Source organism: Tubulanus polymorphus, chromosome 1, assembly GCF_964204645.1.
Source record: "Tubulanus polymorphus chromosome 1, tnTubPoly1.2, whole genome shotgun sequence".
In the NCBI taxonomy this organism is placed as follows: domain Eukaryota; kingdom Metazoa; phylum Nemertea; class Palaeonemertea; order Tubulaniformes; family Tubulanidae; genus Tubulanus; species Tubulanus polymorphus.
The window spans coordinates 24,161,305-24,380,360 of NC_134025.1; the positions used below are offsets into that span (position 1 = coordinate 24,161,305).

At 37.3% G+C, this 219,056-nt stretch overlaps 9 protein-coding genes and 1 non-coding gene across 15 annotated transcripts; 5 read left to right on the plus strand and 5 right to left on the minus strand.

Annotated features, from left to right (window-relative positions):
- Nucleotides 1-10,059: 10,059 nt before the first annotated feature.
- LOC141906083 (uncharacterized) lies at nt 10,060-11,873 on the minus strand. The gene is made up of 3 exons (XM_074795277.1): nt 11,851-11,873; nt 11,182-11,366; nt 10,060-10,848 (listed from the first exon to the last, which is right to left on the minus strand). The coding sequence occupies exons 2-3, from the start codon at nt 11,343-11,345 to the stop codon at nt 10,380-10,382; spliced, it is 633 nt and encodes a 210-aa protein (XP_074651378.1). The 5' UTR covers nt 11,346-11,366; nt 11,851-11,873; the 3' UTR covers nt 10,060-10,379.
- Nucleotides 11,874-12,213: 340 nt separating this feature from the next.
- On the plus strand, nt 12,214-14,701 carry LOC141906790 (glucosamine 6-phosphate N-acetyltransferase-like). The gene is made up of 6 exons (XM_074796160.1): nt 12,214-12,343; nt 12,747-12,978; nt 13,172-13,234; nt 13,352-13,482; nt 13,593-13,654; nt 13,738-14,701. Exons 1-6 carry the CDS (start codon nt 12,338-12,340, stop codon nt 13,898-13,900), a joined length of 657 nt encoding a protein of 218 aa, XP_074652261.1. The 5' UTR covers nt 12,214-12,337; the 3' UTR covers nt 13,901-14,701.
- Nucleotides 14,702-15,003: 302 nt separating this feature from the next.
- LOC141906781 (complex I intermediate-associated protein 30, mitochondrial-like) lies at nt 15,004-16,873 on the minus strand. The gene is made up of 4 exons (XM_074796145.1): nt 16,807-16,873; nt 15,754-16,239; nt 15,489-15,674; nt 15,004-15,228 (listed from the first exon to the last, which is right to left on the minus strand). The coding sequence occupies exons 1-4, from the start codon at nt 16,807-16,809 to the stop codon at nt 15,004-15,006; spliced, it is 900 nt and encodes a 299-aa protein (XP_074652246.1). The 5' UTR covers nt 16,810-16,873.
- Nucleotides 16,619-18,155, plus strand: LOC141906770 (MAD2L1-binding protein-like). The gene is made up of 3 exons (XM_074796136.1): nt 16,619-16,692; nt 16,952-17,181; nt 17,324-18,155. Exons 2-3 carry the CDS (start codon nt 17,014-17,016, stop codon nt 18,089-18,091), a joined length of 936 nt encoding a protein of 311 aa, XP_074652237.1. The 5' UTR covers nt 16,619-16,692; nt 16,952-17,013; the 3' UTR covers nt 18,092-18,155.
- On the minus strand, nt 16,833-16,904 carry Trnae-uuc (transfer RNA glutamic acid (anticodon UUC)). Its single transcript has one exon. It is a non-coding gene; the product is annotated as a tRNA-Glu (tRNA).
- Nucleotides 18,156-18,460: 305 nt separating the features above from the next.
- LOC141914795 (nephrocystin-1-like) lies at nt 18,461-30,030 on the plus strand. Of its 2 annotated transcripts, XM_074806098.1 has the most exons (29): nt 18,461-18,638; nt 18,850-18,938; nt 19,719-19,779; nt 19,961-20,035; nt 20,136-20,299; nt 20,455-20,625; nt 20,712-20,814; nt 20,893-20,987; nt 21,079-21,148; nt 21,229-21,268; nt 21,364-21,400; nt 21,937-21,957; nt 22,903-22,945; nt 23,037-23,121; nt 23,205-23,296; nt 23,380-23,455; nt 23,608-23,660; nt 23,772-23,846; nt 24,316-24,388; nt 24,489-24,523; nt 25,389-25,471; nt 25,666-25,742; nt 28,024-28,123; nt 28,222-28,334; nt 28,520-28,593; nt 28,690-28,734; nt 28,812-28,844; nt 29,359-29,475; nt 29,652-30,030. In XM_074806098.1, exons 1-29 carry the CDS (start codon nt 18,573-18,575, stop codon nt 29,805-29,807), a joined length of 2,322 nt encoding a protein of 773 aa, XP_074662199.1. In that variant the 5' UTR covers nt 18,461-18,572; the 3' UTR covers nt 29,808-30,030. The 2 variants fall into 2 exon arrangements, with proteins under 2 accessions (XP_074662199.1, XP_074662201.1); XM_074806100.1 differs by lacking the exon at nt 21,937-21,957.
- Nucleotides 30,031-33,131: 3,101 nt separating this feature from the next.
- Nucleotides 33,132-88,277, plus strand: LOC141915267 (uncharacterized). The gene is made up of 3 exons (XM_074806735.1): nt 33,132-33,249; nt 67,340-67,554; nt 87,399-88,277. Exons 1-3 carry the CDS (start codon nt 33,198-33,200, stop codon nt 87,576-87,578), a joined length of 447 nt encoding a protein of 148 aa, XP_074662836.1. The 5' UTR covers nt 33,132-33,197; the 3' UTR covers nt 87,579-88,277.
- Nucleotides 88,278-104,252: 15,975 nt separating this feature from the next.
- Nucleotides 104,253-137,869, minus strand: LOC141915268 (uncharacterized). Of its 5 annotated transcripts, XM_074806736.1 has the most exons (3): nt 133,708-134,049; nt 109,187-109,271; nt 104,253-104,785 (listed from the first exon to the last, which is right to left on the minus strand). In XM_074806736.1, exons 1-3 carry the CDS (start codon nt 133,908-133,910, stop codon nt 104,753-104,755), a joined length of 321 nt encoding a protein of 106 aa, XP_074662837.1. In that variant the 5' UTR covers nt 133,911-134,049; the 3' UTR covers nt 104,253-104,752. The 5 variants fall into 5 exon arrangements, 1 of the variants encoding a protein (XP_074662837.1); XR_012620933.1 differs by lacking the exons at nt 104,253-104,785; nt 133,708-134,049 and adding an exon at nt 137,669-137,869 and having other exon boundaries at nt 108,244-109,271; XR_012620935.1 differs by lacking the exons at nt 104,253-104,785; nt 133,708-134,049 and adding an exon at nt 118,031-118,074 and having other exon boundaries at nt 108,244-109,271.
- A 5,318-nt stretch (nt 137,870-143,187) lies between these two features.
- On the minus strand, nt 143,188-218,084 carry LOC141915266 (ryanodine receptor-like). Its single transcript, XM_074806734.1, has 115 exons — nt 217,905-218,084; nt 205,408-205,533; nt 201,151-201,249; nt 200,633-200,704; nt 199,485-199,560; nt 197,507-197,619; nt 197,181-197,277; nt 196,696-196,789; nt 193,395-193,469; nt 192,996-193,158; nt 189,155-189,322; nt 188,923-189,044; nt 188,459-188,583; nt 188,280-188,344; nt 187,997-188,132; nt 187,792-187,893; nt 187,571-187,689; nt 187,298-187,431; nt 186,959-187,197; nt 186,674-186,869; nt 186,354-186,564; nt 186,149-186,253; nt 185,954-186,057; nt 185,778-185,867; nt 185,454-185,687; nt 185,272-185,354; nt 184,963-184,980; nt 184,171-184,255; nt 183,972-184,092; nt 183,756-183,852; nt 183,466-183,667; nt 183,267-183,368; nt 183,060-183,176; nt 180,927-181,081; nt 178,387-178,750; nt 176,918-177,328; nt 176,593-176,773; nt 176,426-176,512; nt 176,158-176,344; nt 175,947-176,028; nt 175,753-175,874; nt 175,388-175,637; nt 175,085-175,234; nt 174,894-175,006; nt 174,758-174,807; nt 174,525-174,623; nt 174,341-174,439; nt 173,974-174,232; nt 173,763-173,887; nt 173,455-173,603; nt 173,134-173,317; nt 172,786-172,915; nt 172,396-172,635; nt 172,086-172,311; nt 171,557-171,998; nt 171,190-171,207; nt 170,336-170,556; nt 170,130-170,220; nt 169,853-169,984; nt 169,577-169,740; nt 169,390-169,468; nt 169,173-169,262; nt 168,923-169,060; nt 167,489-167,518; nt 166,633-166,704; nt 166,443-166,518; nt 166,261-166,272; nt 165,696-165,819; nt 165,328-165,568; nt 164,998-165,230; nt 164,662-164,900; nt 164,433-164,514; nt 164,227-164,253; nt 163,659-163,807; nt 163,355-163,547; nt 163,127-163,242; nt 162,869-163,044; nt 162,627-162,785; nt 161,870-162,142; nt 160,638-160,679; nt 158,313-158,372; nt 158,019-158,201; nt 157,863-157,975; nt 157,649-157,742; nt 157,323-157,553; nt 156,477-156,576; nt 155,997-156,076; nt 155,690-155,766; nt 155,453-155,607; nt 155,268-155,356; nt 154,795-154,923; nt 154,493-154,597; nt 154,324-154,405; nt 154,130-154,200; nt 153,781-153,846; nt 152,850-152,929; nt 151,599-151,760; nt 151,329-151,485; nt 151,098-151,196; nt 150,884-150,978; nt 150,564-150,767; nt 150,130-150,357; nt 149,740-149,919; nt 148,522-148,606; nt 148,343-148,429; nt 147,845-148,261; nt 147,618-147,751; nt 146,810-146,870; nt 146,586-146,732; nt 146,177-146,308; nt 145,842-145,998; nt 145,516-145,580; nt 145,320-145,420; nt 145,179-145,230; nt 143,188-144,842 (listed from the first exon to the last, which is right to left on the minus strand). The coding sequence occupies exons 1-115, from the start codon at nt 217,962-217,964 to the stop codon at nt 144,741-144,743; spliced, it is 15,612 nt and encodes a 5,203-aa protein (XP_074662835.1). The 5' UTR covers nt 217,965-218,084; the 3' UTR covers nt 143,188-144,740.
- Nucleotides 189,754-190,965, plus strand: LOC141915227 (QRFP-like peptide receptor). The gene has a single exon (XM_074806691.1). It carries the CDS (start codon nt 189,754-189,756, stop codon nt 190,963-190,965), a length of 1,212 nt encoding a protein of 403 aa, XP_074662792.1.
- Nucleotides 218,085-219,056: the final 972 nt, after the last annotated feature.

The window sequence follows — 219,056 nt, forward strand, 5'->3', positions numbered from 1 at the left end:
TCAAATATTTAACCCACATGTGTTTAGAATTTGAGAGTTTTATGTTCAAGTATATATCGATTTGTATGTAGATCAATGATTGTATTTTGCATGTAGAGTACCAACAGACTTATAAAAAGTATCAGTCCACTTTTAAGACAATCTTAAAAACTCTCCAGATTCTTCTACCTGAAATTAAATGAATTGTTAGTTGTGCGTTTGTTTAATAGAAATTACCATGTCATCCGAGATTCCAGTTAGTAAACCCAGATTTTTCACTATTGTTTGAATTTATGGTAGAATAGCCACCAATAAACGTGGAGAACAGATGATAAGATAAAAATCCACAATATACAGATTTGAAACTTTTGAATCTGTACATAGTGGATTTTCATCTAATTGTTTGAACTTAATTCCATTCCATTGCAAGATATAATCCGAATTCAAAGTAGACAATAGAATTGTTTGTATTTCCTCTCCAGATTAGACACTTCATTTAAAAACAAAAACATCAGATTCCTCATGTTGTCTGATTTTTATTCTATATTGACTAGATTTGAAATGGTCAAGTAGACAATGCAACATTATAGTCTTCATGATTTACTTCATCAGATAGACTGGACGGTAAACAATAGATAACTCATCATTTGTTTATGACTAAAACTCATCATTTACATGTATTCATGACTAGATTGACTGTTACACCACTTATGGAACAGAAATACTTAAATTTTACATGACAAGATTTGATATTTGTCTTTAACGTAAATATAGACTTCAATAATGTTTCGTTTACGTTTACAGAAACATTTGAATTATATTTCATCACAAGATTCGATATTTTGTACTATATTTGAAGCACACAGTGGCAGTTTCCTGCACGGAAGCGTCTGGAGTTTCAAAACTAAGAATAAACCTTGACTGTTTTCTACATCTAACTAATGCATTTTGAGATTCATTCTGATTTGCATTCAAATGTGTATCCCGGACACTTCCGTACTAGTGGGATTTCAAATTTAAAGGGTACCTGTTGGAGCCACACATTATAAAATTTACGAGCCAGTATATTGCATATTTCGTCTATCAAAATAATTAATGATATGTAACTTTTAAAGATATAACTATCATGGTACATGTTTAAAAAGTATATCGATGTTGTTGTACATTCATTGAAATTAGTTTATAAAACTATATAGATTACATAATTTTGGTAAATAACATATAATCTGTATACAATATGGTTGTACACTGTACTAAGTTGCCAATTGTTTCGGGTATATAAAAACTTCAGGGTCCAGGGCATCATGATGGCGAAGAGGTTTGAAATGTTCGACAGTCTGAAAATTTCAACATTCAATGCTGAACATACTGCCACAATCATGTCACGAGCTGCGATTCAATAATTGAATGCAGTAACAAAATACGTCAGTATACAGATGGAAATACTAAGTTTTTGTACTATTCAAGGCCCCCTGGTTACCATATACAAAACCAATAACTGTGACTGAAAGTCACCACAATCATAGAAAATGTCATGAGATTTAACCATGAAATTGATTGTGGTAACAAAATATGCATAGGCACCAATATAAAAAGACAAATTACATATATCGAGGTAATTTAATATTCAACTCCTGGTGGTGAATACGAAAAAAACTGGATAATCCCAATTCCATGAGGAGATATATCCTATGACAGTGCTAAGAATTATCAAATATCAAGAATATAAGTTAAAACCTATATTTTCCTCAAAAAACTTTCCGTCGACAAATGAGGACTGATGACACTAAGATGGCCGCCAATTGCGTGACATTGGCCAAACCCTTTAAAATCGAATATTGAAATAATTATTTGTGGCAGGATTCTATAGGTATAAGAAAATGTAGCATATTTCGCGTTCGTATAACAAAATCAATCGAAAGCATTGAAAAAATCGGTAGTTTTATTAAAACTACCGAGTTTTTCAATATGCTTTCATAGTCGTTATTCCTGCATTTAATATTCCACCTTTATCGTAATATCTCCCTCCATCCTATGAAAGACCTACTCTAATTCTGAAAACTCCTCTCCCCTCTCTCTCTCTATAAGAAATACCTACACAATTCTACCAAATAGTCTCTCTTTTTCTTACTCAAATTCAAATAATTCTTCTTTACTACTCGAAGACCTAAGCACCTACATAAATTGTTGTAATACCTATCTATCTCACCTTATTTCTCTTTCCTAATAAATACCTACATAGATTTTCATAATTTCTCTTTCTACTCTAAGATCTAAGAACCTACACACATTTTGATAAATCTAAGATATACCTATGTACGTAACGAAAGACATACATGTATACGGGGTATTCTAATCATCTCACTGTCCTAAGAAAGATCTGACACCCATACACAATTCACATTGCTCTTACTACTCTAATAAGACCCACGTTAGCAAAGTCTTGTATGACATCCATCTCATTCTTTCACTCCTGATGAAGACCTAGGCCTATACACACGCAAATCTTAATAATATGTCTTACTACTTTCTAAGTAACTAAATAAATCTCTCCGACCCTCTAAGATGATATACCTACGTACATAAAGATCGACACATTCAAATAATCTTTCTCTCTGACCTAAGAAAGAACTAACACCCCTACACAATTTCTCATCAGTTTTTGTATCGCTCTAAGTAAGACCTACACTTATCATACACGAAATCTAATAGAATTTCTATCTCTGCCCTAAGAAGACCGAAACAAGTTCTAACAATTTCTCAAAGCACTCTAAGACAAACCTACACACATAATCGATTTACGGTGTTTTTTTTTCTAGATGACTGGTAAATGAGTTATCATGTTTGGTTTACCTAACAGTATTTGCACAAAATATGCTTTATTTTCATCATACCTCAAATCCTGCCATTTATATGAAATATGTTGGGTGGGGCTGCCTGTCACACTATCTGTTTTGAACATGGGTTCGAATCAATTGGCAACTCTTAATGGTTAGAACAAGTAAATATGACTAGCAGCATTTTTGCAATAGCACCATGAAATTGCATAAAATCTTAAAAAATGTAGGTAAATATTATTGAGTATCGAGATGTTTGACTCCAACAGGTCCGTATTTCGTTTTGATAGTCTAATACAGATATCATTGCATTGATAGTGCTTTGGATAATATGAATGTCAAAAATTCATAAAGGCTAAGTCTTTAATAAGACTTGTCGTAATTGTGGATCTGGAAAACTTTAATGTTGTATGAATAATTGAGCAATGATATAAGGATTAGGTTATGATTTACTGTAGCCAGATTCTCCGCACTCGGTCGCTAATCCAATGAACAATTAAGTTGTTTGTTTTTTTTTTTTAAAGAGAGTGATAGAGAATCTGACTAGGTAAATCCAATGCCTATTGGCTATTTGGGTACTGGTTTGGATTGACCTACGACTGCGAGTGAGGTTTATACAGTATATACTTCACTCGCAATCAGATAGGATAGTTCCAAGGTTAGATTCCTCATTGTTTTACCAACTAAAGTACAGATATTATTCTAATATATGCTCTGTTTTAAAGATATCAATGAGTAATCTAGCTTGGAGTTACTATGAAATTATCATAGTTCCAGGGCCCCTATTTCCTCACTAATAAGCAAGAAACAGGGTCCCGAAAATGGATTGTTCAGAGCAAATTGAGATATGTCGTTTAAGTTCTAATGCGCTATTTACAAAATTCCGTTTTTCGAAGTTGTCTACAATTCGGTTGTAAGCACCTCGCCACGCGGACATTTCTTCCTGTATTCGGCAATTTCGTGAATGACATCTGCAACCGCGTTGAAGGGCGGACGAAACAGCGGATCATCCAACGTGCACGCCATCGCCACGTATTTCAATTCTAAATCGATATCGCGCACGTAACTCTTCAAAGCCTTGATGAGCGTTCCCAAGAGAAATACGTCCGATTTTTCGCCGGCTCTGTACAACTCGCGAACTTCGTGCAGCTCGGGAGCCCGATATTCAATCGGAGAATCGCAGAAATTCGCATAGGTCGGCACGAGTTTTCCGTCTTCTTCGTGAACGAAAATATTTCGCAAGCCGATATATTCGAAAACGATGCCCTTATCGTGAATTATCGTCATCGCGTTCGCGATCGAATCGATCAGCTCGTTCCAGACTTGTACGCCGTATTTAGTCGGTCTTTCGTCATTTACAGCGGCCGCATCTTCTCTGAGAAGGTCTAAGAGACGACGCTTGCCTTCTTCGCGCACGTTTTCAACCACTAACGCCCAGTCACAGTAGACCGCCGAGGGCATTATCGGAAACAGCCCGTAAAGTTTCGGTACTAATTTCGTTTTCTGCAACGTCGACAGCACGGCGGCAGTTTTGAACATTTCCGAAACGTGTCGATTTTCCTGCTTATACAACACGACGCTGGCTGGTTTTCCCTTGTAAATCGCTTTCAAGGCAATGCCGTATTTATCGCTTTGCAATTCTACGCAGCGACCAGCTTTATTCGTCGTTATTTCGAGATCCTTATGACCATCTTTTATAAGCTCGCTTAGATCGACTGATTGGCGAATCTTTTTAGGTATCATCGCACGGCACATTTTCATCGCGCCGGATTTGAATTTTTTGCTCGTTTTCAAGAACGCGATATCGCGATCGACGCATTTCTTTTTTGGCTCGGGCGCTTTATCGATGTGTTCTACCCACTGGCCATCTTCCAACTTCCAGTGTCGGGTAAAGTCGATGAGGGGCTTGAAGACCTTTTGAAATTTCGTCACCGGAATTTCGGGAACTTTATAATCACCAGCCGCCTGATTGGTACACGCAGTTGGCTGTTCCCAATCATTATTATTCAAATCGCCGCATTGTTGCACGCACGATTCGGACTGGGTGACTTTAACGGTTGACTTATCTTTTCGAGATTTCTTCCCTGGAATTAGAAAATTATGCAAAATGTTAAGCAAAATATTCGACTTGAGCTATTTTGATAGCGTCTGCGGGCAATCTAACGCTCGCTAGCTAAAATGGTTGCGTCCGAGGAAAAGAAAAAAAGGTGGAATTTACTGTGCACATTTCTCGCTGAAAATAGTTTTTCTCGCAGATTCAAGTCCTGCCTGGATAAGACAAATTTAAATTCTTTTCTCCAGTGAGTTTATATTTTTCATCTGAGAATTCAAAGTTCAGATCCATAATCATTGAAGTGATGTTTATGAAGTGACTATATGCATACGCCTGTATTTCGTATGCACTTTTCACTGCAAAACACGGGCTCTACGTTGATTTCGTATTTATTTGACTCGTTTGTAAATCAAGTTAGTGAAAATTTCTAAAATTAAAAAGTGTAAACCAAAAATATACATTTGATACTGTCAGATTTTAGTGCTTAAGAGATGAAATGCAAAACAGGAAGCAACATAATTGCGTAGGCCCTATCATGTTATTAGATTTAATTGTATCCTTTTTCAAAATGCTAAATTTGCATGGTATTTTGTTAAAAGAGCTTATAACTTCATGAATTCAAATAATTTCAAGTCAACAATGTGATTATAGTCGAAACCCTGCGCCCGCATTGGATCATCCGGGTTATCTAGAATGAACAGGTAATTCTCATTTCATAGAAACGCCAGCGTTTATTTTAAGCTTTATTTTATAGCGATCGATTTTGTTGAATAAGCTATTCTGCTTCGGCAGCGATTTAAACGATAAACAATAATTTACCGCGTATATGGTGTATTAGACAGGGCCTTTCCCTCTCGATATCGATGTACACGTATTTCTAAAAAGCGTGTTTGCATTACGTATACCTGTATAGTACCTATTTATACTCCTGCAAAGTGATTTTTGGTTTTGGCCAACTTAAGGGCACCTTGCAAGTCTTTTTTTATGATATGACAATTATAATTAATTTTGTCATATAGGCCCTATGAGTATATGGAGGTGACAGTGAAAAATAAAATATATATTTTTTGGTGGGTACGAAATGTTTTTCATTCGAACGAAATTATTTTTTCCTCGATTTTTAACGAGAATGTGTGACATGGAAATAGGGCGTAGAATATATTGTTTCTTTTTACAACTAAACAACTGTGGGTGAAAAATGATTAGACCCCTATATTTTTTTTTCGTGGGATTTTTGGCCACGAAATCTATTTCGTTCAAATGAAATGATTATTTCTTTTTTCTATTTTAAAAAAAATTAATACATTTCTCACCACGTCACCTCCCGGGGCTCCAGACATGACGGGATATCGAAAACATGCAGCAAATAAACGTTGAAAAGAAGAGCACAGGGCCCCTAGTCCCATGCCAAGAGCGCCTATAGTCCCATGCAGAGGCTTTGGGGAGATCAGTTGCAGCCCCACAAACGAAACGAGAGTTTATTCTATCATCATCTTTTTTCAGTCCTGAACACGAGTGAAAAGGCTATAGCGTAGACTGCTTAGTTTAAGGGCCACATTAGCTTATTAATCTTACACCTAAAAACGTTAGTTTGTTAGTATTAGAAGCACCAGCCGCAGACTGGTATCAAATTGATTAGTCGAACACACACACTACAGACACATGGGCTTACCTGCAAGCGATACAAATTTATTCCTAGGTTTATGAAATAGGTTTCAACACCTATTGAAAGATAAACCCTCTATCTAAAATCCGAAGCCATTATCCGCACCTAGAAAATGTCCCCTGACTAACTCGAACTTTACAGATCAAGAAAAGTGTAAGGGTTTTTAAAAAGGGAAACAAAAATATATGTTATGATTAAATTCCTGACACATTTTAACGCAGTTCTCCGGAAGCCCCTAGGTGACATACGAGAAAATTTTTTCACAATTTCGACTTATTAAGTCGAATTTCGACTTAATAAGTCGAATTTCGACATAATAAGTCGAATTTCGACATAATAAGTCGAATTTCGTGTTAATTAAGTCGAATTTCGACTTAGTAAGTCGAAATTCGACATAATAAGTCGAATTTCGTGTTAATTAAGTCGAATTTCGAGTTAATAAAGTCGAATTTCGAGTTTTATTTTCATGTCGAATTTCGACTTAATTAACACGAAATTCGACTTATTATGTCAAAATTCGACTTATTATGTCGAAATTCGACTTATTACGTCGAAATTCGACTTAATAAGTCGAAATTATGAAAAAAATTATCTCATATGTCACCTAGGGGCTTCCGTACGAAACGACCTTTCATGAAAAGACAGGAAATTACATTGGAAAAATATGTAGTAGGCCCTACAATTTTCAAGAATTAAGAGAACTCATACATGGCTATCAGTTTATTTAATTTCATTCAGAAAAACTTACCAAAAGGATTAGTGAACCTATCCTTATTCAACTTGGTCTTATTAACACCTTCATCGCCAATATTCCGCTGAAAAATTGCAAGAAAATACATTTATTGGTTTTTTTTTTATAGCTCAAACCGGCATGTAATATGTACACACGTGTACAGCGTCGATGGCATAGGAAATTTTTGAATGAAAAAACTGAAAAGTTTTTTCACAAACTTTCAGGCTCGAGTTAAAAAAAATGATTAACGCCTGAATCGGTTTGAGATTGAATTAAGATTGACGAACGATGAAGTCCAAAAAATGTTTCCTAATAATCAGGGAGGGACTCCTGAAGATGACTATTAGGTTATAGTCGAAACGTCGAATGAATAAAAACACATCAGCTATAGGCCTATAGGAAACATTTTTTCGGACTTCATCTTTCGTTTTATCAGTGTGGGATTCTCTACTATATCATCGTTACAACACGGAATAGTGTTTCTTCGATGGTTGTAAATGTTTGAAGTATCTCCGGCCGGCCCTCCCGCATCACCTCTTCGTCTTCTGACTCTGTGCACACCACACACACGCAGCGCAGCAGAGGGGTCGTGATAGCGATACCACTGACTGACTGGCAAGGTTCTGAACTAAAAACTTTTCCAAAATTGAAGCGGGAATTGTTGATGCCGATGGACGACGAGAAAGTCGCCAGAAGCAGGAATCGGGTAGGACTTTGTCGCCTTTCTTAAGGATTTTTGGGAAATTTTAAAAATATGAACTTCATCGTCATGACCGATTTCAAGCCAAGCCAAGGCCAAGCCGGCGAAAGCATTGGGTTAATAAATTGCTTGTTTCGACTCAATATATTTTTACCTCACATATTGAGACCTCAAGTGCTGAAGTCTCTTTCTTTGTTTTCTCATCACCACAAACCACCTTCTTATTCTTTTTAAAAGGCATTTTGAATGAAAATATGAAGCGTCTTCGAAATATTTCAGGAGCGTTTAGTAGTATAACTGCACACTTCGAAAAGCAAGCGAAGAATGGCAACACGAATGTAAACAAACCGTTGTTGACAAGCCGGGGTTACTAAGCAACATTTTTTATGATGACGCACGACACCTTCCCCTGGGGGTCAGGCGTAGGTGTAAAGTTCCAAATAGGCGGAGCTGCCCGTCGATGGATCGAGTTTGCGGGCTCCGCCGTGCGGCCTGGCGCTAGGCTCGTAATTTCCCAAGCAAATATCCCAATCTTGGTGATGTTTTAATGACCCAAACTGTTCATGTTTCTCATTATGAATGGGCTGCACTTGCAGTAGGTCACGTAAACCTTCCTGACGACGAAATGAGTCAATTTTCATATGATGGTACCTTTATCGTACACATCCAACTCATAATTCTTGTATAAACAAGCAAATTTTCATAATTTAACAATTATTCAAATGCTTTACGATGGATTTCTGAACAGTGTGTAAACATTTTATCGGAGGGCTGGAGCCGGATGTTATACATACGTAGCATGACATACATAGTTTAAAACAGTCACCAAACTGCATGGGACAGTGTACTTAGACCTGTGAATCCAGAAAATAAGCACATGGCGGCGTCAGCTATGGATTCTTTTTTTGTGGGTCGCGTGTCCGTTACTGTGTTGTTTTGGCTGTTCAGCGTTCTTGTAAATTTGTTTTTGTTTCTCATTTTGGTGCGTTCGAAACGACCGATGCTGCGACGTGGTCATTATAAATTCGTTGCGAACTTGTTATTTGCAAATTTCCTAACGATGTTATTGAGCAACGTCCATTCAACGCTAGAACTTTTGAATTTGACGAACTTGACGAGTTGTCGGACACTGATGTTACTGGCGATGATACCCGGTTCAGTATCAACGATCAACGTAGCCGCTATCGCCGTTCATCAATACATCAAGATCACCTATCCGACAGTGGTCATTTCGAATTGCAGCATCATATTCGCTTCCGTAGTTTTGTGGATAATGCCGATGGTTATTTACATACCGGCTGAAATCGGTACCGATTGGCATTGTCTGATCGTACCGATAAGACGCAACGAGACTCGAGCTATCTGCTCGTACGGTGTTTGTCACGATGACGCGATACGAAAGCACTGCGGCCTGGCGATGATAATTTTGACGATCTTTCTTCCAATGCTTCTCATCGGGCCGTTGTATGGTTTGATTACCGTAAAGATCCACTCAAAGGAATCGACTCGTCGACTGTCGCAAATCAGACGTAGTAGACCCACGAGTAATTATAACGGGAAATATTTTGGATTTCTTAAGGATATGATGCGCGATAAAAGATATCGTGTCGTCTGCACGATGGTATTTGTTTACGCTTGTTTCGTCTGTTTCACGATGCCGTTCGGAATAACGATGGTCGTATCTGCCTTCATCCACGTCAGCACGTTCATTCCTCGAATCACGTCGTGGGTAATGGGTCTCTATTTCGGCATGAATTGGTTGATATTTTTCATCACCGACCAAAAGATTCGCAAGGAGATGCAGCGGTATTTATGTTGCGGCAAATGCTCGGCGCAAAATAATTCCGCCGATTCGGATACATCGTCGCATTATGTGGGATCTTTATCATGACAAGATACACTTTATATTCAAATTACTAGACAGAGGAACAATATACAAGAAACATTGAAGGAACATGTGCATTGACTACAAGTTCGATTTGAACGGGTACCGCTGAAGTTACCATTGTAAATAAGAATATGAATAGATACGACATCAATTGATAGTACGGTATAATGTTTATTTTTCAACGTACGCATTACAATAAACATGTGTGTATCATAGGATTTCCAAACAATAGTGCTATGTAAATGTACCCGATTTATTTTGAATAAAACGATTTGATTACTGATTATGACATCTCACAATGAATGTATATACAATGTGACCATTAGGGTTTCATATTGTTATATTTTATGAATAATCCAAGTTAATGCTAATAATAATCTTAGTTATACTGTTTCAGTGTAAATACTCTTATCAACCTCATCTTGATTTAAGTCAAAATGTAGTATACATGTATTTTTAACGAAATACGCATATCACGGAAGTGTCGTATTCACGTGCATGCTTGAAAGTACAAAACCTCGCATTAGACTGAGCTGGATGTGTGGCCTACGCCCGAACTCTTGGTTGATGGAGTTTCGTTGGTACTGCTACTTTCATCTTTTTTCGTACCCGACCTCGTCGTGTATCTCCTGAATACGGTATACGCGGAGAAGTTGAAAAACCCGCCCATGTTGGTGAAAAACACCGTCGCCATTATGAGCGGGACGCTCGGAACAGAAACTAACGCCCAAATCGAGTACATCACCAAAGTGGAATATTGCAGAACGTACGCCGACACGAAAACGGTCATCGAATACGCGGCAAGGTAAAGTTTTCGTTGTCGGTTGATGCTGTCGCTGGTCTTATACGTCTGTAAGCGCTTAGCGACGAGCTTGATGCGCCACCAAGCCATCGCGTACAAGATGCCGTTGATAAAAAACACGAGCACCATGATAATCGAGTGCACCATGTTCAAGGCTTCCTTCCATTTTACGCGGCTGTCGATAAAACACCTGAAAATATATACATGTATGTTCAAAACATTTTCGTCATCAGATAATACTTTTCAATACTTGGAAATTAACACAGCGCGGGGCTCGTATTTGAAGTTTGGGGGTGAACGAATAGTAGCTTATATCATCCTGTATCCCCAGAATACTTGAGATGCTGTAGGATCTAAGCTACTATTCGTGCATTCCCAAACTTCAAATACAAGCCCTGTGGAAATCAAGCAAAACCTTCAAACCAGTTCAGTCATACTTTCTTTTGTAATTTCGATATGATTATTCTAAACTAATGCTTATATTGAATTGATATTTCAAAAATACATCGGCAAAAACACGTACCAGGCTCCACTTGGGCCAAAATACGGGATCGCAACTCCGGTAATACCAGTTATGAATGGTATGACCATCGGTACGAGCCACAGTCGCCAGTCGTACGCGCCGAAACTAATCTTCTTATCCATAACGACCATCAGAAACGTGTTGAACGCGATGGACATCGTCATTAACGGCGTTGCGACCAGAAACTGTTGCAGAAAGAAGGCGAACGTTATGCAAAGACTGTCCGGAGGGTGCGATTTCATCACGAATATGTAGATATGGTCGATCAAGTGGCTGACATTGAACATAAGATCGCACGCTTGCAGATATACAACGAAGCGATCTACTTGTTGCTTCTTGCGAAAATTAAATCTCGGCTTTTCCAACAAAATGAATGTAATTACGGTAACGCTAATCACAACGCTGATGCTGAGGCTTGCCACGGCGATCGTATGGATCTGTCTAAATATTGGTCCAGGATAACCGACTAAAATCGCACCAGTAGGATCCCTATAAAATAAGGTCTGGTTTGATGCCATGATCGATTCGGATTAACGATTGCGATTGAATTAACCAATGTTTAGTTAAAACATGTTTTCCGGGGTGAAACCCATTCAAATTCCTATATACATCGAAAAGTCTTTATCAATCTATTTTTATTATTTTTTTTGTTGTCAAATTCATGTTTACCTGAATGTAATTCGGGAAGTTAATTATGAACACATCCAGTATCGATCATGAAAAGCGAGACAATAAGTTTTAAGGATAGTCAGATGTATCTTGTTTCAAGCATCAGTCGGCCGGTCCCAAAACCGCACGGCCACCAAGTCGATCGGGATGGAAGTTTCGCACTACCGGGTGCCTGTCGGTGAAAAATAAATCAAAATGGCGTAGAGCTTGAACCGGTTAGTCAGTACGACGGCTTCAGCGGAATTTGTTTAACCTTTAATAGGATTTTCATATTGATAATAAAATGCATACGCGGTGTTCGATGAATAAATTGAATTTGAATTCGAACTTGTCCGAGTCCTAGACCATAATCCTCCGCCGAATATTAGGGACAACTGCCAACATGGCAGCTGTTTCCGTTTTCATTTCGCAATTTTCTCGATTTTGGTGTTGGGTGAAAAGGCTTTTAAACTTTTACCAAATCCTATGACACTGTCCTGACAAACAAATGCAGGTAAAAACCCCAATGCTAATTGTATTTTAAACAAATCTTCAAACAACAACAAACACCAATCAACGAACAATCACACGTTCTCTGTCGTCATGAAGAACACGTAAATTAAATAAATGACTTTCGATTTTAGTTTTTTGATGGCTGCGGCTTTTACCGAATTGAATACTTCGTCTTCGAAATTGATACATCATCAGCCCACCTACCCACCCACAGGGGCTCGTATCAGAGTTGTAGGTAATGTAAAAACGATAATCTGTTAATCCAACTATAGACATTGGATTAACAGATTATCATTTTTACATTACCTACAACTCTGATACGAGCCCCTGTTAGCCCAACAAGACCACTAAATTCAACGTGTCTACATTGAATGCCTTAATTTGAACCTGGTTATATTTTGTAGCAAGATCAGCAACATGATAAATGTGTAGATGGTGAGAATGGTGTCACCAATAATACAAATGGTCATCGCGTCGCTGTAATTGAAGATATAGAATACTTGTTCGACCCAAAATTTCTACAAGACATAAACTTTGAACTAGAGTGTTCGGCGAGCTATAATCCTGTGATTTCAATACACAACCCTGGTGAATCTTTAACAATGAGACCACTGAGTAATTGTGATTATGAAAAAGGTATCTCTAAAAAAAGAGATGTGTCTCTTCTGACTCGAAAAAATATAGGATCACACAGTCATCGCTTTATGTATTTACGTAATAACAAATTTGGTTAATTTCCGAAGATTCATGCTTTTCAGCCTAGATTATCTATATTCGGCTATTTGTGACCATTAATGCAAGTTGTGATGAATTAAATTTTCTCTTAAAGGTTTTATTGAGTTACTTGGACATCTCACAGTTGTGGGAAACATCACACGCGATTTATATTTAGGTAAGTAACTAAGCATCTTCAAATCTATATTGAAGTTATCATATCCAATGACAATGAAAATATAATTCAGAATCTGAGATTGTGGTAAATAAATGATGGCATTTCTTTCGTGAACAGAAAAGTTCCATGCCATGAAAGCTTGTCCAGGTACATATTACGTCGCCGTCCTTGAAGATACCGATTTGCAACAAATTATAGGCAGTGCTACGCTGGTGATCGAACATAAATTCATCCGAGGTACAGTTGTGGTAAGTTACGTACATGTATCTATCTATTCTCAAGTTTTTTAGTTCGATTATAGCACCTGCATTAAGAAGCTTTATTCGACCCTCGTGACAATTTTTGAAATGATTTTCAGAGGGGTCGTATAGAAGACGTGGTTACATTGGACTCGCATCGAGGAATGCAATTGGGTAAATTGTAAGTTCTCATCCTTTCTCTTGATGTATTTAATTGAATGTACACGCGCCAATATTTATTCTTACTGAATTCCTTGATTTCAGATTGGTGGATGCTCTAACTATATTGAGCAAGCATTTAGGCTGTTACAAGACTACCCTCGAATGTAAAGATGATAAGATGCCATTTTACAACAAATTCGGATACGTCAAAAGTCTAGGCAATAATTACATGGAATGCAGATTCAATGAACCGCATTCGACGTAGTTTTTCAAATGGAAAACCGTGGACAAACTGCTGTGATGATACATAGGCGTATCGTGTCGATGAGTTAAAACTCCTAGTAGATATTAGGGAACCTAGATATTACAGTATTTTGGGGATTGAAATTTTCCTCCATAATATCGAGTAATATCATATTGGGATATGGATCTAAAACTAAGACTGTATTGCATTCATTATGTAATTCTGAATACTTATGAATCTCTTTTTCTATTGGCAAGTCTTTTAGGTTTACTTTCTTCTCTCAGCTGATCTCTCTGTTGAGGCCCCTGTATACATCCGAGGAGCCTTAATCTTAAATTCATTTGGTGAAATATGTTTTATCCGTTATTCTATCTTTCCTAAAAAAAACAAAATAATAATATCTTATTTGAAATAAGTCATTGTTCAAGGCAAGCAGACACCACTGATCTGTGTACGAGTAAAAACATTTCTACTTATATTTTAAAAATACCTTTACATTCTTTTATAGACATATTTTCAACACTCTCTTGACTTGAATAACTGAACTTATTGACTTGAATAACTGAACTTAATCCTAAGTTAATATTTAATTCGAGGAAATGGGATGAAATGTATCGTTGTAACAAACTCTGTGGAATAATAGGTTTACTGATTATGTAGTCAAGTATTCGTGGGATGGACACATGATATTCATGTTAATCATCCAAGAGGTTGTTTCCAGATCCTGTGGATCTATCAATCATCAGCTTCATTAAAATGAACAAAAGGTTAACTATCACTGATATTTATTTATTGTTAATCAAGAAACATATCATTGGCAAGAATATAAAATAAACTATTCTACTGTTTAAGGTAAAACATCTTCATTTCGATACAATTTTTGGAGCAGTAGATGTTTCGTGATTCGACTGCAGTGGAGGATATATGCATACCCCGAAATTCACTTATTGATAGCGTTGTACAGCGGAACCTCATTTTATAACCAACTTCAGGGCACCCATGAATCTATTGCCATCGATGCAATGAAATATAAGGGTCACAATTCTAGATTTGTTGTATTCGAGATTATAAAAGAGGTTTCACTGAACCTAGCAATGGGAATAGAAAACGTTATTAATATCCATTCAAACATTTACTACAGCAGGATTCGCTTTATATTGTTCATATGCAAACTCTTCAGTGTGGTTCATGTCTCTATACAACGCTACATAGTCTAACTCCAACTGAAACGGCCCACTGTATTGATTAGATGCTGTTATTCCGAAATTAGCGACTCGTTCCAAAATGACCTTTTCTTGTTTGTCCTGAATTCTTCCTTTGCTGCCGCGAAAGAATTTTGAAAATGGTATCTGAAAATAATCATCGAGAAAAAATGCAGGATTTTTGTTTATTATATCATTCTACAGCAGACTAAAATTGCCTCCGAATCACCTGGGACCAATAGATTCTCTGAGAGGTTTCCAGGGCAGCTGGAGCAGGGATGGGTTGTTATCATAAGAATTGGTGTAAATGAAATCTTACTTATTTATGGGCATTCAATAATCCAAGGAATTGGCTCCTTGACGAGCGAAGTCTAGCTGTAGCAAACGAAACAAATTAGAACGCATACCTTAGACACTTGCCAATAAGGCCCGCCATGGGTAAAAAGTACATAACTAAATAAATCATTCCACGTCACATCGAAGTAAGCATCAATTGCAATATTCAACAGGTAAGGTCGGCCATCGCCACGACAGCGGATAACGAGATGAGTGTAGTCGGCCCAATCATACGGTACTTTTCTCTTAAACGATTTCTGAAATTAAAGATGTTTTTCTTTAAACCTATCAAACGTGCAATGAACAGAAATTCGGATAAGGTAAACGAAAGCTAACCATATTGCTCGGCGAGCGAATATTGCAGTAACCAGCTTTCTTAATTACTCCGTCTTTGATAGGTCTTGTGTCTAACGTGCCATGAAAGAGTCCTTTTTTCTCTTTACTCATGTCGAAATTCGCAACACTTCGGCCTTCACCATGGTCGCTATCTGCCGATACAATCCAACTCTTATCTTTGAAAGCCTGAGGGCGATCAGCCTTCCAAATGTACTCATAGTCACCATGTTCTATCATTATGTTCACATCCATTTCTATCTTTGCCTTCATTTCTCGGCCTAACATAGCAAATTCCTTTTTCATATCGTTCAAGCCATATTTTATGCCCTCTTTCATTGGCACTTTGATTTTAGTATCGTAGCCCCCTTTTCTACGCTCCCAAAATGACGCTTTTAACAATTCGACATTTCCGATCCATAAAGCACTTAAAAATGGCTTCCGTCGCAGGAGACTTGTCTGTCGATGCATGATGTTCTTCAAAGTACCCTTAAAATAAAGGAAAGCAAAAGTCATTCGATTTGTACAGTGTCAGTAGAACTGTATAGTGTAGTAGCATGAATGAGTCGAGTCGACATTAACGTCATTGATTGGGGTCAGGACATTTCTTGTTGGTGTAGCAGGATACCTCCTGAAAAAAATTGTTGGCTAAGACCGACAAATGGGGACATACTTATGCTAACATTTTTCCCTACTGGTTAGCGTCTAGCAGTAGCGGTTAATTAGTAGGCTAATTAGGACGTAATTACAAGCGCGGACAAGGCCAGGGACAAGTTGTAAAAGGAACAACAGTAGTAGTTCTCGACGACCTTTAGTTAAGGTGAGACAATAAAACACGGAATCGGATCGAACGGCCCTAATACTGCTGGAACAAAACAGAATGGCGGCTTTTTGGATCGCAGAAGGGTTAATTATTAGGTTTTAGGGTCGACGTAATACATGGTACACTTGAAATCAAATTTCATTTGACGTGATACTCCTTGATACTCCTCATGCTAATCAACCAATCCTCCAAGATCTTTCCATTATAACAGAAAAAAATTACAGTTAGTCTACCATCAAATTGAGAACGGCAAAACAAGTTCCCACACCGGGAATCGAACCCGGGCCGCCTGGGTGAAAGCCAGGAATCCTAACCACTAGACCATATGGGACTTGAAATAATGGCGTTGTTTACTACTTTTTGTTGTTCTCCCAATAGTAAGCACTGACTTCACCAGATGGCGCAAAATTCGCGGAAATTTCAAAGTTTGATACAGGAGAATGACACTCTGTTTCCAGAAGAAAATTCCCCATAAATTTTGGGAAATAGAGTACGACGGTGTTTTATCATCACAAGTAACTTGCAGAATTGTTACAGAATTATTGAAATTCATCGTGTTCGAAAGACAACAAATTCCAGCACCATTTGAACAGCTTCTCCAGTCGCAGGTAAAAAATTAGAAAAAAATCAAATACAAATTTATTTTTAGTAATAAAAAGTTAGCCTGTTAGAAAATTTCCAACAATACGCTTTTAATGAATCCGATATACCCAGTAGGATTTTCATTCCAAATGTTTTTTCTCCTTACAGAATGAAGAAGAATTTAGTCGAAAACGAATTCATAGTAGAAAGACTGGTGTATCTCTGAATAGCAAACGTAAATGTCATTTCGTCGAAAACTTTGAAAGCGTCATAAGAAATTTGGAATCGGCGTTTAAATGTTGCCATAAAATCGAACAAATACTGGTTCTACTTGGCGGGACTGTCGTTAATCCGAAGGAGATATATGTTATCAAGTTACCTACACCCGGAACTTACGAGGGAAAATTACTGAATATGAAACCGTGCATTCGTAATTTCTTTCGTAAAATCATAACCAGCGATTTGTTCGGCGACTTGAAACTTCTTCCAACCACCAACTTATACGTGTTGATACAAGCGCCGAGAAACGCGAAAATCGAATGGTTCCTTCCGAAATTGACGTACAATTTCAAACATCCCTCGCGTGGAAGAGTATTGACGTTGAGTATCTCGTCCAATTGCATCGTTCACGAGACTGAACTAACGCTAGGAAATGCTTCCGCCTTCGAAATTTCCGGAGTTGAGCCCTTATTAGATGGTACTCTCGATAACGGTGTGAATACATCCCTGTATGATAATCTGTCCAATTTGTGTATAAACGATGGCAGCACTTCTGATGAATTGAGCTGCGAAAACATGGCTGTCCAATTGCTCAACAATACAACATCTAATGAAATAGATGATGAGTTAATTTGGTTTCAGGCTCCTGTATCTGTGAAAGGTTTTAAAGATAAAGTAACCACTAAAACTTCTAAAGCAACAGATATTTGGGGATAAATATAACTTTATTCTAAGAAATATTGTCTACAAATGTGATTTCTAATTAATATATTCGGCAATTTTTTGGAGTGAATAAAGAAAATATTCGGATAGCCTATGTGAAGATTTGTCAGTCCTCTGCCTCTTGTTTAGTTCCAAGCCTGAAACTTTGGCATTTTCGGATCATTCGAACAATGGAACTAATATTCCAATATGATGATGGCGATAACATGGTTTAGTTTCAGTGAAAATTGTCGAGCAGACTTCAATATTTCAGTTTTTCGCTACACCACGACCGGTCTATTCCTTTGCCCAAAATTGGGTGGGCTATTTTGACAGAGCCCACTTCAGGTGGCGCCACCAGCTGGAACCCGAGGTTGTCTCTGAAGATTTTATTTGTTTACATCAAGAATTCCAGAAAAACATATTATTTTCCCCTTAATTTCTATACTTACACCTTTTAGATTTTGATAAAGGGCATAATATTCTGAGATAAGAGATGCCGAAAAAAGTTTCTAGTCCGTTACAAAGTTCCCAAAAAGAAGTTGATTCCCTCAAGAAGAAGGTAACTAACTATGCACAAAACAGTAGATAAAGTCAAATGAAATTTATTGATTATTTTTCTGCGCACAAACTAAGTAGATTTCAAAAATTTGGGGCCCAAGAGCTCTGCTTGTGAATCCTAGCATACCTGCGAAACCTTAGAAAAACATTGATTTCGTCCCTAAAAAAGTTAATTCCAAAGATTTCAATCTTGTCTTTCGTCTTTTTTTAAGATTGATGACTTCATTAAGGAATGTGAGAAGAAGAAATATGCTGATGAAAAAGACAAGAATTCTAACAAATTCAAGAAAGTAGTTAAAAGGTTTGAGTAAAGACGATACACCTATTTTTGATGATGAGAAATATGAACAAGTTGTTGTTAAAATCTACTGAGCCTAAGTTGGAGGCATTGCCATTAGGTTAACACCTGCATTCCTTTATTTAAAACCCAAAACTCCGATCCTACAAACTATTTAAATCACGCCGCATTATAGAAAATTATATTGTTGCCAACAACTTCACAAATCGCCGCGATTTCTCCAAATTACGTCTTGGGTCCCATAATCTCCGTATTGAAACTGGACGACATCACAAACCTCCAATACCGGTTCCCGATAGGATCTGTCAATTTTGCTCAGATCAATCTGTTGACGATGAACTGCATTTTCTGATCGACTGTTCATACTCCGACAGTGCCAGGTCTGATATTTTCACGTATTTGGACACTTTTACCGATTTCAGGACCATGTCTCACTTTGATAAATTCGCCTTTCTAATGTCTTACAATAACAACGATCCCGAAATTTCCACAATTGTATGCGATTTGGTCAATAAACTGGTTAAGCTAAGACTCGACTCCATTTCATAGTAATTCCTCAGCTTTGCGACTGAGGGCGCTTTTCTAATTATTTCTTGTATAAGTTTTTGTTTTTGTTTTTTTTTTTTATGCTACTATGTATTATGTATTCTCTATTTAATGTCATTCTTTAATGTTTTGTCCTGTAAATTTATTGCATGTCTTATCCTATGTATAAATGTTATATACGGCGCAATAAATATAAGTTCAAGTTCAAGTTCAAGTTCCTTTATTCAATATTTTCAGAGGCGATGACTTAGTAACAGAATGCGAGAGATTACATCTAAAAGTAGAGAATTTGGATTCAGTAAGTCTTGGGATTTCATCAAGCAAATATAAAATCAGGGACAGATCATGGAAAATTGGAAGGTGGTTTGAAGAGAAAGTGAAGGGCCACCCCTGCAAATTGATTGAGAGGGGCCGATACCTTTCATACTCGATGTCAGGGAAATGCGTCTCTTTATGTGGTGTTTAAATTTTAACCATAGGAAAATGAAGCCAAGGAGATCAGTGACTTTGATGACCAAAAGAAAAGCCTGGAACAAAGTGTTCTTGAGATCAAGGTGAAATTTTGTTGTGAACAGTTTCACACACCGAGTGAAATATAGGCTGTGCATGAAAATATTAGAATTTTCTTTATTTTTCCGATCTCGGTCAATTTAGAAATCGCTGAGTAGAACATTGAGATTCATACAAACTGGTGAAGAAGAGGAGGAGGAGGATGACGATGACGATAACGATGAAGATGTTGAAGAAGAGGAAGAAGACGATGTGGAAGAAGAGGAGGAGGATGTAGAAGAGGAAGAGTCTGAAGATGAAGAAGCTGAGTAAGTATTTGTACACCATGCACATTTCTTTGTTTGTTATGGCACATAGTTGTTTGGTTAGTTCCATATAAGGGAAATATTAAATAATTGACTATAGAAAACAATAATTACTTTCAAAAACATTTGCGTTCAATGTTCAAATTCTTCTAATGTAGAAAATCAGATGCACCGAAGAAAGACATGGAAAAACATGCGAAGGATGATGTAGATGGTAAGCATGCAAAGAAGAAGGTTGAAAAGGATCATTTAGATGGTAAGCAAGCGGATGTAAAAGTAAAAAAGGATGATGAAGAAGAGGTTGATGAAGAAGAGGAAGAAGAGGAAGAGTAAGAAATCAATTTGAATCTTAGAAAAGATAATTTTCATAAACATGTTGTACATTATTGATTTGATTGATGTATGGCTTATTAAGAGAGGCTAGTGAGGAGGAATATGAAGAAGAGGAAGGTGAAGAGGAAGAAGAAGAGGAGGAGGAAGAAGAGGCTGAAGAGGAAGAATTTTCTGAGTCAATGACTGTATGTAAATACTATTGATCATTCTATCTGAAATGTAGCAGCTCTAAACTGTACAGAAGATGTTGTTTTTGATTGTAGATGAGACAGTTTGAAGCAATAGTAGACTATGTGGCTCAACAACCTGAAGACCTTGGTTTTGAAGTTGGGGACATCCTGACTATTCTAAGCACTCGGTAAAATTTACTGATTCGAAAAAATACGTCGTTTTGGTATCAGATACCTTTCGGTATGAATTTTTGAAGATCGATAGTTACAATTTTTTAGGGAGGACGGTTGGTGGGAAGCCATAAATGCCGATGGGGAAAAAGGAATGGTGCCCAGCACATACTTGAAGGTATATTTTAGACTTAAATTTGACAATTCATATATCAGTTGTGTCAGGACATGTATTTGTAAACCTGTCTTTCTTTTTAGGAACATAATAAGTATGCTGCCATTCAAAAAGAAGAAGAAGGTAAATGAACAAATTTTTTCGTGATGTCAATCACACAAAAAATCAACAAAAATATCTGTATTTTAAGTGGTTCAACGTATTTATTTGATTTCCAGAACCATCTGAATCAACTGGAGAAAGTACAAGGAAAAGGTACGGTATTAAAAACGTATTGAAATCTATGTCAGAAGTAACAAGATATGGAACACTGCGTTCACTTATCTGAATCAAAGTTTTGCTGAATTTTAGCCTAATTGGTGCTATCGCATTCACTTGCAATCTGACTTATTTTTGGAAGTTCTAAAGATGCTTCGATGTATTTTCTTGATATTTAGTTTATGAATGTATTTACCATACACGCATCTGCCCAATAATAATGCAATCAGATTGAAGATGGCTGATTGCTGTATGTATTCACCAAGCCAGGGGTCACATGGTATTTCCATATGTATTGGTGCTTACGCTTATTTTGTAACCAAAATCAATTGCAGAATCTTAGCACATTTTACAAGTTGTATGATTGTGGTGAATTTCAAGCTGCTTACTGTATTTGTTCACCAGGGGATGTTGATTATGGAATTTGTCAGATTGAAGTTCCACCAAATTCCACCAATTGGCCTTATCTTATTTATTCAGATTTTATTCGAATTCATTTAACGATGATATAACATTCACTGTTTATTATTTAGGAGTGGCTCAGATGTAGACAGGTATATGTATACAATATTTATATATGTATATAATTTACTTTATCCTTGGAGTAACGATTCTGTGATAATGGATATCTTCCAGTTTCACCATACCATATTTCACAAACAAACAATTGCTCTACAAAACCGTTGATTTAACTCCTACCCTAAAATAATTTGTAGAATTATGTCCAAATTATATTGGATCATGATCAAATTTACTGAAAATTCTATGAATCAATGATAAAAATCTGGGAAATACTGGTAATTTCAAATGCTTGCTTCTCAAATGAAAAACTTGAAACTGGGGTGTTGGTTTCAACTTTCATTTTTTAGTAGAATCCCTTCCTAAGTGAGATTTATCCTCGATTATTAGAACTCATACTGTATCTAAAATCCAAGATTCTAGGTTTATTTACAGTACCAAAGAATAAATACGATTTATTATGAAGATATGTGGTTGTTAAATTCTTTTCAATGGGCTAATGTATTACAATATTTTTGCTTATGCTTTGTCTTTATATTTGGGCGAAATGTTTCAATTCCGAGGTTGTTTGCTTTACATGTATTACTTTATTTCAGGTAGAACAGAACATACAATTTGGCTTTGGGATAATCTTTTCTTAATTACTTTTTTGAAGTACTGGACATTTCACTTAGAATCACAATAGACGCATACATCAGAAATACATAAATTTGTAATGTATTTTTGTGTACATGTAGATATTTGTTAGTGCTCATATTCATATGATTATTGTTCCGTTATGATATTATTTGATACGTTTATTCCAATGTTTTTTCAACCATAGAATGTGTTTAGTATTATTTATCTCCATATTCGAGCAACATGAAAGCTTTTATTTGTCATTCATGATTGTTGTTGTTTTTTTTCATTTGGATCATTGGACAGAAATTTTTGAAAATTGAAAACTAAAAACAAAAATCTGAATCTTTTTCTGTTTTCAGTGGAAAGATGCTCTGGAAGGGAATTAAAGATGCTATAAAAGAGGTGAAATGATTTTCGATAATTTCGAATGGATCATGTACATGAATATATGAAGGTGAATTCACAATTCAAGCAATATCTCTGGTTTTTGTAGACTAGCGCTACTGATGTTTTACATGCACTCGGTGCTATACCTTCCGGATTCAGACAAAGCACACTGAGTATACTTCAAAAAGATGGTAACATTGTTTTCCTGCAACATTTATGATGATATTTCTTCCTTAATAAATGTAGAAATGTTGCGTTCTTAATTTTTACACAGACGTTTACACCATGAAAAATTACCTGGCTCCGAAGTTGAGTATTTCAAATGTATTTTACAAGGATCTGTTTCTCAATCCTAGCACAAACAAGGTACTTATATTCCTATGAGGCATTACACATATTTCTATGCGTTGATTGAAAAACTAAAGCTTGTTTTTATGAATTTTTTGTAGATTCGTGCAAGAAATGTGAGAGTTCAGCGAATTTTACAGATTCAGTCTTGTCGACAGATACCTTTACCTGGCTCTGGTAAAATCATAATTTGTGTTGTAATTCTGAATTCAAATTCCTAATGAATGTAATTCCTAAAATTGATCATATTTCTTTATTAATTCAATTTATCTTAATCCGATTTTACCGTTGGAACCAAAAATATACCATAATATCAATTTGTTTAATAGGTGTCGAAATATCTGGTCGATGCATAAGAGTTTGTCTTTTTGATGGAAAAAATGTAAGTCAGATCCATTGATTAAGCTCTCTAGTCTCTTCTTTAAGTATTTTTCTAAGTGCAAATCATTTCTAGAATTTATATTTTCAAAATCTTGTGCAAATATATTTTTAGGTCCTGAGTAACATTCACGTTATCCGTTGCCAAGCTCTGGATAAAGAAATGAAAACATGGGGATGTAGTTTAAAGGTATAGTTTTTAGCCCATTTGGGCTATTGTGTTCACTCTTTGTTCCTTGTTTCATATGCATATTGGTGTGTATCCCTCGGGGGCTCATCATCCTAAAGAAATACAGGCAGGCTTTTTGATCATAGAGTTTTTACACAATTGGAGGCCAGCTTAGTTTCATCAGTGAGAAAGGTTGTTTGAGGGAATGTCAACAGGTTTTGATCTATAGTCTTAATATTTGTAAATTGTTAGCATTGTCATAGGACAAATCAATTGCAAAATTGTAGCTCATGACAAGTTCATCGAGTGTGGAGAGTTACCAGCTCATTGATTACCATATTTGTTTACCAGAATGTTGAAATTATCAGGTTCTCAACCATTTCACCTTGTGGGCACGGTGTCCCGGGATCCCCAGTTAGAATTTCCACGATCATATATCTTTTACTCATGAGCTGATTGAGAACAAATTTCAATGATAATCTCAATTCAGGTGAACGATATCATGAAGTGTTTGGATTATGGAGAGTTTTTCATCAGAACAAATTCATCGGAAGCTGAACTAGGTATGTAATAGATTTCTGATATTGAACAGGGTAATTCATTAGCGCTTAAATCTGTCTGCGTTATCGTGTTATGAATACATACGTATATTTATGATTTTAGGTATTTTATTTGAAATGTCATATCAGTTTGTGAGGGTAAGTTTATCAGTGATTGTTAATTCATTAATTTTGAAAAATTTCCATGTTGCTTTTTATGCTAATGAAGCTTGAAATTTCATATCTTAGTAACTGATATTATAAAAGAATGAGGAAAATGCTTTCTTAAGAGGTTAAAAATTGATATTTAATTATCAAATTCACTATTGTTAAAGTTTATTATCATTATTGGACTTTGAATTGTTGAGTGAATAGTGTTACTAACGCTATGCTTTTTGGCATGATTCTTGACTAGGTTTTTCCAACATGATTAACAGTTGTGTGCGTGCTTTAAACTGTACTGTAATTACCAGGCCATTAAATATTCATATCAATCACTATTACCTGCGGTTCAACTGCTTATTGTTCTACCCACTCGGCGTTTCAACTTGTTGATTGCCAGGTATATTCTTATTGTCGTTTTTTGCATTCACCGATTGCGATCGCGTTGCATTATTCATAAAACCCAGTCTCGAATGTCATCTTCTCGATTGAATAGCATTTTCAGCTGAATTATTATCTTGCATGTTCTGATTTTGCGGAATATCATTGTTCGGTGTATTCGTAGATTGTCTTGTGAAGCCCACGCCGTCTTCAATAATTAATGAAATTGCATATCAGCTCGTTTCTCTTTCTCTGCGTGGTATGTTGACCTTGCGAGATTGAAAAGCATCTGAATACTGAACTTTTTGACTGAATTAATGCACGATTGTCTCGCTATGTAACAATTGCGTGTTTGGTAACTGTCATTGATACCTAGACTACCTTAAAAATAAAATGAAGAAATGACTTGAACGAATTGAAAAGATATCTTGCTAAGACACTTTTTAAAATTTTTTCTAACATATGCTTGTGTCCTTAACAGAAAACTGGAGAGCAAGGAGAGATGAGTGTTGGTTGGGTTAATTTACCGCTGTTTGAGCAGAATGGTGCTCCAATGGCCAACAAGTAAGAACTAGTTTCAGTACAAACTATTCAATGTGTATTTCATGCAGTACAATGATTTCTATATGATTTCACTGTATTGGATGAATTAATGCTCTTAAATGAGACCTAGGGAACTATAGATAGTAGATAACTAGGACAATGAAGACCTTGAATAATTATTTTCGTGAATGTTCAAATCAATTTGGCTCTTTCAGGAACTATGATTTGCCAATAAATGGTGGTACTATTCATGAAAAGGGGGTCGAAGTTGATCCTGATGTTGGAAAAACAGGTGAGTTATCCGAGAAAGAGTGAATTTAACGATCAATCATGATTGTTGATAATTCTGAACCCATACAAATTGAAGCTATAGAATCTCAATGGTATCAATTAATTTGTCATGAATGAAAGAATGAAATCTTTGAAAGCAGTTGTACTGTCTTCTTGTACCTTTTTCATTCTTAATTTACTTGAATTTTGTACAAAACACATTAAATTCAAAACAATTTCAAGTACTAAATTTTTCTTCCGGTACATCTTAAATTATCTTGAATTTCATGACAACTCACCGTTTTGTTATGTTATTTGGTTGGAATGCACCTGTGATACTATTTCAAGCCTCTTATACCAGTATATTGTTACACCATCCTCTCAACGACCGTAACTGTTATGTAACCTTTTACTCCCTTAAATATGGACCACAGAACACCATTTACGCACGCATACCGGCTCAGGTATGGTAATCTATATTATCATATTATACATACCAATTACTGCGTATGTGCAAAATCTTATTTTCTTTTTCCAATCATTTCCCTATTATTTTGAGAGTTGCTTTGATTGATTCTAGGCTTTTTAGTATATGTATTTCAATATCTGATTAGTACTTTCAGGCAAAACGCCTTCTTCAAGGGAATTATGTATCTTTTCATTATCGATGGCTTTACCTGTATCCTTCTTGCTTCATATCAGTGGTACATGTGACTAAGGGACAGTGGGTTTTCTTTACCACCATCTGAAACACTTGTATGCCCTTTCTTTTCTTTTCTCATTGTTTTGATAGTGATGGTGATAGAACCATGACTTCTGGTTGTCCATTCACTTATTTTCATTTGTGCGAAAATACCGATACTACTGCAATTAATTTCCTGAGAATATTTCCTATGAATCTAATAATGATATTCTGTAATCTTTTTTCAGATAAAGGTTCGTAATGAAAAAAAAGCTTTACAATATCTATTACTTTCCACCATAAAATCAACCATCCTTGGTTCACCTTGACATACTAATAAAAGTCCTTCTGTTGATTACTTACGATACATTACTTTCATTAGATATTACAATATTTTTAGCCCACTCTATACTTAAGTTCCAGCAGGCTATTGCATTCACATTATCTGCAGCCCAAAAACTGGCGCGATGAGAATCAAAATGGCAGACTGGCGGCCATTTTCCGCCAATTCAACACTTAACACATTTTTGAAGATTTCGAGTGATATTTTGAAGACACTGGTATTTTGATATAGATGTGCATATTATATACGTATAATGGTACCTATTCATATTTTGTAACCAAGCATGGTGTCCCCGAACCCCTAGTTTGTTACTTGGGTATGTATTATTGTAACTAATGATGCAGCTGTGGAAAGCTTTGCAAGTGCAATCAGTGGGTGAAAAGAGGAAATTTAACAGCTACCTGCTAGCCTCGAAAACCTGTGGTATACATATCCAGGATTATGAGTTTACTTTGAGTAACTGACAGTACCATTGAAAATTATTGACATAGAAAGATTCACACTGAATACACAAATAGTCACACTGGCATAATTTTTTCAATGCATTAGGTTAATCTTCATAAATCCCCAGAGATGATAGTAGAAATTGTAGGTTTATCTTTTAGAAGAGAAGGGCTGTATCTTTGAATATCTTATTGGTTGATTTCTTACCACCCCCTACAGAATCATTCCTTGCTTTGCCAAAATGCTGTTCATTTCTTCTTAATCATCTTTTGAAAAGCCAGTTACACTTTTCATAACGGATATTGCAGTCTTTCCTTACATAAATCTTGCTCTATTAGCATTTAAATTCTTCCTTTTTCGATACTATCTGTGGTAAGGCTGGAATTCCAGTTGGCGCTTGATAGAAAACACTGAAGATGATATCAGTACCACAATTTGTCCGTTTATAGCTGCAGAGACTAAATTGCTTATAAAAGGTATTCAGGGTAAAATCAAATGATTATCCACTTTGAAAGTGGTTCCTTGACTGTTCAAATTGTTATATTGAAATTCATCAGTTATGTTTGAAGTTCTATGGTTGCTAATTTGATTTTTGATTTTTCTTATCTCCTGATTAATCAAATTGGTAGTTTAATGTATATATCTGTGAACCTTAAACCCGATTGTTGCCCTTCTGTGTCAATAGATATTTTTTATTTCACCTATAAATATTTGAAAAAAGGTAAGCTGTGTTGACTGTTAGAAGCCCGCAAATGTATATTTTGCTGTTCTCATACAAATGTATGCCTTCGCTATTCCTTTTGTTGTAAAATCTTTCATTTCTGATTTTTCCAGCTGGTACAAATCGATTGAGAACGTTGATGTCCAGTAAAAAACAACCACGACTGTTAGTGAAAGCATTCATGCCAAACAGAGAACAAAAGGACCAGTTAGAGTAAGAAAGTGACAGAATTTCAGCTCCAGTTGCTAGTTGTATTAGTCAAGTGCATCTGTATATACTATGTAAATGCCGTTGTAATTTTTTCTTTTCAGTATGTTGCCAGATGTTATCGTAGGCAGTAGTATACATATACCTTTTCTATCTTATTACCGACAAGTTTTGGCTGATGAACTGCTCCGCGATCGTGTTGATATCAATTCAACCGGTAAGATTCATTCCGCAATTCAATTGCTTTGTAACGCAACTTCTCAAAGCTTCCGAACATCTTCAAAATTTGTCGTCCATTTCGGAAATTTGGATGAGCCTCATAATAACTCGAACAAGAGTTGCAGTTTCTCGGCTCACTTACAAAAGTTTGATGAAATCATAACGGTACATTTATGATTTCAGAGATCATCCACAATCCAATGCTTGTATCTTTCCCGACAGCAGCTGAACAACATGATATCATGGATGCTATTAGGGTGAGATATCTATCCAAACGAATTACTTGTTTTTCTATGTCCTATTGTAGACTTGTTTTGAATGAAACGTTCTTGATCTGTTTCGACCATTTTCAGTTCGCGTGGATTGAGAAATTGAAAATCACAAGAAGACAGGACAAAGTAAGATCATTGGACTTGCATGTCTTGTGTAGTTTAGTATTTTTATCCAAACTCATTCTTCATTGTTACTGATACAGGTTCAATTTGGATCCCGGTTTCACGCACGTGTTGTATGATATTTTTATTTTTCTCCCTTTGGCTAAAAACTTATTTTAGTGATTGCCGTAGATCACTTTCCTTGATGAGATTTATTATCAAGTTTGAAAAATAATTTCTCCCTGCCTAAATGAATATGTCTTTAGCATCATGAAGTACATACTGCTTATCTATCCAAAATTGATTTTAATTTTGTAAATCAAACCATGTATTCATCATTCTATGGGCTTGTCGCAAATTATTTGGTAAATAGGGAATCTTGCTCCTGATTCGTATATAACTATATGTCTTTTCCAACTGTTTGAATAATCATGTTGACAAAAAAACTTGGATAAAAGCCAATTTTATGGCATCGAGACTATTTTTGTTTGACTTGTTTTTTATGAAAAAAATCTTTTGTGCTCACTGATTCACTTTATGTGTCAGTACTACATGTACCGGTACTTATGACCTCTATACATCCGAGAGCTCCATAGTGAAAACATTCAAGAGGCCTGAATAATTTTTTTGTGTGTAATTATTTTCTAGAAAGAACAAGAACAGCTGAAAGACTTATTTAGTCAAACGTACATGGAGTCTGGTTATCCCCTACTAAATCTAAACTCATTACCCAACTTTATACTTGGTAACAGTAATACAGAAGATGTAAGTATTGCGTCTGCAACCTCTTGCTGTCCAAATCATTGCTTAATCTGATTTGTTAAAAATAATCAATGTTTCCTAGACAACAAATGTTTCCTAGATATCTACTTTATACAAAATCATTCAGTTTACAACATATATATTTAATTGAAATATGAAATCTTATTACATTTTTTCAGCTGAGATTTGCAGAAATCAGTAAATTTACTCAAATTATACGCGACAAGAAAACCGTTCTAGCAGCCCTGCTATCACCAGATATAAATTACCAGCCGTTTGATATCAAAGAATTATCATATGAAGTAGCAGGACAGTTTTGTCTCATCAAACACTAGACCACAGAGATTCATCATAGTCAATATATCTTTCCGTCCATTTATTAGATCTACTTAGATCTGTGTAATTCTCTTTTCTATGATTATTTGTGTGATGGATAAACTGTTATTGCACATAATTGCTGGACTTTAGCTAGGCATTATTTGTCATACATCTATTATGCTGCATCATAAGTACCTGTCAATTTTACTAATTACGTTTTATGATAGTATTGTTAATGTACGAAATATTTTAAAGTATATATAGTAAAAATTTGATAATAAATATTTAATAAACCTAAAATGAATAGTTTTTGTTTGTTCATTGTCTTTTTTCCTGACATAATAAATCTTCGTGGCGAAGTAGAACCAACTTACTATGGAGTGAGGACAGCCTGGACAAGGTGGAAAAGAACATCAACGTGTTTTATCTTGGACAAACAAATTGCGCATTTTAGGGGTTCGAACTCGATATCGGAAAATCAAAATTCCCGCAATAAACTTCTCCAGGCATGACGTAAAAAGGCGCGCCCTCACGAATGAATGACCCAAATGGACTGCTGTGGTAGTTCCTGGAAATCCCCTTGAGATCAGACTGCGCGCGCTCGCGTGAGTTGCTAGCGTCTTTCGTTTATTCTACGTATTCTACCGATTATCTTGCAACTCAAACAAACTACTGCAATACAGGATAACGTTGGGTGACCCGGTATCATTAAATGAGTTTTATTATAATCGCCGTTAACTACGAAACACAGTTTTCGAGTTTGTTGGGCGAGTGCCAGCAGCTAGCTCTCTATGATTTGATTGGCTACGAGAACCTATGACGTCTCAGATCAAAACAAACTAACGTGGCTCTTTACGAGATTGTTTATAATGTTGTTTTGGAATTTGCAGAAGCGCGACTTGTTTGACAATTGACATAATTTATCGACTGTTAACGGGACTAATAAGTTATTGAGGTAAGACTTTATCAGATGAATAAAGTGAACTTATATGTGTTCAATCATTGTCATGCTGGATAGTAGTGCTTTTTGGCTTGTTAATGCAGTGAATCGAATGATGGTAGTAATTAAACATCACACCTTTTCTTGTGGCTTTTATTTCTTGCTTCCTTTCAGCTTTCACAGGAACATGCGTAGGCGCCAGAGGCAGGGATTTATTTTGTGATCAGGATTATCAGAATTCTTTTTTAAACTCCTCTTCAGAGTTTAAACCTAGCCTATAGCCTATAGTATAATTGTCTTTAGACTTAGGATAATCAGACTTATAGAAGCTGGGACTACTTCAATGAGTGTTGCAGAGGAACAAATATTACAATTATAGTATAGTACATTTTAGTATAGTATATTTCAGACAGCATAATTCATGTCAATGCATGACATTTCATTGCATTGCCATTGGCAGCGTGAATGTCAATACATAACAATATCTACTATAGGCCTAGCCAAGTTGCGCAATATTTGAAATGCTTTAACAGGCGAGAAGTTTGTGTCCTCATTTCGTCAAGCTAAAAGTGCTTCGCACTTTTGAGAAAGGTGTCTGGGAATTACATGAAATCTCGATAATTCCCGGCCATATTGTTTAACTTATTGATTATGCATGCACGTATGCGAGTACTATTGATTGTGGTTTGCTTTCGGTGTGGATGTTGTTGTAAAAACTTCACTAAACAACCGCTGCATCGCGCTAGTGTGTAGCGCGCGAGTCGTGTTGTGACAGGTATACTTGGCATCATTTGTAGATGAACTATTACTGAGCCAGCATGTACTACGGATAATTTTTCAATTTGCTGGTATGAAATCACTTCAGGATTTAGGATAAAAATATCTCTGCTTCAAATATTATTGGATTATCGACATTGCATGGGAAATATTTTGGTTTGTATCCGATATTGAATTTTTCTGTGGAAATGATTTATTAAAACTTCAATCTCTGAAATGAGTGTTGATAAAAAAGTTGCCAGTGCTTTTTAAGTTATTGCTCATTAATCTTAATCTGACCAGCTGTGCAGCTGAACAAAAATCTCTATATTATATCGGGATAATTTATCTTTCCTTTAACCTTTTCATTTTTTTCTGCTTGAAATTTTCGCTGAAAATTAGAATAAGATTATCATTGAAAATTAAAGGCATTTTTATTATTTTTCATTGATAAATATTCTTAAATGCTTATACTCATTTAAGTATCTTTTAAATCGTTTTCTGTGACGCATATGGTACTTACTTTTGTTAATTCTAATTATCAAATAAGATGCTATTCATATTCTTAAATTTTTCTTTATATCCATATTATATTTTATAAGATTTTATTGTTTAAGAATTAACGAATTCAACCTAAAGATATTATTCATCTTGATTCCTTATGAAAAAGGTTGAAAAACCAGCTCATCTGAATAAGTACAATTTTGTTTGCTTTAGATTGTCGTGAGTAGAATTGTACTTAGCCCGAGTTGAGCTAATGGGAATTTTCAGCGTGCTCGCTGTTTGGAATTACCCATTTGAATTACGGCTTTAGTGAAAATAGACCACTCTACTGTTAGTTAATGCACAAAAAGTACACAGTCAATATTTGTCGAGAAATTTGCCATGAGATTTTCAGTTGCTGAGAGCGAAAACTTTTACTCAGTTTTTCATTGGCTGTAAAGGTAATATATGAGAATGCATAAGCATTCATTTGGGAGTCGTGACTGGTCGAATCTTTCTTTTCGTCGTAATGAATATTTTTCGCGTTGTATTTTGCAGGAGGTTTAGTCATCACGCGTACGGGTCGCAAATGACAGACCAGGAAGAAGACAGGGTTTTACCGGTGCCTTGTAGGGACAAGGAGAAACAGTGCCCGCCAGATCTCACCGTTCAGGTATCGTCTAGTTCCGACAACCCGGACATCACGTCGCAGATATCCGGCGCCAGCGCGTTGCCCGACGATGTCCGGCGTCAGCACCAGCTATCCCCGATGGCCGCGTGCCTCTACGCCGGCAAACGCGACAGTGGATATCTAACCGACTCACCTGCTAGTCAAAGTACGACGCAGTTCACGTACGATCTCGCGTCGACTCCGGAAGACTTATCCGGCGAATTGTTCCGACTCAGTATATCGACGTCGGAAATTTGCGAGGAGGACGAAGACGAAGATGACGACGATGACGCCGTTTTCACGAATGATCCGATGCCGGATCGATGGTTTGGGCGGATACCGACCACGCAGCCGATCGCGATACCGCAGCGCCGGTCGGGGTTGAACGCGCCGGGGCCGCCGATACACACGTCATCCCCTCAACCGCGTCCGCTGCGACATATTCGATATTCTACGGGATCTTTACCAGTCGGCATTTCAGTAAATCACGGAGATGGCCCCGGACGGCTGCACGTTTCCACGCAGACGCCGCGGTGTTATCTTAACGAATATCTCTACATGCCGTGGTACATCGGAGAAGAACCACCTAGAGCTCTCCGGCCTGATCAAGGTAGGCTTAATTCTTTTTCATTTTGAGATTACATGAATCGCTAACTTCTGACATTTCTTTCGGATGGAATTGATTACTTCTGGAAGCCATTTCAGAAAATTGCGCTGTAATTGTGTGTGCTGACATTCATTTTTACAATGTTTGATTTTGTGTGTATATGTTACAATGAACTTATGATGTGATGACCTCAGGCGGAATATATCGGATTAGATTACTGTAAACAGTCGATAAGCTTATTAGGGCCCATTATTTAAAATGATACTAGAATTACAGGTGTATGTAGTATCCTTGGCAAGTTATCAGTTTGCAGAGAAATAGTCGTCATCACCGCATGATGCCTTTTCCTGTTGCACCCAAACAAATCACAGTTTGAAAATATGCCAATTCATTTTTCCAGCATTTAATTGCACATCTCTTCTGATGCTGATGACTTGGCGGGGTAGGATAAGTACTTCCCTGTAAAAAAAATATATATATATATATATATATATATATATATTTATATGTATACACACAATGCAACCCATATTTATTTTTCAAATAGCGCAAATCATCATTTTATACACGTGCGTGTTTATTATTGTGAAATATGTTTTGAGGTAAAAATCTTTTTATCAAAACTCAATTTTATAAAGATGCTTTTTAGAAATTTATGTTGCAACTGAGAATTAGTGTCTCGGATTAGCTTTGCGACTGCTGCAACTTCTTCAGTCAGTAGTACGTCTGATTATGATGATACGAGCAAATATTCCGCTCTCGTCTTCGAGCTAATTAAAGATCTGGCCGCTCGGAATACTTTGTTTCAATTGAAATAAATCCCAGTTGGAGTTTTTTTTTATGGAGGTTTCTCGCGTGGTTGATTTGCTCAGGGCACTTTTGGGCTTTCACATACACATGTCTCACCATTCACGCTGTGAGGATCCGTGCGATATTGGATTATCTCTGGCTGTTTGATTGATACGTCGATTTCTAATTAAATTAACGGTGCTAATTTAAGCCGCTTTCATCAAATGATCGCACGTCAATTACGGCACATTTTATCCACTGGCTCTATATGGTGGAGGGGATGATACGCAGTATTTGATGCATAGCATCAATTAGTTATTGGAATTTTAATCAATTAAGATTTACTTTGTAGATAGGGGTTTATCACTTCCGAAAAGTCCTATCGAAATGACCTAAATTTTCTTTTTAACCTACGTATATGATAGCGTTGATTGTGATTACTTTTCATTTTTGCTATCCATTATTAGAGTGCAATTTTTTCTTACTAAAAAGTTGATGTACACGTTGGATTTTTAGTGCGTAAATAGCTAAATATATCGTAGATTCAGTAAATATTTGTCCGGAGGGGTTTTTCTGCTGTGTAACATTAAATTGTGTCATATTTGTAGTACGAACAGATCAGTTTATTGCTGTAGAGAAAGTCAACTCCGATGTTAACAGGAAATGTATTTTTTAAAATTCCAATTCCATTTACCCAGAGGTTTGGTTTGAAAACGTTTATGTACCGGTACATGATAATACATCCCCGTAAATGTTACTCCTAGTCGGTTTGTATCATCTTAAGCGAAATAGAAATAAAAGCGAAGGTTTGATTATTACTCTAATTGAATAGAGATTTTACCTCCTGGCGATAGCCTAGATCTCTTCCTGCGTTCGGAACTTCGGTAGCAATAGATGACAGATTATTTGACCGAATTTTTCTCATTTTCAAATTAGATATAGTAATCTTAATGATTCTTTAATTGAAGTATCAACTGAAATTTCATTTATCACAATTTTTCACTTATAGGTTTTACAGGTTTTGTTACTGTTTCTGAAATAAGTCGCCATTTCGGAAGTGCTAAAGGGGAGGATCCAGGGGGACTGATAAGACTTGTACTAGTTCATCAAAATTTTGCCCTTTTTTCATTTTGTCAACAAAGAGGCCTAGTGCATTTCATTGTGGGACTATTGACTTTTTGGACATCAAAGTGCCGTTTTGGGACTTGACAAGTTTTCCAAAATTAGCCCCTCTGTGCAGCAGTGAGTACTCCTAATATTGTCTTTTGGGCATCAAAGTGCCCTTTCGGGATGTAGCAAGTCCATCTCAATATTGGCCTTGGGATCCTTGTCCCTGTGCTAATCATAACGATTACTTGAATCTGTGTTCCCTTTAAATCCGTTCATCAAAAACACTAGTTTTTTTTCTTAGTATTCATCTTTTGCTAATATTCATTCATGATTCTTATATTGTGTAATCTATTGATAAAAAAAACTGGCAAAGTCTAGACATTATATCTGCCTGTCCGTCTGTCTGTCTGCCTACTGTGTCATTTATTGACAACTGTCCAGGGTGCTGTATATATTAATGTTGATTTCCAGGATTTCTGTTGAATGTGATTTGCCAATAGTTCAAGGTTTGTCAATATCGCAATGTTTGGAATTCATATTAGTATTAGCGCATTGGCAGCATTTTCACTCAAATGTTCTCGACGATCGATGAGAGAGGAATCAGTTAAGTAATTTGCGGTCAGTTTACCCGGTGTTGCTAGCATGGATCGGATTAGGATTAAATACTGCAGTAAAGATGATTTCGGTAAGTGCCGTATGAAGCCCGATTTATGTTAAATAACAATAAATGGATTGTCGAGTAGGATTTTTTTTCTTCATCAGGGAAAATGATATTTGGGATGAAAATGTCCAACTTTATGAGGTTACTTGATAATTCTTTTGTGACCTTTGCGAAAATGATAGTCGTAAGCCATATTTATTTCGAAAAAAAAGGAATTACCATTTAGGTATTGAATAACGATGTATGATAGTATTACGCAGCTGCAGCTGGTGCACATGTCGATATGGGTGGAGACGTTTTCCGTTTTTAAAGCTACGCTATTCGTAAATATGTGGGTTATTTTCATTAATAATCGCCGGAAATGAACTTCTTCGTTTTCTTTCTATTCGTTCGAAGAAGGGGAGTCGCTCTTCGCTGGAGAATCGAAAAGGTGAATTCCACGGAGCAGACGGTCTCGAAGGAAATCACGAAAATGCCGAGAGATTAGACCGATTAGATTCGAAATGACATTACAGACGCGGAAACCTTTACTGAATGTAGGTCCCTGTAGGACGATTCTCCGTTGGAAAGTAATTACTAGTACTACTAAGTTTTAGTATTCAAATTGTATTCAGAACGCGGCCTGAAGTCTTTATTCACTTTAAAACCCTTTCAGTGCTGATCAATTCTTACCCTAAGGTGCTGGAGATGATTGAATGAAAATTTTGAAAAATTCCAACCCAGTGCGTTGTATAACGGGCACATCACTATGGCGTGTCATGGTGCGGTGTATCATTAGTTACTTATTTATAATCTTTGAAAACTGCTTATCTGCAGTGCGGTGTATAAGCGAAGTCCATCACCGACTTATACACTGCACTGCAGTGTAGTGTAGTGTAGACGCACTGAAAGGGTTGAAACCAGTCATTAAATTTAGGTTAAATAGTTATTACATAGTTATTTCTCCTGCCGATTACAGTTTAACGGAAAAAAAAATTATCGTTCTCTTGGCTATTGATTTTCACCGGAGAACGCGATTCTCGTCAGGTTTTGTTATCGGGTTTTTGAATCGTCATTCGGTGTTTTTCGTATTGATGTTTTTTGCTGCAGCGCGCGCGTGCAATTCAATTAACGCGCTGCTTCTATAGTATTTTCTAATTCCTCTGATGTCTTTTTTTAGTAACATGAAATTTTAATTATCATCATCATCATCATCATCATCATCATCATCATCATCATCATCACATCAGACTGTAGTGTAACAACCTGAAGTCTTCATACGCTGTTACTCTCTGTAACGGGTTGTCCTAGTTTGTTTTTTAGTTATTAGCGGTAATTAATCGTAGCAATAATTATCCGCATGCAGATTTATTTGTTATAAGGTACACTTTTTTACCGCAGAATATTTCCTAGAATTCCTTCTAAAAATACAGTTGCGAGTGTGCTTAGCTTATCCAGAAATTGTTTTATTATTTTATGCACTTGTTCGGTGTAAGTATAAAGTATTTTGATCCTTGAATGTTGGCAACTGTATAGACTGGCATAAGATCAACAATGCTCGAGTTCAAGGTCGATGAACATTTTGAAAAGAATTGTGGCATGATAGCGAGTCTTATGATACGATTGTGTTGGAATATGCCAGAATCAGCTTGCAATTTTTCAAAAAAATTTTTGGTTCGTATCCCGTTATTGCAGTTTCTATTGAATGAAGATTCAATAATTCAAAAGCAGTTTGAAGCGCAGTGCGAGGGATGAAATCTGACTGAAGATATATAGTTTGGTCAAGATTGATTGAGGCTGTAGGTATATTAACAGACTGCTTAATCAAGTAACTTAGGCCTTCTTTGATTACTTGGAGTACTGATTTTTCAAGAAAATAAATGGTTGGGCGAAGGTAATTTCTTTTTATGATAGGCTTTTTAAGATGGAAGGGAACAGGAATACATTTTTCTATTTATTATATGAGTGTTTTCCACATGAAGCTCGGAAGGACTGCAGAAAAAAATAAAAAAAGAAGTGAAAATTATGATGAATTTGATTCAAATGATAGAAGAAATGAAAAAAAAACTTTTATTATTCGCAAATCACAAGCATGAAAATTAAGATGAATGTATTTTTTATAATTTATTTATTAGATTGAAGATCAAGACGGATATAACAAAAAAAAACTTTTTCTACTGAAAAATTATGATGTAGACAAAGGACTGAAAAAAAACTGATTTTTTCAGAATTCTGGGAGGCAGATGTAATTAAGAAAAGGCTTTAGGGCATTGATGATATTTGTTGATGAAGAGTTAGATTTCATGCTCGTCCCTCCAAGGAATATTGGAAGAAATTATCATATGATTTTCAGCGCCGTATGAACACTGTAGTGTGCAAGATAGTATACGCCTATAGACTTTAACCTAATAACTGTTTGTTCGTCGTTGCTCTATCTACTCTTTATATGGTCTGGTTTACGATGGCGCTAACTTTGTCGTCGACGACGCACACGATCTCCAGACACTTGTCGAAAAATAATCGATATTCCGGTGTTTTTCGAAAAATTACGATCGTGGTTAATGGACGCTTTTCGGTGAATCCTGAACAAATAACCGGTCGCCTGATAGAAAATTAATATCAACAACTTCTTTTTTGATGAGCGTACGATCAATATTTTCATAATATAGACTCATCAGCCATTGCCCGCGCCGCGGCTGTCTTTCATGAGCCATTCATATTGCCGTTATGTTCTAAGTGGTCAACTGGATTGAGATTGACAGCTGAAATGAATTCGGTCTTCCATGCATTAATCATCGGAAATGTTTTATGTTACAAATCGCAGGTATCGGAAAATATCGCTCGTTTAAGACAAATTGATTCCGACGCGGAAAACAGTCAACGATGAATATGGTGCCTTAACCATCATTTCAATTCTTGAAATGAAGTTCTTGCTTGTAATGTTCTATTGAGCTTATAGCTGTTATGTTAGCTTGCAAGGATGAAAAATAATCCAATCCAGTTAGGACATTGGAACAAGTTTGGGGCGCATTTGAAAGACTCTAGTTTGGATACCTGCGCTATATAGATAACAATCATTATTATTATTTTTATTATTATTATTTCTATTAACATTGTTGGATTATGTTGATGAGATTATTGAAATGCGATCGTTAAATTTCTAGATAACTCTTTGTAAAAAGTCAAATTTTCACAACTCCCTGTTGATTTTATTGACATAGTTTTCGTCATAGCCTATAGTGCTGTCTGCTATTTTAGTGAATAAAAAGCATTTTTCGACGAAACGATCGACGCGGATCGATTTGCGGCGTTAATGTAACCCCTAGATACCGACATTGTGTCAAGAATCGTAATATCGTTTCGTGAATGGGAGCCCGATCATCCCTCCGGTTCGGCACAGAAATTTCATGAGCATTTTATCATTTCGGATCGATGAAGCCGATGGGGGATATTTTCGTAGCGTCGTCAATGAAAAAATAAATTGAATATCTAACTGAGAAATCAGCGAGCGCGATGATGATACGCTACCACGATGCAGGCTTCTAGGTGTTACATGATTTAGGTTTACCGGTCTAAAAGCATAGATCTTCTATTTGCCAACATAGACAAGAACAAATATATATACATCATTTCTATATACTTGATTGAGTTTTCCGAATGACAGTCCCTACTTAAGATTATACTGCATGGATGGGGAAAAATGGGCTGCGTGACCCCCATAATCTATTGGTCATTTATTGGATGTTGTCCACCGGCGTCTAGACCTATCTCGACCGGTTGCTTGGTATTGACCGAAAGGACTTGTTAATGATATTGATTTACCTTGTAATACCGGGTTAATGCTGTATATACAGGTTTGAACATTCAGTTGTTGAATTAGCTTGTTACTGTGCAAAGCATCTAATGACCGTAGTGCTTCTTCTGTGAATGCCATTGTTTTGTGACTCATCAATCGGGCTATGGTTGACAAGGTTAAGACCCAGGTTTCAAAATTCCAATCTATCAACGCAGGTTTATAGGATGAATAGTGACCACAAGCCTATAGCCGCGATCACACGGAGACGATTTGGCCCGGCCCAAATTGGCACGGATCAGGCTCGGGCGAAATCTGGCCCGTGTCTAATTAGAGAGTGCGCTCACACGTAAACCATTCACTCGATACTAAACAATGCTCAAACAAAGAGAAGTGGATCATTTCCGGTACCAGTTGCAATTCAAACGCAATCATTTGTCTGGTGCTCAAATTTGGCTCGGGCCTGGTCCGACATTTTTGGTCGGACCGAACAGGCTCGGCCCCATTTGGCACCCGTGTGAACAGTTGTTCCGGGCCAAATTTGGCACGGGCCAGAAATGCTTGTGTGATCGCGGCTTATATTTGGAACTTTTTAGATAAACAGGTCAGTGTCATCTGTCTCGTGTCTCTTATCCGACTGCAGATGCCACAGCTGGGCGTGAGTCAACATTTGAGTTAAAAACAATTCAGAACAAAATTCGCGGAGCTTTCCCCCGAAAATTCCAGGGGAATGTAACAGGTGAAGTGTCGCATAGTAAAATGGGAGCATTCGCGCGTGTGTGCGCGGCGTGCTGTGCGTGCTGTGGAGTATCTGCGCGTAAATTTTAATTCATCATTCATTGATGATAGAAGAGATAATCCTCATATATGTCATAAATATACTCACATATTGTAATATCCTGATACAAGAACATCTGTGACTGTACGTAATAATAATATCAACAACAACTATTACTACTACTATTACTACTACTATTATTACTACTACAACTACCACACAACAACCTGTCTTGTCATTCTACTGCTGAAAAAATCTATTCTAGCAGAAGTTAGGCTTTTCATCTAAAAAAAAAACTCAATTACATCCTGTAATTTGTGACCCCAAATAGAACACCCCGACTTTCAAATCATAGCAGGTGGCAAGGATGGACATTTTTTTATTGTGTTACAAACTACTATAGTCATGACTTATCATTTGAAAACTAGTTTATGGAACTGTAACTAAAAATGAATTATTCTCCACGTGTATAATTTCATCTCTACTAAGTTATACGGACTGCGTAGAAAATTCTATCAAAAGTATTTGGCAAACGGACAAATTTTGCACAGATTTGCCGAAGTACATATTCTCGAGTTACACCGCGATATCCATCTGCGATCTACGTATATATATATATATATATATATATATATATATATATATATATATATATATATATATATATGTTATATGATATGTTATTACTTGAAAATTTCAAAATATGTGGAAGAAGAATTTGGCGATCGCGCCGGTGAGTCATCATTGTGTGTTTGGCGCACGCGTGTGCGCGGCGTGCCGTGGGAAAATGCGTTAAGAGAGCATAGGTGCGCGTCGGCTGAGTCGATCCGAGGATTCAAGACTCGAGTCGTAGTACACATATTTACACTGAAATTAATAGAGCACGAAAAAGAAAATTCAACGTCTGCAGATGTTGTGAGAGTCAATTTCTCACGCTCCGGCGGCGATGATGATGACGATGATGAGGATGAGAGAAGATTCTAAAATTTGCTCAGCGTCGGCGGTGCAGGCAGCGTTGAAAACAACCGACTCTCGTTATTGAGCTCTGTCAGGGCTTGTATATGATGAATGGTAGATTGTGCAATCCAACATAAACACCATCTACTATTTAAAAAAAAGGATTCTTCCCCGTTTGTAAAAAGCGGCGGATTACATCAGTTTGTTTTAACGGCTCTTTACATCAGCGCCGAACTTCGTTTTTAATAATTTAAACGATGTGTTGACGAGTTTGTAACTTGGTAGGCTATGTAAGAACACGGTGGCCGTGATTTTCGACTAGCTCGCTATTTATACATTCAGCCCTCCGCTTTCTATTTTCGTCGATGAATAATTATTTCTAGGTCTAATTTCGACTACAACGGTTAAGTCAATGTAGGTTATCGTAGTCATTGTTTTGGCTGGGTTACAGAACGATGCTTTGATAGGCGCTAAATTTTGAAGTCGCAAATACTCCGAGCTATGGCGCACCAACTATTATACCAGTGATTATGCAACCGAGGGTCATCTGATCTTGAATATATACGCATTTGCTTATGTCAGCATCTCGGGAGTCAGCCACCGACTGGCAGCCAGCCAGATTGTTTCATGTTTTACTCATTGTTTGATTGACTGCCAAATAATGACTTGTGTGACTTCATCTTACAGTGCATCAGGACAATAAAAGAAATCGCTTATGCTACCCTAATAAAGGAATGGAGATGCAGTAAATAATAGGGGTTGAAGATGCAGTAAATAATAGGGGTACATCATAATGAAAACTGCTTTTGTCTTTGATAGAAACTTTTGACACTTCAGCTTTTGGACAGCAAGTTTTTCACGTCTCGCCCCGAGACTTTGGAATTAATCAAATCTTTCCGATTTGTGTCGTCTCAATCTGGATCAGTTTGAGAGACATCTCAAAACCGCCTAGTTCTGCGTCTAATACGATTAGATTTTCCCTGAGTGGCGCCTTTGAACCGTATTATAGGATCTTTGCACCGTATAAGAACAATTAATGAAAAATTTGGCCCAGGCGATTGTGCTTCGAGACATAATCTATAGAATTCCCATTCCTTTCACGAGGCACACGTTTTCACCTATCTTCTGTTGGAGACGAATTAGTACGGACAATTTCCGTCGATATTGGCTCAAGTGCATCTACAGGTGGGTGAGCTCGTGGCTGAGATTTTTGACAAAGCGCAAGGTGCACCTTCAAATATTTAAACAAGCAGCTGAACACTTTTAACAATGCATGGTTTTATATTTTGTGATGATTTCAGATGGATTTTCCCCGGGGATGACCCGTGCTTCAGGAATTTGTGTGGGTGTCCACCAAACAGGTGTTATGTACAGCTGTATGTTATCAGTGGCGTGAGGACTATTTTTACATCGGGGCCTCGTAATGAAAAAGGCCGCGCCGAAATATTTCCCAATCGTCAGTCGGTACAATATGTTCATTCGCCCACGTAGAACGCGCAAACCGACGCCAAAAACGCGTGCCCAACGACGGACTGGCACATCCTTTCAATATCAAAGCACTTTGTATTCCAAATTTACTGCAGGTGTGTTGAATGCAGTATTATGATTTGGACAATTACTCGCCATCTTCATCAAAGTTATTTTCTTTCTTCGGCCTCTGTTTAGAATTCAAATTGTAGCTTTGATAGCTTTAATAGCAGTGTTATTATTGTCAAGCAGACAAAACATATTAAGCACTGTTTTGGTAGAAGATGCGTTGTTCGGTGGCAATGACCAGTAGATAAATGCGGTGTAGTTCAATCAGACCGAGTCCATTATTCTTCAGTCACCGTTTGATGACAGCTGAGACTTTCGGATTTTTATTTGATATGGATATAGCCCGACGAATAAAGCGGGAGATAATGATGATTTTACGATATGATATCGTAGACTTATGACTTATCAACATCGTAAAAAGTCTGCAGTCGCTGAGTTGCATCGGACATCGTGAATAATAGATATTATTACATTATGCTGAAGATATATCTTGCATCATATCAGCACCAAAACTGTGTTTATGAAACTTGAAAGGATCGACCCTGTGGCGTCCCAAAGAGGGTATGCAGGGAGATTGAAACCATTTTTTGTGATGGTGTGCTCTTGATCTGAAAATTAGAATATAAGAATATTATTAGAATATTCCCCAATATTAGAATCCTCGACAGGGAAGATAAATTTAAACTACTTTCACTCCATCTATTAGCGAAAAAAATATTGACAAATTTGTAGGCCTTGAATATCTAATTCCATATCCACTTTCTTCGACTATTAAACGTGGTAACTGGCGTTTATATCGATTTTCTTTTATTATTCTGCGAACAAATTATATACATCATCTTTTTTCTATGCACAAATTTTATGTCATCCATCCACGATATCGTGTAATGTTTCATGATGAATAAACGTTGAATTGAATTGAATTGTCACAGCAGCGATGGCAGGCGTAGTCGTCGTCGTCGTCGTCGAGCCCGCGTCTGACTTGTCTCCACTTAAAAAACCATTTGCAGTAGTCATTGAGTTGTAAATATTTAACAAAAACTGGTACCAGATTGAAACTGTGTTGGCAAATAATTAGAGCATCATCGTCTATGAATTTTCATGAATAGTTTCGCGAAAATTATCATATATATCGAATAATATTCCGGTTTTATTTGATGACTGATCGACGACTTGTGAAGAGCGTTCATCAAGTTGGCGCAGCGTGCGCGCGTATATGATATATGTACATACCCTTATGCGCGCCTATTTTTGCATCCGTCGCGATAAATTGTCAAAACTCAATATTGATATTCGGGTCAAGCCTATTACCACGTGCGCTGAGCTTTATTAGCAGTTATCCGTTAATTGTTTGATCTGAATCAATATACGTATGATGGTGGAATGGATTTATTTAATGAAAGTTAACATCGGCATTAATGGCCGGCCACATATTTTCGTCGTGTGGTGTGTCTAGCTCGACCCTTGACTGATATATTTCGATATAGTCGAGGCATTGATTTCCGAGCTATTTGGACTTCGTTAAGGGCGCATAAGCATCGGCTTACTCCGCGCAAAATAAACAATGAAGATATATTGCACGACAGACCACTTCGTGATAATTATTCGATGATTTTCATTTGCTTACAAAAATCTAATTTCGTATTCCAATTTCGACGCGTATGGAGAATATATTGCACGGGATTTGATGTTTATTGTGGCTAAGATTAGTAATGATTGTTTTTCATCGTGGGGTCACTTGTACAAAAGTTTGTTAAAGATAACTGGTGGATAAATACTAAAGTTACATTGAAATTTAGATTGTCACTATTCCACTGGTTATAACTCTAACCAATTTTTGAGCCACTGGCCCCTGTTTGTTAGCCCAGTGCTGTTGTTAGCACTAGCTATTTTTATTCCAGGGTATAATTCGATTTGGAAATATCATATTATCTTTATGATATTTTATGTCATCGTTTTCATGCGTATAAATAGGCATTATTTCACAATATATTGATCTAACCTATTACCTATATACATGGCACTCTTCCGACATGGACACGGAGTATTTACTCTAGATATTTATCGCTAATAAGGTCTCAGTTTGGAAATAGTGCGAAGTCCGCATATAGAAAGTTCTGATATGTTATGAATAATGTATCGCAATGTGAAGTGTCCTACTGGAGAGGATGCTGGGTTAGCAACAGCTGTCTCGATGACTTGACAGCAACAATAGCCTACTGCTGAAAGATGCTGAAACATCCTTGACTGACATTAATATGCTTTTCCATATACAGCCGATCTTCATACTCGGGTTTTTGAGACGTGCATAGTTTTTTGCAGGTGAATACAAAATAGAGGTATATGTATTTATATATAGGGATATATCTCTTCCAAAATGAGGATCTATGAAGTCATTCAAAGCTTTTAGGAGAATATCGAGTTAGCGTTTTGCAGATTTCAGCTTCTGGCACTCATTAGATCATCTGCAGCATTTGCGTTGCCACGTTAATACGTAGATCAGTGCAGTTTAATGATTGTTTATCCATGCGAAAATTTGAATTTAATGCGATTTTTGTCCCCGCGGGTCCCATTCCCTTTAATAACTTTTGCGCCCCCACTCATGTTTTAATTCACTGACTCATTCACCCAATTATGATATATTCATTCAGTGACCTCGCCAGCAACGTAGTACATTACAACCATAGATGTTTTCATGTTTCTGTATGATGTGCTATTGGCTTATTTTGACTCGAGTTCAATGACCTTTCGACTTTTCAAGGAAAATTCAGAGAAATCGTGGTTATTTATGTTATCCATCATTGTTACCACCCCATCTATAGCTATTGATGGTGTCAGTAGTTTCAACATTCTTGTTTGATATGTCCACTCCACTGTCCAGAAATGAATGTTATCTTGACATTTCGTAAAATTCTTAACAATTCATTTTCATAACAATTGATCGAATGCTTTGCCACGATTTATCAATAAAAATTGGAAAAATTTCTATTCTATTTCCTCGGTAGTCACAGCGATCATTTCGTTCTCAATCTCAATTCAGTTTACGATTGAAATAAGGATTTCTTGTTCTTGTACCTTAAGTACTTCCACTTCAATAATTAAGTAGTTAAATGACCTCGAAGTAAGTCATTTTTGTAATCCGTAGTAGGATAAACGGAACGATTATGAGCCGCCGGGGACGATTCCTCCCCCTAAACGAAAACGCGCCTGAAGCATGGATAGAATAACCGAGAGCCATTTCGCGTGGACGTTTCAGAAGAGGTCGTTCGACGTATCGAGAATTGCTAATTCGTGACATGCGATCGTCATATTGCACCGCGATCATTACTCAAAACACTTTCAAATCGGTCACATTATATTCGACTAATGTCGTTTTATGTTGCGGCATATGTTCCGCGTTTGAAAAGTTCCGTTATCGCCGTTTTTGCCGGCGTTCGTTTGTTTTTCTTTTTTTGCGGATAACGGCTCACGAAAATGATTACGAGCACGCTAATTTTTCATTACGATTGAATCACGAGTTATGATGATGATGATGATGATGATGATGATGATGACGACGATGATGGTGATATTTTTTGTCCCGTCTGCTTTTGATATTTATAACAACTGCAACGAACTGCGTTATAGTCGACTGAGACAATAAGTAAGAATGCAGAACCCGAGTCAATAAATCCAGGGGCGCAGCGTTTCTATAGATCGGCGCGCTACGTGTCTGCCAACGCGCGTATCTGATAATCTATTCTATGTCATCAGTTTTTCTGTTGTGTCTTCGAAAAATCTGTGCTTTCAGAGAATAGAACAAAACAACGACGGCATGCGTTATATGCACGATAATTTTCTATAGACGTTATCGGACTGAATCTAAAAAAATTTCAACTCTACTCAAGTACAACATTCTTGACTACTCTATCTCATGGGCGTCCCCAGGATTTTTTTAGGGAGTTTGTTTTCTGGAATAGAGGGGGTCTGGCGGTCTAACCCCAGAAGATTTTTGAAAATTTCGTGCAAGCAGGCGCGTTCTGGTAAAGGCCGAGGCCGATAGGTAGACTGGTTCTCATTTACTTTGCATGTATCGATTTTATTTTGCTAAATTAGCAAATGCAGACCATGTGCCTAAGGTCGTTGACGTTTGAAAATTCAAAAAGGGGGTTCGTTCGAACTACCGAACTCCCCTAGGGATGCCCATGTATCTGGCAATGGACTACTTTTCTGTAATACATGTATATTTTGATTATGGCACACCACATTTTTAGAAATTTGGTTGGACTGCAACGTTATTTTGCAGAAATTCCAATGATTTTGGGTTCGAAATCGTGGCAAATTCTCGCTCATAATTACGAATTAGCAATTATACTTTTTATGGATCGTGAACTTATTTTCGCTTATAGAAAAAATGAGTAATGAAAAATAGTAAATGAATTGTTGACTAGATACTCAGGTGCTTTTGAAACTGAAGTGCTTAATGTGTGTGTACTTCCTCCCGTATTTGCGCTGTATTCAAACTAGATTTATTTCTGTTTTAAAACGTCAATCCGAATTTGATAAACAGGAAAAAGCTGTTTTTAAGAAGGGGACATTTTTGAGTGTGTCTGCGCGACGTGTCTGACAGAAATCCCGCGTATGTCGCGATAACAACCCGGAGTAGAACCTGAAAAATTACAGTTCATCGCATCTCGTCAAAAGCACGACCACTCCAAATGCTCCTGCGTCGGACATGAGCACTGTTGAATTTCTATCAAGTATATGTACATGCAACTTGCGTGTATTGACATATGACAATTTTTCGCTTCGCATCGGAACGCGCACGGATAGCTTAGATTATCATCGTAGGGATTCTTACGTCTTTTTCGCTAACCTGGACAATATTTCAAAATTTCTCATGAAAAAATTCTTGTCTGAATATCGTCGATGCATGTGATAATATTTCACTACACAAAAAATCTTAACACTATTAGAACTCGAATGTTACTTAAGCATGATTGCCTTCACCTCTACCAGGTTAGGTAATTAAGGAAATTAGAATCCTATTTTTAAACATGCTCCAAGGATGATTAAACTGAATTGTCAATTTCCGTAGCTTCATAGCTCACAGTTGATATAGTATTTCATTTAAAAAAAGATGCACTCTATCACTGCGTCATATCAGCAACTTGACACAATCATCTTCCCCATTCAGCTTACAATCTCCAAGAGATTTTCTGGGCAGACCCATTTAAGTATGAAGACCACAGGGTGCAAGGGGTTTGCACTCCTCCCCCTTAAAAGTCGAGGACCCTTAAATTTCACGGGAAAATGAATATTAAACTGAAACCTTAAAAAAGTTTTGAATTCATTAGCTTGTCCTCTGTATTTCCAAAAATTGGCTAACGTGTGCCCTTTTGACTATATGCTGTGCTTTATCCTGAGGGGGGGGGGGCACCCCTCCGTGAATCAGACCCTAGATCCGCCCTGTAACCCAAAAAACTTAAACACTAATTCACTTTTCATTTTCCCTACAACTTTGCCTAAATCATAATAATGTTCTCAAATTTCCAAAATACTCATGCGCTACGAAAAGAAACTCGAGACAAAATTTGTTTGAAATTCGACCTATGACTTTTCTTCGCTTGAAGTTGTATATTTCATCACAGTCGACGTAATCTAGCACCGTTTCGTGGATATAATGAGGCTTTATTTCCGCGGACTACTCGCGGTCGATCCGTTATTGGGTAAGCCACCGGATATACTTTACGCCAGTTAATTACATAGCCACCTTCCACCAGAGTTTTCTTGTCATTGATTATGGCGTACGTATACATATTACTCGCGAGTGACAATGATCAATGAATGTTTTCGATCCTCCTCGTAGTAACGATGACGATATATACTACGGAGTTGTTTTTATGTCTTTGAATTTCCAGGGCACTCCGATGATTTATACCGGGGAAGCGCTCTTTGTTTTTCTGCAACATCTGATCGCGGAAACAAATTCAATGAAATTTTATTACGTACATCGTACTGCAAGAACGATAATCCATTCATTAGTGGCATTAATATTTGTTTTAGGTATCATAATTGGCTTCATTCTTTTTACTAAACTCACTTTCAATTTGGATGGTTTTGTTCAAGATCCATCCCCCTCTCAAAGAAGCTCCCTCAGGAAACAATTCCCAATATTATCACGAGTGCATGAAATTCATTTCTATATGACAATTTTGTATGTATCTTCATTACAAACGTAATGATGTTTGCCATGATCTACACAAGTTGAGTAGCTAGCTGAAGGTTATGTTGATAAATACTGGCAATTCTCTTTTTATCTCCAGCAGCTGAATACATATATCTTATCCCAGGTGTTTGAGCAGGGTTATTCTCAACATAACGACTACTTGGGAATGAATATCTTTTGCCCACAATGTTCAATTTCACCTCGGTAGACCTGCTGATTCGACTGGGAGTTGAGGAAGTGTGGGAAAGTTTACAGGTGTTCCATGTATCTTAGAGCTACTCAGGCCATTGTCGACTCATAGCTAAGTGAACCAGCCACAATCTAATTCTCTTAGCTTTTAAGAAGTAAAAGGATCTACTTCGATATCTCAGACTCTGAGAACAGAGCACCACTTCTGCAATGCCGAAGATGGCACCACAGTACAGCGTTAAAAGCACTTAATTTATTGCTGGAACCAAAAGCAGTGATGGGGCCTACTGAATGACTTTTATGTATTATTTATTCCCTGTGCAAAAAACTGTTGATGCGGATCCAGACTGAGGGGTGTGTTGGTAGCAAATGCAACCCCCACAAAAATGCAAGTTCCGCTATTTTTCTTCAAACAAACATTTTTAGACTTCATTATCACTTGATTCTCAGTTGTTTTTTACTTCAGTATCTCTAAAATCATCCGGGAAATGCATCTAGAACGCTTCAGATTTTCATGATATTTTTGAGGGATGCTGCCAAATGCTTTGCGCCTGTAGCGTTTGCGAATGACTTCCACCTAGGCTATATTCACATAAAGGCCTGTCATCACCAGGGGAATTAGTAATAAAAAACCAACTTGAAACCAACATCATATAATCGATATATATCCTTAATTTCCGATATGCGGCTTTGAAGTTGCCCGTCCGCTCTTTCCGAGAACTCGTAAGTTTCACCTCGTTTATGGCTTAACTTATTACCTGAGCCGGCACGGCTTGATTCTAAGTCCCGCTGAGCCAACGTCTTTTTATCGATAAGCGCTAATAATAATAAATCTATAGTCGCTCTTGCCACTGCGTCTCGTCATCCCTGCATCGCCGTTATCCCCAGATTCGCTCGAGGCTGCTACACGTTTAAGCCTCTGATTAACACTAGGGTTTGAATGCATCGGAAAAAATCTTCAATTTCGATCCAGGACACTGGTAAACACACGCGGTAGAAGATAATCAGGAGACGATCAACACGTGTTTGTTGTAAAAAAAACGTGAATGCAGAGGTGGTTGCTATTCTAGATGTTCTATACCGAACTAAACCATTAGGAATGGTAATCAATACCGTATTCAATATATTTATAAGCTCATCGATATTGTGCCTGGATTTTGAAAGTAAGGTTGTTATTCAAAAGTGTTATCGGAGATAAAATTAACCAAAATCAATATCGAACGTTGTTATTCAAGATGCTATATGTTCGTTATGACACATACCCTGGTTTAGGTGTTTGAACTACACCGCATTCAATCAAATTTTTTTTCACAAGACGCTTTTTCACGGACACTTTTTTATTGATCGATGGAATGAATATTTTACTGTTTACAGGCAAGTCTGATTCTTTTTTTTTTGGTTGATATATTTCTGCAATTTATTACAACGCCTACCAGAGAACCCATAAACGTCACAGTACATTTGTTAGGCGATAGAGTCGTTTGGATGATAGTTTATGGTTTCAGAATTTTTGTCTCTATATCGTGGCACAGGACATGGCTCATATTATACAAAAGTGCATATATTTATGCCTAAAAATTCTAGAACCTGGAATTCTGGTGCACTTCAGCATCAATACTAATTTCAGCTGCCTTCACACTATCACTAGTTAGTCCATTTAAATTTTGCTCATACCTGGAACGGACCAATTTAGAATCGACCAAATCGATGCTGTGCATTCACACACGTTACAGGTCCAGCTAGTTGCAATATAGCCAGCCAGACTTCACTTGTGACAAAGTTTGGTCCGTTCCAATGAACGGATGATATTGGAATGGACTGAAAAGGACTGAGACCGTGCTAAACAACAGTGTATGAACACAGTTATAATTGCTGAACCACATACAGTTTATCATTGTCAATCATTTCATCCTATTGGTATTAGATGTAGTTGCAGAAGTAAGATTTGGTAAGATGCAGTAGTAGTCTGGTAACAGTTTAAAGCTCATGCATGGCATCTGTCTTATAGTTCCAGATACATCTGGTAACAGATTACGTGTCAAGATGCAACTTAATGGTTGCAAATAATATGTATTTATATATGCATCTCTGTTAGCAGGTTGTTTAGCATCTGCCTAGTTACAGATTAATTACACTTAATGATGCATTTGTTTTTGGTAACAGGTTACTTGTCATGATGCATCTCTCACAGCAAGTTGCTAAGCATCTGTCCCGTTACAGATTACAGTTATTCATGCATCTGTTTGGTAACAGGTTACAGGTCATGGTGCATCTCTGACTGCAGGTTTTATGACATCTGTCTGGTTACGGATTGCATCAGTCTTGCTATGATTTTTCTGGTTACATCTGGTTTTAAACTACATTGCATACAATTACAGGTTACAAATTACAATGCATCGGCTGCTTTTACAGTAAACCGCATCCTCACAGCATCCCGGGCTTTTAATTCATTGATGATGGCGAAATGAGTCTATCATCGAATAAATGCGAATACCATTGTTTTCATTGAAAATAGTTTCTATCATTTCGGATTGACGAACTGTACGTACAACACGGCCGCCGAGGTTGACAGGGCATCGCGCCACTTGCAGCATCTCGTATTTCATTGATGTGCTGAGTCATCAGACCAGGCAATATACACGCTTGTCGTCAGTTGATGTTTGTTACAGATTGAGCCATTGGCAGGTATACAACTTCTAATATAAGCTGCTGTAACAGTGCCTTGCAAATTCTTGTCGGCTGAATTTGACGGTTTTGTCATGGTGGCAAAGGAGAAGGAAGTTGATATGTCCCATATGGAATCGGTTAACTCTTGATCCCAAATGTATTGGGAGTGGTTTAGAAGTTAAAGTTTCTGATTTGGCCTTTGCAATTACTTGCTAACTATTTGTGATACTTCAAATGCGTAAATCAAAGTTGGCTTTAATGCAAGTAGCTGACTGAATGTTATTGATGATGGGCGCTATCATTAGTAGCCTCTTAATTCAACTTTACGATCTAATCAAAAATGAATGGCGTATTAAAACGACTTAGTTACTTTCATTGCGAAATCCGAAATGTATCCTTGCGGGACCAGGGACTCTCGTACTAGCGCATGTAAGCCAATGCCAGGAGACCAATTGATTAGGTAGTGTTCAATTTCCACATGGATTGAATGATGGCTTTCGCGAATGCGTCTCTGAATAACGATGAAAAATACTCGCATGATTTCCTGCCGAGTCTTGTCCCTTTGGAGACTGTGTTGTACAATATTTGATGGATTTCGTTCAAGTTATCTCCTATTTACAGTGGTTGCGCAATCCCATTTCAGCATACTAACAGTGACCATCTGGGAGTCATGGTCTGGTGAATATTTTGAAAATCGTTTTTACATTATACGCAACTGATTTGCACGCTGCACTCATGGTAAATGCGCCTTTTGGAGGTACATTCATGGATTTGTGAAGCAGAACGAACTTGTTTGTGATGTTGCTAACAGTTATACCAAAAACCAAGACCACCAAGAATACATCAAGCCATAGGCAACAACGGTTCTCGGGATCATATCAGGCTCGAACTTGAACTCCGAAATAACTATGCATTAGTTCCCATTGCATTTTGGATATGTTGTATCTAAGGCCAATAGCTAGATTTTGTCCAGACAACTTTTTGATTTTCGACCCAGTTCCTCAGCTTTGAGGTCATCTTCAAGGTCATGTCATTTTTAGTGCCTAGTTCTGCCGCTAGGTGGTGCACTGGGCCCATACTTGGCACTGCACATCTAGAAACCCATACTTATATTGTACCCGATTTCATCAAGATCGACCTGCTTTCAACGAAGCTAAGTAGCTGAAAGACAAATAAGCAGACAGACAGACAAGAATAAGGGTCTCACAGACGCCTGAGAACCAAAAAACCAGGAAACGGATGAACAAATCCATATTTCAGCGTTGCTCAAGTCTTTGTTTTTACATTTGACACTTGTAATGGTGCAACAAGCTGTCATTACTGTAAGCACTAACAATGCCTGTGGCTAGGCGTAACGCGAATGATTTGTGTTATTCAAGACGGGATGTATTTTTCTTTATATGATGTCAACAATTTTCTATTAAATGCCTCTCGTAAACTTGATATTTTAGTAGCGAAGAATCTCGTCGTACGTCCGTGCGGCTTTATACTCGAAAACGTATTTTATGCGACTGTAAAACCGTCGATTGGTTCGCGTTGAATCTTGAAACAATGAGCAACAAATCATATAATGCATCGCTGCCGTTTAAAAACGAATCGCAATAAAATGGGACTCAATGTCTCTGTATCGGCGAAATATTCCAACCCCTGAATCACAATATCTTCAATTAACCGTCGGACTGGGAATTGACTGGCTGCGTTTGACATTTTTCTTCGATATTGATTTATCCAGTTATTATTTTCTTGTAAAAGGAAGTACGACGCGATAAATCATCCGGTAAAAACACATGTTTCATTCGCGCGCGGCCGAAATTATTTTCCTTCCGCGCGAAAAAGCGATCAATTCACCGCGCTATGCGGCGGTGTCATCTCGGACATGTCCATCTGACACATCAGGTAATGGCTTAGTCGTGTCTGGCAGTTTCAATTAACCGTACGATCTCCGATTTACATACTAGTTCCTGAGAAGGTATCTCTCCGAGAAAAAATAACAGCTTTTTTCGTGTTCGTACGCGTTCATCGACTTACTGGACAAAACCCGATGTCAGTGAATCAGACTTGAGTGGATTTCTGATGTTTTGAATGACTTGCCATGATGGATTCGATTAAAAATGGTATAGACTTATATTAGATTTATCTATCCATGAAATTATTAATTTAAAATCATTTTAACGACTTAACTCTGGATATATTAGAGACTTGCATCAAGCCTTTCGACGGTCACTGCGGTCTTGACCTCGATAGTGACATCACGACAGGCAAGTCTTGTATATATCCAGAGTGTGAAGTCGTTAGAATGAGTTTGATTTCAAAAATGGTATAATTGTCTCCATAATTCATACAAGCTGTTGACAAAGAGATTAGATAGTGTTTTAGATGATTCGATATTGCGAAATCGTTCGACACGCCAGCTCGGCGCTGTTTTTTTTTCTCGTTGTAAATTGATAAAAAATAGATTATACGGCGCGGCGCGCGATCGACAAACCGGCATTCGATATTATATAGCATGTCGGTGAATTGCTGGCGGCCTACAGGCCTATAATGTTCGCGTTTTGAGCGTCTTGTCATTGGGATCATTTGATTATCGAGTAATACTTGAGCCGCGGCCATTTATCATGCCAACCGAGCCGTGAATCGTCTCCGGGATTTCGCAGCTTCGAGACGATCGTGACCAATAGAAAAGGTCTTCGTCGTATCGATTGCGTAGTATCGCCTTTCTCGATGGATACGATAATTACCGTTTCCCCCAAGACAATGTTTTATGCAAAGCGCCGATGACTAATCTCGTTCGCGCTCTTGCTCGTCGTGTTTTGTTCTACATAGTACATATTTTTTTTTTCTCTGTCTAGAAATGATGTCAGATATTCGTTTGAAGGACTCGATCAAAGTGGTATCCGCGCTGCAGCCGAATCAGTTTTCTATACCGCCACGTGCGCGATGCAACGTTTAATCCCATGAAATAAAGCCGGAAAAGGTTTTCGATACTTCTCCCTTTTTCCTGAAATGTATTTCGAAAGGAAATTAAAATTTCAGTAAGGAGACTTTTTTCTCCAATATTTCATATTCACGGAGAAGAATCGATGACGGTTTTGTGATAACGCAGTTTACCATACAGGTTTCCATTTTGCAGATTTTGATTGGTGTACTTCAAGCGAGGGAGCATTTTCATTTCCAGCATTTTCAAACTTCGAAATACTTGGAAAACTATGTTTTCAGGTATCAGTTATAGAATTGAAATTTGATAAATGTATTGACGTAATGGTATAGGAATGATATCATTCATTCATTCATGTTCATTCTTATTACTGAAATAAGTGTTTTCTAAGAATTGTTATGCTGATTTCTACTGCAGTCAACAATCAATTCCAGTCATTCCGATTCGTATTTGCTATTATCGTCATCATCACTATCGTTAGCGATAACTCAATGATTACAGCGAGACCGGTGCGACGTTTAGACTTATAGTCACCCCCGGTCGGGTCATCTCGGCGTGTATCGCGTGCTGAATCGCCATTGATGTATAAATCGACTCCGAGAGCTGCTGTTATAACCTCGTGTCTCCGATGGTCAGTGAATACATTCGGACGTCTCCCGTGTATTGGAATCATCGGCCACTCGCCTGACCGAGAGATCCCGGTAAAGAATTGATTAATGGATTAATCGAGCCCAATTTATGTATCACATTAGCACGGCTTTACACGTGTAAACATTCATCATCTGTATCATTATGTTCTTCCCTTGATGGCTATTAATTCTTATTGACAACTTGTCTGATTGACACGCGAGAGTCTTAACTATTACTATGGATATATTTGTATATTTTGGTAATATTGTTAGTTTCCCCGTCTAGCAAGTGTCTGAAAGTGTATCCATACCAGATCGGTGTTGGATGACCTTTCGTTTGAAGAACTTGCGCTTTATTATGCTCGCAACTGAACTGTGGACCGTTTTCTGAAATATTTCCGATGCCACGCTAAATCCATCTACGGATGGAAGATAGAAAACTGTTTGCTATTCGACGAGGAGTTCAGATAGGTCTGATATCAAAACGTATCTCAAAGTGTGAAGCTGTTTTCTGTATTACTGATCATTATCTCAGTTGTGTTTCACTCGATGTGCTGGCAGATCATTGATTTCGTTTAGTCTAGTCCCATCATCGGCAGTCTCATAAAACTCTCATCGAGAGAGAGAGAGCTAACAGCAGGAAACATCAACGGATAGACTAAAAGACATTTGCATTCGGTGCCGTCGTCTCACTAGTCGTCCCCAGGAATTCAACTTCTACATAAGTTCTAATCTTGAATCACGCTTAGAAAATGTTTCTCATGCGTTTTCGTACCAGATAATGATCTTTATGGCACGGCATACTATTCGTAGTGTTTGCTTACCTTCTTATTAAACCGTGGAAGTCCATCGTAAAAATAAGCTTTCTGCCCTCGAAAATGAAGTCGTTTTATCTTTCGGTTATCTTAAACTAATATTTCTAGATCTGACGGAAATTTGATTTCACATCAACGCTCATCATCTTGAAATCCACATAGTTTAAGAAAATAAGATTTACAACAGGGTACAAAGATTTTAGGTGCTTCATTACAAGCAACTGACATCCGTCATAGAAATCCCGAATACTACATTTGTCGGACTTGATGATGCTATGACTGATGTTGCGAGTTCTGGTGAGATTTCGTCTTCAATTTTGTGATGAATTGTTTCAGCAGTAAATTGTTCAATTATTTAGGTCTTAAGCCCTGGTTACGAACTGACAGGTCGTGCGCGTAGTTCCCTCCTTCGCATTCACTGATTGCCAGCGGAGAAAGCAATTTTTTCATTATTTTGATCAATGGATGCGTAAATGATGCTCGAGGAAGACAATAAACATTCCACTCTCTCTAGTCCGAGCTGATTTGTGGAGTATTCGATGTACGCTAACTGGACGCTGGAATTTGATTAAGGTTCCCGTCGTATTATGCATTTTCTCATTAATGCGCCGGATCATGGCTGCCGTACGTGTCGGCGTTGCTTGATCAACCACCTGAAAAATGCCAGACCGCTTTATTTATGTGACCGCTTTATTTATGTGACCATTTTCTGCGCCCGCGCCGCAGTAAAAGGACCAAGTGGATCGCTGATTTTTTTATACGCGTCGAATAATGGATGCGTTATGGTAGTGGCAATATTGCTGTTGTTTTTACCTGCCCTCAGTCGCTGATGGCTAAACGTCACAAATTCAGAACACAATGACCTAATGATACCATTACGTCTTCGAAGCTTTTAACCCATTCATCGCTACTGACGTGTAGCGCTATATGATAATAGCCAGTCAGGTGATGGAATTTTCGTAAGGTCAGCTCGGGTAGACGAGCTATGCGGCAAATGCGACCAACTATTCGTGGATTACCGATCGAAGCATAACGAGAAATTGTGTAAGGTCATCTAGGGTCAGACCGCGACTTGGCACTGACCCATCATAGCAGAACAACTGATTGATGCATACCTAGACATACCAGTGAAGCATACCAAATGACTTTTAGATCCAAAATCCACTTCAGCTATTTGGTTGAAGATATCTGCAGATATTTTTAACCCTTTATAACCCTTTGATTTGATAATAAAAGGAATTTTGGCTTAGGTTTTTTTAAATCTTGAAATAGTTATCTATTTGATTGGTTGATTTGCTCTGATTTGTTTTGATTTGGTGTCCCTTACAAACCCACCACACCTACTGGGAGTGAAACAGGATTCGATTTTGAAATCCGAAATCGAAGTACATATATAGTTGCGCCATCGGTGGTCGAATTTAGAGAATTTTGTTTCTGTTTAAGTCAAAGTACCAACTTGATATGGCACATTTCTCTATTCGATCGACGCGAAAAAATCGATAGCTTCGATGATTTATGGCAACTCTTTTGAATTCAAATGAAATCGTTCCGTCTTGGATTATGAACATCGCGACAGCTCCTCATATGAATGACAAAGGTCTGAAGAAGAGAATCGGCTTTTCTTGTTTAATGTGTGGTTGACGGTTGACGACGATGCAACATTTACGACTAAAGCACTAAGAACAAGGGATTTAATTAAACCAATAGTCGAGTATACTTGTTTTTCGAGTATTTGCAGTGTATTGAAGAACAAGGCCTCGAAGCCGGAAGTTGTATAGATCAACATCTTAAGCGATAAATATTCTCATTGTAATCTGACATTCGATGAAGTTAATTAAAGTTAATATACGCGGATATTATGCGAATTTCGAGTACTGTTTTAACACTAGTATGAAAAGGATGTTTCACGATGATGCTTGGTATCGAGATGGCTGAAATTTGTGTCGCGCGCGCTGATCGGAAAAACTACTTCGAAAGATGACGCCGCCTCGAGCGTGTTCTGCACGAAAATTAGTCATATTTGTAGATGGCTCTTGTCGTTCTTATTGGTGCCGTATTTAAACATCTTGATGGCTTGATAATTAATGTGTGGACGTGACGTGGTTGAGAGACCGAAACCAGAAATCTTTACACAAACGCCGAGTCCAGCCACGTTCAATGATACTTGTTTTTTTAGGAAACTTAATGCTCGTATGTCATCTGGTGTATCATCCGGTTATTTCTCCGATCAGTCGGATGATATTAATTTCTATTCAGATTTTTAACGATTGTCATATATTGATGCAAATTACTGTTTATTTGGCATAATAAAAATCCACTATGTACAGATTTAAAATTTTTAAAACCAAGAATTTATTCAATCAAAAATTTGAAAAGACAACGCTTCGAACAGTGACTAGAGATCAACGTCAGTTATTCCCTCACACCTGACAATTATCTCTTGTAAGAGTTTGGAACATCGTTGTCATTTTGAATATTTGATTGAATAAATTATTTATCAACTATCCTCCATCTTGGAGTGTGGTTATTATACTGCACTGCCATTTCATTGTTAATCAAGCATATCATTCTTTATATTATTGACAATATTACTAACCTTACAGAAGATGATTCTGAAATAGTTAACTTAAACAATTTGGCTTCAGATCCCTAATTTGATACACAACGCGGCTAATCTATGGAAATTAATGTTTTCTTTTGAATCAAGCATCTATCTTCCTTGTCATATGGAAAAGCTGCCTATTTTGTTGTAGGAATTGAAAAAATTGGACTCCTATGAAAGGAATTCATATGTGATACGTAGTTGGTTTCCAAAACGCAACTCAAGAGGTTGTTATTATTTGTAATACCAACAATGTCGAGGCTTTGAAAAAACAACGATATTCTGGTATGAGAAAAGCCGCGCTGATACTCGCCGTGGTGACAGTGCTGAGCGGTAAAGCTTGTACAGCCCTTCCTTCAGGGTGGATCTCGAGATGCAGAGTAAAGGACAAATGGTTGATGATGATGTAACCTGGGAGCGTGTTCTGTCGTCATCATCGCCGAGTTGATGTTAGAGTTGTGTTTACTCTTTTCGTCACCATGGCTACAGAGTTGTTGAGTTACCGGCAAGTTACAGCTACGAATCTGAAACTTATCCCTCCCGCCAGAAATCTGATTATTGTCATTTTATGACGGCAACAAAAATAGCAAGATCGAGATTTTCAATAGGATTTGAATAATTGAATTCTATTGATGGGCCGCCGAGAAGGCGCTCGTTGAATCTGTCAAACCTATACAGTGCTGATCATAGTGAAATACCATGTTGAAGCAAACTCAAGTGCTAACTCGAAATTTGATGCTGTTCATCCTGTTTCGTATACAATTACATGAATTAAGTGAGTTAGAATTGAATTTTTAGCAAATTAAAAGGTTTGACCAAGTATAATTAGGCCTGATAACCCAGCAGTCACTGTTGCACGAAACAGGTGTTAATGCACAAAGGCTGCATGGAAGCATGGACTGTTGTTTTTTTTTTCTAAAAGTTTGCAATGTTATGAAATCAAAACATATTCCTTTGTTTGGATTCACGGGCTCGGCTTTCATGTTTTATTAGCTCAGATCATCAAACAGGAGGTGATGATGATGATGATCGATAAGCATTCGTCCAAGTGGCAAAGAGCAAGCTCTAGACACCTATCATTATACAGCGCGATAAGCTATTCTCTTACTCTTTCTAGTACTGTCTAGTGCTTTCATCTGAACAACAATGAAAGCGTTTATTTTTAACGGTGTATTTGTGCTGGCGGCTAATCACCGGTGCAGATCGGTGGTGTTTGCTCAAATATATCGGTGCTAATTCTAAAAATACGGCCTCGCGTGCTTTCCACGTTTCCGTTCCGGTTGTTTGGAGACTTCAGGGAGGGGCGGATCCAAGGGGAGGGTGCCGGGGTGCGCACCCCCCAAAAGTGTCTAGTTGCCCTGAAATTTTACGGTAAAATGAAACATATTTCCTCACGATGAGTTCCCGATGAGCTTTCTTTCGGAGTACCCTTTTATTATGTTGATATGCCCTATTTCGCGGTGCACCACTTCCTGAATCAGACCCTAGATCCGCCCTGAAATCCTTGGGCCAGTTTTTCAAACTGGTATTACCTTTAACCCGGGGGCTAACTTAATTCATTTTCAACTTAGTTAGCCCCCGCCGGGGGCGGATCTAGGGGGTGAATAGGGTTGATAGCCACCCCTCAAATACCTTCCAAACAATTTTCATAAGGGGCTTTTTGGTGTAAATAGCCTATCTCTAAGAAGATGAAATAAGAATGTTAGCTGCCTCAGATTCAGAACTAACAGTAGCGTTGTGACTTTGTATTATATACCTATTGTATGATGCCGTATGCTACGAGCAATCATCGAGATGATTCGACGCTCGGACTACGCCGCTGAGCGGCTCGCTAGTCGCAGTCTCTTCATTACGTTTTGTCAGCCACCCCCCTTTGAAAAATCTGCCCCTGCCCAGGTTAAAGGTAATACCGGTGTATAAAACCGGGCCCTTGGTTATATCTACTTAGGGGTATTGGAAACCAATTTTGATTACAGCAGGTGCCGAGTGATTGCAGCGTTTTGGATTTATGGCAAAAATAACATAGTTTATTAGCATAGTCTGTGTGACGAATGAATGAATGAATGGAGCTGTAGAAATTGTAAAATCATTAGCGCTTCGTGCAGCATTTCCCAGGGTTGCCACAATCTTGCAGCGGTCATTGTGCGAAGTGATTCTACCACTCTCCCTCTAGCTCGCAGACTCTACGAGAGAGAGAGAGAGAGAGAGAGAGAGAGAGAGAGAGAGAGAGAGAGAGAGAGAGAGAGAGAGAGAGAGAGAGAGAGAGCGTACGAGCGTTAAACCGTCATTAAGCACAGATTACCATCTCCCCAGTGAAATTTTGCATCCTTTTATTATATCCGTCGTTGAAAAAAAGTATGAGGGTTGTCATGGTAAAGCGATTATAGGCGGTGCGCTCACTTTACCTGGAAAATTTTCGATTCGAAAAAAAAGTGTTCGTTCGTTCGTTAGTTTCTAGGCACTGCAAATGAAATGACATTTAAAATAGATACGAGTTGATATATAAATATATCTGTTTGATCAATCTTTAAGTATCATGTAGATGAATGAAACGCTTTGATGTTGATTGCTTTCCAGATATATTTTTTTTCATTCGCATAAAACCGAAATGATAAAGTAAGGATTTTTAAAAGAACATTCTAAAGCTATGCGCGTTCAATTTTAACCATTCGTGACTTTTGAAATTTTACTTTGATGCGATTCTAAATACGTAACAGAACCTGTAGAAAATTCCAGTTTTTTTTCGAAGGCGTAATCAAGTCGTTACCGAATAGTGATGCAGCCCGAGCAAAATGAAATGAAAGTGTTATAGTACCGCACGATCGGGCTTAAATAATTTTATTGCCGTTATACTACTGTAAAACGGCATTAACGGTGTCTGGGCTGGCTGATAGATCGGACTGACTTAATTTGATTTCTGAATCTTCCACTCGGTTTTATTACGCCTAAAGTAGGAAATTTGTCCAGGCATTCTCATTCAATTAACTGCATGGATTGCGTAGATTAACTTACGCGATGAAAAAAAAAGTCGCGCGTAAGAGTCTGGCTCGTATTTAGGGAAACTGCACAATTCGGCCAAAAGAACGGCATTCTCCATTAATTTCTAGTCCGACTTGAATTTCAAAATCTAATCTTGAACTGCTGGCTTATTCATTGATAGACTGAACAGTCACAAATACTAACAGAGTGGCCACTGACCTGGAAAACCTGGAAAACTCAGGGAATCAGAAAAATCTAGAAAAATCAGAACTCAAGGAATTTGACAAGTTTTGCAAAAAAACCATACAATCCTTTATCAATAGGTGATTCATAAAAGGATGAATAAGTTATTTACATTTTACATATTTACACAGTAACATTTTAAACCACGAAATTTCTCCAATTCACTCAGTGAATTTTGTGTAATCGGGGAAAACACTCGTAAACGGGATTTGTAAATTGTTGGAAAGTGGCCACTATGTTTGAGCACTACACTTTACTCAAAAATTTTGAAATAATGATGAATCTGATCTTTCAGATAAATCATAATTCAAATATCAAATGATGACGAAGACGTTTGCTTCATGTAGCAATCTTGAATTTCTGCTTGCATGACATGACTTCATTTTTCGCAGCCTTGGTGCTCCATGTTTTGAATATAGAATTCGCGCAACTCGCGCAACAGGACCACTGGACGACGAAACCACGCATTCAGTCACAGATCTAGATGTAAATGAAGTTTCTTCGTCGCGCACGACATTCAAACATTAGCTCAGGATTCCGTGCGCGAAGAGATCGCTGATATCTGCCGAGATCTCTGATATCTGCCGAGATCTCTCCGCCGTTGTCGACTTTCAGGCATTCGATAAACGTTCGAATCGCCCAGAATCCGTACGAGTCGAGCGCCCGTCGGGCACGCGCGCAATTATTTCAATTGAAATCAAGCCCGAATTTCTCGGGTCGATTGTAATTCTTTTAGAGAAAAATCATCGCTGATGAAAATGAAGACTGAAACGGCCCCTCCTCTGAGTACTGAAATATGTTTACTGAGACGGTCCCATTAATATGCAGAGCTGCTAACTGTCCCTGAAAATGGCTCACTGTCCCTGATGGTGTTTTTAAAATCTCTTGCTGTCCCTGAAACAATTTTCCACTGTCCCTCTAAAGATCGTTCTAATTTTTTCTAATAACGTCCCTGAAAATTTACTTCTTTTTGTCCCTGATGTGGTAATTGATAGGTTGGCAGGTCGGAATACGCAGGGGTGGATCCAGGCTAACGCTACTACTGCTACCGCTAGTACTCTCACACTTCGTATTTAATGTGAATGATTCTTTTTTAAACAGGTCAAAATGTCATATTTTGTGGATGCGGAGAAGGATTCGGTGCCGAAAATTGACTCAGATTGCATCTCAGAGCCCTAGAAATCCTACGATATACGTGACCTTCCACAGCTGAGCAGTACTCAGAAACCTACGCTAGATCCGCCCCTGATACGTGATTTCATACTAATTTAGACCACGCTGCGATTTTCATGAAAAAAGATATCGTTTCAATGACTTCATCCGACGCGCGGCAGCGTTACGGTTTTATTTTCATATTTGATACTAATCGAAAAAGCTGCTGCTGCGGCGGCGGCCGTTATACATTAATTACATGCTAAACCTGTGCTGATAAAACCTGCACAGTCTCGCGCGCAACCACCCAAACAATGAGTCATCGGCACAAGCCGAAGGACTCTGATGATCTGTACGTTAACCATAAATTGATTGGATCAGCGCCGCGCGGCACTGATCACACTGGTTCAGGTAAACGCGATAGGAAGAGAATATTGCCAGCCACGCGCCAGCTCACCGAGCGAGAGAGGCGGCAATCTTAAATCCCTTGATTTACTCTGCTCCTGATATCTGACTAATAAATAAACCTAACGTCTCACATGTGAGACATCATCGAAAGCCGCATATCCGCTGTTGGATAAGCTCGATGCGCAATTGTTTTTTTTTTTTTCTTAAAGCACGATTGGTGAGAATTATAGCGATGACTACTAATGAAGCTAATAAAAGACTGCAATGACAAGATGTCCTATACGCTATCCAACTTTATCTAAGTGATGGGATAATCAATTGATATTATGTTATTGATTAGTGAAAATTATAGCAGCAGAATGTGAAGTTGTGCAACTTTCGATTGATTTTGTATTGACTAATATCATCAAAAAATCATTAACGCTATTAATATAGTCTTTATGAATTTTTGATATCATACATTGAAAAAAGAGTTAAAGAGAATAGACCTTATTAGGCAAGATGTTATGAAACCTGAAACTCGGGGGGCTGTGATAAATGGACCATTTTTCTTATTCTGGATCTTAAAAATGGATCAGATAAATAAACATTACAAAGCCTTAGCCTATTCCGCTTGAAATCTAGCTGCCGCAAATGGCTTACATGTCTGAAATGAGTTCCACAGTTGTGTACTTATTGACTGAAATATCCTAAATGAATTCCTAAACCATTGATCGAATGCCGGCAATACAGCTCTTCTTTATGATCTTACATCATACCTCTAAGTAGCGACCCTACCCTAAGCTCATAAAGCTGTTGCTTGTCCTTCCCAATTTATTTCAATTCAGGAGAGGATGGCACTCAAAAATTCAATTTGCCAATCAGAAATATTGAAAAAAGCTTCATAGAAATAACCTGCAAAATAAATCATTACTCGTTTACAATAACACACTCTTTTACACGTTGCAGGGAATGGAAATCATTTAAACACAAAGGAAATTATGTTGGCCAGCATTAGAAATTATCTTCAATGTAAGATGATATGTTTTACATGTGTAAATCAGTTCTTGATTTATGATTTGTGTTTTATTCATTCTCGGGGTCGTATGAAAACAATGTTTCAGTTCTATAAATTACCAGTTCGTGCGTAATTCAACCTCGAATGCTTAATTCCATCGCCGATACGGGAAGTGATAGGTCTGAAGGTTATGTTATTGAGACTGACGAGTTTGTCTGGCTTGCAACTGATAATGGCGAATCTATTTCGGGAAAATGACTGTTTTGTGGTTTTTGAAGTGACCTGTTTGCTACCCGCTGCGTAGGCTCGTCGAATGCCGACGTATCATTGAAAATTTTCTGTTATTTCAGCTAGACCGAATGAAAATATGCCATTTCCTGTTTACTCTTATCTAATTTTGTGGTCATTTTTGATGTACGATTCTTGCATACGTTCAAATTTGCTCCATTTCCTTCTGCCTCGCGCGACGCTGTCTATTGTTTAAATGGCTCGAAATCATCGCTAGTCAAACTCGGTTTTAGAATATTTTCTAGTGATTTCCTGGGCTTTTAAGTTATTTCCACTACGAACATTCTTCGGAAACGTTTTCATTCGATACTGTGTCCGGTAAAATGATTTGATTCGTCCGATTCAGCTAGGCAAACAACCGACTTGCTTCCTTTATTCATTGATCGATCATCTAACCTTGGATTTTGATATCTTTTACTGTAGGCCATATTTGAACTTGCCATATACAAACAAGGATAGAACTCGAGTTAAATTGATGGATTTCTCTTTCAATGTTTATTCATTTACGCTACATGAATTGTCCGATCTTATGATTGATAAGCGGCATTAAACTAGATAAGTTGTTGCCAAAGTTTTTCAGTTCGAAGGCCAGCCGCTCTAAATGCCGAGTTTTATGATATGATCGTTATTCATGTTGAATATCCTGTTGTCCTTATCGTTTCTTTCTTATATCCATCTCAGAGGACCGATTTGGGGCACCTCGATTGACCATTCACGTCAAATGAGCCATCGGGGAATGATTCAGACTGGTTGCGTTCTGTTCTCGAATATAACTCTTGTTGCATATAAAATGACCATGTTTAGGCTGAATATGTATCGAAAGCTTTTCGTGTTTTGGGAATATTTCCTATGGTAATACGTATGCTTCCTCTGATGCATATAAATGATAAAAGATGAGTTTAGATGGACGCGCAGAATTTCATGCTTAACTCAAAAGATGAGCGCCTTATAGCCGCGATAGATGATATGGCCTGGGCCAAATTGGCACGGATCAGGCCCGAGTCAAATTTGGCCCGTGCCTAATTAGAGAGCGCATTCACATGTAAACCACTCACTCCATACTAAACAATGCTTAAACTAAATGAAGTGAGTCACTTCCAGAACCAGTAACAATTCACATGCAATAATTTTAACCGTGCTTAAATTTGGCCCGGGCCTGGTCGGACATTTTTGGCCACTTAGGCACCCATGTGAACAGTTGTTCCAGCCCTAATTTGACCCGTCCTTTTTTAGTTGGGCCTAACAGGCATGGACCAGAATGTCTCGTGTGATTGCGGTTTATGTCAGATGGATCATTATTAGTTGGATACGAGACATTGTGGAATCATTTTCGATTTACAAACGGTCAGATTAGCCGCTTGTTTAGCATAAATTCAATCATAGCCATTTCCACGTTCTGAGCTAAGTCAACAAATATGGCCGGCTTCATGTTTTAACTGATTAATTCCGCTGATCAATGAGATTCATTCACGCTTCAATGGACTCAGCCTTGTGACAGTTTCCATATCCTACGATGATTAGATGATAAAGGTTTTTCATTAATGTTTTACTCATGCAGATGTCGAACTCTCGTAGTCCCTGTTCAGAGAGTCATTTTTTTGGAGAATAGTTTGGAGTTAATGAAGTAGTCATTTTTTTGGAGAATAGTTCGGAGTTAATGAAGTAATGATTAAAGGTTTTTCGTGAGACACTGCCTGACAGTTCTGTTCGTGTAAACTTATAAACCTTATGTAGATCGAAACTGGATTTGAGTTTTGTTAAGTTTGGAAATCTTTTCGGAATTGAGTTGCAAAGTTTGTCTAATTCGCCCGTGTTATGAACATTGTACCGACGGAATCTTTTGGCAAATTGAAAAGGATTGATCGCGATTGCATCAATCTTTTCTCGGCTTAATTCATGCTGGATTGAAATCGCTAACAAACTAATGCAACTCAAAGGAAATTCGTTATCTGAGTTTATCCTTACCATAACAACAAACCGGAGTATCCTTTTTGATGTTTCACACTCTTTCATGTTCCGGGTAACAGAAAGTTCATTACACAATTATTTCAAATCATCGGTGAAACTTTCAAACGCAATCTACCGGAACATTCAGTGAAATTCGATTTAAGACTTGACTTCGATGCTCTCGATACAACACGTAAAGCAATGTAAAAAGACCTTTACGAAGAGCCCTCAAATATTATCTTAACTTGTCAACGCTGGGTTCAAAAGGAATGTATTCGATTTAAACATGTACGCGCAAACTTTGATCGAATATCTCGAATTAATTGCTGTTCTCGTCGTCGATTCGAAGTTAACCGACAGCAATCACCGAGGCGATCTCGGGCGGGCGATAAGAATTCTCAACGAAAACGTTTTCTTTTTGTCTCTTATAGCTTTGGTCGAACGGAGACCGCGACATCATTCGGATGACTTCGACATGGAGCGCGTCGCTCCTCTACCAGATCTCATACAGTTCCGTAGGGACCGATCCCGCTCGGAGCCTTCTGTCACGCCGATATTTTCGCCCGAAGAAGCCGGCGAATGGGGCCGACAGCTACGACGAATCAGCGACGAATTTCATTTTTCATACTCTTTCGAAGGGAGATTGGTAAGTAAAGCGTTTTGTAGATTTTTTTGTCGATGCGAATTAATGCTTTATGAAAATTAACTCCAAATCAATCTATAAGCTGAATTGATGAAGAAATTTAATTGATTAAAACGGGTTGATTTTTGTGACACTTAAAACTGGGCCCAGTTGCACAGTCGTGCAAAGTCCAAAAATGGTATTGAATTGAGGCTAGTCCTAAGTTTTTAGACTGAAATTAGAACTAATTTGGTCTTAAAATATGAGCATGACCATGCAACTGACCCGAGGAGCTGAGTGTATGTAGATCATGATTCAAGCTATTTTGAAATTAAGGCTTGGGCCTCATGTTCAATAGATGTTTTGATTTGCTCTGTCAAATATGAATGTTCGTTAATTATTATTTGGTGTATTGTGTTTTGTAACACTCTCTAAATGTATTCATCAGCTAAATTGCCAATAGTTTCCTAGCGGGCTCATTTATCAGGGGCTTGGAAAGTGCGAATTTGATTATTCAAACAATTCCTGACGTATATTTATCAATACGAGAATCTGGTTGTAGTAATTCGGTTTCGGCCATTAGGCGTCGTTTTGCAAATCTGATTTACGCCGTAACGAGATCACTATTGCAGTATTCCTCACTTCCCCCAGCTCCCGTTTTCATTATTGCCTGTTGACCCCGTGAACAGTCACTGATTGAGTGGCCACTTCTTTCGCGAAAGACCTTTAGGAGAAACTGAAAATTTTCCTGAGTACTTTTTGTAAATTACGACTGTTTAATGGTCCTATCGGGACCATGCCTTTTTCAGCAATTACGACTGAAGTACTTGCAATTATCTTGGGGAGCATTTGTCCGACGTTACGAAAGCACCATTTACGATTATTTCATCTTGATTGTTGACTCGGCATGTTTTTCTTCCAAGATGCAATTGGCATTTTTCGTCGCGTTGGACTGTTGCTCCGCGCTGTAAAACTCTTTCTATCTTCATATCATATCGGCAATAAGTAAGCAAATTGTTGCTTGGTAATTTCTGATGGATATCGCTGATACATATAATCCTAGGTCCCTACCGTCGTAAACTGTGACCTGTTGCTTGTTAGATCGAGTCTCGTGGGAGGTATTAAATGCACGATCGACAATCCGGGAGGGCAGTTTTGTAGTCGACCGGTGAAAGCATCTTCACAAATTGTCAATTCGGTAATAAATGATAATTAAGAGTAGTGGAATCATTGGGGGTGAATATTAAACATCTGTTATAAAGTTATATGAATATTAGATTTTATAGCTGATAGCCGGATTCCGTGTTAACCAGGTATAACACCCCTGAAATTTAGCATTCATGTAGACTTATAACTTTTTGCCAGAACTTGTATCATCTTTATCGTGAATGTTGGTACGAATTTTATGTATTAAACGGGTTCAAAAGGTTGTGTAAAGGTTTCGCCGGCGATTGTTTCAGTGTGGTTTTATTTCCACGGTTTTATTATTAGATCAGATAAATGCAGCAACAGGTTGTAAAGTCACTCGTCATGACACCCGTGTCACCGCGAGGCAGAGACAAGTAGTTTAGGTCACGTATGGGTCATTTTATGTGCGGAGTTGATCGCCGAACAATGATATCACCGCTAAAACATTACGCGCAGTCATATAAACGAAGAATAAAGTTTATCGAAAGTTTATAGAGTTTAAAACTGTTTTTGAAAATTGACCGATCGTGTACATTTCGATCAGCGATGACCAATAGGTCATCCGATAGGTCATTTGGTCGTTTGATAGGTCGTCTTTATGTGAATCGTGGCAGGTCGCGGTCGCAGTTATTCAATCAGGGGCCGTCTGTAAGGTGAAACGCTGGTCAATCGTATATGTCAATCGGAATCCACTTTCGTCGGTCTTTTGTGTTCACCTGTGAATATGACAGGTGCCTGAGAATAAAAACATTGATGGCAGCGGCCACACAACAAAATGTCAGAACAGTGTCACAAGAGAAATAAATGCTCATTCGTGATGGAAAAATCATCATCATTTCTAACCTTCAGTAATCCTAACTTAGGCCACGGATCAGGCCTGAGCCAAATTTGGCCCAAAATTTGGAACTAGTTGCAAGTCAAATACAATCAGACAGAAAAGAAATGAATTTTACCTATATCTGTAGTCACCACCAAGGAGAGAATTCCCAGAAGGCATCAATCATTTGTGTTGAGACCATGTTTATTTTCTAGTAGAGGGAAATTTGTTGATGCTGTATATTGATGCCGTACAAGGAACTTGTGTCCCTAGTATGAATTGTGAATGATTGATGGCATTTATAGTTTCATATTTCTGCAGACCAACAGACTTAAATCATTCATATCGGTTCTAATAATCCTCGCTGAGGATTATGAACATGACAGCGAACAACTTCGTGACTTTCTTTAGATTCAAACTCATGTTTCAACGTTGCGGTCACAGATAGTAACTTGATACAAATGCAACGAACCTCATAAAAACGTTGCCTCCGCTTTCTTGAAAATCTGTCAAGAGTTAGAACTGTTTCTATGTTTGTGATGAAAAATTCAGCGATCGAGGACCTGATAATGATCTCAAGAGTAACGAAGAGCTTTTTTCAGCTCTTTTCAAATTTAAATGTTCTTGGATTTCTCATTCCAAAATCACAACGAGAAAGTCCTGGATACCACCATGGTGGACACAGCCACTCCCTTGCAAATGGCAGATATTTGATACCTATAGCAACCTGAGGAACTCATGCTTGAATTGTCTTAGTGAAGATGGGAGAATAGACCAAGTCAATTTACTGATATGAATATGAACACCAATGAATGACCATATATCGAAAGCCAACAAATCTGGAGCCACAATATAGGGTTATCCATCTCCAAAAGATGGAGCCACATGATAGGGTATTGTAGTCTCAGACCCCACCCCATTCTGGTGGGCGCTGATTGATTTGACTATAAGGTGCCCAGGGGGTTTATGTAAATAATGATTGACAGACTTGATTACACAGTTGACCCTCGGAAAATTGATTTAATTGTTTCCGACATGGCATTATTTCATCACGGACTCTTATACGAAAACTGAATGATAATTTCATGAGCCGAGACGTGGCGTAATATTTATACTCAATCATCCGAAATCCTGTAATGGAAAATTTGCATGGTATATCGCATGATGGCAAGAGAGCGTAGGGTATAGTGTCTTGAATTATTGATGTTATGACCACTGAACAAAGTGACCCAGAGTGTATAACACTTGTAGAGCCCTTGATATCCAAGAATATGCAACGAACTGGTAGATCAATTATCTGCCAATGACAAAAATAGAATCTATTTTTGAAAATTTAGTTTAGTTAGTAATATTTGAGAGAAAACAGACACATAAAACACGGACACCACGTACCATTAACATGTCCATTAGCTTCAGTTTGCTCCCGCTTCCTAAAATATCAGAATTATGGTTTTTTTATAACGATGGTTTCTATGGGCCTTGACTGTGGCTCCACCTACTTTTTGACTATTTTCCCACGGTATTGGCTACCTTGCCACCTGGTCAGTTTCTGTTTCCTTGAGCGGCATCTCTTTGAATTTCTTGTTCATCGGGGGGGGGGGGGGGGCGGGGGGGGTGAGCCCAATCGCAAAATAATACATCATTCGAACAATCAGTTCGTGTCCAAACATCGTATTCATAAATGGAATATAAAAGGTTAAGATTGTCTGGGGCACCCGGTTATTTGCGCAGCCTATATCGACTGACCTTTTGGATTGACCTTTTTCCATCCTCCAGCTTTTTGAGTCTGATAAATCAATGCCTACTCATATCTGAGATTATGATTTTACCAATTTTGGGATTCGCTGTTTGAAGTCAAAACATTGTGGCGCTTATTTGGAAGAGATATTTAGTATTCGATTCGTGATGCGGATGTTCATACCAATGAAGCGTGTTGAAACTTGCAACGGATTATGTAAAAAGCCAAATAAAATCTTCACCAGGTTTTGTGGGCAGTTGTTGATTCATCACCTGGAGTCGATCAAGGAGGCATTCCATCTGTTCCATCCTACCCACGCCTGCATTCACGCCGTCATTAGTCATGGGGGTTGAAGTTAACCACAAGATTGTGGTCAGGTTGACCGCTGAGTATCATCTCCCCCTAAGCTCAATCTCGGACTATGATTTGGCTCCATCTACAATTTCACTATTTTCCCACGGTTCCACTATGCTGCCGGTCATTGTTCGACCGAACAAAAAGAAAACATCGGTCACTTTTTTCAAACAGCTGACCGCACGAGTGCCTCCTTAAGAAATTCTTTTTCGCGACTACTCGAGGGGGAATATCACAACGTTCACGCTCTGTATTATACTAAAAAAAAAAAAAACAGAATAGAAATGTCAACTTAGTCTGGGGCATGGGGTCATTTGGACAGCCCTAGATCTGATGCCCTGACCCTGATAACTGCGACCTGCATTTGTTTTCACTTGTTCATCTACAACTACTCAAAAAGGTGCAGATGCAGCTATTTTGTACATTCAATAACTATTTCGTCGTAGTATTTTGTGTTGCGTATGCATATTACAGTTCTCAATGCTGATTCGGCAGATATTTCTTACTCGAGGCGATTCAATAATTGCGAAACTTCGAAGATTTGTTTATCGATCCAAATATATCGATCAGAAGTTTTCGAGACTTTCAAACAAAATTGCTTCTGAGCTGTAGGCGATGTTTAAGAATATCATAGATATGCTGAAGTTGCTAGTTATTACGAAGTTCAGTAATGGGGCAGTGCAAAAGGCTGAGTTGCTTGATTCTGACAGCTTTCAGTATCTGCTGTTTCTAAATCAACCGATGATGAATGAGTCATCTAAACAATTGCTTTTAGAACAGTATTATTATGATTATAAGTTTGAAAATGAATTTCTAGCATTGCGCAAGAATCTAGGGCTAGTCTTCGAAATACTTGTTAGTAATTTCGTTTGATGCCTTGGCAAATTTTTGTAGAAGCGTCTTCTCAAATACTTATCTAATGAAGACAGTGTGCAGCGTTGCACGGTTTGATGAGACAGCTTCGCAATTATTTAAAATCATTTTTATTCAATTGATATATCCTACGAAATACGCAAACAGAAGGTTTCATTATATACATGCTGCTGAATCAAGTGAAATAACATCATATCGCACAAAAGCTGTTGACCCTGGGGATAGTTAATTCAGAACTACGGAGGAAAACGTGCAACTAGTCTCAATTAGAATGTGCTTGACAACTGTAGTAATAGAACAAATATGTGCTCATTCATTTTTCTCCTGCTTTTTTTCCTTATCAAGCTCCCCCCCCCCCCCCCCCCCGTCTTGTTCTTGGTAATTTATCTCGGTCTGTTGAATTCCTTTCGAAATGCCATCACCATTATAGTATATTATTGCGAATTCAGCGGATTTAAGACGCGAGTGGTTACACTGTTGAGTCCCTCGGAGCTCATTATTTTCAACGCGGCAGTGAATTGTAGTCGATTGAATGCGCCTCTTGGAAAAAGAATATGTCGCAAATGATTCTACCAGATACCATCATTCACGTGTCTCACCTGCTAAGTGGCTAATTGAATCGGAAATTTGCCGTGTTCTTGGAGGTCACCAAAAATTCATAACCTCCGCATGGCCCAGATATCTTTTTTCGAGAATGTTTCTGGAGATGATGCCATTCAATGCGTTCGACATGTTGGGACATGCCAGAAGCGATGTACTCTGCATGCACCTAAACCGCACGTGTGACGACTTCTTTTGTCAAACGCTGAGGTGCCTCGATCCTCTTCAATGATCGCAATCCGATGCAGATAATGATGATGGGTTTTCAAACATTTAAAATCTTTTTCTCTGTTTTCCCGGCGTATTGTTAGCATCGACCAAACAAAAATGCCGGAGAGACAAGATGAATGAGGTGCTTCAGTGCATTAATATTACTGTAAACTTCAATGCATTCTCTCGTCTGCTTTACTTTTTTTTTGTTGAAAAATCATTGTTTGATCTTTCAAAAAGAATTTTTAACACAGGCCTCGGTTAGTAACAACCGATATCTACCTCGGGAAGTCCTGATGGATTCTTCTCGAATCCCGTCCTGCTTCAAAAGATCTTGAAAACTATTGAAAATTCTTGACCCAGTGTTCTGATGCCTGAAGCTACTTGACACATATTCCAAGATTCGAGTTATGAAATCTCTTTCCATTCAGAATATAACGTTATGTATATAAGCTATGGATAATTTAGGGCCACGAGCTGTGGGTGATGTCACCCTGTATATAACCACAACATTGTATCGTTACTTTCGATGTTAATAAATTGAATATAGACGCATTAATATCAAAGAGACTACTGTCATGTCGGTAAGCTGAAAATAGTACCCGGCTGACAATATTTCTTGGAATAGAAGAAATCAGTAATATTGCTGATATCGCTGAATGGTTTATTGGCAAATCGAAAGCTTCATGACCTCATAAAAAGATGCCTCGAAGGTGTTAAAAATGACGTTTAGTGACGTCGCTATGATGTCACTATGATTAAGAAAAGCTTTTTTTTATACTCGTGAATTGCTTCATTTACGCATCAGGCTTCCATCAACCTAACAAAAAATGTTGATTCTATCGATCTAACAAAAGGCAGAGTGCATGTTAAAGTTGAACCCGCATGTTTTGATGTGTTATTTTGCTCCATTACTATTTGTGATATCCTGTTCATCTTTTTTCTAAATTTGCTGGCTCATTGGATAAAATTGTTTATCCGAATCTTTTCCTACATTGTAAAAATCATGCCACTCTTTGTTTTGCTTAGTGTGTTTTGATTGCCCCGGATTCTAGCCTCTACCAGCATGTCACCGTTATCATTGTAAACATCATTTATTTGCCTTCGAGCTCTGACTAAGTCTGCTACATTGTGGTTTGCTCGATATCTTTTCGCAGAGGGATTAGCATATCATAGAGCACGCCTTTTTGGACGTCGCTGCTCAGAAAATTGTTACTTCTAACTACAGCAAAATGTTCCGAGTGTGCACATTTTCAAATGTTTTGTCTTGAAGTTTTGAGAAGTTATTTATCGGTGGTATACTTCTAGTTTTTTGTTGATCTTCATAACCAGCATCTGACGATATGTCACAATATCGGATGTCAAGCAAATTCCAGCACATAATAAATGAACCCTCTTCGCTGTTGGTTGTGTAGGCTAATTGTCTCATATGTCGTTTGATGGTGACTCACTCAACAAAACGAACGCTTAGTTTCAATGTGAACCCTGGCCAGCCGAAACTTAATGAAAACGGCTTTTATTGAGAGTATAATTGGCAAAAATTGTGATTCACATATTTTGGCTGTGGTTCAACAACTGAATGTGGATTGCGAAACTCACGCAGACGAGTGCTTCAAATCGTATAGCGCTAAACAGTAAACGGTGCATAGATTGATTCTCGCCGAGATGAGTATTAGCAATTGATAAATGGAAAAAAACCACTCGTAAATTGTTGATAAAAATAGAGAGATTTCAGAAATTGCTTTGTTACTCTAAAACATAACAGATTTGATAAAAAGTCTATCACTCGGAAAAAAGAGCATCCGTGACCAATAGGAAATATATTACAGAGATTCAGTATATTATATATCTAGAAGTCCATCTGTAATCATGTCAATGGAACACTGCAGGTGAAATCAGCCAAAATGCCGTATCCAAATTAATGACTGGCTATAAATTCTCGCCCTGTTCGCGCATAAAGCTGTAGTTTGCCATGACACGAGTCTGGATGAGACGCGAACCCGTTATCGACGGAGCACGAGAGAGAGAGATCCGCGTTCCGTACTACGGCTGCATATTAAGTAACGTCATTACGTCTGATGGAGTCTTGCGTAGTACAATTCTCCGGCGACTAATAGAAAATACGCCGTCTATCACCCGTGGGCTTTAGAAACGTTAGCGCTAACGCAATCAAAGCGTCGAAAAAAATTACCGATATGTAACTCGAATTATTGCCGTTCTATCCAGCTCCGAGTCTATTGAGACCGTGGAGTCTACCTGAGTTCGGTTTCGGCGTAGTTCATTAATTTCTTCGAGTTTAATGAACTCTCTTTGTCAATGCAATGAAAACAGTTGTTCGAGATTTAGAGCAGTAAAACCTAACCCGTTCGCACGAATGATTATGACTTGGTTTCATTCGCATTTTGTTACGCGTATTTTCGACATGTTCTGGCGAGGCATTCTTACCGCACGACACGCCGTGTGACAGGTTTTTGAGTGGGTGTTTTTTCCATGTAATCGGGTGAAATCGGTGCAACAGATGACATACGTCTGCACGGGATGGCATTCCGCTTTTATCCCCGTGAAGTCCGTGTCCGATGGTGTAATAATTATTCATATGGTTGCATGTAAATATACATTTAACACTACTTAACCTGCGAGTGCAGGAAAGACAATACATAGACACCTGTCTCAACATAAAAACTACTCTTTCCCCTCCAAGTTGACATCGTGATAGTTGCAGACTCTGTGTTTAACCGGTATGATTAAATTTTGAAGCATCACAATGGTTCTTATCTGCTATCATTTTCATACGGTGTTATTTGAGTGCAAGACAGGTGTGTCAGTACTATAATACCGCTTTACCTCTAAAATCAGACTAAATTGCTGAAATATAAGTATTAGTATTAGTGTTCTGCACCAGTTCACACGTAGTCTCAGCAAGTGGCAGTTGAAAAATCCAGTCAAGAACTCAACAGCATCTCTGTAGGACACTTTGAACTGGATGTCGTTGTATAGAATGGAATGAATGATATCATAAAATCATCAACGGATTCGTACTCGATGAACCGATGACCAGAGTTAGTAATAAATATGCTTTGTATCAGATTTCATAACTCCGTCTGGTTGGTATAACCACCTTTCGATGTTCAGAATATACTCCATTTGACGTGACTAGTAGACTGGTATTAATCTCGATATTTCAGAGTTAATAAGCAATACCCACAGTTGATGATTAAGTAATTTATATTCTGACAGTTTCTCAAAGTTTTGACTAAACATCATCAGAAAAATGAAAAAAGAAATGCAATTTCAATTGTCACTATTATGTGGCATTAATCTACTGGGTAGCTCTAACCAACTTTTGGGCAACTGACCAAAAGGAGTCTGTTCTGTAATCGAGCCTGGAGCCCAACTCATGGCCTAGTGTGTATCTGGTCACCAAGCAGATCTGTACCTCTTGTTCACGTCTACACCTAGCCCATCTAGATATCGATATCTGGCTCTCTGTTCTGTCCTAGTTAAATCTTGCTAAGCACACAAAAGAAATAATCTCATCATAATATAACTCGAATATGATTGATTGCAGGTCTGCGAAAGCCATTTTCTTGTCATATTTCATTCTGCGGGATATTATATGTTCCCATTGGCTATCTTTAATCATTTGTGTCCTGCAAATTTCTTCCCTTGCCGGTAGTGCTGCGAATTTCCTGTTGTCATGCAACACACCGGAATACAAATCAATTAATCATGAATATCATAACACAATGCAGGTTAGGCTTTAGTTACTCTTGCATCATAGCTACCACCAGTGCTGCTGCTGATGCTGCTGCTGCTGATGCTGCCGCCGATGCTGCTACTAATGCTGCATTGGCGGGTGTTTGACCTTGACCTTGTTGTTTATGAAAAATTGCCCGCTTCTCCTGTCAGGTTTTGCGCCTTAATGAATATGGCAACAGGTAATTTATGGCAATCATGTCTGATTAAAACTGATTCGTTCCATCAAGAAAAAGCTTAATATAGATGTTGTGTGTTGACGTAACGCGACAGTTTTTCTTCGTCGTGTTGTCGACTTGAAAAATCCATAAATTTGATTACAATCATTTCTTAATTCGTAATGAATTCTGAATTTGTTCCGATGAATGAAGAGTATGTTTTCTGGAGAAATCTCTCAGAACGAATTAAATGTGAGTCCCGCCAATCGCGAAGCTGAAAAGTTTGAATATCAAGACGTTGAAATTTATTTATAAAACCCTGTGGCCAGTTTGCGAGACTGGTATTATCTTTAACCCGGGGGCTAGCTCAATTGAAATTGAATTTAGTTAGCCCGGATGGATTAAAGATAAAACCAGTCCATAAAACAGGCCCCTGAATTTTTGGTTTTCCACTAAAAACCATTATCAAGGAATAATGACTAATAACTATTTCTTCATTCGCGACTCATTGCGAAGTTTTACCTCCTCTTAAAACGAATGTTTATTATTTTTGGAATACATACATGGGAATTTATTCCGTATGAATAATATTTTCCCACCGATGCTGTTTCTGTTCTATTCGAAAAGATAGAGATTTTCCCACTACAATTTTCCATGAAGATTATTATTACATTGATAATACAGCGCGTGTTAAAAATGTTTGCCGACAAGATCGCGGAGTTCTGTGGTCATTAATAAGTGTTTTATTGATGAAAAAAGGAATAATGGCGCTTTTAAATCTAACTACACCTGTTTATTTCAACAATGCGAAGAATCTGCGGCGCTAAATCACGAAATCCGATTGAGCATCTTTACCTAACCTGCTAACCTCGTCGATGATGAGATCAGATCTGTAAATATATTCAGCTTCAGCGTGGGAAACTCTTCCGCTCTTCAACGGAGGAGTAAATCGCTTTTATCCTCTGCTGCTTGTGTCAGGTTAGAGTGAAGGTAGGCTAATCGGGTGAAGAGTTACTTCTCCATCGAGCGTGCCACCTGCAATGATCGCGATAATTGATTCAATCCAGTCGAAGAAATTTATTGAAATATCATACATAATCACACGATCACACGGGAATTTTTGGCATGGGCTAAATTTAGCTGGTACCAAATTTTGGCTTGGAAAAACTATCCGCACGGGTGCCAAATGGGCCTTTGCCTGTTTGATCCGGGCCAAATTTAGCCCAACCAAAAATGTCAGACTAGGGCCGAGCCAGATTTTAGCACTGGTCAAATCATTGCGTGTGAATTGCTACAGGTTCCAGAAGTGACTCACTTCAGTTTGTTTAAGCATTGTTTGGTTTAGGTTGGTACGCGATCTCTAATTAGGCTTAGGCCAAATTTAACTCGGGTCTGATCCGTGCCAATTTGATCCGGGTTGAATTGTCTCCCTGTGATTGCGGCTGTAATGTGGGTCTATTGAAGTGCTGAAACAAAACCGACACGCTTTTATGGAACTGAACCGAACATATTTCAGACAACCAAACATATCCCAGAATTCCTCGTACAGCGGCGATGTCTTTGGATGTCGCGGATGAAGCAGTTTATAGAATCGGATTATGTCTCATCGGTTTTTGTCAAAGCAGCATCAGCAGCAGCAGTAGTAGTCGTGGTAGTAGATGTCGTAGTAGAATCTAAAATCTGACTCACAAACAATCGTTGTATCTCCGATAGAGTTTGTAATTCCCTGAAGGTTATGATGCAACGTAACCTCGTTTAGAAAACACGTTTGCCATTGTCGATATTTGTCGTTAATTGGCGCGGCATATTCTTCAGCGGCTGGGTCACGAAAAGGACATAAGCATATTCATATTTCTGACCCAAAAAATTTATAATTCTCTGAAAAAAAATGTGGGAATTTACTGACAAATATTTTGATTTCCTTTTTGCTTACTGCTTAATGTAAATGGATGGCCATTAATTTTCTTCTGACAATAGAAGGAATATATATATATATATATATATATATATATATATATATATATATATATATATATATATATATATATATATATATATATATATATATATATATATATATATATATCATTTATTACTGGTTATTGCTAGCTCTTTGATACATCCTGTTATCCATAATGTTGCGTATCATTCATGGAATTCCTGAAATTTTTTCAACTGTCAATAATTCAATCGCGAACAATTTACGAGAAATGAAAATTAATGTGTCGCGCATCATGATGGCGCATAAATCATTGCTGATGTCAGAACTGTTACGTCCTTTGATTGAAGAGGTCATCCTGACTATGTGAAGGGTAAAATAGCTGTCACATAGTGTGACTATATATGTCAATACTGCAGTATGATGAGCTCATAAGCTGTCGTATTATAGTAGCTGAAGCTTTGCTCAAAAATGAAATACGATAACATAGGGCTAAATCCCTAACGATGCTTTTTATATTAGACGATATATTAACTACTTTTTTATATTTGAATCTTAACCGAGGTGACTTATAGTTTTTTTGTCAACAACGAATTCGCAAATGACAGGAAAATCTCCAGCTCAAACATTACATTGTCCTGAAACTTGCTCAGGTTTCAAAGTCTGTCGTTCATTGGAGATTGAATTCTGGCAATATTGGTGAGCTGTATTCCAGAATCTTACAGTTATTACAAAATTGTTCCAGGTTTTGTATTTTTTGGAACATTGACCTACGATACCATTTCTCGTCAGTCAGATCTGCCAATTCAATTCAACAATGATGTTTTGGTACATAGTACGAGAAATACTCATGCTGCTTTCAATAATCGATGAAAGCGGGCTGAATTATCAATGACTGGGGCTGTCCTGATGGGAATTTCTTTTTTGTTTACATTAGAATGTAATTAACTACAAGCCACGAGAGTTCTTATTTTGCCACACCCAAAATTCTCAGAAACAATTTTTTCACTCAAATCTTATGTAATGATTTCTAACTATTAAGTCTAATCCTTAGTCTGCATCATGAAATCATCTCACTGTAGTTTCTGAGTAGTGCTTTGTTGATCTTGCAAATCTGTGTACTTTGATTCAGTACTTACGCCAAACAGATTACGTTACGAGAGTTTTCTCTATGGAAGTTCTCAAAGAAGAATGGTTACTCTGGACAAGCAGCACCACATAGTGGTACAATACCGTAGGAAAACTTGCTTCAGATTTGCATTTTAGTACTTTACATCAGCAGATGCTGTGGATGTTTGACCACAAATCATGATATTTTGATATTCAGAATAGAAGTTAAGCAGTGGGGATATGTTTTTTTTTGTCCTGTCACGCAAGTGTTCATAGATTTTAAAGATGTCCAGCTTAAACATAGTCACAAAGATCGCTTTATACATCGACATTAAAGGATCTTATCAAAAATCTATTTCGAAAGAATTTTCGCTAATGGTACTCTTGTCATGTTCATCTCTGGCTACTTGTAATTGATCAAATCGATACGTTGTATGCAATATGATCACCAGGAACATGGTTTTTTTATTCAAACGATACAGAAAAATCTATTATTGCACAAACATTTACTTGATATGAGGAATTCTTATGCCTAATACGGAAATTGATCTTCCCCGCCTAGAAGAATAGAGAATACCTATTCAAGATATTGGAAAGGTCACCAGGGGCCAGTTGCACAGTCGTGACTTAAGTCAAAAAGTGGTCTTAAATCTTAAGACCAGTCTTAAGTTGTTAGATTGGCTATAGAACTAAGTTGGTCTTAAACTGGTCTTAAGTCTAAGCCATGACTATGCAACCGGCCCCAGATGTTTAACTCCTCTGTAACGATCACTCGAATTGTGGAAATATCTACCGAATTATCCGAAGGTATAAATCTTAATGCTCATTAGACGCAATCGCACGAGCATTTTTGACCCACGATTTGGTAATTTTCCATTTTGGCCACTACTAGAAATACAGATCAAATGCGATTAAATCCAAATTTCGCTGAAAGAAAATCATTATTATAATCGTCCATCTGTTCATCGCAGTTGGATATTGTTCGAACGCGTTTGATTTTCTTCAATGCTACTGATGCTTGGTAGAAGTCAACTGCTGTGAAGGGTGGGGCTGAAACTGGAACGCATAGCGACGTATAAATCTGACGTTTAATTACGGTACAAGCTTGTCAATGTGTCCTTCGAAAGTGCAAATTCTACTTGCACCGAGAAAACCATGTCATCGGAAAGCAAAATTACAAAATCACTTGCCCGAATATTTAGTGAACTGTGCTTTTTGATATGTGCGAGTTTGTTTTAGTCAACAAGTTTTTATCGATTCGTAGATTGTGGTTAGGATATCAATTAGGAATGTGCGTGATTTGTCAGATTAAATTCGTGTTTTACATCGTGAAATATGATACTTTCTCATGCTACGAGAAAGAAGTCGTGCATGATATTGACAATTAGTTCGGTCATTTTTTGAGAGACTATCGATTATAACTAACTTCGTGAAGAAAAGTTTATTCGAGTGAACATAGTTTTTACGATAAGATGACCTAGCGCTAATGAAAGTCCAAGAATTCGGTGAGATCAGTAGAGAAAGTCTGGCTTGTTAACGAATTAACTTGGAATTTATACAAAATTATCAATTATTGTCATTGTCATCACACTGGTTCTGCCTCCTCTGTAGCAGTGCATCCTGGGCAGGCAACCAGTACTACAGCAATTACAAGGTTACCCGGTCTTTTGCTGTCACTCACAAGGAGGTCAGGTAGCATTGGATCTATATCTTCAGTTGACCTCGGTGTCGGGATCTTGGAGGTTGGACAGGTTTTTCCCCGGCAGGCTTTGTACTTGGAGCTTCCAATGATAGGGAACCTCATAGCTTTTTAGGCTGGGCTGTTTGATTCCATCCATAGTATGGTCAATTATTGTATGCAAAAGGAAAAGGTGCTGGTTAGAACATGCGTTTAACCAAAAATACATGAAAATTTATGTATTTTTGCTGATCGATGCGATTTTATCAGAAAATTAGAGACTTGTATATAATGTGGTAGTTGAATCGTGCATTAATGATGACGATATCAAATGTTTCTTAGCAAACATGGTAAAAAATGTACGAGCACATCAGGAAATTGAGAGGAAAGTTGAGGGTGACTCATATACAACATTACTATAAAGCCTATCATGTAAGGATTACATCAAAAGCTATCGATTCATGTAAATGGCTGTGACAGAACCAACATCGAAATCCCCCGGGAATCTGTTCAAGGTTATGCTGCAAGGAAGTCCGGTAAAAACTCGTGTAATTGCAGACAATGGCGGGAATCTTGTTATTTGTACGGTCTAAGTTTGAGGTAGAGCATGGAACTGATAAAAGTTTATTTGTTTCCTTTTTAAATGTATATGAATAGTTGCAGTTTATTTGAACTACGAAAACTAATCCCCATTGCAACACATTCAACAAACAAATTAACAAATCGATTCACATACAGACAGACACACATTTTTTCATATCGATTTCCTATATGCACTACTAAAAAACTTCATTTGATGTTCAGATAGTGAAGATGGTATTCGACCTTTCAATGACATACTGTCTACGACCCCCTAGGACTAGCAGTGTAAAACTAAAAACCTTGAAGTATATTCTTTGAAAGAAGATAATGTACTTTTTACTGTATTCAAACTTAATCAGTTTAAACCCTCTATATACAAAATCTACAACATATTCAGAAATTTACTCAATCAATTTTTTCTCCCTGTATTCATATATACCTTCGTTTTTAGCTATTCTTGCACCCCAGATGATGATCTCTAGTGAGAGTTTTTATTTCAACTTTTGATGGATAAAATTTCTTTTTAAGGCTTAAAAATGATACCTTGTTTCTCCTAATCCACTGGGTCACTTTTATAAGCTGCATTAGAATTTGTAATCAGTTCATTTCTGTTATGGTTATCCTGATCACGATAGTAATGCATAGGGAAGATAGATGGCTTTTAAGCTCAGCAGAATAAAAAAATGAGGTATCAATTTTTTTCAGCCTAATCTTCTGATTTTGTGCATAGTGGGTTTTCAACTGATTATCTAATCTCCCCGTCAGTCAGTACAGGCTATTCTACTTTCATGTATAACGTATTGAAAAAATATGCTTAATTAGCGATCGAAGGGTTGTGTGGTTATTGATGTTACGATCGCCTGTTCGGACGAAGCTCGGCTATTTTCTGGTCGTGTTAAGGTGGCTGCTATTAAACGCAATGTCGTAATCGAAGTGACACTCGAATGAAGGAAAATCGGGTGATGATTGATTACTGCGACGACGGCCGACGCGGTACAGATCTACTCCGTTACACGTCTGTAGCAAATAGTAACGTAGTGTGTATCTCTACCCGTCGAGGAGCTCTGAAGACATTTACATAATCCGTTGACTTTCTTGACTGGATTATTTTTCTGGTATTGTGATCGACAGGTTGCTGGTTAAAAAGAGCATTAATGAGAGATCACGCGATATATCTCGCGCATGTTTCGAATATTCCGTTCGATATTCAGTCTTGGAGAATTCCATGACTTTTGTTTATCTGCATCATTTATTAATGACTGCTTTTTGGCCCCAAAATGAATAAGAATGTTAGAACTATGGCTTTATCCATAGATACACCCAATCCATATATAGTATTCATTGATTGGGTGCATCTATAGTTAGAAAGAAGAAATCAGTATCTATGGAGATTATTCGCAAAGTTTCTGCTCATCTTCACGAACTTGAAGTATGCGTCGTTTATGTATTTCTTACTGTGCACTTAAGATAGATGTCACTGCAGTCTGTAGATTAGCCCCATTCATGCGATATTAATCCGCGCGGTGGTAGCCCGGGGATTCCGGCATTAACACAATAGCGAATACCCCTGAGCTAATCAGGTGTGAGCAGAAGAGTTATCATTGTCGAGTTAATTGAACCTCTTTCCTTTCTTGTCTCCTATGCAAATTCATCTCCACGTGTCTTCAATATGGAGCTCGCATATGATTAGTATCGATGAGGAGGTGAAGCGACTGATTCAGTTATTCATGACATTATGATAAGTTCCTCGCGATTAATACGTCTCGAAAGTCACCTAAAGCTCAGATTTTAGATTCTTCTCTAAGCTCGTTATGACTCGGTAGCTGGGGAATTCGTGACTGGACGCTGAACGACACATTTTCACTAGTGTCAATGGCATGTCGCAATTGCAAATTTCAACATGAGATGCTAAGGTGCTATATTAACAGCGGCAGAACCAGAAATCAGCTGATTTCATTTGGCCTTCACCTTTATATTGCGTTACAGTTGACCTATATTTATCCTCGGCAAAATGTCTGCCGATCTGGCTTCCATACCGCTGATTTGGTTTACTGTCATGTCATCGGGAACTAACGCTTTTATAGGAGGCATGTTTGAATCCATGTTCGGGCAAATTATTAATTGCTGCTATCGTAGGACTGTTGTTGTTTGTTAAGGTGTGTTGTATTTATTTCAAAATCATCATATAATTTTACAGTAGTTTGTACATCAGCCCTACGATCAAAAAATGCATCACTACTTCATTGATTAATGGACACGATAACCACAATCGCGTGGAGATTATTTGGCCCAGATCAAATTGGCCCAGATCAGGACCTGGTCCAACATTTTTGGGCCAAAGAGGCACGGACCAAACAGGCATTAGCCCATTTGGCACCAGTATGAACAACTTTGGTCCGGGCCAAAATTACTCAAGTGATTGTGGCTGACATCAAAATCTATTTCATTTACCATGTATTTACTGGCCGATAAAGGTTGGCGCCTTCAGTTCTTTTTTTATATTAAAAAATTCACCTGAAACCAGTCATTTCTTGAGCTATGTGAATCAAAGTTAAATACAGACCAGCTCATTTGGGATAACGTATTGATATATACCGATATAATTTACCATCAATGCCAAGTTCTTGAATAGGTGCCATTTCGACCATGCTTTCTGCATTGTTGCCTGGAAACAAAATTGCGTTCAAGGCATTTGCAGAAAAAAATCAATCTCGGCGACTGCTTAGCATTACAAGTGCGTTGTAGTGTAATGCAACCATCTGTGACTATGAATACGGTTGTGATGCGCACGTATGAAAATATAAACCACTTTTTATTATGCAAATCATAAGTTTGCTAAGATTCTAGTCTATGCTCTTATGATGTTTGAATGGTTATTCCTGATAGCGCTGAAAAACTAGGTATAACTGGTTGTTTCTTTTGGAATAAGTTTTCATCAGAAGTAGATTTATCACGGAAATGAAATTTTAGATATATTTGGTTTCCATTTTTCCATTTATCTCAAATCACTAATAACCGCTAAATAAGGGTGCTTGTCTTGAAATAGAATGGAAAGGCCACCTGTCCTCTCTAAATGCATGGATTGCGTACGATAGTGTTTTCAGGTACCATTTGCCTAAGGTACCAGCGTTGTCATTTAACTAGATCAATACACTAATGTCTCATAGACCCTGGATAAAAATGTATATGAATTAAAAATAGATATCAAGGCTATTTGATCATAGGAAAATCAGTATTTGGTGGTGACTGAAAATTAGAACAGCTAGAGGTTCGTGCATTGATTCATATAATAGTAGTGTGCAAGTAGTGTATTCTTAAAAAATGATATTTCTATCAACATTTTAGCTGACAATATATATATATATATATATATATATATATATATATATATATATATATATGAACAAGAAAACTAAATTAATCTAAAACTAACTAGTTTATCGACGCTTTGAATAATAATGCCCATATTGGTTGAAATGAATAATGTGTATAGATTATATAGTATGAAGGATCAGGAAACTTATTTTGAATGTGAATATATATCGATAATTGAATTGAATTGACCGGCAACCAGTCTAGCCCCCAATATATTGACGTAGTGCACATCCTCTCAAAAATAATTATTAGAATTTATCTAAAAAAATAAAATAAAAGTTATGAAATATATCTAATTACAAAACGCCAAAATTCAAAATTGTAATTGTTATTTTGAATTGCCAATTTTGATGATGTAGCTATCAATATATATAAGCATTATTGTTTATATAAATCATTTTTTATTCAAAAATTGCTTATGTCGCTCAATCATAAACCTTTATGGCGAACTTGCCTAATTACCCGAGCAAGTGGGTCTGAACTAATGACATCGTTTCTTTCAAACGTCCTTGATCGGCGCCGATTAGATTAATGAAACTTGATGAACATTCGGCCAGACGCGAAACGAGGCTTCGGAGAAATCAAATAAATTGAATATTTGATCGGGTGAAATAACGATGCATGAATCTGACTCATAAAACAATCGCGACGTTCCGATATTCTCGTCGGACACATGGCGTATGAAATTTGTTTTTCACGTCGGAGCGTTTGTTTTACTTTGCATCATTAAACTCGTTATCTGTAGTTAGGAGGTAGAATCCACGCGATTGATGCGTAATTAATGAGCGATGAATAATGAATTTTTTTTTAAATCTTAGAACACGGGTTGACCCCGTTGTTTATTTCATTGGTAGTTTTCGTTTGATTTGTTTTGGTGTCCCTCTCCACCGTGAGCGAAACAGGGTTTGAATTGGAAATTGGAAATCGAAATACATATATCGTTGTGTGATCGGCGGTCGCAGATTTACTTCTTTTTTTTTATCGAAGTACATAATTGGAAATTTCGGTTCTGGTTCATTCAAACAATCTTCCAACCAGCCTGAACCGGCAAGTGACTGGTTAGGGTCAGTAAATTCATTTTAGAAAAGTACACGGATGATATTAATTGACGTAAAATTCCAATTTTAGGTGCTTAACCTTTCGGATTGATGGGTTTCTGTGACGATTTATATCTTGGATCTTTCCGCACTTTTTCAGGAAAGTTTTTTCGAGTTTCGCTGACAGGGTTTGTTGACAATCGTGGAAATCTCTGCAAATACTTTGGCTTATTCTGGCACTGGTAATAATGTTAGTATCTAACGAGTTGAGTTGGTTTAAGGGTAGTTAAGTAAACTGGTTACATCCAATTTTGAATCTAGAAAATCTCGGTTGTTAAATTGATATTGTAGCTGATAGGTGCTTCTTGTTGACTGTTTTGTTGTTTTCAAATTGTTTGAAAATATTTGTGGAATTCTTAAATATATTCAAATTTCTGTCTTCATGTTTTTCAGGGAAGTATTGCGGAGAACACACCTCCAGATGACAATCAATCTTCGTCGTATCCGGGCGCTCGACGCAACTGGATTCAAACGCTTTACCAGCGCATCGTGCGACCGACTCGCCGGCACTCGCAGTCCGACCTCGAACCGGGGCCGGTCTTACGCAAAAATCATTTCTGGCGCGAACAATAAGCGGGCACGCGCGCGAGCGATCGGACTGGTAAATATCAAAAACCAAACACAACTCACGAATGATGATGATGATGACGATGATCGGAAAACGAAAACATTTGATGTGATTATCGTCACGATAATCATTGCAACATTTTTTCGTTGTCACTACACGCACAAGGCAGCATATCGGTAACCGTTTCAATATGCTGTCTCTGATGACCAGCTTCCATACTATTTGTCACAGTATATTATTATATTCTTCGATACGTATTCCTAAAAAAGAAAACGCGACGAGTACAAAACTTTGTATTCACTTCGACGTGGCCCGATTATTATTCATAGTCAACAGCGTTTTTTTTTCTAAATATATGACGAAAATCGAAACTGTGACGAAATGATGAGAGTGGATACTTTATTATCGAACGTAGAGACGCGGGACGCGCGCCCGTTTCGGAAGCTCTCTTTAGCGAGCGGAGCTAACTCACGAAGAATAAAAATCGTTCGAAATATATTTTTTTTTGTTCAATACTCCGCATTGTCAGATCAAAGAAGACCTCGGACGACAAATTCGTTCATACGCACCATCGTAAATGTGTTCAGGAGCCGAAATCATCCGCGACCATCTTCACGCTGATCACGTTGAATATTCGTTCGTGTTCAATTTTTCTATCGCCGGTGTTCATCATAACATCACTGTGCTTAATGTGCGTTCATCGATATTTGTACCTAAATATATATAAACATAACTTAATCAATACAAAAGAGCAAGTCGTCATAACAGTGACATCGTTTCTGGGACTTCCGCGTTGGGCCCGGTCTATTAAACTAAACCTGCTCACAGCTTTCGGAAATTAAATCGCCGGACGCCAGTGGTGAGAAAACGGGACGCCTCTCATTCTGGATACATTTTTTGTTGCTGTATAAATTATCATGTTGTATATAGAAATATCACTGTAAAAACTGTTCAGTTGTATAACTAATATTCTTCTCTTTTACTTATGTTATTGATAACTAATTATTATTATCATTATTATTATTAGTATTGTCATTACTATTGATTATATGATTATAACTTATTATAATGATTTTTATTTTATAACTCATTATAAAAGCTGCCTATCGCTATGCTGTATATCAATCGGGTATATTTTGAGATATTGAAGGACAAAATTAACGGACTTTTTCAAATTTTGATCATTGAATGCTTACACGACTTTGAATGACCTTTTTTAGGGAGCAAAATATACGGAGTGGTCTTTATTGATCTAAATTCTCGATTCTCATTCAGGAAACCATAATGATATTGTCAGAAATTACTGCTTCTTATTTTTGGGCTGTGGTTACCAAAGAAATTCATTGTGATTGTTTTGTGATTGAAAAAATACGAAATTTGAATACTGCTGTTTCAAAACGTTGAAATTCTTGATAGGAACTGTGGCGCTCCTTTTTGTTTTAAAGAAACCCGCATTGATACATTGGATATTGTTTTTAGGGGGTCTTGGCATTCGTCATTCTGTATTCTATTTTAAATGTTGCGTTTTCTTCGTTCAACCATTCGTCATCCGACCTAAAAATTTATCGAATTAATCGAAAGTTTGTAACGCAAAATATTTGAACATTTCTCTCTAAGATAAAATGGATGACTACAGGTTGAGCAGTACACCTTTTTATTATATATCTAGTCCAGAATGGGTGAGAGGGTTAATGATGAGGGCGTTTCGGCCGTATCAAGCGAAAATTACGAGATCCGGTGTAAAAAGAAAAACTGTAATTATTTTTTCTGCCGTACGTAACGCGCACACGTCACTGTACGGTTCATTAAGTATAGAAAATGATGCACACGATAGCATAGTGTGTTGCCATAGTAATCCGCTAGTGTTAAGTCGCCTCAAACCTCGGAGACGCGCGATATTTTGCATTAATTTCAGTAAAGTAAAACGTTCAATAGAAATTTGCGCGCTCGCAGTGAAACAATTCAATTCGAAGCGGCGGCTTGTTGGCAGATTTTTGTCAGGAATTTAATCTCGGTATTAGAATCGAGCGATGCGGTTTTTACATCAGTGAAACACCGACACACACAGTTGCCGTTGTTTTGTCCTAATATAATTGGCTTTTCAAAAGGCGCTCGAAATGTAATTATCATATCTTTATTATCGATCGTTGTCGCAACCGACTGAAATAGGGGAATTATAACGTTGAGTCGTATTTTCAGATATTTTATTTTTCGACGGCGTTCTAAGATTACGAAGCGCGCGTTAGTCGGTGGTTTTCGCGGGCATATTCAGGAATCTTTTCTCAGTTGTTCGCATTTTACGATCGAAATCTGAAACGTATTCAAAAATGTATTATTAATCAGTCCAAATCAAATTTGGCAAAAAAAAACGACATATATGCTTCCATTTCTGCAGAGGCATTTTTTCAAATACAATAGTTAGCGTTTCGATCTATTAAACTCTATGATTTGAATTATTTTATTCGTGAGAGGTTATTACCTTCCGTATTGTTGATTCTTTTTCTGTACGAAATAATATGTTTTAATTACATTGTTACGATGATTGTTGACATGATTTTTAAGTATCCAAAATAGGTTTCGATGAAATGATTCGTTATGCCTGTTTTCTTCCTTCGTTAACTCGTATGAATACCGACAGCTATATCCAATCTTAGAAAAGCTAATAGTTATTTTCTGTCTTAGTTGATCTGGGACTGAGAAAAATTTGCGATAAATCGTGAGCTAGTTTGACTAATGAATTTGAAACACTTTCAAAAGCGATAGAAGGTGAACAAGGCATCTACTTGTTAGTTTTTTTTTTTTATTCAAAATATCTGAAAAACGATAATCTTTAGAATATGCCTTCTGAAAATGCTTGTTTTTTTTTCTTGCTTGAAAGAGACAATCTTTTTGAAACAAAATGTTAGATACCCAGAAAAACGAGTTTCAGTGACATTGGAACTTCAATGATTGAATGAAATACCTATTGCCAATATTAAAAACGATATCCAAATGGAAAAAATCATGGACGATCTTGAGTCTTTACTCATATGTATGTATGTATGTATGTATGTAAAGTTGCTTCTAAAGCAATGTTGCATGTTGTGCATTGATGTCTAGCTTCGTCTTTTTATAGTTATAGATGCTTTATATTCATCAAAGCTATTACGTACACGCTTATCATATATCAATCATTCATCGCGAATCTGGGAGATGATTTTTTTTAATGGAATTTAGTCCGCGCTGCATTTACGTAATAATTCGACGAACTGGTCAGAAAAAAAATATGAAATAACTAAATCTACATCGAGACCAGAGTCATATCGAAACAACTAGAATGAGAACAACTGAATGTTATTTTTTTTTTGTATCGAATGCATCATATTTATATATGTGTCACCCATGGCAAAGATGAGGTAATCAAATACGATATATATATATATATATTTATTACTTTTTCTGATGTTTACTGCCTTTCAAAAACAGCTCGTCACAGCATTTATAGCAGAAATGCATAATCTATTGTAATTCATTTCTAGTTTATCAGAGCTAGTACTGCCTACTCCACCAGCAGGGTCTAAACGCACTTTCTGTCTGAAAAAAAAGAATTAGAAAATTAGAGAATATCTTGGTCACAACTTGTATACTTCCTAAATTTACCACTAACAAAATACTGCAGTAGGTGATAATTCAAATAGAATAGTCAAAATCATTCATACAGGCATATGTCATATTTGATAACCTCATTGTAATGAAGGAAAAAAAGAATATTTTTTGTATATTTTGTGTTCATTTGTAAGTTTTGATGATTTACAAGGCCAGGCAGTATATAATAGTTTTTTGCCTGTTTTGTAAGTTTCTTTTTTGATCTCAGGAAGGGTAGCATTTTTGTATAGCCCTTTCATCGGTGTATGCTCATGTTTTAGTTCCTGCAACTTTTTCTACGAACGAACGTGAGAGACACCCGCGAATACAAAAACAAAAATACATATTTATCTATGCAGATTTTGTATGATATTAAAAACGAAAAAAAAAACTTTGAGTGCGCATATTTTATCATCAATGCACCTAAAAGAATGAGCTAATGAAATGTAAATGAGTAAATAATACTACAAGAAAACAACAAAAAAAATCTACCTTTTTAGGAAAATTTTTATGTGAAACTGTTTGTAAAAGCAGCGTCTGAGCAGTCTGTATCAAGATGATGAAATGATTTCGCTTTTAAAAAGCCTGAAGTACCTTTTTTATATGAACATTGATGATTTTTTTTCTCGAGATTTTTCGCTAGTCACTTATTTTTACAGCATTCGATTCGTGTATAAGTTGTATGTGTGTTTTACAAAAAAATGAATTGCATTTTGAAGAAAGGTTTTTGATCGACGGCAAATCATGGAGTATCTGATTTTCTTCGACGAAAGGTCAAAACGCATTCCATGACCTTCAAATTCTGTATTACTCAATATCGAACTTCAATGGATGGCAAGTTTTTGCGTTCCAGCTTCCTTTACTTTTTCTTACAGATCACGTCTTTTTTTTCAGTATTGTGTTCATACTTATAAAACCATTCCAAAACATTTTATTCTATAACGCGTATTAATGGTCTCATTTTTTTTCGTATCCAAAAGATCCACGAATGGAACTGCTAACTGGCTGACTCTGTCAATCCTGTTGGCATTCCCTAACTCATTCTTCACAGAGTAACCCTTGTTTTGATGCTGTGCAAGTAGTGATTGACTTTTCATAGATCAGATATGCATGGCTTAGCGGTACTGTACTATAATCCTATTCATTCAACGACGCTTAATGGGAACAACGCAAAACATACCGAAAAAAAACCAGTCGTAACCAAACTCCATGATTTGCTGTTTCATTTTGAGAAAAAAGGTTAATGTTATTATTCCTTTGTATTAACTTCTGTATATTCTTGTACCGATGAAAATATTGAACTGCAGAAATATATTTCCTTGTATAAAACAAACACATGTATGTACGTATGCATTTCATGTGTACTTACATATATAAATGTTTGTTTACGGAATGAATTGTTTGAATGCTTATAATTTTAGATGACATAAAATGTTAGTTATGTAAGTACTTTGCGGAATGAAATTAATTTCAACAAGTTTTCAAAGAAGTCGTTGGTATTTCACGATTTATTGACTTACATCATCTCATTTTGGAAACTTGCAAATTAATTTTATTCTCATATTTGTGGTTTTGTTGTTTGTTGCTTTGTGTAGCCGCATCATAATATAGCCCTCGATGTACATAAGTAAAGCTTTGTAAATACTTGGGTCTGCTTATTTTTGAACGATCCATTCAAGTAAAAAAGAATATTTCTGATACGTATCTCCACGCCTTAATTTTTTGGTATATGTGCAGAGCTTACAAAAAGCTACCTTCATGGTAGAACAGGGATGTAATTTCATTGGCTTTTCTTAATCATTCTATCCGTAGATGCCCATGAAATTGCATCAATTTGGGAACACTTGCATGCTGCTTTATGTGTCAAACTGATTCTTGGTTGGTGTTGTCACTAGATAAATGGTGATGACCTTTACGAACAGTAATGACCTTTGCCATTTATCTTGGTTGCCTTGGTTCCCGTATTGCTTGCCTTCAGCAGCATTAACTTACTCCACATGTGCATGCATCGATTTAATCAAATATTTTTTTGACAATATCAACAAAATCTACTCGCTTTACAAAATTGACCTTACAGGATATAGAACTAGGATCCATTGACTTGATCAAATTCGGATTGTTGGCAGTCTATTTAATTGAACTGGGTTGTGATTTTTTAACATAGACCATAGATACCAATATGGTTTGGAAAATATCGATAATACGACTTAGTGGCTATATCAAAGACTTAACTTTGCAATTAATCAGATAATAAAACCAAAATCTATGCTACACGGACTACGCATGCATATGTGGTTATTGGAATTATAGTGCATCAGTATATCTCGGGAGTACAACAAGGCGATTCTTGTTCCATTTCGATTTACGTTGTTGTGTCTTGTGGGTGTGGAATGAATCATTGCATCATAGTTGAGCGGTTGCTGTGATTATTGATTATGCAGCATAATGCTGAGCACTGATGCTGCTACTGCTGCTGCTGCTGCTGCCGGGTGACGGAAAAAATAAGTGGAGATGCAAATGCGAGAGACAAACATGCCATCTTTACACCTACACAGAAAATGGAGTCTTTCTTTCCAAAGTGAGATTTCCTTTCAAACTGTCTTGCGCCTACCCTGCACCTGAGATAAATGAAATAATTAATTCGCTATGATTATATATTCCCTCCATAAAAACGCATCCTAATTTGATACCCCGTTTGGTCATTATCTCAATTATTGCATTTACATTTTCTACTGATATAAATCGGAAAGAAGAAATAAGAAAATCGGTAAATTGTGCATTTGGCAAGTTGGTGAATGGTGGAGAGATTAGCAAACCGGATCGGGTATAGTTTGTTTATTTCAATTTCATTTTGATTTCTCATATTTTAATCCTTCCCTGCGTGCACATGTGATATTGTTCGGTGTTGTATGTATGTATATGTGTCGTTAAGCACAGACAAATTGTCACATGATGTTAGAGGATATACATCATCTTCGTATTGAAGTACTGCGCACAGTTTTTGTCAGGATATTTCGCTTTGAAAAAGTGGTTGCGCTGTGCCCGAGTATTATATACATTAGTTCGTTTTTATGAAGTAATTCAGGGGATATCGTTTCTGCAGAATCAATCGGGTTGTTGAAATAGTTCCATGAATTGTTCCTCGGATTTTGATATTTAAACACCGCAGCATATTCCGTAACCGTGATTGCAAAATATGGCCAGTCATCTGAAAATTATGAATCTGTTTTGTTTCAAAAAGTTTTCGACGCGGGATACTGCCGTGCGAGGATAAACTAATCATCACCCTAATTCTTGATGGGACAAAATGATGAAAACGTTGTTAGTCGTCGTAAGCTGTCTCTGCCTCTCTGTTGACGATTCTTATGGCAGCTCATGAGCAATTCGAAAAAAAACGTGCCATTCAATGTCGCATAAATGTTGTTTGGATATGTACGCGTTATCAGCTTAATGGAAGTATATCGTTTCGAACGTTTAGCAACTTACAGCAGCGATATAGACCTGACTCAAAGTCAGGTCTTTGTATAAATGATTCCTGTACATAGATACTTATATTTTCTTTTTGGTGGCTTTATAAATAATAGTCCACAAAGTGGACGTTAAATCTATCATAGGCCACTTTGTTTCAAGTACCGGTAGTTTTAGAAGAACCGTTTTACAACAAATAACTACTCGTTCTGTAGGTGTTCAGCTAATTACGAAGATGCTTCAGGTAAACACTACAGCTAAATGCTGTCCCAGTAACTATGTTTAATCTGCTGTCCAACACACTAGATTGAAATTGTTCTCTTAGAGATGACGAAGAAAAAGTGTTTTTCTCTCAATCCTTGCTTGGATTGATAAGACTACTAAAATCTGAATTGGTCTAAGGACAGTCGAATTTGTGGTTGGCCATCTTCTGTACACTACAGGCAACATGTCCTTCACTACATTGACTAACTAGACTGATTTACCATGCCTTCTTGTTGCTATTTTTCTCTTTAGGAAAGCGATCCTTCTGCTAGTTTAGATCTAGGGTGTTCGGACAAAATGATCAAAGTATCTTCTTAAAACACGAATGCAAATATGTTGAAAGTGGACCAATACATTAATGACGACCAGCTTATTGATTGATTAATTGATTTGATGATTTAAGATGCTAACTATTCAGAACTATGCTATGTCCAGAAATATAGATATATAAATGTTTTGCTGAATTATTCATCACGTCCATCTCGTGGTTAATTAACTAAACGCACAATAACATACATATGCAAAATGACTGTTTTCTATTATTTTTCTAAATTGATTACTCTCTTCAGCGGCGTATGTAATTAATGTAAAATATTTCTCGTGTTGGGAGCATTGTCGAATTGTGTTTAGCTATAGAGACAGTTTTGGACAGGTTTTATAGACTGGGCATCACTTAAAAATGTCAAAAGGATTCGGAATTTTTCAGTAGTTGCCGTGGATTATCATTGTTACCTGGCTACTTAAAAGCTGAATTTACAACCCAGTCTTTAATAATGTGCCCTGCTTTGTATAAATAGACGTCTTCTTGTCTGTCTGTCTGTTACCATGGTAATTTTGTATAGTTGATTGTTGCCTACTGAACTTTGTGTGGTGCTGATTGGTCTTAACGCACACAGCAGTGACTGCAAGCAATTGCTTGGTAGATTCCCAAGTAAAAAACAGAAATATATGTTCATTGCCATATTTGGTATTATTTGAAAAGGTTTGATGAGAGGATTTTGTAACAGTTCATAACGCGATTTGTGCTTCGATGTCCATTTTACCCCCCGAGGAATTGCTTGCAGAAACTGCTCTTAAATGATTTTGAAGGGAAAGTTTTGTACATATATTTGTAGAGATACGTGGATAAAAACGCACATTTTTCAACAACATTTGCTTTTTGTACGTATTGTATTTTGATTCGGTTTTGTGTAGACATTTTTAGAATCGGTCTTTGAAATGATTTTTAAACTTAGGATCATATTTTTTATTTCCAACGTTGCAAGTGATACTGCAATTTTTCCATGATGTAGATACTGTCAACAAACACAAAGGCTACGGGCGACACTGTCACTCTGAATAGCCAGGCTTATGACAAGATGTGGAAAAGATACTCATAGCTTTTTATACAAGATCAAATTTTGAAAAAGGAAATATACTGCATTGGTTTTTTAAATGTTTTCTGCGAAGTTCTGGTATTACATCTGCTTACTGAACAGCCTTGGATAATCTTTTTATGTGACATAGAAAAAGGGGAATCGGGCTGTGCTGTGTGCTGCTGATTGTGTTGTAACAAGGCCTGGATTCACCACGAAAATTCCCAGAATCCAGATTCACCACAAAAAAAACCCCAGAACCTAGATTCACCATACTTATTTGATGTCTTAAATCCTTGCTACAGACACTGGGAATGAAACACTGTTTTTGTTGAAACCAGGGCTTGTTCATTCTCTATACGCAGACCACAGTAATAGAGTTACTTTTGATGAGAATATTTTTATTTCTATATAGGTAGCACTTTTGGGCTTTGGTAGTTTGTGTACAAATTGTCCAGATTTCTGATCAAGTTTTTCCAAGGGATGTGTTAGAAAAGAACCCTGATTTTCCAAAATATCAGCTTTCTTATTGATTTTAGATTGACAATCATTTTTCACTGTAGAACTGCTGAAGTTAGTTATTTCTACATGTAGTTTGTGCACACGTGATCACGACCACTATAAAAGTAGTCTTCGCAATAGCCAATCCGTAATCAATGGAAATCTGGTTCAAAATTTTATTTATTTTTTTTTTAATCATGAGGAAAAAAATTTTAATCTGAACATCTGAAAGTTGTTGGTTTTTTTTCATGCATTCATTTCTTCTCGATGACGTAATATATTCTTTTCTTTATTTCATCTTCGGAATATGTTCTTGTTTTCAAAAGTTTTTACTAGTGATATTGTGATAAACCTAGTCTGAAGGTTGAAGAAAGTGTATCAGAAATCTGGAGTTTGATTTTAGTAGAGACGAATATGTCTCTTTGGTTTTAGTGAACTGCATAAGTCTTATTTTATGATAGAGATTTTATAGGATAATGAGGAGGCCCATCCTACCTAGAAAGTGCACGCTTTTCTCCAAATCCGATTATATTATATGTTGATTATCGATATGAATAAAGATCCAATTTTCTGTAGGTTGGTCTGGTGTATAAGCAATTTTTTCTTAATTGTCATGTTATAAGATTTGATTTACAGAAAAACAAAAATTTCAAAAGATATATTTCATCCCTCGAAAGTAGAGTTGTCTTATGAACAAACCCAAATTCCTATTTCGAATCCGCAAATTCGTGTTTTTCCCATCACATTATTTAGTTTATTGTTCACTGTAGATTATTACCAGTAGTACATGTAATAGTTAAACTATTTCTTATTCCAAATCATTATGGAAGTAACTGAAGCGCACAATTTTTCATATATATCTACTTTCTATCTTTTAGGGCTTGATGTTAGAGTCTTTCAGAATACTGCGCCTATCGCGGCCTCCTCATTGTGATTTCAATTGAACTTCCTTATATGAATATAAACATATATATATTACATATAAGGAACAAAAACTTGTGATGATGAGATGATGATGAAAATACTATAGTGTAACAGTATAGTGAAAAGGGTCTTCTATATAGTTGTGTGATATGTTGAGTATGATTGTTATTATTAATTGGAACCAGAATTTGTTGCATTCATATACTATAAGAAATTGTTCTCTGGTTTTACCCTGTTTCTGTTGCCTTGGGTTGATTTTTATAATCTTTTTTGATCATCAATATAACGTTTCAGTACGTGCCGGTGTTGGTCTTTCGTCTGCACTGTATGATATATACAATATATATATATATATATATATATATATATATATATATATATATATATATATATATATATATATATATATATATATATATATATATATATATATATATATATATATATATATATATATATATATATATATATATATATATATATATATATATATATATATATATATATATATATATATATATATATATATATATATATATATATATATATATATATATATATATATTTTAGATGACTGTAAAAAGGTATTCCTAAATATTAGGTGATTGCTCTTAATCTTTCTGCGTCAAAACTAAATGTATGAATACCGTAGCCGGCTTGCCACATATATGTGAATATTTTAACCAAGCAAGCACTTATAACGAACTTGTGCTCATCAAAACAAGAGGTGAACTACCTTCAAATTCTATCTAATCAGCATTGCATGGCTTTTTATTTTGAGTCTAAACAAACGAAAAAAATACTACACCTCTTAACCTATCATTGTAAGTTTTAACTTAAAACATTTATTTCTTTCGAAACTTTCTTGTCCTCTCCTTCCTAACGAGAGCAATCCCTATTATTCATGTTCATCATCTATGTGTACTATTACTACTACTATTACTACTAATACTAATAAATATTATCATTATTAACAATATGCTAATAATCATTTGTCGTGTAATAGTAATATAACGTATTCGCCAGTTTGTGTATAAACAAACATCTCTATAAATTCCAATTCCCAAATTTTGCCGATTTGAAAATTACACCTGTTGATTATCGAATCATTTGACAACTCAAGTAATAGTAAATGATTTGAGATTAGTTTGTTTGTATATACTGGCGTTACAATGTACTATATTGATGTGGAGCATATTACTTATTACGATGGATATCTGTGTACTAGAACATTGGAATCGGTATGTATAGCATTTATCAGAATCGAGGCGTGGCTGCTTAATGATGGTCAAGCGCGCGATGTCTGATTTCGACGTCACCGCCGCGTCGATGTGTACACAACGCGTGATTTTATTTCTATCAAAATGATTTTTACGACAACGCCTTAGTGTTATGGGCAAGCGCATTTTCAAGTAATTTCCGTAATGAATCAATTAAAATGACGGTTGTTTGCCTATATATTATCGAGAATGGATTTGCAAGTATAGAAACACTCTTAGGTATATATATATCCCTCTATATATCAGATAAGAAATACAATGGCTTCCATCCGCCACTATGTCTATTCTACTTAAACGAATATATGTATTTTTCTTACGTCGTTATATCAAGAATGCGCTATAAAATCGCCCTTATAAAGCAACAATCAGAATTGGATTTTCAGTAGAGTTCGGTCGATAATCCAGCTTCAAGCGTCATATTCTGTATTTTCCACCATTTGCTCAAGCGATACGCGCCGTAGTATCAAAATGAAATGTGTCATCTAAATAAGACTAAGTTTATATAACATGTAAAATGTAATATATGCCTATCATACATGTATGATTGTGTCACTCACAAAAATTGATATGCGCTGACAAATATTTGTTTTTAAGCGCGACATGCAGTCATTTAAGACGCTATATATGCTATTTCATGAACAGACAGTTTTGCTATAAATATATCCTCGCATTTATTAAGTCATCGTCATCGGTTTAATGAGTCTGCGTAAAATATGTACCAACCACGATTCTCTTCGATTCGTCTGCGATCGACTTCGGGGGATTTTTTCGTCCGCCACTTTTCCAATACGAAACAAGCGATATATATGGCTAATTCTATAACAGTATTAAATTATTCAAAAGTTTCCCTGTGTCGCTGTTTCTGATTGAATCGTCACAAAGGTTTTACTACGAAGTTGCTTGCAATACGATGGAAATGAAGTCGCTCAGACGGTCAGAAGAGCTACGTGTTTTACGCAGGCGCCTCAGGTTTTTATGATGTCATTTTAACGTTTTGTACAGGATAAACACCCAAGATAGATTTTGTCACGACGCCATTTTGTAATTTGATTCTTATACGAACTGTAAATGATAGACTTTATTGTTATATCAGAGAGCGGTCAATAAATATTGTGTAATGAGCATTTGAAGATGGGGCGTTTGTTTTTGATTCAGCAGAATTTTTTCTCTTCTGATCGGTGCCTGATTCGGACCGTTGTTCCAGTCCATCGGCTATACATCGAGGCCCTTGTACCCTTCCTAGTGTGATATACGAGAACGACCGGGGATTCTAGGAGACTGAATCATGTGCATTGCATTTGAGGATGTGGAAATTGTGGACTAGGAACATGGAGAAGGAATTCAAATCGTTCGAGCGATGAAACGATGAGAAGGCAATCGTTGTTTCACTGGTATTCAACCCACAAATTATAACCTACGCACATTTCCCAAAGTTCAAAATTGTACGATTCCCCCATTTTCCTCGGATTTTTAAAATACCTTGCACTTTTTAGATTAAAGTACGTATATCTAAGTTGTAGAATCAACCTTAATATTAACTAGCAGTACATGTGGGACACCTTTCCGGCAACTAAATGAAGATAATTGCGCTATGCATATATTGCCTATAGTGGCGCTTTATACATGGATAAGAGGTATGACATGAAACGTAACACCACAGACCTGCAAGGGTATAGGGATGGAATTTAGGGAAAAGGACCGCGATCAAACATGAGAAATACATGTACGAAGAAAGAGATTATGTTGAGGTATGTGAATTATCGTCATTATACATTGTATCAAAAATACATAAAGAGTCCTCTTTATGTATTTTTGATTGTATTTGAACCTCGTTAATAGGATACTACTGATATAGGATTTCCAGCATGCCCCAGCTAACATATTCATATCAATCAAGATTTGGATAACACCGAACCCGTTGAATACAACAATTTCACATTTGCCAACAAGATTCGTATTAACGAGGAGGTTCCGCATTATCATTTATAACTCACAATTCGCAGTAAATGATATTTGAAAGTAAAAGTGAAAGTTTAAAATTGCGTTTCTTCGTGTTAATGAAATCTTGGTAAACCTTTGTCCTCTTGATACACAAATACGAATAACAATGACACAAATCTATTTTTTTATAATTACAAGTAATTCGCTTCATTAGAGATGCTGCCATGTAATAGATAATATTCTAATTTTCGACCAAAGGAACGGTTAATTACCTAGCCTTATACATTTTCGGAACTCCCAAATTTTCTCATTCGCTTCATCCCTCGTTTAAAACGCCCAATAATTATGAATCAAGGGTCGATTCGATCAGACTGATTGATGTGTATTGATACCATCAAATCGAATCGCCTACAGGGGTGCATTGTACAAAAGCCATGAACTCCTCCCTGGTTGAGATCAATTGCTCGTGCGAGCCTGGTTATTGTTCCGCACAATTTGAGTTGAGTTGTTAATCGGAGCCAAGAGAAGCCATGAGAATTGATTGGGCGCCAAAATTGATCACTCCCTTTCGTATTGGTACGGCCGCCCAAAACCGTTGCACTATCCTTAAGTTCAGGAAAAAATCTATAATAAGAGCAACTTCGTATCATAAACTCTCCTTTGCGCCGCTTTTCCTCGTAAGCTTTGCTCGGTCCGTAATATGATAATGATATCACCAAGATTTGATCAAAATATATGTTACGGTAATTAAATTAGGAACATAGAGACTACAAGAAATTTTACTTCTGAAAAACTGTATCGTACATATCTTAGGAGACAGCGTGACTTAAAACTGTACAATAGCCATAACATATCTTTTCGCAGGTTGACCCAAAGTAAATGGATATTTGTCTAACTACTGTTTTATAATTCATGTATCGTATTTTTTTGAAAGCCAAAGAGCATATGGAATTATGGCAATAAATTATCATTATCATTATATACGTAAAGCCTTATGAAACTTAGTCGTATGTGTAAATGCATATAGTGTACACATTAACTTAGACCTATCTATACAATGAAACCCTATTTCTTATCGTGGTCATCCTTAAGATATTTCTGTATACGGTTAGACGCACGATAAAGAATTCTATTATGCATGAACGCAGTTTTTCATTTTATCGCACGAGAAATCAAAACTTTTTATATTCTGTTCGATTTTCAAAGAAGTATTGCATTCTAACGCGAGAAATATTTTTCTTGCCGTGAAATTTTGAAAATGTTTGTTTTCTGACCCCAGTTGTCTTCTCGCACGAGGTATCAGTTCTTTCGTGCGTCTTGCCGCACAGAAATATTTCTTAGTATGGCACGAATCAGCCACCATTCTTTTCCCCTAGTTTAGGACTTTTTGGATTATAAAGAACTTTTTTGATAGAACCTTTGGAATAAGTGGAGTACGGCAATATTTGTCCGCTATAAACTTTGACAATCAACAATCACAGAAATACCTTTATCGATACTGAAATAAATCAAGCCGAACATGACATCCTCAACTATAACAAGAGAAATCCCACAATAAGTTCAGCCAAAACGAGAAACTTGAATAGAAGAGTTATATATATTTGCGCAACGTTTCGGCTAAAGACTATTAGCCATCATCAGGCGTACTGAGTACAGGAGAATATTACAAGATATTTATACAAGACCAAAACAATAGAAGCAGAGTGAGTGATTAAAATATTGAAAGGGGAATAGATGAACTTATTGTGGGATTTCTCTTGTTATCTTCTTACACGGATATTGTGTATCTTCTCGTCTCATCCTCAACTATACTCCTAAACCCAAGTATTCATTCATTCGTTTTAATGTATTTATGTAGATATAACATTACAAATACTTTAGTTTATTTTTTGCAAATGAGTTATGTATTAGCCCAGTTTGTATTGTCATGTCAAGCCATGCCACAACGTGACATGTCTTGCCTTCTTTTCCGTGCTGTGCCGTACCCTTGCCGAGCTGCGCCATTCCATATATCATGCCATAACATACCATAACATATTCAATAATAACTACTTATCTAAATAGATGAAATATTCCTGGTGCTGAAAGTGACTCTGTGTTACTGATAATAAAACGAGATCCGATGAATAGGTTATGATTATTTATCTATCCAGGTTGGGCGTCGATCAATTGCCGTGTTCGACATTTTTCACAAGTCGTCACATTTTCTTGGAAAAATCGAATGTTGTGAGGGGTACTTTTTTAGTTCCAATGACTTATCCTAACGACAATAACACGCGTAATTATCAATCAATAGGAATTACGAATATTAGGTCGAGGCCTATGGCGATGGTTTGGTTTACAAAGTAGAGCGAAAATTAATCCATAGCAAAATTAATAATCAATGGAAAAAAAATTACCAAATAAACGATTGAGAAAAATAATATTCTTTGCTAGGAAAAGGATTCGATACTAGTGATCATGTTACGTTGGTCACCGTTTTTATCTTCTGTCTGACGTTCGTTATTTCGGTTCATTATCGAATTGTCAAATATACGATAATAAGTAAATCATGATGTAAAGATCTTAGGTAAACATTAATTCTATTCTACATGTATTATAACCTTTATCTTGGATCTTTCAATTTTATTTAGGTTCTATAAACAAAATCATTGCACCTACTTGATTGCTTCGTACACGTTGCCGCTTGCGGTGTTCCGGCGTCATGCGTAGTGTCTTCGATGGCTCCAAAAGTGTAGTTGGCGTCGATTCTTATTTCAAATTTCTTATATGATGCTGATAACTTTTTAAAACAGTTTGGTCAGTTTGTGCATTTAGTTATTATGAGTAAGAACTGAATGCTTAAATAGCTGATGGCTACGTATTTTGAAAGGAAAATCAAGAGAGGTTACGACGAATTTCATCATTTCGTTTTACTTTTTCTTTCATGGAAAAATGTATTTAAATGAAAACAATGATCTAGATAGATGATATCGACATTTGAATTATTTCCAATGCATTTCTGTGTAAAAATATACGTGTATGGGATCTATGTATTGCTTTCGAATTGTAACTCAATGCAAGTTGATTTTTCCTTTTGTTAATTGAACATGTAATCCAGTTTGATATATTCACTTTTCGTAGCTTTGGGTCTAACGTTGTGGACGAAAAGGATTATTATCTTTTGTTTAAGTTTGTTATTAAGACGAAGTTAATGCGCATTAAAACAATATAAATATGTTTCATTCTTTCTTACAAAGCGCGCTACGCCGTTGGTCCTCACAAACAGTGTCTGTGGTCTGTGGGCAATTCTTCATCGTTTTTCGTGCGAGAGGCATCCTTGGTCATAAAGTTGAATAGCACAACCGGACTTGATTAGATGAAAATCATATTGTACAAAAATGTGAGATTAAAAAACGGAAATTTATTTCATGAGAGACCATATCCAGGTGTCAGGAGAAACGTTTTCTAATTCGTGATAAATACATCAGAGTACTCATGCAAACATATTGCATTGTAAATCTCATTCACCTTAACTGTATGTTTGTTGGTCGTTTTGTTTATAAGGCCCAAAATTTAAGAAGAAAATTATCATTAAAGAGGATTGTAGACGCATATATCAATTAATAGCGCACATTGCAGATAGAAGTCGCGTTGGTTAACGCGCTTACGCGGTCGGTCGTTGTCAGGATTAAAATACTATTAACATCTTGAAGATTTGTGGTAAATTTCCTCCATTGTCACGAATTTCAAAACGATCGTTGTGGTCAGTTTGTGCGTCACATATACAGCAGCAATCGAAGGCTCCACTATGCACTCGGTTATCGTCACGCGATTCTATTTTTAGCCGAATTCACGGAACGATAAATCGTCGCGCTAAAATTGCAAATAAACGATAAGGGAATCGTGGTAAAGGACATTTTGATTTTTCTATCGAGGGTCGACAAATCAGTCGATTGTTATTTCATATAGATGATTAATTCACTGCGATGAACACGTTTCTTCTGGGCGTTGATGCAGCCACTATGGCACGCGATGTTAATCGAATGCCCGGGAACAATATTTGCATAAATTATCACCAATTTATTCACTCATTCAAAATTCTTGAAAATTAAAATCCGTTCACGAATACTCCTCGATGTTATTCGTTTACTTTTTTACAATCCCGCAATAACTATCTAACTAACTTAAGGGTCCAGGGAGATCGTACCCGCTCGGTGAGTGAAATGTTTGGCAATCTATCTGACAATTTCAATATTCAACGACTCCTGGTGAACAATTTCAAAAAGCAATGACCTTAAAAACCCTCCGCAATGTAGTCATGGGCTTCAAATTTGCAATCGATTACAGCAAATGCGTAGGTACAACAAATATATACGCGAAGTGTATAATTCAATATTTGACTTCCCAGTTGGGAAGAGCGAAGAACTGGATAATCTCAATTCCGCGCGAGGAGATGTTCCGATTGCGTTACGATTGACTGATCGTAAGACCCGCTTGAAATGTTAAACTACGATCCCTTCCTAAAGTACAGCCATCACAAATTTCAATGAAAAATGGTAAACTGCACAAAAGCACCGACGGATAGTGAACGCGATACTCACCAAGTGGGCCAAAATTAGTAATTTTGAAACCGTTATTTTTTGTTCGTCTGCAGTTCGAAATCTCGTATTTAATTCATTCGTTGTTTTATTCTTGTTTCGCACGAATCTGTTTATCTGCATCTTGCTGGAATCATTTTCTTGAGAAACAAGAGCTCCGAACTTTGCTGAATACGACTGGCTCCTCAGTACATGGAACCTGCATCTGGTATTACCAGTAGTCTGGGATTGTTAATGCAATGCGAGCTAGCGATGTGAAATTTTAATTTTTACTATGAATATGATTACGATAAATATTGTAATATTCAAACTTCGTTCTGAAGTAAATTACGTAACTTGATTTAAGTTTTATCAACGTTGCAAGGATGAAATAAAAAAATTGTGTATTTCAAAGCGTAAATGTAAATGCGCTGATGAATTTCAGAATCTAAATTTCTGGTTTTCATTTTTTTTTGCGCGCGAAACAACGTTTTCTGGTATTTTGGAAAAATGTTAATATTTTCAACCGACCAAAAATATTATCGTGTATATGCAACCGACCAAAAATATTATCGTGTATATGCATATGAAAGTAACGTTACTCTAGAATAAAAGTAATTTTATAAATCATATCTCTATCTCTTAGTCAAAATAATTTTCAATTCTAATTATTCGGATTATATTCCCCTGCCGTATTAGAAATATCAGTTGAAAGGATTAAAAAGCTTTCTCCGAATCAAGTTAACATGGGAAAATATCAAGCGACACATTTGGCATTTAGGTGAAGTACAATTATGCAACGGAAAATCTTCGCAAAAATCAACAGTTTCGTATCAAATTCAAAGCGTGCGCGTAATCGTCACAGAAAAAAATACGCATTTTTATAGGTGAAACACACAAGATGACACGGCACGCGGAAGTTTCAATATTAGTTTGTTTGACAACTACAATAAAACACATTCATCAGTTGTGTTAATTCAAAAAGCTTTCAGTAGATATAGGCGTATATATCACAGTGAAAACATGTACACACGTTATTATTACTCACGGACCGAGCTCATGATTCATTCGGTAACCACCGGTAATTTTATATCGTACATACATAATTACACAAGCAGCACTTTTACTGAACCTATACTTTCGTAGAAGTGCGAATGAAGGTCTGATGAAGTCGGGATCTATATAGCACGATGTTCATATTGCACTATACGCGGAAAGGTCAAGGTCGATGAACTCAGATTCGTCGTAGAAATGTATCCGATCCGAGAACTAAACTGTTGGTTTGGAGTCGTCACAAATCCTGATAGGCCTGAAAATCCTGAATGTAAATACAGAGCTTCCAGGCGTAACAAGATTGGCGTAGACCGATCATCTTCAATCGTGCAGGTAAAAGACGTCCGTTTCCGACATGCATCTTATCATCCATTGTTGGTCGCAGCTCCCGCAGGAACCACCTTTCGCGAACGAAGCCAGATGTTTTGTTTCGAATCCTGCAAAAGGGAGTATTTATACGCTTCGGCTCTCAATGGCTTTCAGGCCAGTAAGCGCATTTCCTCGTTTCTGGTCTCGCTGGGTCGCGTAGTCAGTTGACAGTGGGAGCAGCTGGAACTGGCAACAGATGCGATACGTGAACCTCTGGCACCCTTGTTAGTTATTTAGAGTAGTGCATGCTCGACCATCGGTACTTACGCAATATTCAGCGAAATAGATCCGAAAAACACGATTTCAAAATCCTTTGTCGAATAACTCATTAATATGTGGTATCATATACCTGTATAATGCATTGTTTTGAACGACGAAGTCGACTCAAACACATATGTTGATCAAGAAAAGTTTTTTTAGCATGACATCACTTTCAACTATAAACATGCCATCATTCTAGCATAAACTTTCGATGACATCATTTCCGTAAGTATACTAGCAGGGCTAGTATATATCTATCTCTGTACAACTCGATCGGAGATGTTTATACTAAGGAGCAGTCGTAATCTCAAACAGTTAACGTAAACCCGCGTAAAAAGCACCAATCGCTAAAACCGTTTAAAGGAGTCGAAGAATGACTTACGTATGTAACTAACCCGGCCAAGTCAAGTTCGAAAATGTCCTCGCCGCGGTTAGGTTGACACAAGCCACCGACTCCTTTCGGGGTCTGGTTCATCATTTCGAGATACTACAACTGGGACCTGGATACCCACTTACAATTGTGCCAGACAACAAAGCTTGACCCGGGCAGATAGGCTATCGTCTTTTGAAAAATGTTTGGACGGTGGGCAGTAAACATAATGTAGTTTAAAATGACCGATTCTTTTATTATTCCACATGCCCTGCCATAGTACGGAGTTCAAAGAAAAACGCGCCAAGAAATTGAAATCCGTTAACCGAAGTGATTGATAAAAGTGTTTTTCGATGAAAAGGATCGAGCTGGTCAGGGTGCCTGGTTCGTGGTCACCAATGCATAATATCCCAGGCACGCTTTTAAGAACCTACCCTAGAGGCTACGGTCATTTTGTTTTGGGGCTTATTGTCGTTTCAGATGACATCTTTAACGTTACGTTACTTTCTATAGTAGAATGGCTGGTTCGTATCTGTATTATCAGTCGATGAAAAGTGAACTTTATACGGCCTTCCATATGGGAAACTAGCAACATATTTGACGACACAAGAAAAACCGAAAAGAGTTTTGGAGATTGCGGAATAAATTCCTAGATTTTATTTTGGAAATGAATATAATATACAATTAGGAAGATATCTAGAATATGTATTTAATACAACAAAATTCGAATATGAATTCGAAAATCTTCAAAACATTTCATCGATCAAAAATCAAAATCGTGCAATGTTTGATATTACTATAAATGCATATAGGAGCGGGCACTTTTTTCATATGATATGAACTTATTTTTACACTGAATATTCGATTGTTTAATCTGGTGAATAATCTTTTTTTATTAGAATTATGTTGAATTACGCATTAGTAAAGCCTGTAACTGAGTTAAGTAAGTGGGGCGTCGGCAGAAATTTATCATAGCAAATTCTGATTCAGACGAAATACTTACCTTCATTAAAAGGACTAATCATCTGTTAGCTTTAATGTTGTTACATATAATTAAATGTCTTTAAGTTATTTTGCCTAAAGCTAACAGAATTCCACCATTTTGACATAAATGATATTGGTGAAATTTGATCTTCTATTGATCGAGGCTTGTTTCAAATTCTAACGATTTTGAAAGCGTTTTTAAGTTAACCTAGGTGATAAAGTTGATTGACCAATATACGCAATGACTAAACTAAAATCTATCAATCTTTATTTGAGTTACCTATAGATAACGCGTGATTTATTTTGGACTTATTTTCGCTCAAAAATATTGTATTTTATATAATCTTCCAAATAGGCCCTAGTAGTGGCCGAAAGTAACTTGTTTTTGTAATGCATCACACGTTAAAAGAACATCTTTAAGGAAAAATGAACGTACAATATTGCTCAAGTCCACAAGAAGCGACGCCATTGAAGACGTAAGCGAAGAACTTTGACATCTTCTAATATGCTGTTAGCGAATTTCTTAGAATCTAACAATTCGATTAGCTCGAATACCGGTATAATTCAAATGTAATTCAATATTAGAATAGTCAAAAATACGTAGTTATATATACTTATAAATTCAAATATCATTAGGTCACATCGCCGTCGTGTACTTACGTTTGCAGATCGTCCATTTTGTTCGACGGCCTCGTTGCAAATGTGAGGTTCCCGCGTTGAAAACCGTCTCAATATTGCTGTATATCTGCAAAATAAAAACGTTCACGTCTCGTAAACTTTCTTCCCGCGTATTGCATGTAGCGTTTCGCCTTCACGGGGCTGAAATTTGGAGGTAAAGCGCGGCAGCGATGCGGGTAAATGGCAACTTCGGATGGTCGCGCGCTTACCCCGCGGAGCTGGCTGTCGTGTATCGATTAACATATATTCATAATGAATGACTTGTAGCGCGCGGGATGAATTAAATGTGGAAATCGAGGGTCCATCGATGACATTGCCGATACTTAAACAGATATTTTTAACGATAGATATGTGATATGGGTGGGATCTACACGGACAGTAGGCCATTTTCGTTACGAATATAGCGCTAATCTATCGCGTATTTACTATTGTATATACATCTGTCCAAATATTCAAATGATCATATATACCTGCATGTATATGATTATGTTCCCATATTTCTAACGTGTCTCTTCTTATTTTATTATCCCGTAAAATACGAAGTACCCAGAGAAATAAGATAACCCGCAATTAGAATCTAAAAATCAATAACTATACGCGGAATCTTACGAATAAATTAGATGTTAATCGATCAAATTTACGGTAATCTTCGTAGTACTCAATAGAATGTGTTCATTGTCCGCTTTCAAAGAATTTGCTAGTCGCGAGTCAACTCACCGGCTTGAAATTGTTAACATCCTATCAATTCGAACAGATAATCCGTGTCTCGTATCCCGAATTCGATTGTATTAATGCGAGCCCTCTCACCTTCATTGATTCCTAATCGGTTTGAATTTGCGAAAATTCATATTTCGTAATTCTTACATTTGCCCTATTACGAACAACCGCTCGTCACGCCGTGCCCGCCACGCCCAGATATAGTATTGACACAATGTGGTCATCGAGGCTATAACTTTAATGACTTGAAACGGTTCATTGTGACTCAATTTGTCCTTGATTTACTGACCCCGCCTGCACGCGTTACGATTGACACATAGCTTTACTCATCACCTCTTCCGTAAGAATTATTAATACACATGTTTAATTACTCTCCGTTCATAAACGAGTTGGTCTGCTTCGTAAATTGCAAGAAAACGAGACCGCGAAAAATCTACGTCGCATACATGGTACCGACGATAACGGGATTCCCAAATTCTATTTCCTCTTCCTAATTCGGGGACGGGGTATAATTCTATTCTTGCCCGATAACGGGAACGTGGCTTCCCATTGTCAAACTCGCGTTTAAATCATAATGAAGCACTCTCATTATCGAATCGTCGTTAATGCCAGACTAGTTACGGCTGTGAACACGTATGCCATTGTTATACTTGAAAATGCCAAATTGAAATTTTCCAGTTCAGAATTTCGTGTCCAAAACCGCACGATATCTGTTTCTGTTGTGTTCGCAGAACCAGCATATTAAAATAGAAAACCGTATAGGTACTTGATAATCAAACTTCCATATACAAACAAGTGAACTGGCCAGGGAATCTGTACAGCAGTTCATGCGGGTAGTTATAGTATTCAATTAGTTTCCTAGATAATGCATGAAATAGCCTACGTATACATGATTCATTATTTCAATTGCGAAAGATCCACGAAAAATTACAAAATAGATAACAACTTTACATCGACGAAAACCAAACATTTGAAACAGTTGTATGTATTACTGTAGTGGGGGTTGTTCGTGATTTATATACGTGGACATTACTGTCAAAAACCTAATAGAACCACGAAACGTTAGCTTAACAATGACAAGAGGTTAAATTCCAATTTGCGTTAACAACCAAATTTACAAGATACACATATATTTTGAAGATAATGTCTTATTAATAAGTAACTGTTGATGGTTTCCATATCAATGAAGTGAATGAAATCCACAATAAAGTGAAAAAGACTAAAAGAAAATCAGACCTTTCGACCCAATTCTATGTATTACGTACTGTGGAGTTTTTCGTGACAAACACATGGACATATTACTATCAAAAACCTAAGACTAATTTGAAAATGGCTCGTAGAATTGAGTCGAAACGTCAGATTCTCTTCTATAGCTTTTTTCGTCTTATTGAGGGCTTTGATTCTTAACTTCAACCTTTGATTCCGCGAAGCGAATTCACTGTAAATTTTGACAAAATAATTTTTCTAGTACACAATAAATTTATATATACAGACGTTGATTGTCGAATTCAGCATTGCGCCATAAAACAGTAAATTCATGCAAGGAAGTTGATTGATATGAATGTTGATAAGATATGTACTGAGTGAAAGATAAATCAGGTTTTGATCAAATTTCGTCCTTACATATATAAATTATACATTTATATAGTTCCAATGTTATTCAAGTATATATTTCAAGAAATAATGAAATTGTGCCTAACAATATAGTTAGTGCCAAAGATTTTGGTCGAATCATCAAGTATTTCCTTGTTCGGAAGGTGCGTTTTGGATTCATTACATGCTATCAATATTTGAAATTAAAGGATGGCTATATTTCAAGTAACAATATTGTTAGTTATCAAGAGATGATATATCATCACACCGGGTATACGCCATAAAAACACTTTTATGTTGGCAGAATAAATAGTAACGTAATCAGTATTAACAAAAGTACTCTTTATGGATCTTTGGTATTTAAGTTTAAACGCCAAGGTGTTAAATGAAATAGCGACTTGACATAGAATAAAATTAAGATTTTCGAAAAGTGCTTAGTTGAAAAATACCAGATTCGTATTTGAAATATCTCTAATTACATATGCTGAATAATCTTATTATGATAAGATACTTTTTACAGCGTAACTGTTTAATATCTCGTCAAAAACAGATGTATAGGTTTGGTCATTATTTGGTATTACTTCTGAGAAAATAGTTCTGGCTGATTTCCAAATGCGCAGATTCTGATTATAATGCATCTCGGTATTTTTATGCTTCCCTACGAGAGTTTTACGTGATCGTATGCGCATGCGCAGTTCCGAAGTTAGGCCAAACGAAGCTACGTAAGGGAAATGCGTCGTTTAAAATGGAGATACCGCTTAGTCCAACCCGCTATAAAAAAAGCTAAAAGCTATATAGAAGTTTAAAAAATACCTAAAATAATAGAAAAGTTCACGAAGATGTTTCGAAAAACTTCCGAATTTCCACCAAGAAGCGACAATTTTATTCAAAATGCTGTCACGATGAAGCCTTAAAGATAAAATGGAAAAAAACCTTGAGATGTGATGAAATTCCGAATGTATACTTTGAAGGGTTTCGCATGAGAAAATAGAAAATCTGATTTTAGAGAAGGCGTTATTGAATTATGAATTCTCAGTAAAATACTGGATGCGACGCATAGACAACAGAAATACTCAGAGGGCTTACTGTTACCGAAATGAATATAACAACAACAAAAATCGTATCCACGTAAGAAAAATCCTCATTGCGAAAAAAGAACGCGCGCAAAATTTATTTGATTTGTTGAATATCTAGTATTCAGTTTTATCTCGGGTTCGTATCAGCGAAGGACGCGCTATCTGAATACATCGACGAATATCATTTTTTCCAATCGCAGCAATCGCAAATAGTTTCCGAAAAATTCGTTCGGATGCCCAAAAATCATTGTGCATTATGCAAATATTCGTTAGCGCAGCCACGGGGAGTTGAATAACACCGTAGAAAGAAAAACAAATTACCGTAACATGCGCGATCCGCGTGACACATACTACTACTTCCAAGAATTATCAATTGAGAGCTACGTATCGTTAATCCATGCACAAGAATGAACGGGGTCTCCTTCGAACATCCGAGGCTATCCGTACGCTTGAGTATCATCTACGATTTAATTTCATAGCGCAGCAGATAAATTTATAACATCTAATGCCGATACCGAAGGCGCCTGCATCCTCGGTCTTTATCCCAGCATCGGACATAAAACGTCCCCAAGCGGCCTAGCCACCCCCATGTATATTGGTGACCCGGGATTTTGATCATCGTTACTGGACATAAGTAAGTCGTCATCGTTAAGCGCCCTTTGGGCCTTGGATTTCTCTAGTTTATTTACTGGTAATAAAGATAGTCCGCAATGTGTAAAATATTCATTAATAAAGCCAATAACGCGATAAAAATTAATGTGTTACGCAGACTGGGAAGGGCCGAATAGTCCACGATAATTAGAGGCCAGAAATCGCGATGATATCGAACTTTTATTTCGTGGCGAAAGCTGATTTCCTTGACGAGAGACTTTCGCCGAAAAACTTAGTCACTATTTCCGACAGTCGCCATCGGTGCGGTCTGATGATTGATAGACACCGCGCGAACGAAAAAAATATCATTAATCAGACTAATCATTATATCACGAATACGATTTTCACCAGTTCGCCTATACCCGATACAGCCCTGATCTTCAAGACTCATTTATTCCATTGATGGATGGACCCTGTTCATCTCATCCGTCGGTATCATTCCGAAAGATATTACGTAAGACGTGAACAATTAGGAAAAAAAAAGTCCTGTATCCACGATATGGTGCGCAAAAAATAACGCGTACAAATGCAAATTCAACGCAATTTCACGTAATTCAACGCAATAAAACCGTTTTTTTATCAATCGCAATCAATTTCATGGTTGGCTTTACAGTTACCGAAAAAGCAAAATGTAGAAAAAGCGATCCCTTATATTCCGATAAATAAAACGCCATATACTTTTGCTTATATTCTCTGTTGCAAAAACCGTTTTTTAAATCAAAATCAATCTTATCGCGGGCTTAAAAGTAAGCGAAAAGGTGAAATGCAGAAAAAGCGACCCCTTATATTACGATAAATAATACGCCGAAATATTTTCAAACATTCCTTTCGACAAAGCGCTCCATATTGAAGAATAATGAATTGGTTGCGAAAAGAAAAATTTTTACGAGTGATATAAAGATTCTATTCGAATGATAGATAAAACAATAAGATAACATTTTTATGAATAATGAAAATAACCTAATGAAATAATTCGGAAGAAACTACGTAAGAATTAAGATAACGTTTCAAAGAGAACCCTAACTGGAGATCAGCATTTTCAATAAATCAGATTCTCAGATAATTCTCATTTTGATTATTTTCGATTGTTCTGAATGATTTCTACAAGATATCATATCCATTGGATAGGTAAGGGATTAGATAGGTAAGGGATTGTCAGATTTATTTCGGATCCGTCAGAAATTCTTATTTACGAGAAAAAGATTTTCAATGGTTGATGATAAAAAACATATGAATATATAATTCAATTACAAGGGAAATTTTGTGTAAATACCATATCTTTGTAGAAGAATATCTCTGGTAATTGAATTTGCGGTATACATACTAGACTGTTCTTAAAATGCGTAAGAGAAGAATATTCAAATCTTATATGTTGTCGTTAACCTGTTAACTGTCGACCTGTAGTGACTCCGAAAAGGTGATCGAGAGTAAAAAATAATTTAAAAACCCAACGTATGTCAATAGATTAGACCTAATACTAACACATTTATCATCGCTCGAAATCGCGATATATCAAATAAATTCAGAGCTAGTTTAACACCTGATGATGCATAGGCCCCGAATTCATTTCAGTATGATTCATACTAGGTAAACAAAACTAAATTCTAACGAAATGATGCAGTTCAGGCGGTGACGTAATTTTTCACTTATTTCCTAATAAAAATACCAATAAGAATATTATGAATGTTAATCGACCATTGTAGTCGTTGTTTGCATGTGGTTTTTTCGTCTCACTACGTCTGTCATCAGAGACAACAGAATATTCTGCGATCAGAAATGACCAAAATATTATATAAAAAGTGATCTCGTAAATAATATCTAATAACCTAAACCCGCCATAGACGTTATCAACGAGAATACGCTCAAAGTTTAGAATACGATAGATTTATTACGCAGTGTTTTTTAATTGAAGATAAAAATAAAGCGGAACAGATGATCCAAATATTTCAGTTCGATCAATGAAGTTGAAAAGTGCGCGATCGTTTTTGTTCCATATAAGGTTACCGCCCTAGAATAATTATTTTCTGTGTTTTTTGTCCACCAACGGGTCTAACTCGGAATTTCTGCTGCGCAGAAGTAAATTGTAAATAGCCTATCAATCATGGCAACATTTCATCCCCCGTGTGTGCGCGCGTTAGTGGCCTTTCATTCCAAGATGATCCCTCGAATAAGACCCGAATCCCCGATCGAGGGGGGTATAGCGCATGAAAAATGAACAGTTATCGACAAAACCACCGCAATCATATCGCTAGATGCCGGACAAACTAAATCAAAAATAAGCCGAAATTAAAAATCACGAATCAGATCTGGCAAAAATCCAAACGTAATTCGCAAAGATGCGGAAATTTGTAGCGTCCTTGATGAAAAACAGTTACCCAAACACCTTCATTTTCTTATGGGTAAAAGATAAAAGATAAATTGCCATATTTCGTATAGTAATAAGATTAACAGGTAGTTTCTGTGGTAATTATGGTAATTACCTCCGTAGAAATCATCATTTCCAAGAAAAGATCGCGTAAAGATTATTCATTTTTAGTTGCGGTTAATGCCGTTCTCTTTAATGTAATCATTTTGCGCATATACTTACAACTGTTCGCATTAATTTCAAGCTGGTTTGAGAAAAAGCAATGATTCTCTTGTCGAATCGAAAAATTCTAAACCGTATTTGGAAGTATCTTTTTCGCCGAAATGCGCGAAAATTAACTTTCTAAATGTTTTTCGCGCGTGATAATATCGAAATTCGCTTTCCCGCCAAAACTATGTCCCATTTTCGCGACGCGTTTCGGGCGAAAAATATTTTAGGAAATATTATGTACACAAGCGCCATGACACCTTCCTCGATTCGTTTCGTTCTAACAGCAACGGGAACAGAGTTGTTGGCACTGCAACAATTTTAACTGCGCAAAACGCTGACCTGATTACACAGTTCGTTCCGTATATTCGTTTCTTGAAGATCGTTCTCCCGGTACAACATTGGGCGGAGCTAACTCATCGTGACCATGTGAGCGATATGATTATTAGAAATGTTAATTTATCAAAAGGCCACACGAAAAATATTCCACGCTTCGAGATGATGATTGGGGTTGAGTGGTAAGTACTGTCGACGCTTTCAATGCAGTACTCATAGAACTAAAACGAAATGATTTCTTTTCGGCGAAATAATTATATTCGTAAGACCGGTCGCTTCCGTATTAGGTTAGCCCAGTTAGAAACTTTTTGACGGTCACCTTGGACTTTGGTAAAGATTTTTTCTAAATCGCTCAGAGGTCAGGGTCCCCATATTTTGCTGCGCAATTGCGAAATCTCATTACATCACTCGATGGCTTGTTTACTGACATTGACCTGGAAATCAGACCGAAGCTTGTTGCCGAAAAGTTGTCGAAAAAATATTCCTATCGAAGAAAATTAAAGGTTCACCTCATTTCAAAGATCGTATGGAAACGATTATATTGTATTTATAGAATATATCAATTTTCGTGAGTTCCTTCAATCTACAATCGTCGTATCACAGAAAACTCGCATTCATTCAGCAGAATGTCGGTACTCAAAACTTAGGAAAACTTTAGAAAACTAATTCTAGATCTCCGAAATTGAATAAGAAGATATATACCCGCGAGGCGACTATTCGGTAAAATCTATGCGAGCTGATCGATGACTGTTTGCGTAATATCGCTCGAAACCATTGCCGATAAAATATGATAAAACGCCGCGTAAACATCTTCGAATTCATAGCGAAATTCATACATATCAAATAACTGATGATGTGAATAGAAATACTACTCCAATCATTATAGACAATAACTTATAATATATGGTAGACAAATATCTGTATCTGGAATTTTATTTTCTAAATTTGACGAGTGCATTTGAAGAAAACGCCTGCACCCGAACTGTCAATTTACCTATTTACAAACGCAGAAATAAAGATGGGAATCGGATGAATTATGCAATAAGACCTGGCATCAATTAATAGCCGTTTCGCTAATATATTGAGCTTAATACGAAACCTTTTCATTATTTCGTAGGGTTCAATTAGTACATGCGTCTTATGAATTCGATTTTTTACGAACATTTTGACGGATTTGATTCGATGACTATGAAGCACCAGCTTAAATAGTCGCAAAACAATTCCAATTTATTTTAACGAACGACTTGTGAGCGGGATTCCGAGAATTTGCCATGTCCATCACATATTTGGCAGTGTGCCACAATGATTTGATGGTCATTTCAATCGTTGGAGAATCGGGGGCCAAAAACAAAACACTCGTTTTAGGACTTCGCTTTAGTGCGTATAGTATGAACGCGGTTTGGGTTTTAATATATGCCATGATAGATATATAGATATATATGTATATATATAAATATACATATAAATATATATGCGTATGTGCATATATTATGTTAAGTAAAAGACCAAATCATAACATACCTATCGCCTGTCGATTCAAAATTCGAGTTCAAATAATCAACAAGTAAATGTAAGCTTAAATAGATGTATAGCGCGCGGTTATTTTGGCCGATATGCATTACAATTGAATATTACATTTACGGAAAATCCGAATGAAAATTGTGTAAAATTAGTCAAAAAATTTGAAATACATTGCTACCAGGCTATCGTATTTTATTCGTATAGTATCAACTCCGAACCGCCGTCAAATAAATGAATAATCGAATAAATGGATGAATAAATCAGATATTACCAATTCTCGCTGCTGCCTAGTTAACTATTGGCGGGGTATAATGAAGCATATTAAGAAATGGAAGCGGAGTTTTTTCAAATTTTACCCACCAATTCTCCGTGGAAAGGAGTATCGATATTCCGAACGCCAGCCATTTTGTGTCTGGTATTTTGGTTTTGATGTATTTTAGTTGCACGGATCCGGGGCGAAACAATCACGTTTCAAGAGCTCGAATTGTATTTTATATATTTCCAGGAACTGACAGCCATGTCACCGGAGCAACCGGTGTCCAGGCCTGTCGGGTGTGTCTGTGGCTTTTAGACGGATTTTTGCCGTCGCCTGTGACAGACAGGTCAAAATTACTAAGTTTGATTGCCATCGTCTGATCGTCGATTCAAATAGATAAACGTATATAATGTTAGTTATTTACGAGTCAAAATTCTGGTAATGTATAGACACTATAACACCAATAAGTACTACTGTATATCGATTTGTTTTCTAAATTACCAACGGCCCCTGGATCGAACCCTCAGCTTGTATAAGGGTTAGCAGTCTGCAGAAACTTGGCAGTAGATCGTACAGGGTATGTTGATTTTCCTATTTCGTAATAAGGTTTCTTTTGAATAGTTACCCGCTTTACCTTTGAAAAAATTGGAGAATACAAGATTGACGAGCGTTCAAAAATTTACTTAAGGCGTCCCGGTGACCGATCAATCGCCTCTGTCGTAACCAGTCATATTTTTGAGTCATTGGGAGTCATCAATATCGAGTCACCTTCTGACATAGGCCTACTGTCAATTTACAATTCGTATTGGTTTACGACATTTTTTCATCCGATTTGAAGAATTTCAAACATGATTCATCATTATGTATACACTTAATGAACTATGAAATAACAAAGTGATAAATATATTATATAATTATATTATTCGACTTGGATAGATTGACAACTAGGTTGGTAAGCAATGTCGAAACGCATTAGGCTACACCGTACCCCTAATAGATGTGATTGCGGTTTCGTGGCTATTCATTTGACGTGTGCCCATTTCATGACACCATGTGCTTTGCTTTGCATCTATGGCTTGAATTTGGCGCTTTTTGTCGAAGCTCCGTACTACAAGAGTTTGGCATTCTTTTGTCGTTGGAGCCAGGAAGGCCTTTTGTGAAACCATTCATTTCATCCCAATCTCAAAGGGCTGATTTCAATTTTCCCACGCTTCTTGACTTGGAGCTATGAGATTATATAGGTTAACCTGAGGTATTCCTATAGTGTCTAGGGATAACAATGGTTATATAGAAAATGCATGTATATGAAGCAATTTTGAAATATGTCTCATCTCAGATCCGTTCGTTTTCTACAAAAAATGCAGTCAATATTGTGCAATACTCAATATAGCACTCGCTCTATACTCAAGTTTAGCAAATCAAACCAGTGAAAACAAAACGCGGAACAGATTTTCTGATTGAAATAATCTCAAAACAAGATATTGTACATTATTTCGGGGATTAAAAACATATATACATCATGCATATAAATGTACCGATAATGCGATTGCAAACAAATGTGAAATGAAATATGACTACAAAAGCCGTCCAATAAAGCATCGTAAATTTTAGTTTCTACAAAGAAAGTAAATTCTAGCGCTGACGAGAAAATATGTTTTACCAGACGAAATAATCGTAAATAATCAATGTACAGCCTCCTAGACATTGGCGCCACATTATTTCATGTGCTGAAACTAATGCACGCGTGTTTGAATATAGGCGCGTAAAATAGCCGAGTATGTTTCATTTATCAAACCTTATTTCCGATATTTACACAATCGATATGATCAAATATGTGGCTATACCGTGTACAGAATGCATCCTGATACAATTGAAATGGACCCGGTAGTAGATACGCCATTCTACGTACCGATTAAAACCCGCTTTGCGCGTAGCCATTTTCGTCCAACAATTCAGTCATCGACATTTCATTTCACTCTTCCAAGAATTACATTAGCATTTTGTATTTCTGCGTAACAGTATTAACTATCCCGCGGTGACTGGCTTACTCCATGGAATAAACCGGGTCTATGACCCCAGACGACAAAAGGTAAAAATCTTGAACTGGACCGTTGGGCAGCGAGTAGGCTATTTACCTTCATCTGATTCATCATACTGACCCTTCATTATCATAAACATGCGCGAGAATTTGGCACTGATGTTGCCGTGATAATTTTATGCGCTCCCAAGGTCATTATGCCTCCCTTACATTCATGCCGCTTGTATCAAATAAACATCGAAAAAGGTGATAATTCGTCGATTATTCACTAAAGCTTTCTCACCATCCTACGCTTGGTCTGTACGGCAAATTTCCGAACCCTCGTCCAAATTTTGCAGAGTATATGTTGCTCATATAACAGTGAAAATCTCCGAAACATGGCGGCGCGGATAATCCATCCAGGCATAAATTAGATTTTTCGGTAACAATAAACGATCTTTCGAACAGCATTGCTCAAATTTGAAATGAGCAATCGAATTTATGCAATGCATGTGGAAATGTTCCGAAATCCAAACGCCGAAAATAGAAAAAAAACACCGTCCAAAATTCAAATTCAGCATACGACAGCTCGTAAGACTTGGCGATGACTTTCACGAACCTTCCACGAAAATCACTTCAATAAGAATTTACATACGTACACCAACTACAGGCCTACATACCTCGATCGACTGAGGAACAATCAGGGCAAATGATAAAGCCTATGAAAAAATGGTGATGAAAAATCACTAAAACCCGTTATGGATGATTTTCACAAGTTGTGTGTGCACACGTAAAAATGCCGAAATGCTGCAGCGCGAGACAATGCACGATATAGTATAACCGTGCAACAAGTCTAACAACATTCACAGGCTAAGCACATCAGTGATTAAAAACATAGTCTCTTATCAAGATGTGATGTCATATCAGGCTCACCTTTATGCTTATGTTTGTTAGATACTTGGTCTTTCTAGCGACGAAACGCGGGTCGCATCTTATGCCATCTTTCTCTTATGCATGATGCATCGTGCGATGCACCTTCCCTCGACGTCAACCCGTGATGCAATGCCACAAACCAGACATCCTCGTCTGGCCCCGCGAAAACCGGTTTGTAAAAAATTCCAAGGACCCATACTTCTGTCAGCATTTTTTCTAAATGCAACTTGGTCAAGTTTACCGATTGTCAATGCGAAAAAAGAATACGTTATAAATTGTTAAAATCCAACGTGCGCGGATACATTGTGCATTGGGGTCATGCACATCGCTCGCACATAAGCGGTGTCTGCCGAGCATGCTAAAATGTATATTTGGCCCCGGGTGCTAGCATGTCAGGGTATTAAATCGGTAGGCCGGCCCATTTCCATTGTGTCAAGAACGTTTGTCGAAGATGTTAAGTGCGTTGCATCAAGTGTAAACTTTTTTCAAAAATCGTGCTGCATTATAGTTTGTTCAGATATGTGACTCAGACAAAAAATATAGCGTTTCTGACGCGAACGCGTGTGTAGAATTCAACCACGTGCCGGCAAGTTGTCAGCATTTTATCTTCCGATTGTAACCTCGATGACTCCGTAATATGGATAATAACCCCCGACAAAAGCTAGTTTTAGAAGTAGTTCTGTGCTAGAATTGTCCAGAGTTAATTACATATCGCCATCAATTGTGTTCGAGAAAATAGCTTTCAATATACATATGAGAAAAGTTCATGTACCGTAAATCTTCTACAGAAAATTTGATTTCGTAATGTCACAAAAGAAGATTTGAAGATGAAGAATAACACCTGTGTATATATATCACATTTCGAATCACGGCGTCGCCAACAAGTGGTCGAGCGAGCCATCGTGGGCGCTCCCTTCAAATTTCCGAATCATAGAACATCACCTGGAACACTATGAAGTGTTTGGTATTTTTGAACTACCCGCCGGTTTTCTCAATTGACGCATCTCTTCCCGTTTTTCAAGTATTGCAAGTTTCTAATTTGAAATATTTGGAAATACAAGCGCTGGAGAACACTTGAAAATTCGATTGGCGCATTGCGAAATTGCAAAACTATGTCGTCACCATATAGAAGACATTGTAACATACCAGTGTATAAATGCTGTCATATTTTCTATATAGGAAAAACACGTGCGTTGCCTTCACTTAATATGTATAAACGCACGTTTCGGAAGAGGGCGATATTATATGTGTTTTACAGGACATATTTACGTTATTGCTTTGCTTTTATATACGTGGATTTTTCTGCTCGTGGCAAGCGGCCAAGACTTGACGCCAGTACGTGCGTGCAAGCCGTGCATTTTTAATGAGCGGGATCCACGGTATAAACCCATCATTTGATACAAAACCCAATCTTTTGTGCAAATGATTGGAAAACACACAGCATGTTAGATATAAGACGCCGCGTGTTATTTGTGATCGCAGCGAAATACTGGGAATTGCTTGACGCCATGTTAGAATATTCCACTATAGATACGCGCGTTTCATGGATCCAATTCATATTTTCAGGTAAGGAGATATCAACAGTTCTTTTTCTCCGTAAAACTATTTTCCTATACGTAATATCCCTTCATATATTCTGTCGTGTTGGTTGTGAAATACGTGCCTGTTTTAGTGTTCCCCTCATACTGTATATACATAAAACATAACAGCACCAGTACTCTTTATGTCTACGTCATTATAATATTACTATTAGGTGATCAATATCTGAAAATTGATATCCTGGTCGATGGGACATTTGTTCGTGACCTACATTTAGTTTCGCAATTGTTGATTTGAATACTTCCTTGGTTTTAGTCCCATAAATCTTCGACGTAGTCGGCTGCTTCTCTAGCGAAATTTTCCCGCCAAAAGAGCCCGCCGAACGTCCGAAAAAGGCTTCGAAATACAGCGCGTCCCTTCGCGCAAACCCGATAAACATGGCCGCCTGAATGAAGACGGACGTGTCTGGCCTTTGTCACATGTTGATCATATTTCCCCCACTCATAACACCAGAAATCTCGTTTAGGATAGTTATTCGGTATCTTCTGGATTTATACGGCTACGTAATACAGCAGCAAGTGTGGATACGGCGCACTCGACTTCGAATTCGGAGGCCAATTGCGGGCGCCCAGGTGTGCGAATCACACAAAATACCCTCTGTATTAGAGCTCCTGGTTGTGTAGTTCGTATACACGTTGCATAATTTCGTGTTTTTAAGGAGACAAAGAAGAATTCGTTTTGTTCTAATACTAAGTCAAAACCGTCGCGGACATGAACGAAATCATGACCAATGTTCGGCGATCGAATTCGGCCACCGGACCTCCAGGTAAACATTTTATTGTTTGCTTCATTTAGAAAAGTCTATTGTGATATATATTATGTAAATTACGCCGCGACCTATTGACATATGAAAGAAATATAAAAATTTCAGCATGCGCAATACTGGAGATCTCTTGTAAAATGGCGACGTTTGACATCATATAATTACGAACTAAACATACGAATAACTACCAAATATAAGCTTTGCGAAATGAAACGATATCATATCTTTATTTATATATTTTTATATGACGCACGCAGCTGCTCCCTCTCGAAGCTAGCATTTATACAGCGTTGATATTGGTAACGAAAAATACAGGCTATTTCGACGCCGACGTCGACTAAACATATCGTTACGAGGCGTCTTAATTTATGGAGCACAAATCGGTCGACGTTCCGAGCATCTGCATACATAATCACATCGCTTCCGACCTAATCGAAGATTAAATTCGGCGATGAAATTTGTTTATACGGCTGAATCACGGGCAGCCGGAACTAGGAATTGAATAGGCTCTCGGTAGTTTAATCTACTTTTTACCCAACGATTTTTAAAAAACTGACACCGTTCTGTCGATCAGGCACGATGCCAAGTTTGGGATTGTCACTCGTTATTCTTAAACCGTCAATATCAAACTGAGATTCGGTTTAATAAATGCTTTTACGTGTGCTTAGTTCGTGGACAGGACTGTCGCGAAGTTGCTTTCATAATAAGTTAAAAATACGATTTCTATAGTTTGGCGCGGTGTCTCTCGCGTGGAGGAACCGCCGGCCACACGAGTAATCCTTTATAGTGTACCTGTATCATTCGTATACGACATTAAAAGTGGAGATGATTTTTATTTTGTACCACGCGCCGATAGAGTTGCCAAAGTTTGACGGCTGGCTGGCTGGATCCGTCATCTCGTGTCACAAGGAAACGCGCGCGAAACATGGCGGGCGCATTCTTCGTGTCATGCCCGTTTTGATTTCAGAGTGCCCCATTGATCGAGGTTTTGCGTACCATTTTTGAATTGAATTGGGTATTTGACGGCTGGTCTATCCGCATTATTTGTTATGGGCATCATTAGAGAGGGTCGGGGGCGACGACCCCCCTTTTTAAATTCAAGTACCGCAAGTTCCAAATTTTGTTTTCTTCACATTCCGGAAGTATTTTCTCTTTAAAGTTCCAGCAAACACCCCTCTTAAGCTCCGAATTTAAAAAATCTAAGGACATTCAAGCAGTTTCAAGAATTCAGAAATCCTCGTTCACCTTCGGCGCTTGGCGGATACGGCGCGATGTATGGCATATACTTCCGCTGTATTAATTTTCTGACCTCCCTTTAAAAAGTCCCAGTGACCCCCCCTCCTGTTTCCCTTGTAGTTTATATGGATGCACGCGAAACTATGCTAAGAAAGCTTTCCAAGTTTCCTCTGTTTAATTCGATTCTATATAGTCTATGCTGTCAGTATAGACTGCGCTCAACTAAGCCGAACCTTTTGGGACCGTAAAAATGTGTCCGACTTCAGTGATATCCGAGTTGGATATGTATTATGTATTTCATTGATAGTGTCACGTAAATATTTCAATGAACCATCCGAGTTTAACGGTTAACTCCGAGGATGGATCCGAATCGAGCGAAATCTGTTGTACTTCTCAGAGAATTATTACCACGCTTGATAACCGGATATTCGTGATTACTCGCGATGTTTTACTCAAATCCGCAAACATGGGTCAACATTTCCACGCAAGATGGTGCGAATCGGACCTCTTTCGATACTCAGTGCATCACTCCCGCCAAAAGTTGGCGCCAAGATAATTTTTTACGCGGTGAGATTTTTATCGTAAAACATCGCATATATTTAATGCTCGTTCGTATTGATGATTGAATCAGATGATGATATTGCGCAGTTTTTTTTTAGCATTTTTCGATGAAAAATGAAAAGGTTACTTCCTAAAGCTTACTGTCGCTATAAGATTGGCGGAACAGTTTCAAGTCCAATAATTTCTGATTTATTCTGATTGAATCAGGTGATGATATATTGCGCATCGGTTTGATTTTTTCTCGATGAAAAATGTAAAGGTTACTTTAAAAATTACTGTCTCTATAACAGGATTGGTGGAACAGTTTCGAATCCAATTACTTCTGATTAATCTATTCGGCGACATTTTCACGCGAAAATCGCGCTTTAAACAATTGAATTAATACCAATTAGAACTACATCTTAATCATAAATCTGCTTCTGAACTTCCGATCCGTTGGATCTGCACGGAATGCGCACTGAAATCATATCATTATCATATCGAAATGAGTTCAGCTCGTCGTATCTTCTTAGCATAAAAGATGAGCTCGCCGTGTCGTTACCAACGATACGGCCAGGAGACGCTGGTTGTTGCAGCCGCTGAGTGAAAAATCGATGACGCTCGCTCTCGTTCTATATCTCGCTTAGGTCTTTTCGAGCGCGTTACATATCAAATTAATGAGTCAAAAACACTCCGAATCTCTCCAGTGGAAACCGCACAGGGTCGTTCACGAAAATTAGTCAAAATTCTCCGAAATCTACCGAATCCATTCAGTAAAAAGTCGGATGACTTGCGCTCATTGCCAATGCGTAATCATACGATATACACGCGCGTCACGCTATCGCAGCTTTAAAGCGCGCGCTTTTCAAAAATTGTTATGGTGAATAAGATACTAAGTTGTCGCAGATGCGTCATCTTTTTGATAGTTACTTTTTTAAAAGCCGATTCATCGTTTGATATTTTTTCTACTATTCTTGGGAAAACATGCGTTGATTCAGCGCTTGAAAGAGACAGCTCAACACAGGTTTACCGTCGTATAACTTGTTCGTTCTATGTTATCTTTTATTTCGACGGATGCAAAAGAATCTGTCTATCTTTGCAGACGACCTACGAACCTTTTTCAGTTTGTTACAAAGATTTGGCCTCTTTTAATTACTTTGAGTACGGATCCACCACCCAGAATTTTAAATTAAAAAACATTTTTTAGCCCTCTTATGTGTTTTCATCACAATTTTTCAATAAAGACAATTTTTTCTTGCTATGTCCGTCTTGACTTTCAATCTAGTAACTTAGTAAAAGTTATGTTCATCTTAATTTTTGTGATTCGCAAAAAGTAGTTTTTTTCATTTCTCCCATAATTGGAATAAAATTTTCACTCCTTTTCATTTTTTCCGCAGTTTTTCCGAGGTTTTCATTTGGAAAATACTCCAAATAATAAAAATGTTTTTTATTTTTTTCCTGGCTTCCATTTTAAAACGTCTGATTATCTTAATATATAAGATTTTTTTCTATTTTAGTTTTTTACCCTTCGCCCTCCCATTATTTCTTGAAAAAAAATCCGTACTCTAAGGAGTTGAATATAAGGCCTAACTTGGCAACGCAGTTGTCTGGATCTCACTAGAGATGGCGTGATGATTTCGCCTGGTTCCCGGTTCGATAATTTGGAATGTTCTGGGAGTTTAGAAACAATTGCGTGTTCTCCATTTAAGTCAGGGGACGAAGAACTATCGGTTTCGTCCTTCGTGGACGGCGTGTTCTCAGGGACTGGTTCCTTAGTCAGGGCTTAGACTTGTGACCGGTCTTAGACCATCTTAGCTCAATAGCCAATCTAACAACTTAAGACTAGTCTTAAAGATCAGGGCTACCAACCCTTTTAAAAGTGCTGTCATGATACAAATTGAATTTCTTTCAGTAACATTTCATTGAAATATGCAAGAATTATTCACATCAATCAGTAATCAACAGCAAGACCTTCAGTAAAATCTTTCATACTGCTGTATCGAAAAATCAAATCGGTATTTCTCGTTATAGAATAGTAACAAATACTGTAAATGAACAGTTGCCCACTCTCTGCCAATGATTTAGGACCACTTTTGGTCTTAAGTCTCGACATGATCCGGTCCCAGTGAAGTTGACGAAGAATCACTTGCTGGCGCTCGTTAAATTCGCTTTATCATAATGAATTCACGAAAAAGCAAATTATTTCCGCGTGTCATCGCATAAATATTGAGAACCATGCGGGTATTGGCTTGTCGGCGTCAGCCCAGTGCGCCGGGTGACGCGAACCGGGGTAGATTCCGAAATAAATCACACTGAAAAATATCATCCGACTTATCAGAGCGTCAAAACATGAACGCCATAAACTTCTAGGCACGCGATTTGGAAAAACATATCGGATATGATGATATTTCAACCGATAATCGAGCGGATTTTCCCGAAGTAAACGGTTTCCCCTTGAATAAATCCGCGCGCGCGCGCGTTTGATTAAGAAAACTCGAATATCCTGGCTCTTTCTCCCGAGACTTTCTCCACACCCCTGAATCGTGCGACTCGCCGCAACGACTGCGAAATGTTAATGAAAGGGAGGACCTTCGGTCGGCTTGTTTTTAATTTCAATAGTAACGCGACAGGTCACCGAGCGGTCAGATTCATAAGAAATGACATGCTAATTATTGGCTTCCACAGTCAGACGTCGTTTTGCACGACGACGACGCTGTTTTCAAGGCCTTTCTGACCATGTTTTCTGTCTGTCTCATAACTCAATTTGATTCACGGAGCTGCCATTCCCTCCCGCCACGATCCACTAGGAAAGAATCCAGTTCGAAAATATACCAAAACAACATTAAAACGCATACGTTTTATATGTAACTTTGAATTTCTTTCTGATTTTCATTTTCGTACGGCGGTACTCGACGGGACTTGGCGAATTTGGAGGCTTCTTCCGAATTTTCCTCGGATTGTATTTTAATGGAGTTTGATGGGAGATTAATACTGAACAGTAGCGAATGAAAAAAAAAAACAAAACAAAAACCCGTTCGGCGCTCACAGTTGCGCGTGAGTTTTAATTGTCTGTATTCGATGCGGTTTAAAACGTTTTCGAGTTCACCAAAATGTCAGACCGACAACAGGATCCTATCATTCGAGATAATATAATGTTTCACTTTTATTATTGAATTTCGTTTCCATTATTCGAATGCAGAGAGAAGAGGTTCCGAGCGCGCGGACGCACATGAACAGCGTCGGATTCCTTTGTTCACAATCGACAGCACGCAACTGCATTGTTTTGCCGAGTTGGATAAGAACAACCTGGCAAATATACCGCATCTCGTTGTGTTGTATACCGAAGTCGTTTTTGCGTGGGTGGATACGGCCTTTGCCCATATCGTGGCACCTGCCGAACAACAAAACCTGTTTGTTTATCACGTGAAAAAATCCACACGGAATTTTTCTGTCTGAGTTGCTTGCAAAAATATACGCAATTGACACAGATGCGTGAAAAGGTTTTTCCCTTGTACAAAAAGGGCGTTGAATACACACACTCCCTGATGTGTGGTTTCGTGAAAGCTATGTAGATAAACATACTAGTGAACTATGCCATTTTTCCTAAATACTTCTCTATTTCATCGATTAGTTAGTAATGGTTGTACAATCCTCGCTTTTTCTATATTCAGAACTGCAAAAATACATATACAAAGCCGAGTTCAAATGCTTTCCGATCAGACAGAAGTTTTACAGTCGAGAGGAATCTACGAAAAACTTACTTCGAACCTGTATATAGTCAAGTTTAACCTACGTATATACGCTTGAACACAAAAATCCGGACCAATTCCCACTGCTTTCGAGGACTATCAGTTTGATTTGAAAAGGGGACCTCAACCTATATGACCATTCACATCAGTTGCATATCGAATGTTTTATTACAACTCGAAAGAGGTTTCATTTCTCCTAGTAAACAGATCGGATATAGGCGCTATCTACTGAATGCCGCAAAGCCACCAAGGCTGAGTCGTCATTAAGTTACCTTGTGAATGATGATATTGATGCAATGTAAGATTGTTAGGTTTTTAGTTGACTGAAATCGTCCGTTTGATACGTTTGCAACAAAGTGATGGCCACTAACAATGAAATCTATACGAAACAAGATGATAACGGATGTCCTCTTTTATGACACGAATAGAGTATGAATTGAAAACTGGCCGAGGTCGCTCTTACGGGTATACCTGACCCATAAGAAAGGACAATTTCTATGCAAGCAAAAGAATGCACCGTTATCGGGTGCGGTTCCTTCATTTGATCATATCCTGGGTAAGTCTTCTTTTTTTCTCATCGATACTTGGAAGTTTTGCCTCGCACTGAAAACATCCGAGAAGATAGGGTTCTTAAAACGATACCTAAAAATCTTTGTTTTTTCCTATACCGATACATTGTTTATTCGGAAGATTTTTTTCCTGTTGAGATATAAACCGGGACACCTTTGATATGTTCTTAAGACTAAAGGGGTTTTTATCTGCCGCGATACGGCTTTTTACGATGAGAAATGAATACAGGAAGTAAAGCTTCCTGATGAACGAGCACGTGTTTTCTATATATCTATACACGTACTTGCATTACGTATAAAATGCTGTTTTACTTCGAGGTAAGTATGTATTTTTAGAACGGTGATTAAGTGTAGGGCTTCATATTATCCGTATACAATTCAATATACTGATGATGTATTCCCATTTTTAGAATTTCCGCGTAATTTCTCCTTTTTTGACGTCAGCAAGTGTGTGAACTGCTGTGTACGATCAATGGCTTCACAACGCGATCAGTAGAAATCAGACATACATATAAGAATAAGAATTTGTCCTTGGATTTCCATGTTATATCTAAGGGTAACTACAGTATTCATGATATGATCATATTCATGATCATGTATATACTAGCTCGAACATTCACCCAGTGAAACTACACGTGATCTTTCTTCAATTTCTTTGGATGAATTTCGGGCGAAGCGCTATCATTTTGTTTTCAAATATATACCAAGCATAAACCGTCATAAACAGTGAAATATGGTCGCGCAGAGCCGAACGAGTGGAAAATATAGCCGCACTTGGTAAATTTTTCGCCAATCAGATAATCACAGGCATCGTACGGATGTATTCAAAAACTATACTCGCGCATTTAGCGGTGAAACTTGAAAAACGCCGAACCACTTCAGCCGTTCCTTGAGTTTGTCAGAAGAGACGCGAGAGCGACCAATTCAGATCACATACATCTCATATTCATAAACCGGCACAAGATTTACACAGTTCTATCCGCATCGGAAGAGAGACCGTGACCCCTATATCGCCGGTTCTTGGAAATATTTGATTTGATATATAGATATAAACATAAATATATTTATAGATGTACATAGATATATATAATATGTATGATTTACCGTGTAAACAAGAATATCACGGGGCATTCAAATTTCGACTCGGGGGCCCCTGGATTGAATAAATTTTCCATCATAAACTTCCGGTTGACGTTTTCACGTCTTTCGACGGCCGACTCGGAAGAATTTACTATATCCCGATTCCTCGGCGATGTTTTCCGAGCGATGATTGATAGCGATTTCGTCCATTAATAAGCTTGTTAATGCTTCGAACCTGTATTTATCGCCCACAGTATAGCCCCCCGTATGTGTAAACAGACCCTCTCGTTATCCTCGGCATATCTTCCGGCGTTGTCTCGTGTCGTAAAATCCCGCGTCGCCAAGGAAAGTCAACTAATACTTATATTTGTCGGCGCGGGCGAACATCGACTGCTGGTGTGTTTAAACACGTTTGATGATGATAATTTCCCGTTGAATATTTATCGATACATATGTATAGGGATCCACGTATTAATTGATGGCAAGAGTATTGTAATGCTCCTGATATTTTTGTAGCGGGAGTCTACCAAGAAATGACATAAATCTACGCGCGCAAACGTGACAGTAATTTCAATAAAAGATTGATTCTGTTCGTTTTTAATTCGCAGTATACGCGATTTGCGTCGAGTTGTGGACTTATATTAATCGGAATTAATTAATCTTCTATTAAAGGCGTCTCGAATTGACTAAAAATCCGGTGTGCATTTCGAAAAATCGTTGGCCATTATATGAAATGGTTCACCTGAAACGTAGCATTGCGTCAGGTCTAACGAGTGTATGGAAGACTGTACCTTTAGTAGCAACTATCATATTTATCGTTTATTTTACACAAATTTTGCCATTCCTCTACATTCGGGACGAATAATTTCAAGAGTTATAATTTTATTGTAAGAAAAAGTGAATATGAACGCAGTTTTGTGCCTTTTGATTCGCTTCGACTTTTACGAAGGGAACGGTGTCCGTCAATGGATCATCCAATTTCCATGACCTATCAAAAAGAATGTTCGGATTATAGTGTCCTCCAAAAGTATATATGTACTATAGTGGGATTTCGCAAATACCTTGATGTACACGTTCGACAATCTCGGTTTAGGCGAAAAATAAGTGTATGAAGAATATTTTTCACTAATGTGCCACGATTCATTATGAAAGTCACGGCTTTGACTCGTGTCGAAACGACTTTGTTAATGTGTTTTTCACTAAAGATTTGGTTATCTATGTGTTGTTTTGCACGTTGCCATCGTCGACTCCCGTTTATTAATGGATTTCAGATTATTTCTCTAGATTCAATTAAGGCTCACTCTTGAGGAGGCTAAAAACCGGTCCAGCAAACGAGTAGTAATCTTCTCTATGCGAGGCCGAATCATTTTCTTTCGCTGGAGATCCATACATTGTGGGGGTTCGTTATCTAAAGTCTTAGCGACTATAGCGCTGTTTTTTTCCTGGGGCGGGAAGGGGGCCATTCGCGTTTCCTCGACAAGCGGAAATAGGTCAATGTCTCGAACGCGGCCAAATATTGTAGGACGCAGTTTTGTCATTACGACCTTGTTCGAGTTCTATGGTTATTAATAACACGATTTTTCCAAGACGTGTTTGGCCACAATAAGGCACTGACCGCCAGAGGGCCAACAGTTGAATATAACGCTCAAATATCGGGCGCGTATGAGGGATATACACATATATATTTATATACATTGCAGAGATTTATTTCCATCACCAAAGTCGTGAATGTTATGAAGCACTTCGGATGAGACATCCATCATCTCAGCGGCCAAGCACATGCATCATATTATATGCGATTGCATTGAAGAATCGTATGAATGAATGAATATTTCTCAATTCGGAAATGATAATCACCTCACGTTTGAAATTTTCACAAAGGGCTTCAGACGATCAGAATTCGAAGAAAAAACGTCAGCAGAGCGTGATTTCAATGGCGTGCACAAGTATGCAGCTGCACGGTCGACCTTTTCAAAATTCGTGAATTAAAACAGGTTGCCGAATGCGCATTGATGCCCGTTGTTGAATTCATATCTCTGTGTTATTATCGACGTCGAGAAATGATGATGATGCACTGAAAAGGCATTTAGTATCAAATGCATACGCGTACAATTTCGAATACTTTGTTCGAATGTTTTCGAGCAGTTTATACCGCGCGGCCCGCATCGCACTAAAAAGGAAACGAGTTTTCATTGTGCCTTGTTTTATGGGTTTCGTATGAAAATTGCCGAACGAATATTTTCGATGTACACACACTATAAACCGCACTTACCGAAGATTTTATATGAGCCGTCGATTGAAACCGGTAAAAAGGATCTTGCTCCAACGACCGACGGTGTCATTTACTGGTGGCAGCTTCTGAGAATTATATTTTGACAAATGCGAGCTATTGTATCGACGACGGTGTCTGGGAGAGCCGGCGGTCGGTCACTCTGAGACTCCAATGTGGCCTTGTTTCGGCGTCTGTCGTGTCGGATATCGGAGTTCACCCAGCGGACCATTCGTGCCATCCTTTTGATCGGGTTTGACCCGAGTGATTTATGACGAATTCTCGCGAAAAAGATCCCATAGAGAGTATTTTTCTCAAAAAGCGATTAACGTCAGGGCCTCGGTTTGCGTGCATGTACATCGAGCATAGCAAGGACTAGGACGGAGAGGACATATGCACATTACGAGTAATAAAATATAACAGTGAATGGATATAAGATTCGTCGAAATTTGTTCCGAACTTACAATATTTGTTAGAAAATGAGAAGTTAGACATGTATTGATGATATAAAAGACAAAGGTAGGTTATTTGATACATTTCCCACATTTCCAACGGTGTACACAAGCCTAGGGTGGTAAGGCGGCATAGAGAATGAAATTGAAAAGAAAATACGGAAAAAATCTTATACAGGAATGGGATCACAATAGATGAATATATAGCGCGGAAGTTCTTTCGTAGTCGGCGCCGAATAACAGAAACAGAAGACATAAATTGAACGAATCAGAAATCATTTTTGGCAAGCTCTATGTACTTGTAAAATGAGCTCAGACTCGGCTGATGATGAATCGGCAAAATAATTCAATATACACAAGAAAAAAGCATGTACGATGATCGGATTATTATTATCATACATGGCGTGAATCCATTCAGTTGCTGGCGAGATTCACAACTAAAATATACTGAATTAAAATCTATGAATATGTATACGCAAGTTCAATGAAACGGATGCGTATATATATATGTATATATTTCTGTAGTAAACTTTGAAACAACAGACGCCAAATATACGATTTGTGTAGATGTTACCTTGCTATTTGGTGTAATGTGTCATCTGACCTCCGCTCCGTTCGATGACCTTGCCTTTTGCGATGGGTGATTTTTAAGAAGGTTGCCAGCGTTCCGTGCCGCGTATTTCGAACTCCCAGCTCGGCTTGCAGTGCGGCTGCTATCGCGTACGTACCATCTGCAAATGTCCAAACAGTCGACAAACCGTTATACAAAGGAGTCATCGCTGTGGTTTGACTAGCGTTTGATGGGGCAGAATTCCGATACTTTTTTATTTAAAAATAGTCACTGGTAGCATCATCGCCGAGCATTTATACGTTTTGGAGGAGATGAAAGGCCAATGAAAAACAACATTTCAGTGCCAACAGTCGTTCTTGCCTGGGACGCCATTATGCTAATTAACTGCAGTTTCCCCCGGGCCTCTGATTTCAGGGAAGCCGGTCGTATTTTTATTATCCTTGCACTCTTTCACCAATGGCGCGCATCTCGTTCCTGCGACAAGGCGATCATGTCAGCTGAAACGACGAGCGCCGCTGCAGTATATTATCATAAATGCAATTTCTGTCCTGGGCCATTCGGCAGGTCATTGGCACCGGTCCAGAGGCCCGGGCAACGTCTACTGAGCCATGTGACACGAAATCACCAAACCAGCCTCGGTAATTCGATCTTAAAATGTCACGAACCTCATCAGAATCGAGGGATTCGACATATTTATGGCTACCACCCGCAATATATATGATCATACAATGAGCTCAGACGCATTAATTGGCCCAGAGATATCTCATGCGATCAGACTCAAGGCCACGACACAATTTATATTTTTTTCTGGCTCCCTTCCCGCCACAAGTGCGATACTCACCCACAGAACGACAGCACCCATCCATCCGGGCATCTCTACGTCACGGCAGCCATTTGCATTTTCAGGAAAGCTAATACCCGGAGTAGATGCCGGTCATCCATTGATGATGCTGCAGTACGCGCGGCACAAAGGTACAAAGACAATGGATGTGGATGTGACTGAAAGCCGCGTGCAATGCAAGGAGTATTCGCCTGTCACTGCTGCTACTAGCTATTCGCTAACTTATTCCAAATATATAGATAAGATTTCTGAAGATACTCGCGGACGTCACGAAATCAATAGTAGAGCATAAGTTTGAAATGAATTGTTCGTCACTTGCGACCTTCGCCGAAGCAATTAAGTAGGCTCCCTGGACGCAATAGTTATATCCATAATCATGTTTCTTTAGTGCGCTTGGGAGTCGTGAAAATATAATTCATCGATGCATTAACAATACACCGAGGTCCGATAATGTTCCTTAAAAACCAACATTTTGGCCCAGCTTGGGTAATTTCTCGCGACGAGGGTTTCTCTATAAATCCCCCGTATCTGATCTCCATTTGGATGGTGCTTAACCTCCTTATAACAATTAAACATCATCCATAAAAGTCGCAAAGTCTTTTCACGCTATGCGGAATGTATCCAGGCTTTATTGACGTTTTCCCCCATAAAAATGGACGATATATTACCCTCTATCCATCAGCCGCATCAATCCCGACTCCACCATTGTACCCGAGCAAATATACTATCCGACGAATAATTGCCGCGACGATTTTTACAAATAACAAATCCACAAACATTTCCGCCACGCGGATGTGCGCAGACAGGACATAGTATAGTGCAAAAGGGCATATTTTGACATTACTATGCGGGTTGAATTCCTGAGCTTCCATCCTACTATCATATGCATGTCTTTTTCAGCATCGAATCCGGAATCTTTTTGTGCTACAAGCATCTATATCTCCAACTTCCATCGTGATATATTGTAATCGGTCATAACGTGTCCACGATGGAAAGCCCTTCTGTCGCTATGTATGGTTTTTGAGATGTCGATGTCCTTTGGTCATTAACGCGGCCAGTTACGCTAGTGCTTATGTTCATATTCAACAGAATGAAATATCTCCGGGTTCAAAATGAAACGAATCAAACCGTACGACCTCCTAAACATCATCATTTCAGAGCTAGTGTTATATCGTAAATATCAAAACAATCCATCACACATGTATAAATCGTGTAACTGTCGAATATGGAAGCACCGGTCTTAGCATAATGTATATATATATATATATATATATATATATATATATCATGTGTATCGCGCACCACATGTGTACATGCAACGGCTCTCATCGATAAAGTAATGAATTATGCGAATTCCAATTCACTTCTTCATTATTTTCCATAATAAAGAGCAACCTCTGGACACGTTGAGAGAAATGAATCGAACCTATCTTTATTCCTGGGTCTTCGCTTTACAAGATATGTAACCATATACTTTATTATCTATATATCCAAAACGTTGACGTTTGGTAGAGTTGAAAAAGCCATCGAAAATATAGATTCCTTTTTCCTTAAATCGCTTTGTTGTATCAACGTATGTTGCTCTATGCAATGATTCGGCAATATTTGATTTTTCCCCCTCAATCAGTCACTGCAGCCGAGATCACACGCTCACAAAAACATTGTCGCGCATTGAATTCCTTTTTTAAGAGTGACCTATTTTTTTGTACTCAATCCGGTTAGTCGTCACTTGTATCGGATTCCAAGGACACAGTGGCGGCGATCTGTTGGAGCCCGCAAAACAGGCATAAAACGCGATGAGGTGATTGTGACACCTTGTGTTTTCAAACGGCCATTATATACGATAATGTATTGATCTTTAAGTGTAAATTGTGAATATAAATCCAGACGCGAAATGTACAGAAATTGTATCGAAATCCTCTTTTTATGATGTATATGGCTTTGTTTGAACTTATTAGAGCGTTTGATATGAAACCTTGATATTGAGATAATCTATTGTACAGTCTTTTACAAATTTTCCGAACCCTATGTATATCTAATTGAAATTGCAAGATATAGACATATCTCATATTATATATCTATACATTCGACAATAGATCGAAAGATTTTTTATACGTCGTTTTAGGTCAGTAAATCATTCATCAGATATATACCGATGTAGGCCTATATGTAGGCCTACACTAGTCAACGAAAAAATGGCGAAATGTCAACTTAGCGCTATACGAATTTTATTGCTAACATTCCGAATATTGTCTAGGAAATGATCGTACTCAAATGCAGGTCTACACGATTTTCTATTGTCTAAAATATCATTAGAAGTAGTTCTCGTCGTCAAAATGATGCTCATGATAAGATATCGTTCAATTCAAGGGCAGAGGAAAATTGGAAGGTATTCTCGAATTAGGCAGCCATGTCGAAAGAACTTCAATGGAGTCCGTCCATCTAGGACAAAATATATTATGGAATAATTCCACCGTCAAAGATGCAATTTCTGAGAGGATGAGGTTCAAATTTAAAGATTTTAACGATTGCTGTCTTCACGAAAAAGTCAGGCAACCTCAATGGTAAAGCAGGGGTCCCAGACCACCCCCTAAATCCGCCACTGCAGTAGTTTTGAATGATTCGCATACGATTCTGTATTTCGTTTACGGTATATGAAAAGAAATTTAAGAAACTGTACACCCAGATAGTTCTTCTAAGTCGTATTTCACGTTTGCTATACGCATAACATAAAGGAATGTAATACATAGTAGTTTTCTTTCCGGTTATATAACCGGTACTAATTCGATAAAATGTAGATATACTATGGAATTGAACTTATTTTTATGGACAATATAAAAGTGAGACAGACTGGTAATGAACCTGTTGTCAATATTAACGAAGTCATAATTCGTGATTTTGATGATCATGATGATGATGATATAATGAACGGCATAAAATAATTTCTGCACCAAAAACTAGACAACCAATCGATGTAATGTAGCAGTATACCATAACAGGAAATGATTTACTAGTTTTCAGTGCTGGATACATATTGATCGGGATAAGCGTGATCGGAGTAAGCGACATAGGTTACGTAGTATGGTGCAGACGAAGTAGAATACTATACGGTACCGAACCTACCTTCCATCATAAGAGAGGATGATAGCCTAATTCTAGCTTGTGTCGGCGGGTGGGGGTAAGGTATCCTTTGAAAAACCTGTTTGTAAATAAAGCGTATATCCTGATAAACAAAGACACGATGACGTCACGGTGGCGGAATCCCAAAACAGCAATATGTACGCAATAAATAATTATAATCCGTCTGCCATAGAGAGGTAGAACGCTTATTCCACGACGTTGTAATAACACAAAATGACTGGTTTGAAAGGCTGAACTACTGGAAAACGTAATTCCTTTCTCGTATAAAAGGTGAATCAGATTTCGTGGAATGTTTCCATCACAAAACATGTTGGCAAAGTCCGATGTACTATTTTGCCGCTTTCTAAGTTCAGTCGGTGCGAAATTACAAAACTGACGGGCAAAAACTCTTAGTCAGACAGCACTAAATCTATATGGTAGATGTCTCCATTCTTTTGTTTCTCGTACTAAGATACAGGTGTTGGATCATATATATATATGTACATATATATATATATCATTTGTGACTTATATATCTGATTATTGTTTCTACGAAAATGAAACCCTGCTCATATACTCTTAATCATATTATAGATAAATAGAATATTCAATAGAATATTCAGTACGGTACGGTATTCTTTAGTCTTTTGTTCGGAGTTTTTATACCAAGTAATAAAGATAGCCTGTTGTTCAATACTTACCCGTTATGTGTGTTGGTGCTTGCCTGGGTAATGTGTTACAACTATTTTCTCTGCGAGGACTGTGTTCGTCTGACAGCGAGTCAAAATATATCGAGAAAAACACTCACCGAGTGGATCAGAGTGCTATATTTTTGTGCTTAGTTCAATCGGCTAGTAGCATATGTCAATGCTTGCGATGATGGTAAGCTTATAGAGTCTAGCGATCGAAGCATGATCGGGCACGTATGCTGATAAAAATGTGCCACGCCTCTGCGATGATGCAGACGTGTTCAGGCACGGATTTCAAACATGAAATTATCGATAGCTCATATCAAATTCCCACCAACTTGACTTTTGAAGTCGACAGGAAGAGGGGCACGGTTTGGCGAGGGCTGGTATTCAGTTCGGTTCAGTACGGTTAATAGTATAATGCCCATATAATTTGTTGGTACGCAAGCTTCAGTTCCGGGAATTCGACATCAGCACTACGCTGACATCAGTTTCCATGGCAACTGGAGCTGACGCCATGATCCATTCCTTAGCGACAAAGCATCATCGCCATCGCCGCGGCTGCTGCGTCAGTATCGGGGAGTATTTTTTCGCCCAGCTCGCGCTACCTGTGACCGCATCGATCGCAGCGCATTCCTTCAAGGCTGATCGGTCGTCATAGCTATTCACCTAGCCACGCTGCTAATTATATATCGCTTCCTCAGTCGGTTTTGCCACATAAAAATGAGCGATAATGAATAATTCACTTTATTAATACTGCGGCGCAGGGAGCTGTTCGCAGATGGCCTTGCGAGAGCGCGCAATGCGACTGCGGTGATACAAGTTCTTCCGTCTGCACCACGCCAGATAGAAGATGTATTGCTAGTAACCACGCCAATTGACAATCACGGATCGTTTCTTCTTCTTAGAATTTAATTCGCCTGAGATTTTAAGTATATCATCGTTCCAGTTCAGTCAATTTTTAAAATATCGATGATGAAATTAATGTAAATCGTTTTCTTGAGTGCTTATCGAATAAGAAATGATTTATCATTAGACGCAGCAAGTCGAATAACGTTCAGCGTATGAGTTATATTTTTCCAGTGTGAATTTGCGCTCTTATTGATGATTTTTCGTTGCCGTTTGATTTTGGTGAAAAGTGCGCGGTTATACGCGACGAAATGGCACTTATATCAACGGCCCTGACCGCGAGACGCGATAAGTGTGCACAGACAAATTCAATATCTCGCTGCGAAAGTTCAAGACTTTCTTTGTCTCTGATAGTGCCGCATAATGAAAATTATTATGCAGACGGCTACGCTGTCATGAAAATGACAATTGTGTTGCGAAAATTCAAATTTGCCAAAGGGGCAGGACTAGCAAAGTCGGTGAAAGGTTCATAGGTTAATAGAATTAGACCAACCTTTTGTCAGCCCAGCATATGATTATCTATTCAAAACTGACCATCGCACGCGACATTATCACGACAAATTTCTCAAATTTTTGACTCGAAATCTTATAAATTCATTTGATGCATTGATTGTCTATTCATCCAAGAAATGGTCCGAGTTATGGTCGCAGTTGGTCAATATCGAATTTTGATTGCGCCCGCACGGATGTCAGTAACCTGCCCTAGATAAACCAGGGTCGCATGTACGCTAACCTGTCCACAGCAATTCTATACCGACGTCAATCGTAAATAAGGTTGACAATATTTGTTACAATAACTTTTAAGCGTTAGCTACAGTTAATTTAATATGTATATCTTATGTATTCGAAATGGTTTCGAATTGTGACTGTGAAAAGTTTTTCACGTTTTCGATGAATTTGATAATATTATATGCCATCTACAATGAAATCTATCCAGGAATCGAACTAATTGGTTTATATAGTGTAGACATATATACATAATGTATCTTGAAATGTACCTATGTGACGTCATGATATATTATGTACCCGTACTTTGATCCTCGATGACCCGACCGTGTTTATTGAATTATGTCGAATATCATTTTGTAAATGCAACTGTCAGAATAGGATATGTATATGTCTATTCTATACATCTCATCATGATGTAATAAACACAGGCGAAATTGTAGTTTTATTCTATTTTAATCAGGCGCAGAAAAGTGCGAAGACCGCGTGATCACATTTAAAAATGGCGTCCGACTACCACCTTTTAAAGTATACGCGCCAATAGATCATGTTCTTCCTATGAAATAATACGGTATTTCATGCCAATTCTATAGAAATAAATCCTTCAAGATGGATAATAAGTCTTGTCGAGAATGTTTGACAAGAAATCTCCATCGCTCTTTCGTAATAGACTATCATAAGATAACATTTTGCTTTGTATCGTGTTATTCACGTCCGATATTTCTGTTATTTACATATCGTAATTCAAAGTCATAAGGTCTGATTGAATCTATTTGCAAACCAACGCATCGTGTCGATAAGAAATCCGACGATTCGAAGACTTAAAGTTCGCACTTTTACGTATTAAACACGGATGAGTGTTTCAATTACTCGAATGAAATGCAATAAGCCATTTATTGATACGGAATTTTTCATGGAAATTTGATAAAAATGGTTTTGTTAAAGTCAAGTAGAATCATAATCGATGACGAAAAAATCTAAATCGACCAAACTAAATTCTAAGTTGGGCTTCCGTCGCGACGGGAAAAATACATTTCTGAGTGTCCAAGATTTATTCATTTTCCAGTTGTATCGCAATATTGATTTAAACCATAGTCAATAGTTCCTAGTTGCATGTTTTGTAACACAGGTCCGTAGCGTCCCTGATTTTATGGGCAGTTCGTTATCCTTAAAATGCCGACCTTTTGTAACCTTTATGAAACTGCGCTCGAATGTAAAAATGCAACCCAATGCATCCCATGGAGTTAAATCGATAACAGCCCTTGTACGGACCGGAAGTACATAGGACAAGCCCACAATTGTTTTCGATTTCTGAAATTCATATTTAAGGATGCGGACCTTTTCAGGATTTGGAGCGGTTCGTCTTAACCCGCTTCAACCGCTCACGCTACGGGCCTGTATGATATTGATGTTTCGAAAATACATGTTTGTAGGCCTATTATGTTTACTACGTACATAGAACGCGACTGATAATAAGATCGAATGAAAAACGGATAGATTTCTTGTAGGAATACGTATGAATTGATATGTCTCGTGTATTGGTGCGGAAAGTTCAATAATTTTGAAATATTTCATGCACGTATAGGCCAATGATGTGCCTTTATATCTTTTTTTTTAATTCTCGAGAGGCCATTCTATTCTGTTTTTAAATAGTTTTGTCGAAAGAAAAATACTTCGACGTATACTCGCGCATGTAAATATGTATACGCGTAAAAATATTTTCGGTTTTTTTTAATAAGTGAATTATCGCGATATTCGAATCTGGCGAAACATGTTTCATTGACTGGTTGCCGCAGCCAGACGAGATAGAAGAGCAATTGATGAAAAATTCAATACGTGATCCACTTCAGGAGTCATAGCTGCCATATTCATTTCTAAATACTAGCGTTCTACGTCGTGTTGTTTTAAAAACAAGGGCTCTCGTCGCTGCACATGTCGGGCGCACATTTCCGAGAATTTTTGATGGTTAATGAAAATGTTTACTCGATTTTCTATTTCGTAGAAATATTCGAACAGACTTCTGCGCTTTCTGGATGCATGTTTTAATTGCGCTATAATATGCCAAATGGCCTTCAGTTGCGGATAAATTTGTCTCACCGGGCGGGCATGAAAGGTTTGCGGTTAAAAACAAAATTGGGCCGCAACTTTCCCACGATCTCGGACACGTCGTGACAATAGTGTAATTGTAACCTCCGAGCCCTCTCTCCTAGCCTGAGTTCATTTCCATAATTACTATCAAGCCGATGACTAAACCTCTACAACTCTCTATACCAGCCTTTGACAACGCCCACGTGAGTCGATTGCCTGTTTACTACTATCCTATAGACTCATTGTGAAGCAGGTGGTCATCGCTATTTGCAAAGGGATAAACGGAATGAATCATAACAACCCCGCCATCCAGGGACTTGTGACCACGCACGATAATATAATGTACTTAAATCTAATTTTCATCAATGGCATTCATAACTGAGATAGTATCCGCAATGACTAAACAATAGATGCATCGCCTGAAGGAGCGCGACGCAACTCCGGTCCTTCCCACTCAGTTACGTATGTCTCCGGTTGATCGATGGTCAACTGCCTTCGTCGACGCGTCGTTGTCCGTTCGGTCGATAATGAGCATTAAATTGGTATTTCTCGCACCGAGATGCAAATGAAATTTAATCACGTTAAGGCCAACCCGTGGGATCGATATCCATAGACGACTACATCGATTGTCACATGATCAGATGTAACCGAAACTATCTGTAAAAAGTTGCGTAAATCAGTGAATTCTATATGTTTTCATAATTGTTGTGGTGAATTCAGTTTCATGTTGCTAAAACACGATATTCAAACTAAAAATGCAGCCTCGGAATATGGCTTCAGTTTTTCTCAGCCCATATTGATTAAGAAATCTTGAATTATTGGTCAATATAATCTATAATAATATAGTTAATGATTGATACGGCTCAATCAATTTCATATCTCGTTCCATTTTCGAAGTTCATAAGAACTTTTCTGTTGCATTTTCTTCCGTAATGTTTTTCTATAAGAATCGCAACATTCCATGTTGAATCCTAATTCACGTAGTACATGAACCAGGAGTTAAAATATGCGAAATCGAAAATCACTTAACATCCAAATTAACCACGACTGCAGAACTAAAAAAAACTTCTAAACTCACGAATAATAGAAGAACGAACAATTATGTGGGGTTTTCTAAAAATTTATTTATTAAAACAACAAAAATGTTATCAGATCAGGTACTTCCCTTGATGATAATAATATTATGATAAAAGCCCTAAAATAAAACAATCCCAGAGCATTTTGATTATGTATAGCAATCACACCATTGTCCGGAGTATGGAAGCCCAAACCAAACCTAAATAAATAATCTACGATGAAAAATACACAAACTAAAAAATATGCAAGCGAATATTACAAAATGACGGCAAATTATTCTTGAAAATTTGTGAAACAATCCTTTAACTGATTTATTTATACGGATTCACGATTTATATATATATATATATATATACTGTTTACAACCAAACATGACTAGTACATACTCCCCATCAGTAGTAACAATGATAATATCAAAACACTCCTAAAATAACTGAGGACTAGATACAACAACGGTTTGTTTAGCACAAAACGTACAAGGCATCGAAATAAAAGTGAATAAACGACTCAGTCAACAATCGATACGTAATATTTTTTTCAATTCCGGTATCTAGACATTCGTGCTACGATATAATTCATGAGTTTATACACGTACGACGATGTTATTCATCATACTGTTGTTTTCTTGGTTTTTCCCCTTATATATAATCACACAGAAATGTACTACACACACACATATACGAGACTAACTTTCCACTATTAAAATATTAGCAGCTAAAACTATAGCGATACGAACGATTTATCGGATTTATCAACATTTTCTGGTGAAAGACAACGGAAGTATTCTATTTCGAACTCGATAATGAATATACCTACAACACACATTACGTACTTCACACTAAAAAAAACCCCACTAAAATCTCCTCTTAGAAGAATAAGAATTCTCCTTTTTTTTTATTTTCGAAATGAATAAATACATAAATAAATAAATCAACCAACAAGATAATAGTACCTATGTACATGATTTGAAAGACACACTCGAGCTCTCGACCTTGTCATTAATGGATAAAGGAGCTGTTGTTATTGTTTATTGTTTATTTATTACAGCCAGGGTTTTCAAAATAATACTTGTTAATTCCATAAATATGTTTACATATTTACACATTACATGCCAATAAATAATAATATTAATCAATGATCGGAATTCGGCACTGTGTTGCAAGGTATGCTGTTTGTACTAAACTTATGTTAAACCCTACCAGCTGCGGGCGCGTCCGAAATGAACTAAAATTATCAACGATTCAAATTTATTCAAGCTTCAAATATTTCATGACTTATGTCTCAATTATACGATCGATATTTCGAATGATCATCTCCTTCTCTCGACTACACTGTGAGTACAATGAAGGTGCAAACTTTGTGTGAGCAATTTCAACAATTGAAACAACAGAACAGTGCACCCAGCAGTACTTTCCCAAATCATTGTCGTTTAGAATTACATCTGAAAGCTTGATTTCATCCGGTTTATAACAATCACTGTCAGGGGATTTGGATAAATCGCGATCAATAACGTATTGTTTCACATGATGATGTGTATAGTCCGGGAGTAGGTCCCCACGCACGTGTGTGCGGGGTCTTTTCTATTCTCAGCTAGATGCTGGCTCATCTTCATACTGTTTCCTGAAGCAATCACCGACTGGGAAGAAATCCCACGATCGCTGTTGATAATACTCCCAGACGTACGTCTCCTGAAAATTAGACGATTCATCCGATTATTAAGGTCAAACGTTAAATGTGATTTCACTGTACTTTAAACCAAAAATGACTTAACGCCGAGTTGTGTGACAATGGAATAGGCTATGAGCATTAACAATGTCACATTCAGACCTTTGAGGGCACAATCAGTTAATCTCACATAGAATTTGCATTCAAGCATCAACGATTTTCAGTAAAACCTGCCTCGGGTTGCAAAGAAATTGATTGTACTCACTTCAAGGGCAAATAGCTGAGGTTATAAAGTCAAAATCTAACGTTTTATTTCAACTTTATAGAGTGAATTGGTTTTGATGATTGTTTTTACTTACTTGTCCAGTATATTCTGTATCTGGTTTGTTAATCAGATGCATTAAGAAGAACCTGAATGGTTGGAAAAATGATCATTTATTTTTTCATTATTCTATGAAAGAGTATTTTTTGTAGTGTAACAGTAATGGTGTATCGCTTACATATAATTGGCGAAATTATGCTCCTGCTGGACATGTTTCTCAAAGCCATGCGGTACTTTATCAAAATACTCTTTTCCGATACCACATATGAAACATTTTGACTAAAATGAAAACATAGAAATATGATATAGACATCTATCCACCTGTACAGCAGTATGCCATATGATGATGAAATATAGTGTAAATTTCTGCTTACCTCCATATCTTCCTTGACCTGCTCGAGTTGATCTCTCAATTCACCAAATGCATCGATGATCAAACCTACAATAGAAGACGGAAAGGATCTTTAATGAAATAGTTTTCTTCATGTGCTGGTATAAATCAAATGTACAGCAAACAGGTCAATTCGATAGGACTTCGAGAATGGCAATCGGAATAAAGGGACAATCTTTTTATTGCCAGAAACAGACAGAGATGTGCCTATCGTGGAAAGAACAACATACGCGATGACACATCCTTGACAAGCCCCACAACCTGCCAGCTTTTAAGATTTCAGTTCCTAGAAATATTACGCCGACATACCTTGAATTATAGCCAGTAAAATGACAATAACGAAGAAGAAGAACGTAATATCAAATAAGATACGATAGTTTTCGTACGGGTCTCCATCAGGTGAATCGATCTCGTCACCAATACCACCACCGGCTCGTACACCAGCATACAGGTGGAATACGAAACACTGAAGTTAAAAAATATCAGTGTCATGAAAATACAATTTTTAGTGCAATTCAAGCCTTTTCATAGCATAATCTTCGCTTGAAAATATCTAAATTAAATTCATTCTAGTGGAGAAAGTACAATCGAGTAACAATCATTTGACATAATAGACAGCAAAAGGTGATCATCCTTGACTTTACCGTTAACATATCATGGCACTTTTGGTCTACGCTGCCGTCCTCTTCTTTGACATAGAATTTCCGGAAGAAATTGAACGCAATCACCGTGTAAATATACACGACAACACTTGTTAGCATGACAGTCAACACGAGCTGAAAAAAAAACAACAACAAAAACATAAGATACATTTCGAGTAGAGTAATCGGTGTTCGTCAAGTATTTTTCCCATCGTATGCCAGCTTGTTTACATAGAAAATGATGGATCGAAAAAGGATCTAATGGCTCCAGTAACTAGCTGATTCTTGAAAGTATCAAAAGGTCATGAAAAATGCACAAACACACTTCACATGTATATCAGCACGTTGTGATGAATGAATGTAAGCTCAATTTGAATCTTTAGCTTTTGATCGACTGCATATATTCACTTACCTGTTTTCCGTTATGTGTTACAGATTGCAAAATGGTTCGCAGCGTCTTGAAGCTGATCGCGACATCGAGAAGATGACCGGCGAAGAAGAACGGGTTGATATTGCCGAGCATTGAGAACACAAAGAAGAACAGCAGGTACAAAAAAGACTGAAATGAATTGAATTCGTATATCATTACTTTTTTTATGCACAGAAGTAATTGTTTGTAATTGGTTTCATACTTACGTTGTCTGTAAATATGACTCCCCATTTCCATATTTGGTACTGCCAGTCAACTTCAGAAAAGCTGTTGAAATATGAACATGATATGTCTATAAATGCATATGCATTCAATTGTAATTTTGTTGGCGATATGGTGAGACGTTAAAACTTGGGCTAGACTACAAGGTTTTTTAAAGTTTGAAACTTAAACGAAACTAAGTGCCTCATGAAGATAAAACGTGATTGTAAAAATATGTATGGGCATGTACAAGCAAGTGAAATTCACATGACTGCTAACTAGTACTGTGGGCAGTAGAAAGAAAGAAATAGTTCATATAGTTGTATCAGTAATTCGTGAGATGCTGTTATCTGTAGATTTAGAGTATCTTAACCCTCCTTGAAATTCGTACTTCCCCTCGGATTAAAAGAATTATTATTACAAAAAAAATATACAATTCATTCTGTCAGAAAAATCACAATTTATTAGTCGAACTTTCACTCTTTAGTTTTTAGTAATCAAACTTCGTTCCAGTTCTATTCTGCGTGTATACATATATAAACCTTAATTTTCTGAATCGGTCTTAGTGTCACCTCATGAAAGAAAATGTGTGCTAATGATAAATGTGTAGTACTAGCATTCAACGAAAAAAAAACGAAAATCTATTACTCTCTATGTAATATATCTTACCACCGAAATATGCGTATCCTGGAATGACATTAGCATTTGAAAAAATAACAATTGTCAGGTCAAACGGAAATGAAGTTATACTGATGAATAGGTATACAATATGCTTTTTGATGGGAAAGAATCAGTTAAAAGTCGATAACTTACAAAGTAGGAAGTATGCCCTTGGGTTCTTGGACTTCCTCTTCTTTCACTTTGAAACTCAGACTGTCACCTTTTTCCATTCCGAGTAGCGTGCTGATCTCATCGTAGTCATACTGTTCACTGTACTTGTTGCGTACCTAGTTAGGAAATCCATAAATAAATACCATGATACAAACAGCTCATTCCTGCTGAACATACGAATGAAGAAAATATATTTTTCAGTAACTAACCTTCTTTTTGACAAACTTATCCCAGTACATATGAGGAAATGATTTCGTTGATAGCACCAATTTGTCCCAAAGGCTTTTGAGGTCATCTTCACCAGCTTGTTGGTTGATCCACATTCCTTCAAATTCTAACATACGAGAAATTTCTTTCTCGCGCTTGAAGACAACAAGTGGGACTTTCAGACAGTAGTAAGCGACCAGCATGGAGAATGAGACAATCGAATGAAAGACTGCTAATATTGTAATACACGTCTGGAAATATGGCACATTTTCACTCATTTTGATGAATTCGTCTGCCTTTTCATCACCGTCTCCACCTTCAGCAGATGTTGCATTTGCAGCAGCGTCTGCTACTGCCTCAGCTGCCGCCTCAGCAGCTGCTTCAGCAGCTCCGCTTTCATCTGATTCTCCGGCAGTAACCTGAATAAGATTAATGAAATCAAAAATGACTCGATATATACACATGCACTGTTAAGTTTCAATAAAAACCTAAATACATACTCTGTAGAAAAGTAGAATAAAGTTTATGGCAAACCCTAAAATCAGTGCAGCTATTTTCAAGTTGTAGAAGTTGCGAGCAAACAGGCTCTGAAAAATGAAAACACATCATTCATCATTACATGTATATGAAGAATACATTTCTTTCAACCATCCAAATTTTGATAAGCTTTTTGTCTTACCAGGATGTATTTTCCAGTGTCCAGACCCTTCACTTCATATGGCAGAGCGTCTTCATCGTTTTTTAAAGTTTCTCCAACACCACTACTACAAATGTAAAGCAATCGACACATATCAATAAAATATACTATGAATTTACTGTGAATGCAATATTACACAACCTTGACAGTATGTTTTTAATAATTGCAAATGCATGTACATGGACATGTAATCTCAAAGCCTATAGGTACATACTTTGCTTCATTTTGGCAAGATCTCTCAACACACCTTTGAATATATCATATTGTAAAGGAAATATTATTTTCTATACACGCTTTTACGAAACATCTGCTAAAATTGTTTTCTAGTTTTATCTATCTAAACTATGAAAAGAATTTCACAACTAGACAAATGATTACATTCCACATACTGGCACTTTCATAATTCAAACTTTCTTCACTATACTGAACTAAATACAATTCTTTGATAGAATACTGACATTGATTAATCTACATTTTAGTAGTTAGAGATTTAAAGCAAAATGTATGGGTAAAACATATACAAAACAACCGAGAGAATCATATACTGAGGAGTGGGGAAACTGAAATAAGGAAAATAAATAAGATACATGTCACAAAACTGAATGGATGTTGAGAGAGAATCACATATATACAACATCATGATATAGAGCCGTATAATATAAACTAAGGCGCCACAATAACATACCAGCCGTACAGTTTGGCTAGACGTGAGAATCGGCGTTGCCTTTTCCATTGTTTTATGCTCTTGCTTTTCTTTTTATGGTCAATAGTCGGGTATTTGTTTTGTTGAACTGGCGCAGGCACCAGAGTTGATTGGTTATTGGAGTTGGTTGTTGGGGCAACGAATGGGACTAGAGCCATTGCCCTGAGAACAAGCACATAAGCAAAATGTGTCAGTACCCGGTGAGAGGGGATTTACAAAATATGTTTGGTTAGAAAAGAGTTATTCAGAGAGACGGTTATTGTTAATACAGTCAACCCTTGATAATCCGCCACCCTTGGTTTTCCGCCCAAATCTTTAATCCCCGATTACAGAAATTTAGTTAACTGTCAATAAAAATGAAGTTTATTTAATCAACCAGCCAATAAGAGATCGGTCCAAAGAGTGGAGGAATACTTAAGAGTTGACTATGCAATTGCATATTCATCCATGATCAGTAAGTCAAATATATGAATATATACATGAAGTTTGACACTTACTCAGGAGTTAATGGTGTGGACTGCGTTGAATCAGGAGCTCCTTGTGGTGTCTCTGATTCATCTGGTCTTGGTGACAGTAAGGATGGTTCACCTTCAGCTGTTTGTATTTCGCTGTCTCCCTCACTATAATCTGTACTAGACTGAGGGCTGACGCTCAATGGGGGTGCCTTCACTCTATAGCTAAAAGTGTACAAAAAAAAATTGCTGACTGAATAGATTTATTGTTTCTTGTAGGTTTGAATGTTAAAACTAGAAGACTAGAAAAGAAAAAGATGAGTAAGTAGATAAAGTACTGGTATCATTTATTTTCCATGAAATTTATCTATTTTTTCAAGAATTAACTGAATCTTAATAAATTAAAAGTTTCGGCGTAAATATTTTTCTTGTTACCTGACTCCATCGGCGGTTTCATCTTTTACGATATCCATTCCGAAAGCATGCATCGGTCCATTTTGCTGGTCATCGAGGGCTAATTCGGCTGTGTCTATACCCTCCAGTGCTAGGTGTTGTTGAGCGGAGAGTATAGCAGCCGGTGGTATAGACATTCGGCGCACGTCGTGCATCGGACGATCCGTTCTATCACCCATCATCATCGCGATGATAAACCGTGCAAAAGTCCTACAATAGTGAAGTCAATAAGCTATATACAACAAGTCAGCATTTCCAAAAAGATATTAACATATCCAGTTATCATCACATCAGTGAATATGCCGTAGGATAAGAAAAATATGTATTTTAAGTATTTTACAAAAGGATAATTCCATACTCTGTGCCCCTAAATAGTTGATATCCACCCAGAATTGCAAACCCTCCAAGTTGCTTACCATACAACATTGAACACAAATGTCAGCAATAGTATGCCAATCTTTGAGCATAGTTTCAGAATGGCCAGCATCAGTTGTCCAAATGTCATCTGTCGCATCGAATGGTACGAGTCTTTGATGTTCGTCCAAGTGAGGAATGACAATAGGAAAAAGATTCCATCTTTGATTCCACCAAACACAGCTTTTACTGTATCCAGCTTACTTCTACAAGTGAAAGCATTCAGAAAAATCGAAATCAGAAATCAGGACATCATTATCAATCCTCAGACATAGGTAGTTTCCCGATTACATTTAATCATGTATATGTAACAAAAACTTACTGCTCCTCAGGAAGTCCAGCTGCACTCCTCATTGCTGCAATTTGTGACATGCGGGCTGCTTGTTCCTCAGCACTTATACTAGCAGCATGCTGCATCTGTAAGTTAATTTACATTTAGATTAAATCCAAAACTTACTGATGATGTGTTTACTCTTATAGGAAATCTTTTTTTTTCAATGAGAATGCACTTGTATTGTATCAGACCAAATAGTTACCTCAAATATAGTATCCTCACAAAAGTTGACAAATGATTCCAATTTCTCTTTGTCTCCCCCTTCATTCACCACACTGTGCAAGAATGAACGCTTTGAATCCTGAAAGAGTAAGTAAAACGATAATAGGGATGTTATTCATTATCTGTAGCGAAGTAAGTAGAGAAGAGCTACGATCCATCATGCTGTGTAAAAGATAAGTATGGTAAAAAAACTTAAGGAATGATGACGAACCTTGATTTGAGGAGCTTCCCACTGGTCAATGTGAGACTGCTTGATTTCAAAGTACACTCGTTCTATTCGTCCTGAACTGCCAAGAATTTCAATTCGTCCGAGGTAGGGTTCGAAGTAATCCAGTACACATTTAGCTTTTTCGAGGAATCTCTCCAACCTGAGAAAAATAAGGTGTACTAAATGATCAAAAACTTGTCTCAATCAGTCAATAATAATTCGGATCCATCATCACATGGATAAAAGGCGTATGCGTAGAATTAGGAACAATACCTTGGATCATTCGGCATGTGTTCCGATAGATTTGACAACAGTACAGCGACGTTGAAACCAATGTCTTTGGCAGGGTTATGGAAGCGATCGGTAAATTCGCAAAAGTCGACTTTTCCATCTTGGTTTGCATCGACACACATCATAATGTAGTCAATTTCTTCCCTAAATTCAAAGAAACAACGGATTCATTTGAGAAATGATTAACTATTTTCATTTGAAAAAATTGATGGATGCATTACTGGATACTGTGTATTGACAAAATTCTAGGTAGAATTAAATCTATTTCATTCTCAATCATTTTCAATACCTACCTCATAACATTTAATATGACAAGTATTTGTATAATAAATTGCACAACAGATTAATTAATGTTAAATATGATTTTAGCTCATTCTCTCGTGCATTTTAAGGACTGAACGTCTGTCAGATGCAAATTTACATCAGGGACTAGTTTCAAACCAGTATGAACATTATGCGGAACTTGATACTATGAATAAATAATTCAAAACTGGTTGAAAGCACTCGTTTAACCTTGCCAGGTGCAGACAGACATACAGTCAGTCATTTTACAGACATTGATGTGTAGAAATGTATAAGAACAGCAACGAACGATCAAACCCTGTTGAACCAATAGTGAAAAATGTTTTTGAACTTATACATTCCTATACATGTGCGGTGGCAATTCATTACAGCGTGTATAGATTACTGTTAGATTGTTCAGATTTTAGTTCCACGGAACTGTACTTAAAAATCTTGAATATTTCCATGAAATATTTACTGAATTATGTACCGACAGTCTGTGCATTAGAAATAAAAAACAATACGCCAGGATATGACTTAAACAAATTGAAATGTACTCCCATGTGTCTTGAACGAGGCACTAGCTATGCGCAGCATTAAACTAATGGATTGAAACCACATTTTTTTGTTGTAAATCAAAAGAACTGATAAGCATTTCCAACAAACACTAGTTGATTGTTAATTCTAATCATGAAATGTATTTAATTCAATCACACTAGAGCTAGCGGATCTTCAATTCAAGACTCAAAGAGGAGCAGCGCATGCAGGAAATAAGATGACATCATAGATGATTTCATTTGAAATGTTTGTCTGCAGCTCTTTGACTATCAGAAAGTTGCACTTCAATCGTGAAATTTGAGGTGGTGTACCGAAAGTACCAAGTGGGGGGGGGGGGGATATACTGTTTGAAGAGAGGACATGCGAGCAAACAAACAGTGTGCCCTCACTTACTCTGTGTAGACCTTCATAGTATCCATTGCATTACGGAACTCTTTATGAGAAATAACACCATCACCGTTCTTGTCAAATTCCTACAGAATCCAGCGTACGAGTTTACACATACAGACAAACATAATTATGATGATTACATGAACATGTACATGTGTGTGAACAAAGCATATACAAGTGCACATCTGTGTAATATATCCTAGCCACCGAATGTTATTATTCAATAGCCATACCATTGCTGAGAGCAGTATTTTTTTATCTTTCATAATAAATCTCTTGTATTTTTACAGTAGGACATTCGTTTGATAGGATAACGATGTACACTTCAATAAAAATCCAAATTCATGATATGTGATTGAAAAAACTGCTCTCTCACTCGTCTAAACCACCAAAAGCAACTGAAAACAAGTCAGGATGAATGCGCTGGATCGATCATCTAGAGTTGTTAAGACGCAGTAAAGCCCGACACCAAGCTTTATACTAAGCCATGTACGAACCGAGTGTACATCTTCTGCGCATCCATCGCTCGGCGGAATTCTTTAGCCGATATAAAACCATCGTGATTAGTATCAAATTCCTGTAAATTGAACAACAAACAGCATGCATGTCTTATAACAGTTATGGCATTTTTAAAGGCCTATGAGACACCACTCTCTGAAGTGGACCCAAATGTATCGTTGGGCTGCATGGGCATCGAATTGTGTACAAGAATAATATTCTAAACATTCTTCATCCATTAAATCCTCATGTTTAGGCGAAAGTACGTATATAGCTATATATATTTCGTCGACGCGTTAAGCCATACTCTCCACTTCGTACAAATGCCAAGGTTTTATCTGGAAAGACTTCAAAACTTTCAAAGCCTTTTGGGAGGGCTAAAAAGCATATCCTGGATAACATGTAATGTATTTCATTAATTTTGTTTCCTACTTACCAGGAATGCTTCAGATGATGTAAGATCTTTCATCTTCAGGAATATATCGAAGAATTTCAAGATCATCTAGTAAAATAAACAACACAGAATTTCATCAACAAAGATAGATGTAATTAAAATGTGAAGCTGGATAGGATGATGACTTTTACTGGGTAGGACTGAGAGTTTCATGTCACTGATCTGGGTGGGTTTAAATGTTTTATTCGTAGAAATATAGAAATATTCGATAAAATATTCGAAAATATAAATGGCATGCTGGTTGTTATATCATTGATCGATTGATAGGTTCGTTTTTCTAAACAGTTTACACCCGAGATTAATTTTCTAAAATTGACATCTGTACACATACATCCATGTTAGCTGATGACTCGACTAATGTATCAACCATCTGTTTACCGATTGGGCCATTCATTTCATTTCCTGGAATAAAAAGTGATTAATGTCAGTAACCAGGCCAGTGAGCGATATTTTTCCAGCGAAAACCAATATGGCACATGGCCTTTCCAGACTATTTATTGAATGGACATAGAACCAACCGCTTACCTTCTAACATAGAGAGCAACATGATCATCATTTCTTTTTGTAACTTCATGAATTCTCTTAGCAATTCCAATTGTTCGGGATCCTACAAACGAGTAATAACAAAATAATCTGACAGTTTTGGACATCTAAAAATTATTCTCTATACGGCGACGAATGATATTGGCTTTACCTTAGATAACTTATCTTGCATGTGGGCAAAGATGTAGAGGAATCCACCAACAGCATCCCACAGCCTACTGTGAGCAAGAGCCAATTGATTTTGGGAGCATGGACCCTAAAATAAGACAACTCTCAATAAAAAACAGTTCATCGATCTTTCATCTGTAATTTTACTGTATTCATGGACTATAGATGGTTCAGGAAAATAAATTTTCAGAATTCCAGATATACTATTAAAATTCTTTGAAACAGCCATATACACATTTGTATACATCGAAATTAATACATCTACCGAAGCTAACTGGGACACACCTGGATATATTCAGTCAATGTGTTGAACACCTGCGCAGCGACCATGATAGCGCGACAGAAATTCTCTTTTCCTGACTCATCAATTGTGTCTTTGCCAGAATAATGCCAATAGAAATCCATGATTGATTCCTGTAGATTGGAAGAAAAAAGTACACAAACTTCTGACATTACAAAACCAATAAGCATCAATCTGTCATAGAGTCGATTGGAAATACTGAAGATATGACTCATAATAACTAGGATCTATTGCAAGTATATGTGCAGCAGACTCCAGACTTGGATATTACTCAAGTTGGACACATTTATATGGTCCGAAAAGATCCGACTTGAGCAAAGTATACTGTATAATGAAGTTTATACATATTTATATATATATATATATATATACATGTACTTCAAGATATTGTACATGTACAGCATATTATGTTTCAGCAATTACACAACCCTGATCGAATGGAATTCTGATTGAATACCTGAAGTCTGAGAAGATAGTCAACAGTACAAATGACCAGATTCACTGTCGTGTTATTGCCAGCTTGAGTGCGCAAGTAATTCTGCCATTCTGAAAATACAGACAAATGATTGTACAATGTCGTCCAACGATCAGACATTCTTTATTTTACATTTCCTTCAGTTTGATCCAATAGAATATGCCTACCTAAGTTATGACCTTCACAGAGGAGTTGTAACAAACGGAACAGTTTACACGTGAATTCAGCATCGTGTAGATTCTTGACGCCCGCTGTTCCTTCCGAACCCATTCCTAGACCTTCAGCCTTGTTACAGCGCTCGAATGCATCCAAATCCAGCACACTGATAAGAAATAATTCGGCAAAGGTATACAGTATGTGAACTTAAGTCAACTGTGATGGTCACAATTTAGAACAGAACTCACCTGCATTGCTGCATGAGACCAGCTACGGATGTAAAGAAGCCTACTTCTTTCTTTTCCTGCATGTGATTCAACATTTGCTGGAATTTTGATAAAATGAAAGCAATACATTAACTCATGATAAACCTACCATAGTTAGCCTTTAGCTACTGGTAGTTATAACGAAGTGGCAGCAGAGTAAGTGACCACTAGTCGTACAGGAAGGGACTTTTTCAGGAACATGTATCAAGGTGTTAAGAGGGATGCAGGATGTGCTAATGCTAAGTTATGTACTTTTAGAGGTTTATACGATTATTTTTCCATTCATTACCTTTTGCACATCAATATTGCCACCACGCAACAATGATATACCAAGATCGATAGTCGACTCTACCATTGGACTCGTTTGACCTGAATTCCAAAAGAATCATCTTGAAAAATGTTCTTAAATCCGTATTGAATATCATTTATCGTAATGTACAACAGGATTGCACATATTAAATGCCATTTGTATACTGATTATGTATCTAGGTCATGTTGATTCAGAAATGTTATTCAGTGCTGACAGCTGTAGGCTTGAATAACAGTTACACAATGAATGTACAGTATCAGAACAGCAGCACTGTGTTGATCAAATAACTCAATTTTTAAAGGTCTTCAATAGGAATATTTTCAATTCCCACTTTTAACACAATTTGATTCTTAATGTTAAAAACCTATAGCATTCAAGACGATCATATTTATTCACTTTCGAATACTACGCAGTGGGTATAAGAAATCAAGTAGAATGATAAATCAAAATGTAATGTACCTTTACATGCAGAGATATACAGTAAAACCATTTCAGATGCGCCACGGTCAGCAAGACGAGACTGTTCAAATAGTAACTTTAATTTCTCCATCTCTTGTTCCTAAAATATCAATGTAACAAAAAATGATGAAACGATAAAAAAAATTAAGTCTTTGTTATTAATATCAGGAAATGTTTTGCTACATATAAGCCCAAAATAGAATGTAATATTCCACAAGATTTCCTGCAAAAGAACATAGATGAATATCTGAAGTTATGAAATCATGTCAATCAAGCCTTGCAATGTAAAGTGTAGAAGATACTCAATAACATTTTTCTTTTAAAATTGGGATATAGGGTGATTTCGAGCTTTATTCGGATCTACGTAGATTATATAAATGAATGTTGATTTCAGTACTTTTTGCTGAAAAACAAAGGCCAAGCAAGTCATGGAATCAAAGGAGCCCTTAACTCAAGCTTAATACATTTACAAACACAGTATGCTTATTCCAGGGTATTGATTTACAATTCACGCATCTATACCCGGTACGAACATAGAATTCAATGTTTTCCAAGATATCATACATGTACATGTACACATACACAGACAGTGAAGTCTCTAGAGTAATGTATGACACAGCAAACAACATAGAAATACCTTCATAGCGTGTAGTTTAATCTGCATGCAGAAAATACAAAATAAGATGAAGTAATTTCAATTGATGTATCTTCATATCAATAACTTGTAGATTTTAAGCGACTAAAAGCGTGAAGTTTAGTTTTGAGGGTATACTGAGCTCTGTTCCTCATACTGTGTGAGTGTGACCTGCCATTAAAATCAATGGATATATATCATCTACACCGTACCTGTATTGAAGCTCCCGTGTCCTCCTCGTCTTCCTCTTCTTCTTCCTCATCTTCTCCACTACAGCTTTTGCTCATGATGTCTGCGTAAGACATATAAAGGAAGTCTTCGGAGTTAGATTGACTGTGTTCGGTCGTTGCTGCCCGGCAGAACGCCGTTATTAGCTGTTTCAAAGGATCAGGTTTCTCATCAGTATCTGCTTCTTTCTTCTCTTCGCTTTCATCTTCACTTTTCTACAAATGATATTCAGCCGCACAAAGATACGCATAAATATCATATATCAGAGGAGTGGTAAAGCATATGAGCGAAACAATGTAGGAGTACTTACAGTGAGATCTTCGATCATATCCAAGACACCCGATTCCTCTTTACCAAGCCACTGATCAACGTAAGATTTCAAGAACAAGTTGATTACCCTATGCCTGAAATAAAATCCACCATCCATAAGTGTTGGCTTATCTATCCGGAAATTCATGCTGACTATAAGAAGAATGGCATCAGCACTACCAACGGAGGTCGTGCTCGACATTATTTATACATACTTTGGTGTAGCATGAAGTGGCACCATTCTGAAACAAGCCATTACGGCTCTCTTCTTCTGAGATGATATCAGCTTTTTCCAAGCCCCTTTCAAAGATGGCGGAGGATGATCGACCTATTCGAATAAATAGATGTTTGTAAATGACGAACAGTGGCACATAATACACCATTATATCTGCTAGATATGTACTTACCAAGTAGAGACCATGGAGCACTTTAGCCATAGCAATAACCCTCTCAATCATCTTATCTTTATCAAGTACAACAGCACCGTCCAATTTCGTTTGCCCAATCTTTTTGTAAAGGAGCTTCTGCCATCGCATTTTGGCATCGGCATCGATCTAAATCAGAAGCAAAATTTCGTCAACTATAGCAAATTCATTTTCAGAGATATCAAGCGCCCTTGAAATGAATTTAGTGACCGAAATAATCAGCAAGTTAGGCCGACAAACCTTTTCTTCCATCTGAATGCACTGTTTCAAGTATTCTTCGATCTCTGACTCGGGTTCCTTCTGAAACATTGAGAGATCAGAACCCCGTATATACCCAATGGTTAGTAATAAAACATGCATAGACGTATACATAAACTGAAGAGGGAACACAGGCAATCACGGAATACAGTACAATTCTTACATTTGATCAAAATTTGATGAAATCTCTAATGTTTATGTTCAAAGAGCGATCTAATCGAAAAAGCAAATGAGTTTGTCCATATAAGTATACTAAGGTATAAACCAGGGAAATATTTCTTAGATTCTCAATTACCGGTACCGTACGCGGAGATGATTGCCTATGACTGCGAAATAACGGGAATCATTCAGGTTGAAAAATAACATATATCGGAAAAATCTTTTCACAGATATCGCGTTCGTAGGGGCCTAAAGTGGCAATGAGGCTCCGATATTGTAATAAAAATCTTCAGTCATAACGACGGAAAATTTTTCTGACAAACAAAGAGGGATATGTTAATGATGTAGGATACGTGTAAACATGGGATATATACATGGAGCCTCATGTCCACCTTGAACATCCAAAGATATTGGCCACATTAATATTATATTTTCATCCTCAAAACGTTATGAACACTTTTTAAAAAGCTATGACAGGTTTGATTTAAATATATTTTGTTCATGTACCGGTAGTCTAAAGTTGAGGGCTTGAGAAATGCAGAATTTCTACAGCTAAGATTTCTAAGCTAATTCTCATCTATAACTTTAGTGACTTATGATAGTTATTCAAACCATTATCTATACATGTATATCTTTTATGTATATAAAGTATTATTCCAGCTAAGAGAACTAGCAATCAGATACTAAGTACATAACTTATTGATTATGATAATGATAAGAACTATCAGGAGAAGTAATATTTGGGAGAACAACTACAGGACATGTGAGACGTTAACTTTGAATATTTCAAACAAACGTTTTTAATGATTGATAGAGACAGCAAGAGTTAAAAACAAGATTTATGACAAACACAGTAGAACGTCAGTAACTGTAGCGGTGAGAGGCTGACACATGTACATTTATATATCTATTTAGTATCAATGTACATGTACATAAAAACCATACATTTATTATATTTCCTTTCTATCAACCACTAGGAACTCTTTATCTTCTTCAAAGATTTTCATCCTCATAAAAACATCAGATAGTTTGTTTCGATTTTTGATGGGGAGTTGAAAAAATGTGAAGATTTTTGAAAAGACCCAAAACCACGTGCACTTTACGCATTTGGACAGACACAGGAGGAGTGGTACCAGTAGGTATTTACTTTGTTTCGACAAGTTTCTTTAATATCTCTGTTACAAGTAACAATATCAACTAAACTTGTGGAAGAAGAAAATTTGCTGGTATAAACACATCTAACAATCTAGATTATTTAATTGGCTCACCCCATCATTGGCTAGCTAATGCAAAAATTGAATGTAAACAATGAATATGTCATTTTAATAGATGCTTTTGTTAATACTCTATGCATAGTTTATATATCTTATTAAAATCATACTTCTACTACGTTTTACAATATTTGTTCATGCGTGTCACTATTACTCATAATGGGAAATGTAGGAAGAAGCTCTTCGTCCGAGTCATTTCATGGAAGAAAGATGAGATATCGGAACATGGAAACAGAAAGATTTATGACAGAACTTTCGTTTTCAGGCCCATGGAGGAACCCTAGTATGGTACGTCACAATAAAACTGGTCTCGATGAGTCCCAGCAATGAAACTTCTGAAGTCAAATTAAAGATGAATACCATCGATGACAAAAAATGATGCAAAAATGTTTTAAAATAATGAAATATGTATTACACATTCAAATGTAATTAAGAGCAAAAATGAAAACTGTTTAAAAACTTTAAATCTAAAAGAATGTACTGCATTAGGCCTAAGCAAAAATGAGTTAATTTATTAGTAGTGTTCTATTTCATACGTTGAATTGCAAGCGGATAATCGTAATTTGTATTATCGTGTACATCACATCTTGTGAGTAATGAATATGAAACTAAGTTTTAGTAAATCTCTGACGTACACTAAGCAAGCACTATCTCAGTTAATTTCTTTATCTTGCAGCCATTCACATACCATTTTCAACATCATGAAAAATAATCACAGCCTGTTGTGAGCAGGAATTCTTCTTTTGCTAATGGTTAGAATTCATGCATGCAGAAAGCGACTAACTTTTTTCACTCATGAAATTTTTAGTGGCGCGAATATGAAAATGGTACGGCTAAAAAGTAGCAAATTGAAACTAAACATAGGCACATCACTCACGCTATGGTATTCTTCTAGACTGCTGCAGTCTACAAAGGTATTCTGAAGAAGGAACCAAGACCTACGTATTTTGCAATGCCAGACAGAAATAAGCAGACACAAATTCTAAAAATACTTTACACCAAACACTTTTTTAAAATCTGTTTACACATTTTTTTTGGTACTTATATTATTTGGAGTAGAATGGGTGAAACATTATTATGAAAATGAGAAAGCTGAACTTAAAAATAAGAAAAGATCTTTGCAAAATAATCTGTGGAGCAGTGGGGCTGCTATTTAGAAGGTAATTTCTGGCAGCCATTCAACATAAATGATGTAAAAATCTAAAAAACACCAAAACTGAAATATCAACTAAGCACACTTGCAAACAGTTCTAATCAAGGAGAATATTAGCAATTCAAAATGGTAATGACCAACTAAACTTAATGAAGATAGTCGTGGGAAGGCGAATTGTGCAATATTTCAACTTGTGAAAGTATTTTGCTTAAATGGTTTGAATTCCTTTTGAGTTAGAAAAGAATATAAATGATGGAAAGTTGGATGAATTGAGGTGTTCAAAACTTTGACACAATACGTGTAGAAACATGTAGGGGCCAAGTAGTTGTCAGTAGACATGTGTAAGTACAGAAGTAAGTGAACTTTCATTTAAGCACTACAATGGACAGTGGATACTACAATCATGGAAACAACTTAGGACAGACTCTTAAATTCAAAAATAAGCAAGTAGCTGGATGCTGTGAAAGGATTCTACATTGAAAGTGACTGGACAAGTTGTCTAATCATGCATTGATCAATGTACAGGCATTCTAAGTAGGTTATAGCTTCATAATTGAATGATTTGCTGTGAAAGCACACAGATCTGTCATAGATTCTTTTAGTAAATATCTGGCCTACAACTAGCTGCTTGAAGTTTCTAAATTGTACAATAACGCTGTATTATATGACAATTACTTTTGTGTTACTAGTAAAACTAAATTTTCAAAATCTCTTAAATTTATGCTGCATCAGTCAAGCTTAGTTTTACTTAGTTAGCCAGGTTAATTTCAGTGTACCAGTGGTAATTCATATCATATTTGATTAACGAATTCATTAGCAATTACTATCATTCAGTTTTCGTTATCAGTTAGGTTAACTTTTATTTTGAGAATTGTCATCAGAAGTATGGTATTTCTTTGCATGTTGCATAGTTTTCTTCATAAATAAGAGATAATTTGCCGGAGGTCAAACCGTACCTGGATGAGGCGTTCTTTGGCCTGTTGAACTAATTCCTGTTCGCGGCCACCAAACAAATTCAAACCGATCGGCAACAAACGTTTCAGACACGCAACATTCAATGATGTATAGTTAGCAAGCTTTTTCTTTTCGCGTTTTCGTCCCTTTGTCGGAATGGCGTCATTTTTCTGACTCTCACCGCTGACCAGTCCTTTCGCATGAGTCGGCATGATGAGCGCCATGTTGTCGATTTCATGAAGAATGACGAAGTTCATTTCTTCCCGTTTGAAAATCTAAAAACAACAATTAAGGTACGGTAGAATTGAGGTAGTATACCCACAAAACAGGACCCAGTTCCACAGTCAGATTCTAACTCAAGAGTCGCATCAGGGGCGGATGTAGGAAAATTGGAAGGCAGGAAAGAAGAAAAGGCATTTCTACGATAAAGCAGCTATGTCAAAGCCCACACTTGGGTCCATATACCTAGGGTTAGATATTTTTGAAGATATAAATCCATCCTAAAGGATGAATTTCCGAGAGAATGAGTCTCAAATCTATAGGTTTTAATGATATCTGTTTTGACGAAAAGGGCAACTTCAATGGGAAGGCAGGATTCTGGATCCCAAACCACCCCCTAAATCAGTGAGAAACTAGCTTAAAAAATGCAACAGCTTGAAATATACCATTTTGATATTCTTTATATATATCTTGAATTCTAATATATAAACCAAATATTCCGTGTAACATGCACTTATATGCACATGATTTGTTACTTACTGCTGATCTAGACCAGAAGTAGAAGATATCAGCGACACACGAGTACAACTGCTCGGCTTCAATCGATGGATGTTTCAACCAGTGAGAACGATGCAGGTCAACGTATTTGATCAGTAATGGATGGAACGCATACATATCTCTCACCAAAACTTGGAAATTCTGAAATTGCAGAAAATATTCCAAGCAATTAGGTAAAATCGTAAATTGAACCATACCAACATGGTTAACTAAGCGACATTTACCAATTGAACTTCTTCCTCCAAATCACCGACATCTTGGTTACCACGTTTTAACGAATTATATTCCTCTTCTTCACGTTCCACAAATTTAGCATTCTCGAGCAGTTTTTGGGCAGCTGGTAAGATGTGATCAGGAAGCATGTCTGGTGTTGAGCTACCAATAATTGGCTGTGTACGACCTACAAGTGATTATTTCATACATAGAGTTATGTGTAAACAAACACTAATTTATTGGCAGAACAATAATTCAAATCAACTTACTCGCAATTCTTGTCATCCATGGTGCATTTGGTGTTCCGATATTGTTCCTAACAAGTTTCAATACATTACCAAGAACTGCATTCATCAGGTTAGCAGTGACTGTGGTCACGTGGTTTCTGAAAATTAACAATTATCTTGTTGAAAAAGACAAGCACTAGATTCTCTTGTTCTTGATTTTAATATGCACTGGTTTTGATAACTAGTTTCCCTATGAATATCACTACTTACCCTTCTTCACCCAGTACTACATTATCGGGACCTTGAGCCCACCACAGTGGAAGATAACTACACAACATGGGCAGTGTCACTTCAATAACATGCGGAGCTTCGTTGTATTTTCCACCGGATTCAGCTAATTCTTCGATTTCAGCTACAATCCTAGACAACGTCGGGACATTCTCAGCCAATTCAGCAAATACCTCTACAAAATGAGATAAAAGAGTCATATTTCTAACATATATGATCCACAGATATGACTTTTCAGTTGGATCATTAAGGCGCATTAATTCAGTTAAATATAATTTTTGTATACCTCTTGCTTCCAATGAGAAGTCCTCAATTTTTCCTTCGATACCATACACGATGGAGTTTCTGTTAAATTGGTTTAGTTCTGGCTCGAGGAATGCTACTGGGAATGTACTGGCAAATGATGCGACGCATTCACCAAGGATCGGTCGATGTCTACAAAAAAGTTTGTATGAATTTTCATGAGTTTTCTTAGATCATATTGGTACACGTGTATTCACTGCATAACGAACCATTAATCACACATTCACAGTACCGGTATAGGTAAAGTGTTTCTTTCACATTTGCCATTAGTTCCAAGAAGTAAGGAGAATTCAAGAACAAAATGGTAAATTTCATCCGTAGATAAATTTAACAGATGAGACATACAAGAATTTTTGTCAGTAAGCTATTCTTTTCCATGCTGAATAATGAATCATTGTTAATAAATGAATTTCTATGAATAATAAATTTTTATGATTATCATCATTCTCTGATAGACAGAGTGCAGCATCATTCATATCAAATAATTGGGCTATAAGGGTCTTGTGGAAGGGACAAATCTCAATATTCAACACCATGCCATGCTCATTCACCTGTCTAATTCGGCATGAATTGCATCCCTGAAAATCGACACGTTGAAGTCATGATTAAATAATGAAATCATGAAAATTGACACATTGTAGTCACGAATAAACATTGAAATCATAAATAATCAATCATGAATAAGAATTGAAAAAGTCTTAAACAAAGCATTGAATTTTAGGGAAAATACATATGAATTGTGCGATTGATACAGTACCTGGTAACATAAACTGCTCCACTAGTTCCTAGTGTGTAAAGTGCATTGAGGATTCTGTAGCAGCACAGCTGGATGTCTTCAACTATCATCAAATTCAGATAAAATATAAGTGATTTATGGATTGAGTAAAGAGATTGAAGTTATTTGTACTTTGTAATTTGTAATTTTTTTCCTACCAAGAAAACTAAGCGGGTATATACAGATTTCGATTTATGAAATTTCCAGTTACCTAATAGGTCGATTCCATAGTCATTTCTACCCAGGTGATCAAACAGTGAACACAGGACAGGAAGAAGCACCATATGTACATAATTCATACTAGTAGCACCTCGTGCGATTGTGCCTTTCACATGACTGAATCGTCCCATCTTCAAATTATGAACAGTTTGAGTCAGGTCATCAGCGGCATTTGTAAAGAATGGAAGCAGGGACGCGCGAACAATCTCGGGACTGTTCTTTACTACAGCTCTGTAAAACAGCAAATTACATCAGGTTCATTCATATTCAAATATTCATCCAGAAATACATCAATACGTCACAATACATCGTATTGTGCTAGTCCTACCTGGCATCAATGGCTTGTACCAATACTTGAAGACAGCGAACAGCTATGTTCACATCATGGCCAAAAGCAGTGACTTTCTGTCTGAGGAGCGCTGCTAGCTTACAGAACAAACTGCTTGTCATTTCTTTCTCTTTGACAGACGCTTGTCCACTCGAAGATGCGGGAACGTTTGGCATTGTAATGAAGTAGGCACGATGGGCTAAGAAATACTTTTCAACCAGAGGTAGTACAACCTACAATGAAGATTTAGAGTAAATTAGGTATATCTTGGTATAGCAAACAAAATATACAAAATATGAAGAAAGTATAAGCAACGATTTTTTTTCATACTTTTCCAAAGAATTTCACGTCCTCTGTAGCAGTACAGTAACTATTGCGTCTACTGAATCTTGCGCTTGGTTTAGACATGTTTAGGTTGTACGAAGCCCGATCGAGATATTCTAGAAGTTTTTCGAGTAAGCTGTATGCAAATCTTTTCTCGGTTGAGGACACTCCGACACCACTATCTGCCTCAGAGTCTTTGCTCTCACGGTAGGTCGCATCTCGCTTGCGTTCATCAATGATTGTAGTGCTAAAATGATGAATCAATTTTGTTCTTTGTCACATTGCAAATCATTTATAAAACAAGACAGATTGAAATCTAACTTCAATATTAACAGATTCACAAAATTTCCTGGTTTAAAGTTTCAATGCAGTACCTTTGCATTCTATATCCTTGCATTTGTAAGAATTTCAACAACTCCTGACATAAATCTCGATTCTTTTTCTTCTCCATGTCCGTCACAATATCATAGGGTACAAGCAAAGGATGCACACCCCCACCTAGAATACAAATGAACATTGCTGTATAGGTGTCTTTATATTTTGAACATTTCAAAAATAATGAAGGAATACATGATTTTTTAATCTAAAAGGACCCTTCAATCATGATTTGATTGTCCCGAAATACAGCTGGACATGCAATGTGAGCAAGCATCCAATCCCTTTACCATAGATGCATGATATAGATGTAGTAATATTGGCTGAGACGGAACGAATTACAAATTCAACAAAGCAACATTAGCATCTATTTTTACGAGCATAAATTTTGTAATAGCAATGAACATTCACAGAAAGCCATTAAACCCATGATAATGAAAGTAGCAATAATCGTTCAGCAATAAATTTTTTGGTGAAGGTTCTTCTTGAGAATATGATATGAGATGACCAGCTCCATTATCTCAACTCCAATGAAGCCATAACTAGCAAAATATAAACACTTACTTTCAGGGGTAACTAGAATGGGATACACACAAAATGTATAGAAAAAACATTAAAATCACATTCACAAAATATAGACAATTACTTGTACAGACACACGTAATTAACCAAAGTATTACAATCACTTGATGAAGGAATAAGCTTGGATAGTTTTTGTTAACACTGTTATTATCAATTCAGCTTACCAATAGAATCAAGTTCAGCTCTTTTCTTTTTGGCCCAAACTTCATGAGCATTTTCAGCCAGTTTTTCAGACATTACCTACAGGAAAAAGAGTTAAATTTACATGTGGCAAAACAATGGGATTTCATTGGAACAGGGATATTTTAAATTGATACTGAAAGATATATCAAAAGAAAATTCATCAAAGCCTACCAGCATTTCTCTACTCAGAGTAGTATTTCGCAAATCAACTGGTTGTGGACTGTATCCATGAGGTGAGTCAACCTAGAATAAATGGAAACTTTATCAAGTATGTGTAAAAGCAGAAAAAGTACATCTTTCCATGAGGAATAAAAAAGAATTGTGTATAAACATGAACAGGGGTGAGATTGGTGTATGGTGGAATTTTCACATCTTTTATCATATCGTAATTTTAACATTTTCACATTTTTTCACTGTTTAACAGCTCAGACTTTTCACATCTTTCATACTAAAATTTCAAAATATCAATATTCTTTACATTGAATATGGTGAGAAACAACAGGAAACTGTAGCCTTGGCTTTTACAATGGAAAAACAGTGCCTAGTTGCTGCGATGACTAAAAGCAAAGGCATTGCAGTCTATAAGATTGACAGACTCAAGTTCAAAACAATAGGCCTAAATGAAGAAGAGCACAAAATATACATGCATATGTGCTGCTTAAGGTAAAAGAGAAAGAATATTCTGCAGAAAAAAGTACCGGTACCTCAGAATTTTCAGCAAACAAAATTTTGTAAAATGTCATACATTTTTGTAAATTTCCCATTTTTTTGTTATTTTTCCCAGAAATTTCAACTTTCAAAATTTTTCCCAATTTTTTCAGTATATTTTTCGCATCAATCTTACCCCTGCGTAAGGACAGTTACGATGAAAAATTTTTGAAATGAAGTAGATCATGCAAGTAATGTTGTTCAAATAACTAAACACGTCATAGCCTGCAATCCTGCCCTAGATATTATGCACAAATGGAATTTTTCATCTGGCCACACATTAAAGCAATCATCTCAACGAAGCTTATTTTCTATATACCTGCAGGTTTGAATTTGATTTACTTCGTCCCTGAAATATAAAATCATCAAAGTTTCACCTGACATGCACATAATAATCAATCACCTCCTACCTTTATATCTGTGATAAGTGGAGGCGCATGCCAGGTACTTTACACATTTGATGATGTGCTGTCTGGTCTAGAGGTAAAGAATCTAAGACAGCTACATACGTGAAGTGCGATATCGAAATAGAATAAAATAATAACGGGGTATGTTAAATAAATACTAGACCCCATACAACTACCAGTACATAAAAAGATTTCATAAAAAATTTTTCAAAAAGGTTGAATAGTTACAATAAACGCTAGAGCCAAATAATATGTATATTAGCATTTTTTCAAAACTGTATAAGGCTAAAAAAGATACCTTGTTTCTAATGGCCGGTCAGTAAAAAATGAGGTCAAACCAATTGCTAAAAATTCAACAAAAAAAATTTGGCCATCTGGGTCCATTCCGTAAAAAATTATATACAGCTGGATGGGTGTATAAATTTATTCATTAATGCTGTTTCTTTTTATGTCAGACATTTCTACGATGTCAGTGCTGTATCTGATTTCGTACACTAGTGTGACCGCTGGTTCTAACAACACCTACTTGGTGGCACCACTAGCCAGTGCTTTTATATATGTATTCAATCGATAAATGAAGGAAACGTGGTAAAAAACTAGGGGTCCAGGTAAACCATTCCCACCCCTTGGTGAACAAATACAGAAACCAATGATCTTGAAACCCTCCGAGACATAGTGTGTCAGGAGCTACAAATTTGCATTTGACTTAGGTTAGAAATTATGCATATGTACCAATTAATATGGAAACTATTTTTTCCAATTCCAAAGAGTCAGGTTGGTGGGTCAATTTTGGACTTCAGAGAAACAAGGTATCTTTTTAAGCCTAAAAGCAGCATTTCCTGCAATAGGCTACTAATAAGCCGCAATATGGGATCTGTATACCGTATTAAGAATAAGAAAAGAGTATAAACAGAATACCCATAAAGATCATTTTAGCATCAAATACCACAATTAACCCTGTCACGCATGCCTAGTCAACTTATCAAATACATTCAGAGTGCACAAGATCATGTTTATTTTCAAAATCCTTCATCGAAATCAAAGGAAATAAAAATCTACTATGGAATAAGGTGTCTCACTAATATCGATTCCTAGAATTTTCCCATGTAATAAGTGAATAGAACATCTACATGAGATTCAAATTGACTATAAAGCTAACATAATAAAAAGAATTTAAGGGGGTACTACTAATTAACAATGTTAAGTGAGATGCCTTGAAACTACCATGCTACTCTATAGACGATGTGCGCAATGTAATGATGTTTATACAAACATTAAATTTAGACTGGCTTTGGATAAGGTTCACGGTGGTCTGATGGAAATAAAAAGTGCAAGACTAGCCTTACATTTACCAGGGAAATGCGCGACGCTCGTCGTTTCAGCGCACGTGAGGAAGCTCGTGATTCGTCGAGCTCAAGTGTCCAGCCCCACGCTATCATTGCTTTAACTGTTTCTCTAATTGGCTCGACAGTTTTCTCTTGTTCCTGAAATTAATCATTCCAAAATATCAATTCGAATGCCAAGAATTGCATCTTATGTTACTGGAAAGTGACTCGTAAGTACATTGTAGTTCAAGTTGTTTTCCAAAATACTCACCCCTTTAATTATATGAACAAATGGTTTGAGATTTGGATGCTCCTTCAAATCATCATCATAGCGCTGTCCATACACCCAAGAGTCATCAATCTATCAAAAAAATATCAAGAAATCTTGAAATATTTTAATAAACAAGTGCATGTACTTATACATGTTTTTTTAAGTTACGTAGGTTCATAACAAAGTGATCGTAGAAGTCACAAGTTCGGTCTTATACCTTTTTGACAGCCCATGAATCATGCCAGTGTTCAGCAAACTGGTTCACAACTGACTCCAATTGCGGATTTAAAACAACTCTAAATGAATGAGAATGAATACAGCCATCAAATAAACTAACAGCAGGCTACTTCAATTTCAAATTTCAGATAAGTAGCGTTTTACACTGATAGACTACAAAGACGTACCGGCTAGTGTCAATTGGGTTTGGATTGTAGACACCTTCATTTTCTGCAGCGGACTGTTTCAGCCAGCTATCATCCTGGTTCGACAATGAGTAATCAGGAGATAGGGCACAACCAATGGCTGATAAGCAGGGCAGGGCTTTTGAGAAGAGTTCTGGATCATATGCCTGAAATTAAGATACAACTTTTACATTCACAGAAAATACGTAATACATAATATTCACCAGAATATAAGGAGCATTTAAGTAATTATATGCGAAATTATGACTTTCTACTCACTCGTTGAGCAAGTGAATCGAATATAGCACTGAACAACATCATTGTCAGACGTTTCTCCTCTTCTGTAGCTTGACCCATGCTGCCACCACTGCCGTAGTAATTACTGCATCTTTCATAGTGATGAGTTAAAACCTTTGAAATATTAGAAATGAAACATTGAAATCAAATCGAACAGCTTAATGAAGTGAAAAAATCTTTGCTTGGAATTCTATTGTCATGATAAGCAATATTCCTTGAAAGTCAAGAAAGTTTGGCATGAAATTCTATTTTCACTCACTCGGAGAGGCACTATAGTGTTTTCATTCAAAGCAGGAACATCACAGGTCAGTTTTCGCAACAGCTTCGTCATCAAAGGTGGGCGTAAATGACTGAAAAGAAGAACACACTCTTTAAGGGTGTCTACATAGAATCACAGCTACTCAGGATCATGTCAGTCCGGATCAGAAGTTGAACATAACTTTTAAGTCCAGTACATTGATTTACCTTGTTAAAGCTACCAAGAAATCCGAGGATTCTTCACGTTGACCTTTGGTAAGTGATCGGCACTTGGACAGTCTATAGGCAGTGTGTAGCAGAGTTTCTAGCAGATTAGACGCATGATCCGCGTCGTTGAAAAAGTGAGCATGCTTCGTTAACAGCGGTAACACGTTGTTGCATAGGTACCGATTCAATGCCAGTGCCATGTCACTCTCAGAAGCTGCAGCCTATAATCAAGAAAATATACTACGATATAGTAATTGCGGATTAAAAAGAAGGCATTTCCATTTGCTCGTTATATCAGAACTTTATCAAAGCTTATTTTGAAGCTGTAAATCTAAAACCATTCAAACTTTCACTCCTCTAATACACATTAATGTTGTCATAACTCAAAGTGTTTTTCATCCCCAGAAACTTAAGTAAATCAAAGGTTAATTCACAGAAAAACAAAAACTGTCAGAAATTTTTGCTTTGAACCATTTTTCAAATGTTAATCACGAAAACAGAGGAAAACTGGTAAAAATTTGTTATAAAGCAATTCGAATGATGATGACATAAATGCAGTAATGTTGCTTGAAAGTTTAGGGAGGGGCATAAAAGGTTTTGATTCTATTCATAATCGTATCAAAATCTCATCTTTTCATTAATGTGATATTACAAAGATACAACAAAAAATTACTAACTAAAAACATTTGAATTAGCACTAATTCTATTGATAGCGGAAAAGAATTAATTAACAAAACAAAAGCCAACTCCATGAGGGAAATGAAATGTTTTAACAAATCTCGTATATCGACTGTGCCCTATTTCATGAAATAGAATAGAAACCAAATAGGGTCACTCGATGGTTATACTTGTACCTGCTGTTCTATTCTCCTCTGCAAAAAAAATCAATCGAAATAATCCACCAACGTTTTGAAGTTACTACAGAAAATGAGGCCACAAATCGAGTTGCACCAAAGGATTTAGATTTCCTTGCAAAAATGTATCACACAATCTTTTCTAAACTATCTTCAATATCATTCAATTCATATGATAATCATTTTGAGCACACGTTAGTCAAGCTAAGCCCCAATCACAAATCTTTCACTGACTACAGAAGCTACGTATATACAAAATCATGACTTCAGTAATCAAAATAAGCAAATTTTTCGTCACAAAAATTGCTACACTTGTTTTATTTCTCATCGTGAAAATAGCTGGCAGATACTGCCTGTTTGGACTTACATCGTCAAGAGTCACTGCTGCTCTCAAATCCGGCAAGAATCCTTCTTCGAGGAGACGGAAAAATGTTGCTTGATCGTCGATGCCATAAACTCGTTCCAAGAACATAACAATCGACGCTTTATGGATCGGGTTTAATCCAGGGGGTAACCCCGCTGTATCTTTCACTTCCATTTCTCCCTGTTCGTTGTAGGTTGTTTCCGGTTCGGCAACCGGGAGAATGAACTGCAACGCTAACACTCCCTCTAGATCTTCCATTGATACGAGTGAGCGTAGAATTGCTCGAGCACGGACTAAATCACTACGTCCCGTTTTTAGAGCTTCGGCCTCCGGAGCGCATCGGCCGAGCAGATCTACTAGCACCGAGTAGAAAGTCAATATAGCACCACCCATATCTACGTAGTCTTCATCATCATCTGGCGGAAGGCAGGAGAAATCATATTTCCTGCAAAGATTTTGGGATTCATGAAAATCAATATCACCATAGACAATCAGTTGGTCCAAAGAATGAAAGAACTGGATTAAATTTTACCTTTGGTTCAAATATTGACCTCCTGAATCATCATCTATATTCACAGCGATCAAAAATCGAGGATCGGAGCTTCCTTTGGCGGCGGCAATTTGTTCAGACATGCGAATACCGTCTTTGACAGCTTTCAACAATCCACCACCTTCTCCTCTAAGTGCAGGGCCGAGGCATTCTGGTCGACGAATCAACAAACGCACGACTAAGTTGGCATTTTCTTCAACACTTTCACCTAAAACCAGTAGAAGAAACTTATTCAGGTCATATGAAATATTTGGTAATGTTCGTAATTTTACCAAGGGTCACCCAAACTTACCGTTCACCCAAACACAGAATCTGAAGAAATCAAGGAAGCGCTCTCCTTCAACTGGATCCCAGCCGATGTCTGGATAGCCGAGCGCCATCAGTTCGGCATTAGTTTGTAAACCACACCTGGACAGATAGATGGCAATTCGTTCCAAATGAACTTCTCTCAGCGCTAGAGCAAGTTCATTGTTGTCCATCAGCGATGAATAGGCAACGTCTAACGGACAAGAACCACGCAGTGATGGACGGGCTGAAAATTAACCACAGATCTTTTTGTCCATTTCTGATACACAATAAGGTTTATGACATTCATGAATGTCTTAAGTTGCAACAATCACAATTCTTCACTCTTCTAAATTAATTTCCAATAAATTTCGCAAATAAATTTCATGAACTATACCTAAAAGCATGCTACTGTTTTCAAGTAGATAGCTCAGATGGTCAAACATTGCTTTCTGGTTCATTCGACCAGTACGACAGAAATAACAGAGGAAACGACAACACATGACGACCATATCTGCAGAGTTATCCTGAAATTGTGCAAAGTCAGTAAATATAGAATGATGAGATTCATTTTACTTCATAACTTCGTACAGCAAAAAAACTAACAGTAATGACAACACAGTAATGATGAATTCCAACTACTTCTGATCATAATGAATATCAACTGGGATTAATTTTACTTCCCCATGCACCTTTTCATTCTAACAATCCTGGATTTGAATGTAATTTCCAAATGAAAGCATACCTTGACCTCTTCCTCGAGTTGTTCTGGATCAGATGTTGGTGTCTCAACAACTGCCTGTGACTGTTGCTGCTGATGTTGGGTTTTACTCAATGTGTTCACCATCAATTGCATGACAGTTTCATGCACACTCAGTACTCGCATCAGATCAGGATGCTGGAAGAAGATCTTGTTATCCATGGAGTCCCTTCAGAAAATAAAGTATCAAAACGTAGAAAAATTTCTAAATCTACCCCTGTATGTAAGAAGTTTTATAAGGATTCAATCATTTATTCTAGTATCATTTTGGTTGCCTATACATATACTTTTGCTTCATCAATTTACCATAGACATGATTTCAGCAGTTCCTCTTCATCAGCATCAACCTGAACGGACAACAATCCTCGGATAGTTCCTAATGAAACTAGCAGACTATTCACATCACCTGCGCTCATACCATTGATAACATACGATTTGTTCAAGCTTCGAAGAATCTGAAACATGAATGAACATTCAACTGTTACTGACAAAGAAATGACTAAAGCACTCACATGATGTTATTCATCGATTCAACTCATTATGGCAAAATGTTGAAATATCTCTTCTGTGAGCACACTTTTTCCTTGTTGGTCTATTGCAAGTGATGTGCTTACCTCTCCGAGTCCATCGAATTGTCTGTGCAATAAGCTGAACATTTCTCTGATAAGTTTCTGACTCTCGATGAATTCAGATTCAGCCCACTTGACAACTGTGTCACAAATCAGTTTTCTCAACACAACTGGAAATGAGTAAATAATTCTTCAAGGAAAGCTATTCAATTGGCTTAATTAATCAAAAAGTCAAGATAGAGGGCTAAAAATGTACCTGGTTCCCCTGCATCCTTTTCATCGGTGACAATAGTAGCTTCCTGAGCTCGGTGGAATTTCACAAGATCGAATAGTCTCTCCGATATTGTTGGACTGGGGAGCTGCTCTTCAGTTTTTGATGCTGTCTCATCTTCTGGTTTTGGAATTGAAGTTGCTTCCAACAAACCCGAATGAAACATATTCATGACCTCTCGAAGGTCATCCCGACAAGGACACAAAGACGCTTCTTCATCTTTGAAAGCCAGCAATGAACGCATCTGAAAAATTGATTATTCTGGTTTATGAGCTTGGGTTTATTTCCTCTTAAAGCTTTCTACAAACTCAATAAACTTTTGAAAACAATAAATCTAAAATGCTAGCTGTACCTGTTCAGCTGGTGGACACCTGAACTCTCTGGTGCGTTTTGCGGCAACAGCAGGTGCTAGATCTGCCTGTTTTACTTCAATATAACGCCTCAGTTGGTCCTGTAAACAACGAAATTCTCAACTCAATCCATATCAATAGAAGCTAGCAAGAGGCTTTTATAAATCAATTCTGAATCTGACTTACGTTTTGACATTCCATAACAAACTCATCAGCAAAATTGTTCAGTTGCTCGATGTAGAATCGCAGCTGTATATCACACAAATGGTGAAGTATTTGGCACAACTAAATTGTATTTAAAGGAAAAATCATCACTTCAACCATCAGTTTATATACAGTAGTACATTTCAATAAGATCAGAAAATTTATGTTTGAGTAAATTCATGCTCCTTCACAACAGTAACTTTTCTGCAACAAACCTGAACTTTCACTGGTTCTGCCAGGTACATGTGCATCAGGCCTTTGTGCTCTGTATATAAATAGAGTATAAAATGTATTAGAGTACAGATGTTCCAGTAAATACACAATTTTATAGGATTACGAAAAAAGGTTTACCAGAATCTATCTTGCCAACTGACTCGATACTGATCAGTGATAGTAACTGTCTAATATCGTCATCACTCAATACACCCATCACTAGCAGGTTGTCGACAACTTTCAATATTGGTCTGCAAATATTGAAATACTCATTTAATATACTGTTTTAACACAAAAATTGCAAATGTGACTCTTTAAGAATTACTTACACAAATAGATTTTCATTTGAACCACCGATCGGATCTCTGATATGGGCAGCACCTTTCACAACAGCTTCGTTGAGATGTTGCATGACCTGTTTTTTGAGTCTTTGAATCGGGAATGACGGACTTGTTTTCTCATTGATTGCATCATCTTGTCTAGAATGATCAAAATAAAGGTTGTGTTATTAGTCTTCATTAGAGCAGTTTTTGTGAATGTTATTGTCCTGCATGTATGTTAGTATTCATATCTTTATTATTTGTGCGTCTGATACAACAAGCAGCGGTTTAAGAATCGCTAAATCTACTTACTTCAGTGTATCTTCGTCTTTTATCATCAGCATAGGACGAATAGATGTGAACTCACTCGAAGTGGGCAAAGCATTTTCACCTTTAAACATAACGTTTTCCCGCGCGTATTTGAACATATTCCCGTTCTTTTTCTCGTTAGTGATCGGAATTATGAATTCGTATTGAGTCATCATCCGCGTTTGAGCAAAACCGATGAGATGCATGGCCGTCATTAAATCATGGAAACCCATCCTCAAAGGACCAGACAAATCTAAATACAAAAGTAAATCCTTCGAATTGAAATACAGGTATACCCCTTTTTTTAATTTACAAGATTAAAGTTCAAAACTAAATAGACTGGGTACGCAATAGACAGGTGTACTTACATTCTGAGTTTACGCAGTACATGAATTGTTTTGAATCTACATGTTTCGTCAGAACATGTGCCACTCGATGGTTACCGTGAGAACAAACATGATGGTAGAGTTCCAGAGTTTTCGCATGGAAACTGAGAAAAAGAGATCCATTATTTTGATGCAGCAACACAAGAAATTTACAGTTACTAGGTATGGAAACTTACTTCAGCAGCTCTTTGTGTTCAATAAGTTCAAGAACGTCTAAACACCGATCTTCTTCAGGAATGTGGATAGCTAGCATCGATACTGAAAGAGACAAACGACTTAAATATGAATAAACAGGCAAAAGAGAATAATCTAATATCACCAGTTAAAAAATCTCCGGCGCAAGAAAGATGTTAGGCATTGGAAACTGGTTAATTCTAACAAGCATACCCGGGTCTTCAGCCAACATACTCCATCCACGAATCTCTGACATTTTCAGTGAATGCACAATTAAAGATTTAGTTGGTACACGTGACCACTGAGCTGGTTTCATGATCTGAATATCAAGTCTGGGAGGACACTGCGGAGTGATGTGTTTCCCTCCACGGAACAAACAAGCCGACAAAGGTAATGCGTTCTGAAATGATAGCAAATATTTGATAATTTTTTGCTATATACTTATCAAAATATGTTTCTTTATAACTGACCATCTATATACCTTTGTTCGTCCAAGTTCAAACTGTAACATTTCTTTACTGGTTGGTTCGCAGAAAACAGCAGGGTATAAGCAAGTTCCAGGATCAACCTACAATGAAAAATGATTCAAGTAGTGTAATTCATGAGCATTGTTAAACTCAAAGCAGTTTAGCCGATGAAAGCTCTCACCATGAATTTATTTGCAACTTCGCGTCCGTTGAATGTAAATGAAAGCTGTCCATTTATAGTATCGACTAAGCAGCCAATAACAATGCCTGATGATGTACGTTTTGAGCTGGCATCTTCATGTTGTCCATATCGCTGTTGTAGAGTGCCCGCAGACACCATGTAACAATTCTTCTGGCTTACACTAAAATACCAATAGATAATGGTTCTAGTTTTGAATTGACGAGTTGCTTTCTTAGAATCTTTCAAAACGGTAAACTGACTTAAAGGAATAAGAATATAAGAAATTGAAATATTTATCATCCCAAAATGCAAATAATCTTCTTACCTATGTTTGACCTTGTAATCGGCATCAAGCTGACAGACGATCACATTTCGTACTCTCTTCATATCGAATTCATCGCAATACGTTTGGAAAGTGGATGTCACCCAGCCGATGTGCAAGTGATTCGGGTCTTGTCCGGGGAATATACGAACGGCGTAGTAATATGTGTCAATTTGGTCAATCATAGCTTGCATCTCGGTGACATCCATGTCTTCTTCGCCGTATTCATCAATGCTCATGCTGTATGCGCTAGGGCTCTGGAGCAGTCCTCGTTTGGAGTTTGATTGGAAGTCGGCTGGTATACCAGTACTGCTCAGTCGATCAGCCTCAGATCCGGTTGGCAATGTCATCGATTTCTTGTCAGTTTTAGATCGCTTTCCTTTGACCGACGATACAGGGGACGATTCCCTTGACCTAAATATTCATGTTACATTGAGCACAAAGTACGAACAATTCATCTGATCACTACGCACAGGAAATGATAACAAAAACATAGTCCACAAAAACACCTTGTATATATAATCAAGGACGGCCGGATACATCGGATTAAAAACCATAACCACATTCACTGCCCTGTAGTTATTGATTATATAACGAATAGATAAACAAAGTGATTCGATAATGAAAAATGGTACATTGACTTTCCAGTATACTGCACATGATTTATACGGTACATGTAGCGATGTTCCAACTAGGGATTTAGATGCTCGGAGACTCGAGGAGACACTGAAAATCTTGAAATACAACGAAAAGGGGCCTCCATGGAAATTTAGGATGATGGAAAATTTTGTGTTCGCATGAAACTTGTGCATCTTAGATGTTAGATCATCGGTCTGTGTGATGAAATCTATACATAACAACAGTGTATGTGCTGCCATGCAGCAACCAATTTTGAAAAAAAAACAACTTGAAATTGTGCAATCAAATCGGGATTCAATCACAGTGCTTGTGGTAAGGGGATAAATCAGAAATGGTTGCATCAATCATGATATCAAAGATGCACTTATGAATTAATGGTAAAAATGTATATACCCAAACCAACGTTGTATGCTCCAAAAGGATAGTTGTCACACAGTTTTAGTTAGAAAAATATTTTACATTGTATCAAGAAATATACTCATCAAACCTCAGAATGATTAGGAATGATTACAGATAATTTCATAAAAAGGGATCATCTTTGTTCTTTTAGAACTATTCATCTTTACTCGAACAACTATATACCGTTATCCGTATAAGAAGTATAAACTAAACTTATCTTTATGATAGTGAAAAATCTGCCAATGATAAATTCTGAGGTTTGAAGACTTCTGATACAGACTTATGCTAGATACTCATCTTTCATTAAAAACATCTGAATTTCATAGACCAAGCAATCAAAAGTTGAGGCAAATACCTCGAAAGATCTGGGCTCACAGGACCAAACCATTTTAGCATAAATCTGCACATATACACAGCACGCCGTTTATTCTTACCTCGGCTTCTTCAGAAATGAGAACGGTGATTTAGCGCGTTTCGCGCTCTGTTTATCTGCAATTTGTTTTGCAGTATCTGTAAATTTATCAAGAATAGAAAATTTCGATGAGGTCCTTTCCGGCTTTCCGGACACGCCAAGAAAGTCATTCGGGTCGGCGAGGTTAGTTTCGCTGTGAGTGCCGGTGATCGTCAATGACGGACCTGTCGACTTATCTGGTGTCAGCGAATCGTCCATCGAATGCGCGAGTTTATTTTTGAATACGCGACGTCTGCTGTTCGCTTCGATTGTCGAATCGTCGGAGAACGCACTGCGCTCGAGGTCATGTTTCCGGTCGCCATTCATCATTCCATGAAATTCGTCATCTGCAAAATGAATTCAAAATGTAATTTCTCGCATATTCTTCTAGGCCGAAGCGTTGCAGTTCATCGGACATCTAGAGCTGATTGCTTGTTTGCGGAGAACACATGTACCGGTAACTAGAAGCGTGAAACCGAAAGGATTACTGAATAAAGAGAGAATTGTAAAAACAATGCGGGTGTTGAGTTACATTGCAAAAGCTGAAAAGATTTGAATACTAATAACCAACTAGATAACTGTAGCTGACATAAATGAAATAAATAAGTTAAAATCATCAACACGTTTAGATCAAACACTCCTATAAAGGCTTAGACCGAGTGGTTTTGTTATCCGCGACTAATTCGGCGTGCACCACTTGACAAAAGCTTAGAATTGATTTTACGAGAACTTCAAGAATTTCGGGAATTCATTTTTGGAAAATCATGCAAACAGTGCCGACCGAAACACCAAGGACAATGAGTAATTTCATCGAAAGATAAAATCTGAATTTCTTAAACAATCGAACTGCAAAAACTGTGATGAAATGACTTGTTACAACGAATTCAATGACTGAAATGCCGCAAGAAGGAATGTGTGCCAAAACCATTTATGTACGAGATATTATCTACTTACGACTTCTATTTTTGCGTTTGAAAGCTCTCAAAGATGCAAAACGCTTTGATTTGCGAAGTTCAGGCTCATCCAAGCTATGGCCATGAACAAGCCTCCTCAATGTGGCTATCATGCATGCAGGAAAATAAGGGTGAATATAGGAACATAAGGTATATGATATTTTCTATACTTCATAGGTTAATAAATCATGAAAAATATAATATTACTGTGTTAAATTAAAGCTAACGCATCGTTAGTAACAAATTAAACAAAAATCCATAGTTTGTTATATTTTGAAACATGAGGGCGGTGATTCTTTTCCATTTTAAGAGATAGGTTTACACCTGGTAGATAGATTCTACTTATAATGAATCTGTACTTAAATCTTAGAGAAAAAGTAAGAATCTAAACACCTTTATACCAGAAAATATGAAAGTTACAAAGAGATGTTGACTCGATTTCAAAGTTTTAACTAAACCATTCCCTTTTTAAAAGAAAAAGCAACAGTGAACAGTTTTCATTGTTAAGGGCCACGATAGAAAAGAAATAGCAGCATAATGGTCATCTTCATAAGACAACTAGCTCATGAATATGAAGAAATAGAAAGTCCGGCTTCATATGCTTTATAATGACTAGATTGTTTCACTTACACTATACATTATGTGGGAAACTTATTGTACATTGATTGCCACTGGGTAAACTTTTAAATGTTTTCTGTATGAGTAATTCAACCATGAAAATGCCTGAATCAGAAACTCTTTCCAGAATCTATTTAACAAACTCTCTACTGTCATCTACTACGGAAATATAGCGTAAGTGATAACACAACTGGGTATATTTTTTATGTTAGATCCATGTACAACAGTTAGAAATAAGACAGATCGAGAGACGACCCACCAGAGCCTGAGCTCAACGGCTCGTCAGATGATTCACTCGTAATTGCGCCGTCTGCTGCAAAAATGAACAATTTCAAAACATACCTATCAGATGAGAGAATAAACATGCAAAAGGAGGATGCATTTAGTGCGTTTGGGATCTATGAACATGCAGGTATTTGCCAGCCTCTCTCGTAGGGTTTTGAAACCTGATGGCATCGCGAGATTCAGCCATGACATGAACCCCTGCCTGATTAGCCCAAGTGCACAGGTACATGCATAGATTAGCCACACAAAAACGTGATGCGCCAATCAGATTGCAAGCTGTATAATCACCGAGACAAATTTACATGCATAACTGAAATGTCATAACCCGGGGTAAATAAAACAGGATTTCTGATTGAGTAATGATGGTATTATCTAAGCTGTGCATGTATCCGCATACTTGGGCTTATCAGGCAGGATTTCGTGCTGTGGCAGTCTCTGATGCCATAAGGTTTGAATCCCTGCCGATTGAGGATATTTGCAGGTTTATCTGCCTTCAGTTACATTCATCTTCATAGACACGAATAGGAGATACATGTATATAATGCAACTCATATAAGCATTACGAAACACATCAGGATTTAGGGTTTAATGATTGGAACATACATATACAGTGACATTGTATTGGGGGGTACAAAAGATATGAATATCACATTGTAAAATATCTTACCAGCTATAACACGCGGCGCTCGCTCAGTTGCCGGATTGCTAATACTAGCATCTCCGTATCTTATCGCGTCACTGCCAGGTGGTTCTTCTTTGATATTCATTTGACCGCGGCGGAGATTTTCCATATTCATTCGGGCATCGGTGTTGGCGCCATCCCTGAAATGTACGGTGTGGTGTCCACTGTGGATTGAAGAAATACGGGCCTTATGAGTCAAGTATACAGCGATGGACATTGCAGCGTATCTTTGTGGAAAATAAGTGTCAGCAATTTTCCTTTTCAATAGTTAGATATGGCAGATATCATTTCAAAGTAGGAGCCTTTGTATGGTGGAATTTGAAAATAAAATTGTGAATAAAATTGTACTGTTGCTCGTAATCTATCTTCAAAAGATTGAAATGATTAAAAAATACCAGATCATCTTTCTACAACAGTTATAATTTCAGAAAATCCACTTTTCAGCTTTATACGAATTCACACAAGCTTTATGTTCCACAAACAAATTTATCTTTTACATAGTTACTGTATACAAAGCATGAAAAAGTGATAATCTTACTAATTTATATTGTTGACGAATGCCAATGAAATGTAGAAAACTCAAAACTATGAATATTAGCTGGCCTATTACAGAGTCATGCCAAAGACATACATTCAGGACAAATTTTCTATGATTTGCTTGAAGTAGTCATGCTAGCTCAATGTGCACCAGACTTTCCTTCTCAACAATTTTTATACGTAATATTTCATGTCTGGTGAACACATGACTTAGCTCATAAGCAACTCAATTAACAACAAAGCTATGACAAACAAGTACAAGAAACAGACGGCCATAGCGAACTGTAAGACAATGACAATACATTTGACATCTAATAGGCGAAGCAGTTCAGATGTGAACATACTTACACTGCTGAATCTGGGTAACCGATGCTAAATTTTGCCCGTAAGCTGCAATAACAGTTGCACATTGAGATGTGAATATTAATTCATCAAGCGCGTAAACAGAAAGGAAAAACCCAGGACATTGAAACATTGAATTTACATACTAACTGGTAGTTGAAAACATAATTCAATGTACCATAGAAGTAAAGTATTTCATTTAGTAGCAGAGAATTGACTTATGTTTGACGTGTTATAATGAGTAGTAGTTATGGAGCTTCCTCGGTGAGCGTAAGGTTTAGGATGCAAGCTGGAGGCATGAAATGACATGATACTGAAGAGTTGAATACATTAGGAATGCTCTACACTACATATGTCCATCACTGCACAGACTCTACTGGCTAAAAACATAAAATAACATTTAGTGAAATATCATACAAACAAAATAGACCATTAATCTACAGTGGATAAACTAGGAAAGCATATACAAAACTTACGAATATGTGTAGAGCACAAAATCATTATTGTGTTAACTACAAAAGTCTAACCGTAATTTCTATAACGATAGACTACTACTAACAAATTCTTTATCATGCAATATATATCTTGGAAAATAAAGAAACTAAACATCTAAGCTGTATGTAAATACAATGAATATGTATACTATAATGTGTGCTCTTACAATACATGTAAGGGTTTCTGGGTGTAAATAAATCCCACAATACTGGGGGTTCAGGACCACAAAGCCCACTTAGTGAAATACTTGACAATCTGAGACGATTTCTTCAATATGCAATTCCCCTTGTGAAGAAATACACTAAACAATGGCCATAAAAAACTACTATCATAGAGCATGTCATGAGCTACAATTTTGCAATTGATTGTGGTTACTAATATGCATATAGGTACCAATATATACATGGAAATACTATGTTATTCTGCTATCAATGCCCCTTGGTGAACATATACAAAATCCAATAAGTATAAACCAAATCAAGACATGTATTAATGAAATATCAAGAACACCTGTTGAAGTGTATTCAAAATGTCCCAACAATAACTGGATTCTATTTATGGATGACAGATGAAAAGTGAACACAATATTCTGCTGGGGCTATGCCCAATTGGGCTAAAAGTGAGTCTGAAATGTTTCCTTGAGCTTGTTTTTCTTTTGTATTGTGGGATTTCTATATTACTGTTACAACAGGGACAGTGTTTCATCAAGGCTATAAGGGTTTCTGGGATTTGTTTATCGCTTACCGCATAGCAGCTTGGCCAACTTTAACAGGCATACTCAGTCGCAGAAATTCTAATCGCACCTTCTCCAGAGTTCCAAATGTTTTCGATACAACTCTCAAACAAGGCGGGGCATTTTGACTAGAAATAACAACCAAAATATACATCATTTACACATGAATAAACCTGAAATGAGAAAAATCATTTCAATCCTTAAAGGATGAAACCTACCCGCCTGAGATACGGCTCACTTCAACACGTGGATGATGTTTGACAGGCACGAAAACTGCCTTATCCATTCCATACCAGAGAGTCATCTGTCTTGTCATATTACTGGAAATATGAATATAAAACACCAAAGCAAACTTACGATTGACAGTACTTTGACAAGATAGACAGGTACAGTTACACAGATTTGACAATTACTTACACGCAGAATGGTTCATATCCTTCTTGAAGGCCACAGCATGTAAAAAATTTCAATGTGTTTACATCTTGGCCGAAGTTGAGCTTTGCATGTTGACAAGCGCCTATCAGAACAGCGGGAACGTAGCCGCAAGAAACATCGATTCCTTTGAAAGCGATTTCCTGCCCCATAGCATCCATCATCAATTCACCATTCAGAGAATAACCTTGATTTACAAGAATTCAGAATTTGAGAATCTTTAATTTTCTGAGCCCTGAGCTCTTAGGTCATCCACTATTTTGATTAGAACTTACTGATAGTTTTGTCAGTCATATCCAGCATACATCCAATAACATCACCGACTTGCCAGATTTTACCATATGGTTCAGCACCCATATGCCATTTACAGGCCTGTAAAATGTGAATAGAAATTCAGAAATTATTCAAAAGATTATGAAAGAAAATGCTATGTTGGCCATGTTGGATTGACAATATTCATTTCATGTCTTATTCAAATCAGTAAACTGTACCTTGAAGCCATCAAACAGATACGCTTGATCATCTGCACCCAGTTCATGGTTTGGTCTGACGGTGGTCTTAGCCCAACCTAATCTCATCAGACCTGGGGTTACCACTTCAAATTCATAATACCTGTGATAAATACATGAAAACCGCTTAGAACAAAAAAATGATTATCAATTCATTTACATAGTTATCTTCGATATTTACCATTTTCCTTCATGTATTGCATAGGTAAGTTCAGCACGATATATTGTGTAATGCAACTTCTTTTCAGGCACTTCTCGAGCAACTCCTGCAGAATTTACACAATCATTGTTTTTTAAATGTGAATACTAACACACTTGGAGGTTATACTTCTTTTATGAAGCAATTAATCAGTTTTTTACGAGCATATCTAACATTCAAAAAAGTGGAAATTCAATATCTCTTTACTAAAGCGTCTAGACATATGTTAAATTTTTGCTCATGCTGACACTGCACAGTATATATTGTAGCCTGCAAAAGCACTACATGCTTTGAATTGTAAAGTCTATCTGTTTGACTGAAGCTATGTTTTACATGAAGACGGTATGCTCTGGAAGGTTTGATGAATTTGTTACTTAGTTAATTGATGAAGTATCACTGTTTGAAGTACCTGGTAGTAGACTTCAGGTTACGTTTAGAAGGATAGCAAGTGTGGTCCAGATGGAATTTTTTGAAATTGAGAAATGGAAAATTGAACAAGAAATAGAAATGGAATAGAGAAAAGATAGGATTCTATGTATGCCATGTGTTTTGGTATTGAAGTGAATACATGGTATTTTGTTAGAACGCTAAGGATGCGCCAAAACTATAAAGCAACAAAATGCAAGAGAGGTCTACATCTCTAAGATGATCTACTGTAAGGAATTTGAAAAAAATCATCGCAATTGACATGAAACCCCTCTTGTAATTGCCAGCAGTGGGTGGTACAGATCGAAAACGGAAAATGGGATTGATTTGAGCAGCCCAACATTTTACCTGGTGGGGTGCTTCCGGCTGTTGTAGTTGTTGAATGTAACATGTCATGAAGAGGAAGAGAAAGAAATAAATGGCAAAATATACATATATATATAGAGAGAAATTGATCAATGTGCAATTCTATTAATAAGCAGACCAAATTCTCTTCAAGAATGCTTATAAATGCACAAATTATGAAATACAAATGGACATAGAGAATGCAGTCGTAATAGATATAATCCAAAATGCCCTTATCGAGTCTTCAACATATGATATGAACACTGTCTGAGCATCAGATTACTTGAAATCGTTCAATAAAATTTTCTTTACCGGTTTCTCCTGCTTCATTCGTTGGTGGTTCCAAAATATATCCATAAGCCATCAGCGTACGTACAGACTCACTTGCCGTGTCCCTACACATATACACAAGTCAAGAAAATCCAGAATTACGTATTTCCTGATGAATTATCTTGTGATATTTTTGAAACAGGTATAGTACTAATATACGTTACCGATTTGCTTTTTTGATCGAATCATCAACTTTACTATAAGGCACTAGATATGGAGTTCGTCTATGAGTGGGATCCTCTATAAGACCGTACGTCCAGCCTTGTTTGATGCGGTCTCGTGCCCATACATTGTGCGTATTCTCCGCTAACAGATCAACAAGCTCCTCCATTTTATCGTTCATATGTATACCAGATAGGTCAAGAGGTGTTGGCTTGTATCCATTTGACTGGAGGTAACTAAAAGTCAATGAGATATACCAGTAAGTAACATTTGAACAATTTATAGAGCACAATAAAAATTCATAAAATGATTGATTTTTAACTCACTTGTTTGCAAGCTTTAATGTCTTCAGGCGTGGATTCTTTTTCTGGTCACTGTGATCGACAGAAATGTGGTAGCCCAATGCCATCAATGTTCTGCGTATCAAATAATTTGAAATTTAGTAGGATACTCAAATCAAAACCAAATATTATCATTAACAACAATTAATACTGATTCTCACCTGAGAGTTTCATAGGCTAAAGTGATATCGTATTGCCTTTCACTGGACGGCAGCCTCTCAAAAGTTGTCAGACATGGATGCTTCTTCCTTTGGTCATCACGTCTCTGAGTAAAATATTATTGATTCGGGTTAGATTGATTAGCATAGGTTTTTCGATAAGAAATCAATATTTGGAAACTAATTTGCATCACATACCTCGCTGTAGTTCCAACCTTGATCGATCTTATTCATAGACCAGAGTTCATGTATATTTTCAGCCAGCTTGTCTCGTACTGATTCAATGAATGTTGGCAGTTGAATCTAAAATTTCATAAGGAATATATAGAACTCTAGATACATATATATGAACACAGATTTGAAGTTTCATCTACTCTGCATTTGAGTTCTGCAAAAGACATACATGTGAAGTATCAACAGGTTTTGGGATGAAAACCACATGTTCCGGTGGTTCAGCTGGTCCGCTTATGATGCCTTTGCTGTTGTCACCAAAGTGAAAGCAAGGTTGAATTTTCAACTTTTGTTTCGGCAGGAGTGATTCGAACACCGGTGCAAATCCATCGGGTGGCCCGTATTTCAACTTGCCATGTGATCCACCAAGGATGAAACGCATTCTATGAACAAAATAAACAAAGATGAATTCATTGGACAATATCTTACCATGACACTTGTCAAGACACCTAGAAACTGAGACCATATATGATTCACAAGTATGATACTTACCCAACCTTTGCGGACATACTAACAACCGGAAAGAACATGCCAGTGTTTTGTACGTTGAAGTCTCTGAAAAGACCTTTTGTCATGATTCCATTGACAGAAAATGTAATTTGAGGATTAGCTAGATCTAACAGGCAGCCAACGATGTCCCCTTTCATCAAATACTGATGGACAGAGCGGGCTTTCTTTGGAACACCGCCTAAAATGAAATGCATAAATACTTGAGCGATTCAGAATGGTTACAATGAATGCTAGAGGCTTGTTTATAAAAGTGGGGAATATTATTACCTGTCCAAAGATTCTGTCCATCAAATCCCCATGAGAAGAGGTCATCACCAACTCCATTCGCTCCCCAATGTTGTCCTCCACCCGGATACGGTGAATAACCTTCAGTATTCGCCCATCCAACTCGTATATGAGGACTTGTATGAGTCACAGTTTCGACTGAGTCGACAATCACCTCGAAGTACCATCGCGAGTACACTGACCCTGCTTCATTCAATCCGACGTATATATTTGGGTATGCGCTGAAAACCATTCATTTAGGTGTTAAAAATTGAGAAGATGTAACAATTCAAATACTGGTTTCACTTCCACCAATTTAGAAACAGGATTCCAGTTTGTTACCTGGTAACGTGGTCAACGAGCTTTGTTTGCAGCAGTAAATCTTTCCCAGGGAGTAAATTATCACAGATTAGGTTCTGATTAGTTCTCACGGCGACTTCGTTACCAACACACAGAGAACATAAAACTTCAAGTACCTGTAAATAATAAGACCCTTGTTAGAGATATGCATGTGCTGCCGCACTATCTTCAATAAATCAAGACTACAAGATCTAAATGTTCAACCATTTGTTAGATGTAAGAAGTGAAGAAAGCATCTTCATCTATTTCAGTTACCTTTGGATCACGTCCATGTTTGTCGATAAGCGAGATTATTGTTCTGATATGTTGTTCTTTAATCATGTTTAGTGCTTCTGGACTGTCGATTAAGACACAGTGAAGTACATCCAACACTCCTAAAATTATAGACAACAAACAGTTGAGTTACGAAATCATTGAGTATTTTACCTATTTTCAGAATAAACATGGTCTAATTCAAACTCGAAAGAGTTAGTCACCTTTGGATGATTGTTGACTTTCAAGTCTGAGAACTAACCAATCAAGTCGTTGGGATTGAGCAAATTGGCAGCAGTTAGCACGATTACCTTTGATCATTGCAGCTAGAAAATAAGAACAAAAATAATTAGTCGTATTATATTTAATGATACCATTAGACCAAGCAGATATTTTCTTTTTGATTCATTAAACTATAACAATACATACCGAGCAATAGATAAAGGTAACTAGAAATGTCATCCCATTTGTTGGCAGAGTCTTCACCTGCGTAATGAGCAAAGTGACGTTTCCCACGGAACTGGCTGAATTTGTCGATAGTTTCAAGAACAAGAGCAATCATTCCCTGCAAAAATCCAAATAGTGAAAGAAAAATTAACAGCGAAATGAATAGAACTGCCACAGAGTGCATTGGAAATAATTGGTAAGTCATTGATTGTGTTCTTATGTGTCATCAGGTGGCAGAAGTGTGAAAGCCTGTCCATAAACTAACCTCTTCCTGGAAGAGATCTTGTCTGTTTCGTAATGCTCTCAATTTAGCTTGCTTTTCTTCATGTTCTGTGAGAAAGATTGATTAATTCAAATGACAGATGGAAAGATAACGTGGTTTGCAAACACGGTTCCCTCAGTAGTTATATCATAACTACATGTACTATCAGTCAAAGTGATTACCTTCATCTTCTTCGGGTTGAGCGAAATATTCGATGAGGTCCTCCAGACATTTGATCACCCCATTTAGACTAACGCGCTGCCAAGCATGGCTTTTAGTACCCTCTACTCGCAGAGCATCTAAAGCTCTACAAAAAGTAAGAAAATCATTATCAGATATATTCGATCAGCAATGGCCTACAAGTTGTAAGAACTCATCGTTTTAATCCCTATAATGTATCCGGGTATGAATCGAAGACAGCAATTCATCCATGCGATAGAAATTAATCCCTATTCATTAATCACTGATTCATTAACATGATGAAAATATACAATCCGACTGCAGTCATCAATCTGAATTCAACATCTACTGGCAAATTCTTCGCGACTCAGTCGGTAAATAAGATCATGAAGCCAGTCCTCATTAGGCATAATTTCTAAACAACCAACCAATGAGGGAATCAAACCACTGGGGGATATGTACTAACCTAATAAATCGTCTAAATAAGGAGAGACAGGTTCGTATGACTCTAGCTGAGCGAGATTCCTCTTCTTGGGCACGCACGAGTGTCAAACCATCATCCATGTGACCTTCTGCTAACATAACAGCCTAAAAAAAACATCAAACAGGCTAATTAAGTTTGCGTTCATGATAACCTTACCTATCAAAGCAAATATTTCTATAAACGGCTATGTCTCGATGAATATGAGTGATAATACCTTTTTCTCTTCAACGCGTCCAACACCTCTTTTCTTGGTTTCGAATGTCTGATATGACAACCACAGTCCTGTTGACATGTGCTGAATAAAAACCATTGAATCTCCGTATTTGATATCTGCTGTGCCCATACCTTCATCTTCCCGCTGGTCAATATTTTTCCGATCATCCTACAAAAGTCATATACGCTATAGCATTATTTGTACTCCATCATTGCGAATGACGTCAACGTACTTCAAAACAGCAGACCATATAAGTATAGTAAATAATTGAGCGATAAGATCTCAAATCTTAACATCACAGATTGACCAAGCTCTTAGAATAAGAAAGGGCGGAAAATTGGGTCAAACGACCTCATCGAGGAAAATGGCTGTAATAACAGATTACTAAGAACCAACGTTGATAAATTGTGATTATATTTATGTTACCCTCGTGATGTCGTCCAGGTTAATTAATACACATGGATATTGACCAATAATATCATCAGTAGGCGATAAGCGGATAGGATTTACTACCAGGTTGGATAAGTTTCGAGAACTACGCTGATGTGCCTTCTTCGGTCATAATACCGGGAATGCTTCATGAAAAGGGTATTCTAAAGATGTTGTCTGATAATGACAGTTTTTGCGCGAGTAGCGAACAGTCTGTAATGCAATTCAAAACGTTTGTGCAGCAAATGAAGTTGGAAATAACGAGGACGCAAGACATGATATCAACTCTGTGCGAAAAATTGATGTCCAAAGATGAGAACTTCACCCAGCATAGTTTATACGATTACTGTTTATCGAAATTGGCGTACAATAGTTCTAGAAACAGCAGCCGCAGCGGAGAGGGTTTTGTTGATATGCCCGATATGTCTTCAACAGCGAAATTGATTCTTTTGGTTTTGTATTCACTGGTTTTTATTTCATCGTTGACCATGAACGTATTCGTGTTGGTATCGTACGCGAAATGCGAGCAAATTCGACGTGTTACCAACGCATTTGTCGTGTCCCTATCGGTAAGCGATCTTCTGATCACGCTCGCCATATTGCCGGTGAACATGGTGACGATCAAGTCCACCGGCTGGAGTCTTGGAGGTGTCGGATGTAAAGCGATTCCATTTTTACAAACGCTCTCCGTGACAGTAAGCTGTTTAACTTTATGCTGTATTGCGGCTGAACGCTACTACGCGATAATGTGTCCTCTGGAGTCCTTCAAGAAGCACACCTTTCCACAGGCAACTATTTTACTATTCATAGCGTGGATCGTGTCATTTTTTAATGCTCTACCGAATGCCATATTCTACGATTTCGTCCCGACAACACGTGATAAAGGCTACTGCCTCTGGGACCCGAGCGTTGATGATTCTTTCATATCTATTCTGTCGATGCTACTACTGTTTCTATTACCATCCGCTGTGATGACTGCTGTCTACGTCCGAATCGGCTGGCATCTCTGGACGAAGCAACAAATTGGCAACAGCGTATTTGCGCAATTCCACAAACCGAATCAACAACGGCGACAGATTGTGCGCATTTTCATTCGCATCGTGACATTATTTGCGATCTCGTTTTGCCCGATAAGCATTTTCAATGTCGTCTGCAAAGTGGCGAGCCTGAATTATTCGATCATGAATTTGACGGTGAAGAATATTCTGATCGTTTTAGCCCTAGGAAGCACGTGCCTGAACCCGGTCATCTATACACTGTCGAACAAACGCTATCGTAACATTTGTGCGCGGAAATTATGTTGCAAAACTAACAAAAATCATCTCTCCACAACGTCAGCCTCAATGCGTAATATCAGTCCTTTACAAAGATTTCACCATTAAGCAGTTTACGAGGAATGTAACAAAAAATTACAGATAAGTTAATAGTGTACATTGCTTGCAACCCTCAATAAGTGTTATTGATTCTTAATTAGTTCCATGACCCGATCCACTAAAGCTAATGCACAGCATACCTATTCCATCTGGAAAAATCAATAAGAATTTGTAACAGAAAATGTAAAACATAAACAATCGAAATATATGTATACCGGTATATATCATATATTCCTCTGATGATTGCATTTTTGATTTTTAACCTTGTCTCATTTTACAATGATTATATTGTAGATATTCTTTAGCAACACTAATTCTCACATACAAATATTCCAATGATGATAACTGATATTATCAAATACATGAATTTACATTAAAAAATATATGTGAGAATTAGTGTTGGTAAAATTGCACTTTATCAAAAAAAATATGATTTCCATTGATATGAAATCATGTTTAGGCGGATGATATGCGATCAACGATATAATGTTTAATCATGTATATGCATCAAACAGTATCAGTCAAATCAGCGCTCATTTTGCTTTTAGGATTAAAAAAATTCTGCTTCGTACGATTCAATTTCCAATGTGTAGATTAAACAAAGCATGTGTTTAAAAAACTGTATTCAGTTTCCACATAGACGGAAATACGAAACTGTAAATCAATCAAAGCTAGGCGTGAAAATACCGGCAAGCTTCACATCACTAAACACGCATAGGCGTATAAACCAAGTTGGCTGAAGTTGTTGCATCAATAGCGTATCGATTTTTTTGGGGAAAAAAAGCTTCACGAGAAGGACTATGGATATGCGATAACGTCAGACATGAGACGGAGGCGGTTTGACAGATGTTACTAATCACCTGCTTAAATACACATAAAACATTCTTTAACTGAGGAGAAACTCTTACGTCGTCGTCGTCATTTGCGGTTATGACGTCATTGATCCATAAATAAACTTCCAATAGATGTTTTTTGCATGGAAAGCATAGCTGAATTCGGATTCCACTCCTATGTTACTCGCTAGTCATTGGTATTATTTGCGATGTTTGAATTTCAATTTGATCGAGACGGGAAAGACTCAAAGGCCAATCCAGGGGGTTACAGGGGGACTAGTCTTCCACCCTAAATTTCTTGAGTACCCTTCGCGATTACTTTCATGCCATTCAGTACCCTGGTCCCCCTACTTCCATAAATCCTGGCTCTGCCCTTGGAGACTGAACTTGTGACTGAGGAGTCAATGACTCTGGATGGAGGACTTTTTTTCCTAGCCTTCCGTAGACAAATATAACGTTCAACCGGTATACAGTGTTCCTGGATAATACTAATATCATTAGGACGAACCACTGACTCTAGAACAAACTGACGATGATGCATATTTACAGCACCTAATTGTTGAATGCGCCAATAAATTATTCGCCATTAGTGTCTGTGTCTGTTGCTTCATTGAATACATCGCTGTCTTTGTCGTCATCAACAATGGAATTTGAGGGATGATTAGAAATAAGACCGAGGTGGATGAAATAGACGGTAGCATAATGCACTGAAGACGTCGGGAATTCCTCGCGAGGATGATGCTTCGTGAACACGATCAAGGCAGAAAGAAGATTATTATCTTAAAGCGCTGAATGAACTCTCGCTGAGCAGCTGCAGTATCATTTCAATATCTATCATATAAATGGGGTACATGATAGCCGAATTTTTCCAGAAATTAGGACAACAAGTCAGTCTATGATGACATTCTATTCATTGTGAGATAATTACCATACGCACCTCCCAGACACATCACTGATCAATGGAGCTATCTATACTTAAGTGTTTAATACAGAAATATGTTTTTTAAAACACATGAGCAGCAACTTATGGCCTTAGATTTGTAGTTTGTAGTTGCCATAATTTGTTTGCAAACAATTTTTAGAAAAACCATTCATTTTTCAATTTACCTTTGCAGAAAAAGTGGATCAAAGCACAATATATTCATTTGATCATGACATCTTTCAGACACCGGGAAAGAGGAAATCTGGTAAAACTTATATTTTTACCTTTGACTGTCGTAGATAAAAAGCAGTACGTTCGTCATCAGCATCTCGTCGATGTACTGTGACAACTTCGTTTTCACGGTTCACATCAACAGCCAAGTAACGGCCAGATGTCACATGACGTAGACGGCAGATCGATCCCCAACCTATGAAGCCACCAGTCCATCTGCAGAAGAAAGCGCAGAGATATCTTTAGCACACAGATTTATCTGTATTCAATTTGGACCTAACTAGAATATATTGCACACAGACATGAGAGCGTAGTTTATGTATCATGAAAGTTGATTAATGCTCTGAATAGAAGCGGAGTTTAAAGGAAAAGGGCATTGATTTATCATCGATCATATCAAACTGTATATTGATAGCAATAAGTTGGCCGATTATTTTCATGGCATTACTTACTTGGTTCGGATATGTTCTAGTCGCCACAGCGATCTCGCATGGCTACAAACTGCACCCGTCTCATACATGACATCTCTAAAAAAACAAAAGTTGCGTAAAATCGTGAAACAAACGCAGATCTGGTGCGGGAAAAATAAATTCTTACTTCACAAAGAAGTCATCCGAAAGACTGGCCATGTTTACAGCAGCTCCGGTAATCAAAACATAAAAACACAAAAAGCTAATGACTGGGTTAGCCCTAGCTCGCGTGACTTGAGGATACAGGAGAAATTTATGGCTAACAGATACCGCAACACGAAGTGGGAGACTCTACCACCTCCATGATTTGAGTTATAGCAATTTGACAGTGACAGTGGACCTCCAGTGTAGTGCGTTCAGGAGAATTGGGCTACTGTCAATTGTTTCAGCCATTCATTCCAACTCACATCTCGACAGTCCAGTCACGTCGCACTAGGCTATCCTAAGATTCATCTCGTCGGACGAGATATTATACACGACACTCGAGGTGTAGTTGTCGATACAACAAACGCGGCATTATATTCAAATGAAGTACACTATGATCGATTAACAAGCTGAGCAAACAACATAGTTTCGATTGTCCGTATTTCGACGACGATCTCCCGCGCACAAAAAACTCGCGGCGACTACGTTGGACAATTCCACCATTAACGTATCGTGATATAGAAAGCAAGATCAATATTTGAAGCGAGTGAGACGAGAATTTTTACGAACCTCGTAACGGCGGCTATCGGATTACGCCAGCAGGACAGGACATGATGATATTAATTGCATTTCCCAGACACATGGAAGGCTATTACGTAATACTATAGTAATGGTAGGAACATGATAGGAACTTATGCACTTTTCTTTTGATTAAGGGTTGAAAGTTATGCAACATTGTTATACATAACATCAGAAAATTTTGTATGAACTTACGAATTTTTGATATGTATATTTTGAAAAAAAGGACTAACTGAACCATATGGTTTTCTGTAACTGCTTGGAAAATATTTCTATAGAAGTTTTGATAGTAATGCAAATGTATATTTCTTTCGTGTCTTGCTCATGTTGGCACGTTATTGAAAATTGGAATGAGAAAGCATCTTCTGAATAGGGCAAAGCTTCAATGAATATTTCATTAAGTTGAAGAACTAAATGACGTATGGACTGAACTAGAATATGGAGGGATACATAAATCAGACATAAACTTTGAAATGAGCAAATCCGCCGCAATGAAGGTGATTAAATTTACTTTCTGGTCACGTATCAGCAGATTTTTTAATCTTATTTAGTCTAAATCGATCAATCATTGATAAGAATTTCCTTCAATAATGTAACCAAAATTCTTGACGAATGAGCAAAGAGTCCTAGTATAGCAATAATACAACATCCACCCAGCCAGTGCCATGCAATTCACATGCTAGTTGCATTACTTATGCGATTGAAAACCTGACATGAAAACATCTTGAATAATATATCGAAAAATTGGTGGGAAAGTGTTATACAATTTCTGGACAACAAGCTTCTCGGATGATAATAGAATCAAAGTGCTCATTTAGCCAATAATGAATTAATCCGATGGACTGAACTTTTCCATTTATGGAAGCTTGTTGCCATATCCACATATAATATTAAATATAGATTAACCAACAATACCGCACTTGGATAATAAAGACAAAATTACATACCCACTGCACATAAAATATATCAACGCATTAAACTTTATTCAGACACAGATTCTCGACTTTTTCAACCACGTCTTTAGCAGACCTTTTATCATTTTGACTAAACTAGACCAATTCTACGACCAAATTCATCGTTTATGAATGCAGTTTTTAGACTCCGCAGCTGGTTGGGCGATAAGGGCATAGCAATGGAGTGACAGGTCGGAAAATTGATACCGATATTATGAATTTGGCTTCAACTGATAAGAAATACTCAAGCCACTACCACACCCCAGTACTCAGACAATTTTCTATAAAGAGTAAAAAATCAATGTTATTTTCATCAGCCTGTTTATTAATTCCATTAGCTAAAGGCTCTGTGGCATTTATCCACTCATGAAATCAGATTGGTAGCATCCTGATCTATCTAATAAGCCTGCTTAGATTCTGTCGTGGAAATTCTGGAAAAGGGTCATGGAAATGCCAGTACCTAATTAGCTTAAAAATACATTGATTATCGGATCGACGCAAGTCTTTTCCAAAAAACAAAGTGATCCTATAAGGACATGAGGATATGTATTACGTATATGTGGCATACATCCGTAATGGTTTTCATAGCAATAAATAGTATAGTATAAGTGACCATTAAGAAGATGGCTGTCTGGTACTGAGAATCCGTATGATTAGACAACTGTATTAGTACAGTCACGTAATCAAGACCCACTACAGCTTTGCTCAATCTCATTTTACTACCGTTCATCGGACTCATAACTTAATTTGGAAACTTGATTTAGAAGTTGGGAGTCTTAAATTCTTCGATAATGGCTAAATAAGCTCAAAAAGGATTGGAAAATTAAACGTTATGTTAGGAATACAAATCAGCTTACACACAGAATGTCTTAACTCTATAACAGATTTTGTTTGGGACCTAAACAATGGAAATGCCTGTCATTAATACAGAGTCAAAAGTGGAATAAGAGTGTTCATTGATAAAACAGGGTTAGGTTGGTTTAGAGCTACATAAAGCTAGGTTTAGAGAAACCAGCTGATCAGCGAAGGCCCACCAATGAAAACCTCCCCATTTGGTTTTCTGTTCAGTGTTTATGAAACCACCCTTTAAGTTTGAAACCTAAATCAAAATGCAAAACATGTATGAGGCAAATCAGAGTCTGAATCCTATTATCCTCACATTACCCATACATAATGCTGGTTCTTTTATACAGTTTAAGCCATTCGTGGACAATGAGTTTGTCTGCCCTGAATTCATTAGGCGCAATCAACGCCAGGACACAGCGTAAATCAGGGACAAGTAATCGGGTAGCAATTCACGTACACCGAACGACAAAGATATCACTTTATGAGAAATAATTCACTGCCGGAATATTAACGACGCCGTTGCCGCCTTTCACATAGCTGTAAATGTCAATTGTATAGACAACCTTCATCGGTACCTTATATACCTATCTCTACCTATGCATTTACGTATATCTACATTATCAGGTAGTAATTTCCATCTCCTATCTACATAAAGAACTGTACCCAGTTTCAAATGTCAGGTACACTGTTTACTCAGATTCCCTACATCAAACGGATATTGAAAGCGCTTTCCACACTTACGAAGGATGCCGTGCATTTACCTGTCTGATTCTGTGCCTTGGGGTTTTGGTATGGTGAAACATTCGTCCATGTGTCCATGATATAAACGAACCACATCGCTACCAAACACAAAACCTTTAAAGAAAGTACATTGTAATATGATTGCGTTCCCGAGTTCTCTCTATACCTGATGCAATTTTTGGGACAGGTCTTTGTATTATTGCTTTCTATTATCAAGATACTCTCAAGCGAGTTACGTACAGATAATCGATTTATCTAGAGTTTCATATACAAAATGTGAATTTTTCATTAAATGCTTAGGGCTTGTAATTTCTATTCTGTATACGGGATATCAGGTTGAATCTGAAAAATTCTCCTTCGTGAGGTTTCATTCATATAAAGACAGTGTAGAAAACGTTCTGATAAATGACCGAAAGCTTCGTCGGTGATTGATCTCTTTTTTCAGTTATTCGCCGCGGCTAATTACATCAACCGTTGCGTATTTTGTTAATTACAGCGAACTCACCGAGAGATTTTTGTCGAATGGCCCCGGAGCACACCGGCGCTACGGTCCACAACGTTTGTTGAAATGATGCTAATACATTAGCCGCGCTACCAATATGCTGAAATGAGAGATGAAACGTCAGCCGGGGAAATAAAGAAACGTTTCTAAATTTTCATACTCATGATTCATTGATATATATTGCGTCCCAATAAAAATACTGGCAGCCGAATGATATGAGCAACAGCAGCCGCATAATATGAGCGATAGGACTTCAAGAGTTAGTTTTTTTTGCGTAGCTAGAATGATACGCTTTTGATGAAGATAATCTGATTTGTAAATTTACTTACAAGGTATCGCTCAGAGGCAACGCTCACTAATATAAGGTCATCACCAACTCGCACTTTCTCTCCCTCAGATCTTTGTTTCGATGCCGGGTGGATCGTCCACCAGCAAGATTCACCTAAACAACAGAAGTTTGAATGAAGAATGAAGAAAAAACTAGCAATGAAATGGCTGTTGAATCTGCGCGAAAATAAAGCGACATAAATCTTAAAATATTCCTGATGGGGAGCAGGGACCCACTAGGCTCATACTGATGAAAAACCCAAGACAGGTGGAAGGTGGCAAAAGGGAAGTAGTGGGATCAATTAGGAAAAAAAGAAAAGGAACAAAGCTTTCAGCTCATGCCCAAAAGCAAGAACAGATGAGGCCTGGGCCTTAAAGGACAATTGGAGAACTAGCAGATACCAAGCGTAGCTGAGTTCCAGGAGTTCTAGCCAGGGATCGGGTCTGCAGACGAATATATCTCAAATATCTTCAGCATAAGGCATGCGCATAAGTTGATTTTCAGTCAAGTAAGTCATACGTTGATTTTGTTGTTGAGAATTGGAAAACTTGAGATTTGCCACGAGTTCTGAGATCTGCGTAAACTAATGAGCAATTCCTATTGTAAATACATCTCCAGCATTCGTATTTGATAGTCGAGGATTATGACGTTAATTACAGGCATTTGATTAAACCAACAGCTCTGATCTGAATCAATGCCTTTACTATCGGAAAGCTGCGATCATCCAATAAACGGATGCGCAGAAATTAATAATATGCTTATACAGCCATTGATTCCAGATAAGTGGCGGATGCGGAATAAACATGCGGATCGAAGGTTACGGGTCTAAATTGTGTCCGAATTCTATTATGGTATCGACAGCAAATATAGTTATCACAAAAAGAAACTATGCTGTGAATAGATATACCGGTATGGAACTTTGCATTGGTATTCATTTAGGACAAGATAATGAAATAGAAGAGCCTACTTGGCCCAAACCTCTCAAAGGTTTGGAGCTTGGGAATCTAAGAGGAATATTCATTCATTTATTCCACATCTTCAACAGATTTCTCTGTCTGAACTTCAATATGGATTTTGAAATGCTGGAATAGTCCCTTAATGTCCCGAATGGCGTTTAACAGAAGCTGAGCAAATAATACAGAAATAATCAACTTAAGGCATTTAGACCGGCAATACAGATTCTTATCAAATTACATAGTTATATACAGCTTGGACTTAATGCCCTCTACAAATTACATTTTAAAAATTTGAATGGATACGTTCAACATGCATAATTCCTACACAAGTTCAATAAATTTCCATAATTCTAGGGGTCTGGTATGTCAGTGATTATTGCAAATGGCTTTAATGATATACCCACAGAGCTGTAGATGCCAATGGTAAATGGCTGAAAAACCGCACTTTCTAATGGAATATATAACAATACGAAGCAACATTGATAAAATGATTGTATTGTACATGATGGCCGATTGGTCGATTCAGTGCTGAAGTCATGTTCCTATTTGCGAGAAAGTGGTTAACATCAGAAAGAGCATTTTTTCCTATAATGCAGACATTCATTACGACGTCCAATATTCACTAATTCAGTGAGACAGGGGAGTGTGAGTCATGTATGAAGCAGAAATCATGTTTACCCCAGAGTTAGGCTTGACGATTTATTTGGCAAATGGTGTTGAATTTCGCATTATAAATTGATTTGTATAAAAATATTCACCATAAACATCAATTGAAAGGTTGATAAGTTCATATCTATAGGCATTCAATGCAATTGCTCATTATATGGAAACATGTGTATAATATGGAAGCATATGTATTAGAGGATTTACATTTAATTCAGTTTTTTTAAGGGAAGTCTTTGTATATGGAATCATTTTTTAGTCCATGCAAAAGCCCAGAAATTAAGGAATATCTGTATATTGCCAAAGTTTCATAACATGTTTGTTTGAATTACTGAATAAGCTTCAGTATTTAGACCTCACCTTCTGCTGTTTCTTGAAGGCCCACATCGAAGGCCAGTTTATCATTGGAAGAACTAGTAGATAAACAGGACAAGTACTGAAAAAATGAATACGTAAACATTCAGATCTGGGAAAAAATGAGTTTTTTAAAGGGTGACCTGCACTGAAAATCCTTGAGTACGATAAGCAAATATGCTTCTCTTACATCAGTACCTACGTATCGTATTTTACTAGTTTAGTTAAGTTTAGTTCAGTTTATCTATTTTGCTCAGCATAAAGACAATTGCCTAGAGCGCAGAAAAAATTTACAATACATGTCTAAGAATGTAAATATGTGTAGGATGGACAATAATATCTATTACATAAACATATATAGACATGGCTATAAATCGATAAGTAAACAGTCAAGCTACTTAGAGGAGCGCCCACTCCCATGTATTGTTCTTTTCATATTGTACATCATGGTTTCAAAAGAGAATTGAATTCTTAACCTGAGATTTGAACAAAAAAAGATTCTAAGTCGTCGCATCTGTACGTCATAGATTTCACCTGCGCTAACAAGTAGACAATTATCAAGTCAGCACAGGGATCGTTGTTTTATTTCAACCCTGACATTCTAAATGCGTGCAACTAAATTCAAATAATCGACAGTCGAGTTACAACTCATCAATCAAAACTGCAAGTCACACACTCACGCGCGTCGATTCGAAATTGGGTATTTCATTACGCAGTTTCCCTAATTTCAATTCCGTGACGATATCGATATCGCTTCATCAATACCAGTTTCTTAATATAAGGAATTAATTCGACAAAGATGTTTCCGACCGAAATATCAAAGTTGCACGAATTGTATACCGAGGAAAATCAAAAATTTGCTCCGAAGAATTCGCAGTTTCCTTTCTATATAAATGTGGGAGGCAATATGGAAATTCATTGTCAGGCTGAATTCATTGGTTCCGATTTCTAACCATACAATGGTTCTTTCAGACACCGTCAAACAAAGGGGTAAAATCAACAGTCCAAAATATATTTCACCAAGGTTCGTTACACACCATTCAGGTTGTTTCGCTGATTAGGTGTATTGATCAACAATGGCTGTAAGCTTTTTTAAGTTATGTTATACAATCTTCATAACAAAATCAATAAGTGTTGATATTGCATATAGTTACCATGTTACTGTGTAAATGTCGGAGGAGGACTGCATGCCCATAAAGTAGCGTTCTGTGTCCGGACTGTGCAGCCTGCAATGAAAGAATTCATATCATATAGAATAAGTAAAAAGAAACACGAGAGTGCTTTTATAGACTATGCTTCTATCAGCTTATGTAACCAGATCTGAACATTAGCAGGTCCCGCGCGATGGAGCCAGTCTGAATGGGCTCTAAATCTAATGAAGTGGGATCAACTCAGTTGAGAATACTCAGGGACACCTCCATGAGCCCCCCTGAGTATACCAATGACGTATCTAGCTTATACATCCATGAGTATACCAAGTGGCTTGAGTATTCCTATGGACTACTGGATTCCAGTCAAAGGGCAACATTTTAACTATTTTCAATTGACCTAAGGTGAATTGAAGATTAAGCAATGGATTCGAATGAAAAGATATCGTGGAAATAGACAGCTTTATGTCAGTAAGGCAAACCGATGGAAAGATTGATAAAATGATGGGAAAATGTCAACTTACTGCATCTGATTTCGTAGTCGTAACCATTTCTTGCAAAGCCCGCACTGAAAGAGCTTGCTCCAGAACGAAAATACAAACCGAAATATCTGGTGGTACCCTCTATCAAATAAATAGAAATAATACAGATATTAGAAATTAGTTACGGGTCAAAGAATATTCAAACTTATATATTACACAATTCAATCAAAAAATGATTCATCATCAGAACAAGAAATAACATAGACCATGCTACATGGATGGTATAGAAAACAAAAATACATAGATCTGACCAAAAATATATGAAAAATATAGTTTTGATTCGACTTAATACAGATTAGTTGAGTGGCAACACATTCCAGCAATACTAGACATAACATCATCACATACTTAAATTGGTTTGGTTGTCTCATTTTCAGAACATTCAGATGAAAGAAATGTATTCAGAGGTTCATTAGCTCAGGCAACATATAAACTGCTTGTGACCATCGGACAAGGGCTTGATGATATGATTAAACTTAGAACATTAGGTTGTCAAATCAGAGTGAGATTATTTCGATCGGATATCATCGACAGACAAAACTGAGGTGACATTAAAAATTAATACAATGCTCAAATAAGAGACACTTACGAAATCTCCATGAGGTGCCTAAAACACAAAATATTACTAGCTTCATTCAATATGTATCAAAAGAAAAAAACAATTTCATTATTACATCACTCGACCCTTAAGAAATAGAAGAAGCGATGAAATATTGTGGAATAAGCTGAGAGTAAGTAACTGTAATGACAATGACGGATGAAGTAGTTTTCATTTAGATCTCGAATCCTTTTCTATTTTCAATTGAGTCAAAGTGTTGCAGTTTATGGCCCCCAATATCAAGCTACAAAGACGAAATCCCTGTCGAGATTTTGGGTACGTGCTACTCGTTTATATTTACTAGAATAATGCTTATTTCTCCAGATCAACGCGCTCAGTTTATGATGCCCCCTCCCAAAATCGAGCTACAAAAAAGAAATTTCTGTTCAGATTTTGGGTACACGCTACTTCTTCAAGATTACCCTTATTTCTCCAGTTCAACGTCTGACTCATTTTATTCGCTATTTTTCTACAACAATGGTGAGCTGGCAATTCATTTACTGGGAATCTCAGTTATTTTGAAATATTGTTATTAACCTTTGCCCAATGATGATACGTATACAAGACGTACAAGAAGTTCTAAGCAGAAGTTCAGTGGATACCGGAGATTGCATAGATGTATTTATAACTTTAGAGCCACATCCAAGCATCAATTGCCACGTAACTTTCCCAGTTCACACGAAATGCACTCTCTTCAGGTGCTGTCGGGAAAATATATACGCTTTTGTTTTTTGTTTTGGAATTCCTTTCCATACATACTTCCTATCACGGGATATTTGCCAATCTGTTCTTCATGAGCACAGATGCGTCTGAAAGCTTTTCTTATCGATCCTCGGAAGAAGTAACACCAATTCTGGCGTAAATTTGCTCACAATAAATCGTTTATCCAGAAGACTTATTTTTGACCTTGAAATAAGGATTGTTCCTCTTTATCTATTCTATTGGTTGATTTGATTAGGTGTCCCTAACAACAAACCACCACATCCGCTGGTAATGAAACAGGGGGTTGGATTTTGAAATCGGAAATCGAAGTACAGATATAATCGGATGATCAGTTGAATTTACATAATTTTTTGTTGAAATCGAAGTCCATAATTGGAAATGTTCCAGATTGTGTAAACACTCTTACGACTGGTTCCAAGTGGCCTGAAAACTTTCCAATGAAATGGTACCACAGAGGGCTAAGAAATTATCATTGGTTGATGTTAACTTGACAAGAATAACCTTAAACAGCCTTGATCTAGATGGTCAATATGTAGCTTATCTGTAGTTTATCTATCTAGACTCGACGAAGCATAAAACTTTAGATTTATGTTTCCCTTCTCTAGGATCAATGAACTCATCTGACACATTGACGTAGGGAGTGCAGGATGGCTTAAAAATATCAAATTTAAAAAATGATATCTTCCACGTGTTACTAGCCTGCAGCAGTATTTCTTCATAAATATTCATAAAAACAAATAACTCCACAAGCCAAACATATCCATTTTTATTTTCATATCACTACAACGACCTCAAGCTCTTGTCTGAGGGTAATTCAATAATAATTTCCCAGTGGACACGGATCTGAAGTTAATTCTAAAATTTCGAAATACCAAGAGTCGAACCAATATTCCACAGTGCAGTCTTAGTCTCATGCAGTAATTACACTATTTATAAGACCGCAGGGAAATTTTTTATAGTGTTTCGTCATCGAAGAAACACCTTGCCAAACGTGAGGATGATTCGAGAATTGATTCGAAGAATTGGGTAAGCAGGCACGTACGCAAAAAATATCTAATCAAGATAATTAGAAATTTGTGATCGGGAGATATTTGAATAAGAGATTTTACTAGAATCAATGAATCTTGTTGCAGCAATAAGACGGAAAAGTCTTCCACCCGACGTATTTTGACCGGCGAGTGCTAGTCGCAAGAATGCAGTTAAGCCTCGACGACGAGACACCGTCTGGTTCGTCAAGTATTTTGTAATTGTCAAATACGACCGGGTGAAAACAGTTGTTCTGACATTATCACAGAAATGAATCGATAAACGACGGTGGCAACGCCTACGAAACATCTCAAGACAAGCCGATAATCGGCGATGGCGTTTTTTCGTTTGGCGATGTCGAAGACAATCCCTTATGAAAACGTGACGCGCTCCGATGATGGATACGTAACAATGTCTGATGTTTAATTGGCCAAGACTAATGATGAAACGTGATGTAAATACCCTATAATGATACGTCGTTATTTAACATCTATTTGCTCTTTTTGCTCTTACGTCTAAGTAGCGATTGTCTTTGCACGTTTGGATTAGAAAGCTAATGTAGTATGTTGTCTTTTGGAATAACATTTTAACTTAAACTGCCTAAGTTTTATTAACAAGGAATGAACAAAGTTTCACTTGGCTTCTTTTCAAACCTGTCCTAGATATAAGTGAGCATTGGCTGTGATCATACAGAGACGATTTATCCTGGGCCAAATTGGCCCGGATCAGGCACGAGTCAATAATTTGACCTGTGCTAAAATGTGGCTCAGGCCTGGTCCGATGTTCTTGGTCGCGGCAAATTTCGCCCGGGCAAATGGGCACAGGTCTATTTGGCACCCGTGAATGGTTGCTCCGGGCCTAATTTGGCATGGGCCAAATGTGGGCCGGACCAAAAACGCTTGTGAGATTGTGGCTATTTTCATCCTACAACCAATTTTCATCAAAACTTGAAATTAAAGTCCACTCAAGTCTGGACCGAGGAACCAGATCTAGAAAAGATTAACTTCCATCTAATGCAGAAATAACTCCCCAATGACGAATCGATGCTTGAATATCAATAATGATGTTATACTCGAGGCTTCCAGAAGGCGACGTACAAATTTCACGCTCCAGTTCAAAGCAGTTCAAATTTCATTCTCGATCAATTCATCGCGAACGAACTTCAAAGAATCGCGTTTCGCAATATCACACAATTTGCTGCGACAAAATCTTTCGCAATGCAATTCTAATGAATGCGACGAGTAAAGGCAAACGATACAGCAACAGTATAAATCTCAGATTAATTCGATGCATAAATTGTCGGATAAAATATCATCCTATTGACGAGTAATGAAAGTCATATTTCGGTCGGCGTTGATTACTCATGATTGCTCATGATTGCTCGAGCTATCATCGACGAGACGGAAGATATAATGCGATATATTTTACGACATTAACCATGAATCACGATCAAAGATTGAATCATTTTTTCATAAGCTGCATTCGCGCTCCATTATTTAGAACGTCCTAAATGAAGTCCGTTCCTAATTAGAGCGGACCGACTGAAACCAATCGATCCCGGTCCATTTTTGAATTTGAGAGCAGACCATTTTTATGCGTGTGAATAGAAACTTTGCTAGTCATTCCTATGAGTAATCAGTCTGATTACTTCGAGGTCATTCTCAGTGTTGCGTTTCAGTGGCGCAGCGATAATAGCTGATTTAAAAATCTGCGTGAATTGGCCCGTTCTTAATTGGTACATTCCGGTACAGACCAAATTAGGACCGACTAATCAGCGACGGAGAGAACACAGCTGGTTTGGGCTGACGATTGTTTTTTTCAAATTAATACTTTCAGTCTTAGATATGAATTACTGCCTTCATTCATGGTAAATGTTGATATGTGATACGTACCTTACTAGACATGTTTTCAAGCCGACACATTCTGTTTCCGAAACCCTCTGCGGCGAGGGACACTCGTTCGCCATTTAGATGACTGTCTTTCAGCTGAGCCACACAGGTCAGACTGACCATGTCATCCTGGAATTAGATTATATAAACATACATGCGTTAATACGATTTGAATGAATGTATTCAATATATATGGTGTGAAATACGCCACCATAGAAGAAGAGAATCCATATTGAACCGACAAATTAATTTCACATAAATTGAAAGAAGTTTATATTGCTGGTAAGGGAACTCAGTCCAAATGGCAGACTGTAATCTGCACAGGGACGAGCCCATAAATATTAACTGTTAAGACCATCGGAGGCAATGTTTACTATAACTGTTTTCTGGGCTTTCGAAATCTGAACTATATATATTAGAGGAGAGAGTCTCGAAGTCTCATGGGGACAGTCTGTACTGTGTTCAATCATGCTCATGTAGAAGTACCAGGCCATCGCACGAATAAACAATACAGGCTTCTTAGGCTGCACGACGGAATAGGACTTACATCAAATGCCAGCAGGGAATTGGATGGTGATTCTTTGTTGATTAGAGTCACAGCATTGGGATCTAAATTATTGCCAGGACAGGAATTTAATTCGCATATAAAAACAGCACTGAGCGACAATGACGACGCAGCAGACAAGAATGTTTCATCTGATCACTGAGATGTACAGCTCTATACACATTTAATCTATTGTATTCCCCCCCCCCCCCACCCCGTATCAAAACTGATAGAAAGCTCGCCGGATTGATTCTTGACAAGTTTTCGGAGATGCCATTGAGATAACCTATCGACTACTCCAGGCATGCCCGGTTCATTCGTTCACCCAATCAACCCGCCGAAATCGTGAAGACGACTGTTACAGACAGAGTTGATGCGATATACTTCGATAATTGAGCTATTGTTACTTATAAACACTGTGACCAGTTGGTGTTGAAGTATGTCAGCGAGTGTCTTATACAATTCGTCTAATACAATCCGAGACACGAATCTATAATTTCATCCCGCACGACAATACATCACTGCTGGACATGTGTGACTGACAGTAAATTGATACACCATACTAACTATTTACTCACTATTTCACAATTATTAGAGATCAGAATGACAAATATGTAGCAGTTTCGACTTGGTTGACAGGCAAGGGTTCAGACGGTAGCGCTGCGGGCATGTTGCTACCGTTGCAAAAATTTCGTGCCCTTTTTCATTTTTACATTTAGTCGTCCCTATCAATCCCAAAAGTAGAAAAGGGCTTATTTTTACAGGATGAGGCAGATAATTTTTCAAAAAAAGGCACACCATTCTTCAGCATTTCATCTTTATTGCCTGGAAACTACATCTCAATACAGCAGTTTTTCTAGAAAGCACTTTGCACCAGGATTTCATTCATTGCTTGAAAATTGGACCAAAAAGCGGCTGATTTCTCGGGAGGACCCCTCGTTTGTCGTGGATAATGCCCTTCTGTCATAGGTGGCGCTACCCTAGACAGCGGTTGCTGGATTCGCCCCGTGGTTGACTTTCCGGTTCAAATCGCAAATCACCGCTGGATGCGCTGCAGATTCGTAACCATTAACGCGGGTACATTGTCGTTGACACTCGCGAATCAACAGAATGCCTTCAAGAAATCTGATACAGTTATAAATCTGAAATCAAACTTGTCATAGACAGCGGCGTTCTTCAGTTTCAGCGGTGATAATCAATGATGAAAGCGAGCAATTATTTCCTGGTAGAACTCGATGAAACCGGTTGAAAATATTTTATCTCGCAGGCAAGGACAAACACAGGCGCAAAATGCTAAGCCGTTAATTTGTTTACACAAAGAAATTACCGAAGGGATTTATCCAATACGGAGCCTGTCATCTATCTATCCAACAAATCAACATAACCATTAATGAAATTCTATGTCCGTGCTGCGATGTTAATGTAGAGAATCGTGCTCTGATTATGAAAAATAAAGTCTGAAATGTTCCATTTGAGCGAATAGTTTATTCAACTCAACATTCAGACTTAGATATAGTCTAAATGTTGAGTTGAATAAACGATTAGCTCAAACACAACATTTCAGACCTTAATTTTTCATCATTAGTGCGGGGACTCTTTATAATAACAAATCAACATGTTTTACTAAATACACTTTATCAAAAGAGAAAAGATGACAAGGCTGTTTGTTTTCCCATGGATCTCATTCAGTCTCGCTGAAGAAAAAATGCTTCGTTTACAACCATTTGTTTTCGTCTGACAAGGAGAAAATGACCTTTACGGTGAACATTGAAGCGATTAAAGCACCTTTGAGAATGATGCACCTGACACATCAATACAACCATTACCAGGCATGATGATGGATTGGAACATTATAACCACGATTGAAATTGAATACACTCAATCAGACAAGGCATATCGGGTTTAGGGACCAAAACTGTCACCTTTTTTAGACATATTATGATTATGATCCTACGACATATTTTGCCAGCGATCATTGCACTCAATCACTCAGAAGAGATGGAGTTAGTAAGGCCAAAATTCATCAGCAGCAGACTGATTTCCGGCATTGGTTCGGCGGTATTACGTTTCCGACGTGTTGTCTAAATCAGGCACACATCAATAAAATGAACGGTAGCCCGATGAGGAGGTTGAGATGCATCCTGAATATTAAGTGAATTTGATACAAGTAATACATATACCGGTATACACATGTACATTTACATACGTTAAAATCGATAAGCATTCACGCATTCAGAGCTAAAAACAAAAACATTTGGCCCTTCCAGCCATTAGAACTCTGTGACAACGGGGAAGATGGAAGAGGGATTGTGGCTTAAGGAAATTCCATGTAGCAATATCCCGAGCAAAGTAGCATAGCAAGTACTCTGAAGATGAAGAGCGAAAAAAAGACGATTCAATTGCCAAGGGGAAAATGCAAGCGAGCAGCGATGGTAAATAACTTGGAGAGTACATCAAATATTCATAAAAAAAATCTTCCACTATTTCTTAGATAATCTAAAATGTCTGTCAACCTTCACTCTCCCTGTCGTATGCTCCTATGGGTATGAATTTGATAACAATGATTAAAGCCTGAACAAGTCTTCCAGAGATTAGCTGAGATTGATCTCTCAATCATGAAACAGCCTCCTCTTAATCAAATTAGATAATATAAACCCCCACTATCAGGTGTATACGTGCATAGAGGTGTATTGTTTTAGTTTCGATGAATTGCAGTTAGTGAAATGCGACTGTCAATGCAGTAACAGCTTGTCAATGATGGAATATTTCATATGTTTGCCCATAATAATCTCCACATAACAAAGTACCCTTGATTTCAGACCGAATAAATGCATTTCAGAGCATGCTATGTAACATATTTAAAAAGTGAATGATATTCTAAATGAATTTGTATCCTCCATACTATTGGAAATAATAAAATTGCAGGCAACCTGAACATATCCTAGGAATTCCTTTTTTGTAATACCTTTTCTAGTGAGGCCATACACAATATGTGAATATCTAAACGAGTAGCCTAGACACATTTCTGGAAAGACATTTCTCGTTTAAAAAAATAGAAATTGCAGATGATCTTAAGAATGGATTCCTCAAAATACAAGAAAAATGCCTCGTGGCATTCCCCATCAGCAAATTCGGTTTTATTCTCAGTTGCCGAGGTAATACGCCGTAGTTCAAGATACCAGAAAGTCATCCTATGAATAGAACGTTCTATATGTAAGTAAAAACATGAAAATGCATGTGCTCGGTGCGTGTCTATCATCATCCCCGCAGCAAGATCATCGAGCATTAACGCTAAAATCAATCAGTTACATATAGCTTCGGCATTTAAAAGATGATGAGACTTGTGTACATATGAACCATCCCAATAAATATCTATTATTGACCAGCGCTTCGATGACGTTTATTCAAATATTCACAAGCACTTCGTATCTGTATACTTCAAAGAACACGAGAACAAATGCAGAGAATAGTAGATACTTTCCCAATAAAGCCATCTGACTTTTACAAAGGAGAAACATGCCATTGCGATAGATTTTCCTGTGTATGAATACTAATTTCCTCATCTCCCACATCTTATCTGACTCATCTATCTCCTTTTGACAATTTAAAGACCTTTCTAACAAGTCGGGTCGATAGAAGAGATTAAACCTAATGCAGATCGTTCGCGGAGATTGATCGCTATCCTCAAAATCCATTCCAATAAAGTCAGCCATGCTAGGTTAGAACAATTGAATCAGATTATGCGTTGGCAGCATTCGACAAAGGCTGTATCCATCAAACCACTCAGTGAAATTGACCGCGGAACAGTGATAATTGCTTGTTAAATTGGATGCAAAATTCCAAAACCTCATAAAACTTCATCATGATTGAAATAGCGAATTAAGTATCAAAATATATGTACAAACAGTGACCTCGTCGCAGGTCCAACCAATATAATTTCAAATAAAACAGGTAGTTGTGTTGTGTGTTCTAAGGCTGAAAGAAATGGTCCAAAAACTGTAACAGACATTTAGTGCCAAGCCTGTTTTTTCAGAATACATTAAGATGCATGTGGATGCCTCTGATTTTTCAAAGTTTTATGGGGAGGGCCTCCAGACCCCCGCAAGGGGCTTTGCGCCTATGGCACTCGCCTTTGTGGAAACCCAACACATATGCCCTTTTTTCCTGATGTCTGATGAAGAAAGCTAATGAAGGCTACGTCACTGACAAACAGCATTGTACGCCAAAAAGAAGCCAAAAATTGAGACAAATGATCTAAGGTTACAAATTTCATGGGTGGTCGTATGATATTTTGTAATAATTGACGTGAGGAATTTTGACAAGAAATAGTTCCCCATTCGTGAGATACTTACACAGCAAATACTGTTCGACTGGCTGTAGTCCTCCTCACCTCTTTGCAATCCAGACATTGTGAAAAACAACAATTAATCCGAAATACAATTACGCAACTAGAAAACGATATACTTATCCACAAAAACGAAACTGAAAACTTTTAGAAAATCCGCGTAGAATTGTTCATGATAAACCGGCGACTAGTCCGCCTTTCGCGGCACAAATCTGAGGTTGAATTATTTTCCGGGAAAAACAAAATGACCCGCCACGACGTTGAAGCAACACGCGATGTTTATCCGGACGCTTCCGATTCAGTAGTCGAGCTCAGGTGCAACAATATCATTATCGGGGAAACAATATATACACTCCCGCAATATAGCGCCACACAAACAACCAAAGAGATAAAAGCGTTTTTCCGACCAATTGAATAAGAATATGAAACTACAGCGGTGGTGGTAGCAGAGAAGAAGTTTATTTGCACATCCACCGGCTTCCGACCACGTTGCCGAGTACCGACTTAGTCACACCTCTGGTTTCCAACGAGCGCCACAAGTAAATGAAACTCCAGCTGCCATCGCTGCCACTATACAGTACCATTGCGGAGTCGAGCCACCACACACACACACACACACACACACACACACACACACACACACACACACACACACACACACACACACACACACACACACACACACGAGTGTAACATAAACCCTTAATAGAGATTAACCCTTTTACCGGTACTAGCAAGCGCGCGGGTCCGACGGAAATCAATTATTGAAAACCAATTCTCTTGGTCAGTTGTAAAATTTCCGCGATGGAAATAGCACACTCGCAACAAGCACTAAAAGTTTTCACAGCGAATATTCCATAATGATCTACGCAGTTTAATTAATCATATGCATAATCCAGGGTTTCTACGCAGAAATGACTGATTATGAAAACTCGAGTACGGTTCGACATGAAAACGAGGATTTCATCATTGAAATTGTTAAGTAGTACTGATCCATATGGCTTCAAAAGTTTAAAGCGACCAAAAAAAGCACATTAAAAGTATATTAAACCAGTAGTGAAATGTTTTTGTACGAATAAAGATGGATTTTTCAATATTTTGGTATCTACTTATATATAATAATAGGTCCTAGGTTGCTTAAACAAAGGGTCAGATCACGAGGAAACGATGTACACCCAGAGCAACTACTGGATAAAAGGATGCAGTTATAGATAATATCAGGGGTAAATTGAAATTTTCTGATAGTATGTAGATGGTGGACATAAAAACCTGTTCGCTAATAAAATAACAAGCAGCTGGACACCGTAACAGATATGTGTAGTACATAAAGCACATCGCTCAATATTTGATGACCATGAACCAGCAGATGGGTTTTATACTGTATCATCGACTGAGCCCAGATATTGAAAACGATATTCTCATAATATTCATTTCGATTTTTACGCGCATATGTCGGAGCTGAAAATTTGAATACACACGCATATACCGGTAATGCTGCCGTTGATAGGCGTTTTTTAAATAAAAGCTATGAAAAATCGTCCCAGGAAATCATATCTGATCTGAACAGTCAGTTCAAAAGCGGTACGTTTGCAGCCCATACTTGACTCGAACAAGTCTTTTTGCAGGGGCAAGTATATATCACTTGGGTCTTTCTTTTCATAAATACAGCATTAGAAATAATCATCATGTAGAAAATTACAAACAAGAAAACTAACTTAAAAGTTTATTGACACCATATATTGCATAACATTGTTGACAAAGAATCATGTAATATAAATCATATAATATCAAGGATCGATGAAGTTATTTTGAAATTGAATACGGCGATAATTAAATTCAATTTACCGGCAAACAGCCTAGCCCAGATATGTAGATGACGCAGTGCACATCCTCTCAAAAATAGTTATCAAAATTTATCAAAAATAGAATAATAACAGTTATTAATAAACGGAATATGTTTATAAAAACGCCAAAATTCACAATTGTGATTGTTATTATGAGACGCTTATATTGATGACCTAATGACTCACACAGAACCCCTAATATAACGCATACTAGGTATCAATGTATATAAACATCAATGTCACGGTTTTTACAGCGTCAACAAATCCAGGTTCTGCTGTGGGTTTATATTTCAATAGTAATTGCTAATTTAAACTGATACATTTTTTTCCGGAATAAATCATATCAACTACTGCGATGAATATTACACGCGCAAAACATGTAACAGCTTCTGTAGTACAGTGTGAATATGTTAGGGCCCTATCTGTTATACATTTCTCTGTATCAAATTGAAAAGAAATCATATCTATAGCAAAAACAACCGTTCACATGTAGTAACAGTGTCTAATTGACAATAATAGCAACTGACGAGAACAAAACCAACCTTGTAGATTCCTAAGTCCTTTTCCTTGATATCCGTGCGTTTCCTCATTATTAGTTTATATTACCAGCAATCTCGGCGTATAAAAAAATCAATCCGATGACAGGAATAATCAATAATTTCAATAATCAATCGGATGTGATTCGATACGTATTGATAATCGGGCGTATAGATATTTTGAAACGCATCGAGCCGCGTTGTCAAGTCAGCGTCTTCTACATAGCCTAGTCTTACAATCGAAACTTTATTATCCGAATGTTGAACAACAAAATGCTGTAGGAAAACAGACACAATTTCAAGACTATATGTCAACTGTATGTCTTTCTTAAAACCGGTCACAGCAAAATGTCTGCGAGAACTTGCCCTTTTGAGATTTGACCAACCGTGCAAAGCAGTACTGAAATCGCGGTAGGTTGACCGAACGTCTGCAAGTCAGGTATGATTCTCTAACCCACTGAGTTTAAACAATAGCGGGCATAATACATTCCAGGGGGAAATGTTATTATGGTTATGGTCTGAATGATTCAATTTTCAACTCAAAAACCTCTGCTATCAGAGGTTTTTTTCTAATCTAGAAATTAAACATTTTCTAGAGGATATGTCTAGGTAATTCAACAGCATATACATTTGTAGAATACACAACAAAGCTGTCAGAGGTTTTTTCTAATATAGAAATTGAATATTTTCTAGAGGATATTTCTATGTAATTCAACAGCATATACATTCCTAACATCTTTTGGCAACCATTTACTAGGTAATTGATATATATATATATATGAAAACAGATTTGAAGAAAGCAATTGCAGATATCTTGCAACCTTCTTGGTCAACTCCACAAAGTGAAAAATACTAATTTTCAATTTCTCTGAGTTCAAACGACTGTCTCAAAGCAACCTACATCATTCATCCGCAGATGCCGAAAAAAACATTTTCATGTTGGTTCAGAAGTAATTTAATCGTTTATCAATACTCGGCATTGTTCAAGGTTATGCGGAGATAGACGTACCGCAATAAATGGTGCGCGCAAATCCGCTAGCTGAATCCATCGATCGCCGTGACAAAATAAATTGATGACAAGATTCATCAATTCGTAGCAAATCCGGTATATTCACGCGCGCGCTTTCAAGGGGAATCCTGAATAGCGTCACGTTTACACATTTTACATTGACACCGATAAGAAAAAAGAACACCTACGGTTCGTGGGATAGCAAGATTACTACAAGATTAAGCTTTTGAGATTCAACTCCTACAAATTCACGTCAATGATGACTCAAATTTTTTTCAATTCGTTACGGAGTGGGTGGCATAATACTGTTTTCGATTGATGGAAGGAGGACTTTGATGAAGAAGATGAATGCGAAAGATATCATGTCACAGTTTGAACCTGTTTTCTACAGGTTTTAGGTACTGTGCAGTGTTCTCCACAACAAGTTTTAGAAGGGTGGCCACCCCTTTCATTTTTACCTCCACCCCTCTGAAAATCAACGACCCCTTATTAAATATCTGCTGCCCCTACCACAGCGGACGTCAATATTCTATCGAGCTTAATTTTCTATATTTTTTGGAGGATTGAAAGCCTTGCTACTTTAGCAGCCACAAAGTGATACACTTAAAAATGAAAGCAGCCCCTTTAAAATTCCAGCATATGGAGAACACTGCTGCGATATTGTTATGGGGGTTGACACCCCAAGGACCTTAGAGCCAGCACCTTACACCAGGCAGGGGCGCGAGACTTACACTCTGTAGCCTCTATGGTTATTTGTCTTTCATAATTACATAATAACATCAGTAAGTCTGATCAGGGGTAGATATACATGTAATATATATAAATACCCCTCGTTCCATACTGTAGACTGTGGAGGGGGATAAACAGTAGAGTAGAGAGAGAGAGAGGGAGAGAGAAAGAGAGAGAGAGAGGGAGAGGGAGAGAGAAAGCTGAACGGTATAGTTTTACAGTTTTACATTCCTGTCTGAGGCCAAATATAGCCGAGAGCATCGTTCCTGTGATACTAAACTTAATGAGTAGAATCTGTATTAATTCATAATTGATTCATTGCATTGTAAAATCAATGAGGTTTTATATGTTATTGGAGCCATAGTATAAATCAAGTGAGAGTCAAAGTCAATGAGAATAATGCATTTAATGTTAACACACGTATTCACATTTATAATTCGCACATTACAAAATGGTTTAATATGATGCTTGATTATGGTTTCACATGTTCCTGGTATTTCCAGGGTGAAACAATTCGAAATCAGATTTTATTCATAAATCATCATGTCTTCCACGTATAGACCAAACAGATGGCGTTCATTGCATGAATCCATTTCCCTGAATTAGGAATTGACTAGGGTCAAATCATCGTAAATGAACCGATAGATACATCGCTACTCTTCTCTTGAAACGTTCGAGGAAGCAGAAAATTAAGTAAGCACTAAAAAGTATGATAGATGGCAGCTAAGAAAATTGTACATTATGTTTTATGCACCTACAGTATCCAATGTTTCTAATCCAGTGAACGTAAAAACATGGACGAGGAAGGACCGAATAGTGGCCGTCTTTAATGAGACTGTCTATAATAAAACAAAGAACTTCTAATAGCTATAGCAACTAAAAACAAGAGAAATTTAATTTTAGCCGATCTGACTCATCTCTAGTATCTATCATTAAATAGCTTGTTGGAAATATTCCAAAGCTTTCTTCTAGATCTTCGCCAATCCTATATAATTTCTGTACTGACGTAAATTGCACACTGTGAATAGTAGTCCTTTTCTTTTTAAACAAGTCAAAATTAGAGAATAAATAAGCAGTATGCCCCCATAGGCTGTTATATCAAATTCTATATTGATCCAGTAGCATATCGCATAAGATTATGCAATCAAAAATAAACGAAGATTACTTTATCATTCTATTCCCAAACTAGTTGAAAAAAACCACAGATGAATTATTGGGACAAATGACCATAATAGACATCTCAGTAATGTATCATATAACTCTTGTTACTTGAATGATAGCTCAATTAACATAGCATTTATACTTTGTTTTCTTTGAATGAAGAATTTTGAAGAAAATATTTTTACTTACTATGCATATATCGGCCATTGTTCTTTCTTTTCAAATGAAATATGTTCCGGTTAAAAGAAGTAAATCACGGGTAATCTCTTGAAACAATATCTATCCCATACTTCTGCACAGTGCCCTCGCCAGCGAAATGGAAAAGAAACCATGCAAGATGTTCTTGAAAATCTCGCTAACTTTCCCAGCGAAAGAGAGATGCTGAAACGACCTTAACCACCGGAGATAACAATTCAGAGGATCATCGCGAGAAAACAGAAATAACGAGAACCTGTAGGTAAATCCACTAGTGAGTAATAAATGTTACGGCGGAGAAATTAGAATCAACCATCTGTTGAATCTATCACATCCACCCTTTGAACGTAGCGTAAAGATGAGAGTTCAAGCCCATCCAGTCCAAAGCCAAAGGCTTACAAATGAATTGGACCCTGTCTCTTTGATGACTTGCAAAAATATTTTTGGAAAACTGGGACATTTAGAAATGTTAAAACTCAGAAAGAAAATTTCAAACTTCAGAAACATTCAAGATAGGCTTCATCTAGTCAGTAACCTGTCTGTGGTTTAGTTTCACGATTGGATATTTTCACAAACCACAAGTTGGTATAAGCCCATTCGATTATGAAAAGCTTACCACCAACGATTAGGTAACTAACTAGGCTTTATCATACTCAATAAGGAGACTCCAGAACTTGATGACTCTTACGAAACAAAAAAAAAACAACAGAGACAAAACACTTTTTGTTTTGTTTGTTATGAATAATAAATACTAATGTTGGTAAATAACAGTTTCAGGTTACATACCGTGAAGATTTCTGGAACTGACGCGTCCATATCTTACAACGCAATACGTTTCTAATTATATCCAACAAACGATGAAATTTTATGATGAATACTATGAAAATACATATCCTGCTGACCACTCAGATATCAGGTTTTCATAGAGAGAGAGAGAGCGATTGTGAGGCAAAGGATCGGCCAACATATCTAGTAGATGGGCTCCCCTCATCTCAATTCAGATCATACGGTGGAAGCCAGGTAATTGCAAGGTTAAAACCATATGTTATTAACTAGGAATTATGTATGTCGGAAACCAGGTATATCTAAAGATGAGTGCACCTCTATACAAAGCTACACATGTTCACCAGAGTTATATGAATATGAAGTTACATTATATGAACAAACAGTTATTGTTTCACGATCAATTCCGAGATTGTGGGGCAGACATCTAGACGTAGCCGCAGCTTCCTCAGATGTGAACCAACTGAATTAGTTTACATTCAAAACTGAATCAAAATTAGGAACGCATAGATAATTAAGAATGTCCATAGTATACAGGTTGTTTATATCGTCATAATCTGTCTCAAAATTGACATTTTCCCAAAGAGGAGTCGATGTTTTGCTATACTGCAATCAGTTTAAATACGCTCATTATATGCCATCAAGAGGCGAGTGTACCGGTATCAAAAATGTGAAGTAATCTTCTGCTATTACAAACTACATGTATAAACACTTTAATAAGCTTCAATGATTAGCAGAGATGTTGCTGCATTATGAAGGTCTACTAACTTCACCACTAAGAGACCAGTAGAATGTGCTCGAAATAGAAAACTTCATACTTCAGCCTCTTGTATCATATCTTTACAGCTACACCGGTACCTACACCGTCAGGTGCTGTAAAACTAGTTTCATACAGAGCATGAATAACTAAACAATATACAAGTTATACCAGTTATATACGTCAGGCTCCTGAAAAAAATGTTGTCTGTGCTCAGGGCAATAGCTATACTCAGGACCATTGAGAATTTGGTTTATCAAACAATTTGAAGACAAAACCTAAATTCACATCGAGTAAATTCTAATTAATGAAAAGATAAATATTGGTACAGTAGAATTCACTTAATTCAGACTTTTCAATCTGGATTTTCACTTAGTTCAGATGAAATATTTGGTCAATTTAACCTGGAACCACGTAAACTATTATTCATAATTCAGATTTTACTTAATTTGAAGAAATCTGGGGAGTCACTAGTCCAAATTAAGTGAGTTCTACTGTTGTACTGATTGAATAGATACGGATCCATAAGAGTTTACGTTTTGTGGAGATATTTGAATAAAACTGTAAACACATTGTTGCACTTCCTTAAATACTCACCGTCCTCAAGAAAGAGACATCATCTTGTTCACTTTTGCCACCAGCCTCCAAGTCAGCCATTTCAACTCGATTTCAGATCTTTCTAGACCCTGCGATGAAATTTGCCTTCTCGAGGAGAAATAATCGTACTCGCGATCATCAAACGTCAACCGGGCAGTTTAATATTCGCCATGATGATGAACAGAGCGGACCGATTGCGAGAAGAAATAGATCTCGAAGTCGTGCTAGTAGTAGAAAGATAAGTCGAACAAGATTAAATTCTACTTTATGCTGTTGGTGTATTATTATTTCGCTAGTCTGAAGAACCTCTCTCGACTACTCATACATACTTCACAGCCCCTCTTGCAGTACCCGTGCGCAGTGCAGCTTGCAATCAACACATTAACTCTGCATTAGTATACATCAACATTCAAGAACATTTTTTTCTTCTTTTTCCACGGCAACCACCAGTAAATATGTATATTCGAATATATAAGTCGTATCGGAGCCATAACCAGTGATATCAGAGGCAGAGACATTAAAAGCCAGAGGTAGAGAGATACTGGTATCATAAGTCTAAGTTGCTCAAAGGTTGGTTAAAGATAACTGACGAATAAATAACATAGTAACAATGCACTTTTAATTGTCATAACATCAAGTATCCACTGGTTAACTCTAACCAACTTTTCAGCAACTGACCCCGACTTTGGGGGAAGGAACTTCATGGTACATCTTAGGGTAGTCCAAATACCAGATGATCTGAACAGGGGCGGATCCAGGGGGATAGGTGGACAGTATTGGAAGGAAATTTAAGGGCACCTTTCTGATCTGGTGATCACACCCAGTATCCAGGTCAATGCGAGCGCCAAAGGCGCGAAGTCATTGGAGGGGGGTCTGGGGGCCCACCCCCATAAAATTTGGAAAATATGGTACCATTTAAAGGCTTTTAGAGACTAGCAGAGCAATCTAGAATAAACGAATCCGAGCCAAGATTTCAACAGATGCGGATAAAAAATGAAGCTGACGAACCCATGAAAGAATGGTTGTCACCAACCAAGATCAACAATGAATTTCACAGAAGACACCCATGAAAAACACTGGCATTGTTTTTTATATTTTCCCTAGTGCCCCTATAACCTTTAAATGTGCTCCTTAACAATTATACAGAATATG

What these genes read in the sequence shown, in the direction of transcription:
- LOC141906790 (XM_074796160.1), top strand. An exon ending in TAATTGTGATTATGAAAAAG is followed by an intron (nt 12,979 to 13,171) that starts GTATCTCTAAAA and finishes TTTCTCTTAAAG; the next exon opens with GTTTTATTGAGTTACTTGGA. An exon ending in CACACGCGATTTATATTTAG is followed by an intron (nt 13,235 to 13,351) that starts GTAAGTAACTAA and finishes TTTCGTGAACAG; the next exon opens with AAAAGTTCCATGCCATGAAA.
- LOC141906781 (XM_074796145.1), bottom strand. An exon ending in TTCGCTCGCCGAGCAATATG is followed by an intron (nt 15,675 to 15,753) that starts GTTAGCTTTCGT and finishes CTTTAATTTCAG; the next exon opens with AAATCGTTTAAGAGAAAAGT. An exon ending in CTTATTGGCAAGTGTCTAAG is followed by an intron (nt 15,229 to 15,488) that starts GTATGCGTTCTA and finishes GATTATTTTCAG; the next exon opens with ATACCATTTTCAAAATTCTT.
- LOC141906770 (XM_074796136.1), top strand. Translation starts at nt 17,014, where the DNA reads ATGACACTCTGTTTCCAGAAGAAAATTCCCCATAAATTTTGGGAAATA. An exon ending in AACAGCTTCTCCAGTCGCAG is followed by an intron (nt 17,182 to 17,323) that starts GTAAAAAATTAG and finishes TTCTCCTTACAG; the next exon opens with AATGAAGAAGAATTTAGTCG.
- LOC141915227 (XM_074806691.1), top strand. Translation starts at nt 189,754, where the DNA reads ATGTTGTCTGATAATGACAGTTTTTGCGCGAGTAGCGAACAGTCTGTA.
- LOC141915266 (XM_074806734.1), bottom strand. Translation starts at nt 217,964, where the DNA reads ATGGCTGACTTGGAGGCTGGTGGCAAAAGTGAACAAGATGATGTCTCT. An exon ending in ACGTGAAATTCTTTGGAAAA is followed by an intron (nt 165,231 to 165,327) that starts GTATGAAAAAAA and finishes TCTTCATTGTAG; the next exon opens with GTTGTACTACCTCTGGTTGA. An exon ending in GGTCTCATGCAGCAATGCAG is followed by an intron (nt 155,608 to 155,689) that starts GTGAGTTCTGTT and finishes ATTTCTTATCAG; the next exon opens with TGTGCTGGATTTGGATGCAT.
- LOC141915267 (XM_074806735.1), top strand. Translation starts at nt 33,198, where the DNA reads ATGCCGTGGTACATCGGAGAAGAACCACCTAGAGCTCTCCGGCCTGAT. An exon ending in AGCTCTCCGGCCTGATCAAG is followed by an intron (nt 33,250 to 67,339) that starts GTAGGCTTAATT and finishes TGTCTCTTATAG; the next exon opens with CTTTGGTCGAACGGAGACCG. An exon ending in ACTCTTTCGAAGGGAGATTG is followed by an intron (nt 67,555 to 87,398) that starts GTAAGTAAAGCG and finishes CATGTTTTTCAG; the next exon opens with GGAAGTATTGCGGAGAACAC.
- LOC141914795 (XM_074806098.1), top strand. Translation starts at nt 18,573, where the DNA reads ATGCCGAAAAAAGTTTCTAGTCCGTTACAAAGTTCCCAAAAAGAAGTT. An exon ending in TGCCCAGCACATACTTGAAG is followed by an intron (nt 21,149 to 21,228) that starts GTATATTTTAGA and finishes CTTTCTTTTTAG; the next exon opens with GAACATAATAAGTATGCTGC. An exon ending in GAACAAAAGGACCAGTTAGA is followed by an intron (nt 28,124 to 28,221) that starts GTAAGAAAGTGA and finishes TTTTCTTTTCAG; the next exon opens with TATGTTGCCAGATGTTATCG.
- LOC141906083 (XM_074795277.1), bottom strand. Translation starts at nt 11,345, where the DNA reads ATGACGATGTCCATCGCGTTCAACACGTTTCTGATGGTCGTTATGGAT. An exon ending in TTTGGCCCAAGTGGAGCCTG is followed by an intron (nt 10,849 to 11,181) that starts GTACGTGTTTTT and finishes ATATATTTTCAG; the next exon opens with GTGTTTTATCGACAGCCGCG.
- LOC141915268 (XM_074806736.1), bottom strand. Translation starts at nt 133,910, where the DNA reads ATGACTCCTTTGTATAACGGTTTGTCGACTGTTTGGACATTTGCAGAT. An exon ending in ACATTACACCAAATAGCAAG is followed by an intron (nt 109,272 to 133,707) that starts GTAACATCTACA and finishes TTTATTTTGCAG; the next exon opens with ATATACAGCAATATTGAGAC. An exon ending in AAAATGGACGATCTGCAAAC is followed by an intron (nt 104,786 to 109,186) that starts GTAAGTACACGA and finishes TTGCAATTTTAG; the next exon opens with CGCGACGATTTATCGTTCCG.